Source organism: Aquila chrysaetos, chromosome Z (genome assembly GCF_900496995.4).
Source record: "Aquila chrysaetos chrysaetos chromosome Z, bAquChr1.4, whole genome shotgun sequence".
NCBI classification, from domain to species: domain Eukaryota; kingdom Metazoa; phylum Chordata; class Aves; order Accipitriformes; family Accipitridae; genus Aquila; species Aquila chrysaetos.
The window spans coordinates 4,680,775-4,890,215 of record NC_044030.1 but is presented as its reverse complement, the minus strand read 5'-3'; the positions used below and the strand labels follow the sequence as shown (position 1 = coordinate 4,890,215).

Here is a 209,441-nt window from a genome sequence, read left to right as displayed (position 1 = left end):
ACTATTCACAGAGAACTTTCCTTTCTTCAAAACAGGATCTTTAGAAAGAAATGGAAATCAGTAAGGGTTCTGTTGGGATCATACCTACCTTTTAAGATGAGATTTTGAAAGAGGGAAAGATCCTACTTTCATCTTTTTACTCTGGAAATTTTTTTTTTTTTTTTAATGTGGGTCTTCTGTATGAGGGGTGATGGGCTTGTTTTGCTTGCCTTTGCACGAGTATACTGATTCTGGCAAGAAGGATTGTTTTGATTTCATTTTCTTTCTCTGTATTTAGCACCTATTTGACATTCTCTTTTCCAAGCCCTTTTTTTATTCTACTTGTTTGCCCTGGGAACATGGATTTCCCCTTCAAATACTTAGCATGTGATACCATATAGTACCTGCTAAAAATACGATATTTCTCATGCATTTTTTAAAATGCTTAAAATTTAATAAAATTGCTTTACAAATATATTAATCTGTCAGATTTGTCTAGTCTTCTATTGTGTACTGCTGTATATACTGTATTCTGCCTAATGTGCCCTCTTTACACATTTAGTGAAAGGCCTGCAGAAATAATATATAACCTGTAGAAAGAGCAGTCCTTAAAAAGACCAGTAACTCACAACTGCTTGTCCACACTGTTACCTGAAAGAATGACCTGAAGCTTTTGGGAGGCTTAGATGTAAACTGAATTTGCATCTCTTTCTCCCAGGTATGAGAAGATCCTCATGTCTCTCCTTCCTCCAGATTCATTCTGGATTTCTGGTTTCTATCAGGATTACTTTATGACACTCTTATTGCACGTGATCTTAAAATGGGCATAATTCATTCAGATTCTGCATGAACATTGATTTACTGTCTTGGAGTGTGTCTTTACTGGAGAAAGGAGAAAACTAAATCCAGTCTTCTTGTAACACAGGATGTGCCACTGCTACCGCACCACCACTCACTCTCTTACATCATGGCAGCATCATGCTTTGCTATTGCAAGTGAAAGTCAGATGCAGTATTTTTAGGCAGCTGGAGGAATGAAAGTTATTTGGCAGCTGTCTTAATTACAAAAGCAGAAAGAAAACAGAACAAAATGTAGAGACCCGAGACTGAAGTCATAAAACTGGTATTTCTTTCTCCTTTTAATCAAGTTATATCATCTTGCAAAAACTAGTGATTTGTTTCTTTTCTAATGGGAAGATATCTGTGATTTGGGTATGGATTATTAGTAAATTGGCATATGACTAAGTTTGTCCTTAGACCGGAATTTCATAAATTGTGCACTCCTTTTATTGTCTTGGAAAGGCACTTTAGACTGATTGATTTAGACTTAGTGGTGGACTTGACAGTGTTAGGTCTACAGTTGGACTTGATGATCTTAGAGGTCTTTTCGAACCAAAATAATGCTATGATTCTATGGCCTTAGGAGTATTCTCTCGATCTTCTGCCCTTGCTGCAAAGCTTTTAGTGCACCCACAGAACAGTAAGATAAGATTTGCTCAAAGAGGAAATTGACTTTCCAAAATAGACTTGCTGCAGAAATCTGAGCTGTTAGAGACCTGAGGAGATTCTAGCCGCTGTGTGTTACTGAAAATCAGCTGAAACAGGTTAAGAGGCAGTTACGTTACCAAATATGTTGGAGCATATTCACAGATTTCAGAAAATTTCTCTTCATGTTTTCTCATTTGGTTAAAATTCTACTGTCTTCCACTCTTTTTATGATCTTTTCAAAAGAAAGATGTGAAAGAGTTAGTCTGTTTCTCACATATAGATATCTGTCACATGGAGGATTTTAAAAAGCTGTGTTTTGCAATGGTTTGTTATGGAATTTATATTTTACTAGTCCTGTTCAACCAAATCCCCTCTCAGTTGTCAATTTTTTTGTGGTTGCGTAATTTAACATGCACTGGCTTCCTTCCACCCCCACCCGTCCATGCTGGTGTCGTCATTTGGAGCGGCTGGAGTCAGGAGTATTGATATGATTAATCAGTGTCACATCTCTATTAAGATGCTGTTTGAAAACAAGCAAACAGAACACCCTTCAAAATCCGTAAAACAAGAAAAGGGAAGACCTGTTTCTCCCTTGGATAGAAGTGACACTGTCTGAATTGTGTTTATGGCATTAGAGGTTGCTTTTATTGTAGCTACTGTTCCTTATCATAGAATCATAAAACAGACTTATGTGAAATGAAAGCACAGGGTTACTTTTTACATGTTGAAAGACAGGACTTCAGTGTTATTGGTCATCCCTCTTCAACGTAGAGTTATGTGCATGTTAATCAATCAGTAATATTCAGGAGATACTGTAAGGAATAACATTCTTTGATGGAGAGCTGTGATAGATGCTGCACATTTCCATCTCTGTATTCAAAATTAACCCCTGAAATGTGGAACTGGGAAGACTCATTGCCAAAGCAGGTAGTATACTGGATAATCCAGGAGGAATAAATTTTAGTCAGCACAATTATGTTGAATTTATCCTGGAGGAAAAAGCACATGCCCCTGAAGTGCTGTTGGGATCCTCAGGCTGAAAATGACTGTGTTCTGTAATTTTTGCTGGGCTCCTACCGTACACTGTTGCCTAAATACTACCTCATTCAGCAGCAGCATCAATGGTGGCAGCAGCCAGAAGGGCTTGGTCATGCTTGCCACGTCTGTTCTTCCTTCTCAAAGGACCACAAGCACTCTTCTCACTCTGTCCTTACTGCTTTCATGCCTGGTGATAAATCATGAGACTGAGAATATTTAGTAGCTGGGGGAACCTCGCTTATTTACTTGGGAAATTAGAAAGATTTGGCACTGGCAAAATCTAGAAGTAATTTTTGATTTTAGTTTGTAATCATAGTTCTCCCATCTTTCTTGACTACTGCTAGAAGCAGAATTAGTGATCTCTGTAGTCTGAGTTATATATGTTAATACTAACAAGAAATCATGATACCACTTGTTTGCTATCAAATATAGAACAACAAATATCATCTAGCATCCAGTGCCAAAATAATACTTTACATCTCAGATTTCTGTGCCCATGGAATCCAGGATCATGCTCCCATTTCATCTGTTTAATTTATCTCCCTGGAAATTACCTTAGAAATCATAGAGTAACTTCTGCATCTACCATGGATTTACTCTGATATTTTAAGAGGTAAATTTTATGTCTTTTTTATTGTTGTTATAGCATTGGTGTTACAGCATCCAAGGATACTTGACCACTTTCCTAAAACATGATTTGAAATAGCCAGTGTTCGGTATAAAAATATCAGCAGGTTTCAAACAGGACATTTCTGTACAAAGACATGGAAATAATTTCTTCTCCATGTTTCAGTGCAAGCAGAGGATGTTATTGTGTTAATGTTGTTTAAATAACAAAATAAGCTTCATGTACATATTGTTTGCTCAGAGTATCAAGTCCCTTAAGACTTTTATCCTTTTACTGCACAATTTCTCATTCCATAAAATCCTGGCAGTCTGACTGAAAATATAGATTTCTTCCTGTAATAAACTTTAAAAGGTGTTCCGTTAGTTTATTTGAGAAACTATTGTCTTGTGATCTTGAAGTTCCTAGTCCTAATCTCATTAAAGAAGAAGAAGTATTTTTAGAATTTTACAGTGAACACATAACAGTTGCAACACTGCCTTTGATCTATAAGTGGCAGTATTTATTTGTTGGAGCTGGTAGAATTTGTAGCAGGAATGCCTGATGTTTGTAAAGTCCTGTGTATCACATTGCTTCATTTCCAGCTATGCTGTATGTAAATCAGCTGCAGCTTCATGCCAGGGAGAAGCACAATTTGCAGAATAATCGTTGGCATTTTGCAATGATTCCATTTTTATGTTACAGCTTAGTATACATTTGAGAGAGAGGTTTTCATAAATAAAAATCCCACAAATATTCTGTAATCACTCTGATTATTTTTGGTGTTTTTGTCTTTCTCCGTGTTTAGAAATGCCTTTCCATTGGTTTATTATTCATTCAGTCAATGACTGTGTAGCAAATGGAATACGTTATTGTAATGCCATTGCACATGTGGTTTGACCTACCTACATCCTCCAATTTTGGCTAAGCTACAGTGTCTGGATCTAACCATCCCAAGTCTTATGGAAAAGCCTGGAACATGAGCCCCAGTCCATTCTTCAGCTGCTGTCTCACCAAGTGTTTACTGACTACAACTTTAGCTCAAGTTATGATGCAAGGTTTGTGCTTAATTTGAATTATGTCTGTATACAGAAAATCTCAAGAGGTGTCAATCCTTTTCGCTTGAGCTAGCTGGGTCATCGAGGTTCTTAGGTGACAGCTGCCAAGTGCTCCCCAGTTGTCTAGCGCTTATATTTTTTCAGCCTGTTGCTTTGCCACCCCATCTGGGTACCTGAAAGAGCAGCATCAGAGACTCCACCATTACCCTAGACTGAGGGCATATCTTTGAGTGGTCCACATAAAATCTCCAAGACTGGTACTTCTACAAACTTTCTGAAAATGATGGTGTGAAATTGTGCACATATTACCTGCCCAGATACTTTCAGATCACATCACTCCCTAGTGAGTATGGAGGTCATTTTATTGGAGAATTGTTGAGCCCCATACAGCCCCACAGAGTCTGCCTGGTAGTAATTACCATCCTGTTGGATGTCTGCCCCTGAAGTGTATTCCCTGTAACTGTATTCACCAAAAACTGAAAGAGGACCATTGCATAGTATGTGTTAAAGTGTTTCTGTACTAAATGTCATTAATTTAAATGTCTCTGCTTTGTAGCCAACTATTGCAGCTTTCCAGAGCTACATTGGATACCAATGAGACCCTTCTGAAAGAACAGAACTTCTCTTTCTAATTTGACAGGTCATAGTACTTTTCAGCTATGACATTCAGAGCTAGGAAGGGTGTTACGTTTGAAGACTGAGAGCTGCCCTTCTTGAACCACAATGAGTAAGCTAAACTTGCTGCTTGGGAGATTATTTTAAAAAACACACAAGAAACACAACCATTAACTAATTTCCTGAGTAAAGAAAAAAAACATGCTTAAAGACTCTAGGATATCAGCCTGGATTTTAAACCTCTTAAGGGTTACACTGATAATTTTTCTCAAAAAATCCACTCTAGTCACACTCTAGTCAAAACAGAACCTTTACTGTGTTTCTTTTCCTTAGTTCAGCCTCAGCGGGGGATTAAATATCTATGTTGCTTCTTAAAATTGCATAATGTAGTTTGATCTCCTTGCTTAATATTATCTCACTTGGTCCTTTCACAGTCACAATATTATCAGAAAGGTATATATGTTAATCTTTCTGATAATACACAGTTAGCTGATTTAGATTTGATGGCAGGGGGGAGGGGAGAGTATATCTATAAATATATGCAGGAAACACCAGGTGAAGTCTGTAGCCAACCATTCCATTCCACAGTATCAGGGACGTTGAGTACTATATCACTGAAATATAGTAAGATGCCTGTATCAAACAGTTGGTGTCTGAGATTGCCAGACTTGTTTGGTACAACACATTCCTCAAAGACACAAAGTCTTTTCGGAGAGGTCTGAATGCAGAAGGTTCTTCTCTGGAAGAGTCTTTTGAGTGTATCCTGCTTATCATTGAGTTAACAGCATAAACTAATTACAGTACTCTATTCTCTGACTTCATGGCATTGAATGTTTCTCAGTACAGCCCTGAGAGATTAGAATTGACAGAGTAATACAGGCCCTCAGCTCCTTGCCCTGAGGGATTATTGGCATTCATGGCAACATTGCTCAGATACAGCAACCCACACCATTGCCTACATGTTTCATTATGGGCATTCTGAAACGATCTCTATACTACACATGTAGGAAGATGGTGATGGAGAGGTGCTTTATCTGTAAGTACATGTAGGAAAAATAAGGTATGGACCAGTGTTTTGGAGGGAGATGTTGGGTATCAGAAGTCAGTTATTCAATGAGTGTTGCTTGTCCATATAGGATTATGGGTCCAACTGCCACTCACAGTATTTTCTACACCCTAAAACCAGCTCAACAATCGAGTTTTTGAGATATTTTCATGTTATAATCCTGGTGTTAATTGCTCAAAAATCAGTGCTGTGGTAAAGTGGAAAAATATTTTTCAAAACCCTTCTTTCCTAGCTGCCACCTTGACCATAAGTTTGCTCTGTTTCTGCCTCTGGTTTGTGTGGGATACCTAAGGATTTACTCAAAATACCCATTATTTTTAAAGGAACATGGATTATTTGAGGTGCAAGTTGTAAATCTGCAGTATTCCAAGAGGTGTTGGTTTTGTTATAATGCATTACAGAAAAATTGCAATACAGAACAGGAAAACAGTTTCCTGCTCACACTAAATGTGTAATTATGCAGCTGTTGTCACTCAATAAATTATGTTCAGAGCTTAGGTCAAGCAGCAGTTTTATTTAAAGAATGAAAAGTAGAATGATTTCATGTAATGTACCATTCATGTAATATGTTACGTGTTATATTCATTAATATTGTATAATGTATAATATACAGCATATATGTATGATATATATTTTTGAAATTATATAATGCAAAATTTAAACAGAAGGAAGTTACTAAATTTTGTATGCAAATATGAAAATCCAAGAACAATGTATTTGTGCTATGTGTGCTACTCAACTGCAGAGGGCTGCAGAGTCGACCTCGATGTAGAAAGCTATTTTACATAAATGCTCCTCCTTCTCCTCCTCCTCCTCCTCTTCTTGTCACTCATAATGCCTGAATTAAATTAGCATTTTAACCCTTGCCTCTGTTTGTGTAATGAACGTGATCTTCTCTAAAACCCTTCCTTTCAGAAGATGGTATATGTGCCTTGATAATAGCTAGTGTAGATGGGTGGAAAGAGGAGCCTTGGCCTAGAAATGTTCTGGTTTTGTTGGAAAGACTAAGTTTAAGTTTTTTTGTATTTCTGTAAGTTTTTAGGTGTCTGCTCCAGCAAATATCTCTCCCGTAGTTTTAAATGTATAACTTCCCTAAAGGTAGCACTACCAAATCTCCCCAGTGCCTTTCTGAATGACTGAAAGGCTCACATACTTTGTTTTGTATTTATATACTTGCTGCAATATAAATGTTGAAAAATATGTCTGTCCTAGAAGCCAGAAAGTATATTTGTTTTCCATACAGGATATGGCACATGATTATACTTACTTTTAACTAGGAGGTGTAGAAGGGCCATATATTTATATATGTCCCCTGCTAAGGTACAGTTCAAGCAGGGTATTTTTAACATCACTGTTTTACCTCTTATTCTGCTTTAGTATACACTTAGTCCTTTGGTAATTTACATAAACATACATAGTCTATGAATAATGCATAAGACTTATTTTAAATGCAGGGCTTCCAGCTCCCACAGTGCAGTAGTGTATACAACAATTTGATTGGCTCTGCTCTGTTTTCATTACTGGCGATTTCTGGGAGCACAAAAGGGGTTGAAAAGGCTGACAGGAATGGACAATATTTATTTTGTGAGAAATATTTGTAGCCTTTTCAAGGCAATTGTATTGCAAAGTTTTGCCTGTGATTGTTGTTCCTGGATTCCCCCCCTCCCCGCCTCGAAGAATGCAATAAAAGGTCTGTGATTGCTCTTTTGTAGATTCAGTCAGATCTGTGATTTTTTTTTTAAAGAATACTGCTGGATTTCTTCCCTATTTGCATAAATGTGAGCACAAGCTATAAATAACTAAAGAACCGTCAGCTTTCTTATGGTTTCTCAATTAAAGTAACAAGGCAATGCTAAGGAACACTTGAAGAAGTTGAAATATCTTGACATACAGAAGTTAAAATATAGAGTTTTTAGTTTAAAGTATTTTATTTTTATTCAGGAGAATGAAATGGCTTCTAAAATGTACATTCTTTTTCATCTGGGTCAGCTGATGCTGTTACAGCATATAGGTTATTCTTACCTTAAAAAGTCCCATGTATTCTTAATAGAGGACAAAGACACAGTGTTAATTAACCAAGACGCACAAAGGTTTTAATTTCATTTTAGCAATATCTTAGTCATGTCATTATGTTTTGCAGAAAGAAAATTGATTTTTTTGTCTTCCTCTCCCCCGTTTATTAAAAAGGTTGGGGGTCCTGATGCTGTTGCTGATTATGATTTGACCAGTAATGTTCCAAGTCCTTCAAGCATGTTCACAAAAGTAAATAGTATTTTGCTTCAAATAAAATGAAGGTCAGCGTGCCAGCCTGACTGTGCACCTGTAATCACCCTTCAGTTTCATCCAGATAGACAAACAAAGGTTTGTTTTAGAAATTTTTATATCTTTAAATGACTTGAAAAAAACTTTTCTGATTTCTTTCAGTATTATGGGGAAGTATCCAAGGTTACTACAGCAAACAGTTTCACAAGGTGTTTAACTGGCACTATAGATGATTAGGTCATGTAAAAGTTCTCACAGTTAGCTTTGATTAATATTTTTAATAGCTGAGGATACTGTCATTTCACCATCTGCTGCTCTTATTAATCATTCTGTAAATGAATTGGTTTTAGCTGCTGATAGCACATCACATCTAAGCAACCAAAACACAATGCTGAAATGTCTTTTTTTCTCTTTTTAACGACAGCTGAACTTTGTCAAGCAGTTAGTATTTCAAGTCCATGACAGCTTGTTTCTGATATGTTACCTGAGCAAAACTTTATTTTTCTTACTCCTGACCTGACCAAGACAAACAAATGAATGAATGAATAGATAAACACAACTTCTGAGGAGTAAATAACCCATATAAAGGGAAGACAAATTGCAGAGCCTGCTCTTCCACATGTCCTCAGGGGTGTAGAGGTGCACAGGGGGAAAGGTACAACCGTGGCTGTTTTCCACCTGCACAATGCCCAATAGTGTGAAGGGCACTGAGCATCCTGCACAAGGACAGCTGGTGGGAAGTAGCTGGTCTCTGAAGGACTGCCAGTCTGCGAGGCAAGTGCTGGCTTAAACAAGTACGTTTTCTATATGTGCTCCTGTATTTTGCCATTTTGAAAACCAGTTCCAAAATGTTGCTGATAAACACATGAAAATATTTAAAAGGAAGTGCTTCTTTCTATTTCTCAGCAAAATCCTAGTGCAAGGTTTTGCTTTTATTCTGTGATACCATCAGCTTTGTTATAAACACATACACAAATGTCCATAAAAACTATTTACCCAGTTGCTAAAATGTAAAGCACCTTTCAAGTTGCTAATCACCGCAAAAGAGATGCTTTTTCCAGAGACATGCAAATGTCTGGATGGAAATCCCATGCCAGGTTGCTTGATTCATTACAAACGAAAAAATTAGATAATTTTCTCTTCCATTCACAAACTCAGGCCCTCTTTTTAATGAACCTTGCACTAAATTAGCTTTTGATGAGATTTTTTTGTGATTAAACTTGGTGGAAAGGTAGACATTTAAGTTGTGGGGCTTGGGGTTTTTTTGTTTGTTTGTTTGCGTTATTATTTTTTCCTGGCTGAGAAGCAAGGGAAGGCTATTCCTGTATATTGAATAATTTTAAACAAAAAAAGAGAGGAAAGAAAACTTGTTTTGGTTCACTTGGCTTTGATCTTCCCACAACTACTGTAAATTTAATACAGTGGAATCCTAATAAAGATGCCCTGGCAGATGGCCCTTTGTCTCTATTAAGAAGAATACTTGATTAACTGAAGACGTTACTTGAATAACAATTTCTTTGGAAAGATACAGTGCCCATGGAATGACTGAGAGGCTCTCAAGACAGTTCCTTAGTTCTGCTGGAGCCAGCAGAAACATCTGAGCCTGCAGCTGTGCTTCCCAAAGTTGGAAACCAGCATATCTGAGTACAAACACAACTACAATCCTAAAAGGTATTTGGGCACCTGGATCCTATTTACGCAGTGAACTGCAAGTGATTGGCCAAATCACTTGCCAAATCAAGATTATCAGGGGTGAGCAAATCAGGTTATCCAGGGTGGCTATGAGATACCTGCCATGGTAACTGGTGATGTGCACCTGAGCTGAAACAAAACACTGAGATGCAGGAATGAATGTTGGACTTACTGTGCACCAAAGCAGATGAGGCAGTGGATGAAAATGCTCATCAAGAAATCAGAAAAGGAATTGGTGAAGTATTGAGACACCAAAAACTCACAGATGCCACTGTGTCATTAGGTCATGCCCCTGACGTAGAAAGCATTTGTCTTTATTTCGCAGTGATCGCTGAGAATAAGAATTTAATTTATATTTACTCCTTTTTCATAAAAAATGTATGATACAGTAGCAGTAAGCAATCTTAGCAAGACAGTTTTCCTTTAAAAACACCTTTTTTTGGCTATTATTCAGCAACTGTAGTGTGCAAAACTTTTTCTAGACCTAATGACTTAAGAAGTGCTCAGCATCCTACCAAAGAGTTCACTCCCATCAGAAGTGGGTCATAACATCATCCTCATCACATCTACTTTTAGTATACCCGATACTGATCTGTCATGCCTCAGCTCCATCTTGTCAGGATACAATCAATCATGAAACAAAAAAACGAAAACATCTCATTTTGATGTTGAGTACCTGAAACTGTTTTTCCTCTTTTTCTATAATTACAAGGATTCTAATTCTTGTGGGCCTTAACCTTCTGAGTAGACTATTCAGTGGGTGTCATTTCAGCAGCTGTGCAATTATTTCCATTGTTGGCATCTTGCGCTGGTGTCAAAGTGTTTTTGTACCATTAATATTAGTGCCGGGGTTGGGGGCTCTTGGGTCTGGAGCAGACCCTGACTGCTGAACAGCTCTGTGTTGTGTCGTGCTGGGATGCAGGACAATGGACCAGGGTGGAAGCAGTTTCCGTGCAGAAGAACAAGGTGCATCCAAACTCCCAGAGGCTGGGCAAACTCGTGCTGCAGCAAAACCTCCCACTCAGAAGGGTCTTTTCATGAGGACAGTGGTCCCAATCCCACTCAGTAAAACTCTATTATCACTAACACAGAAGGAGAGTTAAATCACAAAAGTCAAATTCTAATCCTGAATCTGGTTTTACAATGAATGTACCAGAGATGTGAGAAGTTCTGTGAAGTCCTCAGTAAATTTTGCCAACAGTTCAGTGCTGGCGTGTAGCCATTTCCATCATGGTAATTCACCAAGAGGGACACATGGTGTTCTTAATTTTTGAGTGTTCCTCCTGTTTTCTTGTAGATAGTTTGACTTCCTATAATTACTAAAATTTTGAGATCAGGAGAACTGATGGCATCTGCTTTGTAGTGCATGCACACATGCATGCCTTTCATGTACCTTGAATCAAGCCAAATGGTTATCCGGATGAAATTCAGTAAAACCAATATCCCAGAAATTCTGATCTGATGTCATACTTCAGGCACTGTTCAACATTATCATTTTTAATTGGGAGCTGAGCTGCTCAAGTACTACGTTGCAATTTTTGAGATGCCTTTTGAAGCTCAATTTGAAAGCACTGATGTCAGTATGAGCAGGTTTTTAAACTGTTGGTTTATGCCTTGCCAGTTTCATGAAGGAAAATGGATAAAATCAAGGTACCGCTTGTTCAACTATAAGCAGGAACCCAGTGATCACGTGAAAAACACTCCACTTCAGAGCAATTGAAGAAGACACGTCCGGTGGTCAGTCCTGTTCACATGAGGAGGACTCCATTACTTGCTGTGAGCACGAGAAAGTTTACCTGACCCAATCAGAGCGCGCTAGTTTCTTTCTTCTGCTATGAAAAAATTGCTTGCCACTTAGGTCAGCATCATGATGTAAATCTTAATTAAAGATTCTGCGATGTCTGAGCAAATCAAGCTGTTTGGCTACCCTGAGGCTTCTTAATCTATCTCCCTGCCTTTTTCTCCTTGTACTTCTTTTTTTGAGGTAAGTTGTAGGGGAAAAACACTGTTTAGTTATAGACCAGTAGCTACTACAACCACCTTAGTCTTTTTCTCTCTTGCAGCTTGGGCAGAAGTGGCATCTTGATTATTATTATCTTTATCAGACTCCTTTCCTTACTGAAGGTGAAGCAAAACTTTAATATTTTGAAAATGATTCCTATCAATTTAAATTTTAGTCTTCTGGGGCTGAGTCCTTAAGTCCTGATGCAATCCTTAGTCAGTCAAAACTCTCACTGCAGGCATTTGCCTGACTAGGAGATTTTCCTGATCTGCAGGGATTGTATCGCAGTAATTTCAACATTGAGTCTGCTATCTGTTCTCCTGTGCTATAAGAAAAGACGCATTTCTTTCCTATTAGGGAAACCCCACCCCCCCACCTTTATATATTACAGTATACTGTAATAGCCATCAAACTTTTGTAGCTGCTTTTCAAAATGCTGGGAGGCAGATTTTTAGCTGCTATGAATCTGGTTGGTGAAGCTGACTTTAATGGAACTACATGTTTTTTACCTTTGCTGATTAAATGCCCTTAGATTTTTTGAAAAGCTACAAGAATTTTCATCTGGAAGGATGTGACATTCTAGAACTTTTAGGACCTCTTTGTTCTCTCTTGCTAACCAAAACCTAAATGGATTAGGAGTTACGTCTGCATCCAGGAGAGGCTAATCCTTACAGGTTTATCCATTCAACATCCAATTAAAATTCCCAAATTAATTCAATTAACCCCAGTTGCCTCAGCTTTCTGAGGTTCCAACTTTTTCTCTTCCTGTTCTTTCACAGAAGATTTTCATTTTATAACTTCTTGGTTGTCAAGGAGACTTTAGTGGAAAAAGCTGGCATTCCTGGGGATATTTCATTGGATGTGTCTCTGTGAATAAACTATGCTTTGTAAATCCTTTCTGAATCCTAGTGTAAAAGCCAGTATTTCTTGGTTGGTTCATCATTGCCATGGTATGCCTAGTGATGGATGATGTATTTTCAATCAAATATCAATGATATCCTGACACTTGCTACTGCTGCTTTAGAAAGAAGTTGTGGATGGATTCTCAAATCCCCAAAAACTTTTTTTAGGCTGAGAAATGCACACGTTTTCTTGAGAAGTGTATCAGGAAAGTATCTAAAACCCATTCTAATCCTAGGAGAAGCTCTATTACCCTGAGAAAACACTGACAAGGATGGAGGTGAAGGTATGAGAAGGATCCTCAAAAGCATCAAACTTAACAGAGCGATCCCAGAACCTGTATGTCCAGGAAAGCATAATTTGGATTTGCATTATTTCTCTTTCAGCTCTTAGCTTCTAGATCTGAAACATAAACCCATTTGTGTCATTCAAGAAATAGAGAACCTATAGAAGACTGGGCAACCTTTCAGCATCCACAACAAATGTAAGTTGATTTATCTGGAGAACTTTTTATGTCGTTTAGGATGTCCAAATCTTGAATGACACCTGTACATCAGATTTTCATCTATCATCATAATAGCTGTATGGTCAAATAAATATAGGGGTTTCATTGACCTTGTAGACAAGCAAGAGGGATGACTGTGCATGAAGACTGCCTGCACTCTGTTGAAGTGCTTCTTTAGGTCTGGTTTTGCATGCTACTGGAGTGGTCTTCTGACAGCCTTTGGGCTACATCGCAGGAGAAAGCTTCTATGTATTTTACCTCTTGGTGGGGATGGGTTTGTCCCAGCCACCTCTCTGGATTTCATCTGTCCTTGTGCCAATGTGAGGAGGTGACAAGCACTTTCCTTGGTGGAGCCTGACCTTGTTGGTGTTAATTTGAAAATTATGCAATGCAGGAAAAAAAAGCTGAAAATGTAGCCAGTGCTAGTTCAGTTATGCTAATCTAAGTTAAAAAATGGAGGCAAGCATGGTAACAAAGGCATAACATAGTGATACCAGGGAGAATATTGACCCACAATTGCCAAGATCCTATGTTCCAGCTACATTGGCTGAAGTCCACCTTGACACATTTTCATGACTGCTGTAATCTGAACTAGCCAGATTAAGTTAGCTCTCTATCTGCTGGCTGTGTTTTGCTGCAAAAACATGTTCTTGATCTGAATATGATTTCCCATAAAGAGATGATGATAAGGGAGTTCCTTTTGGGTTTAAAATCTATTCATGTACAGAAGAGCATTTCCTTATAAACATGCACATTTTCCCTATTTGCCTGGGAGCTATGGCTGGGAAACTTTGAGTAATCCACACCATTCCCATGCTTGCTGTTTTTTTCACACATCAGATGCAATTATTCACATTCTGTCTCTGCATAGCTTGTAGCGCACTGACACAAAGCTGTATGTGAATGTATGTCCTTTATGTCCTCCTGTTAAGGCCCTGCCTACTGTGACCAGTGCTGCTTCTATTCATATGATAAACAGAAAACTGCAGCCACTTCACATTATTATTTAGCCTATTAGTTTTCAGGCAGTGCCCTTGTTGGCTAGGACTGCTGTGGGGAAAAGGTGCCTCATTACACAAAAGCAATTGCAGATTTTACATTTAAAAAAAGAAAGCAGCTGATCTGCAGAAAAGATAAAGAGAGTTTGAAATGAAGTTTTACGTTGCTCTGGGCCACTGGAAATCTCAGCAGGTAAATCTGATAGTTCAGGGTCTCCAGCCAGAGATTAGCAAAGACCGTGAAGTGGGATTAAGATGTGGGAGGTTTGTCACCTGCTGTGTTCCTGCAGGTCATGTCCAACGTAATACCAGAACTTTAGGTTATAAACAAACTACGTCTGATCCTGTTAAAAAATGCAAAACAGAGGCTCTCGTCATGAGCACCACGGTGATCCTGCCTTCTCAGGCAGATGTGTAGCACAACTTGGGAGAAACCTCTTCAAAACGTCAGGATCATCTGCTTAATGACTAATTTGTTTTCTGTTTGCGCATTCTTAAGAAACTGCTGATGTGTTCAGGCTCCCTCCTCTTAGCAGAAGTGAAATTCCTTGGTTATGAAGGCCTTTAATAGCATCATCCAAGCAGAAAGCTGAAAGATTATATGTTAAATCAAGACTCTCTGTTGGCCTGTACTGTGCTTTCCAATATTTGTATCCTATTTCCCTACTCTCTGTGCAAGAATGGGAAGAGGAATGTATTTTCTTTACATTTTATCTTTTTGTGGCAGATGTCCTAGACATCCAAGATGCTCTTGGTGTTCACTGTGCGAGACCAAGGAGCTGTTCTTTCTCTGAAACCTCTCCTTGTACAGCCAAAAACTTTCTTTTATTCACAGCCATTACTTTCCCTTAAATCTCAACAGCCTGCCTGGAAATTTAGCCCCAGTTTTTGAAGGTAAAGATGTTTCCCCACCTGCCCTTACTGTTAATGCCTTTTCTTGCTTGCTTGCTTTTCTGCATCCTTTCCTCCGGCCCATTTCCATGTAAATGAAGTGGAAGAGGACTTGGGCTCAAAAAGCATGTGTTTCTCTTGATGCTCCACTTCTAGACAGACTACCAGGACTCAGTGCTGGCAGCTCCTTGCCCTTTACTTAAAAAATGAGACTGTGTATGCACCCATGAAGAGTTTTTGCATCACATGCAAAATGTTGTCAAAAAAGAACGGTATTTTCCAGGCACATTCCCAAGTGAGGAGCTGTTGTGTGTGTGTTGGGGCCATTGGCCGGGAACTCTACCTGCTTCGCCAATACTTGTACCATATTGACTGCCAGCCCTGCCATTCTAAAAGACATTTCCATCTTGTTACTAACTCTTGTCTTTTACAAAAATGCAATTTCTTTCCTCAGTGGGTATGAAATGGGCAAGATTTTAAGAAGGTAGCCACTAAATTCTTCAGGAGCTAGAACAGAATTGATTTATCTGAACTAGTCTTTACTCAAAAGCATTTTTTGGGGATAGCAATGCAGGTAAAGCTATCCTAATAGAAAATAAAACCTATTAGCTAAGCCAAAAAAAAGCTGATTAGCTTATACCAACTAAAGAACTTGTTTCCATCTTACACCAGTTTCCTGATTAAAACATTAAAACCTGTCATTTCTGACCATTAGGATTATGGTAATGGTAGGGGGTTTGCTGGTCACTTGGAAATCAGTAGAATCACCAGCTTTTTTGGCAGAGCACTAAAATCAGGCTTGCTTGGTGGAGGTTCAAACAAGCCAAGTGTGCCACAGGCTTCTGCAAGGTAGTGAGAGGTCCTGGCTGCTGCCGAGTGAGGACTGAAGAAGCATACTATTTCATGGGCTTCAGCCTGGTGTTAAAGGGTTTTGGACACTGTTGGTGTAATGATGGACATCAAGTTAGTGAGTGGGAACTAAGAACAAGAAAGAAGAGCTATTTGAGAAACTCACAGCCCAGTGCTTTTCTTCCAAGCACCTTGTGTAATCGCTACCAGCTGTGCAAAGGGTGTGGTGGAGGAAAACTCTGTTGGTCTGTTCCATCATCATTTTACACCACACTGGCATTGATTAGGCAACGTGGTGTAAAGTAGTGGAGAATGAAGGGTTGTTTAATTGCAATAAACACAACAGACTCCATCTCAAACTTTTCACTAGGCGTTAAAGGACTATTAGAGGTTTTCTAGGATTCACAGTTTCTGATTAACATTATGGGAATAAAACCACCAGCCCAGGAGCTAGGCTACATTGCACTGTGCGTATTAAAATCTTATTTCAGTCCTTGTTATTGTACTTTTGCTAGCCTGAGGTATTTATCTACTTCAGATCTTGTTGCTGTTATCCTATCATTGTGTGGTCCCATGCTGTTAACAGTGCAGAGGAGTTAGTGTTTGTAAATGTTACAAAAGATATAATGCTTTACTATTAGGAGACTTGCAGTTAAATAAATTACCTGTTGGAAGGGAGAAAAGGATAAGCCTTTCAAAGCAATCCTTTAAGAAAATTAACATATTTATTGTGTTTCTTTTTGTGCATCAAGGTCATCTTTGGAATTTTTTCTTTCCGTTAGCTAAGGCCGTACATTGCCTCTGAAAGTCGGGCTAGGGTCACTGTGCCACATAGCAAACATCAATTCAAAAGTGTGAAATCATCTGGCAGGTCTGCAAAAGCTGTTTTTCTCAAAAATTTGCTTTGGTTTGAAAAAAATCTGCATGTCAAAATGGAAGAAAATTTTAAGTGCTTGAATGAAGATGGTGGAGAACTCAGACCCAAATCTGCAAAAGTACAGGTTTGAAGAACCATGCTGAGGTTTTAGCTAATAAGCTTTATTTTCACAGTTGGGACAGGGTGACTGTGTGCACCCAGCTGGTTTGTGTGACTCATTTGACAGATGGTAATGTATGAAGTCACCAAAACTCATGTTTTATCCTGTATTTTGAGTGTTGATTTTGCACATAAGTGCAGTTGTACGCATACTATCAGCCTGACTGAGAAAAATGACATATATCTGATCACACTACCTGTCTGTTAGTTTTTGCTGAATAATTCTTAAACTTTTGGCCCGTTTTGACAGCTAGCCAGAGGGCTCAGAGATACTAATTTCTTGTGAATGCTGCAAAGAATTGGCAGCTAGTCACAGGAAGGGACCTGTATTCAGCCATGACAAAAGTGGAGATGTGAAGAACTTGGCCATCCTCTTCTTGCTGGCAGTAGCTGCCAAACTGAGGGCAGGGTGGAAAACACAAGCCAAAATTAGTGCTCCTCAGTGAGGCAAAGGCAGTTATAATTCAGATCCTTGTCTTTTCTAAGAGGCAACAGCCAGCTGGTCAATCAGCATGCACGCGCTGACTGATCCATCAGCTCTCACATAATCATGGCACATGCTGTCAAGCATGGCAAATGGGATAGGAGAGGGAGGTGGATAAGCCACAGAAAAAAATGAGGAAGCACAGGACACACGTCCTTAGGAAAATGGTCCTTCTTTGTTCATTTACTACACAGTGAGCAACTTTTTTCCTCCACCATCACCTCGTGTTCAGCCTGGAGGTTGGCCAACAGCATGAGAAAGAATATTTGAAGGAGGAGATGCTCTTCAGCATGCAGCCCTGGTGTGCTTGTCACTGCTTCTCCTTTCAGCAGCTAGTTATCTATAACATGATTAGCTATATATAACAGGCAAAAATCATGCACACAAAGGGTGGGGTTTTTTGGTAGGATTTGGGGTTGTCAGGCTGAATGAAATGTCACAAAAGCCAATGATGACTCTGGAAGACCCCATGAGTTTGTTAGAATATTGCTAAATCTGCACTTCAAAATTAATTATTGGCTTTAATCAGACTTGTCCAGGCTTATGTTTAATGACTTTGGTGACCTTTAAAAAAAGGTCAGGCTTGTTTGCAAGGTAGAATTTCTGCATTTGAAACCTGTAATTATCATAAAAATTATGAAGAGTGTAGATCTTCCTCAAATTCAGTGGAAGATTGTTCTTTATTCTTTGCCTTCAGCAGTAACAGCTGAGGCCAATAAATCCTGTGATTTTATTAATATGCTTTGTTTTGGTAGGCATATTTTGAAAAATATTCAGTAAGGTCATAGTTTCGGAATTATTCTTTTTGTGAGATAATTAGCCATCGTCTTTGGATGTCTCATTTCCCTTCTGTAAGAACAGAAAACATGAATCTAAACTTAGACCTCTGATCCGTTTGCATTCACATTTCAGCAAGGTACTTAAGACTGCTGCTTTATTGATGTTTCAAGAGTTGCTTTGGACAGAAACAAACAAACAAAATGCCCCCAAAACACCAGTCCACCGCGAAAACAAACAAACAAACAAACAAACAAACAAAAGGATCTGATACCACTAGTATATTCTGTAAAAAGAGAACAAAGAAAGAGGTGCTCCACTGCCTATTTCAACTGAATTACTTCCTGCTCCTCAAATAAATGACATTAGAAGGGTTTCTACTGCCCCTGTATGGAGTAGATGTCTGATTGGTACAATGCTGAGCAAACATCCTTTCAAACAGTTTTTATCAGAGTAGCTGACTGCTATTAGATGTGCTGACTGTGGTATGTAGACGGTGGTTCTTCTCTTTCTTTGGATGTACAGGGAGTAATTAGAGTTTGGGTACAGGGCCTGCCTTTTTAAAGACCTTACAATTTAGCTGGATGGGAATTTATAAGACATGCTATAGCAGATCGCATGGTGGAGAGGGGGCAGTCGGGGACTCATGATCAAGGGAGGGAGGAACCGTGTGCGGTGAGAAATTCCTGTTGGTTGATCTCAGTTAATCTGCAAAACCAAAGGCTGAAAGGGACTGCCAAAAGTCTATCCCTTTTCCAAGGGCAGGAACGGCTACACCTATGCTGATTGTGATACAAGCTCATCTTAACCATTCATAAAAGTCTCTGGAGATTGAGACTCCATAACAGCCCCAAGAAATTTGTTTCAGGGTTTCATCACCCTTACTGTTTGAGAGTGTTTTCTAATGGTGAATCATGCTTGTTCAGACATGGAGATATTGTTCCCAGCCTTTCTTTAGCAGCTCTCGCACATTTGAAGGCTCTTACCATGTTCCTTTCAGCTGCCTTTTCTTGGGATGAGATCTCACAAATGATTGAGGATGATCTACTCTGCTCTCATGCTGAAAGAGTTGCCTCCAGCTTTCTACCACCAAAAGCCATATCTCCCTATCCTCTCTAGAAGTTAAGATTTGGGAAGTGTTTTAACCAAAAACTAAGCTGAAGGGATTAAATGCAGCTACATACAGTAGGCTGAAGATCTGCGCAAATTCTGGTGCCATAGCTGAGGGGCCAGACTCAGGGGCAAGGGCAGTTTTGGCAGTAGTGGTGACTTATTTCAGTTTAAACTGATCAAGGAATCACTTCTGTACTAAACAAACCTGGTTTTTCCCATCCTTTCCTCTTGCACTTTGTTGTTATTGTTTATTGCTTTGCACTAATTTCCTCAGATTGGGCCATATCTTCCTTTGGGAGCACTGTGTAGAATCAACAATCATGTGCAAGTGGGGCCACACCAGTATGGGCAAAAGGCCCTTGAGGTTATTGATTGGTGTATGGTATAGAACATACTTCTGTTTACACATCACCCTATTGCTTTTGCCTTTATTGCCGGTGCTGACTCACCTTCAACCAATAGTGTACAGTGGCCACATCCCATGTTGCATGAAGGGTGTTGAGATAAGTTCACACATGAAGATTTATTAGGAGGGTCCATAGGTGAAGGCATATGTTGACTAATGGTGGAAGTTATCTGGGGGAAAAAATAGCAGAAAAAAATAAATAAGAGAAGATGGAGAGAGAAAAAATGTAAATCTCCCTGGTGGCCAGCCACGAAGAGAAGCAACAGGGGTCCCCAGATGAGCATCATACATTGGGTGTCCACTCTGGTGCTGCAGGTGGTTCCTCCCCAGCTGTACTTTCTTTTCCCGTGGTAAAGATACCATTTTCATTAGGTCCTGCTCAACCTCCCTATTGGTTGTTTTCCTCCTTGTGATGCCGTTAGCACCGATTGGAGCACGCATTGATGAGGGGTGGGTGCTGTGTGATGGTTGGCTGTTGAGCTTTGTCCCTGTACATTACCAGGTCCTTTACTTGGTCTGTTCTGCCTTGGTGCATCATGTGCCTTGTTACTCCCTCCTGAGGACAGTACCTTGCACTTGCATATGTTGAAAAACATCCTATGCTTTCCTGCCATATGTCCAATTTGTTGTCATTTTGAATTCTAATCCTGTCTCCAGTCAACTGGCTGTCCCTCTCAGTTAGCTACTCTCTGAAGATTTATTAGGCATACCTTGTATTCTGTCAACCAAGTCCTTAATGAAAATTAAAAATCAAATGCTGTCAGACCCCAGGCAGCAACTTGCAGGGTCTCAGTGGTTTAATCTTCCTAGTTTGACAGGAATACATGGATAGCTATTTGTTTAGTACAATTCTTCAGCCATCTGTACCCTCCTTAGGTGTAGCTGTACTGCCCATTCCTACTCACTTACAAGAATGTTAATGTGGATGGTTATTGTGCCAGTTATGCAGTAAGACAGAAAGAATTTCATAGTCAAACTGCTAAAGCACAAGGTGGAAAAAAACCTTAAATCCCTCATCTTGTATAAAAACCTTTTCTTTGCACTGCTTTCTGAGAAACAGATTTGTTCATTAAAAAGGCATTAAGAAGCACATTGAATACAACTGAATCTCTTGCACTGTGGCTTAATTACCTCATAATTGGAGTGTGCAAAGAGCATACACCTGATTGGTGATGGTAGTTCAATGAGCATCTGGTAAGTCATTACTCTCCCACAACTAATTTTTGGTCCTGTGTGTGCCTCTATCCAGTCATGGCTTTTACACACAGCTCTAAGTGCATCACAGGCAGCAGAGCTGGGGTTTTGTCACATTTGAGCTGGATTTACATCCGTGTTATTCCATTCATCGTGTAGGAATTACGCCTGGTTTTTATCAATCAAACTGGTTAGAAATTTAGTCACTCAGCATGCAATAATGGCAAGGAAGCAACAGAACTTCTCTAACATCAGCTATGATGTCCATGCTATATGATGACTGTTGCTACAGGGTGAATATAAAGGAAAATTGCAGATAATATTAAGTATGTTGCTAATAACAACATTTTGTAGGGTGGGTAATTGTTAGTGTAACTGAGAAAGGAAAGAGCACAGGTCCAGACATTTTGCCCTCCTGTCTCACAGGGAGTTGCTTGGCTGTGGTCTCTCCCTCTGAGAAAGTGAAGTCAGCTCCATCCCTTCTTCCAAAGCATGGGTTCAGCCACATACATAGACATGGACGTGGGCATGGACTTGGACATATACCACAGAAATAGCAAAAACATTCATGGCCAAAACTATGAAAGAGTACTGTCATCTGCTGTCAGAGTATTTTTTCTGTGTATTCAGCAAACAGAAGAAAAACTGCTTTGGAGTTCCAACAATTTTTCTTTCTGTAAAAATATTACAGATTTTTTTTTTTCTTTAAGTCTGTCAGAGTTAAGAGGGCACAGTTTGCTGTGTTTTTTATGCATGCCCTATTGCAAGCTATTCTCATAAGGAGATCATGCATCTGATACTATGCATTAAAACTGATTTTGAAAGTCAAAACATTAAACTAGCTCAAATGACTGAAATAGTTATGTTCATTCCTAACATGGTGATTTGAATGCATTTCTACTACACCTCCAGGAGTCACTGCAGGGTTGGTATTAGACTTTTGCACATATTTCTAGCTCTTTTTTAAAGCTATTTGATAGTAAAGTTTAAATATAAAATTATCACTCACCAGTAATATGAAGATGTGCCACGAGGAATAAGAAAAAATGAAAATTTTGAAAAAAATAAGAATTTCTATGAAATGCTATTAATATTTTTCTTTGCTTCTCAACAGCTATGGTTTAGCAGTGCAAGGGAGAAAGTTGGGGGTTTTTTAGAGTTATGAAACACATTTTTAATTGAATAGCTCCCATTATTCTGAGCAACTCAGTCATCCTTATTCCAGAAGAGTTTCAAAGCATGAAATACACATTTGTATTTACTTTATTCTTAAGGAAAAAGAAATGAGATCTTGTGAAATAAATCATCTGCAAATATATTCTGATGAAACTGAAGGTTGTTTGCACTTGTGTCCGAAACTTACTCACTTATGGGTGATTTTTCAGGGATTCAGAGCACTTATTTTTGTCAAATTTCATTTCATAATAGAAATTGTTTTGATGTTCTTTCATAACATTATATTTCACAAATACCCAACTGTAGCAGCGTGGATTTTGAACTGTACAGTTCAATAGGTTTGGATCAGGCATTACAGCCTTTTAGATTAGGTCAAGAATAACAAGATTTAATGTGTAAAAATCTTGGAGAGAGAAGGATTTTGAGTTTTTGATAGCATTTTCTTAGAGAATATTTGAACCATATTCATTCCCAGTGATGTTTTGTCTAGTAAAAACAGCGAACATACTAGTTGAAGACACAATATCCAAGTCTAGTCCAGGTTAAAATATGAGCAAGCTGTAATTCACAGGAAATTTTTCCTTACTATTAAAATAATTCTAAAGATAATAAAGAAAATAAACCACAGTTTTAAATTTAGACAGTGGGCCATTCCCAAGTAGTCCAAACTGGGAAGCTTGCGTTTAATTTCCATTGTATTGGAGTGGAGTCCTGCTATAAAAACAAGCAGTTGGAGGAACAGTTGCAAAGACATAAACCAGAGCAAGAACATTGTCAGTTCAGCTGTTCTTGGTTTTAGAGTAGGTAACATATCCCTTTGGTCAGTAACACTGTTACTTTCAGAAAAAAAAGTGATGTGGACTTTGTCTTGGAACTGATATAAGTGTTTTGTTTCTTTATGTCTTAGATGAGGAGTTTGCTTTGAAAGCCATCTCTCTTGGATAATTTATGTTGCCCTCCATACAGAAGTGTTTGCATGTCCACGCTTATAGTGCCTTTATACTTGTACTATGAGATATCTTATATACAAATATATGCATATGAACTGTAGTAAAATTTCTGGATTTAAAAGGGTGCAGCTGGGAGTCCCTGATGCTGGGATCCAGGCATGCTTCTGCCCAGGTAAGATTCTTTCTGCACTGTAAACATCTCTATGATTTTGAGCCACCTTTGAAAGATCTTGGGGATGCTCCACAACCTTTATGCCTCACTCTTTCCAAGGCCTTTTACAGGCTGTAACTTTAAGACAGAAATGAGGCCTACAGAGAGCATAACTATGAAACAAAAGCAAAAAGGTGCAATAATGAAAAGGCTACTAAGCCTGTTTGCCATCAACAATATCCTTTGAAAAATTATTCAGTGCTTTTTAAATTTCAAATTCAAACGTATGCCCTAAAAAGGCAGAGAAATTGCAGCTAAAAATGCTTCTTCTCTAATCAATACTTCTAATTAGCCCCATTCAATGTTTGTCTCCTAGAAAATTAAGTCAGGATAGAACATATACTGAGGAAATGGAGTCAGTTAGCTGCAAATCTGACTGCAGCAAGGTTTTCCCCATGAGGTTTACCCAAGACCTGCTAAAATATTAGGTGATGGTCTATGTCCATGTGAATGACAAAATTATTTTAGCATCTTCTATGTAAATGTAACTCCTAGAGTTCATGTCCTAACCTGATCTAATTTTCTAATAAGGGAGGGAACTTTGGCTTCAGATTGTTATGTGAAGTGATATGAAGGGTGCCTTCAGATTATTTTAATTTGCATTCTAGTAGAAAATTACAGTTTTGATTTCAGCAACATATTTCAGGAATATCAGACAGTATTCAACTGGGACAGTGTTGTGACTCTAAGCTGTGAAAAAAAAAAAAAAAGGCATTGATAGTGTAAAACCTGGAGGATCCCCAATTTGTCTACTATATTCTTAAAAGAGTTGGAGAAGTCAATATTCAAAATTATTTGAGATGAACAAAAATATGCACTATAAACTGAACCTGGAAACAATATTTTCAGGTAGTTTTTAGATAATTTAGATAATTCCAGGAGCTACTTGCTTTATTTATTGCTGGGCTGGTTTTGGCTGAGGCAGAGGTTTTTTTCTTTATAGTAGCTGGTATGGGGCTATGTTTTGGATTTGTGCTGGAAACAGCGTTATTAACACAGGGACGTGTTAGTTATTGCTGAGCAGTGCTTGCACAGAGCCAAGGGCTTTTCTGCTTCTCCCCCCACCCCACCAGCGAGCAGGCTGGGGGGGCACAAGGAGTTGGAGGGGACACAGCCGGGACAGCTGACCCCAGCTGACCCAAGGGATATCCCATGCCATAGGACGTCATGCTCAGCATAGAAAGCTGGGGAAGAAGAAGAAGGAAGGGGGGACGTTCGGAGTGATGGCGTTTGTCTTCCCAAGTCACGGTTAGGCGTGATGGAGCCCTGCTTTCCCGGAGATGGCTGAACTCCTGCCTGCCCGTGGGAAGTGCTGAGTGAATTCCTTGTTTTGCTTTGCTTGTGCATGCGCAGCTTTTGCTTTACCTATTAAATTGTCTTTATCTCAACCCACGAGATTTCTCACTTTTACTCTTCCGATTCTCTTCCCCATCCCACCAGAGGGGAGTGAGTGAGCGGCTGCGTGGGGCTGAGTCGCCGGCTGGGGTTAAACCATGACAACTGCACACAGATTAATTGCACTGTGATAGCAGAATGCAGTGGTCAGAAGCTGAAAGTAAAAAAAGATCAATTAAAAGTAAGGCAAAAATATTTATCACTGATTAATCAATGAAACACCTTCTCTAGGGATGAGATGGGTTCTCCATCACTGGAAATAATGAAAACATGAGTGTTTATCTTTCTAAAATATATGCTATCATTCTATTAGAAATTATGGGTCAGTGTAGAAATTAATGGTTGAGTTTGTGTGACATGGTACAGAGGAGGTCAGATTTGCTGATCACAATGGATCTGTCAAGGCCTAAAATGTACACGACTATTAACACTGATTTTTAGACTTAATACAAAATCAAGCTACTTTTAGACATTGTTCTGTTTGAAATGATGGACTTTTAAAGGAAGCTGATAGCACAAAATAGATAACACTTTAGCAACACCAGATCGCATTTGAAAGCAATAGTGTTTTATTGGTCTTTCTGTTGAATTAGCTATATACCATAATGAAAAAAAAAAGTCTTTGTCCTTATTCCCTTTCTAAAATAACCAAACTCTAAATACTTTTAATTACTTGAGTTTAAAAAGACTAACTGAATAGAAACTTGTTTCAGCTCCATTTTTTTCCTTTTCTGATACATGCACATTCAGGAATATGTATGTGTGTATGCACTTTAAATGAATTTGGTTTACTCCAAGTTATATTTGATTACATAGATTAGCAGACCTTTATTACAAAGTAAAATCTTTTCCTCTTTCCAACAATTGCAATATTGTTGCATTTGTAATTGGGCAGTAAGTTTATTAGAGGACAGGTATTAAAAACATAAATCAGTAATCAGGCTCTTATTTTTACAGACTTCATGAGCTCAGTATTGTGATGACTGATGAACATTACAGTAATACATTTTGCAATATAGGGAAGAACATTTGTAATATATTAATTCATGGATGCCTGGCAAGGAATTAGGACAGTCTAGCATGGTAGAAGTGGTTGTGTGAGTTCTGCATGGTGCATTTGTGTGTTTTGTTTCTGCGTGTGCATGGGTGCATCAATGTTTGCGCCTATGTGCATGCACATTAGATTTAGTGCTCTGTAAAATGCAGGTAACTAAAATAGCAATGTACACATGCAATTATCTCATGTAGACTTCAATTTTTTTCCAAATTCGTAAAATGTTTTCCATATTGAGTACAGCTCAGTCTTTTAACTTCTACAGTTTGCTATTATAGTATTTCTTTAGCACAAACACCTTTTTTTCTCCTCAGCATGCGATAGTAAAAAAGTCCTGGTTTATTGTAAAAAAGAAAATTGCTTTTCAAGTATGTACTGCTTGTCCACCTCCCTTCCCCCATCTTAACCGGCTGCCTAAAATGAATCTTTCCAGAGTATCACGCAGCAGTACCTGCTGGGAGGGATGAACAATTATATGCTACCCAAACATCCCTCCCTGCCACTTCTAATTCCTGACTCAGCATGATGTGCTGCTACCAAACCAAGGTTTGACTACCCCAGCAGAGCTAGTTTTTTGGCCAAGGAGAGCAATTCCCAAGTCCACAGAAGTTAAGTCCAAAAAGTGCCATATTTGTGTTTTTACTCTTTAAGCCAGAAGAAAATTGATACTAGTAATGTATGCCCATAAAAGTAATTGTAAATTTTCTCTTAGAATTTAAATAAGGTTTCAAAGTGTAATTAAGCTAAATCACCTGGTCAGCAGATGAAATCTTATCTATAAGCTATGTATATGCTATCTATATACAATATACTATATACTATCTACATTCTATTTTTTTAATGTAGAAAATGGAGTCATCAGAAGTTATTTTTTCAAAATAATTTGACAGGCCAATGACAGATGGGACTTCAAAATGAGAGAAAGATCCCCAGTTCAATATCTGCTAGGTAACTCTGCACTTCGGAAGTTTTTAGGAACATTTCAACAGAAGGCTTTCAAAAATATTGTTGGCTTAAAATGGCTATTACAGCCCTCAATTCCCTCTTGCCTTCTGTGATGTTCTGTCTGGGATTGGGAAGGTGAAACCTATAAAATTAAATGGCACATTTTCTCCTTAGCTGCTGCAGGAAGCCCATAAACAGAGCTGACCAGAAAGCAGGATACCATTTCAATCAGGGACCTGGCATTCTCATAGCCCAAATAAATGCCCTTAACTACTGAGCAAAGTCTTTCTCTTATTAAGTTCAGGACTTCGGAACACTTCTGAATGAAAATACTTCAAAACAGGAATGTCAGTGGAAGTTGGTTTGTTTGTTTATTTTTTCTTCAGGAAGAGTTTTAATCTTTTTTTTTAATCTTTTTTTTTTTCCTCTTTATTTCATTCAATGAATATCCACTCAGCCACAGAAGGCCATAATTTCAGAAAAAGCTTGGCACCAATAGGTGGGCATCAACTGTCAAAAGAATGTGTCCCAGTGAGGGACCAAAATTAGTAACCACATTTTCAAAAGAGATCAGCACATTGTAAAGTGTCTTGAAACTCTGGGCCGTGTATGTGACAATGAGAGCTGAGCTCTTGGGTACTAAGCTCCTCTGAAAATCTGACACTCCTTTAGGAGATTAAATTGGGACTGAATCTTTTTGAAAGTTTGTGCTCAATTGCGATGTGCCGAGCTTTTTTTTTTAATGCAGAGATCTGTACCTGCATTTTTGAGAGGGCTATGTTACGAAGAATGCCTGCACTAGACACTGAATCACAGGAAATTTTGTATGGAAGGCTTTCTTGTTAGGGAACATTATTAATAAAAGCTGCACACTAAGGTGTAGTGAGAGGAGGATGATTTAGGAAGGCAGAAAGCCCCAACCTTCTTTTCCTTTCCCTTGAGAATCTGCACCGACATGACATTTCTCTTCCATTTTTTACCTGAAGATAGCTTATTAGTATTCCCCCTGTTTCAGGTCAGTGATTGACACAAAATCTGTGTTTTGAAAAATACCTGCCTGCTGCAGATCACTTTTACCAAACTGAGAAGTTTTGAAGGATTGGAATTTTTACTAACTTTGATCTAGCTGAACTGTTTTGTAAATTCCCCTAAGGTTGAAAAAGAATAGTGCAAATTTTGCCATTGAAAAATTCCAATTCCTAGGAAATCTTTGTCAATGTTGTGCTGCAAATATGTTCCAACCTCGGCAGGTAAGTTGTAACCTGACAAAGCAACGTGAACCAGCTTCTTGGAGCCTAAAAATGTTAGCTGTGCCACAACGAAAGCAGCATTACATTTAACATGGTTTTATTTTTTGTTCTTTACACATCTTTGGTATTACTACTGTAGATTTCTTGATTGCATGGTAGAAATTAATAGTCTCAGTTTCAGGCACAATTTGTTTTGTGCTGAAATGTCAGCCCTATTTTAATGGGGCTAAAACCATGCAACTGGTCACGTGCAACAGCTTAGGGGGAAATTTCAACTATGGAGATTTCCATGACAGATTGTCATTTATGGGGGATTTGCACAGCCAGGTATTTCTAGTTAAAATTTCCAAAGATTGCAATGAATAGAATTGTGAAATATGGCTAAAGTAACTGATACTTTTCTTTCTCATCAACATGTATAGATGCTTGTTGGCCACTCTAACAGTGGATGAATGAATGGGTGTGAACTCTTTAATTACATCAGTGGTATTTATTTCCTTTAACCACATTTTACTAACTTCTTCAGATACTGCACAGCTGCATCTTGGAGTGAATTCATCATGGTGTCATTATCAACCAGCTTTATTCTAATTGTACATAATAAGATCTATTGAGCACAAGTGATTATGACAGTTTCTATGGAAAATATCTTCCTAGTTTCATTTCAAGAAAGGAATAAAAAAATAGAAATATCTCTCATTTCCCATTGACATTCATAGGCATGGAGGGTGTTCAACACATTCAGAGGTGTATGCTCTAGGCAACATTTTCAAAATTACTCATCTCAAAATGGCTAGACAAAACCATTGCTGAAGGAACCCCATATTTAGAAGATACTGAGCATTGGAAAAAGCAGACTTTAAAGACCTGGGTGGTTTGCAGCTGAAGAGCCCTGAGTGCCTAACCATGTCTGAGGATCTGGGTCCACCTGGAGAGTAGGTCTGCATCTGGTGTTGCACTACAGGGACTGTCTGGGCTCATGCTCTGGAAAGGGGTGAGTTTCACATGGATCTAGTGAAACATCATCTGGTTTCACAGCAGATTCAAAGAGTGACAGGTTTTATGAGGGAAGGGACACAACAAGTCCTCCTTGAGCACCCTGTCAGCACCTGCTCTTCAGGCAAGAAATGCGAATGCATTATCTCATTTTAGCCAGGAGGTATTGCTGCATTATATGAGAGCTTGGGAACTTGCGGTGCTGCAACCTCCTGTTCATGTTTAACTCTTTGTAGAAAATATTGAGCAGAAGGCAATCTGAAAACTACAGTGGATAAGTGCAGTTCTGTTTACCTTTGCACGAATATCCCATCTTAAAACCATGTGCTGAAAAACAGTGCTTTTTGTAATCATCATAGAATCATAGAATAGTTTGGGTTGGAAGGGATAAAGATCATCTAGTTCCACCCCCCTGCCATGGGCAGGGACACCTTCCACTAGACCGGGTTGCTCAAAGCCCCATCCAGCCTGGCCTTGAACACTGCCAGGGATGGGGCATCCACAGCCTCTCTGGGCAACCTGTTCCAGTGCCTCACCACCCTCACAGTGAAGAACTTCTTCCTTACATCTCATCTAAATCTACCCTCTTTCAGTTTAAAGCCGTTACCCCTTGTCCTATCGCTACAGGCCCTACCAAAGAGTCCCTCCCCATCTTTCTTATAAGCCCCCTTTAAGAACTGAAAGGCTGCAGTAAGGTCTCCCCGGAGCCTTCTCTTCTCCAGGCTGAACAACCCCAACTCTCTCAGTCTTTCCTCACAGGAGAGGTGTTCCATCCCTCTGATCATTTTTGTGGCCTCCTCTGGACCAGCTCCAGCAGGTCCATGTCCTTCTTACGCTGGGGGCCCCAGAGCTGGATGCAGTACTGCAGGTGGGGTCTCACCAGAGTGGGGTGGAGGGGCAGGACCACCTCCCTTGACCTGCTGGCCACGCTGCTTTTGATGCAGCCCAGAATGTGATCCATGTATTTAATAAGAATTTATTTTAAAATATTCCTGGCTTTCTGGTGTAATAACGTATCTAAACTTTGCAGCCCCAGTTTAAACCATATATTCCTTCTATTAGAGAATAATTCTCTTTCATTCAGTGTAGAAGACACTGCTGACCACTGGTAAGTAAAAACAATTGTAATCATCATCTCTTTCTCATTACTGATTTCTACTGTTGGTAAAAAAGCTAAAGCAGAGAAAACTGTGCTCCAATCACATTGTCAAGAGTATCAGATCATATTCTGATTTTCACACCAAGAGTTCAGCTGAGTGAAAAAAGAGCATTAGATTTCCTGCAACACTGAAGCCATATAAAAGCAAGATGGAAGACTATTTGCAGTCTCTCAAACTGGGACCTACTCTTGCAAAGCATCTGGGATTCTGTTCTTATTTCTCTTATGTTGATATAAATTTGAAGCAGCCTCACTCCATCCAGTGGTACCCCTCCAGAGTTAGAGTGAGGAAGGGACAGAGACCCTGCTCTTAATAACACTTTTTTACTACTATTTTGATTTCTATATTAGTTATGCATTCTTTGTAAATTCTCCCAAGGCTAATCTAGCAAATCTATGACACTTGTTGAAGTTAAAGCCTTGGAGGTGGATTCAGAGTGCCCAGCAAAGTGGTAGGAGATGAATGGTATGGATTAGTGGAAACATTACACTTAAGAATTCAGTGGTGGACATTTGACTCACTGTCCTACTTCACATGTCAAAGATTACAAACTAATCTTAAATGGCTGCATTTGATCAATGTGCCACCTTCTGCTGGGGGATTTGCTGATTGCCAAAAATTATAGTTTTTGTAAGAAAACCTCCTTGTTCTGCTTGACAAGTGTCCTATGAAATAGTATCTGCTGATTTAGTTTAATGTGCTCTGAACAGTTTTAGCATAAGTTCCCAAAATATCCCCAGGAGGATGTTGCTGGACTAATGAAGTCTTCAAGCAACATTTTAAGAAACTTAAAGTATGGTATGTACAGTTAGGTTTAAATGTTGTTACATGTTAAATCAGATGATGCAGAAAAGAATTGTATTGTTACAGATATTTTTGTGTCCAAAGTTGTTGAGAGAAGCACGTTTTCCCATCTCTTAAGGATCATTTTCTGCCAGTGCTCTGTATATATAACAACCACATGTATTCCAGCTATTATTAAAGAACTGGAGAATACATTTTGGTGTGGTAGAAGGACAAATTTTCATTAAAAATGTAAAAGAACAATGATCTGAAGTTTAAAAGTTGAGATCTTGCAGCAGGAGTTCACTCACGTGAATTCAGTGTAAACATTTGTGACAGCCCCAGACAGAGCAAGAACAGCTCTAACAGCAATAACAGTAGGTCTTCAAACACTGAAGATTACGAGTAAAATGGGTAGAATATTTAATCAAATTTTAAAGAAATTCAATCCTATTTTGAAGACTTCTGAGCTGCCTTTACCCCTGATCCTGCAAGCCAAGGTCTCACTGTTGCATCAGCTACACGTTGGTCACCCTCACTGGGAATACTGTCCTGGGCTTTGGAGAGGTGGTACCTCGTGTAATGGCAGAATATTTTTCTGTTACTACTCAATCACAAGGCAAAATCGACAATTTACTGAACTTTGAAAGGACTCAGAAAACAGACTTGTCCCTCTGCAGTCATTTTGTATGAAGAAGCAGGACAGGTGTAGCTCCATCCTGTTGTAGCCCTCCTGGTCACATCAGTCACAGACCCCTTTCCCTCAGGGGAGGGAGCCAAGGAAAGTCCTCAGTGTCAGTTCCTGCAGGTCAATGTCTTTCCTGGGTCAGGAGATCCCATACCTTGAAGCTTCTGGGTATCTGCCAGAGGTTCACTTTTCACCTCACAGTGTGCAGTAGCATAGTAGCGGGGAGGCATACATGGTAAGTCCACCAGAAATGGAAGAAGCATCTGCACAAATCCCATTTCTGATCCCACCTCTGCTTTGCAGGGTTCTGATTGTATTAATTTTTACTTTTTTTAGCATCCTTTTTCTTTCCAACCTGCCTGCTTTTGCCAGGGAACATGACAAAAATTGGTAAGTTCCAAGTATTTTTGAGATCCAGCATTTTTATAGAGCTCCAGAACATAATTAAGCCACCATCTCCCCCTTATAATGCTGGGCCAATTAACACTTACAGTGGTGCTCAGCATAATCCATAAATCAATTAGGGTCCATCCAGACCCTTGGGCTTCAGAGCTTGCTGCATCCCAAGGCCCATCAACCCATGTCTGTGTTTTGCAGCCTGAAGGTATGTTGCAAAATATACTTGCTCGGGTGGCAATGTGCTTTGGAAAAGACTTGGGATGGGGTTTTGGAAACTGTGTACTATAGTACTGCAAACACTTAGCATGGTCTCTTCTGTGTGGCTTGTGTTGTTTCTGTACTTTTGAGGAACTTTGCATTTTTAAAAGCACACTGTATGGGCATCCTATTAACAATTTACAAATCTCTGTGCAAAGTTTTCTCCTCTTCAAACTCCCTTCAGAGTTGCTTAGATCAGAGTCACCACCTCCATGTCTCCCTTTGCAGATGTAAAGGGCTTTGCATAGGCCAGGTCATTTTCTTATGATTCTCGTCCCACCCAAACCTGCTGTATTTCACACCACTGTGACATCAACATAGTTGGGTGTGTTGGATCACATAGGTGACACTCAGTGAGTGAGTCCTCTCATCTTGTTAGACATAAAAATGTGAGTATGCTGCACTTTTCAACCAGTGAGGGATTATAAATGTGTTATTTCTTCTTTCAGAGCAATTAAAAGTCTACATTGTCCTTAGCACAGGATTGCCATTAAAAAAGAGGATTTCCGTAAAAAAAGACTGCCCTCTCAACAGTCTGTGTTCACACACCTCAGTACCTGCCATGTTTTGTTTTCCAATTTGTAAAACATCTCCTGTGTTTGGTGTAAAACACCAAAGATCTGAGGATCTTTGTTTTATCTTCCCCCCCCCCCCCCCCCCCCCCCCTTTAGCTGCCAGTACAGGAAATTTATCATATGTGGAAGCCTTGAGTATAACAGATGACTTCTGGATCTAAAATGACTGCAGCTGAGGTTATGGCAAGAAGTGGCTGAAACTCAGTTATGCCAAGTTACTCAGAATGTTAATTGAATTTTCATTTTTACAATTTCTATAATATACCATAAAATAAATGGACTGTCTACAGAAGTCTACAAAACCATGGCCCATGTGGAAAGGATTAAACAAAGTGGCATTACCTGCATAGGAAAGCTGAAGGATGATATAGCAGTTTTTCAGGTTTGTGAAAGCTGATAGAGTGGCAGGGAACCTCTACATGTCTATGGAAACAGTAATCTTAAACTGCAGCAGTGAATAACTGAAGTTGGGCATTAAGAAAAAATTGCTGGTACTGCTGAAGCCCTGGGACAGCTTGCATGAGGAGGCTGTGAATTAAACATCACTGGACATGTGAACAAACTGGACAAGCACCTTCTAGGAATGACCTGCACGGTTTCGATACTGAGCAGAGGAATAGGTCAATGACATCTTTTGGTCATTACTGGCTGATGCTTGAGCTGGTTGTGATTGCCCACTTGTGCTCTTGCTGGCCTGGGATGGCTGGGAAAAGTCAGGGCTGACATAGCTTATGGGGATACCATGTGGCAAGGGGTCCACTGGATGTCCCTTTGTTGGTACAAGTCTCGATTCTGGGTTGGGATCAGCCTTGTGGCACAAGAACTGAACTACTCCATCAACTCCTCCTCCCTGCCTAAGATGCAGTCTGAGATGCAGTCTCTGACTTTGTTAGGGTTCTGCCTGTTTCTCATCTCCCTCAGACTCTCCAGTAGACAGTAGACAATCAATCCTGAATTCCCAGCTCTTCCATGCAGCAACTCTAGCCCTAGTACAAATAACAGGAACAAACAAGTCTATGAAAACTCTGTAGTCGTCATATCACTCATGTCCAGCCTCAGACCTCTTTCACTGCTATATACCTTTTGCATGTGCAAACTTGCCTTCTGTTCCTGTTTTGAGCAAAAAAATCAAGATCTGCAACCCACATTTCTTCCTGTTTATTTGTAATAAATAGAAAAAAAAATAGAGAAACATTAAAAATATTTTCTAGATCTTATTTCTGTTCTTTTGTCAGTTTGCATTAGCATAACTGTTTATTTATAGGAAGTCACTCTTGATTTAGATTTGTGTGTGTAAGAAATGAAAATCAAGCATTTGTATCACTAATTAGTCTACATTTGTGTGGTGGGAGAAGGACTGCTTTTGCCCACAGGATAAATTTAGCCAGCTATTAGATGTGTGTCTCTGTGCATCATTATTAACAGTATAATTATAGCAATAATTTAATATGCATATCATTTATTTTCTCCCTGCTTTCTGTGCCATATCATCAGACAATGCTTTGTGCCGCTACTTGCTGCATTTCATGGTGTTATGTTCATCTTGCACTTGCTCGGCAACACTTTGATGTCACTCGTTTGTCCATTTCTCTGTGCTTTTGATTGAAAGGTGCCAAATGTCACAACAAACATTTGAATATGTCCATTCATGTTCCCTCATATTACTTCAGTGTATATGATCTACTCCATCAGGGACGTGACCCGAAACACAAACTGAAGACACAGAGGCTGAGACCCTTGAAAGCATTTTTTTTTTTGAGGAATTCAGTACATGACATTCCTCAGATTGCTTGGAAAAAACTTCACAGTTGTCTGTGTTTAGCTCCTTTGGCGATGCAGCAAGTGGCACAGAGAGCCTGGTCTGTGCTGTGCCACAGCAAAATGCAGCCCCGTGGTCCCGACTGCCCAATTGGTTCTGCAGGTAATGAATGGGTTAAAATACTTTATGGAAATATTTTTTTTATGGTACTTGCTAGCAAAATAGGCTGAGTGATGCTGGCACATCTGTGAGATTAATGGTGTCATGCTTCAGTGCTGATGCACGATAAAATCCTGTCAGCTCAGTCACAGAGCAGGCAAACCAAAAATTAGATGAACATAACTACAGGATCACTAAACACAGGCAACGTCACTGTACCCAAAGGGTCTCCAGCGGTGCCTAAAATCATGGCCCTCAGGTAATTTGCACGGGGAGACACTTGAAATCACATTGGGACCACAATCTCCGCAACTAATTTAATTATCCCTGGGATCACTGCCATATAGCCCAGAATAAGATATTAGAGCTCACGTTGAAACGTGAATAATGCTGATTTGTCAGGGCTCGGGCTCGGAGCAGGTCAGTGCTGTCAGCTGCAGAGCTGGTCCGTGTTGTCCCCTGGTTCTGCTGGCTCCAAGCCTCCAAACCATGGCATGGCCGCGGCAGCCTCCATCTCCTCCCCGCGTGCCGTGGGGGACGGCACTGCCCTTCTCCTCGGGGGGATGCTGGGGACAGGCGGGAGAAGAGCGGAGGCAGGCTTTCCCTTCCTCGCCCACCGCAAGGCATCACGGTGGAGCCGGAGACCCCCAGGGCTCACGGCGTTGGCTCGGCATCGGCTCTGGCACAGCAGGGTCAGCACAGGCACGTTCGTGTGCGTGGCTCCTTTGTGATGGGTATATTGCAGCTTTAAAATAATGTGTCTTATCCATCACTGTAATGGCTGGCAGTACCAGAGTATTGTCTTTAGAAGCAGCCCCGTAAAAGCGCTCCATTAGACTATTCGTAGATTAGCTGCCCGAGAACAGGGTTGTCATGTGCCAAGCATCCACAGAGTGGACCACAGTGAATTGCGGTTTTGCCTGCAAAGGCTTTTTTCTTCTAATGGGGGACATCTAAAGAGCAGATGGATTCTGAGAAAGAAAACCCGTGCTGATGTGACAACTTGCTAAGGCTGGTAATAGATGTGCGCTAGAGGCAGAGCTTCTGCGTGGAAAAGATTTTTGGGAAAAACTGCTATGTGGATGTGCACTGATACAGTTTATTTATAGAAATGTTTAGTTGAGCTTTAAACTAAAAAGAAAAAAAAATCTTGAAAGAAAACACTATCAAGGAGCTTGATTACCGAAAATGTTTTAAGCCACAAACAGTTAAGTGCAAGCAGCTGCTGAAGTACATAGGATTATCGTAATAACATTAGCAGCACTGGTTTATATTCTACCTTTCATCATTATAGAAGAATACTGTGCTTGGGGGATACATGTGAAGAATAGACCTATTTATTGCCTTTTAAAATGGGTTAAAATAGTTCAAGGTAGTTATCCTTACAATTTTATTTGTCCGTCTTTTAACACTTCTACTTTAACACCATTTTTATTTTTTTTCTTTTCCCCCAGCAAAGTCTGGCTGTTTACTGGACTTTTCAATTGTAGATAATGAAGTACGTCAGAGGAAGAAGAGACTGAAGGATTAATACTGCCCTCTGATGCAAGAGCTGTCTTGTTAAAAAAGAATATATAACTGCTTGGCAGTAATTATTTGGCTCTTCAGTGTGTTAAAAGTGGTAAAGTACAAGACGCAGGTGTCAAATGCTGCCACTGAGCTGGTTAAACTCAGAGCCAGACTGTCAAATGTGTTTAGGTGCCTACAGGCTGTAGATGTGGGTGTCTGTGGGGTTTTCAGACGCATCTGAACAAGCTAGCTGGTAAGCTACCACAGAGGTCAATAGCCATCAAAGCTAAGCTGCATGCATGTGTGTTAAATAGCTATAGTATCAGATGTCTAATCTTATAGAGTAATAATGTATGTCAGCCCATCAGTCCCAAAGGATCCTCTGGATCTTACCCTAACATCCCTGAACCAAACAGATATAGCATTTGTAGGTATGGGAGTGCATCCATCTCCCTTTTTGAGCCAAGGTTACTATCTGCAGTAGGTGCATGGGAAGAGGACCCCAAGCAGAACATGAACCTGCCCTGGTCTGTTTTGGTAAGCCAAGAAGATCTCCTTACAGCCTTGGTGTCCTTCGGTGTCTCCTGCTCTGGAAATCCCAGATGCCTTCAAATGACTCTGTTGCACCTCTTTACTTAAAAGGATGAACAAGTTATGGAACCCATTGTTTTACTTTTCATAATAAAATGAGAATGACTTACAGCCTGGGGATCCTCAGCTGTTTTATATGGCACCGAGTACAAGGGCTCCCCTTCCTTCCACCCACCTCATTGCTTAAAGGGGGAACATAAATCCTGCTGGGAGCTCCTTGCAAGTGTAAGGACTGGTATGGGAGAAAATGCAGAATAATCTGAGTGGTACACAGGGAAGTGGCTTCATGAACTGAGAGTGCGATCCAACTTCCCAAGTCTGTGCAGGGCTTTGAAAGTGGGAAGCAAAACTAATGTTTGGAAAGGGGAGCTAAAACAGGAGGCTGTAGAAAAGAATGACATGGTCAAAACAGTAGAGCAGAAGATGAGGTTTGCAGCAACATTTTACTGTCTCCATAAATCTGAGGATGCTGAGCAATGTGACCCATATGAAACGGAAGCAGGAAACTAGTTCTGCTGTGAAGGGCTTGAAAACCTTCCAAAAAGTCAAGGTGTTTGAAATAGGTTATTTATTTTCTGCTCTCACCCTGGCCACAACACAGAAGTAATATAAAAATGTAGAGGTGGCTTGTTCTCTGGTTTGAATCAGAACCAAGGGATAAAAGAACATTTTCAGGATTTAAGTCCCTGATTACTGGTCAGCTAATAGAAATGAACAAATAGTAGAAAACTGTTTCACAGACATTTGTTTGACTTTGAAAATCAACCTTGATTTAGTTCGGTTCTGTATTTTTTCATCTCCTCATAACATTTGAACATTCAGGCTTCACCAGTGAGGATATGCAGAAAAAGCAGAGTTCAAGCTCAGATATTTAGCTGTCCAATTTAAATTTTGCTTTTGGCTACTCTAAATTCACAGCTTGCTTATAGCATGTGAGCTGCATTATATTCAGGTTTTTTGTTTGGTTGATGCAATAAAATTGAGCAAATTGCTGAAGCTACAAGAAAGTAACCAAATCAGTGCTGGTGCTGTCTAGTTTTATAATGTGGAAGACAAGGAGTGGAAAAAACCCACTACCTGGAGCATGTAAAAAGAGCTTGACTGATATATTGCTTAGCTACTGCAATAACCTTTCAAGTTCCTTGCAGGCTCAACATCTTTCTTATGCTTCATACTATACAAGAAGGTAAGAAGAGCTTGCAGACAAGAGAGTTGCACAACACAAATTATTTTGTAGGGATTCTGGAAAACACAAGCAGTGTTGGTAGAATGCAAAAGCAGTGAGGACTTTGTGAAGGATGGCATGTGAAGATCCTGTTCAAGTAAAGTTAAGGAGCTAGTACAAGGTCAGAAACTGTGGCAGGTGGTGAAGTTATTAAAATATGTGGAAAGATAAAGGTGAGGAGAGGTGACATGTTTCCCCATCAGGCTAAGAGGTGACATGAAAGGGACAATCAGCAAAGGGAAAATAAAATCCAGAGGTTTGTTTCCAGCACTGGCAATTAATCTCAGCAGCTGTTTGCAGGCTACAGCCCCAGTTCCCTCTGTGAAAGGAGAAGGAGTTGATGGGCCCAATTCCCAAGTTACAGCCTCCTGAGACGACTGTGGAGATATCTACAGAAAGCATGACCATGCATAGGTAAATGTTGTCTTTCCCTGCTTGGGCGGTATCCCTGACTTGCACTGACTTACAGTACACTTTTCTGAGGCAGAGATTTTTTTTTTTTTTTCGTTGTTCTTTGCTCAGCACAAAGCCTACATCTGTAACTGTGACCATCGCTGCTACCACAGTGCAACTAATAACAACAGTAATGTAAAATAAATTGTCATTTGAGGCTTGATGATCAGACAGAAATGTCCTCAGCTGGGTGCCCTTGGTTTTGCTGGGGCAAGAAGATTGTCCCAGATGCCTGGCATGTCCTAGTCTCTGTGAAGTCCTATCTGCAATGGCTCCATTTCAGCAGCCCAAAGTAATGAATTTATTTTGGTTTATTCCCATGCTGGTCGTGCTAGGAGGTCTCATCTGCCCACACTACCATCCTCCACCCAGATCTTAGGGCTTGCCAGGACTGTGGTGACCTGTGCCCATATCACTTTACGTGTGGAGTCAGCTTAGACAGAGATAAGTGTGGTTTTTTGATATTGGAAGTATATACTTTTATATATATAGCCAATATACTGTTTGCTCATAGGAACATTACAGGTATTGCACCATTTTTAAAAAAATTTTACTTTTCGGTGGGATGAGCAGTAACAAAGATTCAGTGGTCTCAGGAGGGAAACCCTTCTTCATAAAGAACCCAAAACACAAGTGTGAAAAATCTCTTCCTCCTTATCATGTAACATCTTAGTGTTGGCTACTGTGAGGATGTCTACTCCCAGGAGAAGGGTCATTAATTTTAACAGGATCATGCAGGGTGTTGAGCACCTGCAGTTACAGCTGAATAGATGGGGAGGTTGTGTGGACCCAATAAAATAAACCTGAATATCCAGCCGTACGGAAGTGATTCTTTATGTCCCTCAAATAGGTTGAATCATAGACCCAAATCCTATGAAATCAAAGGTAATCTGTTTTTGATGTGCTTCTGTGCTCCTCTTGAGGCGCTCTGTCCCCCTGTGTAGTCAGCAAAAGGAAGAAAATTAACTCCACAACGATTTTGTAGCTTTGGCAGAATTAGCAGAAACTCCTGCCAGAGCTTCGGTGTCTCTTGTTGCGTGTGATCCCCTTTGGCCACGCCACTTCTGCTTTCAACCTTATGAGTTTCTCATAGTTTAATGCAGGGATGTACAATGAGACTCTATTTTTGCTCTTTCTTTAATTATTTTAGTGAATATTCTCATATTCTCTTTTCTCATCTCACGAGCTCTGCAGCATCCGCACGAGCTACCCCTGATGTGAGTTATTTTGTTAATCACGTGGGTAATAGCATGGAGAAAGTGTCACAGAGAGCATAATTCTGCCTTTGAGGTTTTTTCTTTAAATGCTGGAAATCAGAGGGAAAATGCATAGCTCAGATAAAAGAACAAATAGGATTAGTCATATGGGAGCAGGGCTGAGGTGTGGGGTTCAGACCTAGCCTGCAACAGCAACACTGCTGACCCCAGGCCATCCAGCCTCTGAGTCCCAAAATCACAGGACCGGCTTGGAAAATACATGTAGTCATCTCGGGTTATTTTTATTTGCCTTCTGGTTTTGAAGTCTTTGTGCAGAGGCTCTGTGTTTGCATTGCCTTCATATCTGCAAGCTTCTCTCCGGAGTCAGGAGGGATGGAAACTTGGCTTTTCATTAGAAGAAAAATGGATGTGGAAATTCACATGCAATCTCTTGATACCAGCCACTGGCTCTTCAAGGAAATCTCCAAATAGCAGGAGACTTCTGATAAACTCATAAGAGTTATAGCTGCTGCTCCAAAACCTGCAAGATTTAGCCAGAAGTGAGGACTGCAGGCTGTTTCTCCTCTCACCTTTATAGCTTATGTCATCTGATCAGCTTCCAGAAACTCCAATAATTAAAAAAATCCACGCTCATCTTGCCCTCTGTCCCTAGAAAAATGACTGAAAGACCGTCTGAACAGGAGAGGAGAGAAATTCCTCCATCTTCCTCTTTATTGTGGTACCCTGGCACGTCAGCTCTTTGGCATTTACACTATTTTATCAGCCTTCCTTTTCCCCTGCGAATGATCCCCAGCTTTGCAAAGATTTCTGATATTCTCTCGTCACTGATAAGAAAGAAAAGTTGGAATGCTGAACTTCCTCAAAATTGTTTTTAACAATCAAAAAAATATGGGTAGCCTTTAAAAAAACCCAAACCCCCAAAACTTTTACTTAATATAAAAATAACCTTTTAGTGAAGTGTTTTGCTTCAGATAGTTATTTCTACTTTAGCTTTTATATTTATTAGTGCTATATTGTGATTTATACTATAATGTAAACCTCACACAAATAAAGTAAAAGATTAAATGCATGGCCTTATATGACCAATGTGTTCCAGTAATCTTTCAGTGAAGTTTTGACAAATGCAGTATTATTTGGAAAATATTTCTCATAAGTGACTGCTAATTTTCAATCACCAGCAGTTTACTTAACTTAGTTTTGGTGAAAATGGATTTTTTCAGAATACAATGTAAGAAAACTAATAAAAAATACCCCTTTCCCAACCATGGCTGAAAAACTTAAAGGTATTTTTTGCCAGATTTTTACAGCAGTGAAGTCTGATTATAAGGACCAGAAGGTGTTCATGCTTTGCCTGTGAATCTTTTTGTAATCATTAAGGTAGGTATCTTGAGCATTGGGTTTATGCAAAGTCTAGAGATGACCACCTGTCATGCTCTAGTGTTTGTTGCTGCATTACTGGACCAGTCCTACAATTCACAAAATGTATCTTCACTTAAGTTTGGGGCAATTTGAAAGTTGTTTGTACCTTTTCAGTTATAAACTGAAGTAGGATGCTACCTGATTTTCAGTTTCTGCACTTCAATGTAGTTTATTTTGGTATGGATACTTAAGTTATTCTGAAGTACTAGGTTCTGTGCCCCTACAGAGACTTTCTAGGTTTTGTTATGAAAGTCAGAATAGTTAGGTCTCACTTGTATTAGGAATTTTATTTTTTAATGCAACCTTAGAATTGCAAAAGTGGTCACACAGATTTTTAGTGAAACCATGGAGTTTCAGGAATTTAAATGTAAATGATCATTAGGGTACTTATATCTCTCTTTGGAGTGTGAATATGAAGTCTGTTCTGCATGTACACAGAGGTCCTGCACAGATACAGGGAATGGAATCACTTGTAGGAGAAAGACCAAATTTGAAAAAACATAGCCTAGGGTCTTTCTTTTGTCTTGAAGGTTCTTTTGCATGTTTTATATTTTCTCTTCCATCCTCTTTCTTAATCTTTCCTATAGAGGATAAGAACCCAACAATGTTCAAATGCAGTTTGCAAACCCCCAGTGTTCAAGTAGTTCCCAAATTAGACATTATAATGAATTCACTCCTTCAACTAATAATGCTGTTATTTTTACCCACTGAACTCTGGCACATGGTTATTATGTTTAGCTTCATTTTTGATGGGTGCAAAGCACCCAACACACCTACAGACAGCGTTGAAATCTGTAGTGTTCAGAGACTACAAAAATCTTGACAGGGCTCTGATCTCTTTGTTCACCTCTCAAAATTTTTTTTCCATTTTGCGGTCATGAAAGTTGCACTTATTTGTTCTTTTGACTGAAGTAATGAAAGCAACATATTTATTGAACTTCATCTATAACATTGACAGCTGTGATGACTGAGCACCAGAGTTTGAGAACTTCATAACCACCCAATAGGTCTGTAGTTTCTATTAGCAGCAAAGTTTCTAACACTGGACAAGGATAGTCTGTTCAAACAACAGACAGCCAAACAGCTCTTACTGCACACTGTGTAGAGCAAAGAACACCTCTGCCTACAAACATCACGTTAGGTCTTTCAAGATGTTACTTTTTTCTCAGCCCTTTGAGACACAAAAATTGCTTTTATGGTTTTCCTCCATTGTACTGTCATCAAAAGCATGTTAATTGGTAAGCATTAGACAGTTAATTTCTGGTTTGTAAGATTTTCTTAAAAGTATAATTGCTAGACTTTGAGTATGTCACATTATGACTGTTATCTATAGGAGTGTATTCATATTAAAACAGCGAGGTGTAATGCATTAACCACACCATTATCAAAGCAGCAGTTGGACGTACTTCTTCTGGCCAATGTGCTGCCTCCCTGAAGTTTTTCTTGAGGGACAAAAAGCTGTCTGCTTATGTTGGCCAGGGAGCCCTTTAACAACAACACCTTTTGTGGACTCCTCTGTAGCCTGCTCATGGTGTATCCAGTATCTGGGACGTGTTGGCTGTGAGGTTCATCTGCCGTCAAGTGACCAGTTGTAAACCTTTTTCTTGTCGTCATTAATCTGTCTGTCGAGAGAGAGAGGTACAACTGTTCTTAGGTCACCTCCCTTGGCGAAATGGGAAATATATCATCGTCGTAAGAATTGTCTTTAGGAACAACCCAATAAAGAAACAAAAAAGAAGAATATGGTAAGTGTGCTGGTTTCTGAATGCTTTTTCTGAATGGCTCCATCCTTCAGGGAACATCCCTTTCTAAAACAGTATTCTGAACAGATATATAATTTTGTTTTGTTACATGCTTTACATAAGATAAACATTTTTTTTTGTCACCTTGCTTCAGCTGTGAAAACAATTTCTTTGTGAAACCAAACAAGAGGAGTATCTGAAATGCTGAGAATACTTTGGTATAGTTTTTGATATCAAATGTCTTAGTTTTGTTGTCATATGTTGATTCTTCATCAAAACATCAACCCTTCCATGCTATGTAGATGGTACATAGGAGAGGGACAGTATTGGATTGTATTTCCAAAGAAAATGGAGACCTAGTCTTCTTGGATGGGTTTTTCCTGGTTACAAAAAAAGGCTTATAAACTGTGTTATAGACGGTGGATGGGAACTGTTGTCTCTTCTCAGGAAAAGCAAAGCAAATAAATAGATATGCTCTGTAAAACCACTGTTGCTCTATTAGGAAATACATTGGGTTTGGTAGTGTGTACAGATGACAGTGCTGATATATCTGGAAGGTTCAAGATTTCCAGTTGGAACTTGACCCCTGCCTTCCCTCAGGTAATTTCTGAAAAAAATATTTGGAAGACTGAAAGGCAGGAGGAAAAAAGATGCCTGAATCTTTTGTCCCAGTGGCATATAGCCCATGCTCAAGTTCATTTTTTGTGCTTGATTTTGAGTTAATAAGCGGAAGTTTTGATAGACAAAGTGGTGGACAGAAAGATTTTTGACCCCATGAGATTTTAATTTCTGCTAAAATTCATGTAGGCAATTCATGAGTTCATGCTGAAACACCTAGAAGAGTCTTTAGTCATTATTAATTCTATTGTAAAGTAAAATAGGGGAAAGAAACATTCTTTTGTGGTCCGAGAATGAGTATCCCAATAAGAGCAATCCTTTGCTCTGAATTTTCCCTTATCTAAATGGACAATACAAATCCTTGGAAACTCTTCACCAGTTGCCCAGGCCCTCCCTGACTAGGTCATTCATCCTTAGCAGCCTGGAGATACAGAATACTTACCCTTCGAAGGAGAAAAGAAGAAGGCAAACACTGAAATTCTTTAATTTTTTATTCCTGCTGCTGAATACCATATGTATCACATTCACTAAAGAAGTATTATAAAACGTGTATCAGATTATTAACACTCACTGCCAGCCTTGACACCTTTCATATACAGAATATGGCAATTACTTTTATTTTGCAGTTCCTATGCAAAATTACATCTTCCACAGGGGACCTCAGCTACAACCCAGGTAGCCAGTTTCCAGACCTTGCAGGACTTTATTCACAGCACATAATCTGTACCTTCATGTTACAGAACAATGTTTCAGTACTAGAATCAGATAATCTATTTTTCTCTCTTTCTTTTTTTTTTTTTTTCCCTCTGAACAGATTTACCAGTGGCACCTTGTCTTTTAAGTTGCTTGAAAGTGAGATTTTTATACTCCTATTAGATTGTCTGTCCATTCAAAGGGCCACCTGCAGGTGTAGTGATGACAAAAAAAAATTCCTTTTAGACCTGATACTTTTCAAAGCAGCTGTTAGCAGACCTCCTGGTACAGTAGCGTATCAAGAAATTCAAATCCAGAGGCGATTTTTGAAGGTAGGGCCTTCAGTCTTTTCTCTTTCTAGTCTGGATTTTGGTTCTAGCCCTGGCTCCAAACATCCTTACTGCACTGCTTGCCTGTGGAAAGAGATGTACGTCCATCCCTATCCTACACTTTGATCTCCCATACCTAGGTGACAGCAGAGTGTTTTGAAAAGAGAGGAGGCTTTCATGTATGGACATGCAATGTTTTTTTTTAAATTGCACAGGATCTTTCTACCTGCTGTGCTTAATTTTAAAATCTCATTGTGTCATAAAAAAAATTGTTTGCTCTTTCATTTCTCCTCCATCTTGTACCAGTTTTCATAAAGAAAAATCTTTGACTGCAGCACAAATTCCCCCTTATCCTCATTGTGTCAGGTTTGCCCTGCAAATTTATTTTTGTGTCATCCAAGCTAACAGCACAAACACTCTAAAAGGTGTTTCCACCCTCAAACACTTCCCCACACTGCTCCACACTTTTTAATCTTTACTTGTGTTTGGAGGTAATGCCTTCTTTAATCTCAGAAGTCAGTATTTTCCACTAGCAAGAAAAGTTCACTTCTTTTTTTTTTTTTTTGTTATGGATGAATCTTTCAGGCATTTCTGTGACAGTTCACAGTATAATGGCTTTTTTTAAAACAGTCTCGGAATATTTTGTGTAATTTTTGAGCAGCCACCTCACAGTCTTCTCTGTTGACTCTTCAGTAGTATGTGACACAAACTTATGTTTCCTCTTTGTTCCTCAGTCTAATTTCCTGTGATGCTTAATCTGTGTTTACATCACATGGGATCAAACTTTCTTGATGCAATATGTCTGGGCATTTATATTGGTGCACGTATATACCAGCCTTATTCCATGAATATGAAGTGGTAGAATGATGAACCCAGGAGAGGGAGGATTTCAAATGGGCTTCAGTGTTGGTGGGAAGAGCAGGGAAGTTACTAACTAGGAGTAAATACTTGGTTATCGGGACAGCAGCTGAGAGGCAAGAGAATGATAAAGAGAGAAGGGAATAGGGAAATGTGAAAAGACATTTGCATGAAATATTACTAAGGAAGGAAAGATGGTGAGAGAGGAGCCGATGCAGGGATGTGAATCCCGTGTAGACATGCTGCTTTGATGAGGAGCAGAAGACCTGTTGTTATGGAGACATCTTCAACACCAACTTTTCCAAAATGTAAGGTGAAATCCTTGGGAGCATGGTAAGTCTGAAAAGGTTTGAGTCAGGCATCACTAGGGTTTTGTGGTGTGAGTTACTATTTTTATTGCTTTGAAGATCTAGGAGATACACACCATTCAGGTGAGCATATGAAATGTTTTCTTCTGCATGTCTTTCTGTCATTCAGCTTTGAAAATGGTTTGAATGCCTGAGGTTAAACAGATGCATGTGCTCTCTGTGGAAAGGGCAAGCCAGCACAGCTGTCCTATCTTTACCTAAATGATAGTGAAACAGTGGTGGGATAGTCATTTCCATATGTGACCTTCTGGAAAGTAACTAAATCTCCAGCGTTGTCACTAATCCAGAGGTTAGAAAGTGAAGTTCCCTTGCTGCTCCATTTATGGCATTTGCTGTGGGAAAAAAAAAAAAAATTGGGGAGAGGAAAATGAAAAACATTATTACTATGCGTTTTCCATTTCACCATTCCATGCTTTACAATTGCCTAATTGTTCAACAGCTTCACAATAGAAATGCCTTTTATTTTTTTCCAGGCACTTAGAGATGACTTAAGTGTCATTTAGTCAATTGGCAGAACAAAGGAGTCAATTTATGGATCAGATTTTCTCTGTTTCTTTATTCTTTAAAATAATTTACTTTATTGGTTTAGCGTGCTTGAAAGGTGAGGGATTGACAGGACTACAGCGCAGAAATATCACTTCACAGAATCAGGTCATACACATACATCTTTGCTAAAGCTAGAGTTGAAAAGGTACGATTTTGTCAGCTTCCACTTGCATTTAAATTTACATTCCCTTTTAAAAAAAAACCTGAAAAAAAAGAAAAAAAGAAGGAAAAAAAAAAGCAGCTAGCTCCTTAGCGCATTATGAATCACATTGTACCAAATGTTAGAAATAAATGCATGTAAGTACATGAGAATAAGACTAAAGACTGCTGGAAAAGCCAACAGCAGCTCAACCTTCTTTTCCCACAACTGATCCCACCCCACTGCATCCAGTGGGAAAATTCCTGCTGGCACCCAGGAGTGATGTTAACTGTGGTCCATGTGAAGTAAATAAAGCTGATTAAGGGCCCGCACAATTTCTTCATATTCTGCTCTCATTTCTGCCTCCTAAATATGCCTGCTTGTTTGCATGCCCATGTATCTTATGAATGAGATGCTGGTTTGCCAAATCATTGCATCAATGCACATTGTTCACATGCACATCCAGCTCAGTCAGTAGCTGAATATTTATGATGTCACAGCTAGTGCTGTGTCCAGCCTGGGAAAACATTTATTCTCTGAAGACAAGAATTTTTTTAGCCTTACTTCTTTTAAGAAGAAATGGAAAAATTTGGAAGCACTTGAGTCCTATTAGATCTTCATGAACTTTCCAAAAATCTTCATGTAATAATTTTAAATTCCCCCACTCTCAGTAGTGCATGCCTGCCTTGAATATAGAAAAGCTCTTGTGTTGCATTTTTTTTTTCTGTGGGCAATGCAGAGGAGATCAGCATGTGTTTATTGTCCCCATTAGTTTTTTTTTTTTTTTAAATACACAGTTATATTCATCAGTTGATTAATCTCCAGCTGGATATTTATTACTTAGCTGCTCATGAGACCCCCATTCAGCCTAGGAGGTTCCTGGAGTGTGTGGAAGATAACTTCCTGACACAGCTGGTAGGTGAGCCAACCAGGGAGGAGCCTCGCTCGGTGTACTGTTTACAAACAGGGAAGGACTGGTGGGAGGTGTGATGGTCGGAGGCCGTCTGGGGCTTAGCGACCATGAAATGACAGAATTCTCAATTCTTGGTGAGGTAAGGAAGGTGGTCAGCAAAACCACCACTATGGACTTGCGGAGGACAAACTTTGGCCTGTTCAGGACACTGGTTGAGAGAGTCCCTTCGGAGACAGTCCTGAAGGGCAAAGGTGTCCAGGAAGGCTGGACATTCTTCAAGAAGGAAATCTTAATGGCTCAGGACCAGGCTATTCCCATGCACCGCAAGATGAACTGCTGGGGAAGATGACTGGCCTGGCTGAACAGGGAGCTTTTGTTGGGACTCAGGAAAAAAGGAGAGTTCACCATCTTTGGAAGAAAAGGCAGGCAACTCAGGAAGAGTACAGGGATCTTGTTAGGTCATGCAGAGAGGAAATTAGGAAGGCAAAAGCTCAGCCAGAGCTCAATCTGGCCACTGTCATAAGAGACAACAAAAAATGTTTTTACAAATATGTTAACAATAAAAAGAGAGGCAAGGAGAATATCTATCCTTTGATGGATGCAGAGGGGAACATTGCCACCAAAGATGAGGAAAAGGCTGAGGTACTTAATGCCTTCTTTGCCTCAGTCTTTAATAGTGAGACCAGTTATCCTCAGGGTACTCAGCCCCCTGAGCTGGAAGGCAAGGACAGAGAGCAGAATATACCCCTGTAATCCAGGAGGAAGTAGTTAGTGACCTGCCACACCGCCTGGACACTCACAAGTCTATGGGACCAGATGGGATCCATCCAAGAGTACTGAGGGAGCTTGCCAAGCCACTCTCCATCATTTATCAGCAATCCTGGTCAACAGGGGAGGTCCCAGACAACTGGAGGCTTGCCAGTATGATGCCTGTTTACAAGAAGAGTCAGAGGGAGGATCTGAGGAACTACAGGCCTGTCAGCTTGACCTTGGGGAAGATTATGGAGAGGTTCATCTTGAGTGCGCTCACGTGCCATGTGCAGGACAACCAGGGGATCAGGCCCAGTCAGTTGGGTTCATGAAAGGCAGGTCCTGCTTGACCAACCTGATCTCCTTCTATGACCAGGTGACCCGCCTAGTGGATGAGGGAAAGGCTGTGGATGTTGTCTACCTTGAATTCAGCAAAGCCTTTGACACTGTCTCTCATGGCATACTCCTTGAGAAACTGGTGGCTCATGGCTTAGACAAGTGTGCTCTTCACTGGGTAAAATACTGGCTGGAGGACGAGCCCAGAGGGTTTTGGTGAATGGAGTTAAATCCAATTGGCGGCGGGTCACAAGTGGTGTTCCCCAGGGCTCAGTGTTGGGGCCAGTTCTGTTTAATATCTTTATCAACGGTCTGGACGAGAGTATTGAGTGCACCCTCAGCAAGTTTGCAGATGACACCAAGTTGGGTGGGAGTCTTGATCTGCTCGAGGGCAGGAAGGTTCCACAGAGGGATCTGGACAGGCTGGATCGATGGGCCGGGGCCAGTTGTGTGAGGTTCAACAAGGCCGAGTGCCGGGTCCTGCACCTGCGTCACAACAACCCCACGCAGCGCTACGGGCTTGGGGAAGAGCGGCTGGAAAGCTGCCCGGCGGAAAAGACCTGGGGGTGCTGGTCGACAGCCGGCTGAATATGAGCCAGCAGTGTGCCCAGGTGGCCAAGAAGGCCAACGGCATCCTGGCCTGCATCAGAAATGGTGTGGCCAGCAGGAGCAGGGAGGTGATGGTCCCCTGTACTGGGCACTGGTGAGGCCGCACCTCGAGTGCTGTGTTCAGTTTTGGGCCCCTCGCCGCAGGACAGACATGGAGGTGCTGGAGCGTGTCCAGAGAAGGGCAACCGAGCTGGTGAAGGTCTGGAGCACCAGTCTGATGAGGAGCGGCTGAGGGAGCTGGGGCTGTTCAGCCTGGAGAAAAGGAGGCTGAGGGGAGACCTTATCGCTCTCTACAACTGCCTGAAAGGAGGGTGTAGTGAGGTGGGTGCTGGTCTCTTCTCCCAAGTGGCAAGTGATAGGATGAAAGGAAATGGCCTCAAGTCATGCCAGGGGAGGTTTACATTGGATATTAGGAAAAACTTCTTTACTGAGAGGGTTGTCAATCATTGGAACAGGCTGCCCAGGGAAGTGGTGGTGTCACCATCCCTGGAGGTATTCAAAAAGTGCATAGACAAGGCACTTCAGTACATGGTTTAGTGGGCATGGTTGACGGTTGGACTCAATGATCTCTAAAGGTCTTTTCCAACCTAAATGATTCTATGATTCTATGATTCGTGGCATAAGCCTCCACTGTACAAGAGTGAATGCAAGACTCCCTCTTCTCTTGTCATTCTGGTCTCCATCCCTGCCTTCTGCCCTTGCAACCAATTGCCCTTGTCCCCAGATACCTTCCTTTAAGTTGAGGCCCCAGCATCTCGTAAATACATGAGCACTCTGCATTTTCCCTTTAACTACTTGGCTATCTGTGGTAATGTCGATGCCATAAGATGCATAAGCTTCTCAAGGATCTCTAAGCACAATTATCCTTCACATAAGTCAAGACAAATTATTAAATATAAACAAGCATGTTTCTACTCCTCCAGAATTTTTTGACCTTTTGGAATGTTCATCTTTCAGGACACAGCTTTTTTTCAGGCTGTGTGGCACCTCACTTTTTCTCTCCCCACAGTGGTTAGCTTTCTTGCCTTTACAGGTCCTCAGCCAGACAGGAATTCATTTCCACCCAAGCAGGTCACCCTGGTTCCTTTCGCCTGCTCTGAGCAGCCTGTCCCTGACAGTTTGGGCCCTCTGCTTTGTTCCTTCTGCCATCCACATGAGCTTCAGCATCCCATGGCTGAAGAGTCTCTTTGCCGTAGTTCAGGTACCAATGTGACATACCTGCTGGCACCTTGCAGCCGGTGGCCTTACAGAACGGTCCTGAATCTCACAAGCAACAGCATGAACTCAGAAGTCATGAGCTGGTATGGCAAATTCCCCAGTCCCCACTAGGACTGGTGGAAACATGGGAATGGGATGGTCTTCACAAGCAAAAACTGGCATTGGAGTCTCCACGGAGATGAAGTCCAGGGTAGACCTCGATTTCCTGCAGTGGGACCACCACTCCACTTTCTGAGAAGGCGCGTTTGTTCTCAACTCATCTTACCAGGAAGGAGAGCCCATCAGCTCCAGTGATCCCTCTTCATGTGTGTCCATGGAGCAGCAGTTTCTGTTGGGTTTTGTTTTGGTGGTTGTTGGGTTTTTTCTGCTGAAGAGTTATCTACTAACAGCAGCCAATAGATATCAGTGGAAATCACACAAAACTTAAGAGCCAGATGTACCTACTGATCCATAAGTCAAATATCTTGCAGAGATGGTTTCATCTGATCCTTCTTAAATCTTGAATAACAATAGCACTATTAATAAATGGTTATCTACAAATGGAAACTTCTCTTGAAAGTGTAATTTGTTGATGGAAATAAATGCAAAAGGCTAAAATACAACTTACTGCTTAAGAGTAGGATTTCTATTTATATATATCCTTGCTTATCAGCGAAATGGCAATGCCGATATACTGTATCATTCTGATTTTGAAATATCTCATTGTAAAAACGCACTGTTGGATTTGGTGATTGCCATATTAGGAACTTGGATTAATATATTTGAACCTGATTTGAGAAATAACATTTTATATAAATTTCACATTTATTTTGGTTTTTTTATTATAAAAAAGCATGATCTTTTCAAAATTACTTTAGGCTGAGAAAAAGCCCAGTGCAACAATAATATTAGCTGTATCACATACAAGCCTGCGTCTGGAATGAAGTAGCTACACAACAAAATTAAGATACCAAGGAGCTAAATTTCATTCCTAGCAGACTCCCACTGGCACACTCTACTTTTCTCTATCCTTTTGCGTGAGAAGACAGCCTTACCTGAAAGACTTAATAAAGTGTAACACAAGCCTATGGGGTTTGTTCCTAATGTATTACACTATAATTTTTGTTGTAATTATTTTTTCACCTACTTGATATGCTTAGGGACTCTGCTTACACAGTTACAGAATAAATAAAGCTAACAAACATTAGTGATATTACCTTGTAGGATGCTAATAATTTCAGATTAGTACATTGTCGAAAAATACCTGATAGGCCTAAAATTGTATCATTAGATAAAGCATGTAAAAACTGTAATTCATGTAAGTCTTTTAATATTTTACTGTACTCTTCATTCTCCTTCCTAGCTATGATTTTCAAGATTTATTTGTCACTATTCTCTATTTTTCTGCTGTACACAGTGTTTGTGGGCTATGGCAACCAATCCCCTTGGGCTTTCTTTTGCTTTAATTTGCATAAACACAGGCATCATATGAATATTCAGTGAGTGGCTTGCATTAAGTACCCTTAATCAGCTTTTCAGTTCAGTTTTATTGGTTGCAGGCACAGTCAGTTATTTCATCCAGAAAATCCGAGGGCCCTACAAAGCTAACCAGGTAAGGACTGCAATTTTTTGATGCATTTAATGAAGGAGAATTATCATTGATTATATAGATTCTGGGGATGGCTCAAATCTTGCTAGTTTGCTTGGAGAGAGGCTGCGTGTGTATTTTTTTATATTATTATTGTTGTTGTTTCTGTTGTTGTTGTTGTTGTTATTAACCCATGATGGCCAGGTGGGCACATGCTTCTGTAATTTGCATAAACATCAACTCTTAATGAATAATACATAAGGGTTATTTTAAACACTGGGCTCCTAATGTGGCAGGTTGTATGGCACTACATTTGATTGGCTCTGCAGCGTTTTCATCACCGGCAAATATTCCTATAACATGAAAGCCACTAAAGAAGCCAAACTGAATGTATAGTATTTGTTTTTTGAAAATGTCAGCTTCTTTTCAAAGAAAATTGCACAGATCTCCCCCTATGCCCTCCCCGGCTATTAGCGCTTCTCACTTTCCTGAAAAATACATTACGAGCTTGATTACAGCTGCTGTTTGTAGCCTTGACCAGTGCCTGTGATTCCTGAGGAAGGCAGCAGTGGCTGTAGTTGTCTTTAAATTGCATAAACATGAGCAACATGTAAATAAGAAACCATGGCATTGGTATGCAATGTGCACCCTCCCATTCGCACGCTGGAGATCTCTCCACTTGCCTCCATTTAAACAGGGGTGCAATCTGGAAAAGAAATAATTGCACACTAAATAAGTTATTTATAGTGATGGTTTGATTTTTCTACTGTCTAAAATGTCATTTGAGGAGGAGGACTGGAAGGAGGGATACCTTTTCGTAAACTAAGGAAAGACGATAAGGCAAGAGTTAACTGAGGACTCAGCACTTGGGAAACAGCGTATAGAGAGTCAAAGCTAGTTTATGTATTTAAATTACTGGAGATAATTAGCGCCATTCTCCTTCTTCTTAGCTTGGTACTCAGCTTTTGTTAGCGTCCTCAAATGAGCCATTGGGGGATAAAATAATCACATCTAAAACTTGCTCATTACAAAGGGTTCTGATCCAGGAGCTCATAGGCATGCTTGGCCCTTAGGGTTGTCAGTGTCCCAGGCAAAATATAACATATGTGAGCATCAAAGATGGCCAAACAGAAAAGGAAAATAAATAAAACAGAAGTATGAGACACAATAAGAGTTATGGTAAAAGTCATATTAAATGGTATGTGTAATCAGAGTATCTATCCATTAAACTGTATCCAATACAGCAATGCATGCATTTTGCAAACGATAATGAGGAGTTGTCCATGGCTTCGGACTATAGGTAGAACTTTTAAACCTGAAATGGCTGGATTTTAACAATGGCACATTACTAAAATTACACATTACATTGACTCCATGTAACCTGGAGTAATGCGATGCAGATGATGGGAAGCTGGTGTGTTTTCTACCATGTAGTAATCTCTAATGAGAAGATACTGAATAAGAATGTGTTTTCACTGCTGCTATCAACTATTCCTGTGAATCTAGTGCAAGCCAAAACCTGGGGGAATGAAGAAAAAAAGCAAAAATGCCTTGTTTCGGTTAGTTGCTTGTTTTCTCATTTGGAGTGATGTTATTTCTTCAAACAAATATTTCTGCTATTTCTTAAATAGCATTAATGGAATATTTTTAGGATTCCTAACAGGGGGGCTGCCAGAAGCATGTTCTATTATTTGACTTGTTTGTCAATTTTTGTTCTACCTTTTCCCTTTAAATCAGTGCCTGGTGTTTTGAAGGGGAAACAGGAAAGTGAATTAAAACTTAAGATGTAAAATAGGAGCAAAGAAAAGATGTCCCTCATGATTAGATGTGCCTATTCAAGAAATGCTACATTTTATGCAGAATTATTAAAACTAGTTTTAAATTTACATCTCTTGCCAAGTACATTTAATTAAATCGTTCGGGTTTTAATAAGTTCAATGTGCATTTAATCATCAGTCATTAAATGTTTATAGCTATAATAAACACCAAGCAATCTTTAACACACTATAGGGATTGTAGGGCTGGTAGTTTTAAAAGATTATGCTTACCCTAGAACTAGAAGACTTATCAAAGAAATGGTGTGAAGGATACCTCTATCAGTAAATATATTATTACTGGGTGGTTACAGGATGTAGGACCTTATTCTGTGCTAAGCCCTCCCTCAGTGTCTGGCTTTTTTCACAGTGAAAAGACAATAACTCATTAATATCCTGATGACACTGTTTTTCACCTGTGACTGCTATCATTGCTGCTTAGGTGAAATTTCTAGAGGCAGTGTGGGGATTTTACATGTAGGAAGGACTTTAGGACTGGGCCTTTGTCAGTCATTTCTGAACAGCAGATAATGTCCTTGTTGGCACAGTGGAAAGGAAGGGAGATGCTGCCTGAGGCACCTTCTGGAAAAAAAAAGGGGGGGGGGGGGGGCAATGAGTACAATGTAATCATCCATAATGAGATGGGAGGAAGTATGTGGTGGGAAATGTTTTAATGTTTTCTCTGAGCAATGATGCTGTGAAAGTCGGAAACACAACCCTCCACACTGGGTGCTTGGAGATAACGATGACAAACTTGTCCCTCCTGCATGCACCCAGGCTTGGCTGCATGACCCGCTTCCATGCACTCCTAAGCATCTCCAAAATACCCATCACCAGTCCTTGTAAAAATACAGCAGTTTTCTCTTCACCTTTGAAACGAAACCACCGTGTCGGGTGAGAGTGGGACTCGGCTATTTTGTGCAAGAAGAACAAGAAATAAAAAGTGCCTGGCCTCATAGGTCTTGCTGTTGTTCTTTTTTTTTTTTTTTTTTTTTTTCCCCTAGGGGAAGTAAATAATTACTGGAAACATACCTTTAATAACTAAGATTGGAGAGTGAACTCTGAACTTAGTTCATCCTTAATTGCCCAGCAAGGTGGGCCAGCAATGCGTGTGTTTTTAATCCAGCTGTTTCGTAGGTTTTTAATTGGGTGGGCATAAAAACGAGAAGAGAATCTGAATATAAATGTTCCCGCTTCCACATTCTTTGCTCCTGCAGTCCTTGTGATGGTGCACTCCTGCTTCTCCAGGCTGACCACAGCTTGCAACAAAGCCTGTATTTCTGGTATTGGAAAAAGTTGTGGGGAGAAAAAGGGAGCAAACAGGCTTGCAGGCTTTCTTTATACATTTTAAAAAAGAAAAAGAAATTAGCTGCTTTTCATTTTTCATTGCTAGCAACCTTTAGCCAGGCAGAGTACCACTGATTTCCGTTGCTGTGCTGGACAACCATAGGACTGATCTCTAAAAAGAAAAATAATAGCTTGCCATGAAGCAATAAATTAGGATGCTGGTTCACCTCTCTCTCACCCCAATTTTACACTAGTGTAACACCATTGACATTAGTGGCAGTATTGCTCACTTACCTTGAGGAAAGAAAGAGGAAAATCAAGCTTTGAATTTTTTATAGTTTTCCTAGTGACAAAAAAAATCCCACAGACAGCTACTGTGGATGTCTCACTATAGCCCTTGGTATAAACTAGAGACTTACAGTGTGTGTAGCTTGACTGTATTTCACCTTTATGCATTCCAAAAGAAGCAACACTGCACTGACACCCAGCACACAAGTTTTTTACCCAGCCATTTACCCACATTATACTGCCTGCCTTAATGTCTTTGTATCCATTTAATCTTCTACAAATTATTCTCTCTTCTCTTCCGCCAACATCAAAAATCTTGGTACTTTTGAAGATGTTATGCTGCAAACCACTGATAATCAGGATTTAGAATGAAAGTGCTGACAGATTATTAACAATAGAAAAATAGCTGTAATGGTAGGAAGCATTTTTACATAATGAATGAGTTGTTAGCATATCCAGAACTTCCAGGTGGATCAGACCCATAGAATTTTTGTTTCTTTAAATATCAGCCACTTGAGTTATTGTTATTCTCAGGAGAAAAGCAGGGCATATTAGAAAAAAAATATTTCAAATGTGTGTTGGCATGATGCTACAGGAACGACAGGCTAATAGCCCTGGTTACTGTACAACACATTTTTACACTTGTGGAATACATGTGTTTTCTGCAGTAGAAAAAGAGAGAACAGTTCAGACTTTAAAAAGCCTCTACAGATATTTTCAGTTCACATATTCTGTTTTGGTTTGGGATTTATCTTATGACTTTTGTTTTTTTCTGGCTTGGGAGTTGAGGAGTGGGTAAATACTGGAGAAGGTGTCTTTCAAGTGTAATTTTCAAAGAGCGTTTAAAAACACCATTAGAATCAGCTTTCTCTTTTACCAGGTGGTCAAACAGAGATCTGCCAGGGTGAGTCTGAGCCAATGCAGCAGAAGAATTTTCAATTCAGTTTAGCAAATGCAGTTTTTCATTCTTGGCTTGGCTATGGTTTGCCTAAAAAGTCTTGGAAAAGTGCCTGTTCTCTCCTCCCCCAGTGATCATGATGGGTAGAGCTGCACATCAGTTAATTTTTGTCACTAAATACCTCTGGTGGGGCTTCACTGCACTCATGGTTGTGTCTTTACGTCATGGAAAAGGGGACCCAGTTGTTCTTTTGAGTCTATTTTCCTGGGAAAAGAAATGGAGAATGGGGGCTGGGTTGAGAACAGTTGCCACCATAGACTGCCTACTGCTCTCTGGCCCTTTGGGATTTATTTAGAAAAGATAATACATCTCATAACTCAGTCCCAGGTACCAGTGGACACTGGTATGGAGATGGGGATGGGGTGGAAGAGGAGGTTCCCACACATCCTTGGGCACTGTCCTCGCCCCTCTGTGGGGAGGAATGTCATCCTTCCAGCTTGGGATGTGCCCAGAGGAGGATTTCTGTAGGAGGATCTTCCAGTTTTCCTCCACTCTGATGACCCTTGCATGGTGCTCTCATCTAAACAGAAAGAGGTGTTCCCTCACAGGGTGTTGGAAGGAGTAATTAATTCATCTTCATTGATCACTTCAGGGATGTGAAGAGCTGCATCGTTGCTGAGTGTTACAATGATTTTAGTTTAGGATTACATGAATTATTTTCCAGTTTTGCCACAGTCTGCAATTTATTCAGTGTAAGCTGGTAATGTCCTCAGTAATGAGCAATGACTTCTCAGTAATAAGTAATGACTTTATTATTACTGTGTAGGGCCTGATGCCAGACCCAAGGCCTCTTGCTGAATTAATTTCACTGAAAGGAGGATTGGGCCCCATTGTGATATGAGTGCACAAATTCCAAACATTTCCATAGTGGACAGCTCACCAAATAAATTTTAAATATGGTCCTAAGCTGATGTGTGAAAGTGAGTCGACAGCAGGCAGAATGGACTGTCCAAGGACTTGGGATTATCTCCTTCCTGAGCACTTCGATTTCTGTTTGCAGCAATAATAGAAATCTGCTCACACCGTAAAATGTCCAAGTGTGGCACATATAGTATTGCATTTATTCACTAAAGCACCCTGAGAAGATCTGATTCCTGTGTAGCCTTATATGTTGATGACATTGTTTGTATGTTTTTCCAAATGGTAACAGTTTTTCCTGAATGTCATTATTTCTTCAATTTGTAGTATAATTGTACTGCATTACATTAAAAAATTATGTGTAAATGTTTATATCTTTGCATCATTGCAGATGTACAGAACACGATGGGGCATGCACTAAATCAGTACATAAGCACTCACATCACAAAATTAACAATTCTCTTTGCCACCATATGATTTTGTTTATCTATTTATTTATATGGTTTCTTTATTAACAAACTGAAATATTTCAATAGCACTGACTCCTCTTTGTATAATGTTGTTGGAGTCCACATTTTATACAGTAAAGAGAAGTACAATACAGCTTTACCCAATCTCTTTATTCCTGATACCACAAATGAAAACCAACAAAATTCCCATTAAAATGGGTACTAAAAATATTCTTGCTTTACCATTATTGTAAAGTTTTGCTTTAGAATTCAGTGTAATCTGTGTACTTCAGAATATTAACTTGTTCACACAATCTCATTTTGATTTCTTCTCAAGGGAAGTGACTTCAATGTTCTTGTCCCAAGTTTATTGATAAGAAACAAACAAAAAACAAGACTAATAAATTATATTTCCTCTTCTCCATGGCCTCTGTGCAGTCCCCATTGCTCTCCTTGCAGCATTGATCCTGAAGGCTAAAGAATGAAGAATTTAAATGTCAATTTTAGTTATTACATCATTTGTGGTTTATTTGCTGCAGTTGAATTCAGGTAAAAATTCTGTGTACAAGGGATTAATGCTCTAAGAAAAGCTAGAGTATTTCAGTCTTCAGCACAGACATCTGGGAAGAGAAGAAACTCAGGAATAAGTTTTCAGGGAAATCAAGACTGTTAGGGCAAAGAGATAACTTCCAAGTGCAAAATTCAGAATCTTAGGGAGGGAAGGAAGAATCATGTATTTGCACCTCTTCTGAAGGCAAGTTAATGAAAATATAATTCAATGTCAACCTTTTTAACACATTTGCTTTAAACAATTAAAAGGTGCATTCACAGGTGTTCCTAGGGACATTAGCATCAAAATTTTGTAGTTTTTCTCACAGATTTTAAAGAGATTGTTAAATCTGAGAAGAAAATATGTTCACTGACATTTGCCAATAATCTGGGGAGTTCTCCGAGTTTAGTGAACAAAAAGCCGTCCTTCTCTTCACACTGTTATTTAGGCTGTTCAATTCTGTAAAGGACAGATGATGCTTGGGAGACAGCTCTAAAATATAACTCTGCCTATCTACAATCCATTTATTCTCTCTTTATGGACCGAATCCCAAACAGTGGCGAATACTTGAAACTGATGCCAGCACCTTCAGTATCCAGCCCTAAATTACTCTAATTGCTTGGGAGGACACTCTTTGATTCTCCACCATTTGATCTATGCTCAGCCTATATTCTCCACATGACATTATAACCTATCTTCTGAAATATTACAGCAATTCTAACACCAGCCACGTCCCAAGCAAACAGACTAATCCAAGAGGCAGGGTAAGATGTAAACTTTTAAAAATTACGGGTTTGTTTTTTGGGTTTTTTTTTCCACATGGAGGTCTCCAGAAAGCAGAAAAATAAATGGGGAAAAACACATTGGCCTGAATTTTCGGGTGCTGATATTGAAAAAAGGAGTGATTTCATGTGATGCGGACCACCCAAACTGATTTCCTGGGCAGTAAATGATAAACAACAAATTTTCTTGCAGGTTGTGGAGGCTCTGCTCACAGCAGTGTTGGTTTGATGTAGGGCTAGAAACAGAGACCAGCAGGTACATTGGCAGGGACAGGGAATGAATTGACACCTGCAGGTTTGGCTAATGCCCTCTGAAGGGGTTGCCAACCAGTAGTTTTCCCCTCTTGGATGAAAAGAAAGCATAAGAAAAGAAATAAAAAAAACAGAAGAGTCCCACTGTGCCCAGAGCCGGTGAGGAAAAAAGATTCATTGAACCATATAGATATTACCACATTGGTTGTCCTTCTGCATTTTAGAGATATTTACGTTTCCTGCAGGCTGGGGATAAACCTGAAACATTGTCTCAGCAAAGGCAAAAAAAAGGTGTCAGTCTGCTAGAATTCATTTATTATTCATCTGATCTGCTATAATTGGTCTATAAATCAGCTTCTGGATGTATTTTTGGCAGCATGTAAAAGACAAAGATTGGGAGAGTGATAGTAGAAATATTTAAAAAAAAATCAGGGCAAATACAGTGAAAAGAAAATAAATTGAATTTAATAAAGGAACAAAAAGTCCAGGACCCCAGCCTAAAATGAGGCTTCAGCTAAGGTTGTCATTGGCTCCTCAGAGGTATGTGTGGTAGGGTTTTTGCTGTCCCTGAGACTTCATTACAGCACTGCACACAAATAGACCAACTTTTAAAACCGCTTCAAATGTACCAAAATGGGCTGACAATACTGAATATTCTCACTTTTAAAACAGGATACTCAGCCTTTCGTATGAGTTATCTAGATATGATCAGAAATGTAGACGTGCTCAGAGAAGGAGTGAGAGAAGCATTTCAGAAAATTGACAGCTTTGTGGATGAGTTGAAAGCAGAAGCAAGATATATTAAAAATACCAGAGAGATAGATGCATGGAAATACAGAGAACCTGGTGATTAAGGGTGTTGTCAACAGGCTCTGACAGTAGGCATGCTCTGAGAGCAGAGGTATTTTAAATACAGACACTATAATGCCAGAAAGATAAACACTTTTCTCTAGTGACTCCCTCATCAGGTTTGACTAATTTTACCCAATCATCTTAGATTCAATTAAATGATCTGTTAAGGTGGTGTCTGTGGTTATTCCACGGGCAGCACCAACGCTCCCATTTTGTTGGTCAGAGCTGCCTTAAAGAGATGTGCTCCATCTTTTGTGTTTAAATATCCAATGGATAAGCTTGAGGCTGGGAACAGGGGATGTTGGGTATCAGGGGTTTGCATGAAGCCTCTTTGGAAAGAGGTCCTACCACAGAGCCAGTTCCCAGATTAAGTAACTCCAAAGAGACAAAGCTCATTGTTCCTTGGTCTGTTAATCAATTAGTTAGGGTGACTTGCTCTGGTGGTGGATGGTAACACCTGAGGTCTTAAAGAACTGATGTACCTCACCTACCACAATGCATCTACTCAACTTAGTGATGTTATGGAGGTGAAGTACATGAGTACATGGCTGATGCCTGCAGGCAATCAGCTTACTACCCTGAGACACCAGCTCTGATTTTCCTCCTTGCACGCACTTTGCCTGTATAACAGCAAATGTTAAAAGCCTATGAAATGATTCAGTCCTTTGAAAAAATCCTGCTGAATTATTTTTTGTGCTTAACACTCACAATCCTACTGTAAGACATTCTGAATTTTGCAGTTTCTAATGCACTGCATGAGGTGGATTTCCTTTCAATTTATTTTGTATTATTTTCTTTCTTTTTCATTGGTCTTTTGTGATGAGGGGGTGCAAAAAGGAGTGACTGCTTAATTTTCCACTCTGCCCTTCTGATTTCACTCAGTCTTGACCCTTTCCTTCTCCTCTCAGTGTTAAATAAGCCATTGCTGTGCTAAGAATTGCTGCCCCTCTAATTACTACTATTGCTCTTCTCTGTGCACTTACTGTTGGACAGGATCAGACACACTGCTAGCCCAGCTGTGGTGCAGCCAAGATAATTTTTTGACATTTAACTTCTCTTCTTATTATTTTGTATCATTAATTCCACATTGCGGGGGAAGGAAGGAGAGTGGGATAGATGCACTTTCACTGAAACAGATAACAGCTAATTTGATTTCTGAACTGGCACAATATTCCGTATGATCAGAAATAATTGTGTTTGCTGGGGAAAATAGTCCTAGCACCCAAGCGAGACCCAAACAAGACCTGTGCACTGCCAAGATCTCTTGAAATACATCAGAAAGGTGACCTTCATTTTCAGATACCAAAGACGGAGAGTATGCATTGTAAGGCAGGCTGGTAATAGCAACAGCAACTGCAATGCCCTGTTTTTCCCCAATGTAGGACAGTAATAAGAGATACCTTAACACAAACATAAATCAGTGGTCATTTTGGCTTCCTTAATCTTTTCTTACCTTTCCTTAGAGAAGACCCAAACTGATGGCCACAGCTTCTGGTTGTTGTTGTGGTGTTGTATATAACTTACATGTAAAAAAATGGGTTATATTTAAAATCATAGAATCATTTAGGGTGGAAAAGTCCTTTAAGGTCATCAAGTCCAACCATTAACCTAACACTGCCAAGTCCACCACTAAACCATGTCCCTAAGCTCCACATCTACACGTCTTTTAAATACCTCCAGGGATGGTGACTCCAACACTTCCCTTGGCAGCCTGTTCCAATGCTTGACAATCCTTTCAGTGAAGAAATTTTTCCTAATATCCAATGTAAACCTCCCCTGGCAAAACTTGAGGTCGTTTCCTCTCATCCTATCACTTGTTACTTGGGAGAAGAGACTGACCTGAACCTCACTACAGCCTCCTTTCAGTAGTTCATAGAATCATAGAATCATTTAGGTTGGAAGAGACCTTCAGGATCATCGAGTCCAACCATCATCCATGCCCACTAAACCATGTTCTGGAGTACCTCATCTACGCGCTTTTTTAATACCTCTAGGGATGGTGACTCCACCACTTCCCTGGGCAGCCTGTTCCAATGATTGACAACCCTCTCAGTAAAGAAGTTTTTCCTAATATCCAATGTAAACCTCCCCTGGCATGACTTGAGGCCATTTCCTTTCATCCTATCACTTGCCACCTGACAGAAGAGACCAGCACCCACCTCACTACACCCTCCTTTCAGGCAGTTGTAGAGAGCGATCAGGTCTCCCCTCAGCCTCCTTTTCTCCAGGCTGAACAGCCCCAGTTCCCTCAGCCGCTCCTCATCAGACTGGTGCTCCAGACCTTCACCAGCTCGGTTGCCCTTCTCTGGACACGCTCCAGCACCTCCATGTCTTTCCTGCAGCGAGGGGCCCAAAACTGAACACAGCACTCGAGGTGCGGCCTCACCAGTGCCCAGTACAGGGGACCATCACCTCCCTGCTCCCGCTGGCCACACCATTTCTGATGCAGGCCAGGATGCCGTTGGCCTTCTTGGCCACCTGGGCACACTGCTGGCTCATATTCAGCCGGCTGTCGACCAGCACCCCCAGGTCCTTTTCCGCCGGGCAGCTTTCCAGCCGCTCTTCCCCAAGCCCGTAGCGCTGCGTGGGGTTGTTGTGACCCAAGCGCAGGACCCGGCACTCGGCCTTGTTGAACCTCACACAACTGGCCCCGGCCCATCGATCCAGCCTGTCCAGATCCCTCTGTGGAACCTTCCTGCCCTCGAGCAGATCAAGACTCCCACCCAACTTGGTGTCATCTGCAAACTTGCTGAGGGTGCACTCAATACTCTCGTCCAGATCATTGACACAAGATATTGAAGAGAACTGGCCCCAATACTGAGCCCTGGGGAACACCACTTGTGACCTGCCGCCAACTGGATTTAACTCCATTCACCAAAATTCTTTGGGCCTGGCTGTCCAGCCAGTTTTTTACCCAGTGAAGAGTACACTTGTCCAGGCCATGAGCAGCCAGTTTCTCCAGGAGAATGCTGTGGGAAATGGTGTCAAAGGCTTTACTAAAGTCTTCGTAGATAACATTCACAGCCTTTCCCTCATCCACTAAGTGGGTCACCTGGTCATACAAGGAGATCAGGTTAGCCAAGCAGGACCTGCATTTCATGAACCCATGCTGACTGGGCCTGATCCCCTGGTTGTCCTGTACATGCCGTGTGATGGCACTCAAGGTGATCTGCTCCATATTCTTCCCTGAAACTGAGGTCAAAAAGACAGACCTGTAGTTCCCTGGATCCTCCTTCTGGTCCTTCTTGTAGATGGGTGTCATGTTTGCTAACATTCAGTCAACTGGGATCTTCCTGGTTAGCCAGGACTGCTGATAAATGACTTAAAGTGGCTTGGAAAGCACTTCTGCCAGCTCCCTAAGTACCCCTGGGTGGTTCCCATCCAGCCCCATACACTTGACTGTGTCTCAGTGGTGTAACAAGTCACTAACCATGTCCCCTTGGGTTATGGGGGCTTCATTCTGCTCCCTGTCCCTGTCTTCCAGCTGAGGATGCTGGGTACCCTGAGAATGACTGGTCTTGCTATCAAAGACTGAGGCAAAGAAGGCATTAAGAACCTCAGCCTTTTCTTCATCCTTTGTCATTATTTTTTCCTCCCCACATCCAAGAGGAAGATTATCCTTAGCCCTCCTTTTGTTGCTAATGTATTTATAGAAACCTTTTTTTTGTCTCTTGTGGCAGTAGCCAGATTAAGTTCTAGCTGGGCTTTGGTGCTTCTATTTTACTCCCTGCATAGTCTCATGGCATCCTTGTAGTCCTCCTGAGTTGCCTGCCCCTTCTTCCAAAGGTCATAAACACTCCTTTTCTTTCCTGAGTTCCAGCCAAAGTTCTCTGTTCAGACAGGCCCATTTTCTTCCTCACCAGCTCATCTTTTGGCACATGGGGACGGCCTGCTCCTGTGCCTTTAAGATTTTCTTCTTGAAAAATGTCCGGCCTTTCTGGACTGCTTTGCCCTTCAGGACTGCCTCCCAAGGGACTCTGTCAACCAAGCACCTAAACAGGCCAAAGTCTGCCCTCTAGAAGTCCAAGGCAGCAGTTCTGCTGAGCCCCCTCCTTACTTCTCTGAGAATCAAAAAATCATTTCATGATCACTATGCCCAAGATGGCCTCCAGCCATCACATCACCCGCAAATTCTTCTCTGTTTGCAAAAAACAGGTCTAGATGGGCGCCTTTCGTATTTGGCTCCCTAACCTGCTGTGTCAGGAAGTTCTCTTCCACACACTCCAAGAACCTCCTTGACTATTTCCTCTCCACTATATTGTATTTCCTGCAGACATCTGGTAAGTTGAAGTCCCCCACGAGAAGAAGGGCTAGTGATTGTGCGACTTCTACCAGCTGCTTATAGAATATTTCACCTGTCTCTTCATCCTGGTTGGGTGGTCTGTAACAGACTCCCACCATGATATCTGCCTTGTTGGCCTTTCCTCTGATTCTTACCCACGAACACTCAACACTATGACGGCTGGACTCGATGACCTTAAAGGTCTTTTCCAATCTAAATGATTCTATGATTCTATGATTCTATTGTCACCGCCATCAAGCTTTGGACAGTCAAAACACTCCCTAACATACAGGGCTGCCCCACCACCTCTCCTTCCTTGCCTACCCCTTCTGAAGGGCCATCCATTGCAGCACTCCAGTTGTGTGAGTCATCCCACCATGTTTCCATGATTCCAACTGTATCATAGTTTTCCAGCTACACAATGGCTTCCAACTGCTCCTGTTTGTTGCCCATGCTGCGTGCATTGGTGTAGATGCACTTCAGTTCACCTGTTGATCCCACCACCTTTTTGGGGGGAGAAGCCCTAATTCCTACGTGACCATTCTCAGGTGCTTCTGTGGTTTCTAACACATCAACAACCCTTGTGTCTTTGCTGCCACATGGATCTCCATCCCCTACCTCCACTGAGATGGCAGACCAAGGACCTTACTAGCACACCGTCCCTCAAACATTGGCATGCCGCCCCCAGGCTTATCTCTAGCAAGACTGGTTTTATCCTTTTCCCCCTTTAAATCTGGTTTAAAGCTCTTTCAGTGACCCCTGATAACTCCTGTGCAAAGATCCTTTTCCCCCTTTGAGACAGGTGTACCCCATCTGTTGCCAGCAGGCCTGTTGTCCTGTAGACCAACCCATGATCAAAACCCCCAAAATTCTACTAGTGACACCAGGCTTGGAGCCAGGTATTGATGTGCTGGCTCTTCCTGTTTCTTCTCTCATCATTCCCTGCAAGTGGAAGGATAGAGGAGAGCATTGCTTGTGCTTTTGATCCCTTAAGCAGTCTTCCCAAGACCCTGAAGTCTCTCTTGATTCCCTCAGACTTCTTGTTGCAACTTCATTGCTGCCTACCTGAAAAAAACAATAATGGATAATAATCCCGTCTTTAACCCAGGCCCCAAGGAGGCAGCAGACTTCACTAAGTACATAGTAATAGCTATGCAGAAAAAATACTGATTCAGTGCAATTACCTGTGATTACTTACCCTTTGGATCCTCTTTAGTAGACTTTTAGTAGGCTTGTGTATTACCACTTATGATCTTGAAGACCTGGAAGAACTTTGGCTCATGACATGTTAAACTCATATGATACATCCAGAATAGTGAGTTTTGAATCACTTCATGTGCACACAGCCGCACTTCTTTGTCTATGCTATTCTGCTTCATTCTCCTTGAGCAGAATCAACAAGACAGTGTTTTCAACCCAAACAATTTAGATACAGTTGCTGGAATATTTCCACCTCCCCAACCCAAGCTAGGTTTGCCTTATAATTATACCTAAAAGTGCTTAATTTGCACATCCTGTTTATGAAACTGATGACCAAGCTGAGAATGAGAGTTATAGGAGAGGGTCTCTTCTCCTTTTCAAAGAGCAGTATGTTGTAGTAGCTCAGAACTTTTTAAAATGCTGATGTTCTTGTCATAAGCCCACTTATTACAGTGAACAGCTTTACAGTATTATATTATTATTTTACAGTCAGTTAAGACATTTATTGAAATTAAACAAAAAAATGCCAAACACCTGCACAGTAGGCACTTTAAAAGCACCTAATGGTTAACTTTTGACAGGATGCTATGTTCTTGCAATTTAAAAGTAGTTAAGAGGTCTTTTAAATGTTCACTCTTTAGCTGAGAATTTTGTGGTAACATTTTACAGAATAGACTCCAGCACCACGTTCAGTATTTCTCCAGAGCAGGCAATGTTTGCATCAGCACATTACAAACATATACAGAAGCACAGCGGTAAATACAATCTCAGGCCAAATCTCTATATCCAGATCTATTTCTTTCACTCTTGGAGCCTGTGAACAGTTTTGTTGACAGCAGTGCTTTTATCTGATCAGAAAGTGACAGTAATGGAAGTATTGGATGACTTTAAAAAATTGTACTGTGAAAAAGTGTCTGGTAAAATAATTTCTGGGATTTTTTTTTTAACGTCATTTTTTATATTGTTGTAGTACACTGACAATGAACTTTCATGCCTGGGATTTGGCCATTTGCCAACATTAGCAGGTATTTGTATCACATATTTTGAGTATAAGCATACAATCAAGTTGAGTTTGACTTGTAAATAGGTACACGAAAATCCAGTGAAACATGTTTGTGCTGACCAGCTTTTACCCTCTTGTTGCATTGTGAAAATACTGACCTTGTCAGGATTTCTTATGGCACATAAGTAAAAATAATTTCCTAAACAGGCCTACCGAGTGAAAAATCTGAAAGAACTTAGAACCACTAATAGATGTTAATATTCAGGTTTTGAGAGTTGTTAAGTTTCTCAGAGTTTTCTGTGCCCAGCTGTGAAAACTGTTGAAATAACAATAGCCACATTGCTGGAAATTAGGCACTAGGATGCTTCTCTTCCAGTGTCATAAAATTGTGACTTGCATGTCGTATTTGTGGGTGGAAGTCCTACTTAGTCTGTGTTTGGCTTCACTTTGGCACCAGCTCTGCAGCTAAGTCAATATGGATTTTCGTAATGGAGAGAAACCCTCTTGTAATGAACTCTGGTTCATTGCTGTGGAAAGTGTGCTCTGTTTACAATGAAACATTGCATAAGCCCAAATCATATAAATGATAGTAATAGTCTCAGCAGCTACAACTCATCTTTAGAAATAATAAAACTGAACCACAGAAAATTACTTCAGTTAATACATCTCCATCATAGTGTAAATGTAAAGGTATTTTATTTTATTTAAATCCTTAGTAATTTCTTTTCCCAGTCAGTAATCACAGGACTATATCATTTTCTTTAACATAAAAAAACCCCTAACTTTTATTTAGCTTATATTCTTAATGTACCATGCCATACTATTGCATCATATTATACAGATGATATACTAGTCAGATACAGCAGAGTTAGCTATTATTACAATGTAAGAGTCTGGTATTTTAACTGTGAGATCTCCATTGTATTGCATTAATGCCCTTTGTCCTATTAATCTCATATTACTGTAGGGAAAATCAATAGGGAATTGTCAGTATGGTGTGCTAACTTTTTTATATCCTATTGGTGCTATTTTTAGTTCATGATATTATACTGTTTTGTGTATCGCATGTAAATTGAAGCATCAGAAGAGAGAACAAGTTGGGAACAACTGTTTAGAAATACTCTCTGTGATTAAAAAAGAGGAAAAAAAAAGAACTGATAATGCAAAGCAACCTCAAAATTATCTAAATGGTCTCTGAATACTTAATAAACTGCTGGCTGACATTTTGGAAGTAATGTTTATATTATTAGACATTTGTCCTTTGGGTTTGGGGCTTGCATCTGTCAAATCAGGGCAATTTCAAGGGAGGACCACTGGATAGTATATGTCCTTCTTCCCCCAATTTGCAGCAATAGCAGCCTTCAGAGGGGTTCCTCTGGGATCCCTCAAAACCTGGAGGATCTTGTCACTGCAGGTCAAATGAGTGCCTTTGAGACTACGTATAGTGACCTGAGATAGGTAAGGGGGATCTGAAATGAGGGGTAAGTCCTGTCCCTGGCAGCTGGAGGGGGAGGCCAGTGGCACCTGATGCAGGTCCCCAGAGCAAGTTCAGCGCTCACATTCAAGGCGTCTCCTAATGAGGCTGAAAGAATGAGAGGGGTAAGAGCAAAATGCAGTCAGTTTTGCTTACTAAGCACATTTCTATAGGTTTATAGTGCATGGGAAGTGTTCAACCTGTACAAGGTACAGCAGCTCTGGCAATCCTGTAGCGTTATACCGATGTTGCCGCTGTCGCTCACAGCTAAATTTAGGCTTATTTCTCCTGTCACCTTCCCTGGCAGGAGGACTGGTTTTCAGTGTGACGCTGCCACTTTGCATAAGCTGGGGATGGGGCCCTGTCCCTACATCTCCATACTTCTGTGCCTTGTTTGCATGAGTAGCTACAACAGCTTTTTTAAAACCTACTGTGCATTGTATGGAATTTTCCATTCAAGTTGGGGACCTCTTTTTCAAAATGTTTCCCTTAATATTCATCTACATTTCAAAGGACTGGCAAATGCTGTTAGAAAATCCCAGAAACTTAAAAAAATTTTAATATCTCTGTCATTCTGAAGTGTGATTTAGGCATTTCTCTAATTGGTTTGTGCCACTTATTTAAAAGCATGGTAGAGTTCCTGTGGAGCCTTTTATTTGCTTTTTTTCAAATGAGTACAGGTTTTGTGCCAGGAGACTTTGAAGAGAAAACTCTAAGGCTCGGTCCTACCCTTTTCCATTCTTTGGGGATTAAATAGCCTGACTGAGAAATGTGACAATAAAGGGGAGCAGAGAGATAGGGTAACTAAACGAGAGGTAAGGATGACAGGTGATTTGATTTGGGAGAAGAGAAACTACATAGAGGAGGAGAAACCAAAAGGGAGAAAATGACTGATGAAAAGAGTAAGGAGAGATCCTGTGATGAGACCTTTCTTGTGGCAAACATAGGAATACTCCTTATCTTGAGACCAATACATTCACAGAAGATGTTTGTATTTGAAGTTACTGTTGAGACAGTTTCTGATTATATAAAAAAGAAAATAATTACTACATGGCCGTTGCCACTGATATCTTGACAGAGCAATACTGAAAGCAGCAGTGAAATTTCTCCTAAGCTGTAGCCCTCTGGCACCCTTAACTTTTCTCAGTTCTGACTTATATATCTTCAGTAACTGAGGGGTTTTTTCTTCATGAGAATTATTAAAATTGGCTCAAACCATGCAGTGAATGCTGTTATGTAATTGCAGCGATGACTTACTGTATTGTAAATAAATGGAAATGCCTCATTGTCCTTCAGGCAGATGTTTTTAAAGCAGAGCAACATCTGCTGTTAAAGAAAGCTTTTGGCTGAGGCATATCTTGCTGCTGAAGGGCTCTCCCTCTAGCAAACCACCAGCAGCTATGGTGGTGTTACTCCACATGTTTGTGTCTCACCCGTGTTGGTCACAGGGCACTGCTGACGAAGAGGACATATTCACTTTGCACATGCCATCATCAGAAGTGGTTGCTCTGCTGGGAGTGAGGACCTTGCAATATGATGGTTTTGGTTCTGTGACAAAGACAAAAGAGCTTTTCATGCACTTTGAAGGATCATTAGCTTATGAAAAAGGGAGTCTGATGATGGGAGAGATCCCCTGGAATAAGTGTTTATCTCTAACACACATGGTGTCACATCTTGTTTAACCTAGTCGGGCTCAGGCTCATACTGGGGAGAGGGGACAGCTGCTTTACTCTTGATCTAGTATATTAGTGGTATCCATTTTACAAAAGAATTCCCCATTCCTTTATAGACGAAAATGTCTTTTAGCTGCACACAGTCTTTCCCCCAAACTGTATTTTTACCTGAAATCCAGATCTGATATATGAAGAAGTGTTAGCTGTAAGCTTCCATAGGAAATTAATGTCCTTCAATTCAAAAGGGTTTTTAAATGTTACAAACCTATATTTAAATAATCCAAGTGTATGATTTAGACAGACCACTTCAAGCATCATCCCTCAGATATTCCTGGTCTATTTTTTGCTCATAAATAATTATTCATTACTTCAGTGCATTATAATAACCCCCGGATAACTCAGGGCTCCATTAATCTGGGCATTGTGTATGGAAAAAAGGAGGAGAAAAGAAAAGAAGAGGAAAAAAACCCCAGCCCACATTCCTGAGATCATACCACATACATGTGAGGAAACTACATTAAATAAACCTAAATAAAAGGTTTAAATGAATTGTTATTTATAATAGGTAATATTTTTTTATTCATTTTCCATCTTTATCTCAGCAAACTTCAATCGAAGTCAGTGAGAACTTGACCTGATACAAAGAGTCTTTGTGTGTGGTTTATCACTGTCTTATCTGAACGTGTCATGAACAGCAAAGAATTGAACCTGATATTACTCGCATCAGGAAGGTATTACTTGTCCTGTCTTCAAGGAAAGCTAGAAAGAGACTATAGAAATGATGTGTCCAAGAAAATGGAATATTTTGTAGCAGACAGAGAAATACAATATTTGGCTCCCAGTCATTTGCATTAAGAATCCAAAGATTTTTCCTCTGCTATAATCTTGGCTAATTTTAAAGGTTATATTTATATAGACAAAAAAGATGGTGGTCTCAGGCACCAAAGCATTAAAGTGACATCTCACAGGGCAAGGTTTTGCTGCTGTGTATTTTCCTTTACTAATTCCTCCCTCATCACGATATGCCCCCAAATATTACATTATTTTCATAAAATGTGTCCCTACCCTCTCATCTCAAAAGCACACAGAAAGTACACGAGGAAATCAGCAAAAAGGTATAACTATCCCTTTGACAGTGTCTAGATATTCATTGTGTTTAATTGTTGAAGAGACAACCCAAAAGGGGCCAACGATGAAAAAGAAAATATTTGCCCATGGATTTTAATTGGCTGCCTCCCATTCACAGTTCGCGGTGGGTTTTGCCAGTTTATGAGGAAAAGTAAAAAATACAAAAGTTTTGTATTTAAATAAAAAAAGGAACAGTTTTCACACAGAATCACGGGTCCAAACATATCTGTACCATATGCACTGGACTGGTCTCACTGGGTTTGCACAGGTTTCATTCCAGTAAATGGATGTCCTGAAATGACAGTAAAGACAACAGAAATTCAGAGAAGCTCAGAAAGACAGAGGAACCATTCTTAGCAGTTCTGCTCAGAGATAAGAATGTGGATGGAAAAAAAAGCAGCGTCTGTATCACACAAAAGCTCATTTCCGTTCACTTTTTGGGGATCTTACCGTGGACATGAGTGTTTTATTGAACATGTCCTGTGCTTTCCTTTTTACTCTATGTACAAACATTTTCCAATACTTCTTTTATTATTTATCCCAATGCAAACACTTGCTACCAAAGAGTAGGGTAAAAAATGAGAAATACAGCATCACTTGTGTAAGGACACAAAAATATATGGAAGACCCGAATGCTGAAAAAAAATCCCCCCCCCCTAACTGCATAATGTAATATAAAAAAGGAAAAGCAGAGGATAAGAAAAGGAGGATCAGAAGATGAGGTATGGCTCCTTTCTGAATCTGCTGAAACAGACTGTCCAAGGGAAATGAACTCATCCCAGCCTCTGGAAGGAGCCTCCCAGTTGCAGGAGAGGAATCTTCCTGATGCAGTCTTGTGATAGATTTTCTGGAAAATGAAGATAATTTAGATCACTCAAGCTACTGAAACAGTTACAAAACTAAGACTTAAGACATATTTAAAAATATAAATAAAGCATTTCATGGATGTCTCCATGGTTGCAGAACTGAATTATTCAGTATCAATTATAAACCAAATATTAATGCTGAGTGAATAATTCACAATTAATATTTTATTGAATGAAATTAGCTCCTTTTGCTGCTTGTGGAATATCCTCATTTTATTTTTTTATTTTGATTTGGTGTGACATCCTTACTAGTATTTTAGCAATTTATTGCCATTGCCCCTTGAAGTGCTCAAAAATGGTTCTCTCTTTATACTCATGATTTAATGTTTAGGTTCTTTGTGATTGGGCAGATTTGTCTCATGGCATTGTGTAAATTGCCTGATTAGATTAGCGCATGGGATTTTCTTGCATGAATACACAGCTATGAATCTGCCATTCATTTTCTTCAAATATCTGTGCACATGGGTGTGAAATTCACTTTTTGCAGATACTCATGCAAGTAAAATGTGATTGAATGAGTGTTTCTGAAAGACAAACACATGCAGAAGTTCATGGTGGCTGCAGCAAACTCTTCAAACAATTTGCATGAATAATCTCAGGAACCTTCTTCAGGCTTTCTCAGGTTTTCACTTTTTAAAAGTTTCTCAGATCAAAACTCTCCTTCAATGTTTATCAGGAATGCAATTATTGTTCCAGCTGCTTTCCTGGAACACTTCGTTCAATTTTCTTGCATTTGTACAAATTGTCTGAATGACGTTCTTTGCAATGTAACAGCTTTACTGCTATAATCACTACTAGCCTGTGCATATGAGTCCCTCTTTTTTGAGGCCATTCCTGGAACACAAACATTCACACCACTGTGTGAAAGAGGAGGGGAGAAAAATATGTTAATTCATTTGCTGTGGACAGTTAGTTTACATGTGAAGGATATTGTTTGCATGAAAACAGAGGCGAAACACATCAGTCAGTCACAATACATGTCAAGTAAGCTTTACAATGATGATGGGAAGATTTTCCTTTTAAAACAGTGTAGGACTTTTTTTTGCCTCCTTATTTTCCCATCTAGAACTTTTGCAGAAAAACACTGTAAATTCTATGTGTTTCTTATGTAAAGCCTTCTGTATTATGGGTCCTTTTTCATCTCATGTGATGAGCCACAGAAGAAATCTCGGGAGATGATGCAGCTCTGATCACCTCTCATGAAAGTGGCATAGGTTGTCTGTTCCCATTTCTGAAAGCTAAAGACAAAGAGATGCACATTTTAATTTACATATTTATTTTTAATGCTTACCTTCCTTCTGTCAAAAATTCATTGCCATTACTTGTATCCACAGTCAAATCCCACCCTGAAATGCACAAACTACCTAATACCAGCAGGACTGGAGCCTCCTTTCTCAGCCAAATAATCCCAGAATTCTGTTTCTGTGAGTGTGTAAAAAAGGCAGATCTAGTTTGAAATGTTTGTCCGCTTCAAAAATGAAACATCATACGGTTTCACTTTGTCCGTCCCTCCCAGAAGTTCCTCGGTCACCTGATGGTACCCCATGAAGGATATATTTGTTGTGTAAAAAAGAAATTATATTGTTTTGAAATCGCTTCCTCTTTTTATTTTTATTTTTTATTTCAATCCACATTGGAGCTGAATAAATATTTTTCAATCTTATTTGGGGTGTTGGGGTGGAGTTACTTCCATATTTGAACATTCTTAATTATTCTGCATCTGTTTTTTTTTTTTCCTGAGAAGTAAGAGTTTCTGTTGAGTGTTCATCAAGACATTTCCAGCAAAACCAGTTCCTGAATAGAAATTAATTGGACATCAAAATATGTAAAATTTGTGATGAAAAACCTGCCTTTTTTTTTTTTTTTTTTTTTTTTTTTTTTTTTAAGCAAATGCAAAGATATGGTGACACAGCTGTATTGAGCAATCCTGCTCAAATTTCACCATTTTCCAGCAAAATTCTGCAGAATGAAAAGGATGTCTGGCACAATTCCCTTGGCAGTGCAGCATTCACAGAAGCTCAATTCCACCTTGTTGTACCAGCTGAAGTATCCCTCAAACTGGAGTGAAACAGTACTTGGAGCCACGAACTTGTCTTTTCTTCTGAACCCCTAGGTCTCATCTTACTGAACCCTTCTATATTGTTAAAGTCTTAAATTGTTTATCAAGATCATCTTCAAAAATGAGTAGTTCTGTTGCACGCTGAAGTGGGGAGCAGTTAAGTCAGTAGGAGAAAGTATATTTTCTCTATCACTAATTAAGTGTCCTATTTTCTTCTGGTGTTTGAATTCTGATTTGTGGCATTTCAAAAAATTCTTTGATAATCTGTGAGATTTCACATTCAACTGGATTTCAGTAACGTGGTCATAGACTTGTTTCAGAGCTTCTCATTCTCCCAGAATTTATGTTCACTTTACACAATCATGGGGAAAAAAAAAAGAGAGCTAAAACAACATAAGACTGCTCCACAGATCCATTTCTGGTCTGCAAGGGAGGATGGTTAATGAGATTTTCAATTGCCAAAGCTGTTGGTTTGCATCCCAGACTTTAAAACAAATTTAAACTTTATTTCTGACTGGTATGTAATATCAGGTAGGATATTGGTATTTTAAGGTTTCAATGCAAACATTAAGAAAATATGTTAGCACTCTACATTTTTAAGAGAGTATCTAGTTGTTCTTCATGATTTAAATGGAGTGTATAATACTTGGGTCGTGATTCAGGAGAACAGTATTGTGCATGACCAGAAAATCTGTGTTTCAGAAATTGTCTGTATTGCTAAATTGGATTTCTAGAGGGTTAGGACAGGATTCACTCTTTCTCTTATACTGGGATAAATTTAAACTCATTGGAATTATAATGGTATAGGAGAGATCAGAAATGGCTCCCCAAAGATCCCAACTCAGTGCAAAATCTAGGTTTCAATGTGTGTCATTAGATAACACCATGCAAGTCTTTGGAGCATGTGGGTGCACTGAATATATTTCTTTGGAAAAGCTGTCAGGGTTTTTGGTGTTTGGGTCAGTTAGGTTAAATGTGCTAAAACAGATTAACAAAATGTTAGGGAATCAGAACCAGTCTTAATAAGGTACCAAATGTGAACATAAGATCAACAAAATAGAAAAAGACAAGCAAGATATACTCCTAGCGTGCAGAAGCCAATTGTCTGCAAACAGTGTAGAAAAAGTGCTTTAAGAAGAAATTTATTTATTGTGTTTCACTAACTCCTAGTTTACTTGTTTTTCATGCAAGTGGAACAATCATCTTCTAACCTCCAGAAGCTAACATAGGATCTGAAAATCAAAATGGATTCTCCTCTTTTCCTGCACTGTCTCCAAAAATTAAGATGTTATAAACTAGATTTACACCTTCACATACATTAGTCAGTGGGATTTCCATCTCCAACTCAATACAAGGTGAATTTACGTTGATGGTACAGCATGAGGATGTGGAAACCAGTGTGAGCTGAGCTTCCATGTTTCATTTGCCTGGATGGCAAATAAAAATGTTGAATTTGTGTTGAAAACTCAGCAGCCTGTGGCAGAGCAGTGGCAATTTTCATCGATAAGCCTGGGCAGATTTCCACTTACAAAGTCAGTTGTCAGAATAATGCAACTCTCTGTGGGAATTACAAAGAGGTTTCAAATATATCAGTGCAAACAGTAGATAAATAGATCCATTAATAAATGAGGTAGAATAGGGAAATCAGTGATGAATTGTAAAATGGCTGAGTAGATGATCTGCATTTATAAATATGTCCTAACTTAGAAGAACAGGAAAAAGAGGTATAGCTAATTTGAAAGTCATGAAGAGCTGGAAACCTTGCAGATTAAACTATTATTAAATAACAGGTGGAAGAACACTTAGAAAAATATGCCATTTTGAACCAATAAATCATAAGGTTTTGGGCTATCTATACTCTTAGTTTTAGAAGGAACATTGCAGGCGTAAGAAAAAAGAAAAAGTAAAATAGGCTTGATGAGAGTAAGGGTGAACAGAATTTACTGTTTATGAAACATGAGAAAGAAGAAAATAGAGGTTTGATTTGTGAACATGCTCAGGATTTCGTATTAGTGTATAAAAAATTGGAAGTATTTAGGATTGGGAACACAAAGTGAAATAAGAGATATCAGTGATGCTTTAGATGGATGACTTATGGTGAAAAGAGCTAGCATCTCTGCAATCATGAGACAGAAACTGCTGACGTTGGTCATTAAGAAGTACTCTCAACTGTTTGTTCAATTTGTTTAAATGAGAAATGGACTGCTAAAGAATCGTTGTTGCCTGTGTTGCAATTCTTTCGATATTGTACCTAGACATGTGTTACCGAAAAGGCTGGTCTAAGAAACTCTCTAAGACCCGATTTTGGAGTTTTAGAAAGCAGGCATTCTTTATTGCAGCACTGGGTGCACAGGGGATGGCTCCACCTATTGTGCACACTATTACCTACAGCAAGCAAAATTTATATTATTCCAGTCATACATATTCATATTATCATTTACATAGTGTCCACCCTTTGGTCACATGCAGTGTGGGTCATCTCTTTCTCCTAGTTAACAGGCCTTGGCAAGTTTTAACTACAAAAACTCAGCAGAACTCAAAACTTATCATCAAGGCCCAAGGCCTATTAGGCCCAAGGCCTCCTGTCTGTGGGCACCTTTAGGGCATACCATTGACAAAGCTCAAGGTTTCTCATATCTAATTAGTACATACCAAAATTTTGAAGTTTTCAAGCAAGGAAAAGTTCGTTAGTACAGTGATACAGTAAAATTTTCCTTCTCCTGCCTTTGTTCAAGACATCACGTGCACATCCTGGGATAAATGCATGTGGTTAACTGATGAATATTCCTACTGGATATAGGCTCAAACAATATTAGCAGTCAAAGTTTTGACAATGCTGAAGGATGAGGTTGATGGAATAACAGTCATTCACAGATAATCAAGCTAGACAGGTATGAATTTACACCATCCTTCATTAAGGTGCCAAAACCATTAATAAATGTAGGTGGTTGGAAAACTTAAACTGTTTTCTGTGATTTGTGGGTTTTGCAGCCACTTCCATCCCCCAGTTTTATGTCATCAGATTCCCACAAGCACCATGTTTATCTACTGTCTGTACTAGGTATTTTATGAGTTGGTCTAGAAAACAGCAGTTTCTTGGAAGTAGGAATAGTAAGAAAGTTGATGGTGGGAAGGGGAGGGTTGGTTCTTCAAAACATTACACTGTCTTAAAAGGTTCATTTGATTGCTCTTCAGTCTGCCTGGAAGAGCTGGAATGTCATTATTCACACCATTTGAAAGGTCTGAATGACACAAGATGGAGCTGCTAATGACGGAGTCTAACTTCAATTAAGCAAACAATAAAGACTTTAATAACAACTCTGTAGAAACTGACAAATACCACTGGTGATTGGAAGACACTTGCCAAATTGAATGAACTAACAATATGCCATAGACTGATCTCATTTTCTGTTTATTTACATATTGATTATGCTAGCGTTTTGCCTCTTGATTTGGTGTCCCTGGTTCCTCAGTCTCAGACTGTCTGCTACAATCCAGACTCTATAACAACCTAAAAGAAAAAATGTTTCCAGGCCAAAGCAACTATTTAGATCAAATCTGAACAGAATTGGTTTGCATATTGATAAATTTCCACTAACATGAAGAAAATTAGTTGTATCATCTAGATTTGATGACAATATAACTGTGCTTTATGTAAAGGAGAATAATTTTATTGCAGTTGTAAGCAACCTTGCAATTTCAGATCTGGAACAGACAATGTAAAGATTGACAAGATGTAATCAAAGAATTCAGCTTTTTGCATCCTCAGTGTACAACCTATCATATTAATAGGGAGTGTATGTGTTCATAAATTGGAAGACATAATCTCTTTTATATTTCCCTGCAAAGAAGGACTTGGGGGTATTAGTGGATGAAAAACCAAATATGACCCAGCAGTGTGCACTCACAGCCCAGAAAGCCAGTTGCATCCTGGGCTGCATCAAAAGAAGTGTGGCTAGCAGATCATGGGATGTGATTCTCCCCCTCTACTCCACTCTCGTGAGACCCCACCTGCAGTACTGCATCCAGCTCTGGGGTCCGCAACATAAGAAGGACATGGACCTGTTGGAGCAAGTCCAGAGGAGGGCCACGAAGATGATCAGAGGGCTGGAGCACCTCTTCTATGAAGACAGGCTGAGAGAACTGGGGTTGTTCAGCCTGGAGAAGAGAAGGCTCCTGGGAGACCTTATGGCAACCTTCCGGTGCCTAAGGGGGGCCTACAGGAAAGATGGGGAGGGACTCTTTACCAGGGAATGTAGTGATAGGATGAGGGGTAACAGTTTTAAACTGAAAGAAGGTAGATTTAGATGAGATGTAAGGAAGAAGTTCTTCACTGTGAGGGTGGTGAGGCACTGGAACAGGTTGCCCAGAGAAGTTGTGGCTGCCCCATCCCTGGCAGTGTTCGAGGCCAGGTTGGATGGGGCTTTGAGCAACCTGGTCTAGTGGAAGGTGTCACTGCCCATGGCAGGGGGGGTGGAACTAGATGATCTTTAAAGTCTCTCCAACCCAAACCATTCTATGAATTTATGATTTTATGACTCAGCTGGTACAGGCACTCCATTCAAACTATGAAAGAAAATGCATTTGACATCTTGTTCCACTATGTCAGATGTACCCCAGACAGTTCCCTGAGACCATAAAGACCTTACAGCATTGTAGAAAAGTGCCTTGACTCTGCTGTTGCATCATTTGAATGTGAACACACTTCCAGTAAACTGACTTATTAAGAACGGGCTGAGATCCACAGTAGGACAAAAGTCAGTCAAAAGCTATGATGATGATGATGATGATGATGATGATGATGATGATAGTAGAGCATGGCATGGCTACAGGTTGGGATATTAATGCATATGCAGATTCATTCAAAACAAGAAACTTGGCACTAACTGATGTCTTGATTTATAAAAGGTGTAGCTCTAGACCATGGATTTAGATTTATTTAAATGTCATTTTCATTTTCCTTATCCTGGTTACAAATTATATATTGTCATTAAAGAAATATAATTACTCTTTTATTTCCTTTGAAGGGAAATACATTAGTGTGATCCTCTGCACTGTGGTGACACTTTGCTTCTCTTTTCTTTAAAGCCAGACTGGTGGTATCTTTAGCTGTATGCCAGAACATCCTTTGATGTCAGAGAAACTATTGGTGAAGCTTCAGTGCTGCAACAGTATCTGAAAAGAGCCTGTTCCATGGAAGAGGACATTGTTTGACAGAGCTCTGACTACCTTTTGCACATTTCAGTATATGTAAAATCCCAGACCAGGTAGTAAGCAAACTGTTTTCTCATGCACAAATAGTAATTTGAATGAGGTTTTTGTGGATGGTTATGGTTGGAAAACATCTTTCTGTTGTCTTCTGAGAGTACCGATGATAAAGGAGGAAAAAATAGTCCTGAGTATTTTCTCTTTAATTTTATGAACTGGGTCTTATAGTGAATACTCATGTACAAAATTGCCTCTTGATTTGGCACTGTTTGCATGATTATGTTTTCCTTGCCAAATGTGAACATATTTGATCTCATAACTTTCACAGCAGTATGATGTCATTGGTTTTCATCAGAACACTCCAGCTGGTGACAAAGGACTGAGATCAGGGATTCTATTATTAGGAGTTATCATATCTTATTAATACACCCTCCTCACTCCTGACTGTCACAGCAATAAAAATATCATGTAGTTTCTTTTCCCTTTAGAGATATTTTTAAAAATCCATTCCAGCAAAGAACATGTCTGGTATCCTTTCCCATGTTCCAGTGATTAAAGATTGTGTACAGTTTCCTAGGATTATATGATCCTGTTAATTTGGCCTGCATTTTCAAATGTGTATGCAGATATGATATACTTATAAGCAAAAAGACTTCCTTTCCATTCACCCTACTGCAGGCTATTTTTACTAAGCCAAACACACCTCTCATTTGAACAGAAGTGGTAATCAAAGAGACGTAAGTAGTAAGGTGCAGTGATGTATGAAAGAGTGGCTTTGGTGATGAGAACAGTAGCTCGGGAAAGGTTGTGAGGATTACCAGGTGGGTAATGGCAAAAGCAGCTGCAGTTTTATTCTTCTGGATATCCTTTTGATTTGCACTTTGAATCTATACTGCTCACTGCCTTGCATGTCAGAATGAATAACTGTAAAAGGATGCTGTAGCACCATTAATGGCAAAAAAGACAAAAATGCTTGTTAATGTTGGTAACCTCACATAAAAAAAATGTTTTCTTCATACACCTGGAAAAATTGGCAGGTTAATACCCCTCCACCTAATTCTTTAAAAAGACCCTGAAAAACCTATCTGCTTTGTAAAGCACTCCACTTCAGTGGCTCCAACCCATTTCATGAGTTTGCATGTAGGGTATTTATACTTACATGCCTTTAGACTTTATTCTTCTTGGGACAAGGATCCTACTCTATACTTCATATTTTAAAACCTATTTGAAATTGTCAGACTAGACTACAGTGTTTTCATAACAAATTGTTGGTAAATCCTCTTTGTCCCAAAAACAAAGTTATGGAAATATTAGAGTTGCAAAAGGCAAGCTTGTGAAACTGCATGATATTGGTTCAGCTCCCTGTTTGTGTTTAATACAGTTAAATAGTATTGCAATGCATCCACACATTAAAGATGTTCCTAGTCTGGAATATCTTCATCATGGAAGGTCTGAATTTTCTTTCAAAAGATTGATTTGGACATGGTTGTCTAAAGCCTTATAAAGTCAGTAATTGAGGGGGAAAAAACAAAAGGAGGCATGAAAGAAGTTTGCTATCTGTGTAGATGGTGAGCCTGGTCTAACCAGTGGCCTTAGGACTACATGTCTTCAAAATCCTACATAGATGTACTCGTTCTGACTTTCTGTGTGAAACTCTGGATAAGTATAGTATGAAATGATCCCTAAAGTACTGGTGTAGAGACAGAAGGTCCTTTGTGGTTCAAATGCCGTTTCTCTCTCCATCACGTTCCTGTCTTTCTCAGCGTCTGGCTGAGGAGCTTTCCTAGAGCAGCCACAGAGTATGGGTTCCCACCACCTCTCCATTCAGCAGCAGATGGGTTGGAATCTTCACAAGGAAGCTGACAGCTCCAGTGGGGCCATTCCACATCTCACATCTTGCAGTACCCCTGGGCCAGGGGGAGATCCTGAATTGCAATGCCTGCAGTGACCTTTCACAGGTTCCACGTGCTCACTTCAGAAAAGGCAAGTTGTTTTGGAAATTGGTACTAAAATTGTCCTCCTGGCAAATGCCTTCGGAGACAACTACCCCAGACACAACGCTGCCAGTGAAATGGTATTTTCATGAGCTTCTTAATTCCACAAAGGAGAATACAGCACCAGTGCTCAGTCTCACCAGTGCAATTTATACTGGATTCATAGGTGTAATGTGCCATATGTACAGCACTGTGTGTATTACACTTTACTAGGTAAGGTGTGATAAAGTGATATCAGTTGACAGAGGATTGATATTCACAGGAAGATATGCATTCTACTTTGCAAGCACACTTTTTTCCAAATAACTTTTCTGTCTTTGATTAGTTGAAACTTTGTGAGAGGTAAGTGCACTTACGCACTAATGTTCATATGAGAGCATTTGTACTGAAAGGAATCCCCTTTCTTTTGGATATTCACTGCTAGTTACATTTTCGTGTTGTTTTTGTCAACAAGAACAATTCTGCTTTTGATGATCGCACTGCTGAGTCACAGACTTATGCAACTGCTTCACCCTTTCCACAGCCCATGGTGTACAAGAAAGTCTTAGGCACCAAATTATTTGTGCAAATCAAACAAAAATGCCACCAAAAGGCCTTTACTTCAAAAGAACATCCTTTTTTAATGCTGTATCTTTTGTCCAGCAATTTTTATTTACTGGGTAACACTGCCAAGGTCCTGACATCCAGACCTTTTTTTACATGAAAAGCAAAAGTCAAAGCCTTGCATCTCTCTGGAGTGTGCTGTGGGTTCTGGTGGCTGAGACTGGAAGTATCTTCTGCTCCCAACTCAGCACCACAGGTGCAGACATGACAGAGGGGCTCAGCACCACTGTCTGTGTGCTGCGTTTGTTTGAGGCACCTCAGCACCTCTGTTCAGCATTCCTGGGGGATTTGTAGGGTTATTGTAGGTTATTTGTAGGTTATTGTAGGAATCACCATTCAAAGGAGACCAAGAAAAGAGGATTTGACTGTATGTCCATTAAAATGTGGGGCAGAAGCCCAAAGTGTTTAATGGGATTTGTGTTTTTTTCTGCCAAGTAGAAAAAGGGCAATCCTTGGAATGTGAGGTCTTTGTACAAAAAATGGTGGCTAATTTGTCATTCAGGATTTATGAAGGACGTTTTCTCCTTTTCACTGACTGTAAAGAACAAATCAAATACTAGCTTTCCAGTCCTGAAAATTAGTACACTCTAGAGAGCCAATTAAACATTATTCACATATCTCAGCCCCATATTAATGTTCTTCTTTTAAAGCACACTCCAAGTCTTCCTCACAAGCCAGGTAGTTGGTATTATCAGACTAATTTAAGGAAAATTATCATTATAATATAGCTTTTGCAATTACGTGGTATACCAGGTGGCAAGACAGCATGGCTTTGCATTGCCAAGGTGCAAAACAAATTCAGTGTTCAATCAACCTAAGAGAAAAAGGACAATTCTCATTTGCATAAACATGTAGCCACGGAAACTAGATGCACAGAAGTATAAGGAAAAGAGATCTATTTTACATGATGTGCATAGAATATTTGACAGTTTAGATTGGAGGCGTCATTGATGTGGGTAGGAATGGTGCAGTTGGTTGCCATGGATATGATTTTCCCTACTGGCAGTGCAAAGATTGGCAGGGATGGATGCTAAAAAAAAAAAAAGACACATACACATACACACATGCATGCACACAAAACCCACCCAAACCACTGCAAGACTCTGGCAGCCTCATTCTCTTCTTTAGTTGAAAAGCTGTGTATCCTTTTTTTTGTTAATGACAGCTCATCTACTATGCAGTGTAATCTAGAAACATTGATATTTCTATAATAAATCATTTATGTACAATATGTATTTATACCCTGCACACAAAGCCATAGACATATAAAATACATTTTATATGCATGTATTCTATGAAATAGATAGAAAGATATAGATATCTAATATTTAGGGAAAAATGGATATTTTTCTGTATGTGTTTATAATATGATTCTTTTTTCCTGCTTTAAGTTATAATCTGAAACACCCATCAACCTTTACATATGCATTCAATCTTGAACTGCAAAATATGCATGCCAGAGTATAAATGTGAATTTGTGCAAAAAAGAAAGATCAGTGATTTTTCACTGACGTTCTGCACTAGCTTTTTGATCAGCTGGTTACTAGTTCACATATGAACTACTCAAAATTCTACTTACCAATAAAAAACCCAAACAATACCAAGCAAAACACAAGTTCTGCTGTCATTTTGCAGCTTCTGCCAAATGGTAGTTCAAGGTGCTTTGATCTTAGTACAGCAACACTGAAACATATACTTCACTTAGCCGTGTGAGACGCCCTACTGATGTCAGCAGGACATCGCGGACACTTAAGTGTTAGTGGTTTGCTGATTTGCCACTTGAGTGCTGAACATAGGTGCTGTAGCAAGAACCAAGCCCATGCTCTCCTACAGTCTAGTTCAGAAATAAAAAAGCTTATTTTAGCTTTCCTCCAAAGTACTCTAATGAATGAGGCCAGGATGCACTCTCAGTAAAAGCAGAGCAAACCACAACCAGATATATTTTAAATGAATGTTCATTCATTCATGATCTTCTGGGTATCAGTATAGCTACCAGCATAGTGCTTCTTTTGAAGCAGATGACATTTAGAATTGACACATGACTTTTTCATCCTTGGTATTGTGGAGTTTTTTTAATAAAATAATATTAAAATATAGGGGAACTGTTTATTAAAATAAAGTAAAAAGAGAAAGCACAAGATGAAACAGAAGTTTACATTTCTGATAAACCTTTTCTCAGTGAAAGTGATATTCTGGCTTCAACCACTACCCCCATACAATGCAATAACCTTACAGCAAAGGGACAAAAATTGTCTGTTCTTTATTGTGGTCTAGGAGACAGATTTATGGGCAAAGAGATGGGTGCTAAGGTCTCTGCCTAGTCCTATTACTCTCTGGGTAGATTATCTTTAAGAAATAATTTCTCTTTCTGTATCCTCACTATAAACTGGAATAATTATAAAGTGCAAAGTGCCTTGGGATCTGTGGATGAAAAAACCTCCTAAAAGTGGTGATGCATGTCTATTAGTATTACCTTTTCCCTAGTTTGCACAGTTGAAACAAGTAGTTCACCTCAGTTGCAAATATGTATGTGAATAAGCTTCTCCACCTTCCACTTCTTTGATGAGATGCTTGTCTTCCCAGTGTCTGTTACATGGGCTTGCTGCGTTAGAGCTACAGGGGTAGTAAATTTTGCATTGCAGCACATAAATGAGGCAGGAGACTTTATGACAGTAGGGAGGAAAAACAGGGAGAAGGAGGAAAGCAAGACTGGACTCCCAAGCAGCAGGGGTGAAGTCCTCTACTTACAGTTTGGATGAGGAGACAGTGACCAGCTCTGCACTAGTGCACCTGAACTGGTCTGAAAGAACTATGTCCAAGTACTTCATTCCCTCTTCAGCTTCCTATGGAGAACATGATTCAGGTACCAGTGATGACAGAACAGTGGTTAATGGCTTTCAAACCTTAATGATTTTAATCTTTTTGCCTCAAGAACAAAGGTTTATTTCATTCTTATCAAAGACAACATGCATATTTGTCTTTAGTTGTCTCCTGTTCAGTTCTCCATTTTACTCCCCTGCAAATAACTGTTGAACTTCTTGGCTAATTTCAACCAAGTTTGCTGGCTAGGCTGATGCATCAAACATATTAAGTTTCTACATAAGGTTTCTGACTGTTATTAATAGTCCAAGAGATTATATGGGAAAGATCCTCTGGAAATTATACTTCATTACTTTCCCTGCTCAAGAAACTATGTGTTTTGGTATCTAATTATAAAGATGAAAATATGAATCATAAATATGCTGCTGAATGAATCTCCTTTCACGTGCCTGGCAGTTCAGGTGGGCAGAGATCACAGTGGCTGTGACAGGCACTATGGCCCCACGGCAGCATCTGAAAGATGGTATTTCTCCATTTTCCCTATCCCTGCTGCCCTTCCTCCATCAGCTCATGAAGCAGGGGACACCCTGAGCTTTTACTGGAGCATAGAAGCAGATTATCTTTCTGAATAAAAATCCCTTTGGTCTTTGGTCTTTGGTCTTTAAACCCTTTTTCCTAGGAGCACAGGAGTCGAATGTTATTACAACATTGCACAAACATTATCTGTATTTCGAGCTGTGAGTATAACTCTTTGGTGATCAGTAGGGGAATTTTGCAAGCATCTGTTTGTCTTGGATGAGCAAACACCTGCTCCAACTGCACTCTGAGACCTGTCTACAATCTTGAATGCTCGTTCTCAGACCAGATAACCAGTACAAACCCTACTGAATCCTTCCTAAGATATTAATTTAACACTGGGGTCACCTTCTTGTCCCAGCTGTGTTACTCAAATATAGCTAAGATGAGAATCTGGTGCAAGAAATCTCCACCATTTTCGGCATGCTCGTTTCACTAGCAGGATAGCTCTGCTTGCTGCAAATCAGCAACTACTTCAAGATGCTGCTTTCTGATTGATTTAAATGTCCTGATTTCTTTCATGCTCTCTCCCTCTCTCTTTTTTCTTTTCTCTTCTGGGTGGAACATGTGCCCAGCTTTGTAAACAAAATTTCAGGAAAAAGATATCTTGGCTTTCGTTTTCTAACTAGCGTTGTCAGTACTAGATCAAAAAAGCCTTGTGATATCTCTATCTTTTGTGTAGAAAACAGCTCTGCTCCTTGTTTTCTGAGCCACCTAAATTAAAGCTTGAAGTGAAGTGAAGGGAAAATGATGAGCAAGATGGATGTAGCCTGACATTTAATTAAATAATAATAATTGCTCACAATGACATTTCTTTTCATATAGGAGTTTCAGGGGCCTATGAAGCAAATCTAGTCTCACCTCCACAGAGAATACTGCATCCCTCTCCTCTGAAAAAGATGTCCACAGAAGTTCTTACTCCTATGAAACTGGTCTTACTGATATCTTATACTGTAGTTTCCACACACCCAAATTAAAAATATAAATGCATCCTTTTCCCTGTTTCAGTGCTGAATACCAATGTATGCATGAGATTTTTAATCACTCACCTGATATTTCTTTCCTAAAGAGAGCTAAAGGAGACATCAGAAAGTTCAGCCATTTGAATGATCCAGCAAGCTGAGCCTTCTTGGATGCTTTGTCATGTTTATGATAGCCTTTCAATCACGTTGCCACCATTACCTGTAACAGTAAAATGAACATGGAGCTCCAATGGGATAAAAAGCAGCGTATAGAGGACTGCAATGCTGGAAGTCCCATCTTTCCAATGCGGCTGAGCTTTGTTAAGGCAAATGTCATGTATAAAACCTCTTGGGTTGCCACTTATCACTGATAAGTTTGTGCTTCCAACTTTATTTCAGACCACAGGAAAGGAAAGTGGGTGTATACAATCATTTCAGGGAACACTGTTTGTCTGAGTCCAGCAGTGTATATTGCAACCCAGGTTTAAGTGCAAATTTATATTTTAGGACTATTCAAAATGTCACGGATATCAGTATACTCCTGTTTCTGGACTGTCAGCCATGATGAGTCAAACTTTGCAAACATGAACTTAGTACAATACACTGCTCAACACAGTGATGTTCATCACCACTTAAACTAAATTTGAGCTGTATGTCACAGATCCTAAAGCCCTATTCATCTTTTTTTTAAAATGTGGTCCCATAACTGCACTATGGCTTCTTCTAATGTGCCTATCTCTATCATTAATTTTTCCTAAGATAAAGAAAGTACAGAATGTTATGATTTACAGCTTAAGTGGTTGACTTTTAAAACCATTACATAAACTAGTAAATCAGGCTCTGCAAGAAGCTGAACCTTAGTTTCTTCAAGTCAATTTTTTTTTTTCTCCTCCTTTCTTTGATACGCTCTTTCTCTGAGCATATTGCCTGTGAACTTAATGTGATACAATACTGTAAAGTACGGTAAAGAAACTACAGCATAATAAACAAATAAAAATATCAAACATGACTTACTTCTTTTGAAGTATTCCTTTAATAATCTAGTATGAAATCTTGGTGATATATCACTGAAAACAAAAACAAGGCATTTTTGCACATGCTAGTGATAGAGTTCGTCTTTCTTTTAAAAGGAAGATGATTTTCCACTCCAACCTAAAACAAATAGTGAACTGTGGAGTTAGGCATATGGCATACATATATATATATGCCATACATTATCTATGCATTATGTTATTTTCCCAATACATATATATATGAACCAGAGAAGAACTGGTCTTTCTTTTGCCTCTGAAACATCCAAAGCTGCTCCCTTACACTCCTCTAAACTTGCTTCTTTCATCTTTGTATCACCAAACTCCATTCTGGTGGTAGCTACTTACTTCACTCTTTCTCATGCAATATTTTAAGAAACCCTATCAATGGTTATAAAATGTCTGTTCAAAATCATCTTTGTGTTAACCTTTGTACATATTCTGTGAGATAGAACAAGTGGATTAGGACTGTGATTGTGTCTTGAAAGAAATCCGATTACTTTATAGATCAAATTCATAGGGAATCACAACCTCTCCTCCAAAGTCCTGCCACAGAGGAAATTAAACAATCCAGATATCCATCCGACTTAACCTTCTACTTGTGCAGGTTTGGATGGTATGAATGAATTGAAATGAAAATTTTGGCTTGCATGCACTCAATCAGTTTGTCTTCCAGTGGCCTACTTTTTAAAAATGATGTTTCAGGATGCAATGTTTTGGTCCTAAAATAATGAGGATTCTTGAAACTCATTTCTGCTCATCTAATTATTTTCTCATTTAATCTCTAGCAAAATTAAAACCTCCATTCTTCTTCAGACTTTCCTTCTAAGAATGTAGGTTCATCTGACCAAAGTACAGAAAAAAACACCCCATAACTTACAAAAGCAATCACAGTTCATTAATCAAAAATCAGGTTTGCATATTGATTGCTTAAGGCAAGATATCAGGCTTATGTCCTTGGGAGATGGTGGTTGGTGGAGCAATGATAGGGGTAAAAAGCAGAGAAAATGACAAAGGAAAAACAGTAAAATACTTTCAGATCAGTAAATTCAAGGCACAGTTAACTGCTTTGGGAATATCCTATGTATACTAGATACCATACTATTTTTTTATTTGTATTTAATAATATGAAATAATAACTGAAACTCATGTTTAGATAAAACAAATTTAGCAGCTCCTGCTGCATGTAGTGCTTATTCTGCCTTCACTTTGAAGAACTAGTTGGATCATATCTCCCTGATATACCTGTATGAGTGTATTTCAGGAGTCTAGAAGTAAGGTGACTATGAAACTGATAATGGGAGAGTTTTTTCTTCTCCAGAAGAAAAAAAAGACTAAAGAGATTCATGGCAATTACCTGGAAGAAGGGGGTCAGTATAACACATCATCCAAATTGTGAGCTAGTTTTGACAACTGATCTGTGGACATTTTGGTGTTATTTAAAAGAACTGGAAATAGGCAAAAAACTCCAATCCTTCTGCCAGAGCTTAACCAGCACTCATGAAAACAGAGAAACATTTTTGCCGCCTTTGTGCACTCGGAGACACCACAAAATTGTGTATCATTTGTATTTTCTTGACATCGTGGCTTTTGCTGGTCATGATCATCTCTAGCAATTCTGTGTTTTATATGCCCTGGATGTAAGTGCAAGTGCAGGCTGTGAATACTCTGTGATTGGAAATAACAGCTCCGCTGATGCTTTGAAATAAAAGATAGGGGAGATTTAGCCTGAATGTTACTGATAGAGATTAGAACAAAGGAATTCTTTCTGAAGTGTCTGATTTCAATACCTTTAGAATAGTCTAATTTTTCACCTTTTCCATCCAGAAAAGGCTGTCACAGGAGGCAGAAAATATTTTAAAAATGACCCCTGGAGCCATGTAGTCCTCCTCCCATCACCAGGGAATATTCCCTTGTCCTGTTGTATGATTTTCTAATGCTTAGTCCAGATAATTAAATACCATGATGGCCACCTGGGTGGACAGCAGGGTCTGAATAAGCAAAAGTATCAGTGGCTTCCAATCAGGCATTGCCACAGTACTGCGTTAAGCAAACCTGGTTCCTGTGCAAGAGACTTTCTTGATTAGGAGTGCAACAACAGGCACAAGCGCAATGTCCCTGTGGCCAGCCACAATGTGGTGCAACAGCTATTCTTCAGGGAGTTACCATTTAGGGCTTTTTTTCTTAATGAGTCAGTACTGCCAGACAGTTGCATATCTTATGGAAGATGTCATGCAAACGCTTTTTAATGAAGTCTTAGGCATATTTTGCATACGTTTACCCACTAGTCTAGCCATACTTCAAAGTTTCAATGTTTTGATTGATCTCGCTGATCCTGTTTGGAAAATATTCAGTAGCTGGTTGGGGGTAGATCCCACAAAAAGTCAATAAACTTCTGGATGAAATAAGCTTCTAATGTATGCAAACGAACTCTTCTTTGTGCTGTTAATTCTGTTTCCATTCTATTTGTACACTTTTATGACCATGATTTCTCCTTGTCAAACCACTCATTAACTATAGCCCACAGCAGTTAATTTCTCCAACTCTCCTTCCCACAATTTCACTTTATTTGTTTAGCTGACAGGCTTCTGATGCAAGCAAGACTGTGTCCTGGACATTATAAGTGTTCTTGTTGCATTAGAGAGACTGGCAGTTTGCTAGCATTTACACTTCATTTGCAAATCTCACCAAGGGTTCCGTCTCTTGGGAAGTGGTCAAATTTGCCTTGGGATGATTAAATGTGTTTATTTAGGTTAAAATAGAGGGTGATGAAAATTGCCAAATCAAAGTGGAAAAAACTCTACGGTGACATAAGAAATTTTTTCCCCTCTCAAGAACATGCACACGTTGGTCTGCTGATGAGCAAGGGTGCCTTGAGGACACCAAGAAAGGAAAACTTGATTACTGTTTTAAGTTGACTATTGATACTATGCTTTCCATTGCTCTTGAGGCACCTTTGACACCTTCTCCAGCCCTACTGCATTAATTTTGTGTGAAATGTACCACTGACCAGAACTAGAATCCTTCAGTGTTACTACACAAAACCAGCCCTAATCCACTTAATTTCTCTCGCGCTATCTTCTGCTACAGCTGTGCAAAGCCTTGTGGCTCCTGTCCTCACAGCATTCTGCAGACTTTCCTCTGGTCCATTTCATGCACAAATTGCAAGCTGTACATTCATAAATAGTCGATGTTTGCATGAATGCAAAATCCCCCTTTTTACCGAAGATGGTTGCTGCAGTTCCCCGCAAACGCAAAGCCTGTACTGGTCAGTTCATCCAAGAGCACTGGAATTCATGGAAAGTCACTGATTCTGGATAGGGAGGAAGAGTCATTTTTTATGAACCTTCAATTGTGTGTTTCTATCAGAAGATAACACAGAACAGAAAAGGAATCACTGACATACCAGTGGAGAGTGAGAAAGGGAAAAATATGCCCGTTAAACACTCCTACTCATAGGGTCAGGACTTTTCCAGCAAAATACTAGCACGTAGAGGTCATAAGAAATAAACACTTTCCAAATCACCTTCCACTCATGAGAAAAGGCTCTCACCATAATAACAAAACATGAGAGGCTGGGACCATCAGACTCTGCCTGTGTGCAGAGCCAATTCCCTCATGGGAACCAACTTAATAGCAGAGACAGAAAGAAAAAGAGATTTGGTGAAGGTCTCAGGTTTACTTGGGACTTGGAAAACCTGACAGTCATTTTTTATTAAGCCAACACATCCCACAAAATATTCCAGGTCTGAGAAAAACACAAGGGTACTTTACCAGCAAGAACAGGGGTCAAAACATAAGCACCAACTTGAGTAGGTGCTTATACATGCATGTTATTGTAGCTATTGAGTGAGAAAGAACACTAACAGACTTTTAATTTAGTTTTTAGAGGAATAGAGGCTTTTCTCTGTCTAACACTGTAATGCACATTTGATTTCAGAGCCTATGCTTCACTGGAAGTCCTTCATGATAAGTAACTACTGGCAAATTATGGGGATGTAAATATTATGTGTGTCAGGAGGAGCTAGAGGAGGAGCTGGCAGTAGTCCCCAGTAATGCCCCTACCAATATGCATTTTTTATGACCTTATTCAAAGAGTAAACCTGTGCATCAGCTTAGACTCAGGCAAGCTTCTGTATTAAATTCTTATAAACATACTCCCAGAAGCATCAGGAGTTTAATAAATGACAAAGGCATTCATAAGCTGAGGCTCCCTGGGTGTTACCAAGGAAAACATATAGAAATTATGACAGTGACCTATAAATAAAATATAAACCTGCCTGAAGATGTGTGAAGACTTATGTGGAACTGTGTTTAGCCGAGCATGGAAATAGGCACAGGTTTTGGATCTGGAGCAGCTAGGACAAAATTTTTAGAAGTTTTGCTCCAGCAAAATTCGTGGCTTTCTTCAGGCGAAATAACAAAGGATTCAGTTGCAGGATTTGCGTTTGTGGTAGGGAATACATCCTCGAAGCCTCACTCTTTACACAAACCTGGCAAGCGTGACACAGGGCCTGGTGGAAACCCAAGCCTTTCTGAAATGTCGGGCAGACAGAATACCTCAGGGCTTCACAAATGGCTTTAGAAACCTACATTTTAGTGACTGAATCAAGCCCTAAGCATAACACTGACACAGAATGAAAAGAGTGTTGCAAATGCAAAGCTTTCTCTTCACCTTTCTGGTGGCCTATCATGGTGAAATTTTTCCCTGGAGAAACTAAGGTCAGGTTGCAAACTAAGTCCTTAAGAAGTTCAGGAAAGGAGTGCAAAATTTTCATGAATCAAAACAAGCTGTTTTAAGGCAATATCTGTTTGAACATGTGGATTTTTTTTTTTTTTAACTTGAACTTCTTAACCTGACTTTATGTAACCTCATTTGTCTTTACTCACCCTTCCTTGAATTTTGCCCACAAAACCCTCCTGCAAGGCGTTGATGGCAGTGATGGGGCCATACTCATATATCAAGGGGTTCATTTTCACTGCGGTGCTCTTGCGAAACAGTACTTCTCTGTTTAAAACAAAGAAAGTTTTATTTAAGGAAAGGAAGCATCAGTCTGGGGAGAACACAACAATCCATCAGTCATGGGTGCTTCCCCACAACCAGAAACTCAACCTTCACATCAGCTTCTCCATCCATTGGCATCAATATTTGGTGCACACGTGTCCTTTGGATGGCTCACTTCTCTGCACGTTGTCTCCCCCTGCTTATGATTTGTCATCTCTGGCCACTGATGTCCCTGAGGCCAGGAAAGCTCTGAGGCAAGCCCAGCACCAGCCCCATTTCCACCAATGCAGGGACCCCATTTCCACCAGATCTGCTACCCCCAGCACACCAGACCCACTGTACCACCAACTGAGATGTGACACTGCACTTACTTTGATCCCACCTCTCATGCTCCTTTGCCACCACACCAAGCTCAGTCTTCCAGCTCCTGAGCAACTACAGCTCTGCAGATATCAGACAAGGGTGTCTTGTTTCCATGTCCCACATCTAGATCTGGAAAAACTATTTTTAGAAATGTAATTAAAATGCGATGACACTTGCTTGAGGCACCTGGCTACTAATACTCGGTCTTCCCACATTGTACAGCCTGGAGCCTGAGACTTGCCTTGAAGCTGGACTAAGAAAGGTTAATTCTGTTGTTAAGCTCTTCAGGAGGTTCAGAGCAGCGTAGCACCCCCATAGCACCTATGTGCCCAGGGATTTTATTCCTCAAACACTTGAGGCTGGATCTATTCCTGTAAAACTTTCCACCTGTCACCATGGCTATTTCAGCTCCTTTCCTGGCATGGGTGGGAGGGATGCTAGTAAAATCAGCTGCCAATGATTTAAACACCACGGCATTGACACCCATTCAGAATAAATTTAAATGCCAGCAATTTGGGGCAACTGATTCCTTCCTTCTGCCATCTCAGAATCTGTTCCTACTTAGGAAGAATGACAGAATCTACCCTAAAGCATTGAGAAAGAAGTTGGTTAAAAGGTGTCTTAGGAAGATCCATTTCCCTGCTGAGTTAGTACCCTTTCATTCACTGAATAATTAGAAAGAAAAATACTCAGCTGAAAAGATTTTAAAACCTGAACAAGTTTATTCTGCTTTCACCCATTCACTTCTAGCTTCATCCTTCTATAAATATATAGCACTATTAATAGTATGTCCTAACCAGGGCACTAACATAATCCCATCTACGAAAAAAGCAACCCAATTTTCTCAATGTCATAATAGCAAATAAAAATTACATTTTTCTTGTCATACAAGGCCTGGTTTTCACTTTTATATATAATACTTATCAGAAGGTCATATTATGTCATCCTAACGTAGCCCCAGGAGCCACAGTGACATACTCTTTAAGACAAAATATTTCCTACTTCTCTTTAGCTTTGTGGAGAAAATTATTTCTGGTTAGTTTATTTTTGGTTAGTTGACTGCAGCAACTAGCTGTAACATCTCTATGGTAATGAAATCAGACTGTACAGAAAGGTGGAATAAGGTCCTGAGTCTCTTCTCTTTGTCTGGTGCTACAGGAAAGGTGTCATCCCTGGACTATTTGCTCCTGACCACGGTGTATAAAAGCCCACCCAAGGTCCCTTGAAGAATTTTCCATGGACTCCTGGCTGTGTCCATTAACTCCTCACAGCATTTCAATCCTGATGGAATTACAGGATTTTGCACATTTCTTCAGTGCTTACAGATGACCAACAGCTCTGCTGAGACACCAGCTACCGCATACCAGAAAATCTAGATACATGCACTTCACATAGGTAGATTGGCTTTGTGGTGCATGTGCAGAGTCCAGCCCTTCCATGGATGTCAAACCTATAATAGACATGCAAAAAATCTGTCCCACACTTACCAGATGCACTGCAAATGTGCATCCCACCTCTGTGGAGCATGTGGTGTAAGTCTACTGCTTCTGAGAAGCATTAGTCCCATGATGTATGCTTTAAACTGTGCCCACACAGGCTTTTTTGTCTGGATTCTACCTGTAGACAACAGAAATAACTTCTCCTCAGGGCTGTTCATATTCTAAAGCTTTGGTTCAAGACACCTGATAACATTATTTTCTAGTGCCAGCTGCATCACACTGTTGTTAATTCTCATGCAGCAATAGAAGTGCCATGCAGTAGCAGAAATAATTCATTATTCCAGCACCCATGCCTTGTATCACATGGGAGAAGACATATATAAAGCAAAATCTAGATTTCTGTGCTCATTGAAATAGTTTGCCAACAATTATGCTGTGCTTCCTCCATGCCTTGACATCCAGAGCTCTTGCTTTGAACCTGGGTGGGAAGTTAGACTGTTCCCGGACAATGACAGCCTCCTTCAAGAACTAATTTTCTAGGCAAAAGCTTACAGTAGAAGTGCAGGGACTATCTAACCTTCAGTAAAGTGACTGCTGGTGTCAGACTGGAAATTAGTTTAAGTAAAAAAGGGTAAAAAATTCTGCAATGAAGTGTGAAAACAGCCATTCTGGAAGTACCAGTCTGGGAAGAAGTTTGCTAGCCTTGGCTTGAAGCTGGACTTATTTAATATTCCCATGAAGGGTCTTTGAGGAAGAAATACAAAGATGCTGATGACATGCATGGGCAGTGCAGAGCAGGAGGCATTATTAGTACAAAGGTGGATCAGATCACATAGGGAGAAGTACTGAGCCTTTGGATAAAATGGGAGGAATTTGTTAAAGTATAGATAAAAGGTATCCTGATTAGGAGTAATCAAAAGAATTTCTGCTGTAAGGTGGGGCAAATTGGCTGGAAACAGCAGATAAAGACCTGTCTGTGCCAGCTGGCAGGGGGGTGGCTGTGGTCTGCCAGTCTGATGCAAAGAATGAAGGTGGCAGATGTGACCCTAAGATCCATGAAGAAAGATACTACCAGAGGGGAGTGTAAATACAACAATGAAAGGCAATACTAAGACCTCATCTACAGTCACCACAGTCATCCAAATCTGTGAAATATATACTGAAAATAGGCAAGTGTGGAGAAGTGCTACTAGATAGGCCTTGGAGTTCAAGCATATTGGCTTGGATATCGTTAATGACCAGGAGGCTGGCTTGCCACAAGGCATCTTGGGCTACCATGTGTCATGGTTTTAGCCCAGCCAGTAACTAAGCACCATGCAGCCGCTCACTCACTCCTCCCTCCCTGTCCCGGTGGGATGAGAAGGAGAATCATAAAAAAATTAAAACTCATGGGTTGAGATAAGAACAGTTTAATAGTTGAAATAATAATAACAACAACAATAATAAATAATAATAAGAAAAATTATGATAATAATGATAACAATAATAATAATAATAATAATAATAATAATAATAATAATAATAATAATAATAATAATGATGGAAGATAACAACAAGGGAGAGAAATAAAACCCAAGAAAGACAAGTGATGCACAATGCAATTGTTCACCACCCACCAACAAATGCCCAGCCAGTCCCCGAGCAGCAATCCACCCTTCCCAGCCAACTCCCCTGGTTCATATACTGAGGATGACAATCCGTGGTGTGGAATATCCCTGTGGCTAGTTCAGGTCAGCTGTCCTGGCCATGCTCCCTCCCAGCTTCTTGTGCACCTACTTGCACATGGGAAGCTGAAAAATCCTTAACTTAGGGTAAGTGCTACTTAGCAACAACTAAAACATCAGCGTGTTATCAACATTATTCTCACACTAAATCCAAAATACAGCACTGTACCAGCTACCAGGAAGAAAATTAACTCTGTCCCAGCCAAAACCAGGACAGAGTGGAAGAGTCCAAGCTCCTTGAGATCACTTGTACCCACCTATTAGATATTTTCTAAAAGAAATTGTGTGTGGTTTTAGAAGAAGGTTCCACATTAACTACTTTTTATTTTATGAATATGCAAATACTATTTATTAATGACCAAATAAGAGGTACTGAGGCTAAAGTAAAAAATGAGGAGAATAAATAGGTATAAACTGGAACTATCAGAGCTAAGAGCTAAGGCTGTCTAACAGCCTTCTTGTAGCAGTATGTGGACAAAACAAGTTAATACAGACTTATCTGTTGTCAGAAGGAGTGGGTTGCTTTTTGCAGTTGGGGACTCTTTTAGATCTATATTCTTTAGTCAGATGCAGAAGATAATACAAATATGTCCACACCGAAGGCTACCTGTCTTGTCTGAGATTTGCAAGGAGGAGTGCTACAGGTTGTATGAGGAATATATTGACGTGATGAGACCATGGAAAGGCATCTCCGCCTTGTTTCTATTTCTGGCTAAAAACATTCCTTTTCACGTTCTTTGTGCTTTTTCTGGAGAAAGTTGTCTGGAGTATCAGCAAAGTCAGGGGAAGAGGAGCTGACTGACATCATTATTATTGAGAAATTGTGAGAGGATGGTAGAGAATGAGGTCGGTTAGGGAAAGGACAGGTAAAAATAGCTGTCTGGACCCTGGGAGGAAGCTGGGGTCTCATAGCATGCCAGTACGGAGTACAGGAGGACCTTCCTCCAGAGCTGTAGGCAAGGCTGGCAGATGAGGAACCTGTTCAACTTTGCATGTATTTAATTTTTGCTTTGGGTGGGTTAATAAGAAACGGTTATGGTCTAAGGCTCCTCTTTAGAAAGTAGGATCAAAAGCTTTTATCACACCTCTCAAAGAGAAGCAGAGTGTCCAAATGAACTTGATCCCGCTGCCTAAGGCCAGTTGGTGGTGGCTCTGTAATTTGATTTATGGGGCAAGAAGGTATAACATCAAGAACTAAGAGTTCTAAGTAAGTATCTAAGTCACCGTAAGCTGAAATCCATACCTCCATTTCCAGGTTGTTTACATTTTTGCTTATAACCCTAACATGAGGACAGCTGTATTGCCAGGCACTGTTGCCAGCCAGAATTAATCGTATCTTGCCTGTGCCCATCTCCTCCTTGACATCCTGCTTTTTGTCCATCTTCATCCCCACCCTCAAGGAGTCTCATGTTTTACTTGCATCCTTGCTTCCGGGTGGATTTTTTGTGGTGGAAGTTGAGGTAAAGACGGCTCATGGAGTAAAACCTATGCCTGAAGTGTTGAAAATGGTTTCTTCAAGTATATGAATAGGGAGAAAATCCAGTCATTATCACCCTTATTTCCTTTTCCTTTTCATCTTGCAATGTATTTTGCTCTTTTTTGGCTCCTGCACTGTCAAAAAAATAGTTGCCTGTGTGGAACAGATAATGCTGGTCATCTTTGTGAAATTTTACCCTGTCAACCAAAGAAGGAATAACTTCATTACAGAAAAGCACTGAATTTAGTTTTATTTTGAAAGCAGTAGAAAACCATAGGACTTGTGGTAGTGCAATTTTTATAAAAATATATAGCTCAACATTCAGATCATTAGCATAAAAAATGAGAAAGGCTGTTAATAATTAGGTCAAGCCAACTTAAAAGAAACGAACTATTTGGGACCAATAACACATAAAAATGTAGAAAGCCTTTTTACAAAGAAGTTTGCAAAATAAATGACACAGGTTATGTTTAGATCATGTGGCAAATAAATGGAGAGATTTTGAAATGTACAGCATATGCTAACAATATTTTTAGGTAAAACGATGGTCATATGTAGCATGAGTAACATAAAATAATATCTGGTCAACAGACAAATTGTTAACAAAATTGAAGACAACCTAATTAGCGAACTTTCAGTGCATCACCAGTAGTTTGTAGGGATAAAAATCCATGATCTCCATGAATCATGTCAACTGTTTGATGACAGATGGTCTGGATTTTGAAGTCCAGCTGACATCTTAAGTATCTGGAAAACCATGCATGAACTCCCTCCATCTCTTAACTGGCTGTAAACAACCGGCCTGTTACACCTTCCTGCCACTCAGGACTACCCTTTAATTCCTGTGTTCAGGGATGTAGGGCATGGGTACACAGAAGAACTGTCTTCTGCAAATAATGAAAAAAAAAAAAACCAAACATAAAAAAACCCAAACCCAAACCACCACTTTGCTTAGTCCTTAGAGTTAGGCAAGTAATACTGTTCCCATTTCACAGATGGACAAGGAGGTATAAATATGCTAAGCAAATAGCTCGAGGTTAAATAGGTCAATGAGAAGTGTGTTATGTTTTGATGGGTTGACCCTGGCTGGTTGCCAGGTGCCCACCAAAGCCGTTCTATCACTCCCCCTCCTCAGCTGGACAGGGGAGAGAAAATATAACAAAGAGCTTGTGGGTCGAGATAAGGACAGGAGAGATCACTCATCACTTACCGTCACGGGCAAAACAGACTCAACTTGGGGAAATTAACTCACTTTATTACAAATCAACCAGAGTAGGGTAATGAGAAAAAAACCGAATCTCAGAACACCTTCCCTCCACCCCTCCCTTCTTCCCGGGCACAACTTCACTCCCGGATTCTCTACCAACCCCCCCAGCGGCACAGGGGGACGGGGATGGGGTTTACGGTCAGTTCATCACACGTTGTTTTCTGCCGCTTCATCCTCCTCAGGGGGAGGACTCATCACACTCTTCCCTGCTCCAACGTGGGGTCCCACCCACGGGAGACAGTCCTCCACGAACTTCTCCAACGTGGGCCCTTCCCACGGGCTGCAGTTCTTCACGAACTGCTCCAGCATGGGTCCTTTCCACGGCGTGCAGTCCTTCAGGAGCACACTGCTCTAGCGTGGGTCCCCCACGGGGTCACAAGTCCTGCCAGAAAACCTGCTCCGTGGGCTCCTCTCTCCACAGATCCGCAGGTCCTGCCAGGAACCTGCTCCAGCACGGGCTTCCCACGGGGTCACAGCCTCCTTCGGGCATCCCCCTGCTCCGGCGTGGGGTCCTCCCCGGGCTGCAGGTGGAGATCTGCTCCCCCGTGGACCTCCCTGGGCTGCAGGGGGACAGCCTGCCTCACCGTGGTCTTCACCACAGGCCGCAGGGGAATCTCTGCTCCGGCGCCTGGAGCATCTCCTCCCCTCCTTCTGCACTGACCTTGGTGTCCGCAGAGTTGTTTCTCTTACATGTTCTCACTCCTCTCTCCGGCTGCTGAATCTGCCTGTCCCAACTTTTTTTTCTTCTTAAAAATGTTATCACAGAGGCGTTACCACTATCGCTGATTGGCTCGGCCTTGGCCGGTGGTGGGTCCGTCTTAGAGCCGGCTGGTATTGGCTCTCTCTCGAACGCAGGGGAAGCTTCCAGCAACTTCTTACAGAAGCCACCCCTGTAACACACACCCCCCCCCACCGCTACCAAAACCTTGCCAACAAAACCAATACATATGTAAACAACTACGACGTTACTGGTAGTCAGAGGGAGAGGAAAAGATACATCAGGAATACATATGGAAAAAGAACCAACATGGAAAAGACGAAATTATATAAGTAGTAACTCAAAGAGTGTCCATTAGTAATCACCATTATAAATTACTCTTTGAATGTCATACGTAGTCAATTGTTGGTTGTAAAAATTAACTTTTCTTACATTCTGAGAAGGAAGGAAGAGGAAACCATTTTGAAGTGAGAAGTTTTGTATTCTTTTAGACCTCCATGTTCTCTGAATTTAAGTTTAGGAAAGTGTAAACTAGTGATAAGCCTATGTGCAGATGGACCTTTTTGTCTCATCTGTTGTAGAAGGTGTCCCTTGACTAAAATTTAAGACTTGCTCTTTTTCTTCTGAGGTAAATGATGACAGGATGTGATTTAGTCCCTTCTCACTAGGGACTAATACCATCTGCTAAGTTTGATTTCAGAAAGATTTTGTGTTTTTTCTGTCTGGAAGTCTCATTATACCTGAAAGCATGGCTTTTATTTTCATAGAAGAAATAATGTACTGCCAATTTTCTCTCTTGTCTAAAAATATTACCAGTTCCATAAAGTCTATAAAGTTAGTGTTGAAATAAAGCATCACGAGGCTCTATAAATTAAGGTTAAGATACGTTTAATTAACCTGGGAGTTCTAACCTAGATGAGAAAGCTTTGTCAAAGACTGGCTGCCAAAACAGGGAAATATCTTTGCTAAGAGTGCCCAAGTTATTGTTACAGTCTTGGACCACCACAGCTGTTCTCCGTCTGCCTAAGCATCACTTGATGTACTTTTGATTGATTTTCTCCAGATGATGGGGGCTGCAGACAGGTCTCATGCCCAGAGCAGGAGATGGAGTCTAGAGGGAGCCCTGGCTCTATCCTTGGTGACTGCAGGATTAATAAGCCACTCTGCAAAAAAATGAGTTTAATAATTCACTTTTTTCCCCCTAGAAAAGGCAAGCAAAGCAAGAAATTCTGGCACCTGGACAGTGCCAAACACCTGAGTACTTCAGTTCCTGGGTATTCTGGCCACACGCCACATCTTAGAGCAAATTACAAAATTATAATTATTGTATGATTATTGTGATAATCTCACATTTCTTATTCTGCACAGAATAGTTTTTACAACATACAGAGTGCACAGTACAGTGGTCTTTGCAGTGTATAACTGTTGTATGTATCATATTAGCAGAGTGGATGAATAGTTTATAATAGGTATGTTTTTCATGGGTTTTTTTTATTCTCTGTTCAGTGTTTTTCTTCCTTTCAAGCTGCCAGAAAACCGGATCATAATTTTCACAGATGTATTTGCTGTTTGAAATTATTCATCCAATAATTTCTATGAATTATCCTTAGCCTGTGAGCTTTTTGTTTTGCAATTCTGATATTGAGATGTTGTGCTGTTTTGCCTGAACAGGGGGGCCACACCAGCAGTTTCTGTTATAGATTGAACAAACTTCTTGCTTTGAATTGGTTTTCTGTTGTAAATTTAATTCTAAATGATTATCTGATGAAAGTGAGGCGTTTTGTCAATATTCTTGCAAAAAAAAAAACTTACTTCCTGGATATTTCTGAGAATAGCTAGAAATTTCCTCACAGGAAGCTCAAACAAAAAGAATAAAAATACAGTCAAATGCATTTATTTGTCAATCTGAACAAATACTCACTGAGTATTTTAAATAATTTCCTTTACTCTGATGGTGGTTATCATTCCTTCTCCCCTAGTCTGGAATCTGAGAAGGGTTACTGGATTTTTTAGGACATTCTTTTTGACCCACTAGCACATTAATACTAGAAATGTTTTTTACTCACTCTATAGGGTTTAAGATTTTACTATACTAATGATAAAATATTGTGATAGATGGCAATTCATCTCAGTTAATTGCAGTAACAGCAAAAAGGCTTCTTCCTAACGAATATTCACAGCTTGTATAAATACAAATCTTTTCCTTTTCAATATGTCGTAAGCCACTTTTACGCTAAAGGATCCCTCTGTCTTCAGTCTCGGTCCTTGGTAAGCTGCCAAACACAATAGGGCATTAATTAACATGTGCCAGGGATTCATCAACATGCACAGTGGTAAAGAGCAATTGCAGACTTTTTTTTTTGCCTGTTTTTTTTTCTGTTCTCCTTTGCATTTCTGTGTAATTCATGAAAGATCTACTCCAGTATGTAAATCAGCTAATGCTAAACACCCAGTAATACAGTTCCCTTTATTTTCCAGGACTGTTGTCGAATTTTTCACACATCCAAGAAAGATATTTACTCTGTCTCTTTTTCATGTTCAGAATCCATTTGCAGGCTGCGGACGGTAAAAATAGCATATTTGTTTACCTGCCAGTCTACTCTGTAAATAAATCATCTGATAAACTACAAAAAACAGCAACAGAATGAGATTCATTTCCCTTAATGTTATACCAGTGGGAATGGTGAAATTAGTCTCCCTGTTAGCCCAGGGTGACAGTAAGCTGGTCTGCTAACTTACATGAGTGTAGGGAGAAATACTGTAAGTCATTCGGTATCTAGCTTTTACCACCCAGCAGTGAGTAGTCAAATAGATCACAAATGTAAATTAAATTTCGATTAGTCTTCAGGTAGACCGCATTCCCTTTATCTCTAAGGAAACCAAACTCTCCTCCCATTTCCTAGTTTTTTGTTGTTGTTTTTATTAGTATTATGACTACTAACATTACTTTTAATAATGATAATAAAAATGAGAATACTTTTTTTTTTAAGAAAAGCATTTATCCTAATCCTAAACATTCTCCTTTTATTATTCACTTACAACCCCAACACCAAGGGAGTGTAGACATCTCCAATTAGATTGCTTCTATCTTTTTGCTGGTATAATTTATAGCACAGAAATATGGAAGGAGATAACAGAGGGGAGTTTTGTTATACTTTTATATCACAAATATCTGATAAATAAGATGATGTACCTGACAGCCTGGATGTTGTGAGTACTTCCTTTTTTCTTCTTCTTCTCAATCACTCCCTCTGTTTTACTTAGATCCTTTTCAATTTATTTCAAACAAACCTTTCTCTCTTTGACGATATCAAGTCTTTGAAAATAGTCCAAGGGGAATCGCAGGTTTTACTTTTGTTTTGTGCTTCTGGCTATTGATAACTTCAAATTACATTATTTCTTGGGATTCTGCATTAAAATGTGTTTCAGAAATGAGCCCATTTTACCTTAGAATGAGTAAGGCTCAAAACCTGAGCATCCCACTCATCTCTATAGAAAGAGGTAAATTTGGCTCACAGGCAAGACAGATGGACTTTAGCAGGGCTAAACTCACAAGAGTATAAGAAAAGAAAAGTAGAGAGCCCACTGCAACATCAAAAAAACCCCACTCTTCCACCTTTTCCATGTTTAATAGCTGTTACAGAAAACTAAATATTATGTCAATCTGCACGTCTTCAATCATTTTAGCCTCACCCTCACATGAAACATGTGTACCAACATAAATTTGAAACTTATTGAGGAAAGCTAGTAAAGTTCAAATCAAGATTTTTTTTTTTTTTCACATGATATCATGTAATCCAGAGATTTGAACACAGTGTTGTCCCACTGAAAATGGTGTTTCTTCTGCAAACATGGGACAGTCAGCAATCTAATTTGCTGGAGCACTTCTGCAAGGAGCATGAAAAAACATCTATAGCACTCCAAAAAACTAGTGGGATTTGTGTATTTAGACTTGCAGCTGGATCAAAAATTTTCCAGGTATATAATTATCCAGATCTTGAGTCGCTAAGTGCAAAAGAAAAAAAATGTCACAGAAATTGTGCTGAACCATAATGTGTATAATTTTAACACAGCAAGTACTTAATGGAACGACCGTCTTCTAAAAGTCCACGTGACATCACTTGCCCAAATTAAACAGTACCCATTTTCCTCTGGTCTTCATGCAGACAGTAACAGGGTGACTGTGTGAGGGAAGTAGCTATTATGGATGATTGTGGTATTTCTTAGGCTAAAAATAATTTCTGTGGTACAGTGCAGACTTTGGGCAAAACATGGCTACTGCTCAGAAGAGCACGAATTCCTGCTCTCTTTAAGCATAACAGAGTTTCTAAACTTTTTGCAGTTTTATAACTGTACAGCGTAGCTGGCTTCAAAAAGGTTATTCTTTATAAGAAGTAATGCAACCAAGATCAAACTAAATACCTTCAGAATGTCTCTAAATAACTACTAAGTATTCAGAGGAAATTTAGCATCTCCATATTATGCCCATGAGATACCTTGAAACAAGTTGGGTGACTGCAAAATTAGTGTATTTTTCCTCTTGGTTGTATTGTGCAGAATTTACTTCTGGTGATAAATCCACACAGTTCTGTCTGCCAGGCACAAAGATGAGTTGTAAATCCCGAGCTAGATAAAAATGCTATAAAGTCTAACAAAGATAGGAATTAAACTCTACCACAAGCTAAGTTTTTGAGTTTTGAGTTTTGCCTGACTCCTAATGTTTGTGTTCTTCAACTTGTCCCACTTTATGGGCAAATAAGGGCTGTGTATAGGTATATGACCTGAATAAAAATAATGGGCAGTATTTTTCCAGTGAAGCCTGGGGGATTAGAGGGATGTTCCATTAGTACCAGGCAAGAGGCACACCTAAGTCCTCTTGCACATCACTGGGAGAATGCAGCCTGACAGTTTCCTCTCTGTCCTTTCATACTGCATGTTTAACCACCAGATGATAGTAATGCCTTCATACTGGCATTTTACATAGTGAGGTGGTGCTGTGTGATATTCCAAAACACTGACTTATATCACCACAGTGGAATAAAAAAGGATGACAATGACACATCCTGTTGTCAACATGAAGGACAAATAAAACCAACACAGAAATCCAGTGCAGAAATCCACTGCATCGAGACATACACAAGCACTGAGTCAGACCCCATTTAAAACAGCAAATCGGCTGGGCCAACATCTGACTCTCACCACCTGACCTGAATGTACTGTAGCTCTGAAGTAGAACCATCCCATCCCATCACCATTGCTTGAAAGAAATCAGGAAGACCTAAATTCTGCAAAGCAGCAGCTCAAGAGTGCTGTAAGGAATCTTTTCAGCTGTGTGGTGTGATATAATATTTATTAATGATATTTATTATGTGTATAGATACAGTAGTGTACATGTACTTATATTTATTATAAGACACCTAAAACAGACACCTCCCCAAACTGAGGTGCCTTTGCCATGAGTTCAAATACAGAACCAATGTGGAATATAAAAATTACAGGGAACTATAAAACACTCTGCAAAACAATTAGGAGTCTGCTGCCCCTAGGAGATAAACTATTGAGCAGGATACTTAGGCATACACTTTATTTCTGTATAGAGGTGGCAAAAAAAAAAAAAAAGAAAAAAGCTGCAAGAGTACATTCAGAGTGTCAGCACAATTTTTTAGTTATACAAACTTTTCCACTTCTTCCTTTTAAAATTTTCTATGAAATTTTTTTCTGAAGTTTTTAATTCTGTCACTAGAATTAGTGTTGCTAAAAACCACAAAACCTGAAATCTCAGCCAGCTGCAAAGGGTCCCATCTTGATGGCAATATGTCATTTAAACATGATCCTTCATTTTGCTAATAGCAAAATTTTCCCTATCATTAACCTGGCAAAACTTGTCTTCCTAAACAATGGAAAGGTCTCTTTTGTGTAGGTAAGTTTCAAAATTGTTTATTTTTCTGTCCGGGTATGCACTTCTTGGATAGGCATTGTGTTTTTAACTTCTTAGAGACATGGCAAGACCTTGCATTCTTGCCACTTTAAGACTAATACACCCTTCCTACTGGTCAGTTTGACTTGTGATCAGTTTGATTTTCTATTCATCTGTCTTTTGAGATTCATAGTAATAAGTACATGGCACTTTTGTTTTATGGAGATTTTTAATACAATTATGTTAGCACAAGAAATGAAAACCTGTAGTGAAAACAAAGTATGTATATCTTGTACGTAGCATCCTTTGAAACACTGAATATTGCCATAGCTAACACTATCACCTAGGGAGCCCTGCTCTCTTTCACATGGGGTATCTCTGGTTTTGTTTTGTCACCATCTCCTTTTTCAGATTGTTGTGGGTGGTTTTTTAGGAAACACATGAACAACAGGAATTACTAAGCCTGTCATCACTCGATAAGTCATTTTGTTACTTCTGCTATTCAGTCTTGAAACTAATTCTTGCTGGACTGCGTGGCAGCTCTATCCCAAAACCAGCTTCACTGGGAGCAGTGCATCAGTATGGTTTTACTGAAATTCCCTTACTAAGTCAGTCTGGAAGTAAAAAGTCATGATAATAACAGAAAATGCAGGCAAGCCCCACTTTCAAAGTAGTCTTTCCAGTCTGAAATACATACGCTGAGAGAGTTCCCCAAAATCAAACAGAATTCACAAACTGTACAGAGACAGAGTTTTCTACAGCTGATTCTTTACCCCCCGCAAATTACCTTAAACGTGAGACACAGCACAGAGCTCAAGCTAGTAAACATGTTGGGCTAATTAATTTGTCTCTGCATCAGCCTGGCACTGCTGCAAGGAAGCAGATGTGGAACATGTACAAAGAGCAAGGAAAGAAGAGAATGGCAGTAGCAGCATCTTCTCACCTGAAAAAAAACCTTAAACATACAAAATACGAGACAGAATGGCATCATAGAGAATACTGCATATTTACATTGTGGTTGCATGGAGAAAGCACTAGCTGGAGTGTATCAAACTCATTGGAAAGATTAATCAGCACAGAAGATGGCACATACTATCAGCAATGCTTAAAGTTAATATTAAAAGCAAAAGAGAGAGGGTCGTGTATGTGTACACAAACTTTTTTCTGCTATACTATCTCCACAAACAGTGATTTAGGAATATTCTGTTTTAGAGGTTGCATCTAGACTGTTACATTTCATAGCCATCAGTGAACTTGCCCTCCATGAATTTGTTCAATCCTTTCTTTTTCTTTTTTAACCCTTTTTTAACAATTAGTCCCCTGAACATTGGCTTCACTTTGCCCCCCATGGAAGTGAATCTCACAGTTAAGTTATCTAGATTTATTTTTTAAGTTGTGAGTAATCAGTTTGCAGCCCCATGTTTGTTTTCTCTGCACTTTTTGTACTTTTATAGGCGTCTTTCCCAAGCCAAGAAGCCTAGTCTATTTAATTTGTTTTCATATAGATCGTTTCACATGGGATCATACTTTTTGCCCTTTCTCTATATCTTTGCTAGTTCTATTACACCTTTTTTGAGATGGAAGAATCAGAAATTCATGCAACATTCAAGACATAGGAACATCAGAAATTTAAGCCATGGCATGATGATATTTTCTGGTTTCTTCAGTTATTTTCTTAGTACCTCAATATATATTTTTTATGCTTTTGGCTCTGCACTGACTCCAAAGTGTCTTTCCTGTGTCTTAATGTTTAACATAGAGCTCATCACTGTACACAAGCAATTGCAATTCTTTTTTGCCCCATTTGCATTACTTTGCAATCATTTGCATGTACCTTTCTACCAGAAGTTTTTACAATCAGCTTTAGATCTAAATATCCTGAAAAGGTTTTCAGCACCAAAAATTTTGTCATGTCACCATTCACCCAGTTTTTCCAGACCATTTACGAAGATGTTAAATAGCATAAAATTCATCACTTACCTTGGTAGGACCTTCTTGGTAACAACCCTGCAGGACGACAACTGCACAGGTAAGAAAAATCGTGAAAATGGAGGGGTAGCCAGTTTAATTATGTCAAGGACAAGAATGTATTGGGGAAATACAGTATATAGAAACAAGAATTGAAATGAGCTATGGCTTGAAAGCCAGCTCAAAAGTAGCAGGTACCAAGTGCAGACCTGGCTGCAAAATGGGGACGCAAGGAGCAAAGGATAAATAAGGGAGATGGGGGATAAACAGACAGTTCGTGTGAGTCTATAAAGAAATTTTTTAAAGTACTAGTTCTTGTGAAGGAAAAGAAAGTCCAAATAATGATGGAATTATGAAGGAACATTAATTAATACAAGAGTAATTAAAAAATAAATACAGTATAACATCATGTTAAAAGAAAATTGAAACTGTAGAAAACGGGGCAAAGTAAATATAGTAACAGAATAATTTAATGTTCCTCAAAAGATGATTATGTGAAATGTGTAGAAAAATCAGTGTTCACCATAGCATAACTTCCCCTTTCTATGGTTTCAACCACTCGTACTATCTTACACATACATGAGCAGAGCAGGTCATTAAAAAGGAAGGAAGGAAGTGCACATGAACGAGTCTGTGTTACATCCCAGGTCGGGTGCTCATTTTGATATACATTATCACTGACATTGGTGTTCAGTGCTAGGATGCTAGTAATTATTAGGACATGAGTGAAAAAAAACACAAAATAGCTTTTTAATGTCACTGTGTAAATTCACAGGTACTCCCTGATCCTAAGCATCTAATGCAATTCTGAGCACTCTGTTCTAGAAAGGGTATGAAAACAAGACGAGAATACTTGGAAAAGAAGATTGGAGCCAGTGGCTGCCAGATGCCAGGAGGTGACAAGGGACGGCTTGGCTGTGAGGAGGAAAGGGTCACACTACTGATGGTCTTGTCCCTCAAGAGTCTGCTGCCAGCCATGCTCTGCCGTTCAGATGAACTTCAGTCTGACACAACGTGCCTGGTCCTGTGCTCTTCATCCCATTTGCATTCACTCTGACTCTACCTCCCAGCTGTCCTGGAACAGGCTGTGATTGCTCAAAATTACTGTACTGCAACAAATATGCTACATCAAACACAAAGAAGAGTAATACATTAGAAAACATGCTGACCAGGAATACTCCTGAATTTTGTCAAGCCTCAGAGAATCAGAGACTGAGATAAAAGGATCCAGGGAAGCCTCTTTTTTTAACATGTGATGAATCAACAATGCGTATTTAAGCTCATAACATCAGATATTTTGCTGCTTAGCTGTACAGCCTCCTCTGTATGAGACATTTGTAAGGGATTATTACATTTATGTAATTTTATTTAAAGGTGACCTCTTCCTTGGAGGGAGGAAAGGCATATATTAGAGTGGAAGATACGTCCAAGTTATTTTCCATTTATGACATCCTTTTGCAGTTATTCTAAACCTTACCATATAGCAAACAGAAGCACCTTAGAAAGAATTTCATTAAGAGAAAGGTCGTTAGAAGAAAAAAGTGTAAGAATGCAAGAATAAATAAAAGAAAAAGTAGTAAGTCATACATCTATTCACATTTCAGAAAAGCAATGGCATGTTAATTTCCCTTTTTACCGGAACTACTGTGCTTGTATTTTGTTGTCTTTTAGGATCTGCTTCTCTTCTTGACCCTGCTTGTCACCTTCTTTTTACTCCTGTGTTTTAAAATAGAGTATGAGAAAAATGAGGCTAAGAGATTAGCGGAAGAAATTTCTTTTACTGGGAACCAAGCAGGCATGGATCTGAAAGAAGAATTTTACAAGTAAAATGAACCCTATGACAATCTGGGCTTTCACTACCACAATATTAAATTTGTTGCAGAATTGCCCAGTGAAAGTATCGAGAATACCATGGTAAAAGTAAATATTGTGGTGCAACATTAGTTCAAGGTGATACTGAACATCATTCAAAAGCTACCGCAGAATGAATAGAAAAAGGTTCATTCCTTTAAACGGCCTTTCCATCAGGTTGTGGAGATTCATAATGGTGAAGATCAGCCCAGCTTTTCAACTGGCATGCAAGTTTTCTGTGAATGAAAAGCTGAAGTTTTTCTTTCCTGTGCATCTGCACAGTGCTCAGCACAGGGGTGAAACTAACCTTTGTAAAAGTCACCAAAACTTACTGTGTTTTGAAGGAGTTACAATACCTGAAAAAACCCAAGTTTTCCTAAATCTTTCCATATGCTCTTTTTTACATGGCTTTTGTGTCTGTGCAGCATCCTGTACTTTCAGATATCAAGTAGATATTCCAAGATGACCAAGGAGCTACTTCACCTTACCACGTTGCTAAGTGTGCACAAATGCAAGCCCACAATTATTCCTGCAATCTGCATGCAGATATCTTTTAAATGTTGCCCTTTAACACTTAAATTTGCTGAGAAGAGGGAAAAAAACAGATCAGAGTCAGCATTTTGCCGGCATGTGGAAGGCACGATGATTATGAAAGTCAGTCCTGCAAATATGTCTAAGAACTAATGATTTCAGAAATTGTCTTAATTTGGCCATTCTGTAGTGGCACTGTCTGAGCAGAGCTGGAGGAGGCTGCTGGCCAGGGCTGGATGTATAGCCTCCATCACCACAATGATGCACATCTGAGTTAGCTGTGGTCCTCCCCTGGGACATATGTACTCTAATATTTTATATATTTTTGGTCAGCGACATAAGAAAACACCCAATTGCAGCCTGCCATTCAAAAAGAATATTTCTGTAAAGAAAAAGATGTGAAAACGTAGGCATTCAAGTGAAAATCCAATCCTTCACAGTACAGAGCCTCTGCAAAGTCTTTTAAATGACCCTTTTTATCATGATGCAATGTCTGTACCTTTCTGAATAGTGAGACCTGGTAAGAAAAATACATGTATGTATACAAGTGGTTGACTAATGTATTGCTCATGTGCACTTTGTTCTTTTTGGCAAACTGAACTTATCAAAGGGAGGAAAGCTACTCACTGTGACAAGCTGAGCCCTACTGGAAAGTCTGAATAAGCAGTGAGTGAGGTTTCTCTGTTACCTCATTTTAAATGATGATCAGTGTGAATCATCTTTCTCTCTTTTCTGGGGTGATGATACTAAAGCAATGTCACTTGCTTGCTTTTTTTGTTGTTGTTATCATTTTCTAATCAGACACCCTGTGTTTCGAGCTTTAAGGGACAAGCCCAATTTGCAATAATAGTAGTAACTGTCACATTAGCAATATGATAGTATGCTGACCCTCTGATTATTTTTCTGCCAATACAGAATTAAGTATTTTTTTTATTTTAGAGTGGCATCTGATTTTTAAAGATAGTGCTGCTAGTCGTGTAAGTCAAGAAATGCCAAGGACACTTTTATTGCTGCACTGAAGTGGAAGTTCATAATGGCCATTGGTGGAAAGGTGGCAGGGCTCAGGTGACTGACACAGGGAGAAGACATGGTCTGGTTTTGATCAGACAAGTGGAGGGTGGTTGTCAGACCACCTTGCAGTAGCAGCTGCACAGCTGTATGGTTGGATCTTGTTATTTATCCGCTGCTGCTCTGCCATTTGCTTCAGGAGGGTTGCTGCAGGTATATGAGACGTATGAAGAATCAAGGGCTAGCACGCTTCAGAGGTCATATGTGTGACATGTCTTGAGTCCCTGTGGGTGAGCTCCCTTCTTCCTCTCAACTGGAAAAGCAGTGCTCTGGGGAAGTCTTCAGAAGGAGATGGTTTACAGACATGTTTCTAAAGTACAGATAAAAATTTTAAATTTACCTTAAATATATAGACTTATCAAAAAGCATTGTGTACACCAGGCCTTTCTCAACAGAAACGTTAGCAGAAGCTAACATTACCCCAGTTCTCTTAAAACCTTCATCAGTGACACTGACTTGCAGTGGGCAGTTTAGTGCATGCAACATAAAAAAGCTTTCTCTGTTCCTTTTTTGCAGTTACCCAGTTCAGTAACCTCTCTTCCCTATTTTTTTTTTTTTAAATTGGGGACCAGTGGAAAATAATTTTTGGTAATATTTATTGTATTCTCCATGTCAACAAGCTCTTCCTTTTAACTGCCTTCGATTCTTCCATTTCTAGAGTTGTTCAACACTCTGTTTTGCTTCTCAGCTCTAGGAAGTTTACTGGTACTGTGTGTTCTGCCACTGGCTTAATTACTTCTGTTTGACTTTCCTAAAACTTGGGCTTTTGGCATTTCTTTTAGGGATTTATTTGAATGCTAATAAGGTTTCTCGATCGGCAGCAATCTGGGCTGAACTGCCAGAAAATGTTGTGTCCCACAGGTGTCTTCTTCTGGGAAGGGTCTTCTGTTGTGGAAGGTGCTGCCATCCCTGGGTTGAGTGGCCTGATAGAACAACAGGCTGTGGTCTGGTGTCCTCAGCTTCTGCCAATCCCATGACAAGGGAACTAACATTTTTTTACTCTCTTTGCTCATATGTCTCCTTAGCTGCTCAGTCTCTCTCTGTGCTCTCAGTAGTGGTGAAGCAAATTAACCAATATACTTTCAGAAATAAGACTATCAATTGTAAGGAAGCGCTAGGGCCTGTAACATATTCAAGGACACAGCTTTGTTCACCCTATCTGAATTTCTGCTGGCATTTTGAAATAGAACAGCACGGAGAATAAATCTTTTGGAATATCCATAAGGAGCTCACCTATGATTAATGTAGCCGGTGAGTGGGTGGTGTAATTAATCACTACACAACACTATGGCTGAAACAGTGTTTCTTTGAAAAAAAGGGGAAACCTCAAGCTAAAATAACTCATCTGGACTTTTCTTTTAGGGCTCTTTTCCCCAGGTGTCTTGCAATAATTCCATGAATACACCAATAGTCATGTCTGTCAGTCTCTGACTTTTATAAAGCATCCCTCCACATAGTGAAGTAAGAATCATTAAAAAGTCATCATTTATGAACATCCAGTGTGTCGTGATACCAGAGAGATTGTTTTCTGGTGAAAGGAAGTACTGAAGTACCCCAGTGTGCAAAGGGTTGAAAAATAATGATGTTGCCTGTTCATCACTGCACCCAGGAGCTAAATACAAAGGTATGAAAAGGCAAGTATCTAAAAAGGTGGTTATTATTTAATGGGACGGGTACTGTTTTGCTTATTTTCTTGTTTTATCTTGCTGACAAATGGGAGGTTTTCCATCACTTTTGGAAGTTTTTGGATAAGTTTTGCGGAGCGCTGTATGTAATGTATTGGAGCGGGATCCATACACTGGCAGAGTAGGCACAGCAGACCTCTACAGAAGGAAAAATAACTGTGGACGTACTGGTTTGCCTGCATCTGGGAAGCCAGTTTTGCTGCTGGTAATGAGAGCAAGGTAGGCATCAACGCTGGTGGGCTAAATGCTTTGGGCACAGCAGTGGACACTCCGGTGATGACAGTAACAGCGCTCTGAAAGGCTTCATCTCCTTCTTCTCCAACTTCCCCATCTCCAGTCCTTGCCCCAGGAGAGGACCCCCCAGCTCGACACACGCTCAGGAAAAGCCTTCACTGCACAAGTGCAATGCCTTGTGCCTGGGGGTGCGTTGCATGGTTTCTCTGATGCACAGCCTCTAGTCAGAAGGAAGCATAGGGGATTAGGGCTGTCAAGATTTGTTCCCTTACTGAGCTACTTCGAAGATATGCTGCAGTTAGAAAAGAGATGAAGAAAAATTAAAAATCAATAATTACCAAGCTGACTTGACCAATACCACCATGCACTCCTCATGCTGCACATTCTTCTGGCGAGCTAGCCATGTGACAGGCACCGACTAATTTGTGCAAGCAGCATGCTAATTTGAAAAGTATAATCCTAAAATAACGTGTGATCTGAGTAACATTAGACAGATATCCCTGAATTTATCTGAATTCCATCCTCTTTCTATGTTTTCAAAGCCTGTTTTGGTGTTAGTTCGCTTTCTCTAGGTTCATTTTAAGTTAGGTAAATAATTAATTTGTAAAATTGCATTTCCTCTTATTTTTTCATTGCACCTTTTTCATCCTAAAGAGTCAATGTGGATGTGAAAGAAGGCTTTTTGGACTAATAGGTTGTAATACTGAAAATGTAGCATTTTCTGCTCCTATTGAAGCCAATGCCAAAATTCCTACTAGTATTAATGAACTAAGAACTGGGCTTTTAGTGTAACACCAATTGGCTGGAATGAAGAAAACGACACTGATTCCCATGAGAAATCAAATTTGATCAGCATATTCATACGAGAGTGTGCACACAAACCACATTCACATACAATTGCTATAACTGTTTCTATTGCTCAGTACTGGGGACAGACCAGGGCCAGCATTGTTTCAACTCAGGAAAAAAAAAAAAAAAAAGCCCTATTTTAAAAGGCAGTGTTCCTTGTGTCGCTTAGGGCCCCAATTTCAAAGATGCTTCAGAAAGGATTCAGCTTGCTTTTTTTTTTTTTTTTTTTTTGAAACTGTGGCACTGAACTGTACCTCTGAGCTCCTCTGGAGATGTAACAGCACGGATCTTTCCCCCGCTGAAGTCACTGGGGCCACTTCTATCATCTGTAGTGGGAGTTTGATTGATGGCTGTAATTGGTTATCACTGTGGTATCTGAGGATTGACTCACGGTCATATAAATTTAGTAAGCTTGCATCAGCAGTATTTGAATCTGTAACTAGTACAGAAAATGCAGAGATGTGTGCAGATACTGTACACAGCACAGATGGAAATGAGCAAGTGAACCTTGTCAGAACTTTTTTGCCTGCAGAATATTACAGGGAAGTAAGAATGCCACCCCCATTTTGCTATGATGACAGCAATGACACCCGTTTCTAGAGTTCTTCTGTAGCCCATGTACTACTCAGGTTGTTTATCAGTGTTCGTTTTCACTCTGAACCATGAAGAGTGTGGGGACGTGCCATAAACACCAGGGAAAATATGTATGACATGAAGCAATAAAGAAGGCGATGACAATTTAAATTTATAGCAATGACAACGGTGAAAACCAGCAACTACTTTGTGCGACTGGATTGCGTGGGGTGGGTGCCAGCTCGGGAGCTTGAGCCCGTGGTGCAGGAGCTGAAGGAGGTACCTCTCTCTGCTTTAGGTCTCCTTGGTGCAGAGCCTGCAAAACAGAGGTTCAGCAGCTCTGCCTGCGCCTGCTTCATGGCTGTAGCCAGTACAATAGCTAGTTCATTACTCTAGTTTAAAAGAGTGAGGCTGCTCAGTGACTAGACATTTCATTAAATTGCCACAAGCCATCTGTCATTTAACTTGTTTTGATTTGCACAATGCTGCTCTGAACCACTAAGTGAATGAAGAGCTTGTCTGGCATTGTGTGCTGCGGCGTGGAAGGCAGCCCAGATGCAAAGTGAGGGAACCGCCACGGGAAAGCCCACTCAAATGGGGATGAAAAGGGTTTTCTGTTTCTTTTAACAAGAACCCGAGAAAGGAGAAGCAGGGAGTGAAATAAAAAGTGCTTTGGAGCACCAGGAGATGCAGAGAGTGTATGTGAAAATCAGACAAGGTGTTAGGAATGGCAGAAGACAGTAAGCTGCACAACGGGGACCTTAGGGTATAAACATAAGATGACAACGTTAATAGGAGCAACCCTTTAGTTTTTAACCTTAAAAAAAAAAAAAAAATCTTGGAGTAGCTACAGTCTTAGGAAAAATACTGAAGGCCAAGCACCTAAAATGTAGAAAACCAAGTTTCAGAACAGGATTTTTATTTAAGGAGAGCAGCACAGACCTTTAACAAATCATTTTTTCCATTTCATTGAGGAACCAAGTCTACTCAAATCAATAGTAGAAGAAGAGCACAATTATATCAGACATGGTTTTCTAGTTTTAGACAAGGAATTATGCAGATATCTGGATTATATGGAACAATTATGAATTTTTCTCTGTTTCATGCGAAGAAATGTGCAGTACAATGGTAGGATTCTGTTCTATCTGGAATGATATTCAAACCACAGCACATAATTTTGATACAAAAGTACCAGTGTCTGTGTCCTTTCTGACTTAATGCAAAAAAGTCTTATTCAACATATCTAGATTTTACACTTGTGCTCCAGATGGAACATCTAGATTGTCCTGTGACTCTGTAGAAATCCAAAAGGGAGCAAAAAAAAGTGTCACATGAAGCGAATTTGCAAAAAAAATGGACATTACATTAGTTTATGAAGGAAGGCAGCACAGAGGTTTCCAGGCTAAAGAATTAATCCAGGGATATTTTAGTCAGTTATTTGTTGGGAATTACTCCAATGCAGATGGTGCAATAAAACACTTCCCTCTGTTCTTCAACTTGGTCCTGCAATGCTCTGCCATCTCCTTGTTGTTGTTTTGAATGTGCCTGGTAGGAAAAAAGTCTATATTCTTTGCCTCACTTAGTATTCAGACTGAGATACTGCTTCAGAGTCTTGAAGATGGAGGTTTGGGCTGATTTTGTTGTTTTACCTCAGGACTCATATATGGCCTTTACTATGTTGCTTATTTAAAAGATAATTAGTACTACCTGGATTTCCTCATTATGGTGTTTGAGGAATGTGAATGTTGATCCATACACTTGCTTGCTAATAATAATAATTTGTGCGTGTGAAGTCCTCATTACCACCTGCAACAGCCTTTCAAAATGGTGTAAGACAGAAAAATTTGCAAATATTAGACAATAAAGGCTACATAAGAAGATCTGGAAATGGTGCAGGTATGTGGCAAAGGGAAGGGAAAGGTCATTAACCAGCTTGGAGACCTATGGCAAAATACAGAGGTCCCAGGCTGGGTCAGAGTGGGAGCTCCCATCAGGACGAGACTAAAAGGGAAAGTGGTGGAGCTACAAGAAGGGAAAAAATAAATAACCTCTAGGCATTCGGAAACAATACCTTAGATCCACAGATAGGCTGTAAAGTTAATTATTCCACATTATTCTGTGAAACCAACCATCTCCTCTCCTTTACATATGGAGGGAGGATGTTTCTTTGTAACTGATTAAAGGCTGAAACACACAGCTGACACGGAGATTTCCAATTTGGTCCAGCCCTTGAGTTTGTGTGCCAGCACAGGGAGGGCAAAAACCACAAAACAGAAACGTGCCAGAAAAGCATTGGTGCCAGCTGGCTCTGAGTCTTCTGATTTCAGAAGGAGCACGTATCCGACTCATAATTGTCCTGGTTCGTGAACAAATACTTGGGATATGCAGCATTATCTCTCTATTCCAGAATTAAGTACAGAGTGTGTAGTTAAAAGTGGGCGTGGTGTAAAACTACGCCGAAATTGTCAGCTATTGGTAAACACAGAAACTGGGCATTGGCTATCAGCAGTAACGATTACCCACGAAGGTGAGGCATGCCGCGGGGCGTGCGTCCCCCCTTCCTCCTGGGAATTCTGGTCCCACAAAACGGTGAGAGATGCCCACAGAGTTACCTATGCTCTGGGAGAAATTTAAAGGGGTTTTTTTGGCATTTCTCTTTAGTTTGTTGGTTGGGTGGTGGTGGGGTGGGTGTGTCTTTTGTTTGTTTGTTTGTTTGTTTGTTTGAATCGCTCACACACGGGCCCATCCCATTCAAACCCGCCCGGCGCCAGCTCCTCCGGCCGCCGCGCGCGAGGGGCGGGAGCTCCGCGGGGCGGGGCGGGGCGGGGCCGGGGCGGGACGCCCGCCGGGATGTTTGGCGGGAACCGCTAGATGGCAGGAGAGCACCGCGCAGCGCCGCGCAGGCACCGCGCAGCGCCGCGGGGACCGGACCCGCCTGCCCGGCAAACAAACACGGGGCCGGGGGGGGGGGGGGGGGGGTGTCCTCTCCTTGAGGCCGCGGGGGGAACCACGACGGGACAAAAACAACAAAACAAAACAAAAAAACAAAACAAAAACCCCAAACCCCAAACACACAAACAAACCTCCAAAACCCAAACGAAAAACAAAAAAACAAACAAAAAAAAACCAAAACCCCAAACAAAAAACCAAAACCCCAAAACCCAAACAACAAAAAAAAAACCAAGACCCCCCAAACCCAAACAGAGCCAAACAAACCAAACACCCCCCAACAAAAAAAAAAACAAAGAAAAAAAAATCCCCCAAAACCCAAACAAAACAAAAAAACCCACGCCCACAAAAAAACCCAAACCAACCAAACAAACAAAAAACACAGAAAAATGAAACTAAAAAAACCAAAAACAAAACCACAAAACCCCCAAACTAAACAACAAAAAAACCCCCACAAAACCCCAAACCAACCAAACAGAAAAAAAACCACAGAAAACCCCAAACTAAACAACAACAAAAAAACCCCAAACCAAACCAACACCCTCCTCCCCAACCACCCGCATCCCCCCAAAAAAACCAAACCACAAACAAACAAACAAAAACCCCTCCAGGTTTATTTTTTTCTGGGAGAATTTACAACCATCCCATTTTTTTTCCTGGTGGAGATTCCTTGATTTCAGCATTAGGGATAAGTTTGGCCTGCCAACTCTATACTTTTGCAACACACCTATGAAGCTTTTTACCACTATCTGCACATTTACCGTACGAAAAATTGCCATATTCCGGCATGCACCATCATTTCCTCCATCACAAAATGCCCGTTTAAAAGCTCTTTTAATCTTTTGGATAACTGCCTTGATTTAAAATAACAGCAAAAAAAAGTAAAATTAAGCCTCTGTGATCAGCAGCACATGAATGACAAATCTGTTGTAGTTCGGACTATATTTTAAGAAACTCTTTTAAACCTCTTGTAGAAAAATTACATTTTCTCAGAAAAGTTATTATATACCAGGAAACTGAGTAGAATGATTTATTTCATATGCTATTGATATAGTTAAGTTTATACAGATATAATAGATTTCCTAGCTTCTGATTTGCTATTATACAAGTCCATATCATCCAAAAAGTTTTTAAACATACTTCTATTTTCTAAAACTCTGTGAAACACAGAAATTTTTTTGCCTTGGCCTCAAGGTAAGATTTTATTTTCTTTCTCAATCCAAGTTGAAATGTTTGAAATTTCTAAATCATTAATTTCACATGGTTCCAACAAAAAGAAGAATTCAAAACCCAGACACCTCTAACCTGGCTAGAGACAAAGCTGAGATTTTTTGTGGCCTATGTGAAACTTATGTTCTGCCTGGCACAGCAAATTCTGAAACTGGATAATTTTTTGCATGATTTGGATTATAACCTGGATGCTCAATATACCACTTGGGGTTTTGGGGGAGCATCTTTCCTTCTAAACATGTTTCAAATAAAGTTACTACATCTTGTAACAGAGCCAGAATTCAGAATTTATGTCTAAGTCATAGGCAAAACAACACAGCCCCAGAAACATTGAGGTGAGTCTTGCTACTGCGCAACCAGACCCTGAAGGTGCATTCTAACCTTTTTTTTTTTCCCCCCTCTTTTTTTTCAGTGTAAACCACTCTGTGTTTACACTTTTTATTGAACTAACGATCTTCTTTGGTCATAATTTTTTAAAATTTTTGTATCTTACAATTTAGAATTCCCTATTACTACAGGTAATGGGATGAATCTTATCAAAAAGTCTTGCAGATCTGACTCGGGTTAAGCCCAGCCAGGTTCTCTGAAGGGCCAGGAGGTCTTACTGTAACAGAATAGAATAGAATAGAATAGAATAGAATAGAATAGAATAGAATAGATGGTCTAGAATAGAAGGTATATAAAATAGAAGGTGACATGCTTTGTATCACAAGTGTGTGAACTATGGTGGAAAGCTCTAAGGCACAATAAGTGTGAGTGAGCACAGTTCCTTTGAAGTGTATTAGGAATCTGGCCCCAGTATAGAAAATGGTATTGCACATGTGAATCCTTGCATAGAATTTTGTTTGGGGAAGAATTTGAGGTTAAATTTTGTCAGATGATGCATCTCCTCTCAAAACAGACTGAACCAAAATAAGTCTTAAAAAAAACCCAAATGTGATGACAAGTCATCACGTGCTCTTGAATTACCTAAGACTTTTCCACAGGTACTAATATCATCTATAGCTTTTCAGTCCCACCGATACAATTCACTGGTGCTCAGAAGTCCTCTGTTCAGCCAAGCAGGCCCTGCAAGCATTTCTAGCAAAGCCAGCAGCCATTTCAGGTCTGTGTGCATGCATAAAACCAAGCCCCCCAAAAATGCAATTTAAAAATGGCAAACTTTTCCTTAAATATTTGAATTGAAATAATTTTAAAACCATCTTAAAAGCCACAGTTGGCGTGGCTCCTAATAACTTTGATGTTATGATTTTGACAGATGTTAGTGCTCCCTCATAGGGCTACAGACCAATCATGTCTGTCCCTCTCATTTAAACCCACTGCTCTGGGAATAACCAGGGAAAAGTACAAAACACAGAGGCTCTGGTTAAGCTGATGATTAAAGGTAGGCCTATGAAAAGGAAATAAAGCAATCCTTCTGTTGCACCTGTGCACAAATAGCATGACATCTGCAAGGGCTTTTGACTGCATTAGCTGATGTTTTGCTTTGTATTATACTTTTTATAGGAAATAGACTCATTTATTTGAAATAGCTCTCTTCTGGCTATGAACTTTCCCGTCTCCATTTGCACAGCAGACACACTGACATAAAGAAGGACTGGTATTTTTCTTTTTCTTTAGGTTTTTGTGTGGCCTTGTGATTTGATCTTGGTTAGCTTATCTTGCTGAATTACTGCTGAAAATTAACTCTGTAACTACCAAGCACATATATCAAATGCTGCTGCACTGTGTATCAATGCATACAGTTGTATTAATCCCTGAACTTCTCTTCTTGACAATGTAGCTCCACAGAAAAGTAAGTACCTCCCTCTGCCCCTTCCCAAGAAAAAAAAAAATGCAGAAAAATGCTGCTTTTTTATTAGGAAAGAAAAAACTTCTACATTTTTTATGATTTTGAAATATAGGAACAGTGTTACAGACTGTTTCAATTTCTTTTAAACACCTCAAATTCTACTAAAAGCAAAATAACATAAAACTCCAGTAAACAAAGAGTATTCAGCCAGCCACCATGGGTCAAATACAACCAAAGGCAGCTCTGTTGAAACCCAGGTATTAAAACAGAAATGAATGTGTCCTGCTAAAGAAAAAACTAATTTCACGGTAGCATTGCAGCTCTTTTAAATACAGTATCTCATATTCTTAACACACAAAATAAAGAAGAAAAGAAAATTAAGGGACACAATTAATGCTTATGAACTTTTTTCTTATGCACAGGGACATTTCTGCTTCCTTCATCTCATGCCACCCCAGCAACTGAACTTAACAGACACACTAATGCTGCCCTCACAAACAACACACAGCTACCTGAAGAGTCTTCTCCTAGCAGCTTTCCACATGTTTTTTTATGAAGTCCCATCCACCTTCCAAGCTGCCTAAGGCTATTGGTCTCCAGCAAAGCTCAGCCTGGCCGTCAGGCAAAAAAATAACTTAATACAGCTAGCTGCCACTAAGTGACTTTCCAAAGCTTTTGTTTTTTGAAAGAAACAAGAGCGGGACAACTCTTGTTGCTTTTCCTGTGATGGATTTCTTATGCCAGGCAATCAGGGTGAAGGAGATGCCTTCAGCAATGTTGTCACTGTTGGTTAGCCAGCTGAGGTCAGCATCATCATAAAGCTACAAATATCCCATCTTTTCTGGCATAGCCTTTATTTACAAAGCGGGTCTGAGCGGAGCTGGAGAGGCAGACCCCCTCCCTCCAGGGCTGAGGAACTTGAGAAGGAAAGCATCACCTCTTCACAAGGCAAACACCCAGCAGACAGAAAAATGGGGCAGAGAGGAACAGAGTAGAGGAATTATTTCTCCTGTTGCTGCTGGCAAAAGCCATGGAGAGCGGGGCTGGCTGCTCTCCCCCGTCCAGCGTACTCCTGCAACACCCGCTGTCACTGTGGCCAGCGCTGAGCAAGGAAAGCGAGGGTTTTGTGAGTCTGGCTCAGCACTGTGGCCACGTAGGGCCAGTTGTACTTAGGTACCATCAGAGAGTCTTCTTCATAGGGAGGAGACTTAAAAATTGGACCCCGGGGGTTTGACACCACCTATGATGCCAGGCAATGACATCTGACTTCTGCATGGTATCTCATACTCCTTACATTAGAATGGGAAACACACAAGTGCAGTAATAAATGTAGCAACCATGGGCATAAAATGTTAACACTATAGTGATGCTTATTGTATAAAAAAGAGGAAGGAGCTTGTCCCATGCAGAAAACCATGACTGCCAACAAGAGACACTGTTTTTGTGTTAAACCTCAGTTACCAGTGCTGTTAACGCTGGTTGTCTACTGGCATGTTGAGCCAGGGAGTGGTTGGTTGATTCAGGAGACCAAATCATGCTTCCGCTAGCACTGATGGCAAATTGGACTTTCAGTGCAAAAGGACAGGATTTCACTCAGGACACTTATGAAAAGGAGAGAGGGGAAGATATTGACAAATCCATCAGGCCACACGCAGGTGCCAAATTAATGTGCAGTGTGGGAAGACAGCTTGGCTTAAACACATGCTTGCATTTCAGCTGGGTAGTTTGGTTCATAACACCCACATGCAGAAACTGTAGTAAGCAGCAGTGTTGTGTGCGTATGGGCAAGGGTCTTTCTAGCTGGGAACCCCCACCGTGGTTTCCCTCTGCCTTCTTCTCCAAACCATTACTAAACAGCATCCCTCTTCTTTTGTGCCCCTTCCCACTGTATCCCACATGCCACACTTTTTCCTACTCAATGCTGAATAATCTTAGCATAATATCTAGTCTAAACCAATCAGAAAGTTTGATGCTTTCTGCCCAAAATTAGACTCTCCCCTTTCAGATGAGGCACAGCTGAATATATTTTTGTTCTCTCTTGTCCCAGCTCTGCTTTGCAGGATAGTATTTATAAAGAACAGCTACTTCATATGGCATTTTTAAAATGCATTATGTTGCCTTCCACTGAAAACAGAGCTTTAGTTTTAAGGCAAGATTGGAAGTATTTATGATTCAAAGTACAAAACAACATTCATGGGATTTATTGCAAAATAGTCGTGTGGAACCTGGAAAGCTGGCAAGGGTTAGACGCTTTCTACTTTTTCACTCTTTCCACTGGCATTCATGGACAGTGGTTAAGGGGCTTTAAGAGTCTCACTGTATTTCTGTAAGTACTTTCAGGTAGTATTTCCTAAAAAAAAAAAAATTTATAGCAGTTAGTAGAAAAGTATTTTTTAACATATTTGTAAATCTGATCATTTCCATAGAGTGCATTGCCTTCTGAAAGAGCACTGTCCCTTATCCGATACAAAGTATCATCTCATGTGGCTATGTCATAGACCATTCGCTTAAGAGACACTCTTACATCAAAAAGTGAAAGAATGGAGCTATTTGCCATCAAGACAGTGAAAAAACATGTCACTGTTTTGTCTTTTTCTCTTCTTTAAAATCTGCAGTAAAAAGTGAAAACTGGCAGTTTAATCTCAACTATTGGTACAATTGCTGTTTAAAACAATAAATGTATACATGATTACATTACCAATATTTCATAATATAAATGGCAAACAACAATTATTTCCCTTCATCTATATATATAATATGTAAAAGTAGGGGTGCAAGTATATCTGCTGACTCTGGTACCTTCTGCCTGGGCTGTCTTAGGCATAACAATTCTTATTTGACCATTTCTGTTTAGTAGAGTACCCTAATTATAGCACAAAATGTGTACAATTCTGCTGAAATATGCAAATGATGCAAGAGCGAGTGTAATAGTAAAAATGCAATTTTTAAGAGAAAAATACATAAACTGACATGATGCAGGAGATAAGTGGTTTTCAGAGAATAACATCCATGCAGTAGAAGGTGGACAAATAATGCAGAGTACAGGATGAATGCATGTCTCTTCAAAAGAGTACAAGCTCTCTTTTGACGTGCAGGCAATTCAGTAAGGAGGAAAAAGGCTAGAATTGAATTTAGCTGATGCAAATGAAATTAAAGCTAAATTGGTTGTCACATCAAGATGATGTTAACTATGTAAATGTTTGCTATTTATTAAGCCACCGTTTAGAATGTGGACTGTGATAAAACTGTAAGACTCTCTTGTTGTACATTTAAGACACACACTATGCATTTAAAAGAGCATATATATGGATTATTCACCCCTTTCCCACCTTTAAGAATTAAACTTAAAATCTTTTCTGCTTTTTTCCAGTAATTTTCTGTAATTGTAGCTCACGTGCTGTAGTTCCAAGCTACCAAAAAAACCCAAAACAAAACCCCAAAAAGCCAAACCACCAGGCTTTTCTAGCTAAGCAGTATCCCATTACATCATTGCTTCAGATGCATTCATTCTCTACAATATTGTTGGCTGTTTCAGGTTAACTACCAAAATCATGTGCCTGAGAAGCAAGATTTAATTGTCTTACAACTACCTCTGTGAAGTACAATAGGGATTACAAGTACCCATTGATCATACTATTGGGTAGAATAGGGGACTCTTATTCTAACATTTCTCATTCATTTTGTCATTGCATTCTCTTTGAAAGAGACCAAATGGGTCCCAGCAGGTGAAAGCAAAGAAACCTGAAAGGCCCCCTTTGATGAATGACAATACCACAACTGCCCTCCCCCCATTTTTGGAGATTATAAAACCTTATTAAATCATGCCCCGTTAGATATTGATTGAGAGGGAGCTAAACTAAAACCAACAATAGCAGCATGGATCAGAGAACAGTGCTTTCATCAATGGGCACAGAACACAGCTAAGCTTTCCCATCCTTTTGCTGTGTGGGTTTGTTTTTTTTTTTGTTTTTTTTTTGTTTTTGTTTTTTTTTTTTTAAAAAAGCTATTTACTTTTGTTTAAACTGTTATACAAGAAAGTCATACAATTATACCAGCTTTGTCAATCACAGATAGCCAGTAGCTGTCCCTGTAGCACTAGTGATTCATCTTTCAGACTGTCACAAGAAATCCCACAAACAACATTAAGACTCTTAGGTTTTTCATTTTGATTTTTTTTTACTGTTCTGAGCAATTATCACAACTGCCACTGACTTCAGGATGCCCTTAATTATTACAAGGCTGGTTTTGAACAAACCATGTGAATGGTATACATGAAACTATTTGGAAAAGATGGGTTCTGGATAGCAATGAAAAAAAACCCGCTGTTTTTTAAAATGATATTTTATTTTAGGCTACTTTTATTACTTGCCTCTCGTGTCATCCATTTATGAAACCCACTACAAAAATTCCCTTCATGACAGTCATCTCTTGAATCTGCCTGCTTTTGAGGAGACCTCTTTAATAGGACTGTGTGTTAATTAACTGTCAGTGATTTATTTGTATTTAAAGCACAGTGCGTTTCACACCATGGTAGGAAATGATGAAACATGAATAAGCACACATTTAATCCTACACATGTAGGAATGTAGAATCTTCGGCAAGCCTCTGAAGAATTTATTTGCTTTAAATATTTTGCTTGGGATTTCATTTCCTTTTTTCCTACCAGGGGTCTACAGGTGTTCCTTGTCATAGGCAGAAGATCCCTGAATCAAGGACATTGCTTAAAGGAATAAAAATAGAATAATGATGAAAACAATCTAGTTTTAAACAGCATCATTGTTCTAGGTAATAGGTGATTCCAAAATTCAATAAACTGTGTAAAAATTTTGTTTTTGAATTAATTTTGGCTGAATAATCAAATCATCATCCAGATCATAATGATCTAAATATTAATGTTATTATTCATCACTATGAAAGAAATGCAGTTTTTCTGTTTATTATTTATAGTCTTATTTGAGGTAGTTGCACTATTCTGTATGAAAAGCCACTTTCAGTAACCAAATGTATATTTCTGGAATAGCTGAAATTGTTGCAGAATTTCTGAACCCATCATTCAGAGCTAAAAATTGTTTTGATAGTTGTAAAATAAAATTAGAGGATTAAAAATAATGTATTCATATGATGAATATGGGAAATAAAACAGCTTTTATTGCTGAAAATGTGGTATATTTCACTAGTGCTGTGAAAGCATCTGAAACAATTCCTGGGGAAAAAAAAGATAAAATGACACAGAATAATGGAAGAATTATGCTTTTGAAAAGGATATAAAAAATGAATTAATTATATTATAATCATATGTTTATGTCCATATTCATTTTTGATTGATTTACACTATCCTTACCCTAATAGCTGCTGTGCTGCTATTTAATATTTTCCATTTTTTTGCCTTCTCCATGTCAAGTCCATCAGGATTATACTGTGATTTCATACTATAACTTGCATTAATCTAAAACATAAATAAATACTTATTACAATCCTCCCCTATTAAGCTAACTGTACATTCCTGTGTCTAAAAATTACAAAGTTTAATTGCTATTTAAATTGAAACCAAAGTACTAAGTTTTACAGCTATCTGTTTTGTTGTTTGTTGGGATTTTTTTTTATGCAATTTGTTAATGGCAAATTTGATAATGGTAAAATCTGTAGGTAACAGAGAGATGAGATTTAAACCAGAGAGTTTCAAGTCATATTGTGAAAATTACAGCTAAGCTTCAGAGTACAATATCTTGAACAGGTTTTATAAATACAGCCTGCCCGTTACAGAGCTTTAAATTTTTATGTGCTGCTCAGGATGAATAATTAACTGGCTGAAATCTATGGCTAATTGTATTTTCATTTGATTTGACTTTTCAAGCGCAAATGTTACATGCTAGTTTTATACTAATGATTACCCATTTCTAGGTAGATCTGTGCTTCCAGGAAGAACATCTAACCGTTCTTTTGGTTTTAAGGGAATGTGGTAATTCAACCATCAGCAACTGTTTTTCAAAGTCTGTCTTCCTTAAAGAGCTCTATGAAAATATAATCTGATGGCTCAGGATGTTACAAGATTTTTCCTGTCTTACATTCTCCGCTAGGTATAGAGCTGTAGTAATTCTTCAAACTCTGTTTCAGAAAACAATATATAGGCACAGAAATATGATTGCAAATTACTTGATGGTAAACTACATCAAACTATTGCATTTCCATCTATCTTCTACCAGTTGTTGTCAATTATTGTAATTTTTAGCACAGGAGGTACTTTTAGTTATCTGTTAATTTTTCCTCTTGTGTTGCATTTTAACAGGGTCTTTCAAAAACAATGAATTTAAAATAGCCTAGCTCTCAGGAAGAGGCTGCACTAGAAAGTTTCCAAGCTGAATCATTTGTTGTCTTTTTAACCTTACGTTTTAAATAATTTGCCGTACCTTTAAGGTAGCAATAATATAATGGAAGCAGTATTTTGATGTCAAACATTCACTTTGGTATTTCAATAGTGTTCAAGTTTTGGTGCTCTCAAGTCACCTGGGACTACAGTGGGCTGGAGTCTGTTGTCTAATTATACAAATCCATGAACTGTCATGCCCTACGACATTACTGTAACACCAATTTTTATTTAATAGCAGAATGTATCAGAATCATGTAATCAGAATTAGGTCATGATGCTGCTTCAGCCAACATGAAATGAGAGAAAACGCTCATGAGTTCAGGTATTTAAGTTGTTTAAAAATGTACTTGAAGTTACGATAAAATGCACACTGTCAAAATAAGAAGTATGTTTATAGATGTTAAATATATTCACTAAATTATTTTAATGGCATCCACGGAATTCATGTAAATTTTTAAACCTGTCTCCCATTACTTTATTACACATTTTCTAGCAAGTAAGAATTGCTTTACATGATTATTCCAGTTTTTAGGTATATCTGCAGAAGGACAAAGATGCAGGCCTACATATGTACACAAATGCATATGCATTGTTTACTGATCAAAGTTTAATCGAACAGCTTTCATCAGAGGTGATGTGATGAAGGCATGAACTTTTAGGGGAATTCTCACCATGTGCTTTTATGGGTTGAAGATTTTTTTAAGCTCTCTGTATACTCCAGAGAGGAAAATAGGTCTCTCCAGAGAGCCATTCAGAGCAGGGACCTCATGATGTGCTCTCGGAGAGGATTAAACATCTCACGGTGCTGGTTACCCAAATGCTGGTGGTTGAGCTCCTCTACTTCCCTTCTCTTTCCCTTTCCACTTCCCAGGGAGAAGGACACTCATCTCACCTTCCTAAAACACACCTCTAGCACTCTGCCAGCTTCCCATCACTGTTTTGGATGCCAGCCCCTCCACGGAGGAGAAACCCACCCTCAACATGCCAGCAGTTGCTATCAGAGAGAGACAGAAGGTGTTTTTCTTTGAAATCAGCTTAGGTTTTCGATCTAACAAATATCATGGTTTCATACTTTACCCTCCTATAGCTTTGGGTCAATTATCACGTTTATCAGACATTTTTCCAGGCACCATAGTCCTCTCAGGACATGGTATTGCCGAGCCTATGTTTCTACACAACACACTGGAATTCAGTTAGTGTAACCCAAAGTACAAAGAAATTCAGCTTATCTCATCCAGGTTCAGAAGGCAGGCTTCTTTAATGTTCCCTAGATAACTGAATGCTAAACTTAAGCTAAAGTAAAAGATATATAATGTTAAGTTACCAACGTCAGCTTTAACTTGGATACATTAACAGAATGAAGCCTATGTAATGAATATATGCCTTTTCAGGTATAACAACTCTTTCGCTTAGACTTTCAATCAGTGCAGACTGAAGAGCCCATATTCAGTTGCAGCAGCAGTGTAACTTCGATTTCCAACTCCTCTGTTTAAATTCTGAACTATACCATGCTATTAGCATAATTTGTGCATTTAATTTTCTCTATTAAAGAAATGATATGAAGTTGATTACACTTCTATAAACACACATTCAAAAGTGCCTGTTCAATTTTCATCTCTAGCATCGCATTAATGTTTTTCACATTTCTTATTTTTTTAATAAAGTACCCTTTCCATGAATATTGGTGACGATGAAGCATTTATCAGCTATTCTTGTTTGCTGAATAGATGGATGTTCCAGTCAAGGAACTCAATTTTCATACATTAAAATTACTTAGGATTGTTACTAATGTATGATAATGTAAGGAAAGTGTAGACTTGTTCGATATCTTGGGAGGAGTCATTTAATATCATTAAGTTACGATATCTTCACTTTGTAGAAATTCCATAAAACTACTGCTGGCTGACTATTTGAATGCAAGAGAGTGAAAAAAATCTCCAAATGTGTTCTATATTGCTTCTAAGTACTGTTCATATATGTGTTTATCTTGCTTGTATGTATGGTTGTCTACATCTCTGTTTCCACACTTAAACCATCACCATTGTACCTAGAAGTTACAGTACAATCTTCAGTGTCTCCAATGTCAAGATAGTAACCCATGAAAAATTAGTTAAGGAATAGTTTTTAAAATGAACTCTAACCCCTTACTGAATGCCTGCGAAATTACAGGTGTAATACTCTGTCAGACAGATCTAATATACTAAATACACACAACAGCTCAAAGGCACAACAGTGATTTTAGCATAAGAGTTTATAGAGAGTACTTGGAGGGTGGGGTGTGTTTTGGTTTGAAATTGCACTATGGCATCTTTTATTCCTGTTGAAATCCATAGTAGTTAGGGACTTCAACCCTCTTGCAGACCTTTAGTCAGCTCATCTCTGTGAAGCCAAAGTTGATATCTTAAAAGAGAAACAAGAGTGAAGAACTGTCTCTTGGCTAGGCTTATTAAAGCAGGGTGAGACTGGACAGAAAAGCAGAAATAGCATAATACCTCCAGGAAGTTGCATAAAGTTGTGAGGTAATGATGTGCTGTTAAGAGGCAACTGTAAAAGCTGAGAATGCTTTGCTTGGTGGAGTGAGTGGCTCATTTGATCACCAATTTTGATGTCTTTTTTTGCCTAAGTAAAAGACATTGAAGAAAGGCCTGCTCAAAGTTTCAGATATTAGTATATGTATTTTAAAAAATAGCCCACTGATATATGGAAAAGCACAACTTCCTTCTATCAAGACAAAAACCAAAAATATTCCCGCAGCTACTCTCAGCCCTTGCTGCACAAACCTTGTTTCTCAACAAACTCAATCCTGACCACCTGGAAGTAAAAATTTGCTTCTTCAGTAACAAAGACATCAGCCTTCTCTATGGCACACCAGCAGTGGAAGGAGGGCTGGTACTTTGTTATTATTTACTATTTCCATGCACTGACTGATGGTGACACCAGTTTAGAATGTGGAACAAGCTTGAAGCAAACATACTGAGGTCTGATCTGGTAAATTGGAGAGGCAAGCATGCTAAAATGACTGTTTTGAAAGGAGTCCCGCTGCTGATGTTGTACCTGGGAACTTACTGCACCTTTCTAGTTCTCAATAAACCACATGCACACCCAGTTGTAAGGTTGCTACATTTTTTGATTGTGCTTCTTTCTATATCATGTTTGAGTGGTAGAAGAAAAAAATCTTTTGATCTATTTTTTCCCCTTCCTTAGCTTGTCCATCTCTAAGTACATTTACAGAATATGCTTCACAGGATACTGTTTTATGTTTTGAGGACTATTCCCATCTACTTCCTTTTAACAAAAAGGGTCTGCTGTCTACTACTAAAATATGACCTGAAAATTAAAACTATCATAATGCCTTGGCAATTTAAAAAGATTAGGTTTAAAATCATAGATGTGTGCCAAAAGGAAAAACATATCATTTAATCATGCGTGAAAAGGGAACAATAGGATGTACATGCAACAACAAAACTGTTCTTACTCTGTTGTGATAAAAGAGTTAGCTGAGTGTTGTGTAGTAAAGGGCATCTAGGAGACAAAAAGCTTACCAGAGTTAGCTTGGTTCCTCCGTAGGTTAATTAATACCTGGTTATTTTCTGGGATAACAGGGAAGATCACTTGCAAAAAGCCTATTTTTCAACAGAAAGCAAACAGCATAACCACCAGTTCTGCATCTTGTTCAGCTTGTAGGTGGCCAATTTATAATTGCTAACAATAAAAATGACAGACATTATAATTTCTGCTTTGGTGGAAGAAAAAAAGAGTAACTCTTGCTGTGGTTTTTTTTTCCACACCTTGCTCTGTGATAAACATTCGTGAGAGTGGTATGTAAAGACTACTCCTTATCCCTCACCCAAAGTCTTTGAAATAAAGTTTGCAGGAGACCTTATGTTTGATTCTCAGCAAAAGGGCAGAGATGTCAGGTATATAATATTTTGAGGCAGTATAGCATGGCTACTATTCAAAGCAATTGTTCTACCTGTTACGATTTTCTATTTATAGTGGTTACTAACACACACACTGCTTAAAGGATGACTGCAAATGACAGAGCGCTGCGGTCCCTGCAAACCTGAAGCCTTATCTGCCACTGTTATATGGGCAAATAGGGGGTATGTCATGCAAGTGTGTATTAACTTAATTCAAATATTTCAAAATACAGTAGAGCCTTGATGACATTTACTTAGGTAATCAGCTGATCTGACTTTTTTTTTCTTGTGCATGTATTTATTCTTTGCTAAATTCAAACCCTTATTTCTCTGCGGCTGTGAAAAGTGGTTGCAAAGGTACTTCATTTCTTAGCTAATTAGTGTTCTTTTTTTTTAACTCTGTCTATTTATTTTCTTTCACACCTATCCTTTTCTATTGCTCCTGTCAATCTTGCCTTTATAAATTTCTTAGCACCAGTGTTAAAAGTGGCTCCAGCTGGTGGCAGCTTCGCCGCAGCAATGCATTACTATCGCAAAAACATTGTCTCAATGTGCTAATTCATCAGTGTAATTTCATACCAGACCCTTTCTGACTTCTTACAGAAAATGTCCCTTCTCAGTCAAGGCAATATTAAGAAATCCTTGATGAGGCAGTTCATATTGTCTGAAGTTACACTTCAGAATAAGAAAGAAAAGAGGGGGGGAAACAAATAATGAAAACCATGTAATGTGCAATGTATCTGTCTTGGTTAGGCAATACATGATGCAAAGAAAGGAGAGAAATAGAAGGAAAATGGGTACAAAATGCCACATTTTACGACTTTTGAGGGAGAATCCAGGGATTGAGGAGACCTTCTGTCTTTGCATGCTATCCTAAGTGACTTCTGCAGGCACCCTGAGAATGCAGGGAACTACCCAGAGTCCTAGCAACAGGATGAGGATCATGGGAAGCCTCCTAAATATCAGCTTTTAAAACACAGGCTTTCAGGCATGAACACACTTAGGGACAACCAGGATAATATGTTTCCTTTTAAAAAATGTTGAAGTATATTGACATATTTGATTAGCAGAAGTAATGCAATGCTGTATCACTGTGAACTCAAAATGAGATTTGAAAGCTTGAAGAAACTCTCAGCTGACAAAATGCAATGTCATTTTTAGGATGGATGAACTGTAAACAAGGAATTGGTTTAAATCAAATCTAAAATACAGCAATTTCAAACTCTTAATTTTAAAAAGATTGATTTTATTTTTCCTGTTCTTCTCATCTTTTTTAGTGAAGTTCCATCTGTTCAATCTCTCATTTTTTCCATTTGCAGAAAACCTTCCAACAGTGTATTAAGGTACATGGCTAATATCAGTCATTTATGGTTTGTTTTCTCTTCCTTAATTTTGTCCCATGTTTAAGAAATGGGAGGAGAGGATGAGGAATAATCAGAAAGGAAAACTATTCTTGTGATATATCCAACATGGTCAGAATCCAAAAGCGGTGCAGTAGGTTCTTGCAAAAAATACTACAGCCTCATATTTCCAGAATAATTTCTGGACAAAGAAAATACATTGGAGAGCAGGGGGAATTTTTTTTTTTTCCTTAATAAAAATTTCTTGTGTTTGATCATTCAGTAATTTGGACATTCAGATTTTTGCCTGAATATATCACAATAATGCACAAGAGAAACAATGATACAGAGAAAAGATGTGGAGCAGACTAAAACAATTTGTTTACGTAAGTGATGAGTAAACAGGTCAATTAAGGAATGAAAGCAACTGAACCACATACACAGTGTGATCAAAAAAAGACCAAAATCTCGCAACTTGTGCTTGATACAGCAAGCACATCTTCCACAGTAGATAGCTGTGAAGATGGAATTGTTTTGTGCTATGAGTATAGCTGCCAAATTCTTGCCGTTAGTGATCTGCATCAGGGATTGCACCTTCACACCCAGGCGCAAAGGACCATGACCTGTTTGGTTCATGATCATTGCTGGATAAAATGGACCCATTCAATCGATGGCAGCCAAAAATTAAAGTATGGGATGTGGAGAGGTTAGAGCTGGACGTGCACCAGCTCCTGTGGTGCTCAGGGTGCAATTTGGCTGGATGAGTAAAAATAATGCCCAATATGGTTTTCTATTGGACTATATTGGACTGTTGTTTTTATTGCAGCATGGGCAGCAGGTAAGCTGCTCATGACAAGCTCCCAACAATATCTCTTATTTCTCCTACAGCACCAGCGGTCACTGAAATCAATACTTGTGACTAAAGAGAAATAAAACATAAATGTTTATGAAGCCCAAGTTTAGCAAAATCAAATTTAATCTGCCTGCTGTGAAGTGGTATCAATAGCACACATCCAAGGTTGATGTGGTGAGTTTCAGCTAAAGAATATATCTACTGTAAAGAAAACTGAAAAATCAATGGAGGATTATTAATCAGTCTGCATCAGGGCAAAGAATCAGTTGTCCATCTAAAAATTGATAAATCCTTTAGCATGTCTTCTGTCACAAGCTCTTTTAACCCAAATGTCTTACTGCGCAGGAGAAGAGCTGACCCCATGCCTTCCCAACAAAGCCTGAGTACTTCAGCAGAAATTTCTAAGCTGAGGGTGCTGCCATCCTAAAATTGAGGATGACCTTCATGAAAGGGTTTTACATGTTGACTTTTTTGAGGGCAAGTAAACTGTTGTGAAAAAAAATATGGGTTTGGAAGCACAGAGATGATTGTAAAATCACCAAATCACATAATGGTTAAGATTGGAAGGGAAAAAATTTGAATATTTGTTTTAGTTGATTTCCTCCCTTCCACAAATCCTTCTAAAATCCTAATTATTTTATTCCCCCATGATAAAGCATTATTTTTGAAAACTGACAAAAATATTTTAAAAGTTTGAAAAGGAGATTTTAGACAGCCTGATGCCAGTATGTCTTTTCTCATAGTTTAGAAAATCCTGAAATGTCACTTTGGCTCAACCAAACACAGGTTCTAAAGTTGGTTAAAGAAAAGGTGTTGCTTTGGGCTGGAAAATAATTGTTATCACAGCTCTACTTCAAAGACAAATGAGAACTAACTCAATTCCTCTATTACATTTGACTGTATGGGTTGTTGCTCCCTGCTGTTGTTGGAGTTTTATTCCAACTGGGCAAGGAGTAATAGGGCCAGCAAGGAGTAATATAACAGTCTAATATGGCTATTCCTTGTATGAAAATGAGGCCAAATGGCTTCTATCAGTGCTCTGTACCCTCAGGAAAATAAAAATCACCGCCATGCGAATTATAACTAATGCACTTCAAAATAAAAATGAGCGGCAATAAAAAAAATTCACTTCATTTTCTGTTTTTACACAATCCTATATTTACATGTGTATATAAAATGATGATGAAGTCATCATTTAGCACAATTGTTTCAATTATGTGAATGTGTTTTGCTCAGTAGATACATTGTGCTACGAGTATTTCACCCAGCTTCAATGGTGTTATTTTCCAGCCTGGCTCGTAACATTTGAACCCGTAACCAGTGAGCTGCAGAAGGAGGAACAGCTGACATTTTACAAGATGCACTTTCTTTTCCTTATGAATCTGTAGCTGTAGCTCAAATAAAGACACCTCCTTGAAGCTGAGCATACTGATGTAAATTGTCTGCTGTGTATTTCACTGCTTGCTAATTTCTCAAATAATTTGTGCTGCATAAAATGTCAAGTGAAAAGGCAACTAGGTCTCCTCATGCAGGGAAAGGTTAGTTATTTTGTTGCTCATCCTTTTTTTTCTTTAATTTTTTTTAATTTTTATTAATAGTGTTCGACACCTTCACCATACTTCCACATGATTTTCTTTTGCAAGCCCTCCTCTGCTTTCAACTCCAACTCCTTACTCTGTTCTGCCAGCTAATTAAACACAAAAACCTGTGAGAAAGCCACAGTTAAACCCACCCTGCTAACAAAGACGATTTCTCAATAGGCCTAATGTCAAATATGTTTCAGATGCCTGATGAAACCTCTTCATGAAGCAATACATTTAGCCACACGGCTGCCACTTGAGGTTGGTGATTACCCCAAACTATAAGGCAGGGATTGAGCACTGCATCTGCATGCAGAAAAGTTTTAATGAATCCCCCAACTATGGGTCTAAAAATGTGACACTTGTGTGCAGGCATTGGTACAAGCAAGAACTTTATGGAGTGGACACTTACAACATTATGATTATTGTTGCTAAATAAACTCATTCCTGCCATTAGCAGTAAGCTGTAATGGAAATGGGAGCTCATTCTGTAGCTCTTGTCACTAATTGGGATGTAGATGCCAAAATTATAATGCCTTAAAATACCTTGGATAGATGGAGGGAGGGAGAGAGATACTTTCTTTGCAGTCAAAACCACTTCTGCACTTTGTGCACTTCAAATAGCAAGTTTGTGAGCCCTGTGTGCCTGACTTATTAAATATAACCACTGTACATTTGCTCTTTAAACTCATTTATTTTTACAGTCATAATATAATCATGATGTGCAAGAATATTTACTGTCTGCACTAAGTATAATTAATTAGTCCTGGTACACACAATTTTAATTTTATTTGGCGACTATATATCATTTCTGATTCAGCAAATGGTACCATAGAAAGCCTGGTAAACTGAATGCTGTTTCACTTAACATTGCTAAATAATTGAATAAAAAGAAGTGCTGGGTAAATGGCGTAGAAGTAATATCTAGCATCACTCTTATCAAAATGAAAGTTCTTTAAAGCCAAACCTAATTTTCAACAGCAAATTAAAAGTCTAAGAAAAAAAACTATTTCCTTACCTCTTTTAGAACAAAAGACATATTTTAACCAAATATATAATATACATAATTTTAATTTTAGCAGAAATTGCATTTTATGCCAGTTAGGGCATTAACTTCCTGCAGAACTGTTGGTAGCACACACTGGAGTTTCATATTTGGAGTGACCAAGCATTTGCCTGATTTCCTTGACTTATCCGATAGTCACAAATAGTTTAAGGAAGGAGCTAAGTGGGGAGCATTCTTGGAAATTACTCTCCTAAACTTCCAATGCCTTCACTGTTACAGTATTTCTCCAAGCAAACAACAGACAGGCACAGACACAAAATGTCTCTAGAAGATATATAATATGTATATTTATTTAGTAATAAGTTAGTGAGTAACATAAAACTATGTCATAGTTCTTGCCAGAATCATGTTTAAAATGTCCATTTAAATATTTATTGAGTAAACTGGCGAACAATATCAGTTGATCAGTTTTATTAAGAAAATATTCCGTGGCTAGCAGCTAAATTGAAGGAAATGAAATAATGGCAAGGGGACTTACATATGCTTTAGAAGATTAGGGTTCACAAAACCTCATGAGAGGACCTGCGTAATGTTATAAAAGTACAGAATTACTTACCTGTAATGAAGATATAGCACAAAACTCAGCAGAGGTATTCATGATACTAAAATAGCTTGATTAATCCATGGCCTTTGAAACAGGCTCCTTAGGTGATCAACTTAACCACTTCTTCACATGGAAAGTAAGGCATATTAGCTGTGTGTGGTTTTGTACCAAGCAGTAGTTAATGAAGAAAAAACTGAAACCGGTGACCAATTTCTGTTTCACTTGTGCCGGAGGAGAAGATCCTAAATTTTGTGAGTGTGAGATAGTAAGAAGACGTTCACGTGAAGGGTGGACTTGCTGGTCATTAAAATCTATATAATAATGTTTCAGGTCATCTGATACATGGGGGTGGGTGATCCCTTTAAACATACATATATTGATAATTTTAAAATATTGCAAACTTGGTTCTGTTTGGAAGAGGCATTTGAGCCAGTCTTGGCAGAAAGAGTGTAGGTGGAAGTGGGCAAAACAGCCATGAGGTCATGTTAGAAACAACACTAGTGTATGCTGTGTGTGGTTTCTGGGTGCTGATGGGAGAAAGCGGTCACTCCTGGCAATGCAACATCAACATCATCATCTCATCATGCTAAGCTTTGCAGAGAGACAAAGGCCCTTAAACTTGTGCTGTAATAACCAGTATCACACCTTCAGAAAGGAGGTCACGTCACTACAGCTCTCCAACCCCTGTGTAATCCATCTGTAGACTTCTTGAAGCTGCATCATGGGTGATGCCATCAGGGTATTGACAAGGCTTCTTGGCATGTACTTCTGAATCACCTTTCTACTTGCAAGGCTTCCATCTCAGAATGTTTTCTGGATGATTTTTTTAACATAGTTAAAAAATCCTAAGTGCACTTATAACCGGTGGCTGTAGCTAAGCTCTTTGCAAGGACAGAGGAATTCAGACAGGTTGCATATTTCAGTGTAGAATCAGTTGATGTACACAGGTTTATTACTTATATGCCATTATTTATAAACTACTTATTTATTTATAAGTTACCTCATTCATTACCATGCAGGTATATGGTTACAAAGCTCTTTTTTATAGGTTCACCGCATTTTATACTTTTCAACGTAGTGAAAGTTTTCTGCCTGTATAGCTCTCTGTTGGAAAGATAGCAGCCTAGCTGCATGCCATCCAATGCAAGGTCAAAGGCAGATAGATCATAAAAGTGTAAGAAAAAAAATCACAATTCTACAACCTACCACACATATAATGAAATTTTATCAATAGAATGGATGAACCAGAAATAGCCAATGCAACATAATTTTTTGACAAAATCCATCACTATTGGCTGTTAAGGAAAAAAAGATATTTCGATGTAAAAAAACCAAAGTCCTGAAATCAACAAGATAGATTATCTATGAACAGACAATGGATTGAAAGGCAGAAAGGAGATGTACAAATACACAGATTTTTATTTTAGCAAAGTATAATAGTTAAATGCTTTAAATCCTGTACAATAAATGATGTTATCTGTTTCCTAATGATCAAGAGAAGGCTAACAAGGTCTGCAAGTAACAAAAAAGAATTCAGGTTAGTCAAGACAAGGCAAGTGGCTAAGAAAGATTGTGTTTGCAGAAGTCAAAGCCAGGTGGAATTCAGTATCAGGATGTGTAAACGAATATGCTCTGGAAACAAAATGACTCAAAGTACTTCTAACATACCCAGGTTCTAATTGAAATGCAGGCATTCACATGGGGAAAAAAAAGCCAAGAAAATATTGCAAGTAGGACAGCAAAAGATTCTCTGTACTGAGAATACCATGCCAACTGTTAAAAACATATCATTCCCTCACTCAGAATAGTGTGTTCAGCTATATTATCACCATATTGCAAGGGAAGAGTAAAAAGAAAAGCAGCGAAGGTAATGGAAATAATTAAATATGTAAAATGTTTCCTGTCTGAAAGGCAGCTAAAAAAGCAAGAATCCTCTTTTAAAAGGGAGTCCAATAAAAGGCTCCATGATAGATGCCCATAAAACAAGCTGCATGCAGAAGGTGAATCATACTCACGACACATGACAAGGATGTTAGCTGAAAATGTAATGATAAAGAGCAAAGTCTTATTTTGTAGTATCTGTAATCTACCTGTGGAAATCATTGCCATCAGATACCACACAGGTTTACAGTTTAATGCTATTAAACCAGATTTGCGTGCTGTTATAAATATTAAGAATATCTGTAGTTGTATTAGATAGGGTCTCTATTAATTAAAGGATAAACACCCAACTGCTTCTGCTGTATGAGACAGTTTTGGACTCACAGCAATAGGGATAAAGGTAGCAAGGGGAATATTCTGCATGGCCATAAGTGTTTGTACTTCCCTGTGAAGAATGTGGCCTGGACGAGTGATGCTTAGGATGCTGACAGGGAAACATGTGGGATGATACGCCAAGGCATTATAGATGTCCTTGTTTTCGTATTTAGAATTGGGTTAACGGTAAGAAAGTTGTTATTTCCAGTTAAATCCAATCCTGGCTTTAAAATGTAGCAGCTAATTCTTCTTAGCTTACTTTTTTAAATCTGTTACAGGGGCTTTGAACAATGATACTGAAATAACATTTCAAGTACATCACTGTGCCTAATGAATTACAGAGCTCTTGATTAATGGCACTTGTTCAACATCACGCTGACAGTAGTATGAAGTGTAAAAAAAATGGTGTTTCTGCCTGATGTGTTTTCTCCTGTGAGACAGACCAGACATCATCTGCACAGATTATTTCTTCTTTTCCTTTTTTTTTTTAATTGCCCCTTTTTTTCTCTTTGTCTCCTGTTGCATTTTTCATTTTGCAAGTATGGTCTTTTATGCTGCATTGGAGCTTGGATGAGATGAGTTATCATTCAAGAGGTCTGCAGCAGGTTTTGCTGACGCATCAGTACTCAGCATTGACTCTTCAGGTGGAAAACCCCAGTCCTGTATCCAAATGGACAGCACAGCCATGGGGAGGCAAAAAAGAGGAAGAGGAAAGGAGCTGAAGGCATGTGCTGCTCAGATCCCTCAGCAAACAAACCAAGCTGCTGGCGTATCCATCTTGATGCCACCAGTGAATTACAGTTGACTGGAGGCATACTTCACCGCATGGTATCAGAGTTTATGTATTTTACTAACCTTATTTCATCGGGTTGAGGCTGTACAGCTTTATGGGGCCCCCAATCTCCACCAGTTTGAAATAAATTCCCGCTGAGCTGTACATCACAGCCTGATAAGGGTTGCAGGGCAATCCTTGTACATACAGCTGTTGCCCGTATTTCTTCTGCCGCTTCTGGACCAGGAGGTCACTCTCTTCCAGGATGAGTGGGAAGGCACGCTGTAGGACTAGGAGATAATAGCAATTTTCAACCTTTTGTTAGACTCTTGCAAGCTGCTCACAGAGCTGGTGGCAGGGAGGGTTTGTGCTATTGCAGCTATCTCTGTTCTCCAGCTTCCCCCTCTCCTCCCAGCAGCATCGGCGACACAGATTTTACAGCACCAATAAGCCTAGTTTTGTCTGCAGAATTTCTTTCCCATTCATTATTTTGTTGTTTTGGCTAATGAACACAACGGATCTCTGCTGGGAAATGCTGCCAACGCATCCAGGTCCTGTCTTGTCATCCTTAGGTGTCCCCCATTCTTGCAAAAAACCCAACCAAACCTGAGTCTGGGCCTTAGTAAGAAGTGCTACAGAGGGCTAGAGGTGAATTAAAATAGCTGTTGGAAATATAGCAGTTAAAGGAATTATATGAGCATTCTATTTTTATGGTTTTGGGGGAATGAGTTCCACTGAGTATCAGGAAAGGATCGTTCACCTTAATATATAGTACTGCAAGAGGAGCATACTACTGGAGAAAGTGGGAACAAGATGAAGGCCACTGAAAAAATCATTCTTTTTTCTTTGGCAGTGCCTCTGGGCTTTAAAGTAGTTTTTAGTAGTTAAAGATATTTCCACTGCTGAAGCAATGCTACTTAATCTGTAATGTCTGACAAAGTAATGTCCTTACCTACTCTTTCTTCAGCTGAAACACTCAGAGCCTGATTTCCAACAATGACATCTCTTTGGTGGATACAATTTCATACTGGCCATGCGTACCATTGCTTCCATCATTAATTTGAACCTGTTACTTCTTGCTCCACCAAAAATAGATAAAACTGGCAAAAACCTGAACCATAAAGCTGAAGCACAAGCTCCTGCCTTGTCTTCATTCAAAAGCAGATGTGACCTGCATGTAGACTGAGAGCCCTGAGTTTTGTCCCTTCTATCTGCAACCATGCTGTGTGGCTCTTAGTAATGCCTGCCTCAGTTTCCTCAAGCAAAATGGAGCAATACCATCAAACCTCCTCAGAGAGAGGCAGCAAGGGCTCATTGTGCACGAAAAAGGACTGTGAGATCTTTGGGCTTTGCAGTCGGTAAAAAGTCAAGGTAGTGCGAGCACCACAATATTGTTAATACACGGGCAAAACACCAATAAGTTTTGTATCCAAAGGAGACAGAAATATTCACATTCTCCTTTTCTTTACCTCAAAAGACATATCCCATTTTAACACACACAACAGAGAGAGAGGCTGAGAGCATGGCTTAACAAGAGAAGCTTTTTTCTAGCAATTATCAGCTGCATCATCCTGACTGACCATCACATTTTTGAGGCAATGTGGGGAAGGATGGAGAATCATACCCGAGCTACAAAGAGGAAAACCAGGGCTTATGAAGGAAATTAAAATGGTATTGGATGAGGAAACAGTATAGTGCACAAAGCCCCAGTGAGATATAATTTTGGTTATTTTTTATTAAAGGTGACAGCTTATCTGTATGTCAGACAAGCAGTAGTTTCCTAGTAGCAGCCATGGTCACCTGCAGGCAGAAATAATCATGGCAGTTTTACCTAGAAGTAATGAAACATAACCCAATCGTAGAGAAATGTAATCCAGGTATTTAGTTAGAGGGATGAACCTGAATAATGAATTTACAAAGTCTCACAGCTGCCTAACAATGTCTCTCTATTTTTCTGTAAAACAACAGTGTGGGTAAGATTCATCTCTGAAGCACTTTTCTTTTGCTGAAAGACCAGAGTGCTTCCTGGACACACCATTGCCAAATGTAGATTGTATTAGATATTGATTTTTTATTTCTTCCTGGGAAAAAAAAAAGTATTTATACTGTTTATTGCTGTATTTGTTTATTTTAAGCTATTTCATGGGCGTGGTATGTTTTGACTTCCCACTAGTAGCTCATACTGTGGCATTAATCTGATTTCAACAACTCTGAGCTTAAGAAGCAGTTTTCAGCAGCCTAACTGCCTCTGCTGAAATTGCTGGAGGCTGAATTTTGTCTTTGTGGAGCCTGTTCCATGCGATGCCTTTGGTGAAATTACAGGCTGTCGGGATGTACAGGGTTTTTATCAATATGCCTTCAGGAGCACCCACATTGTAGGACATCTGCAGCATGCCCTAACACAATAAGAGAGTTTTCGGTCGATGGATGCCTTTATCAGGGAAGCGAAAGATCAGAACAGGGAAAATTTTAACATCACCCACAGCTGGTGATTTAGGGCATGTCGAGTATGTTTGAGCTTTCCGAGTGTTCATCTTCAGACACTTAGAGCAGTGCTTTTCTTTTTGCTGTATTGGATTTTCTCCGTGAATACTCCTTGGATATTGCTGAGATAAAAGAGATGTCATGTGTTGTTGACTGATATGTAAGTATGGACAAGAGCTGAGTGAAAACAGACCCAAGAGCTGCTTATTGGAGACATAAGGCAGATTTGAGACTAGAAACCCATTTCAGCAGCCCCTGCTTGGAGGAGCAGCTTTCCAAAGCCTGGCTTTTAGGAGAATCTCAGGGGACTGAGTGCTTTAATAAGTGACATTACCAAACCCGGAGGCTCCTGATTCAGCCAGGGCCCCAGTTGGAGCAGGATTGAGAGAACATGCACAAACAGAGGCATTTTCTTGACCTTCAGAGGGAGAGGCGGATGATGACCCTTCTACCCTTGGGTTGTCCCTCTGCCTCCTCTCTTCTCCCCCATGCTCTCTAGGGGCACATTTAGGAGGTGGGGGTTCCCTTCTGCGCTTTCCATACAGACACACAATTACCTGCTTCAGCATCTGTAGTTTTTCAGCAGCCAACAGATTCAAAGCAGAAGGAAGCCCTGGTATTGGGACAGAAGAAGGATGTTAAACATCAGCCTTATGTTAGGAATAACAACCGGGAGGGGGGGAAGGAAAAGAAACAAAACAGAAACAGCCCAGTGCACTTTCTGCCCAGAAAAAAACCAGGTTTGGTTGCTTTCTTTCAAAATCAGTGCTGTTTGAGCTACCTAGTGGAAATCTGTAGCTCCTGTATAAGCAAATTCCATGCCCATTCATGGAGGGCAATGACTATCTCCAGCAGGTATTCACAGTTGCCTGACAACACTTATTGCAGAATGGCAAATTTAATTTTTTGTGCTGGGTGAACAAAAAAAAGCAGAATGATATGTATGTTAGTGTCCGCTTTTTTTTCACTGTGAGTGAAGACAGTTTTTCACCAGTGAAGCTGCTTTGTACTCAGCAAAAACAAAATCTACACATTATGCTGGCTAAAGACAGCTGAAGTTCGGAGCGCCAATTCCAGTTCCCATGACACTTCTTTGCAGGTTGCTCTTTAGCAGTATTTGAGAAGGGAAAACTTCTGTCAGCAGAGACCCTGTAGAAAAGGAACCTATGTACTGCTTTTTGGAAGAAAAATAGCACAAGAACAGAAATTCTAGCTGAGAAGCCACACTGGCTACATGTTGAATATTTTAGAACTATTCGCTCTACTTTCTGCCTTTGGCAAAAGATAAATTTATTTTCCTGAACAAAAGAAATTAATAAATTATACGAGGACAGACATTTTTTTTTAAAGGAGAAGTTTCAACATTGGAGATGCAATTTCACTATTTTGCAGGGAGAGCCTTTAAACTTCAGTGACAAGGTGTAGAAGATGAAGAAAGGAAAAGGGAAAGCTATCATTACTAATAAGAACTGGGACAAATTAGCAAATGCAACTACGTTCTGCGACGACCCTTCCCTCCTGCCCTGGCTCTCTAGCAGAAGGAGCTGTGAGAAGCCAGTCGGTAGTAGGAGCACACACCGGGTCTGACAGCAATAATTCCCTGAAAACTGCATGACTGTAGCTGCAGGCAGAGCTGTGTATCCCCTCAGGCTCTACCGTTGCTGTGACTGGCTTTACTAGGAGAACGCCGCTGTGTAAGGAGCAACCCAGACTTCGTGCATAAATTTGGAGGAGGGGGGAGGTGGGCAGGATGTGGTTCCAGCCCTAGGCTCTGGATCACCTTCCCGCAGATGAAAGCAGGGAAGGCAGCTACAGGCAGCGATTCTAAAATCAGTACAGCTTCCCACCCAGCCCTGCCTCTGCCACCCTTGGGAAGGCAGAGCAATAAAACGGTGCCTGTAATTCCACCTCAGTGTGGGGCTGACACTGTGTGATGCTTCCCCTGCCCTCCTGCTCCCCACACACCTTTTCTTCCGTGACAGTCAGGCAACCTTCACGTGTTTGGGCATGCACTTCCAAGTGGCTGCTTGTGCTCTTCAGTAAAAAAGATAAGACTAAGGAGGTATTGAGCACTGCAGGTTGTTTTTCAGCCTTGGAGAGGCACAGAGATACAATGGTGGAAGGTGACATAGGGAAACGTATAAACTATGAAATAACTGCAAATAAAACTACTGCAGTACCAAAGTTTATTGTGATACTCGATCTGTCTTCCCTTTCTTTATTTCCAGCAATGTCTTTTTTCTGGCCATGAGGTACCTCCAGGCAAGCTGTGTTGGAACCCTGCCTCCCTGCTCTCCCATTTGAGGTGTCTACGACCCTCTCTGCATTTAGCATGCCAGACACTGTCGTGCTCAGGCACCATCTATACAATTTTGAAGGCTTCGCAGTTTTCCCTTCATGGCAGCTGCATTTCTCTGGCCTTCTTTGGGAAAGGAGGTCCTCCCACTCTGCCGATGCCCCTCTGGAGGAAAGGGCTGTTCCAGAAAGTTGTGCTGTGCTCTAAAGATGTGTCCTCATTTCAATTTTCCCCTGCAAAGATTTCAAAGCAAATGTGCTTCAGCTAGTGCAGGCTGCTTTACCCTGAGCGCAGCTAATGCATCCCTCGCTGGTGTGTTTGGGTATGGGGCACAAGGGGACGGGGTAGCTAACAGCTTGCCCTTTGAGAAGATACTTCAATGGGGATATTATCAATAGGGAAATTATGACCCCTGCCTGAAGATCTGGTAGGGTCTCTAAGAGGCTGCTGCACAGCAGAGCTGTGAGCCATCCTCTGAGCACCCTATAGGCTATAGGATAGGTGGTGTATGGTAGCTGGAGGCACAAGGGACCTGCTGCAACCATGACCTTGCAGTGTGTTGCTGTAGAGATTGCCCTGCTCCTCTCAGGCTGCCTCATCGCTTGGAAAGTATCCAGTGGAGCTAGGATGGATTAGGCCCTCACAGGAGCCCTGCACTGCATCGTCAGAGCAGCAGAAGCAGGAAGCATTACCTGCCCATGGAGAGGGTGCTCGTGCTAAGGCATGCCATCCTCTCCGTGGCCTTCACTGAGCCTCCCGTTTGTAGGAACACAGTAAAAAGTTGGACCCACTGCAGCTCTTAGAGCGTTTTCCCATGTCCCTCCCAAGCTCTGGAAATGAAAGTGGGAATTTAGATGAATTCACCACCTGCTCCCCTCCAAAATACAAACACACAAGCCCTCCCTCCCACCCCTTCCAAAGCAGACGAATAGATTTTACAAGCAACATGAAAAAAACTTCATGTCTCTTGCTGGGTTTATCACCTCACACTGGCAATGATGTTAAGGTACCAATCTGGATGGTACACACCTTCACATGCCACTAACAAGTTTATGTCAGTAGCAAAAGCTGAAAGGCTCTTTAACAGCCTTGACTTTTACCAGCACCAGAAAAGCCCAGAATTAGACAGTTTCTGATAGGAACCACTCTCCTTTGCAGATTTGGTCTTTACCTTCCCTCACAAAGTTAGAAATTTGCTATGCAAAAAATTGTCAGTTACTATACCCAATAAAATGACATTAATAGTCTGTATTAGGGTTTCCCAGAATTACTACTATTGCTGCTAAAGGGGCTGCTTTACAAAAGAAAGGGACACAGCAGGTGGTTCCCCTACAACAGCAGCAGCAGCAGCAATTATTAGCAGTGAACAGGACATATAATACAATACTGTGCTTTAGAAGGCCTTGTCTGTGGTAAAATCACAGCCGTGACAAGGGACGAAGTTACAACATAGTTATCCCCTGACCCAAATACAATATGGTCTTATTTTGTAGTGTTGATGGGTCCATAACTATGTTCCACAGCAAGGCTTAAAGGTTAAGGTTACCAGCTGCACTCTACAATGAAATTATGTTGTAAGTGGGTCCCGTGACACAATTGTATTTCTCGTATAGAAAAAACCTAAATAGGCTAGATGCTACAGATCTCTCCCTTTTTTTCCATCTTCCTTGTGTATGCATACACATTTTGCCCTAAGGATATCTCTAGAGAGCTATACTTCTCCATTTACTGTAATAGGAAGTGCTTTGGTGTGATGACAGGGTCATTGTCTATCAAAATCAGGAGATCAAAAGATTCACAGTTAACTAGTAACAAGTCATCAAAACACTTTATGACAAAATTTGAAAGCACCAGGCCCTTCTTCTCATTAAGCAGTGATAAAGCAAACATTTTTTCATTGTCTCTTCCAGGAATTTAATTGCTATTTTGCAGTTTACTCAGGCTCCTTCATCAAATATACCTGATATTTCAACTCCGTGCAAATAGAGAAAGCATTGCCAGTTTTATCAAGGCACAGCTGAAAATCGAAAAAAAAATAAGAAGAGGCAGTCTGACCTTTATAATGGCTGTCAATACCTTAATAGATACCTTTCAGCTCTTTGACACTTACATGCCAAGTACTGACTATAAGACAAGAGGCAGGGAAAGAAGGATGGGAGCTACCCTGGTAGTGGCAAATTTCTAAGGATCTGAACACTGTTGGTCTGATCAAGTGATGGAGATACATGCCAGCTGCAACCTCAATCTTTTGCCTCAGTAGAGTTCTTCCACTTGATGGTGTTATGTGTCTTATAAATGTTATGTTTAAGAAACACAGATATAATGGGAAGTAAATACTAGAAGTCAGAAGGGAAGGAAATTAATTTAAAAGGTTCTGATTCAGGGTCTGTGCAATTCAGTATCTTCCAGATTTCTTTGACATCTATTTTTAGGGCATACAGTACCAGTTTTCATTGTTATGCCAATGACTCCTCACCAAGATCTTCTTGCTCCATCATCTGGTCTTGACAGGAGGTCTCAGCTCTGCCATCGTGCCAGCTGAAGTGCAAATGTGGATGTCACTGGGTTTCTCACAAGTCTTAGCTGAAATGTTGAAAATTGTCTCCCTCCTAATTTATTAAAATCTGCTCTGGATTTTAAAGAGGGTTTTTTTGCCCCTTCCTGGGCACTAATCCGATCATCCCTTCCAAATTTAATTTCTTTAATGCTAAATGATGTCGCAGGCTTGTGGGGAAAACAGCTTGTCGCCTTAGGCACCTGTTCTTTCATAACATGGTGCTAGAAATTACTGCTGAGGAATATGCATGACCCAGCAGCAGTGAAGGATCTCAACGTAAAGATTGCCCCTGCTTCTTTTACATTACCACCTAATAATAATGGTGGATCAGGACATTGCTTAATCCAGACAGACAGAAAAGTGGTGCTCCATATTTTCCTGGCTTTGAGAAACAATTACAACCACCTGTCTGTTTCCATAAAAATATCTGAAGTGTTTTGTGACTGCTTCAGATTTTGCATCTATTGCATCTTCCCAGGTCGAACACCAGATGATCTTCACATTCCTTGAGGCACAAAGCAAAGCAGGGCAGCTCCTGCAGTTCTGCAACAGCACACAAAATGAACACGAAGCCAGGAGAAGATGGGGAGACAGGAGGGGAAGCAAGAACCCCAAAGTGGGTGAGATATGTCCCACTGTTTCTTTTTTATGCTGCTAGCAGCTACATGTGAGGTGATTGCTTTGGCTCGGTGTCAGTGTGCAACTGGGAGAAGAGGAACCAGTGGCATCCATGCAAGTGAAGCTCAGTTGTCTCTTGTTTTGTTGGTTTTCAATGCCAAGGTATGTTTTAAAGTATGACACAGCAGAAAGCTTCTTAAAAATACTTTGGGGTTCTACATCAGCTAGGGGTCTGTCTTTACATCTGCTAAAGCTGTTAAATGTTGTAGTGTTAAATGAATTAGATAAACCTTGGATAAATAGGTGGGAATATGGCAAATTATTAAACGCATGTTAAAGGCCATTAACTTTAAGTATGCTTCAAAGTGCTTTGCTGAATGGCACCTTTCAGGTATCCATTACAGGGCAGTACTGTGGAAACCATGATATAAAAGGCACAATAAAATTCAGACTGAGTTTCATAGGCAGACAGACTGCTTACAAAAGTGTATGTAGGAGTCAATGAAACCCATGAAAATTGGGCAGTGGATTAGTTACATCCCTCAGGTATTTGTCCTGTCTCTCCCATGACATTTTTAACCCTGAGGCAAAACCATCCAATCCATTCATGAATCAGCTCCTTAACTGACACTGGTTTCAGCATGGTTTATTAAGAAAAAACAAAATCTGAGTTAGTTCACATTAGTGTGCCAGGCTGAAAACTGGCAAGTTGGGAACTGATTTCCGAGTAGAACTGTTCATTCTGAGTTGGTCATCCATCTGTTTGAAAGATGGGTCAAACAGCCGAAGGCAGTAACAGCTTTAGCATCCCGATTTTAATTCACTGCCGCAAGTCTATATCAGCCCTCCCAGATGCACTAGAGGGTCCCTCTTCCTCTTCTGCAGGCCCAGCTCTGTAATTTCAGCACTACTTGTATTTTCAGAGGCGCTTTACAGGAACTGTCCTAACCTAGTTTAACAACAACAACAACAACAACAACAACAACAACAACAAAGAAAAGAACAAAATTCTGAGGGAACTTCCCAGGGGAGTTATTTGTCTTAAACAACATATAAAGTGTGGGAATATTCCTGTGAGCTTTTTCCAATTATATACTCTTTTTTGGTATTTGTCTTAAAGAAGTCAGACATAGAATAAATGTATTACACATAATTTACAGAGAAAGTTTTAAAATTAGCATTATACCATAAAGAACTGTATATGAATTAAATGGCTAATTAGCTATATATTTTATGCCTTACTGGTAAAGTAGAGTCACTGCCTATGCTACCATATTTCAGTTACAAGTAATTCGAAGACTTGAGGCACATCTCAGAAAAACTAAGAAAGAGTAGATATATACCTGAATTTAAGCATATGAACTGCCTAAAAAGGATGAATAGCAGACAGTTTACTGGACTGAATGTGTTGTTAATCCCATCACTGGTTTGCATCCTATGCAAATTCAAAAAAGCAGCCTCCACCACAACTGATTTGTGTTTTGCAATGGTCTACTGTAGTTTCTTCTGAACAAATGGGAAGAAGCAGCAACAGAGAAGGCTCAAGTGTGTGGCTTCCTCATCTCACTAAATTTACAAGAAATTTTTTACAATAATTTGAGAGAGGCTTGGAGGTCACCTCATGTGTTCAAACTGGAAACAATATCAAATGAAATCAGCTCTCACATATTTGAAAGTGAACTTTTTCATAGTAGTCACAATCTATTAATGAGTGGGCCAGAACTGGGGTGGGCTCATTTGGGGTTTCCATTTTTGGAATGACTCTGCCAGCAATTAGTAAATCACTAAGCATAGCCCTCCCTAGCCATTTAGGTAATTTAATATTATTAAATGTTTCTAAAATAAGAAGTGGGTTATAAAGTGTATCATTTAACTTAAGAGTAATTTGTTTCATTATTTAAATTTCCCCAAAGGATTTTATCATGGTACCATCTTGCAGTGTATGTACAATGCTACTGTGCCTGTAACACTTGGGTCTTTAATTCCAGAAGATGCCATCATAACAGCTTATCTTAGTTTTGATCATTTTAGCTCATGTGTTTCTTTCCCCCTTATAATCACAGTCAGCTGTGGTACACAGCACCGGTCCAGATCGACATTTTTTTCATACCTCCGTAAAGGTTCATTCTCTGTAGAGTAACTCAGATTGTGTAGAATAACATACTTGAGATGTGTTTATGTGAGCACAGAGGTGTACAAATACAGATGGCTCCTTTTTAGCACCTCCTTCAATATGAAAACAATTCTGATGAGAAATGTTATTTGAAGATGTGTTGCCAGAACACCATAAACAGGAATGCCTTGCTCTGAAGACCATAACTAATCTCTTACCTTAGCTGTCTTTCACATTATCATGTCAAAGTCTTGATCCCACTTTAACCCTGCTAGCCTAAGTCCTTACTTTGCTGCTTTTTTAATTCCCTATGCTCCTTCTGCTTTCATGCCCTGTATCACTGGGATAAATGTCGTATTGAAACTACCATTGCACTCTGATTTTTGGCTTCAGTTTCCTGAGATACGCAGTGGAAAAATATAACCTTAACTATAAGCAGATTAATTAATAGTTATTTATCAATAATTTTCTCCCAAGTTTGAATCATACTCCTAAACTATAATAAAAAATATGTTTTTAACAGCATGATTCTTTATCCAGACATAACATTGCCGACTGTGGTCCTGTCAGATGCCATAAACTTGGTTGCATCAGGCAGATTAATGTCTTAGAGAACCTCTTAACACCAAAAAAAATGGTGTGACAAGAGTTGGCACAACCTCCCTCTGAGTCGGTTGTGAATAGGTGGTAGAGGCTGCCACAGGGCTGAAAGTGCATTCATTTGAAAAGTAAAATTAAGATCCTCCACCCTCACAGACATTTAAATATCCTGTGGTATTTTGCATATGAGCAAGTTACTCCACATGACCTGGCAAAACTCCCCGGGGTAATCTTGCTGACCGATACCTTTTCTTTGGAGTTTCCTTTGGGAACGATTTCTACAGGGCTGGCTTATGTCTGGGTGGTCACAGGGAGTGGGGGTGTAGCCTACTTATTTTGGTGGGACCAAAATTTTAACTATTTGATTGAGTGCTAATTCTCCCTTTGAACTTGTAGCCCATTCCCTCCTCATCCTCTCTGGAGATGTGTTACTTGAAATTAAAACCTGCAGAACAGATATTTTTAAAATAGAAAATGCTGCCTGTAATTTTTTTTCCTCTAAGAGACACCTGTAAGAGCAAACTCATGCTGTTTTGTGGTCTCCCTTGCTATCTAGAAGGATGGCCTTCCCTGGGGACACATTCACTCCTAATATTTCTCTCCCCAGCGCATACGCCCATAACTGCAGCGTTGTGTGTTTTTGAGCTGCCTACAATACCTCAAACCCTGGGATGTGCCCAAGGAATTAAGTGGACCTGCTAGAGCTTTAGCGAATGCCAGCAGGCAATTAAGATATTTTATTCCCAGCAACAGCTGAGTACTTTCCATCCTGTTTATTTTTCTGAAAATCAGTCCTTGTTCCATCAAGTATAACCCAGAAGTAGGTAGAGTCATCACAACAAAATTTTGGTTCCCAGAGAAGTTTGTTCATCCAAAGCAGCAACAATTCTACCTTCCCTTTCTGCCTGGGGTCTCTCCTCCTCTTCCTGCTTTATTTCTGTCCTTTGCTCTTTCTCTAACTCCCCACAGGGTTATGTAGCAAGGTCAGTAATATCCAGCTGCAGTGGATGGAGGGGACCGGGGGCAGGGTCTGGCCCTGAGCATCCCGATGGTGGAGAACAGCCACGCTGTGACAAGCTGTGCTGGTGGTAGGATTTAATGGGTAATGGTTCTGTGTGTTTAATGCATCTCTTCAGTTCCATTTTATGATAAGATACCTGAACGAATAGAAATCACAAGGATATAAAGACTGCCGCCATTGATATTGATGATTAAAGTTAAGCATGTTCTTAAGAAATCTGCTTATTGTGTGCAGGCTGACATAAGCACAGTTATAAGTACATGTTTATACCTTGGAAATGTTTTGTTGAGTCAAAATAAATGTTACACCTATGAAGTGAAATTTCAGAGCTATGTCCCCCGTTTTTTAGTACATACCATAAACATTTCAAAAGACCAGGACTAATGACTTCTTCATCAGTTAGAAAAATGTACTTTGATCATGAACTTCTATACCATTAACTCTCCCAGAAATTCATATACTACCAATATCAACATTTTGGTTTAACATGCAAATGCTTTGTTTTTAGAAATTACTATTTCCATCCTCCAATGGTGTCGTCTTGGTTTTTTTTCTGCAATCTGGAGGCTTAGGAGTGGACTCTATAAATGAAGGACTTTCGCGTGTTCATAAGCCATCATGATGCTCCAGATTTGACAAAAACTTTGTAATTGTGGCCTCTGAATAACACTGCAGTTCTTTGGTACTCTTAGTTATTTCTTATTAGAGAGATGATTTTGAAACATTTTACTCCTACTTTCAAATGTGATGATCAAGTTAAATTTATAATTTGCTATTTTTGGTTTTGTAACTTATTGCATGTTTTTCCTTGAAAGTGTCTTTATTTCACATTGATCTTTTTGATAAACCAAGAAGTCTGCATTTACCCAGGCAATATGTGTTGAAATGTGATGTGGGTCCTTGATTTTACTTACGCTGTGCCTTTAGATTTTGTGTATTTCTGTGACCAGCTACTTTTCCAACTGATTAGTTATGGCGTAATTCCCTTCAATTTTTATACAGCAGATATCATCCTGTGATAATCTTGTAGTTTTGTATTCCTGCTAGCACAATTACAGGAACTGTTAACATAACGGTAAAATCTCTGTGTACCCAAAATAACCTCTAAATGGTTTTAGTATTATGGAGATTTTTATTGAGGGCAACAACATAGAATTGCCTTTATGTTATTGATTTTAATTACAGTGCATGCAGCTGTTTTCTCTCAGCACTGAGAGGCAGAGCTGGTAGCTATACTGCGTGCAGACTGTGCTTCAGCAGAGATCCTGGCAGGACCACGCTCATCTGTCCAGCTGTTTATCACAAATGTAAAAGCAGCCTGTGCACAGTTAGACAAAGTGGCCAGCAGGATTCAGCAGAGCCCAATAGAGAGCAGAGTCACAGCAAGGCAAGCAGATGGCAATACCTTGTTTTCTCGTAAGACTTGTAGGAATATAATGCCTTCAGACCATGCACTCTTTGCAGTTTCACTGAAATTGGCCCAAAGGATGTTAGGAAGGAAGACACACACATGCACACACGCAGGTAGGAGTGCATGCTCACACCCTGAGAACGTGAGCTTTGTCTCTTTAGAGAAGCAGGTAAGAAAGAAATTTGAAGCTAATCTCGTCTACTTGCATCTCTCTCTTGCTCATTGTCTACTTCATCTGCATGGCCAAATTGTCATCTTTCTTTGTTGCTTTGCCCACTTGAGATGCATCAGTTCAACAACTGATGAAGAGAAACAGGAGTAAAAATCATAATTCTAAAAAATTAGTCAAGCCTCCTCATTTTTTTTTTTTTATGAGGCTTTTCTTAAAGAAATGTCCTTGGTTGCCAGTCTGTGACTCTGAGGCGAAGGTTGTTTTGTCATGCACACTCATTGCTTATTAAAAAACCAGTATTTGCCCTCTGTCTCAGTGTGTTTCCCTACTGGTAGAGGCAGCAAAAATAGACAAAGTGGACTTCAGCGTGGGGGCAGCTAAAATAACCAATGGGGAACATGGTCCCCTGCTTTTCTTGGTGGTCTAGATAGGTGGCAGAGAGCATTTTGTGCCTCCAAAAGAGCATGCTGGGAAGGGGAGAGAAAGATCTGCAAGAACTTCGAAGGTAAAATGTGCATGGGAAGGGCTGGGAGGACTTAGAAGGACAAGAGGTAAGAGTGGGTTAGAGTTTGGAAGATACAAGAAGTCCCTTGAAGACTGAAGTTTGACTCACATGTGGGAAGAATCTTAAAGGATCTGGCACCTCTGCTGCAGACCTCACGTCAATTTTAATTTCTTTAGCTGACTTCCACTTCTGTAGAATTAACTTCTTTCCAATTAGACTTGCCCTTAAAATAAAATGCCCTTGATCTTTGCTAATATTTGTAATGGAATCAAAATCCCCAAGGATAAAGATATTAGGATTCAGAGGCAAGTCTATGCTCATTTTTGTATTTACTTTTCTATTACTTTTCTTTAGAATTAATACTCTCCTCAGCCTGGATTCATGCTTGGAAGTCCACACGGACCAGCTACAAAACAGTCCTCCCACCCTCCCACTCTCCCCACACATCCCTGTACTGGGGAGGCAGCAGTCTCCTCTTCATCAGACAGACACGTTCTGGGTGCAGTCAGAATAAGCCTGTTTCTGAAGTTTCAGATGGAAAGTAGTTATCTTGTCATAAACTTAGAGCTTAGAGAGGAGCAGAAATATTGGTCACATTTCCACTGTGACTTGTGAAAACTGACTTTGTCCTTAAAGTCAGTTCTTTGTCTTCAAGCCTACAGAGCTGGTCAGACACTTGGACTCAATGGTGGTGAAGACCACATTGCCCTGGTACTTTGGGCAGGACTGCTAAGTCTTGGCTATCCAAAATAATTATGCTTTCCTCCATCAAAACACTTTTTCTATCAAAGGCATCTTCATTTCAGGAGCCATTTGAAAGTGTTTTCCTGTTCCTATATGTAAAATGCAATTTATGTTCAAAATTCTGTTGATATATCTCATTACAATTTTCTTGCATGAATCTTTTACCTCAAGGTCCCCAGTTACTACCAATACCACTACTTCTGGTGGCATAGGCTGGGAGTGAAATACCTGATTAGAGAATGGGCATTTATTGGCATAGTGAAGAGAGAGGGGATGGGTCACAGGAGGCTGGGAACGTCCAGCTACTCTGCGAGGTGAAATGGTCTGTAAGGTGTTTTAGGCTGAGGTAAAAATGAAAGAAAGCACAAAAACAGATTAAGTTGCCAATCTCTTTCTATGCCAAATTTATCCAGAAGTTACATACCAGACCATCCTGAACGCTTTTCTAACCTAAATTGTTTGTACATCAGTCTTGAAACACTGCTCTGATGATGGGAACTCAAAGCTGGAACAGAAACTTAAGTCAGGTCACGTTTCCATGTATTGCCAGCTGAGAGGATGGGTAAATATGGCAACACCCTTTCATTTCCCACGTGCAGGTAACTGCTTTCTGCTACTTGGCTGTCAAAGTGAGAGTAGCAGGAGACAGGAGTTTGCATGTTCAGGTTGCTGTTGTGCCTGCTGCTGCCCAGGAAGATGAGCTGAAAAACCGTGGCACTGTACTAAACCTTGGTGGTGGCAGCAGCTGAATCAAGCTCAAGGGAAAAAGGGGAAAATGCAAGAAAGAAACTGACAGGAAAATGGCATTCTGCCATTTCTTGGACATCAACCCCCAGTATATCATGGCGATTTCATAGACAGCTGCACACCCTGAGACAGAAAGGTCATGTGCCCTTTGTTTGAGGTGCTTTTCCTTTCCCATTTGTCTGATGCCATGACAGACCTGGCAATGCCTCATTACAGACCTGCTCATTGAGCTAGTTAATGAGCCAGCATGTGGAAAAAGCATGGCCAAAACTTCCAGGGGTTGTTAATCTCCAAGTGTAAAATTGTCCAGTGGTGGTAAGAGTGACTTGCAGCCTGCTCCTGCAACCCGGTCATATGAAATGGTCTAGGCTGTGTGTATCACCCCATAATTTAACTGAAGTTCAGCTGGAAGACGTGCAAGCTCCTCCATCCGCTGGTAGGACTCAAGGCACCATTTCCAGATCTCAGCCTCCTTTCCCACCCGATCCTGTCCCTTTCCTCTTGTGAGTAAGAAAACAGATACAGTGACTTGACTCTTACCCAAAGCCCTGTCGATAATGATGTCCAGTGTTTAACCTAATTACACTCACACACAGCTACCGCAGGGGCTGGGGCCAGGCTGCTTCATGCGTGGCACCATGCGTGATGCAATGACCCTTGCAGGCAAGATCAAGGCCAGCATGGGAAGGTGACTTGTTGCTTCTCTGTCACTGCTGAGGTGATTGTCATTAATTCTCTGCCCTTTCACCCCTGTGTAGTGGCCGTATTCACCAGAGACCCACTTTAATGTACTTAATATGTACACAGGCTTCTGTCATTCCCTCCTGCCCACCTGCTTCTTTCTCCCATTTTCCAGGCAGCCACCCCTGGTGTGTCATAGGAGCTTTCACAGGGAGCTGCACACCAGGGAAGGAAAGGTGATGTGCTGTTTATCTGAGACAGCTTTTCCATGCCCAGGGCATTCCCATAAGTGAGAGGAGTTTTAGGACTATAACAAAAGCAGATAAAGGGAAAGAATAAAGAAGTGTAATGAATGAAACTGTCATTAAGCATAACGTAAGCAGTTTCTTCACGTTATCTGAGGTTATCCAGACTGACAAGTAAGCAATGCTGTTGTCAAACACTTTAACACAATGGGATGCCATCTGTGTGCAATGCACTGGAGCCACAGATGTGCCATGTTTAAATAAACTAAAGCATAAAAGAAAGCTCTTGACCAACGCAGTGTATAAAATCAGTGAGTCTGCTTTTTCAATTAGCATGGTGAGAAGCACTCCCTTCTCCCTCCTGCTACCCCAATTAAAGACGCTTTTCTTTTTTGGACCATTGCCCTCAAAATGCTCTTGCACTAATTCAAGTGAAAAGTTTCACATTCCATCAGTTGGGAATTTTACCATAGGAAACATGGCCAGCTCTTCTGTCACAATTACATTTTCTTCTGCTTGCTGCTTTGGTGATTTAAACTAGCTCTCACTTCCAAAGGCTGCTCAAGGATTGTCTCCCGTACTCATAAAATCTTCAGAGGGACGGTCCAGGTGATTCTTTTGCCACCTCTGGCAGTTGCTGTATTGGAAAGAGATGAGGAATTCTTTGGTAAGAAAAAGTATCCAGCTTTACATTTGTTTACAGCCCTTCCAGGAGACAGCAATTCAACAATCACAGCTCCTGCAGCTCAGGAGGAAAAATGATCAGCGCATTGGCAATATTTGGTTGGGAGCAGAAGCTCTTCTCACAGTGATCATCAGGGCATTGCACGTCCTCCCGGGACAGACCCACACGGCATTTGGGAGCTTACATCCACTCTGAGAGCCTTCCCACACATGGGGGTAGCTGCTGTGGGTCTGGGATTTTTACACTACAATAGGAAAAAAAATATGCATTTATGGAGAGGGGGAGAGGAGAAGGAAAGGGGGAAATCACACAGTGATGGCTAATAACCTGAGGTTAGAGCCTCTCCTAGACTTATGTAGGACCATTAAAATTTAGGGAGGAGTAAGAAAGCAAATATGAATTCCTCCCTGTAAATTTTCAAAGCAGGGCTTAAGAGGGCTGGGTTTACAGTTCTTCTGTTTTCCTGATGTCTCTGCAGATCTAAGCCTTGGCTCTGTGCTCATTTTCTGTATTAAAACAAATGGCAGTGCATGAGGGGAAAAAACCCACACACCTTAACAAAGCACTCAATATACATGAAATTAGGGCAGCAGTTAAGTACTGCCATGGAACTGAACACTTCTTTTGAAAGCAGCTTTTATGCTATAAAATCAGCAACAAAACATCTCTGGGTTCAGTTGACCTCCACACTTGAGTCTGAATATTCAAGATGTATGTTACCTCTTCTAGAGCTTTGATCTTATGTTAGAAAGAAAAATATAATTATTATCATGTTGTCCAACTCAGTTGACAGAGGATCTGATATTTTAGGAATGCTTTTGAGATGTCTATGTTGAGAACAGAAGGATGCTGCATTCCTAATTAAAAGGAATAAGAAGTGCAGTTTGATCAGCATGATGCTCTAGCTGAAAATAAAGTACCTAAAGACAATGAAGCTAATAGCTAATGAAAGAATTGTTTGCACATAAGATGAATACGGAATGATTGGCCAAATCTCTCCCTGACAGAGACAATTTAATTACATTTCTTCACAATAACATTGTCACTTGCAGGACTGTAGGGGTCTGTCAGTTCCCAATTTAAATCATGATATTTGAAGTTGAAAATATTGTTCCATCCCAAAACACAACAGGCACAGACATGACATATCATATGAAGTGCCAGCCAAGAGATACATGTATTTTTTTTTAGCAAGTGAAAAATACTTTAATCCTTTGAAACAAGATTGAATGTCAAACAAAATGCAGCATCGTCGGTCTTCAGTGCTCAAAAAAATGCTGTGTTATACTCTCCCCTTCCAAATTCAAGGTGTTAAGTCATAACATTGTTTATATATATATACATATATACACACACACAGACTTATAAACATGTACACATATACATATATGTATGTACATATGTGTGCATATGTATATATACACACACACATAAAAGGAGCTTCGCATTTCTCCTCTCTATTTGTAAGCTATTATTAGGTACCTGTTTCTCAAGTGAAGGACTTCTTGTCTTCCGTCACTAGTCCAGGTGAATTACTTTTTTTCCTTGGGTTTTCAGTCTTTCTTTTTTTTGGTTTGGGGTTTTTTTTTGGTTCAGTTGTTGTTGTTTCATTTTTTTAACAGTCTGAAATTTTAGGACTTTGAAAAATTGTTCCAGACATCACATCACATTCATAAGGACTTGAGTGCTGAAAATGGAAGTTAAGTGGAATGTAGGCTTAGTAGATTATTTGGTTTAGTTAAAAAAGAAATAAACACTTCAGTTCAGAGGAATGGGAATTAATTTCATTACCTTTCACAATTATTTTCAAGACTAAGTGTGAAAGCACAGTTAAAAGAAATTGGTTGAAATTAAAACACTTTACTCTGAAAATGCCAGCAAAAGAGGTTTCAACAAGATAAAAAAAATCATTTTCCAGCTTCCTTCTAAAGTAGGTGTCCAGTTGAAGCCTCCATTGCCCAGAAGACATCTGCGTGACTAGGTCCATCATGTGTAGCTGTTACAGGGTGGGTATAGTTGTTGCTTCACGCACTGAGACCAAAGGCTGGATGGAGACTGCCGTTGGGATGGGGCAGCTCAATGTCTGGCCATGGTCTCACCCTGTCCACAGGTCACACACATCTGCTACAAATATTGCATCTTACCCATAGACAAATCTTACTGTTGACATGACATTTTGTAAGGGCTGTGTTAATTAAGGGGATGCTGATTCTCTTGTATAATGGACAGATGCCCAGGTTCGAATAAGTTGGCTGCCAGCGACAATCTCACTGTGGCCATTGGAGTTCGGTGCAAGCCTCCTCTGATGGTGCTGCTGATGCACCTCAGGGTAAAAGCTACCCCAAGTCATCCCCTGGATCTCCTGCACTGGTCCTTGGTCTTTCATGGCAGAATTTCTAAAGTACAAGTGAGTTAAGGCTCTTGGAGCAACTACAAATTTGGTCAGTATATCTGTTCAGTGGATTTCTGTTGGTAGCACACGCAAACGTGGAACTTGCTGGCAGCCAGCACTTATATGTGCTAACATATGTTTTAACCTCAGTTTTAATGTTTGATGTAATTATTTAAAATGCTGCAATATGAAATGAAATGAGATAGTGCTTCCTTTAATATTCCTTTTAAAAAATAAGGATGTTTCATTTTTTTCACTTAGAACTGGCAGAAAAATCTTGATTGAAATGAAGTTTCAACAAAACTTAGGAAAAATATTAAAGCTTTGAGTGAATATTTTCTCCTGGCTTCAGACAAGCTCTGCTTTCATTGCACAGGAGTGACTAAGAGAACCTGAGTTTCTTTTTCCCTCAAACAAATTAACATCCTTACACATGCTCTGAAATGATCATCTTCTTTTAATTCAACACAGAAAAAGACATATTCATCTTTTAAGCAATGATAGAGAAACCATTAAAACATGAACTTCAGCAAGCATCTGGAGCTTTTATTTGTTCTAATCTGCATGACATAGTTTCCCTCATTTCATAACAATGTATTCATTTTGAATGGGACTTTAGATGCTGTATGTGTTGCAAAAGATAATGAACTAAACCGACTCGAAGTTGCCTACAAGGATCTTGTGAAAATAAATACCACAGTAGTGAAACCTCCTTTAGAACTTGGCTATTTATTTATCCATCTCCACTTATATTTATCCTGTGACAGGCATAAAGACAAATTACATATTAGGCTTATGGTTGCAGTTGCCTGGCATAGGGAAAGCAAAACAAGGAGCACATTTTAATGTTTTCAACAAGAAAAATATGTATGATTTTTGTATGCCTCTGACTTTGGGTACTTTTTCTTCCCAGTTTCTTTTATGTCTTCATGCTGCAATTCTGGTGTAAGTGATGGTAACCACAACTAACATAGTGCTAGGCTTTTAAGAACTGAAGACCCATTATACAATCAGTAGGGAATCATACAGGGTAAAAAGAAAATAATCATGGTCTGAGTCAACACAGACTGAACTGAACAGACCAAATCCTCTGATCCACTGCATATCGCCTGTTTTAAGATTTATTGGCGTCTTCCCACTAGAAGGTACCAAGAAATAAATTGCTGGTAGTGAGACTCTATTCAGCAGCAGTGGGAAAACCATGGGCTCATTACCAATGCTGGTGCAATTCCATGTGGACATGAGGTTTTCTGTTTCTAAAGAAATGCCCTTTTCATGGGGTGCTCCCTTAAGAAGCATCACCAGTGGGAATAAAAATGAATATGCCTAAAATGAGGACAGTGCCCCTAAGACTTTATGCCTATCTGCCTGCTTTCTATCTGACCCTAAATTAGTCCTCAGAAGGTGTAGTATTTAGTACAGATACCGGGTACAATGTACCTTCTCACAATTAGTAGAAAGTGCTGTTTTGTATTTAAAGAGTGAAGTGGGGCATGATGAACATATGGAAAAGAAGACCCTTTATAAGTGATGAAGCCTTCAAAAGGAATTGCTAATTAGTATGCATTTGATGTGTACTATACCAATTTTAAGACTTTGCCTGGAATAAATTGCTATGTTGGGTGTTCGAAGGAGTGGTGAGATTAGCATTTACAAAGAGGGCAATTTTCTGTCTTCTTGACTCTGTTAAATGGAGGAAATAACTTCCAAGACTGAAGCAGTAGTTAGCCTATCAATCATCCTCACAGCTGGAAACTGGGGATCCCAAATGCTGAGATGAGTTAATCCGTCAGTTAATAAGTTCATAGTGGCACCATATGGCGCTGGGCCACTCCACACTGGGGCAAGGACAGCACTGTTTACACAGGCATGCTGCTTTCTCAGGTACCTCCCCGCTGGCAGATCCCTTTGTTCTGGAGGATCAATTTACTTTGCACAGTAAATTGACTGAATTGATCAGTTCAGAGCACGTAATTGTTGGCTAATCCCAGGGAATCATGTCCTGCCCATATGGGAGAGACAAAGGGTGCTGGCAGCGGGTGAGTTCCTTGCTCCATCCTGAAAGCTATTTTCTCCGGACGTGATGGACATTGATTAAAGCTGCTGGTAGGTGGATACGCAGCCTGTATGGACTTTAAGTGACAGAGGTAATGGGAGGACCGGCTTCCTTCAGTGAGGCTGCTTTACGTTTCTCAGCCCGGCTGCTGTCACTAATTGTCCAGGGGGAGGAAAGCATACGAAGGTCAATACCACCGGTTCGAACACCAACCAGCACTTCTTTAAAACCCAAACACCAAATCACAGGCTAGCAAACAAACAAACAGACAAAAATCAGGGTGTTTAAAGCCACATGAGCAGGGCAATTTAGTACAAGGCACAAATAGGCCATCTCTATGAATCAGATAAGGGCTCACCCAGATGTGCCTAGCCACTACAGAACATATAACTTTCTAGCTTTAACGTTGAAATTCCTCAGTTTTGCAAGTATGTTTGAATATTTCATTTCAAAACACGATGGTTATGTTTTAACTTAAGTAATAAAACTCAAATCAGTCTGTAAATGTACAAAGTATCCCATTTAAACTTTTCTTTTCAATCAAGCTACTTTTCTATAACCAGTGCCTTTCTGATTAGTTTCCAACAGAAGTGGTGGAATCACTTTACAAAAAAAAACCACCTTTTTTTTAGCAAGCATAATAAATAGCATATTTCGAAATATCAAAACTAGATGTATTTGGAAACTGTGATGTAGTATTAAGTACAGCTTCCCAAAGCTGGGATTGTAGCACTGATCAAATACAAACCCACGTTTGTTAGAGGGTTTCCCTGTCTTGTCTCCACAGCAACTTTTTAGTGTAGGTTGTGGGGACTTTTCTTAACTTATAACTTGCTGTTTATTTCAATCCCTTTGAAATCTGTGGACAGAACTTGATTGGTAAGTATGACCTAGTATATATAAAAAAACACTCTCTCAGGTATATTTCAAATCTGAACTGAAAGGGCTAACTCATAGACAATTGACTTATGAATTTAATTATTTTGGAACTATTATGTTCATTTTATGGTATGTTGCTTTTAGATATTCATCTCAGTGTGCAGAAGTCATCGTTCTGACAGCCAAACAACTATAAAATGTAAATGTCTATTCCCTTCACTTCCGTTCCCCCTTCCCCCTTCCTCTTCCCCCTTTCCTTCCCTTTCCCCTTCCCCAAAACTTGTTCATTTATTTTAACAAAGAGGTGCTGGAAGGAGACTCGGGCTCTCAGGAATTTTTGTCTGAATTCTCCCAAACTTCAAGGAAAGTTTGTCGTGTCTCTTTTCAGCAGCGAGAGCCAGAGTTTAAAAAACTACTGTTCAGGAACCTTCTAGGATGAATTTGAAAGCATCAGTGGCAAATACCTTCAAAACCAAAGGAGGAAGCAGTAAAGTAGTATATTCAACTTCCACAGCATTATATAAAAGTAAGATGTGATTTTTTTTCCAAGACACAGAGCAGACAAAGGCACAGTGGACAAGCTCAGTTCATCCAGCAAAAAAAGCATCTCTTCACCTGCACTTGACTTTCTCAGAAAGTAGTTCTGCGCAAAAAATAAGAAAAAAAAATAAAGAAAGAAAGTGGAAATAACTGAATGTATGTCCCCTTTCTGCTCCTGTTGCCCTTAAAGAAAAGAACCTCAAAAGAACCTTTTTAAGACTAACTTAATTTTATGCATAAAAGTAGAAAAGATTTTCTGTATGTTAGTGACTCTGCTTTTAAATCCCATAGAAGATTAGGTCATACATAGTGTAACATTAACTATAATAGAAAATTCTGATTAAAGGGTCTGACTTTATGGTTAAATGAATGATGGAACTTTTGGAGGCAAAGACAGAAGAGAGGACTTTGTAGATATTAATATTGGGAATAGGTCTATTTTTAAAATGACAGACAAAAATATACATTAATGAAGCTTTTTCCATCAGATTATTTCATATTTAAAGAAAATAATGTTGACATACAAACCCCTCAAAATTCCTGAAGTAGTAACAACTAGCCTTTTGAGAAACAAAATCAAAATTTAGTATCCCATAAATCAAACATCCCCTTAGCATATTTATAACATGTACAGTATTGTATAAATGAACTATGTAATATATAAAAAGATAGGTTGGTTTAAACTAAGTTTCATTTCAAAGCAAATATTTTGTAGCTGAGCTCTGCAAACCTCTCAAAAGCTGGCTTTCTAATGGAAATACAATGGTATCTTCATATGGAAAGCACTTAAAATCACCGCTACAACAAAATAAGATGCACCTTATCGTTATCTTTTTTTTTCCAAAGGTTGTTGTGGTTTGAAAATTTATGGCATCATCACCGGGGAAGGACAATGACTGGCACATTGACGGGCATCTTGCTCTTCCTTGACCTGGATTCAGCAGGAGAGAATGTGTAAAGGGGAAGAAAAAGCTGCTTCACATGATTACTCTCAGCCCATCAGCACTCCCTGCAGCCCTGCTGGTAACAAACGCTCCAGATAAAAGTGTTTAATGCAGCTCTCTGCACCAGTCCTGCTTGCTAAGCTGCGTAGCACATATGATATATAATAGGACAAGGTATTTCTAAACTCCAGGAGTACTTCTGAATGCACTCCAAACAGCAGCATTAGTGTATCAGGGTAGAATTAGTTGTTGCTACCTTCAGTTCAAGTAAAAAGATGGTACAAATTCTAAATGCTTAAATGCAAGGGATTCCATATTCGGGGTTGTCGGTTTTGATTTTTTTTTCCTCTTCCTTTTTTTACTGATTTCAGATATTTCCAAGCATGGTAAAATGGCAAGATGTTTGGACATACCCTCATCACTCTTTGTTTGTGAATTCCCACTAGACTTGTCCTCTCTCTGCACAACCCACAGAGAAGATGCCTGAGGTTGCGAGTGCCACCCAGCATGGAGGGGACAGTCGGGTTCTTTTAGGGATCTTTGGCAGAATGCTGGTGGCACTAAATCATAGTTACAACTAAAGCTTTATTTTCTTAACAGAATATTATGATTAGCATAGCCCAGAATTTGTTATTAGAATGGCACAGGATTTCTACAAGCAGAGTCAAGGTAGCACAACATAAAAGTAGCATAATACAGAGTTTATAATGAAACTGATTTTGTGGACGGTGCCCTGTGCTGTTGGGCTTCCCTCCCCTGTTTTGGGGCCGTCCCCACCGCCGGGCTGGCTGGGTGCCTGGGACCTTCAAGGCCAGTGAGGAGGGGAAGCCATCGGCCCGGCGCCTGGGAACCTTGAGGCTGGCAGGGAGGGGAAGAAGAAATCTGTTTGGTTTGTCTGGTTGGTGCACAGGACCTTCGGGGCCCGATAACGAGGGGAAGGGAGGGAATACGTGACGCGCTTGGTCACTGAAAAGGGCTGCTTGCCTCATCAAATGACGTTAGTTATGCTAACCACGTTACCGGGGCTGGGAGCAGGGGGGACCAGTCACAAGTAGCTGCCACAATTTGTCTTTCAACCCATGCAGCTGAGGTCAGTGCTTTGAAGACTGAGATCCCAGAGGAACCCCAATGCATCCGTGCTTGTGATCCAATCTTACCTGGGAGCCCCTGTCAGAGCTGGGCTGTACGGATACGAAGTACCATGGATGTCCGCTCCCAAGGAGCGTAAAGGACTTACCTACACTTTTCATCCTTAAAACCAAGCAGAAACATCAGGTGCATGCTGCTCTGGGATCCAGTGACTGAACATCACTCAGCTGGTCCAGTTTTTACCCCCATTAGCTCTTCCTTCTCTTCTGGAGCAGTAGGAAATCACAGCAAGCAGCATTTCCCCCTCATCCCTGCAACTTCTGGCACATGGGGCAGGACCTTGGCAAGGAGCTCCAGACCAGAGCTCGGAATTGCCTACCTGAATTTGGGCAGCCAGCTTACCTAAATCAGAAAGTCTGAGACCTGATACTGAGAGATTTTGGCTTCAAAAAAGCAATTACATAATGGTCTCAATGCAGCATGAACTCTCGAATTGCACTTCCTGAAATTTTCAATAATTTCTTGCTTTATTAAAGTCCTCACATGAAAATGAGCTTGCAGACAGTGCCTGACCTTCTTTACGCTTTGCTGCCTTGCAAGGTCCACAATACCGACATATGAAGGAACAAAGGGAACAGCAAACTTTGGTTGATTTGCTATCTGACTTTAGACAGTATCTGAATGCCAGTTTCCTGGTTTTGCCTGAATAGGTTCTTTGGACATATTATAAATGCGAAACATGAACCTCTTTTGGCTTGTACACATAAAGAGTCACAATTATTAGGACTAGAGATGATCTCAAATAGCTCTTCTGATATCTAAAAGATGTGGTTTGTACAAAGAACAAAAAACTATGAACATTTCTGCTTCTTTATTTGCTGAATATAATTCTCCTCAAAGAAAAGAGTTTCTTTGCTTGAATGAGCTTCACAACTAACCACACTGCTGCAGCTTCAAATTCTTGGCTGCAATGGTAGGAGAAGTTTTTCCATTTTTCCTTTGGGGACAAGTCATCCACTTCCCATATTTTTTAAGTCAGCTGTGTTTTCTCAGACCCTTTGTAAATCAGTCTTCCCATGTTCATGTGCCCCTTACAGACAATATCTCCTTGGCTCGTAATTGCAGACAATTTAAGCCATGTTTTTTTCATATTCAGAGAAAAAGACCATAATGCAACCACTCCCTATGTAACAAGGTGCAGTGGAAAAGGACAGAAATTGTGCAGGAATTAAGATGATTAATTCTGCTCTTTGTTTACACAGTCAGGAAACTGAGAGTGGAATTTGAGGTGCAGCTATAACGACCCACAGCAGTTCACAGCAGGGAACTGCCCTAACTGCTTATGTCATATCCATCACTCTCCATGTTTTAGGGGTTTATGTCCAAATATTGAGTGCAGGTCTGGACAACCATAATCATAGCACTAATTGAGGATATTTTGCTGCTGCGTGTGATTGTGCATGCCTTCCTCCCACAAACCCCCAGGCACAAATTGACGACCCCAGGTAAGAAAGTTGCTTCTGCAGTGGGGTCAGACTCAATTCCTCTTGCGGAGATGTGAAAAATAAAATATATCATACCATCCTGCTAGGCTGGACTGTCCAGTTCGCATAGTACATAGCAACAAGTGACCTGTTAAATGATGACAAATCCTTTAGCTCCTGGCTTTAGACCTCTGACCTCTTGACTCCCTGCCTGTATCCAGGGAGCAGTCTAGGGAGAAGAATGCAATAAATGGCTTGTAATCTAGTGGTCTCAAAAGAAATTACATCAAAACCAGCTGTTACACCACTAGTCGTTAAAGACTGACAACATGTTAACTAAAATAGGGCTTTATATTGTGTGGGCTTTTGCAATCGTTGAAGGTCCAGTGCTGCTCCTCCCTCCCCCCATTTATGGAAACAGCAGTAAATATCATTCCAAGTAAATATGTTCTATCATCCTTTAAACTATGAGTAAGATGTGTTTGATTGCAGCCTTTTCTTTCTCATTTTAATTAACTGTGTTGGGCTGTGTTTCTCAACTCCAAGCTTTATGATATGTTCCCAACTTCAGAGCACAGGGGTGACCCAGAACCTAATTTCTGCATTTCCTGTTGCCTCTGACTTATATTTATACTTTTTTTTAATTATAATTTAGAATTTCTCTCTCTCTGTTTTTCTTTTGGAAACATTACATACAGGTACACAAGATGTATGGTGAAATAAAGTCTACATTTGCCTCACTGGTTTTGGTGCTGGCACCTGAAATTATTTGAGGCACAAGTTGAAACAGACTGTGCCTGAAAGTGGATGCCAAAATTTTACCATGTTCTTCCATGCATGCATCCAAAATACGGCAAAGCAGCAAGCATAACTGGGGAGAAAACCAAAAAATGAAGGAGCATGTTGGTGTTGGAAGAGCTCACAGAGGAATGCATGCTGCTAAGCACCTCTTAGAGTCATTTCAAACCCAAAGCAGTTGTGTACCACGTATTTGAACAAGGGTTTAGACGAAAAGGAGAATGCCGGAGAAGGAGGATCAAACCTTTCTTGCCACCTGACCCTTCCTCATCTCAATGTTTTTCTTCAAATCTCCACTTGTGGTCAATCCCTCTAACCAAGCTCTGTAGTATAACCTAAAGGAAAAAAATTATATTGGAAGTTCAGCCAGTAACTTCAGTGAAGCCATAAATTTAGCTATGCTGTCTGTAAGATGCAGTAGTAACAATTAAAAAAAAAAAAAAAAAAAAAAGCAGGGGGGGCAGTATTATTTTAAGTCAGTAATAATTATTTTCAGAAATAGATTATCTAAAGGGTCAGTTATGTCTCCTGCTGATGCTTGTGAAAAGTGGTTAAAAGCTGAGGAAAGCTGGCAAGATGAGGCAGCTACAGTGAGTTAATGTGAAGCCAAATGATATTCCTAAAACACAGAAGATTCTGTATCTTTTATTTTGGTGACGAAGAGATGGAGAGTAACATCTAACCTGGAGAAAATATATCTGGTAATAGACATAGAGTCCTCCGAAATTCAGCCTACACTGCATCTGTAGGTGCCTAGGACCTGCCTCTTTCCCTGTCAGCAATGCAGTCTGCCTACTTTTCCAAGACTGCCTAGGCTTAGTATACAGCAACATGCTCAGAAGGGTTTGTCATGGAAAAACAGGCACATACCTCTTGATATTAGTTATAATATAGGATTAAGGAGATAACTGTTTAAACCAACTAGTTAGTACTCCACTGGAGCAGCTGTTGGATCCTTTACCCAGAGAGTGCAGGTCTGGTTTGGGGAGGATCTCAACTTGCATCCGAAGGGAGATTCCTGATCACCAGGTATGCTGGGTGAAACACCTTTCCTCCAAACCAGGCCATTAAATTTCTAGAAATGAACAAGTGAGCAGGGAATAGACAGCTTAATGGCTTTATGGACCTGTTTTGGGGGGCACTTCTTCAGAATAGGAATGCCCCGGGATCCTGCTCCTTGTTTTCCTGATATCCTGATCTATGTCCTACACAACTCTACTCAGTGGCCTGGGTCCAGAGACCGGCTATATCTCACCTGACAGTCACCTATCCTTTTGTCCTCTTTCTTACCAGCCCCGAGGATCTTGCTTTTCCAGCCCTCTGCTAGGGGCCTCCCTTAGGATGAGGAGCTGGGAGGATGGTTTCCAAAAAAAAAGGGTTTAAATCACCAGTTTTTGTTATTGCTTCTACTGTTTCCCATTGTTAAAAATGTGGGAGACCAGATGCCAGGTCATCAGTATTTCCTCTTGTTTTAGTAGTCTAACTAGGAGCTGACACTGAATTGAAGTTAACCCTGTTCCACACACTGCCTCAAGAATTTGGCATTTGGTTTGGAGGAATGGATCACTTTTGAGCCTATGCACTAAAATTTAGGCAAAGCAATGTGCCTGGTGCACAATGGATCTCACAAAAAATAGAAAATAAGCTGGAGAAGGGAATGGAATTACATTTTAGGGTTTCAAAGTGCATATTCTTTAGAGAAGCTTTACAGATCTGAGTAGAAACAAAGTGGTTTATGTACCCAAAATGTATTTCTTTACATTTCAAACTCCATCATATGTAGGACGCAACTGATCTGTCTTCAAGAAGGACTCTTATTTTTGTTCTACTCTATATTTAAGGTGATACCTCACTTGGTATGTGCGTATATAGACTAGAATTGTCTGCTTTTGACTGTTTTCTTTAATGATCTGCAAGAAGAGAACTAAAGCTCATTCTTCCCATGATGAGGCAGAACACCTACTGAAAACTCACTTGAGAAAATAATCTGATATAAAGTTTCTTTGATTGTGAAACCATTTTCTGTTTGCATTGATCTCAGCCTTAAGTACATTTACGTTGTAAGAATATGAAAGAGAATATTTTTAACTTCTTTAAGTACAAAGCAAAGGGACTTATCTGTACAAGCTAGATGGAACATGTGGCTGCTGCTGGTTTGGAAATTGACACCTTATGCAGTGAGGCAGTAGAAAGGGAAGTTGACATAACATATGTAGGTTATAAGTAGAAGAGCAGAAAGCAGGAAATGACAGCTTTTGTTCATTTCAGAGAAACATAAAAAGCAAAAAGATGATTTTTCTGAGGCTTCCCTTTCTCCAGCTTTACATTTGCCTCCCTTTCTTTTCTTTCATAAAAAAAAAAAAAAAAAAAAAAGACTGAGATATATGTTTGCAGGAGTAGTTCATCCCTGCAATGTGAAGGGTTGCAAAGTTAATTCCTTGATATTGCCCAGGAAGACCAAGTACAACTCTTTTGGTTTAGATCATTTGTTTCAGGCTGGGTGTTAACTACAGGGTGATTTGGGAGTCACTTCCACTGTCATATATCTTACTTTCAATTTGATTAAAAACCCTCTGTCAGACTTCAGCTACCCTATGCATCGCTGTGAACTACCAAGGCATAAGGCAATCAGCAGGTAAGACCTGCTTCCTCCCTCCAAAGCCCTGTGGTGGGCTCTGACACCACATTGGGCTTGTAGCTGAAGTTGGAAGCCAAAACATTTTCATCCTGTAAAAGGACATCAGGTGCAAGGACTGCTTCAGAGAAACGCTCCTGCCCCATGTCTGCATCAGGGAATGGCCCTCAGCTGATCCAAAGGGAGGGCAATTCAAAAATAGGAAACCTGACATCTCACTACAAGGGGATGGTGTCAGAGGTGCTCCCTACACCAGGCTGGGGGTCCAGGTCAAACGTGGGTACTGGTCTGCCCAGCAGCCTAAACGCACCACTCATTCCTACCAAAACAGGGCAAAAAGTGGTGAAAGGGGGAGCCTCCATACAGCTCCATCAGTCAGCACGCTGTGGGGCATGCAGCTACCCCCAGCAGCTGGGGAACTCTCCAGGTGCCTCATTACCGTGAGATAATCTTATCTTAGCTCCTTTAGTGCTGAGCCAATGCCTTCTTGTTGGTTAAATTAAACCCTTCAATTCATTTGGAGATGGGCTGTATGAGGAGTTGTATGTGATTCATTAAGCTACACACTTCTCTGAAATCTGTATAAACCCCTAGGAGACACACATGAATATCTGTGCAGGTTTTCACAAGGCACAGAAAAGAATTCAGGGAATAGCATTACTGGGCAAGCTCACATCCTGAATCACACTTCTGTTTAGACCTGTGTATGGCTGAAGGGGGATGATACAAAATGGGGACTTTCCACAGCATGAAAAAAAAATCTCTTTTCTTCTGGAAGCTGATGCAGATCTCAGTGCAGAGGTGTAAAGCATCCTCTCTGAGAAATGGTGTGTACCAGTGGGAGTGCATCCCCTCCTAGCTCAACATGAACCAGCTTGCCTGTCCCTGGATGCCACAGCTGCAGGAACCTGATGAGAAGCAATGTTATGGCCAAGGACTATTGGTCTGCTGCAGCTGAAGAGGCCTATTAATACTATACTGCTACCGAAGTAATAATTTCTTCAGGGTTTTTTTGGCCGCAAACCTGTTCACTTTAAGAATACGCTGAGAACTATGAAAGCCAGAATTTTCCAGTGGCCTACTTGAGGATGCACTGGGTAGAGGAATACTAATCCAAAAATGCTTAATGGGTCAGAGACCCTTGGTTTTGCAAAGAAACAGTGGCAATTCTTTTTTTTTTTCTTTTCTTTGCTAAATCACCTCTGTGATTTCTCTAAATAGTTCCTGATGTCTAAATAAAATAATCCCAGCACCACTTCTCCTCCTCCTGAGTAATTTAGCTTTCAAGGGCAATTAATAAGTCACCAGTCCATGGATGTCTAGTGTGTTCAGCTAAATATTAGCGTGTACAATTCCTGAGAAAATACTGAAATAATCTAGAGCAGAAAATACAACTCTCAGGAAAATGCTCTTACTCCGTCACAAGTTTTCTGCAAGTTTTCGGTGCTCTGAACTGCATCAATATTTGTGTAATTCAAAAATGCACTTTGTGCAAGGAAAAGCATTATTTTGTAAATGCAGAATTGGAGGAATTAAAGTTTGTACTCTTCTCTGTAGCTACCTTTGTATAGCTAATACAATGCACTTGCAGACTGATTTTCTTTTTATAAATCAATACAGCTATGAGCCAGTCAAGCTCTTCTGGAAATGTACTGAGACAACTGCTCATTTATATTAAGGCTTCCTTAAACCACTCCTCACACCTGTAAGGCCTGTAAAGGGACTTTAAAATGTGTGGAAATGTCATTTAGTCCCAGATGAAGGACCTCTGCCCTCCATAAAGTGTAAAGTAGTATTAACACAAATGCCTGTTAACTGCACTCTCTTTAACAGAAAACATCTGAATGAGATTGCAATATTATATCCTTCGTAGTTCTGCAGCGAGCTGAATTTTCATTTTAGATTATTATCTTAGTAATAGGAATAGCCTTTGCATTTTTTCAGTATCTCAGTTGTAGAGTGTGGGGCCTGGGCAGGTTTTTCTACCATTATTTGTGAAAGCCAAGCTTGATCCTCTGTTGCTCTCTAGGAATTATTTTATAGACTGAAATGTATGATTTAGAGACCGCTGATGTAGAAACTGACAGCCTTCAGGGTGTAGGCATCTTTGACTGAGTCACCTGTGAACTACTGCAACTAAATGACAGTTTACCAACATGCAAAGCCATTAGAAATGCACAGCTGAGTGACTGTGAGTGCAGCGGGATCACATATTTGATCTTATTTGCTGTTTATTTCATCTGCTTAAGTTTATCAATCAAAGCCTACAAGCTGAAGACAAAACATAGAGATAGCTGTTTGAAATCCAACAGCAGTCCTCCATTCAATACAAGGTAGAATAAGGTATAGGTACTATTTAAAATAATATAGATCATGAAGCTGTGCCTCAGCTATTAAGACCTGTGTGGCTCTCTCCAGCAGTTGGCAAACTGCCTCAGCAGGCAAGGGAAGACAGCTATACCATCATGTAGATATGTACACAAATGTCTGTATATAATTTCTATGTATCTGCCATAAACATAAACATCTGCCATTTAAATACTGCTTATCAACCGTATGTAATAGATGTATCACATATAAGCAAACAAAAACGTGCATACAGGTATACATTTAAATATCAGCTATAAATAAATCATACACACATGCATCTAAATCTATAGATATTTTATAACTTCTTATATTTTATAGATCAATCCTATATATTTATAATGTTATATTTGTGTACTTTGCACAGGAATAACAATACAAACATATGCAAATGTGTGCCTGATATCCAAGGCTGAAGTTTATAAACTTATATTATATGCAAATGCAAATGTGATATGTCAGTTTCATACAGCGGATCTAATTCCTTCCTCCCATGTTAGCCTTGAACTGCTATAATTTCATTGAAAAGAAATGTATTACTACAGTTTTACTCCAGCACAGAAAGCTTCAGACACCAGATCTGCAAATTTAGTACCTAATAGGCTTAATTCTTGAGATAATGGCTTTGGAAAAACCAAGTCATGTCTGCTGTCTTTGTTCCTTTATTTGATATTTGATATTGCCTCACAATGCCCTGTGGAACATACAAAATAATCTCTGTAACTTGGTAGCTAAGTGATGGAATATCTGTGATCTTGTTAGAAGTCATAGCTGGACTAAATTTCTTCCTTTTTTTGGCTTAAGCTAAAATCTCACTAAAGGACTCCTGTAGAAGTATAATAGAAGATGAACTAGGTCTGAAGAGCTATTACTATGCAATTTTAAAGGAAAGTGCGAAAGTCTACCAGCCTAATAAAAAATGTTTTGTTTATATTCTGTGTGACTACAGTTCACACTTGTCATAAATCATTCCAGTTCTCATACACTCTCTTTTCAGGCTTCTTCTAGAGCTTGTAGTTAAGAAACTACCCAGAAGGAAACTTGTTGTTTCTTGCTAAATTTAATCTAATCTTCATATTAATTTTCCAAAGAAAACCTAAATTTTTTTAAAACCTTGTTTCATGTAATGTTAATTTTATTCAGCATGAAAGTAATTTCCATTTACTTACCAGAAACAGTTATTCTCAACTGTGGAAGGATTAGAAGTAGCAAGAAAATCTGTCGTTTAATTTTATTGATGCAAAAATAAAGAAGAATTTTTTACAAATGTTTTTGTCAGAAATGTGAGTACACTTCTTTAGCATTTCCCTTCTCTTTTGACAGCTCATGGAAAATTCTCAGAACTTTTTAGGTATGGTAATACTGTCCATTAATTAATAGCTTTTTTCTGCTCACAGTTTTGATGAATTTGCAAGAGTTGTTAACACAACAGTTATAACCACAATTGCTCATGTTTTGTCTGCATGTGCACTGGCTCTGGATGTTAAATGTTGGCTGAAGGGGAAATGAATGTAGAATCATGAGAAGAAAATGAATATATTTTAAACTTTGTCTCCAAAAGAAACACTTCTTGTTTACATTTCATCATTTCATTGGTATGTTGGCAAACCATGCTAAAATATATTTTTGTGTGAGTCAGTGGAGAACTTGGCTGGTTTTGCATTTTTAACTCTCAAGAAAGTCTATATAGTTCTAAGGCTGTAGTTATGATAACATCAATATTGTCTCATTAATTTCCCCTCCAGGTCAGGATCTAACTCATGACTTTTGTTTTATACTCTAGGACAGGGATGACATTTTGTTGTACTTGAAGGAGTAAAATATTTCATTAGTTCATCAACCCCACTAATGCAAATACTGTTAACAATTTATTTCTAACATGTTTTTGCTGAGTTATTTGTGGAGAGGACATTCCACCTTTATTTCTTAAAAACATTTCTTTGGGAGTTGGGAACGATGAGTAGACAAACTGAAGATAAAAGACGGAAGTGAAATTTTAACCATGGTAAATTCAGTAGACAGGTAATGATTTTAATGAAGTCAGTCTAAAATATGCAATTATCACATGACCTTCAGAAATAATGAGTCAAAACTGTCATCAGATGGGGTCAATAAAAAAACTCAATAGTTTCAGTGTACTGAGTCAGAACTGTGTTTATTTTTGCTTCTTGACTATAGAATACTCATTGAATTTTTTACCTGCAAGTCAGCAAATTACATAAATTGTGAAAGTGGTACCGTGTCAATCCGTGAATCCAGGACAAGGCCAAAGCTGATAAAGGTCAAGTATCTTAACTTTATTATTCCTTCTCTCAACAAGGTGTATGCTGGGAGAGCTACCCAATGAAATTGACAAAATACTTAGAAGAGTAAGAAACTTTCAAAATGTAATATGTTAACGTAAATAGCAACCATAGCTGAAAACTGCATATGCACATCTGCTTATTGCAGACCCAGAAATGTTGTCCTGAACAGAGCTGCTGACCTGCAGACATGCACCTCTTTTTCTGAATGGAGAAAGTATGTACAGTACAAAATGAAACACATATTTGAAAACTTTGTCAAAAAATATGACTAGCCTCTTGACTCTTTGTAAAATAATCTTAGTCATTCCCTTTGCCTAATTCAAAGGGAAAGACTTGAAAGAGAGATAAATTATTTTTTTTAAATTAATCTATTCCTTGCTGAGAAGATATTTTATGTGACTATAAGCAAGTTCCTAGATTTTGCCTACATAGTTGAATCTGTGTGCTATCTCTAATGCAGAATATTTTGAATTCTTGGCAATAAACATCTTTATGGATAATATTTTTGAATAAAATTATCATATTCTGAAATAATTATTGTGGGTTTTGAATGAAACAATTACCCCAAAGCAAAGTTTAATCCCAAATAGATAGTTCCCCTGTAATGACTATTAAATTGTTCTACAAAAGAGATGCTGCTCATTTTTTTTCATCTAGACAGCATCTGAAAAAGCAATGTTTCATTTGTTAGGCTGTTCAAGAGGGACAACAGCACTCCCCTACATTATGACAGTATTCTAAGGATAAGTACACTTGCAGACATGGAGGTTTTGAAGTGGCAGGCACACCAATATCTAAAATTAAGAGAGATAAGCAGTTGAATAAGGTATTAACTTCTGTTTCTGCATCCAGACTACCATTGCCATCATGTAATAGTTCTGCTGCATAAAATTTTTTCAGTTAGGAATTTAAAGCCTCACTTATATTTGTCACCCAGTGACTGGAAAAAAAGGCGGAATTTTATGCCTTTGTGCCAGCTGTGAAACAGCAAAGATATCAAAGGAAAAAGTTCCGATGGACTTCACTGGTGTTTTGGATTGATACTGTCATAGCATATCTTCAGGTGCAGAGTGTGAATTTCTAATATACAGAAGACAAAACCTCTAAAAATGTGGAAGCCAAAATGTTGCATTTATTTATAGGAAGTGTTTTAATGAAACGCCCATGGCTTTTTATTCCAGAACTCAGAAAAGAAACTGACCAGGTACATATAATAGGGAAAAAAAATTAAATAAAATCACAAAGAAAAGCGCAGTAATATCATGTCAGCCAAAACGGAGCTTTCTTCTGTTAGCAAATGATTCTGTGCCAGTCAACTACTTCCATTTAAGGTATCATCCAAGTTAAGCTAATTTTTAACCTAATACTGAGAATCTGGAAAGTTTTTACACTCAGTGGGTGTTCTAATTTTTCAGCAAAAATTAAACTGTCTCTTGATTTGCAATCAGATTTGCAATAAAAGATCTGATACTTGCCATTCCCATTGGGAAACTGTAGGTGTTGCTAAAGCTGCATAGCTGCATAAGAGAGGCAGGTGACCTAATGACACCCTAGAAGTATTGGTTAATACTTTTAGCACCCTCTCAAGCAATCTGTTTTCCCGCTTCTGTGTGATACTTGAAAATGCATTTGCATTAGATGCATTCCTCATCACTTGGGTTTTTTGGTTTGGGTGTGGGGCATTTTTTGGCATTCTTAAAGTAATTTTCCCAGAACACCAGCCTGTGTTGGATTTTAGCTTGTTAGTGAAACACACCCTACAAGAAGCTCTGTAATGTAGGGAGCAGTCTGCAAGAGTTATGGATTTCATTTTAATTTAAAGGGAAAAAAAAAAATCAAGGTCTGTTAAAAGCTGTTTATATTCCAGGGACTTCAGAGTACATGGAAGTGAGTGTCTTTATTATTCTTTAAAAGAAAGTTGGTTAACAATACGCTCTAGACAATACTGGGAGTTTAGTCTTCCAGTTTATCACTGTTGTTATCCCAGGGACCAATTCTCCAAGCACAATCTGTTTCCAGTCTTTTTGTCATCAGAGTGGAAAGATCAGTGGCCTTTGACATGGCATGAGCTGCCAAGTGAATTAAGGGGGACCACGCCACCAGGACGAAGGAAAACAGGCTGAAAACAGCTTTGGAGCCTGCCAAGCACAAGAAGTTGCAGAGAGACCCCAGGGAGCTCAACTGTTGCTTGGCACTTGGTTTTCCTGGATGCAAACACCTTTCAGAACTTTGTACTGTAATGTTCACACTTGAGGCACTCCTCGTTGAGATATCACTGTGTCAGTCACTCTAAGCATCTTCAGAATGGCCTAAAAATAAGCCTGTCAGTCACAACAGTAAGAAAACAGAAAATTTCCAACAGTCTGACATAGCTGAATAGAAAGATTTACATTTCCTACCATGGGAGAAAACACAGAATGAAATCTGATAAAAATATGGCGTTTTCTAGACAGATCAAATGAAAGAATGACTATAATTATCTCTGTACTGATGTTGCCTGTCTCATCAAAACAGCCTCAAACCACTCCTTCCCAAAGCATAATTTTCTGTAGTATAACTTATTTGTAACTTAGACAAGAATTATGTTGTAATATAAAGCAAAAAATGTATGTGTTTTTACTTGTCTTTCTCTTTTTGCATGCAAAGCCAAATAAAAAAAAATGCTAAACTTTATTCTACCAGTAAAAAGGGAAAATTTTAAAAAAGATAATTTAATGTGGAGTATATACATGGTGTACCTATACTTTTCAAAGTATGTCTGCCTTAGAAAAGCTTGTTAACAATGGTCCCCTTTTCAGTATTTAGGTTCTCAAGGCAAAGTTTAAGTATTTTAAATCAAACTGCTCGGTGGCTGAGTTACTGTACAGCCTCCTCCCTTCTGTGCAGCATTGGCCAAGCCAACGTGCATGACTGTGAATGGTGAAGCCTGGTGGGTTCCCCATTTCTCTGAAAGCTGCCTCTGCTGCTGTGGTACCAGAGCAACCAATGCCAATGATGGCATGACTGCTACTCCTCGTTCAAGCTTATCGTCCTTAAATGAGCTTCCACTCGTGGTATCCTCCAAAATCACCAGTGCTTTGCAACAAATGGAGGAGCAAATAAACTCAACCTTGTCCAAAGGTACCTAAGCTTCTCTGTAATTCATCAGAGAAGAGTACTGATGGCTGAGGGATGATCCTAAAACCTTTCAAGTGCAGCCTTGGCAGTCTTATCTGCCCCAATAAATAAGTGTTTCTTTTCCTTCACCAGACTACCATTCTCTATTAAAACACAGCAGACTTGTTGAAGATCCCCCTGATGATGCAGACTGGTTACTGTTTTGAACTTGAATGCTTTCTGCCTGCCAGGAGTTTTCAGTGTGATGGAAGAAGTAGTGCAGCAGAAAGAAGATGTGCCTTATTTTTCTTTTTCTTACCTCCTCTTCTCCCACCCTCCCCGAATGAGCTGTGTTTATTTACATAAGTTAAGTTTGAGGGAAACATCTCACTGGCTGCTTGTAGGACAGATTGTTGGTCTGGTCTTGCTGGCTGTTGGAGACCATAAAATTCCACATTAGGGAGACCGTGCTGCTCACAATGCTTGCACGTGCCTTTGCTCATCCCTTCATTAAAAAAAAGCGAAATCATTTAACAGTAGTACTCATCAGTAGTTACCTCATTTTTTATATGGATCATTGTAGTGTGGCACATACAACAGAATAACATATAAAATCTTACAAGTTCAGTACTCTGTTTTAAATTATGCATGTTTAAACATGTGCTTCTGTAGGAGAAAATTTGGCCAAACACAACTCACTAGCTCTTATCTGAATGTATTAATTGATTCAAGACATGACAAAGGGACTTTATTTGCTCTGCAGCTAGTCCAGCTCCAATTCAAAACATGTTTAATTTCATTTGGGATGAAAGCATGTTGTCTATTCAATTGGAGTTTTTATATTTATGCCACTATCCTTTCTTCCCCCCATGCCATATTAAAGAAGTGGTTATCATGAGATGGATGTCTTCTGACACTATGAAACTTAAAAGAGAAAAGCTAATCCAGGACGGATCACTTATCTTCATCAAATGAGCTTCCTGCCGACTGTCTAACATTATCAGAAAGTTGGGCAGAGGGAAACCAGTGAAATACCCTTCAGAGTCTGTCAAAATTATTTTTAATTTGGGAACTGAATTAAGAAATACTTGGTTGCACTACCCTTTTCTTCTTTTTAACACCTCAGCTTTAAGATATGTAAATATCTGTCTTTGTAGATTATCCAGGAAGTACATCACTGACAATGTGCACTGCAAGGAGGGATTTGGCTAAAGGATGCCCATAAGAACGAGAAAAAAATTTTTATTATCAAAGAGTAGCAACAGAAATAGACAAAGGTATATGTTTGATACAACACAAAGTTCAGAGTATGGCCTGATGATTTTTTGACATTTTTATGTCTTGCTTAGAATTCTTGATCTATTTAAGGCAAAAAGGTGGTTTTAGGAAATGACAAGCAAATGATAATTTGAAGAAATTTTAATGTTATAGTGAGCCCAACAAACACTTTTATAGTGTATTTTTGGCAGACTTCCTGAGGCTGGTGTTTTGGTACATTGAATTGATGTACCAAAGAAATGTTTTGGTACATTGGTTTTCTGATAGCACTTCTTTTGGGAAATGATAACGAGCAGTGTTTTACCTTCAACTGTTTCAAATACCTCAAATATTGAAAGAAAAAAAACTTAAAAATCAAACAGGTGTCTCTGTGATTCCTGAAGAAGGGGCTTGCACACATGCTGTTTGTGAGTTTCCTCATGCTGGGATCAGAGTGCTGCGTATACAATAAGCTGCACTGTCTTATTTTCCAGCACTGATTTCTCTCCCGGTGCAAAGCCATGTTATAAGGCTCTTGCGCTAGCCACAGCACAGCAGAGCTGACAGTCTCTCTTAAAAAACTTATTGTTAATAACCCATGATTTCTCCTTTATTTCTAGCAGATATTTTTTAAGTAAAACCTGTTATTTATTGGATTAACGTGAGCTTTGCGTGCCTGTGGACTGGTGCTCTGCAGTTTGGATACTTCCTCCTTAAGGTTCCTCAGAGTTTTATAAGCTCAGGGTCAGGCTGACCCTTCCTGTTCTCTATACTTATGTACTGCGTACTACCATATCAGTTATATACTGTACATACAATTTGTGCAGAATTTACAGAGTGATAATGACCTTACAAATGATACACTATTGCCCAAAGAGGACAATAATGGTAGTTAAAAGGATAATTATGCAACTACATGTTGTTTAAAAGCGTAAGTGAAATTATGAGCATGTGTCTGATTTACACGTCATCTAAACAAATAACAAAAGATCTGGAAATGCCTCATGGAGAAATAGTAGATACGCAGAGCAGCATAATGCCTTCCTAGTAATTATGGCATAAAAGATACTCTTTCCAGTTCTCACAGAATGTATTTGCATGATTACTATGACAAAGTAATCTCCTTTAATGTGTACATTTAGGCTTAAAAAAATATTGTAAAAATACTACCATTCTACTCAGCACTCTCCCTCTTACCTGTTGGTCTTAATGACTAACCATTTTAGTTTATTTAATCCCATTAATCCTGGATGACCAATACAGCTAAGAAGGAGTGAGCTAGGTTTTTTCTTTAGCTCAGTTTCAATTTCTTGCATTTATATCTGTCCTTATGCTGGGATGCACACCCCTGTGGTCAGACCTTGAGCCCTTGTTTATGTTTCACTTTTTCAAGAGGCTAGCAGTTGCAAAACTAACTTCTATTGTTTGGACATACTCCTCTTTCCTCCTTCCCTGATGAGAACTTGTTCTGATGATTTCAAAGCAAGAGTTCAGGATCTCCAAACTGGATGCTTATTTCATGCCATAATCCATCTGGATTAGCAAGTGAGGGTAAATAAAAATTAGGGCATTTAAATTATATCCATAGCTCCTTCTAATTTTTTCTAAAATCTCATATTACTTGAAAGTTACAAAGCCAGAGGATGAAGGGACAGGAGAAAACAATGTCTGATAGCTTAGCAGTCTTTACTTATAAAAAAAATATTTCTGCCTAGTGATGCTGTGTGCAGTGCTTTGCTCTGTATTGATCAGAGGTTGAATTCCACTCATTATAGAACATTAGAGATGGTATAATTGTAAATGAAAGAGTCAAAAGGGCTCAAAAATGTGTCCGCAGACATTTCTTTCTATACCTAGAACAAAGCCAACAACAAGCAACAGAATAGAAAACCTGTAATTTGTAAAAAAAAAAAAAAAAAAAAAAAAAAAAGAAAAAGAAAGAAAGAAACTTGAAAGGCAACAGTGGCTAAAGCTAAGTATTTCCAGTAAACAGGCCTGGATAACTAAAATCATAGAATCCTAGCTGAACTATGCAAGGAACTCTCTGAATTGTAAATCGCTGTTTTTAATGAATGCTAATAAACTGGCAGAGGATTTCCAAAGGAGGTCTACAACACAGGGTGCAAAGCTTGACTTGGATTGAACTTATAGATCAGATCAGTTAGAGTAACTTTAGGTAAAGTTACACAAAAGTAACATTGAAGAAAACAGCTAATCTGGGAAGCAACTAGAGAATTAGAGTCTAGAATTAGAGATAATCAGTACAATCATAAGAATGCTTTCATGAAAGGCAGAAGTTATAAAATTCTTGATTTATTTTTTGCATGATCTGGTCAATAAAATAGTTTTGACATAGTATACAATATGATATGCATTAATTTATCCAACACTTTGTGTTGTATGATGTTTTAGGGGTTTTAAACAGGCACTAACTGAAACTGAGGGAGCTCACCCTGTTTAGATTAAAATCTGACTCACCTTTTATATTTTGAGATCAATCAGTAAGGAGACATCAAAGATGGACCTTCCTAATGAGATCCCCCATGGACTAGTTCTTGTTCCAAAACTATTCAGTATTTTTATTAACACCAGCCTCTGTAGATTGCCGGTGGTACACAGACTCATGGAGCAGTACGCAGCTATGGCAATGAATTATAGAATAGCTATGCCTTGAATAATGATGTTGCAAGATCACAATTAAGAGAACGTGTTTCAATAAAATCAGATGTAACCAAGAAAAATTCCTACAAAACCCCTCTGAGGACAGGGGGACAAACTTTAAGGTTTTCAAAGGTAGCAGACTCTATGTGAATTTGGGGGTACATATGGTGGCAGAGGAACTAACATGATCCTTGACATACAATAAAAGTTAAATGCCAAGACTGGCCTTGCTCTGTGCGTGCATTGGTGAGACTGGCATTGCAATACTCTGCCCCATCCTCGCTTGATGGGAGGGATGACAAAACCTGAAAAGATGTCACAGAGAGTCACAAATGATGACCGAGGAGGCTGGGGAAAGGGCACACAGCGAGTGCCTGAGCCGTCATTTTGCAGGCAGATGGGAGCTCGCTGTGCTCGCACCTCAAGCGGATTGACACAGCCAGCCCGGACCCGGGAAGGCATCTCACAACAGGCACTGATGCAGATTTTGGCTGGCAGAGAGGGACCCAGGGGCCTGTGATGGGGCTTTTTGGCAGTGCAACCTCTGATCCTGTGCCATCACCACGCTGGGAGCTGGGCAGCTGCTCCAGGTCCCGGCTGTCTTTGAACAGATAAGCTCAGCTCAGGACTGGTGTGCTTTGCTCATGGGCTCAGGGTTATGCCAGGCCAAGAAGGACCCTTGTTCCAGTTCAGACTAGCAAAACCCAGTGAGACATTTTGCCTTCTGCAGAGTGAAGTGACGGCTGTTGCACTGGAGCAACCTAGCATCACTTGTGGAAGCCACTGCATTGCCAAATCTTGCTATTTTATCACAAGGCTTGTCTAATTTGATATTAACTGTTGCATTTACAGAGGCTAAGGAATCTTACTTTCTAACTGAAGAGAAATAATTCAATGTTTAGCTGTTAGAGATGGGGAGGAAAGTCAGCACCTGTGATCTCTCTCCTCAGACAGCCTGAAACCTCACAACAGGAGGCAATAGTCAAAATGCAGACATATTTAAAAACCAACTCAGAGCAGAGCTAAGCTGGCCCTGCCTTGTACAGGAGTTGGAGCAGGTAATGTCCAGAGGTCCCCTCCAGCCTTTGTGGCCATGTGACTCCTCTAGATGAACCAGTCCTAGCCACTTCCTAGCCTCTACCATCTTAAAATCAGATATCAAATTTGTGCTGGTCATTCAAGCTCACCTTCACAACAAAGAAGGACAATTATTTCTAAGTGCTTTTTAGACACTTAACTGGAGATGAGATGGACTGCAGTCTGGAGATGTCTCCCCCACACCAGTGGGGACACTTCATTGCATGAGATGTTTAACTTATGGAAGGTCAGATGTAGGGATCCGAGAGCTGGCCAAAGCCTAAATAGCATGCATTTAATTTCAAGACTTTAAAGCCCAACTACCTGGTTAACAACTGTGACATGGAGCTGGCCAAGCCCTTCAGGTATTATTTGGGCTTTCTTTGTTTGTGTAACTATTTTTATATGATCAGTCTCATGATTATGGGAATTAATTACATTTGTGGCACTTGTGGATTATTTGTTCCCACAAAACAGTATTCTTCCTTTCCTATTTCTAAAGACCCCTGAGTACCTGCAAATTTGGGGAAAACACCTGTAAAAGTAGGTTAAGTTCCTTAAATCTGGGGGTGGATGTGACATTAGCTGGGGGCTCAGTACAATTATTGTATTTATTTTAAAGGAAGCCTCTAGACAGCACTGACTTAGTACTGCTAATGATGTCTGGCAGAAAGGTTGCATACTAATATGGAAGATGACAGGGTGGAATACATTCATCTTCACAGTTCATTCATGAGGCTTCAAGGCATCATAACTGCTTCAGGCTGTATCGCCTGTGAGTTAGGGACCCCACATTCACCAGAAAGCAGTTAGCTAATGCTGTATCACAGCGCACTCCCTCTTCTGCCTTGCACACAGAGCCTTAACATTCAATTAAGACTAAATAACTCAGAAATGGAACGAGTGTATTGAAATATATGAGACAGAAATCTAAACGCACAGAGGCACAACCCTACATGCAGATACCTACAGACAAGGCAAAATGCCAGAAGCTACCCCAATTCACAGTGAAAACATTCTGGGAAACACCTGTTTTCTACTTACAAAGTGATATTGCAGAGGGTTTCAAAAGAGCCCCATGCTCCACGGCATCAAAAAGCTTCAATAAGGATCAAGAAGAATTAAAAGTGATGATGTGACTGAAGTAATCCACCTTGCAGCATAAGGTCATTACACCCACCTTCTCTATTGAAGTCATCTCAGCTCTGAGGCCTAAGCTAAAGCTCCCTGGCCCGAAAATGCTTCTAATTAGTATATTAGCATGAAGATGAATCAGACCCGCATTTACTCCTTCATAACCATTTCCAGGGCATTTGCAGACAGGCTGTAGGTTCAGAAGCTCCTTGTCACAAATGCTCTGTCTGACAGGCTTAAATGAATTCCCACTCAAAAAACTTGCTTGGCAAAGAGAGAAAGGGCCCAATTCTGGCCTCAGACTAGTTTAACAGAGTGATATTTGCATAAAGTCAATGAGAGGCTAGAATTATCTACAACTGCCAATAAACAATATGTAGTACACACAAGCACACAGACCCCTAAATTACACTTGTTTAAGCAAAACCAATCTAATATTAAGGGACTGAAAACAGCCAATGAAGTTAAATATTCTAAATTATAAGTAAATATTCTATTATTATTAGAATTCATAATAGTCAGGTAAAAATGACAAAGCTAGCCTATGAAAAGTCACCTCACAGAGCCTCATGATAAGAAACATTTGCAGCTACCATCAATTTATGCACGACTAAAGTGTGCATGTAAGTCCTGATATGTCTATTAGGCTGGTACAGTCAATAACACGAAGCCAGTGTGCCATTTGGGAGGCAGCCACTAGAAGTCTGAATTTATGTACAAATAATGCACAGGCAATGTTCCACAATTCCAGTCGCACACAGCCTGAGCCCTAATAAACTGCAAAGGAAATTAATTTATTCGCTATACGTCTGTGAACTGATGGAAAGCCTCTCCTGCTTATTGCACTGCCACAGGTTCCTTCAATCTCACGAAGTGGAAACATACATGTACACTTTCCGCATTGCTCTGTTCTTAATGTAGCATCTTCATTAACTTTCTGTCTTCCTCTCACCTGATTTTGCTGAATGGGTTCTCATGCTAAAACACTGCACATTAGATTTTTTTGCTATATGACAAATAAAAAAGTGCTGCTATTTGAGATTTGCAATTTTGTGTGCCGTAGTACAGTGCAGAGAAAGCTAGCAAATTAGTAAATCAGTTTGTACCAAGCTGTGTGTTGCTGTGGTTTGTGAGCCTCTGCTATCAAATTGGATATGCTCTTGATAAATACAGGGAACTGATTTGACAGAGTTATGTCACACACACACACACACAAAAAAAATAATTTTCAAAGCTCTGCCTTGACAGAAAAGGAAATTCCAAAGCTTCTTTTCACAAATTCCACTGGGCAATGTTTCTAAACCAGTATTTTCCCTGATCTTCGAGACGCTTGTCTCACAACCAGATGGTTGCAAGGGCTTATTGGATCCACAGCTCTAGGGCAGCACTGCCTGCAGTTTGACCTCATGCCTGAGGACTATAGCATTGCCTAACTCTAGCTGGTCCCCTAAAATGCCTTACAACAGTTTTCCTTAATCAGTTTCACAAAACAGAGACAAGTGGTACAGGAGTCCTTGACTGTAAGGCAGAAATTTAAGATCCTCCATAAAAAAAATCATGTATCTAACAAAACCTCTGCCTTAATAAGACTCAAGGATCCAAAATGACAATATAACACAGAGCTGTAGACACTGATAAAGTCCAGTATTTCTTAACCGTGCACCAGGGTTGCCCCGGAAGACTAAATCTAGGCTGTTTTCTGTAGGAACAATAGCATGAGGGTCAAAAATTTCATCAAAACAGGTACATTTGCAGACCTTCATCTCTGAAAATCAACATTTTCCAATCGAACATTTTTGTGTAAATAGTCCAGGTAGGCTTTACTGATGACTAAAATCCCCCAGATGATCTTTCTAACGGGTACAGGAATATTCAAAACCAAGAAATCAAAACACAGCTGGTCAACATGAAAAACAGTGAAGGAAATGTTCAAGTTTTTATTTTCTTGCAGACCTAAAATAATTTTGTTTTTAAATTTTCATGCATGTTTCTTCTTTGGAACTGCTTCTTTTTTAAAAAAAAAATTAAATTTTGGGTTTCACAAGAAGGCCATAGAAATGAAAGAAACGTCAGTTCAACTCACCCAGACAGGACGTCTCGTGGACATCAGGGTACTTGTTCCCCTTTATACACCGTCACTCTTCCCTGTTTATTCCTTGAAGTGGTTTATTTACATGACCCCTGAATTTATCTGAGCCCTCATATCTGCCTTTAAAGAAGTATCCATCAGGGATTAAAATGTCCTGACATACTTCCCAGTCTCTTCCCCCAACACAACTTAGTTGACATCAATGGGTTTGTACCACTGAAAAATGAAGCAAGTCAGCGCAGAACCAGATCCAGGAAAAGAAATAACCTTCCAAGAAAAAGGTAAATCAACTACCCTGGAGATGCAAAATGGGAAAGACAATCTGAAGAATATGCTCAAGAACCAAAAGGTGCTGAGACTGAGATAGTACTGTACCAGCATTGGCCAACTGAGCTTTTAGTCACAGTTTTCTTAATAAAAAAAAAAAAATCAGAAAAATGCTGATATTCTTTTATGGAGAGATACAATCAGTTTTTGAGTGAGAGGGTCCAAGGTACAAAATTGCAATGATGGTTTTAAATCATCTCTGATATTTTCTGTCTGATGCAGAGTAGGAGTTGGCATGACTTGCCAGAGCAGTTTGCACCCAAATTGAGAAGCTTTCTTCTGGATGGTGTTGTTATAAGCACAGTGGACTGTTTCAAAGGTAAAAAAAATAATATTAATGCAAACTTTGGCAATTCAAACTGTTCACCTCTAAGCAGAGCTGTAAAAAAGAAATTCTAAGTTCAATAAATGACCATAAAGGACAAATAATTCATGAAATTGTATCATTTATTAATACTAATCAACACAGACTCAACAACCCCCTGATTTCTTTCTTCATTGTTACCACTGTTTTTGAAGATAAATATTCTGAAAGGAAAATCAGAGATAACAGCTGAGGTGGACATGCTGGTGTTTCCTAGGGTAATTCAGCTTGCATGAAAGCTGCATTCTCTTTCTGGGCCATGGGAAATTGTAAATCACCAAATCACAAAAGCTGTAAAAGTTGGGGGAAGGGAAGACAAGGACATAAGTAGGGGAAAATGAGTGTAGACTGGATGACCGACAGAGATCTCCTGCCAGTTAGTCAGTCTGTTTCCCTGCAAGTCCCTTGCTCTACCATCAAATGCTATCACGTCATGTGATTATTTTAATAAATGTCTCTTCCCTGATAACTCTTACAGTTCTAGAAGTTCATTCCCCAGATGCTTCACAATCTTCAGCTGATTTTCAGTTCATACATAGCAATTTTTAACCATTTATTTCTGTGTTAGTCCTATCTTTTTCCATAAATAGCTTTTTTCCTTCCCTGGTGTTTGCCTCTGTCACATAAAGAGAGGCAATAATATGGCCTTTTGGTTATTGCTTTGTTCAGTTAAATAAGCAAAGGTGTTTTCTTCCCTTCCTCCAGAACAGCCTGCTTGCTCTCTTATCTTCCATCTCAGCCTCTGGGATCTCTTCTGGTTTGATTTCATTCTTCCCACATAGGAGCAACCAGAGCCTTACAAAGTGTTGCAGATGGGTTTTCCCTTGTACAAATACTTCACCTGTGCTTTTCCAATGGCTATATCAACACTGATGGCTTCAAGTCATCCAATGAACAACATCTTCAGATTTTTTAGGGAAAAAAATTAATAGTTAAAAAAATATATTATGTTATTAGTCCCTAAATTAAATGCTGTGCACTCTCTACCTTAAATTGTATCTAGTTCTTATTATTCTAATTATCAAGATTCGTCACTCCCCTTGTTGTACTCTGAGCTTCCAGTGTTGCTACTAATTTTGAGCATTTGCAAATTTCCATTAGTACTACCTCTTCTGCCAAGTTGTCAAGGTGGCTAATGATGAAGTCACTATTGATGAAGACTGGGCTGAATACTAGTTCCATAAGGAAGTCAACTCTCATTGCCCTCCTGTCTGACGCTTCTCCTTTCAGCACAAACATTGGCCACCTATTCTTTCATCTCCATGTTCATGTCACACTTTGCCAGCTAATCCTCATTTTGCCAGTTTAACTGAGAATTTCCATTATAGCCATATATCAGGAGTTTTACTCAAGTCAGACAGATTTTATCTGTCCATATCTATCTCTACCTCTACCTCTATCTCTATCTCTAATCTATATCTATCTATAGATTAGCTTTCTCATAAGTATAACTAAAACTTCTGAAGATACCATGTTAGTTTGGCAAAAGATTACTTTTAGGGAAACCACGTTGCCATTTCACTTCACCTTCCATTTACTAATAACTCCTAATACTTTTTCATTTATTCTTTCTTTCAAAATCTCTTCTAATGCTCTAATGCCTACTGTCTGGTTTACTCTGGAGCTCAAATCATGGTTCTAATTTTCCCCTTTCTGCCACAGAAAAATTTTCAACATGAAAAAATGTGCCACTTGAATTTCAGCATATGCCAAACCCCCACCCCCTAAAGCTTCTCAAGATAAATATGGAACACACAAGAAGTGATTATGTCTAAGGATGTTAGCTGGGGAACTAAAATTAGGGGGCCCTTCTAGATGAGAGTAGGAAGTGGGTAAAAACATTGACTTACTGATAATTTTCTGAGGAATTTTGAATGAATTACAAAATAATAATGAAATCAGCAGCAAAAGCTATAGTTAATCTGTTGAGTTTATTCAATAGCTACTCCACATAGACAGGATTCAGTGGGCAGTACATGATCACCCCAGTAAAACACAGACATGAAGAACTCATGAATTCTCAAACTTACTGATAAGGGGAATGGGCAAGTCCCAGTTTCAAACTAGAGTAGAAAAAAAAAGGAAAGATACGTATAAGTCTTTGAGATCTCTATGTATTTACTAGGATTAAAAAAGCTTCATAAAGATCCATTCTTCAAACAGCACAAGCAAGTTGTGCCATCCACATCTCTGAAACCTAGACAATAATTACATTTATATCTGAGACATAGTGCCAGAGAAGCCATAGCTTCAACAAGTAGCAGCCTAGAAATACAAAATATCTGGTTAACTTTTTGCAATCTTATTCAATAAACAAGATGTACTCATTATTCTCACACTCCCTTTGGGTGAGATGCTGGCAAATATTCAGTGATAGTTTTGTGACAACTTGAGGCAGAAGGTATATCTGAAATCATAATATTTTCTATGCTTCAGAAGCATAGGGTACAGTTCCAAGCACCATTTCTCAGAACTTGACAGACAGTAAAGCTAAGCTACCCACTTACATCAAAACATAGGGAAGTACTGATTTCTCTTAGTTAAAATAAGTCCAGCTTACAACTAATCACATTGATGGAATAGCAGAGTAACATAACATAACATAACATAATGTAACATAACGTAACATATAATGTAATATAATATAATATACACAAAAAAACAGGACAGGAAAACAAAGTTTCACTCTCAAAAATAGTTTAAGAAACAGAGGTCTGAATCCATTGATGATGGAGAAATTACAGCTGGTACCAAGAGACATCTTTGCTTTTTCTCCCTTTCCTTCCTCTCAAAATTGTTCTTTAAACAGTTGACATTTCTCTTTAAAAGCATTAACCGTATCTTTAGACAGATGGTGTGATTCCAACTGCTACTAATATTATTAATGAAGATGGCTGGCTCCTTTCCCTAAGGAATTCTAATTGATAAAAAATTATTAGTCCTATCATGTAATGGAGGCTTCTTCCTTTGAAATGTGCCTACTCCTTTGACATATGTCTGCTCCTTAGGAATATTTCCAAGCACAGTAGTAACAAAATGCATTTCTTACTTTCCAAATAGAATATTAGTCCCATAGCCAATATCTAAAAGGTGCTATTTTAGTGTTGTGTGCAATTGTATTTTATCCATGAACTGACATAACAGTTTTAAAAGCAGAACCTAAAAGGTGACACTAACAATACATAACTTAAATATACAGAAAAATTCTGTGAAACTGTAATTCCTTGCTGATTTTGTTTCCAGTGTACCAGTTCTTGCAATGTCATCATACTTTTCACAGTATATAGTATTTTGCTTAAAATAACAACTACCTATGTCAGGAAATTGCATGAGAATCTCAGCTTTCTTTAAAAAGTAGACTTGTGGGCCTCATGGCTGCAAAGAAATCCTTGCTAACATGCTGTGTGCCAGAAAGACTAAGAAATAGAGAGCAGAGAAATAGAACACAATAAACATCATTTTATAAATCACTTTGTTTCACCCACCTGTGTGATTCTGTGGGCATGACTATATGATATTTGAATGGGCTAGTCTGGATAAAAACCAACATTAGAATATATACCTGGGGGATTTTTCTATTTATAGTAAATTTATGACTGGAAATAAGTACATTTCCAAATGCGTTTAATAGTTCATTTGAAAAAGGTAACTTATATGACTACAATGGATAAAAAGCTTTTCAATTTATAAGAAAAAGTGTATTGAAGAGGTGCATGTTTGTTATCAAGGTTTTGACTGGACTGGAGTGAAGAAGTAATCAACATCCAGAACCAGGCCGCTGAACTGCTAAACTACATGTTGGCAGCTGACATCTCCTCTGTGGGTTCAGACAGCCCATGATGTCCCTTTGTCCCAGCAGTTTGCAAAATCATTCTATTCTGACAAGCCTGATGAGAATCTAGACATGCTTATAAGCACGGATAGGAAATGGTGAGTTTGGGATCAACAAGAAGACGCAAAGCACCACATGACATCGTACTACTTTTGCCTGTGAACAAGGGTGTCTCAGAGATGCATTAAGCCAAAATGACTCATATGCACCTCTGCTGGGCCCCAGGAAACTATTTCACATGGGGACACCCATAACTCTGTTGGTAATTGCCCACCAGAAAAGGAGGTTGTGACACCAGTCTATAGGAATAAGAAGATACAAGACCCAAAAGAGGTTCTGAAGGGCACACGCAGCACCAGGGGAGAAGTCCAGCAGTCTCAGAGTTGGCCCTGAAGGCAAGAAGCAAATAGAAAATAAAGTCCTTATGTGTAAAGTATCAAGCAAATTTAACTAGTTGTGGCACTTTGAACCTGCCTGCAATTAGTAATCAGATAGGGGTCCAGATCCTGCCAGATAACTCAATATAGCTCTATTGACACCTTCATTCACAGTCGCTTTAATATCAACTGACATTTTGGTCTGGCAGCCCCATTAAAATTAAATTTTATTTATTGCTCCATAATACATAAGCCAGGATTTTAAACAGTTACAAAAGAAACTGTATCTTCTATGGCCATTGTAGTGTTCTCAGGGTTCACATGGCATGAAGCATTTGTCATTGTGGAGAAGCTGTGAATTGTAGTTGAAAATACTTTTCTAATTTAAATCTCGCACTTCTGAGCCTTTTGTGTTATCAGCTACCATCTTGCTGACAATTCATATGATATGTGACTGTAGCAGTACTAGAGGTCAATATCAGAAATTATTAATCTGTTTTCAATTTGCTCAAACCCTTCTTTGCTCTTCTTCGTACTTCCACAGCCACAGCAGCCTTCATTACTGGCACTGCAGTCTAGCAGGGAGATGTCAGGTGCAAACCCAGCACTAAGATTTTGGCAGAAGTGGGGAATACCCTCTCCTGCCTGTTTCTTTCATGCCCAGTAGGAAATTCAGGAAGGGTTCTGCCAAGATCTCTGGTGCAATCCTTTTTTTCTAATTTTTGGAGCACCAAAGGCCAAAGTGACTGAAGAACCTCTGTCCTATCGGGGCATGTCCACATGCATCAAAACACCTACAGAAATCTGACACATGGACCAGCACTAAAAATCATTTATAGTCTGATGCATGGTGTTGCATGGTAGAAATAGGAGTGCCCTGACTTCAGCAGGTCCTCAGGGAAACAAGAAGTAGTTCACACCAGGTGGCTACAAACAATGCAATGCAATTGTAAGAGGCTAACATTGTTTTCAGAACATCTAAGAATTACTTAATTTGGTAGAAGGGGATTTGTCATTCTTCTGGAGAGGGACAGAGGTGAAAAATTGAGAACTGGATTCTCCCCAGATGCCATCCAAGTTTCCAGCATGCTAGGAAAAACGAATATCCTTAGTTACCAACTCTGGATTCACATGCCTTGTACATGCCTAGCATTCACTTAGTACATCAGTGAGTATGGGTTTCAAAGACCTGTGGTTTAATATTTAAATAAAAGTTGAAACATTCATGTCCTTCCTTCAGCTGACAGTCCCATCTTGGATCACACTCATAACAGATTCATAGCCTTTCTGAGACTGTGCTCTCTGACTGCTGCATGAGGATAATACTTTGCACTTTAATAGTAGATTTCATTTTGTGATCTCAAAGCACTTTACAAGTGCACAATAATTAGTTAATCCTTGCAACACAACTCTGTGGGTGTTACTGTGCTATTACGTCCATTTAATGGATGTTAAAAATGAAGTATGGTGATGTTAACTCCTAATGTCAAACAGAACAGGCATGGTTGCAGTGTGCTATAAATACAGCCACACCAACAGGGACACTTATTCCAAACATTGTCATCTCCAGCATTTTTATAATCTCCAACATGACATGAAACCAGGCTAATTGCTAGAATATCACCCCGTGCCTGCTGTCCCGTTGGTGTGGATGGAAAGCTTTTGCGTAACAAAGCCGGCAGTATAAGGGTCAGCTCCTGCAGCGGGCTGGTAGAGGCTCTATTTTGTGCACTTTGCAGCATGGGGAGCCCAACATGCTGGAGGCCACAGTACAGTGCAGCCACTCCTGCTGCACACTTCATGAACAGTATGGTGTGCAGCAGGAGTGGCTATTTTGCCAGCAGCATTTCCTTCTCAGGTAATCTACTTTAAGCTATTCCTAGCTTGTTTCAGAAGTTTCCTGTAAGCGCTCCAGCCTGAAGCAAACACCTAGATGCTGCTAACGACATCCAGTGAGGAGGAAGCCTTGCTGTTTCTGCAGCTCATGGCTCAGACACGCTGCAGGTGGGCAAGCACCTTGTGAAGCCAATGTTGTTCAGCTGAACAGGTATAGCAGGAAACACCAGGGATCTCAAGATCTCCCATGGAAAGGGGCCAGAAGCAATGATAGCAAGTTTATGGCATGTATGAAATAAACGTAGAAGACACCTAGCAGTCCAGGATGTTATAAAACTAATTGAATTGTTCATTTCCCTGAATGAGATCAAGGAAGAAAACATAGCTAGGCTGCTCAGAGGGATGAGGACACAGACCAGAAAATGCCAGAAATGTTGCTGAGATCTCAATGACATCTGCTGGGATCGCAAGGAAGGAAGTCTGAGGATGAATAGATGGTAGAGTAGAAATGATTGACTTTGTTCATTAAAAAAACCAAGAATTATGGGTTTCAAGGCTTGCTGCAATTAGTACCCTTTCAGTCTAAATGAATTGCTCATTGCAGTAATAAATTCAAGAATGGCTGCTTTCAGTCTGCCCTTTTCACAGGCAAGAGACACAGAGATGGCACAAGCCCAAGGCAAAACCTGAAATATGACCTTTTACATATCAGCGTGTATCATAGTTTAACAAGCCTGGATTTCTCTAATCATTCCCTCCTTTCCTTCTCCCTATTCCAGATATTGCCAGAATACTTTCACTGGTATGTCAGAACCTTTGTTAGCTCCGGAAAATGTGCCTACTTGGTCAGAAAGTGTCCTGAGAGGATTATGAAATGGGACTATGGAGTTTCCCAGGCAATTAAGCACATATGGTCTCTTTTCACACCAATCCTCTCCAGATTTTCCTGACACCTTGAAATTTTTTCAAAAATTTCTTAAAAGGTATTATGAAGCTTATTAAAAATACAAGGAAGGACAAACTACAACAGAATATTTAAAAAAAACCAAAAACCATAATAAAGACTAAATCTTCACCTGAACTGCTTTCACCAGTGTAGGCATGCTGCATCATTGCCTTTCCACCACTTGCATTATCAGTGATTCTTTTCTGTGGTGCAGACTCAGAAAGAGCTTTGTTTGACTCTTTTTATATGAATATGATTAGAGGAAGAAAAAAAATCCAGAAGCTATAGAACAGCCTTTTTCTTCTCTTCTTAAATTATTTAATTTCTGAAAGCAAAAACCCATGTAGCAATCAGAGAAGAACTCAGCAATCCATTAAATACCATTAGTCTTTCATCTTCCGAGCCAGTCTTGAATCATAGCATCTGAGACAGTGAAGACAGAAACAACCAGGTCCTCTCGCTGCCTAGCACAGGATTATTCCCTAGACAGCACCTTGTAGTGCTTTTTTTTTTCAGTCTGACGTTGATTGTATAATGTAAAGGGGCTTTCACTACTTTGAGACAATTACTGTATCCCTAGAAAAACATCTCCTCTGCGAATTTTTCATGATCTACATCTTAAATGAGTTTCCGTAGTTTTGTTACATCATTTCTGATTTTGTTTTCTCATACAGTCCTCCCCAATAGCCATCATTGTTTCTCATCACAGCTGTTTATTTGATAAAAGGTTGATAAAAAAAATTGACTGCTACCATGATTCTTCCTTGTTTACTCACTTTATTTAAAAAGTGAGAGGTAATGTACTAATTCTCCAAGTCTAGTAATGAAAAATTGGAGGAAAATGTTGAAATGGAAAAGGCAAACATTAATATACAAGAAAACATGAAAAAATTTGTCATGTTCTATTAGTAGTTTACATGCTGGCATCTGAGTGTATTAGCCTTTATTTTCACTAATCTGATATGAAAATTGCTTGAATGATTGCAAGGCATTATTAGAGCAATCAAATGCTAAAATTCTATGATATTAATGTAACGTGATAGAAAATGGCTAATACCATAGACAGTTGCTAACATGTTACGATGGGTCATGTAGATAAAGTCTATACTGTTTTCACATACTTTGCTGAACTATTTTTATTCCTTTTTTGCAATGGGATGGAAGGTGATAAAGGGACAAGAATGCAGAGGTTGCTGAATGCCTTGAGTGCCCTTTCTTGTGAATTTCATGAATGCCGACGGCACTCCTTGATCAAAATCCCAGCAAATTCAGTGGGAGCTGTTCTGCAGTTGTTTTATTTTCTTCATTTAAGGACACTGAATCAGTTCTTTATTTATCTGCAGTTTTATTAGGAAAAGATGGCTGTCAAAAATAAAGATATAACTTACATTTTCTTTTTTTTTTTTTTTTTTTTTTTAACTTTTTGGGCAATAGTCCATCTAATTACTGCCACAGAGTATGGACAAGGGTTGCCCAAAATTTCAGATAAATGGTAGCTGTCTATGCTAGAGGCAAGTAATGAAAGTTACTTGTCTGTGCTTATACTTCACAGTCAGAAGTTTCTTGGTTGCCTGTAGGCAAGTTCTTTCTCATGAGCTTTGAAGTGACCATCTGGGCCACTAATCAGAAGGTTTAAGCCTTTCCTTTTCTTCTTCTCTAAAACCTTATCCGGAACATTTCAGATAATGTAAGTGTTGTGATATAGAGAAGATTTTACTTGGTCTACATCTCTGAAAGACCCTGTTTCCACCAGCCCAGTGCCCCAGCAGCTGCGATTTCCCACAGCTAGCAGGGACATCTTCAGATGCTTCCTGAAGGAAAAAGCTCCTGATCCAGCTGATGAAAATGACCTCTCCAAATGCAAATGCAATCTAAGAAAGAGAAGCGGGTTTTGATCTTCAGGACAGGTTGAATCCTTGCAGTGTTCCCAGGCTTTAATTTTCATCCTGTGAGGAAGCTCTCCTGAAGAAGAAAAAGCCATATGTGAAAATTTCCAGTAGTGTTTTCTGTCACATTCAGGCTGCTGGAGACCAGAGGATGGGAGCTGAGTCCTTACAAACCAAGTGATAGTTTTGTGGTGTAGGATGGGGGCTACACCTTCCCTTGTCACCTGAGCTTCTGGTGGCTCTAGAAACAGCACAGGGCTCAGGGTGAGCAGATTTACTCCAGTTCTTTGAAAGTGGAAGATCATTATCCTAAACAAGGAAAGGAGGAATGTCCCAAAGGAGTGCCAGTAGTATTGAATTAAGTGACAAAAATATCCTTCACAGCTGGGACATGTTTTGACTCCCTGGCAAGTGACCTTTATTTTGTCATTAAGGGCTGAACATTAGGTTACTTAGGGTGAAATAGGGTGCAAAAAATGCTCACTAAGTGCCCTAATGTCCCTAAAGGTTAATGTAACTTAGGCATTTATCTGCCATTGTACTTTAAAATTTCTTTCTTCTTGCACTTTTTTTCCCCCATTCAAAAACACTTTTGCCATGCACAGCTAGGTAAGAAACTGCTGCATTGAATAATGAAATTTGTGTGTTTGGTAATGCAGTTTTAAAAGACCCCATAAAGCAGGGCCCATTCCTATTAATTCATTCCTGTTTCACTTATTCTAGACCCCATCTCCCCTAAGTACATCAGCAAAAGCATGCATGCACACAAATACAAATCTTGAAAAATTAAGGGCAAAATATCCCATTTCAGAATGCTTGAAATAATTGATTTTTTTAAAGTCTTGTTTATTAATTTTATTCTCTCAGTCTTTTTCCTTCTTTCTCTCTTTCTTACATTTATTTTAAAACCCTGGAAGATTTTTTGAAAAGATTATATTCAAACTGGCAACACTAAGTTCTAATTTCTATCTTAATGTAACATTTCATACCCTGAAAAAATCTTTTTATTCCAAGATGAAATTATCTACAGTTTACAAAATGATTATGATGATTGCTTGGACGGCTTGGCTTAGAAAATCTAGCCTTGACACACATTACTTTTATGGAAAAATAAATTTATGTCAATTGGTTCTTAATGTCATCTGAAGAAGGGAACTATTTAAAATTAGCTCTGCCAGACACAGAAATAATCTTAGTTGAAATAGAATATATTTCATAAAGACATGAAGTGGCTAACCTGGCTTTTGGATAGTGCCAGTATTTTAACACATCTTATTACTACCTAGAATATATTTCAGACGGGCTTTAGAGAGAGCCTATGAATTCTTCTCATGCACTCAGTACCGTGACCTAATATTCTCAAAATGTTTGCAGAAAACAAGATACATTGTGCCGCTAACTTTTGTGGAGCTCTTTGGAGAGCTTTACAGTATCAATACAACAAATTAACTGAAATAACAGCTGTGCTAATTACAGGCCAGTTTAAAAATCTGAGACTTGTGTTTAGATTTTCAAAATGCCAGTGGACTCAGCTAATTACCACATGCTGTCATGGTGAGAGCAGCCAGGTCATGTTATCAAGACCTTCGTAGTCTAACAGCAAAGAAAATAATGGGAGGAAAATAACTCAGTATCTGAAATAAAGGCTGTGGGCAGCAGATGCCAAGTCCAGCCCCTTCCCCTCCTGAGTGCCAGCCTGGTACAAGAAGCAGGAGAGTGTATTCAGATCTGCAATTAAGCCCCAGGCATTTGGAGATTCTCTCTCTCTTTGGATTAATTTTTAAGAAGTTTTTAAAGTGGCTCACTGTTGAAATGAAGGATTTAGCAACTTGTTCACGTGAGACATTTTTATTCTTAACTTCACTCTGTTCAAATTAAGGAATCTGAACATCTCTTTCTAATAGGAGTGAGGCCCCTGAGAAGTCATCTCTGGCGATGACAGGGACACCTCCTGTTTGGAGACACCCTGACCATTTGCATCCCCATCAGCCTGACCCTCCTCTCACTCGTGGTGAGGTAAAACTGATGAAAGAAATGAAGCCAGTGGAGCTATCTCAAAGTAAGAGCTCCTTCAGATCAGAACCAAGTTCTAGTGAACTCACCGACGTCAAGGACGTGCATGGGAAACAACTGAGAATAACATTTGGCCTAACAAATAAACCAAAGACACCATTAGCGTCAGGGGGCAACAACATAACTTGAGCACATTTTTGCTTTATCTTGATAGGGTTTTTTTCTAAATACTCAAAATTTACTATGTATTTCCTGAGCATTGCCTGGCTTTTCAGTTTCCTAATAGGAATATAAAATTTGTCACCAGTGCAATTCATTTACTTGAAATTCCACGCCCAGGACAGACAGACAGACATGCTCCACCTTCGTTTTGACGCATCAGCCATGGCATACACAAATCACAAGCTTTAAATTTCCACAATCACATGCTCCATTATCAGCCACACAGATAGTAGAGCAAGCTTGAAATGAAACTGCTTTGTTCCACCCAGGAGCTCAATAATATCCCTTATAAATCAGGATTGGTTGTATGGTTTCTTGCACACATCCCACAGATTCGCTCTGCAAAAGGCATTGACCATCCGTACCACTTTCTTGCCTCTTTGTATCTGAAGAGTTATGCTGCTCTGGGGGGTGAAGGAGGGGGAAGAGAAGGAAAAATTTATGGGTTATGAATATTGACAGAGAAGATAGTCTTTGTTTATTCAAGTCTTGTTTACATAAAAGCTCTTCACAGGCTACCCCCTAAGTCTAGAGGTCCTAAACCAGTGTCAGTGATCTGTCTGGGTATTTTTTCCCACGTATTACGCTGCTATTCTGCCCACAATAGGGACCCATTAACATTTGGCCCTTCAAGTTAGTGCAGCCCAAGCCTCAGTGGCAGGACGTCTGCCCAATATGTAAAATAATGGAATGAATGGATTCCTTGGAAACAATGATAACAAGACCTGGCTGAGCTAACTGTGACAGCATGTGGTAATTTTCCAGCCCGCTAACCCTGTAAAGAGAGCTGGAGCACAAAGCTTAGACTGTGGGGCAGGTTGGTCTGAATGGCTGCAAACAAGTGCAGAATATCTGATGATGTCATACGCACAATTTGACAGATGGGGCAGGGTTTTGGTTTGGTTTGTTTTGTTTTGCTTTGTTTTAAACTTGAACTTAACTGGTTATTTTTCCAACATGTTGACGCATTACGGGTATAAAGTGGAAAGCCACAGCTGCTTTAAAATCATGTCTCAGAAGCATTGTCGTGTGTTAGGTTTAAGAAACAACCTTATTTCCTGATGAAAAATGGTATTGCTTGTGCAGTGAATGCTTTGGGAATGGCGGGAGAAAGTTGCTATAGAATGATGCATTATCTCTGTATTCAGCTCTGGGACTGTGTTTTGAATCTAGCTTCTCCCTGAATCCTAATACACACTTTCAATAGCATAAAGAAGTATTGTTATTGCCTTGGTCTAGTCATTACACCAGGGAAACAGACAATCAGAGATATCTAAATGGGTTACTAATTTAGGTTTGATTTCTGGGAATAAAATGGGTTAAAACAAGTTTGTTTGAGTATTACAGAATTGGTGTGTGTTTGCAAGACTACGCAACTCTAAATACACTTTAGACACTGTAAATGCACTTAAGTACAAACATATGCTAACACAGTTGCGTACCTCTAGGAGCATGTTTGAAAGTTTACATAAATGTGGGCTGGGAAATGATGATACAGCATAATTAGTTGTGGATCACCATCGATACGGCTCCTTACAACTTTATAGCTGAATAAACATTAAAGGACAATTCCAATTCTGTGTTTGCAGTTGAAATGATAATACAGGTATAGAACACACTTCTGAAATTTTTATCACCTCTAAAAGTGGATTAGACTTTTTATATGCCCCAAGGGAAAGATGCTACACAGAAATTTTGAACATATTCTAATTGCATCTTTCTCTCTCCCTTCCAGTGTTATTTACCTTGTTGTCTGTGAGTTCTCTGAGGCAGTGCCCCAAGCACTGTGAAATAATGACAATAGGAAGAAAATAGAGGTGCACAAGTAAAAAAGAAACACACATTGATTACGGTGGAATTTTCTCTAAGCTTGACACAGTTAGCCAAAGTTAAGACAAACACAGGCAATATTTTAAAATGACTGAGCACAGCCTGAGTAAAGAAACCAGAAGGCCAAATTTTGAGGACCGCATGTTCCTACTTGCTTTCAGCATCATTTTCAAGCAGAGAAACTGTTGGGAGGGATAATTTTTATCACAGCTTGAAATTACCATTAACAATGATGTGTATTATGTCTCTGTCTTTTCAGCAGCCGAGGATTCAGTCCCTATCATATTAAACACTGTACAAATGCACAGTAGCAGGCAGTCTCTGACCCAATGGGTTTTCAGTGTAATAGGTAAATTCAATACAGAGACAGGGAAAAAGTCTCTCTATATACCCATTAAATCCCTCATATCCACACTATAATAGGAAGTGCCACGATTTTTTAGAATGGGGAAAAGGGGGTTGACCATCTCCTACATAACTTGAATTGCAGGTTGATCTTATCACTAAGAAATTACTTTCTGACTCCATTTTATTGTATTCTATTAGAAATGTAAGGAGCATGTTTGTGACATTTAAACTTCAGTGACTGGAGAGGGGACCAGACTGAAATACATGGGTTTTTTCTAACACCCATTTTTAGGCGCTGTAAAAACTATTTCCAAATCTCTGCACTCTTTGCCTTTTTATTACTCTTTGCTTTACAAGAAGAAAGTTTCTGAGTTTTGGGAGGTTTACCACCTTTCCTTTAATACCTAAAATCAAGACTTTTCCACCCAGGAGGGATCTCTGCTTATCTGAGAACTAGCAAAATTCTGACATGGAGAATTTTCTCTTAAGATTTTTTTAGATTTCATTTTTGTGACTAGTGGGTACCTTGGAGGAGAGCTGCCTGCATCAAAGGTTCAGCAGCCTCAACCATTTTGATGCAGGTGTCAGGTTCCATGAATGTATGCATCCCAGAGACTCCCAGAAAGCCCTGGAATGAAATAAGAGAGCATGATTCACTGACAGGAATTAATCTTTTTCAGGTGAAGAACTCCTGCAGCTATTTGCAGTGAAAAAGAGCCAACAAAACGGAACTATGGGAACTGATGATTTAGATTTACAAGTTGGGTTACCACTCTGGGAGTATGACAGTGACTTCAGCCTGCACACTGTTCTGATGAGGAGAAAATAGTGCATCCTGACTTACCAGACATGAAATATTTCATCATGAAAATATTTGCAGTGGGGTAGAAAATGACTCATCAAATCACAGTTCATAACTTTTTAATTGAAAAAATACCCAATTTAATGTCTACATTTTTGAACAAGTAAATACATCAAGTGCTTTATTTTTAATTGGATTAATGGATTGTCTGCATCATTATTATTAATTATGCCATACTAAGTATTTTTTAATGTTAATGATAAACTAAAATATAACATAAGGTATAATTAAATACTGTAAATTATATCTATTTTCTTATGACAAACAAATAGAGTTACTGGTTTTAAACAAACTATGAAGAATAAAGATAAATTTCAATGGGTTTAGCATGTTATAGATGCATCTTTGCTTTAAAGGCGACACACTGAACCTTCCTTAGATATAGGAAACTTCAGTCCTGGCTTGTCTAAACTGATCTAATATAAAAAGTTAATCATTTTTCTCCAGAAGACAAGTATTGGTTCCTGCAGACGCTCTATTTTCCTACATGTATATTTGTACATTACTGTAGAGTAGAGTCTGCAGCATTGCTCCATTTTTTTATACACACCTGTATTCCTTCTATTTCATATGTATACATGCAAGCATTTGCCTGTGTGTGTATAGGTACTCTCTTAACATCTCAAAAATGGCCCTTCCTGAATTTCTGTGCTATGCAGCAGTGGTGGGGTACTCACTGGTCCGTCACTTTGACATTAGCATCCTCATGCCTCACTTTTCAGCAGAGAAAGCAGCTTTTAGGACATATTTTAGGAGTTCTGTGGATTCGTCCTCTCCACCTGCAACTTCTCCAATCCACTGATTTTAAGGACCACAAATACAAACCACAGACCATACCTTGTTCCCTTGCCAAAACTCCCACCAGCAGAAAGTCAGTTGAGGGTGAGATGCAGAGCTGGAGATATTGAGAGAGTTTAAGACATACACAGCCTCTTTCCTTCAGAAATGCCTGAAGACTTCGTGACATTTTGAGATCCCATACATATTGATGAAAAATAAAGAAAAATGTCCATGCAGCCAGTGATGCTATCACCTACAGCAGAGGAATGGTTTCCCAACCCCTCTTGTACTTACAGATACCAAATCTGCCACAGTACAAAGTGTAGGAGATACCTGTCCAGCTCACACCCCTGGCAGTTTGGAAACTTGAAGAAATGGGCTTGACTATTAAAAAATGTGGACAATAAAGGACCTAGAGGGACAATATAGTAGTACCTACCCAGGCAAGACCTGACATTAAACACACATTTTAGGCCAATGCCGTTGCAGAATTTTAATCAGAAAGAAATGTACTATCATTTTACACTTGTCCCGCTATATTAATATGAAATTTTAAATAACATTATTAATTTCTGTATATCCTAAGAATCTTAAGTTTTTTTCTCTTCTTTTTTTTCTAATAAGCCACATGGGATGAGCCTGACAGTAAATTACTGCTATGCCCATCTGACAGAAGGAGTTTTTGAGGAAGGAGCAAGAAGTGACATGCAAGAAGGACAGGGGAAGAGGCACAGGGGGATGCTGTCTTCTTCCTGCACTGGAGTAACCCATTCTGCCCACAGCCGGGCTCTGTATTAACATTTTCCTGAGCATCATTCTGGAGCTTGCATGATATTACCTACTTCCACATCAATGTACAAGTGTGGACTCAGAGAACAATTTCATCCTCCAACAACTATGATGCCATGATTCTGATCCTGCCAGCCAAGGTGGCTTAGACCCAAGTTTGAATCCAATTCACTGTGTATGGGATTTGGTTACAAAGAAAAATCTGAATTTGAGATCTCTTTCTGGAAGGATATACAGTGTATTAATTATTAGGAGACTTGTGCTTACATAGCAATACAGCTATGTTTTTAATGTAGAGTTATCAAAATCCAAGTTGAAATGATTATCTAATTTTCAGTCTGTAAAGGAGAAGAAAAAAGATATATGGCCTTGTTTATGCACAAAATTGGTTTTAAATCAATTAAACTGGTGAAAACCCCTAAATGAACACATTTAAATTGGTTTACATCTGGCTTGTGTTAATTTAACTTCATTCAGTTTTCACCAAATCAATGCAAATGTGTAATTAGCTTAATGGCTCTTGCTCTTCCAGAACAATAGTCTTTCATTCTCAACAATGGGGAGCTGTTTTCATTTCCTATAGATTCCAAAGGAAGCATCGAGCTGCTTTTATACAATCTCTTTTACTATTTTGCTATTCTTTCCTTTGACTATGTAAGGGCTGATTCTGTGCATTAAGTAGCCGAAAGTGACAGGCCATGAGGGCAGGTGCAAGGTAACTCAGAGAAAGAAGCTTTTCTGCATTTTTACAGACTCTTATAAAAGAATGCTCAGAGACAAATACAGAGCAGGTCACTCGTGCTAGCTTCTGGGTATTTTTCGGGTGTTAATTTCTCCATCTAATCTCCAACATTTGTCACTTGTCAAACAATCCTGTGTTGCCCTTTCCCAGGCATTCATTCCCTTCATTAATTGATGTTGGGCTTAGCTATTTTTTTCCTGCCAATTAAAGTAAGCATTTCTTGCTTCAGAATAAAGTCGTGACTCATGGTTTTGTCTAGGCTGATAACAACCACTTCTCCTTTGAGATCCTTCCAGCAGAGCTGTGAGATGGTCGCTTTATTGTCTTGTATTTGTTCTCCTAAACCGTTGGCATTTAGGAACACACTTACGCAGGGGCAAATCCTGAAAAGCACTGTAGGCTTGATGGAAGTTTCCAAGTGCTGTCAGTGCCCGCTGAAGACAGCAGCTGCGAGCATAGTCAGCAGCATCACCAGGTGCTCTGCACTTCACAGGATCCAGCCTTGGACTTTACTGGAGGTTGTTAAAAAGAAAAAACATCAGAGTACACATAATAACTCTCTGCTCTCAACTTCCCTGCAGGTTTGTTTTCTGTAACACACTGTTCCTTAGAAAAAGACAGCAACAATGCAGGAAATATGTTTTAGGACATTTTTTATGTAATGGATTGGATGTCACAAGAAGAGGGGCTGAAGCCAAAGAGTTCATCGCCAGGCCTTGGGAACATCACAAACTTACAAAACCAACAAAGCAGTTTTCAGCTTTACCAAATGCAGTCATTATGTGAAATCCTTTTCCATAAATCATCTTAAAGTTATTTTCAATGGCAACTCAATATAAACCTACTTTTCCAACCAGCCATATCTGTGGTATGAAACACCAAAGAAAACCATGAAAGCTGCTTTTGTTAATTCACTCTGGAAATATAAATAACTGGGCTAGTAGTCAGTTGCCTTTGACATGGGAGAACTGCTGGAGAAATTAAGATGCCAAAGGATAGTCTGAAATATTCAGTAAATTACATACTGCAAGCACTGATGGAAACCACTCACCCGTTGTTTGAAATGATTGGCAAATGAGTTAGCGTTTTGTGGCCAGTATTGGCCTTTCCCATCTTGTCTATAATTTTCTGCAAATTAATGCATTTTTCTGAACTGCCTATATTATTTTAATCGGGAAAGTTCAAAAACAAAATCGTATTTCCACTGTAGAAAATACAATTAAGTTTCAACTGGAAGTAGATACTGCATCAGAAAAAAACATTGAGCAATGTGTGATAGCACTTCTCTTAAGTGATTTGATTGTCTAACCTTCTTTAAAAATGTTTCTCCCTCTTACAGTTCTCCTATTTAATATCGTCTGTCTGGGAGACCTATTAGATAATATGCCATAGCATACCTAAAAAAAGGAACAGGTATAAACAAAGAGAACTTTAAGCAATTGATGATGAACAAGATCAATTCAGAATTCCTCTAAATTCAAAGACTTGCATACATAAGTACGCTTATACATCTGAAGTAAAACAAACACATCTAATTATATATATATTTATATGTATACTTATATATATAATTTTGAAAATATGTTTGTATTTATATGCATAAACAAGTAATTGCAGATATGAATGCATTCCACTCTTAATCAAAACAGAAAGTTAGAAGTTCTGGTATGAACTGCTGTCTTGAGACCATGGTTGGTTATCGTTAATTCTCCTTGTCAGAAGCAGAACATGCCAGGTGGCACAGGTGTTTGATACTACTATAGCATACTGCTGCATGCCAAGCAATTTCTAACTCTCATTTCTTGCCCCAGAGCTGCACAGGCATTGTCTCTCCCACGAAGGTAATACATAGAATATGCAATAAATAAATAAATTATTAACTTACATATCAAATTTGTATGTAAAACATAGCACATGCCAATGCACTACCTGATAGGTCTCTCAATATTTTTCGTGCATATTGTTTAAGTAACATAAATGAAGCATGTTCATTTGCTAGTTCTATTTCTGTTTAACTTTCTGTTACACAGAGTAAATGCAGGCATACACAATAACTTAGCCTGTTACCAAGGAAAAGGAGAACAAAGACATCAGTTGTATTCTCTAAAACTACTTTTCTTTTTGCATTTTATTTCTCAAATTGTTCATTAAAGATTTCAGTCTTCAGGATGACCTGTACAAATCAACACAGAACTGTTAAAATTAATAAAAAAAAAGAAAGCTTTGGTCCGGGCAGGAAGCTGCTCTTGCTCTCATAAGGTTTTGCTAGAATGGTTTTTTGTGAACTGCAAGATTTACAGTAGCCCACATTTGCCAGTCTAAGTTGAAGATCCAAAAGATAAATATGATATGAACAGTATGTGAGTGCTTGATGACCTTTCTGTATGTTCAGTGTAAGCTCAGCACTAGTTTATCTCTGTCAGATTTGTATGATTACTTTCTGATATGTCTTACAACACTGATGCCAGCAGAGGATAATGTGACTGGAGTGACAGCACTTTGAAATTTTATCCAAGCCAGCTTAAAAGCTACGGTAATTCAAACTTTCTTTCTCCTCTTTTATGATCAAATTTAAACTGGGTAACACTTAACGCCTTCTTGTTGGTTGAGTAAGAAGTGACATCTCCTTCAAAGAGAAAATGGCAAAAATAGATGAGGAAAAAACACTCATTTTGTAGGTATGAAAGCCATTTTACTGGAACCCTGAGTCTTCAGAGAAGATGTAATCATCACAGATGGCCCACTTAAGGCTGTTAATGTATAAAGTCTTGTCTGCTGTGCATTACAAGGCTATAATTTTCATCTTGGGGTTCCTATGACTAAACAGCTCAACTCAAGTCTTTCAGTTTATGACGTCAGCAAAATCCTCAGTGAAATTATGACCTTGAGAATACCCTGCAGATGCTTTTATTTCCACTTACAGACTCAAACTACCTATATATCACTGCAGAGCAAGTTAACAGTAAGCAATAAAATGCTGTAATATTTATTTAATACATACATAAGAACCATTTATTTGGGTTACATAGTTCACGTTAATACCAATAGTTTAAAAGAATGTGGTGTTACCTTTTGTGTGTGTTTTTTCCAGCCAGCTGAGCTCTTTCAATAGAATAAAATTCATGGCCCCAGCAACTGAGCACACTGGTTTGGGCTACCTCTGTACAGAGCCAACCCCTCAGTAATTTTCTGTTGTGCCACAGCTACTACAAGGTAAGAACTGTGCCATGCTTGGGCAGGTCGTCCCCAACAGTACTCATGCTTCTTGCCTGGCAGATGCAAGCTTTACCTCCAGTGTAGGACTTTCGATAGAACTTTTGACAATGTACACTTCCTCCATCACCCTGGTGCTCTTGCTGTGCTCAGAGCAGTGAGATGCTGAGGTGCTTTTCAGCCGAGATGTTAATATCAACTGAAGACCTTCTTGGCTGGTCAGCTATGGTCAGCTTCTGTGCTTGTTTAATTTCTGGCTCAGTCTTGATCATAGAATCATAGAATCCTTTAGGTTGGAAAAGACCCTTAAGATCATTAAGTCCAACTGTAATCCTCTCCTTGCTTCCCAATTGTACCCGCCCAGTGTGTGCCACAGACTTTGCCTCTTCTGCGCTAATTCACTGCTTTAAAGGGTAGAGGGGAGATGCAATTCATTACCCATCCTGGTCCTGTCTCCTTCCTCTCAGCTGCAAGACCCTGACACCAGCTCAGACAGACTCTGAAGAGGAATTACAGATCATAGAATCATAGAATGGTTTGGGTTGGAGGAGAACTTAAAGATCACCTAGTTCCAACCCCCCTGCCATGGGTAGGGACACCTTCCACTGGACCAGGTTGCTCAAAGCCCCATCCAACCTGGCCTTGAACACTGCCAGGGATGGGGCAGCCACAACCTCTCTGGGCAACCTGTTCCAGTGCCTCATCACTCTCACAGTGAAGAAATTCTTCCTTACATCTCATCTAAATCTACCCTCTTTCAGTTTAAAGCCATTACCCCTTGTCCTATCGCTACAGGCCCTACCAAAGAGTCCCTCCCCATCTTTCTTATAAACCCCCTTTAAGAACTGAAAGGCTGCAGTAAGGTCTCCCCGGAGCCTTCTCTTCTCCAGGCTGAACAACCCCAACTCTCTCAGCCTCTCTTCATAGGAGAGGTGCTCCAGCCCCCTGACCATCTTTATGGCCCTCCTCTGGACCAGCTCCAGCAGGTCCATGTCCTTCTTATGCTGGGGGCCCCAGAGCTGGATGCAGTACTGCAAGTGGGGTCTCACCAGACTGGGAGTATCACCTCCTTTGACCTGCTGGTCACAGAATCATAGAATCATTTAGGTTGGAAAGGACCTTTATGATCACTGAGTCCAAGAACATGAGGCAAATTGCAATTTCTGTGTACAGAAATTGCAATTATGTCCTTTGTCGTTTTGAATCACTTGAATCACACTAGGAACCAACCTAGACTTTCATAAACCCAAGAATTATCTAGATTTTCATAAACCAGAGAATTTTTCATAAGTACTCACTGTCCTGGTTTCAGCTGGGATAGAGTTAATTGTCTTCCTAGTAGCTGGTACAGTGCCATGTTTTGAGTTCAATATGTGAAGAATGTTGCTAACACACTGATGTTTGCAGTTGTTGCTAAGTAGTGTTTAGCCTAAAGTCAAGGATTTTTCAGCTCCTCAAGCCCAGCCAGCGAGAAAGCTGGAGGGGCACAAGAAGTTGGCACAGGACACAGCCAGGGCAGCTGACCCAAACTGGCCAACGGGGTATTCCAGACCATGGGACGTCCCATCTAGTATAGGAACTGGGAAGTGGGGGTGGGGGATCGCCGCTGGGGGACTGGCTGGGTGTCGGTCAGCAGATGGTGAGCAATTGCACTGCGCATCATTTGTACATTCCAATCCTTTTATTATTGCTGTTGTGATTTTATTAATGTTATCATTATCATTATTAGTTTCTTCTTTTCTGTTCTATTAAACCATTCTTATCTCAACCCACGAATTTTACTTCTTTTCCCGATTTTCTCCCCCATCCCACTGGGTGTGGGGGGGTGAGTGTGCGGCTGCGTGGTGCTTAGTTACTGGCTGGGGTTAAACCACGACAGTCACTAAGTAGTTTTGAAGAATTTTTCAGTATGTTTGTGGGTGATCTGCACCTTGCTTTTTCTGACTACCTGACATTTATTCATCTGATTATGTGAGCAGTCACTTTGGTCATATGAGGAAGCTAGCACCCCTCAGTTGGATGACAAGGATCTTTGAAGCAGAAAAATTATCGTAACCACCTCCCAGCACACACGTTCTCTGCAAGGCACCTTCTGGATAATGCTGCACTTGATGATCAAAATTCCCAACAATTCCTTCATTTGTGATGTGTGCAGCAATGCATGGGTATAAAGAACAACATGAGACCTACAAATCATCATGCACAGATGTCAGCATTTTTATTTTTAAAAATAATTCTAATTGCTTTATGATTTGAGATTTCCTTAAAATGTTTAAAATTTACCCATGTTTAATGCCCATTAAGTAATAAAAAAGAAAAAAAGAGTTTGTGGTTGTTACAGCCTAGAAATGTAAAAGATTACAACAGTTTGGTCCCTTATTTTTATTTTCATGATAAACCAGCTTGTTGTTTATTAATGCATAATGTGATTATGAACTTTCCACCTGCCCTATCACTAAGTGGTACATTGAAAATCATAGGACAGTGGGATGAACAGGAGGAGGCCACATGAGATCCCTTCCAGTACTGTTGTCTGAGCTCCTGTGGAAAGAGTCCTCTGGAAATTTTCCTTAATGACACTGCAACTGAAATCACATTAAAAGTTGCATCCATGCCTTATACAGTGTCGTGTGTACAGTAACCTGCTAGAAATCTGTAGCTCACAGAAATCAGAAGTATCACAGTTTTCTTTCCAGACTAAGCAAACCTGCCACTTACTGTCATAAAGATGTCCTCTTCAGGTCACACTATGTTGTTCATCCCTGGCAACTTTTGATGTAGTGTTACCAGTAATCTTCAAAAGTTGCTATGTTTTACCCAAAAAATATTAGAACTGACTGTATGGTTAACATCAAAACATGATATGGGTGAGTAGTAAAAAACTTCTCCTTACTTTCATGGTGCTGCAAAAAATGATTTGGATACAGTAAAAAAAAATTGTAATTGCTCAGTATAAAAAGGCAAACTATGGTGGTGGGAGTTTTTTCATTGTTTAAATGGTTTTGTTTCTACTTTTGCTTCTCTGCTTCATGTTTCCATCATTTACAAGAAGCAGAATACTGAAACCACAAAAACTTATTTTCACAGGAATCTAACTGCAGTGAAATCTCCCAAGAAAACTCAATATCTAGGTAAGAGAGGTTCAAAGAATAAACTTGCAAACTTTTTGCTGCTTCCCTGAATCACATCATCACATCTTCAGGGGCTTGCTTGTCACCTGTTATCAGCATTTGACTTGGTTTTGTTTCATCTTACCTCTGCTTCTACTACACTGTCCTTTTTCAAGGTATGGCACTCAGACCTTTGGTGTTATTTGATATTAAAACAGATTAAAACTGTTTTTCTTCCACAATAGTGGTTTATTTTTCCTTTACTAGTTTTCTCATCAGGAAACCTCATCAGGTTTGCATATATCAGGATTTTATAACATTAGTGAGTACACCAAAAGGTCTTGCCAGTGTTTCCATTATCATTGATAAATCATGATTTTCAAGGTTAATATTTCAACAGTTGTAAATCTCATCCTGCTGAAATGAAACAGCCTGGATTTGAATCTATTCTTTTCCTTCTAAAATTTTATTTAACCCATTAAATCTCTTTTTTTGTTTGGTTTTTTTTTAATGATAAGAGATGTATCAGTAGGCCACCTCCTCAGGAAGCACTTGTCTGCAATCACCCCAATAGCTTCACTGACCAAGAAAGGAAAGAGCTAGAAAATTATTATTAAAACATTATTAGTCTTGATGGCGATAGACAAAACTGGGCTCATGAACAGAAGCAGAAAAATGGTAACTCTACTCATGAGAGGCCATCTTCTTCGGTAACAGTTGTCTTTATTTTAGACTCCACGATGAAGGTCCACTCCTCTGCCTCACCTGGATTTAAGTCCTATGTCAATCATGCCATCAGGCTGCCTGTGTTCTCCATTAGCCTCCTGCCTCTCCTGTCCTTCTCGCCCTCCCTACCCAGCCAACTCTGACTGTTCTCCAGAGTCTGAACACCAACGCTTCTGGAACTTACAGCTTCAAAAAAATCACCAAAAACCCAGGTGGTGTCCCTTTATCACGTGAGCTATCACCCTGTTTCCAATGCTAGTGTGGAGGACACATTCAGCGGCTTTTTTACAACTCTTCTTTCTTTTTCTTTCTTTAGCTATTTTCTACCAGAATCCTAATCCTGCAGTGCTCCTGCCAGCCTCCAACAGCCAGCACGCTTTCTGCAGTGCAAGAAGCACACAAGTTCTACGCGGCCTCCTGACAGTGGGACAGAGAGAGGGTGTCTCTAAAACTTAAACCATTTAAAAATCTGCCATTTTAGCACTCAGTCAAGACTCTTTTTTCATTACTTTTCACTATGAGGAGTTTGCAATCATTTTCTCCAATCATTCCAGTCCTCTTTCTCTTTGCTGTAGCAAGATGTGGAGTAGAAATCCCAAACAGTCCTCATCAATGCACCTCAAGAACCATTTTATGACCCTCATATAACACTTTACATGACTGTTTAATTTCCTATTTAAAACAAATTAACCGTTGCATGCTCTAATCAGGACACAAAGAATCCCAGATCTTGTCTGGAAGTATGTGGAGGTTACTGAGAGGTTGTCCAGATTGATGGTTGCGCTGAGTGTATGACCTTAGAATGAACTTTGAGTAAACTTTGCTCTTTGTGCACTTGGCAGTCTGTATTTGGAAAGCATCAACTGTCTACATTCAACGTATTAAATGTAAGGCATATGCTTTTCACAGACTTGGACCTTCTTTGTTTTTACAGAAGCCAAAAGCTTCATCAACCTTATTTATATTGGTTATATCAATTATTCCATAACTTTTTCAATCTTCTTTAGTATGCATTTATTTCATTAAAAGAATACGCCAATTGGCTCATGCTTTCTCACCATTTTCCCTTCTAGATTGTGTACCCTCGTAATCATCACTGTAGCAAGGGTGGTGAGCAATCATTGTGCCTTGGATGGTAAATTTCCATGATAGTTTTGCAAGACTGCTTTATACTTAAGGTCCAGTTAAATCCCAGCTGTCTCAGGAGCCAAGAATTCCATTAGTATATTTTTATTTGGATTCTGTACATGTATTGTAGACACGTATGAGTGTGTGTACATACATACACATCAGAGAGAGAGAAGAGGAGCAAGAAGAGAAGGAAAGGTTTTCAGATCATGGGGGACACACTTTCACAGAAAGCACTCAGGCATACAATGGATGATACCACAAGACAGCAGAGAATTATTACCATGGAGAGGCAATACACAAATC

At 39.5% G+C, this 209,441-nt stretch overlaps 2 long non-coding RNA genes across 4 annotated transcripts; both read left to right on the top strand.

Annotated features, from left to right (window-relative positions):
- Positions 1–51,742: 51,742 nt before the first annotated feature.
- LOC115337408 lies at positions 51,743–201,193 on the top strand. 2 transcript variants are annotated; one of them, XR_003922135.1, is made up of 3 exons: positions 51,743–51,838; positions 161,714–161,890; positions 200,052–201,193. It is a non-coding gene; the product is annotated as an uncharacterized LOC115337408 (long non-coding RNA). The 2 variants fall into 2 exon arrangements; XR_003922136.1 differs by lacking the exon at positions 200,052–201,193 and adding an exon at positions 162,897–163,430.
- A 1,345-nt stretch (positions 201,194–202,538) lies between these two features.
- Positions 202,539–208,917, top strand: LOC115337407. Of its 2 annotated transcripts, XR_003922134.1 has the most exons (5): positions 202,539–203,491; positions 204,050–204,171; positions 207,259–207,302; positions 208,014–208,219; positions 208,324–208,917. It is a non-coding gene; the product is annotated as an uncharacterized LOC115337407 (long non-coding RNA). The 2 variants fall into 2 exon arrangements; XR_003922133.1 differs by lacking the exons at positions 202,539–203,491; positions 204,050–204,171 and having other exon boundaries at positions 206,138–207,302.
- The last annotated feature ends 524 nt before the right edge of the window (positions 208,918–209,441 follow it).